This window comes from Nycticebus coucang, chromosome 20 (genome assembly GCF_027406575.1).
Source record: "Nycticebus coucang isolate mNycCou1 chromosome 20, mNycCou1.pri, whole genome shotgun sequence".
In the NCBI taxonomy this organism is placed as follows: Eukaryota; Metazoa; Chordata; class Mammalia; order Primates; family Lorisidae; genus Nycticebus; species Nycticebus coucang.
In genome coordinates, this window is record NC_069799.1 from 51,696,001 (window position 1) to 51,961,589 (window position 265,589).

At 41.9% G+C, this 265,589-nt stretch overlaps 1 protein-coding gene and 1 long non-coding RNA gene across 2 annotated transcripts; one reads left to right on the forward strand and one right to left on the reverse strand.

Annotated features, from left to right (window-relative positions):
- Positions 1–22,753: 22,753 nt before the first annotated feature.
- PIP4K2A (phosphatidylinositol-5-phosphate 4-kinase type 2 alpha) lies at positions 22,754–190,371 on the forward strand. Its single transcript, XM_053572382.1, has 10 exons — positions 22,754–23,167; positions 132,354–132,451; positions 133,675–133,771; positions 148,866–149,018; positions 163,412–163,558; positions 168,718–168,756; positions 182,078–182,191; positions 185,644–185,887; positions 187,229–187,332; positions 190,016–190,371. Exons 1-10 carry the CDS (start codon positions 23,024–23,026, stop codon positions 190,094–190,096), a joined length of 1,221 nt encoding a protein of 406 aa, XP_053428357.1. The 5' UTR covers positions 22,754–23,023; the 3' UTR covers positions 190,097–190,371.
- Positions 52,836–59,165, reverse strand: LOC128572414 (uncharacterized). The gene is made up of 3 exons (XR_008376198.1): positions 57,368–59,165; positions 54,632–54,714; positions 52,836–53,524 (listed from the first exon to the last, which is right to left on the reverse strand). It is a non-coding gene; the product is annotated as an uncharacterized LOC128572414 (long non-coding RNA).
- Positions 190,372–265,589: the final 75,218 nt, after the last annotated feature.

Genomic DNA, 265,589 nt, shown 5'->3' on the forward strand with positions numbered 1-265,589 from the left:
TTTTAGAGATTGGGGGAGGGGGGGTCTCTCTCTTGCTCAGACTGGTCTCGAACCAGTGAGCTCAGGGTAATCTACCTGCCTTGGCCTCCCAGAGTGCTAGGATTACAGGTGTGAGCCACCACACCCAGCCTGCTTGTTTGTTTTAATGAGGCACACCAGTAAAAGATGATCAGGATCTGTATTTCAGAGCATCACATTAGAAGAGACTTTAATATTTGTATTCAACCAGGGATTCTGATAGCATAATTTGACAACAAAATGTTCATGAGAACTTGGTAATAATGCTCTCTGTCAATGTAAGTTTTTACATTACTTTTAGGAAATGGACAGATTATAAAAATAGCCAGCAATTGGTACCCTCCCTGCATCCACAGCCTTGTGAAGTGACTGCAGGTTTTTCCATTAGGAGGTGGGTTCAATTTCTCTACTCTTGATCTGTACTTGGCTGTATGACTTGCCAATGGGACATAAGCAAACATGATACAATAAAGACTTGAAAGGCACTTGTACATTAGGACCTACTCTTTGAAGTTCCTGGAGACTCTTCTACCACTGCATGGAAAAGCCTTAAATAATCTACTGGAAAATGAGGAACTAGGTGACATGCTAACCCAGCTGAGACCGCCATACCATCTAGCTCCCAGTGTACCTGGCAGGTGGCCACAGAACCATAAGTGAGCCCAGTCAAAACCAGCAGAACCATTTAACTGAACTCAATCCAAAGTGGAGATCCACAGACTCATGAGCTAAAGAAAAGACTGCTTTTTTTTTTTTTTTTTTAATTTGGCCGGGGCTGAACCCGCCACCTCCGGCATATGGGACCGGCGCCCTACTCCTTGAGCCACAGGGGCCACCCAAGAAAAGACTGCTTTATGGAGCCACTAAGTTGTAGGATGGTTTGTTACACAGCAAAATATAACTGATACAGGGAGAGAGAACCAAACAATCTTCAGAGATGTATTAATAATATTTGGTAAACAAAGCTAAATTAGAAAAAAGAAAACATTATCTTTTTATATCTAAAATCGTAAACAATGCCAGGTGCTGTGGTTCACGGCTGTAATCTCAGTACTCTGGGAGGCCGAGGTGGGTGGATTGCCTGGGCTGAGAGGTTGGAGACCAGCCTGAGCCAAAGCGAGACCCTGTCTCTCAAAATAGCCAGGCGTTGTGGTGGGCACCTGTAGTCCCAGCTACTTGAGAGGCTGTGGCAAAAGAATCGCTTAAGCCCAAGAGTTTGAGGTTGCTGTGAGCTGTGATGCCATGGCACTCTACCAAGGTTGACATAGTGAGACTCTGTCTCAAAAAAATAAATAAATAATATGTTGATTTGAAGAACCAGACCAGCGCCATCTTAGGAGTTAAGTTTCGCTTTCGCTCAGTAAGTTTCACTTTCCAGATAAGCCCAGGAAATTCCCCGAAATCATGAGACAACTGCCCACCAATCAGGGACTCCCCACCTAACCAATCCAGAAGCGGTCCCTTTGTTTCGAGCTTTGCATGCCCACCCGCTCTGCTGGACCATAAGAACCCCCTGCTCGAGCTCGAGGCTCCTGGCTGAGATCCGTTGCACTGGAGTCCCCAGGAGTCCAAGTTCGAGCTTGCAATAAAAGGCCTTTTTGCTTTTGCATCGGACTCAGCTCCCTGGTGGTCTTTGTGGGGGATTTCGAGATATGGGCCCAATAGATTGCCATCGTAACTAAAAATTCTATATCCTCTCTAGGCTACACCTCCAGGGTGGTGAAGCAATCTAAAAGAATGCTTCCTTATTCAAAGGAGGATATGTTACTACAACTACAGTGACTAAACTTCAATTTTCATTGTGCAAAAATTAAAATGGGAATATGGAGGTTTTCTTTGCTGATACTTTGAGTACTCTAGAATCTAAATATATTCCATTTATCTTTTTATGGCGCTTACTTTTGAGAAACACATGAAAGTCTAAATATTGATATTCAGTTCTTTTAAACAAGGTAAATATTATCAAGGCAGTGAAAAATGGAAATTAGCAATAATTTAATTGTAGGGTCTCTATCTGTAGCAATCAATCACACATTCTATTTGGAATTATTTTGCATACTTGCTTTTCTTTTTATTTTTTGAGAGAATGTCTCACTGTGTTGCTCAGACAGGAATGCAGTGGCTCAATTATACTTCCTTGCAACCTCCAGCTCCTAGGCTTAAGCAGTCCTCCCACCTCAGCCTCCCCATACCTAAGACTCCAGGCACACACCACCATGACCAGCTGAGTTTTTTTTTTTTTTTACTTTTTATTTTTTGTAGAAACAGGGTCTCACTTTTGCCCAGGCGGGTCTCAAACTCTTGGCCTCAGGTGATTCTCCTGCCTTTGCCTCCCAGTCTGCTGAGATTACAGGTGTGAACCACAGCACCCGGCCTGATTTTGCATATTGAACTTTCATCTGCTATCACAGAGGGCTATATATCTCCCAAGTAACTGAAAGGTTCTGGACCCAAGGAAGAAAGATTATACCCAGGTGGGAAACAAAGGAAAACAGAATCCCTCTTCTGTAGAAATCATGTGGTCTTTATTTCCACCTGGATGCAGGTGGGGTGAAATCAAGACAGGAATTCCACACGTGAGTTATGGCAGATGGGGATTTAAAGGGCCAGAGAGCGCAGCAATTGGTGGCATTCCTATTTCCTGGGAGAGTCAAGAGTCTGACCCTTCCTGGGCAGATCATGAACCTAATCCTGCCTGGGCAGAGCGGGTCTATTTGGTCAAGTACACCTCATTCTGTCAGTAACAATGCAAAATTCCTGGCTCAGCAATTTTGTGATATTTATTTAGAATCATTAATAGGACAAGCAGATTTCATGGTTTTATATCTACTGAATTGAGGAAAACAATGTTTAAAGTGTGGCCCTCTTGCACAGTTTCCTAAAATATTCAACACAGCAATAAAATGTATGAGTGTAGACCAACAGCACTGGGTAAATATAGGCTTTGAGGATGGATTAATTTTTTCCCATAGGATCCTACAGTAATAAAGTGCAGTGTAGTGGCCACTGGATAAGGGGTCAGACTTAAGGTGAGAGGTCACGTTGTAATAGAGGAGTGTGGTTCCAGACGTGGATCAAACTCAGAGGAAATTAACACAAGGAACAAATGGGTGAAAGTGCTGAGTCAGCCATGAGGGTGATTAATTAGGGAATAGTCCCCACAATTAAACTTCTCTTCTGTGCTTTTGTTTTGTTTAGCAGGGGGGCAACATTGTCTAAAGATTCAACTTAAAAACTTAGATTAGAAGCAGGGCATGGTGGCTCATGCTTGTAATCCTAGCACTCTGGGAGGCCCAGATTGCTTGAACTCACAAGTTTGAGACCAGAGTAAGCAAGAGCGAGACACTCCTCTCCCACCCTCTCAACTAAAAATAGAAAAACTAGCCAACATCATGACAGGCGTCTGTACTCCCAGCTCCTTGGGAGGCTCAAGCAAAAGGATCATTTGAGCCCAAGAGACCGAGGTTGCTGTGAGCTATGATGATGCCACAGAATTTCCAGAGGAGGCGGGTCCAGCCACCTATCACTGTCAGCAAATATGCAGAGACAGCGATAGGTCCACCAAACTTTATCAGAAGGCCGGGATTCCAAAGAACAGGGAGAGTAGCCTCTTCAGGACCATTCTGTTTCTAAATTACATTTCTAAATTACAATTTCATACTTAAAGATTCACAGCAAAGATCACAATAACCCTTATTTTAAATAAGAGTCAGCACAGCTTAGCAACAATCTGTTACAACTTTTCCAATTCAAAAGTTAATTCTTGCATCAGTCTTCCTAAAGCAAAGATCAGGATAACCCTTATTTTAAATAATAATCAGCACAACTCAGAGACAATCAGTTACAACATTTCCAATTCAAAAGTTAATTCCTAAAGTATTCAACATGGGCATCCTTAGTGTAGGACCTAAATTTACAAAACAGTGAGAATGGGAGGCAGGAGGTAAGACCAGCTGCGTCCTGTCCACCCCAGCCTGACGGACTCCATTTTATTCTCACTACCTGGGCTTTCATGCCCAGGGCGACATCTTGAGACTCTGTCTCCTCACTAACCCTCAGATTTAGAGCAGGGAATATGCACATTGGGCCTTTAAAAAAAAGTAGCACCAAGATCAGTGGGGGAGCACAGGAACCTCGCACCATACAGTCTTATTGTCACTGTCCACAGTCACCAGAGGTAATCTCCTGCAATCTGAATTGGCATCTGCAGGTGGCATGAATTGAAAGCACATATAGTGAGAATAAGGTGGAGTCTGTCAGCCTGGGGCCGACATAACACAGCTGTTTAGGTCCCCGTCTGACCTTTACTCACTGTCTCCCATTCTTCTGTTTTGTAAATTGAGCTCTGACCCTAAAGATGCCTATCTTGAGTACTTTAGGTTGATTGGATTTAGGATATTACTTTTTTTTTTTTTGAGACAGAGTCTCACTTTGTTGCCCCTGGTAGAGTGCGGTGGCGTCATAGCAACTTCAAAATCTTGGGCTTAAGTGATTCTGTTGCCTCAGCCTCCCAAATACCTGGGATTACAGGTGCCCACCACACAATTTTTAAAGACAAGGTCTCGCTCTGGCTCAGGCTGGTCTAGAACCTGTAAGCTTAGGCAATCTACCCACCTCAGCCTCCCAGAGTGCTGACATTTCAGGCGCGAGCCACCGCACCTGGCCTGCCCCGCTATTTTTAGAGATGGGGTCTCTATTTTTAGAGATGGGGTCTTGCTCTAGCTCAGGCTGGTTTCAACTTGTGAGCTCAGGGGAGGCAATCAGCTGGCCTCCGCCTCCCAGAGTGAGATTAACATTTTTTTTTTTTTTTTTTTGAGACAAAGTCTAACCATGTTGCCCTTGGTAGAGTGCTAAAAGCATCACAGCTCACAGCAACCATGGATTCTCTTGCCTCAGCCTCCAGAGTAGCTGGGACTACAGGTGCCAGCCACAATGCCCGGCTATTTTTAGGGGCTGGTGGGATCTCACTCTTGCTCAGGCTGGTCTCAAACTTGTGAGCTCAGGCAATCCACTTACCTCAGCCTCCCAGAGTGCTGGGATTATAGGCCTGAGCCTCTGCTCCCAGCCTTAGTACATTAACCTTTAAATTAAAATGTTTTTAATTATTTACGAGTCATGGGTTCTGACAATTACTGTTTAAGATAAGGGTTAATATGGTCTTCACTTTGAACTTAAATGTATAAAACTGTAATGTTGGAAATGGAAGAGCATATGCCGAGGGTGGTGGGTTCAAACCCGGCCCTGGCCAAACTGCAACAAAAAAATAGCCGAGCGTTGTGGCGGGCGCCTGTAGTCCTAGCTGCTCGGGAGGCTGAGGCAAGAGAATCGCGTAAGCCCAAGAGTTAGAGGTTGCTGTGACCCGTGTGACATCATGGCACTCTACCCGAGGGCGGTACAGTGAGACTCTGTCTCTACAAAAAAAAAAGGAAGGGAGCAAAATACATAAAAATAATACTAATGAGAAATGTGTAGGACATATGTGAAGAAAAAGATAAAGGTTTCCTGAAGGTTCACAAAAGAAAATCTTTTTTAAAAAAATAAATAGGTGGTGCCTGTGGCTCAAAGAGTAAGGGCGCCAGCCCCATATACCAGAGGTAGTGGGTTCAAACCTGGCCCCAGCCAAAAATAAATAAATAAAATAAATAAATAGGGCTCAAAGAGTAGGGCACCAGCCCCATATGCCAGAGGAGGCGGGTTCAAACCCAGCCCCAGCCAGAAACCGCAAAATAATAATAATAATAAAAATAAATAACCTTGGGCGGCGCCTGTGGCTCAAGGAGCAGGGAGCCGGTCCGGAGGTGGCAGGTTCAAACCTAGCCCCGGCCAAAAAATAAATAAATAAATAAATAACCTTGTAACCTAAGCTTATGTACCCTTATATTAATCCAAAGTAATAATTAAAAAATGAACAACCATAACATGTTCTTAGATCAGGAGTCTCAATGCTATAAGGTTGTAACAATATGAATTTAGGCTGTAAATTTAATGTAATCCCCATAAGACAAGTTCATTCTCAAGTTCATAAAAAAGAGAAAATGCTGAAGTATAACTGAAAATTTTTTGAAACAATTGAGTAAGGATGGAAGATTTGACCAACCAGATACTAAAATATAAAAATTCAGTGATTTTGGCTTAGCACCTGTAGCTCAAGTGGCTAAGGCACCAGCCACATACACCAGAGCTGGTGGGTTCGAATCCAGCCTGGGCCTGCCAAACAACAATGACAACTATAACCAAAAAATAGCCGGGTATTGTAGCAGGCGCCTGTAGTCCCAGCTACTTGGGAGACTGAGGCAAGAGAATCGCTTAAGCCCAGGAGTTGGAGGTTGCTGTGAGCTGTGATGTCACTGCACTTTACCCAGGGCGACAGCTTGAGGCTCTGTCTCAAAAAAAAAAAAAAAGTGATTTTTAAAAGAGGTTTTAAGAAAAGAGTATATAATAGATTGCTGTAATTGGGGAGTCAAGAAATTCCCATGTAAATAAGAATTTAAATTCTGATAAATCTTTCATATCAGTCTATAGAAAGTAGTTTATCAAATATATGGTTCTGGAATATTACCTCATACCAGGAACAAAAATTTAACACCAGGGAATTAAAGAACTTACAAATTTAAAAAAGCATATCAATATTCAAAGAAAACACCAAATATTTTTATGTGTTGGAGGAGAGAGATGAAGTAATTTGACTATCTAGAAATGTAATGAGTCTTTAAAATAAATGATCCCTTAACAAAAGGAACAAAAATAGACTGATATAAAATATTTGCAACACATGGGCTGTGCCTGTGGCTCAAAGGAGTAGGGCACCAGTCCTATATACTGGAGGTGGTGGGTTCACCGGCCCCAGCCAAAAATTGCAAAAAAAAAAAAAATTTGCAACACATATAACATACAAAGGATTAACATCCAGAAGAAAGGCCCACTACCCATCAATAAGGAAACAGAACTACTATGAACAGGCAATTCCCGTATTAATAAGTGCAGCCAGTATAATGCAGGCTGGCTCTGCTCCAGTCCTGGAGGATTTATTCTTCCCACTGCTGAGAATATTGCTGGCTGACAGCCCCCAGGTGTCAGCCCTCTCCAGGAATTGTCCTCAGTGGAAGAAACTCCCAATCCAAGGCCTGTTCCAAGGCAATCTTCATTCAATGATTGGAGAGACAAAGCTATCCCAGCCTTGCCTCCCACTCTAATTTGGACAACTCAAAAGCACCATCATGTAGTAATTACATCTGCGTAAAAAGACATAATAAAGCAGTTCATTGAAACTTTGTTTTTAACAGGGAAATGTTACCCATGCTGTTTTGTAATCTCAACATTTCTTCCTTTGGGGGACCACCTCTTTCGGACTCTTTATGAAATGGTGAGGCTGTCAGTCACAATCATTTCTTTTCTTTTCTTTTCTTTTTTTTTTTTCTTTTACAATCATTCCTTCCTCTATCTGGGTATGGAGAAAGCACAAACCCAGGCCTGACCAATCACAGCATCTCATTTCCCTGGACTTAGTGATAGGGCCAGGGCTGTGCACCTGATCCCAACAGGGCCAGTCTCAGACCTGCCATAGAGGAGCTCTTTCTGCAGAGTGGTTGTTAAGCCAGGGACACGCAGTGACCATCTTCCCTGGCACATGAGGAGGACTTGTCGGTGGAATGAAGCCAACACACACACAGAAGCTGCTCAAGAGCTGGGAACACTGACCTTTATTATTTATTTATTTATTATTTTTATTTTTTTTTTGAGCCAGAGTCTCACTATGTCACCCTCAGTAGAATGCTGTGGCATGATAGCTCACAGCAACCTCAAACTCTTGGACTTAAGTAATTCTTTTACCTCAGCCTCCCTAATAGCTGAGACTACAGGTGCCTGCCACAACGCCCAGCTATTTTTGTTGTTGTTGTTGTGTTATTGTTTTAGCAGGCCCAGACCAGGTTTGAACCCACCAACCCTGGTGCATGTGGTCGGCACCCTAACAATTGAGCTGCGGACACCTAGCCAGGAACAAACATTTAAAGCGATGGTCCAGTCTCTAGAATGATCCAGCTGTGTCTGACTCTTCTACTTCAATAAGCCAGCAATTTTCCCCAAACTAGTTTAAAACAAGTTTCTAAACCTCACAACCAAAAAGATGTTAACATAATTTGTTGAACCAGAGGGGACTAGTTAAATAAATGATAACTATATACTGGGAGTTGGAAACTTTTTTCTATAACCAGTCAGATAGTAATTATTTCAGGCTTTGCAGGTCATGTGGTCTACGATAGCTGTTTAGCTCTGCTGCTATGGTGTGAAAACAGTTATAGGCAATATAACTAACTAAGTGTGGCTGCATTCCTATACATTTTATTTATAAATACGGGCAGTGGGCTGGGTTTGGCCCTAAGAAAATAGTTTGCTGACACTTTCTATATCATGATACCATGAATCACTTAAAAAGAGATGGCCCAGGGCGGCATCTGTGGCTCAGTGGGTAGGGCGCCAGCCCCATATATTGAGGGTGGTGGGTTCGAACCCAGCCCCGGCCAAACTGTAACAAAAAAATAGACGGGTGTTGTGGTGGGCGCCTGTAGTCCCAGCTACTCGGGAGGCTGAGGCAAGAAAATTGCCTAAGCCCAGGAGCTGGAGGTTGCTGTGAATTGTGACACTATGGCACTCTACCCAGGACGATAAAGTGAGACTGTCTTAAAAAATAAATAAATAAATAAAAATAAAAGATGGCCCAGCCAGGCGCAGTGGCTCAGGCATATAATGTTAGTACTCTGGGAAGTGCAGGTAAGAGGATTGCCTGAGGTCAGGAGCTGGAGACCAGCCTGAGCAAGAGCAAGACCTCATCTCTACAAAAAATACAAACATTAGCTGATGTGATGGTGTACACTTGTAATCTCAGTTACTCAGGAGGCTGAGACAGGAGGATCGCTTAAGCCCAGGAGTTTGAGGTGAGCTATGATGATGCCATTGCATTCTAGTTGGTCTCAAAAAGATTGAGACCCTGTCTCAAAAAAAAAAACCCAAAGTGATAGCTCTCTATAAACACTAATATGCTATTTTGCAACACAATCCCGTGGTTTTTCCTTTTCTTTTTTTTTTTTTTTTGGCCAGGGCTAGGTTTGAACCCATCACCTCTGGCATATGGGACTGGCGCCCTACTCCTTGAGCCACAGGCGCCGCCCAATCCCGTGGTTTTTCATTCTCGGAATTCCTGACAGAACTTCTGCACTGGAGGCTCTGCTCTCACAGGCGCTCTGCCTAGAGTGGTCTTCCCACAGGTACCACGTGGCCTTTCTCCTTCAGCCTATTACTCAAATGTCCCCTCGTTGAGGATCCCCAGTCATACTATCTGAACACTTTTCTTCCTGCCTTGCTTTACATTTCTCCTTAGTTTATATTTCTCCTTAGTTATTTTACACATCATTAGTTTTTTTTTTTTAACTTTGAAAGCTCCATGAGCACAGGTATTTTATTTTATTTTATTTTTTGCAGTTTTTGGCCAGGGCCAGGTTTGAACCTGCCACCTCCCGTATGTGGAGCCGGTGCCCTACTCCTTTGAGCCACAGGCGCCTCCCCGAGCACAGGTATTTTAATCTGTCTTATTTACTGTTTCAGTCCTTAAAAAATGGACTAGCATGTAATAGATACTGAATACAAGGTTGTTAAAGGAATGAATAATAAAGGTAACATGTATTGAGAACTTACTATGTGCCAGGCACCACTGAATTCTGTCTATTAATCATTATACTCTTCATGACAACCATTTATAGTGGGTGCCACTATTATCTCTATTAGATACATGTATCTAGGCAGTGACAATGCTCACGTCTGTCACCACACAGAAAGTCCAAAGAATAGAAAATATAAAGCCAAAATCCTTGGCTTTTCCTTCTATAATAGATTCTTTAGATTCTTTTTTTTTTTTTTTTTTTTTGAGACAGAGTCTCACTATGTCACCCTTGGTAGAGGGCTGTGGCATAACGGCTCACAGCAACCTCAAACTCTTGGGCTTAAGCGATTCTCTTGCCTCAGCCTCTCAAGTAGCTGGAACTACAGGAGCCTGCCACAATGCCATGCTATTTTTTTGTTGCAGTTGTCATTATTGTTTAGCTGGCCCAGGTGGGGTTCGAACCCGCCATCCTCCATGCGTGAAGCCAGCACCATAACCACTGTGCTACAGATGCTGAGCCTCTACGATAGATTCTTGATGGCAATCTCTGTGGCTTATGCCTATGATCCCAGCACTTTAAGAGGCTGAGTAGGAGGATCCCTCGAGCCCAGGATTTGCAGTGAACTATGATCATCCCACTGCATTCTAGCCTGGGTGACTGAGTGAGACCCTGTCTCTAAAACAAACGAAAAACAAAACAGATTCTTGAAACTCATGGTAAAGGTAATAGTCTTGACAGACAAAGTTTTTGCTTGCAAGATCTGAATTTTTAAAAGCAAAATATAAAAAGAAGGTTTCTATATGGCCAAAAGCCAAGTGCCCAAAGGATTCTGAGCATAAATTTTGAACTTATTCTTAGATGATAGTTTGTAATAAACACTTGCCTGGTCAGTTGTGCCTTTTAGAAGAAGACAGGGGTGAGGGAATGGTGGCGGGGGTGGGGAAGTGGGGAGTAAACAAAAACACTCTTGGTACAGCTGGGGGTTTTCTCAGTATAGGAGATAGCGGAACTGGCCCGGGTAGGGCCAGGGTGTCGCAGATCAGAGCAGACCGAGGCCTCGATGATTAGGTGTGTCCCAGGAGGCTAAAACCTCACAGAGAAGAAAAAGGACCCACCCAGAGCATGAAGCAGTGCTAAGTGGTTGAGGTTCTAGGTGGAAGGGCTTGAGGGAGACTCGAAGTCCCCTGATGCTCTCAGGGAGGCTGAGGGCACTGACAGGGAAGGGCTGACCTAAAGGGAAGTGGAGTGGGGCTGAGAAGTTTCCAGAGCACGGAGGCCTGAGTAGAACAGACTATGTTGAGGTGGATGTCATGTCAGTTGATCCCAGAAGAGGAGTCCACCAACCCATCTGTGGTCTTGAGCCCAGGAGTTGGGGCTGCACCCCCAAAGCCACAACATGGAAGCTTCCCACCCAGCTTGGTCACTCCCAAGGAGAGGGGAGTTGACTTTCACCAAGTATTTCCCTAATGGAGACGGAAAAACTCAGATTTGACCAAGTTTATCTAGAAGAGACTTGGTGGAGTTCTCTGCTTCAGCTAGCAACCAAGCTAAGAACAAAAATGAAGTATAGGATGGATGAAGGAAATTAGAATTCTGCAGACATGAGACTTGTGATAGTGAATTAGTCCCTGCTACTCTAATATGGAAAGATTTCCAAGGCATTGTGTTAAGTAGAAAGGAAGCAAGTTATAGAATAATGTGTACAGTACATTCCCATTTACATAAAAGCAAACATACATTAGTGCATGTACATATATGTGTCCAAAAGCATAAAAATGACCTTGAAATATCCACTCACACTATAAACAGAGGGAGGGGAGGGTAAGGGAGGAGAAGCGGAGGAGCTATGGAATGGGAAATAGGGGTGTAGGAATGGGAGGAAGGACTTTCCCTTTTTCGGTCATATTCTTCTATACTGTTTGAACATTTTATAGAGATATATTTAACTGCTTTTTTTTTTTTTTTTTTTTTTTGTAGAGACAGAGTCTCACTTTATGGCCCTCGGTAGAGTGCCGTGGCCTCACACAGCTCACAGCTCCAATTCCTGGCTTAAGTGATTCTCTTGCCTCAGCCTCCCGAGTAGCTGGGACTACAGGCGCCCGCCACAACACCCGGCTATTTTTTGGTTGCAGTTTTGGCAGGGGCCGGGTTTGAACCCACCACCCTCGGTATATGGGGCCGGCGCCTTACCGACTGAGCCACAGGCGCCGCCCTTAACTGCTTTTTATGTCAATAAAATAAACCAATGTTGTGATTATGCTGCATATACTTTTTTTGAGACAAAGTCTCAGCTGTTGCCCTGGGTAGAGTGCCGTGGTGTCATAGCTCACAGCAACCTCCAATTCTTGGGCTCAAGCAAGTCTCTTGCCTCAGTTTTTCTATTTTTAGTAGAGATGGGGTTTCACTTTTGCTCAGACTCGTCTTGAACACCATCCCTATTGTCTCTTGATAGCATGTACCATATACTATGTAGCACTAAAACTGATTGGCTTCTGGGTTTATCTTCCCCACTAATCTATGAGCCCCTCAAGAACGAGGAGTGTGTCTTTTTTGTCTTTGTGCTCAGAATCTTCTAGAACTTGCTCAATGCATATGCAATGAATGACTAAGGAAAAATGATAATGAACCTATTTCTGACTTCAGATTAGTCCCTGGGTTTTATTTTGTCAAGTTTTTAAAGACCAGTGTTATGACCTACTTAAAACTTGAATTTGCAAGCTGAAACAGAAAAAAGCCTGATTAATAAAGGAAAAACAGGACAGTTGTGGCATCAGCTCTCTAACAAGGAACCATGTCATATTTAAGATGAAAGCATAAAACCAAGGGCATGAATATTGTGAATAATCTACAGTCTCATATCTTTAAAATTACGACCTAGAATTTTATATAACAACGATTCATCTATAGCTTCCTTTTTGTACAACACTTGAATGTTAGCAGACACTAAAAATACCTAAGAGATTTAAAAGGTGTTTTTCTGAGTCTAAAAAACTCATGAAGCCCAACTCCTCTCCTTTTGAGATTTTACAAGACTTGATGAACAGGGCCTTGTCTGGTCATCAGATGAACATCAGATTATGAATCGAAATTAACCAGCATTTTGCACTAGGCACCCAGTTCTGCAGATGCAGATCTAGGCTGGGTCTGTGTCTGCAGGAGGCTGCATCAGTGAATTTTCAGGAACTGAGAGCAGTAAGGAGGAAGTGGAAATAGCCTGGGTGGCATTGGGAGTCTCATGGGGACCTCTTGTTCCTCTTACCACTTAATTTCTTCCCTGTGGGTTTATGGATGGGAACTGCATGAGGTTAACCAACTCAGATCCTTGGCACTACCAGAATGAGAAGGTGTTAATCTTTTGCTAACTCTGAGTCTTCCATTCACTTCTGAAGGGCAGCACAGAACGTCCGGGGCTGCTCCATTTTGACTCTTGGATACAACAGCATGAAGGCTATTGTGACTATTTTCTAAAAAATTTTTTTTCTTTTGAGGCAGAGTCTCACTTTGTCACGCTGGGTAGAGTGCTGTGGTGTCATAGGTCACAGAAACCTCAAATTCTTGGGCTCAAGACATTCTCTTGCCTTAGCCTCCTGAGTAGCTGGGACTATAGGCACCCACCACAACCCCTGGCAATTTTTAGAGACAGGGTCTTGCTCTGGGTCAGGCTGATCTTGAACTTGTGAGCTCAGGCAATCCACGCACCTTGGCCTCCCAGCTACTTGGGAGGCTGAGGCAAGAGAATCACTTAAGCCCAAGAGTTTGAGGTTGCTGTAAGCTGTGATGCCACGGCACTCTACTGAGGGCAACATAGTGAAACTCTGTCTCAAAAAAATTGTATTTGAGGATTAAGAATACCTCCATTGAAGCAGATTTCCCTTTAGGTCCCTTCTCATTAAGAGCAGTAGGCATGGAAATTAAGGGTGCCCCTTGGTTGCAAGAATGTTCAAAGCACAAATGAAGAAGTGACTGATCTTCCACTGTGCACCCTTTAGGCAATGAGGTCAAGTTTATACTTTCTCTATTCTCATACACATCAAAACAAGACTGTCCCTTGTGGGTAAATTTGTCATTTTCCCCCTCTATTGTCAAGACTTTCGTCCAAGACATCATCATCTCTTACCTGCATTTCTGTAAGAGTTCCCTTACTTACCTCCCTATGTTGACATACATGTCCCTCTAATCTGTTCTCCACACAGGAGCTACTGAGATCTTTTGACAAGCAAATTCTCAGCTTCTCAAGGGTTCCCCTTCCCTAAGAATGAAATTTAAATTCCTTGCCTGAGTTTTGATGACCCACCCCTGCCAGTCTTGCCAACACAGGCATCCTAGAACAGAAGCTGTCAGACCCAATGTCCTTCTGTCCAGGCCACTGTATCCCAGCCACGCTTCACCTCGTTCTTTACATGGCCGACTTCTACTCATCTTTCAGACTTTCATAAATATCTTACTTGGAGAAGTTTTTCCTAAACACTCTATTTTCTATTACTGACCTGGGTTTAGTACTTCCAGAACCCTGATCACAATCTATAATTACATGATTATTTCGTTACTTCCTTTTAGTCTCTGTCTTCTCAGACTATAAACTCCATGAGGGAAGAAATCATATAAGTAAAAGAAAAAATAAATAACTGAGGAAAACACCAACCTGCTTAACAATAGTCAGACGTAACTCCTGATGCAGACATAAGGGGTTGGACAAATTCATAGGAAGCTGGAGGGGCCTCCTCTGTTTCCAGCAGGGTCCTTGCCAGCCTCACTACAGCTTGAGTCTCCTTAATTCCTACCAAGTAGCTGGGACTACAGGCGCCCACCACAACACCCGGCTATTTGTTTGCTGTTGCAGTTGTCATTGTGGTTTAGCAGGCCCAGGCCGGTTCGAACCCACCAGGCCAGAGCCCTACCCACTAAGCTACAGGTGCTGCCGCCGCTGCCACTATGACTAATTTTTGATTGACCGTTATCTTTTTTTTTTGAGACAGAGTATCAATTGGTCACCCTTGGTAGAGTGCCATGGCATCTTAGCTCACAGCAACCTCAAACTGTTGGGTTCAAGTGATCCTCTTGCCTCAGCCTCCCAAGTAGCTGGGACTACAGGAGCCCACCATAATGCCACAGTATTTTTTAGAGACGGGGGTCTTGCTCTGGCTCAGGCTGGTCTTGAACCTGTGAGCTCAAGCAATCCACCTGCCTGGGCCTCCCAACTGCTGGGATTACAGGCATGAGCCACCTCGCCTGGCCTGACCATTATCTTTTTATTTTTATTTTTATTTTTTTGCAGTTTTTGGCCAGGGCTATGTTTGAACCCACCACCTCCGGCATATGGGGCCGGTGCCCTACTCCTTTGAGTCATAGTTACATTTTCCATACTACATTTAAATTTAATAAACTTCACAGTATTATGTTTTATTAACATTTAATCATATGTTTATTACTGATATCAATTTGGCAGTTTTCTTTCAGAGTCAAAAAAATCTTTTTTTTTTTGTGGTTTTTGGCCAGGGCTGGGTTTGAACCCGCAACCTCCGGCATATGGGACCGGCGCCCTACTCCTTGAGCCACAGGCACTGCCCTCAAAAAAATCTTTTTACATCTCAAGCTTTTTCTGGGTCCCCAGAAAACTTATAGGCCCTATGCATTGGGAATATGATGCCTAACAGATAAAGCAACACGAGTTCTATTTTCCTCATGTTTATAGCCTTCTTTTTTCTTCTTCTTTTTTTTTTTTTGAGACAGTCTCACCTTGTCACCCTCTGTAGAATGCTATGGTGTCACAGCTCACAGCAACCTCCAACTCCTGGGCTTAGGCGATTCTCTTGCCTCAGCCTCCCGAGTAGCTAGGACTACAGGCACCCACTGCAATGCCCGGCTACTTTTTGTTGCAGTTTGGCCGGGGCTGGGTTTGAACCTACCACCTTCAGTATATGGGGCCAGCGCCCTACCCACTAAGACACAGGCGCTGCCCTATAGCCTTCCTTTTCCTTAAGGATGCAGGAAACTAAAGTGAGTTTTGTCTCCTTTTTACATGTATGAAAATGGTCTGTTTCATTACAGGTTTGATTCAACATTGCCTACATCAAACATAATAATAAACAGCAAGGAGTAGCTGAATAGTCTGCTTACTTATAGGGATGGGGCTAGTATGTTAAGTGCCATCACTTACTTAACTAGGGAATATATTTGCATTTAAAAATTAAAGGGAAAAGTGATCATTTTCTGAAACATTAATGGAGATACTAAAAATGTTTATATTCAGCACCATTCAAAAAATAAAAGTACAGAAAATAAAAATAAAGGAGAATGCTACAAAAAAAAAATAAAAATTATTATTATTTGGTGGCACTTGTAGCTCAAGTAGCTAAGGTGCCAGCCACATACACTAGAGCTGGTGGGTTTGAATCTGGCCCAGGCTGGCCAAACAGTGACAACTACAACCAAAAAATAGCCAGGCGTTGTTGCAGGCGCCTGTAGCCCTAGCTACTGGGGAGGCTGAGGCAAGAGAATCGCTTAAGCCCATGAGTTTGAGGTTGCTGTGAACTGTGACGCCATGGCACTCTACCGAGGGGGATAGATTAAGGCTCTGTCAAAAAAAAAAAATTATTATTTAGAAGAAACACATATGCATTTATAACATTTGGAAGATTGGGAAATATATTTTTAAAATGAAGCCATAATCCAAACTGTACCCCTAATATGGCACTGTCAAAAGTATGACGAAGCTGAGCGTGGTGGCAGGTGCCTGTAGTACCAGTTACATGGGAGGCTGAGGCAGGAGGATCACTGAGCTCAGGAATTCAAGGCTGCCCTGAGTTATGAGGGCACCACTGCACTTCAGCCTGGGTGACAGAGCAAGAACCTGTCTCAAAACAAATGAAAAATTATGATGTATTTTCTCTTAGTGTTTTCTATGCATGCACCCCCCACACACGTTTTGTAATATTAAAACCATTGCATATATACAATTTGCCTCCTCTTCTTTCATTTACATGTGGATATTTTATGTCATTACATTTTCTGTGAAAATATCATCTTTATCGGGTGTATAATATTCTGCCCCATGGATCTACTATAATCCACTTAATTGCTCTCCCAATGTTGAAAATTTTTGTTTCTATTGTAAAGGTATATAAGATAAAGATATAGTGCCACTGGAGAGTGACTCCCGCCCTCCACACAGCTTCCTGTCTTCCCAGGGGACCAGCTAAAGTTCTCATGCTCTGCTTGGGGAGTGGAGGTGAAGCAGTTGAAAAATAGCCTATGTACCCCCTCTTCTCCCAGTCAGGTCAGCCAAATAGGTGCCAACCAATGGGTAGATTGCTGGAATCGCTGCCACTGTCCAGGAAGTCCCAACAAGTGACAGAAGTCAGAAGAATCACCATAGATATTTAAACTGGAGTAGAAAACCCCAAGCAGCTGGTGCCAAACCACAGCCAGTTCCTCAGAAGGCCCAGACAGCCAGCTGTGGTGCATCGTGTCAATCGCTTACGCTTACTCCCCAAAATGTAACTCACATGCAGCAGCTTGCTGCAGCTGTAGCCCACTGGGTGCCTTTTGGCTAGGTTTGATGGTATAGGTACTTTAATAATGACCTCCTAAGATAATAATGATTTGGCATGGCAAAGCCCCAGATGACATGCCAGAAGAGTGAATGGAATTGTCACACATCCTGCTCTCATCTCCTCATAAAGAAATAAAAAGCACAAAAGCTGGCCGGGCGAGTTGGCTCATGCCTGTAATCCTAGCACTCTGGGAGGCTGAGGCAGGTGTATTGCTTGAGCTCATGAGTTCAAGACCAGTTGGAGCAAAAGCAAGACCCCCATCTCTATTAAAAATAGAAAAACTGAGGCAAGAGGATCCCTCCAGCCCGAGAGTTTGAGGTTGCTGTGAGTTATGATGCCCTGGCACTCTACCCAGGGTGACAGCTTGAGACTCAGTCTTAAAAAAAAAAAAAAGCATAAAAGCTCCTAAATAGTATTAAGTCAAAGAAGCTACCAATTTCTTCTCCTCAAGGAAGAATTCAAATTGGAATTATTTTAATGGATTTTTTTTTTTTGCAGTTTTTGGCCAGGGCTGGGTTTGAACCCGCCACCTCCAGTATATGGGGCTGGCACCCTACTCCTTTGAGCCACAGGTGCCGCCCGGATAAGCATTTTTTTTTTTTTTTTTTTGAAATGACAAGGATAATGTAATAACCAAACTGAGTATATATCCTATTTTAGCCTCCATTTCTGGTATTGTATACCTTAGTCAATGCAACACTTTCACCATAGGGTTTTATGACAGTAAATAAAGTTGATTAAGGTAAAAGCAAAATGAAATAGCAGCAGCAAGAAACATGAACAAGTCAGGGATGGAGAACTTTCAACCGTCCTAGCGTTTCCTTCTTTCTTCTCAGGAAACTTGGCTGCTGGAGTCTTTCTTGCAGCTGTCATGGCCTTGGCATCTGGATGACCAACATCCCAACAGGCCAAACACAAAGAGGTATGGCTGTCAGGGGCAGTGACAGAGGCTGTGGCATTCTCCTTGACTGACACAACCATGACCCCTCTCAAGGTCACACTCCTTTGATCTTCCTTCTCTAGCCATGCTTCCCTTGAAGACTTTTGGTGAAGGCTGGCATAACATAAGCAGCCTGAACCAGGTGCTGGACTAAGAACAAATGGGACTTACACATTGTTTCACGGTTACACAGACACCTAAGGAAAACAGTAATCAAGTTGGTAGGTTGCTAAATCCACATACAGTAGTGTCCAATTTTAAATATTATGTTTGACCTGGTCTAATTTCCCAACAAAATATTTCTGAATGGAAAACTTGCACCAATATTTCTTGGCTATGCAAATTTTACATGTAACTTTGTTGTGTGAGATAAACATGTCCTTTTCATTTATTCATCACAACTTTATCACCAGCAAAGGGGATGTGCTAGGTTTATCTCGAGGCTCTAGAAGTGAGTAGAGCATGGACCTTACCTTCAGAGAGTTTCCTGTCTCCCAACAAATCAGGAAATTACTTACGTTTGTCTAGATCTCAGTAGCCTATCTAATGTGTACCACTTGAGAACTAGATGACATGCTTTCTGAGGTCATTTCTGTGGCTCTAGTTCTCCTAAACACCTATTACACCCTCAGTGGAGCAAAGCTAACATGAAAGGTTATTGGCAAAATCATTTAACAGTGTATTTGTGAATAGCATTGTGTTAGATGCCATTCAAAGCATATTAAATCACCAAAACTTCTGCCCCTTAGAAGCTGTGTCACCTCATTCCTACAGAAAACACCACACTATGCCCCTGTCTGCCCCTCACAGGATGACTTTGGCCTCCGTACCCATCCGTAGCTTGCTGCTCTCCTGAGTGAACCATCACCTGACCATGACCACAGGTGTCCATCTCCTCTTTCTCTAGGCTCATTCAGCACTTTGTCATCACCAAATTCATTTTTTTAGCATTCGCAGCAAGCCCGTTGTCTTGCATTATTAATATACAATTAAGCACAATATGGCTATTATGGAACAGATAAAGTGCGGAAGCACTGTGGTAGAAGGATTAATTTCCACAAAGAGGATGAGGAAAGCACCAGGGAAGAGATAATATCTGAGCATAATTGTATTGAAGGGCAGAATCTGGTAAAGGGGTTTATGCGGAGTGCTGATGAAAAGCAGAAATTGATGGTAATGCTAAGCTTTCAAGCCTGGGTCAATGAAAATTTGTTAAATACATGAACTTCTAGCCAGGGTAACTGAAAGATATGAATGTCATTTCCAATAGAATACAAGAAATGAAGCAACTTATGAGATGGGCAAAGATGTTGAACTTGGTTTTAGATGCTTTCTTCTGTGTGCCTGTGGGTAAATGATGTGCAGCTGTTCAACCAGGTCCTTCTCTGAGGTCAGGAGAGACAGACTGTAGGCTATCTACCAGGGCTCTGCATTTTATCCTGTGTCGCAAGCTTTACAAAGTGCTTTCATGGCCATTATCTACTGTTGATTTTGATTCTAACAAACATCGTATAAAGGAGTTTGGGCAGGATTACATTACCAGGTCTGGAGCAGTCTCTAAAGTGACATTTGTATCTGGTGATACCTATTTTTTTTTTTGAGACAGAGTTTCAGTTTGTTACCCTTGGTAGAGAGCTATGGCATCACAGCTCACAGCAACCTCAAACTCCTGGGCTTAAGCAATTCTCTTGCCTCAGCCTCCCAAGTAGCTGGGACTGCAGGTGCCTGCCACAACGCCTGGCTATTTTTTAGAGACTGGGTCTTGCTCTTGCTCATGCTGGTCTTGAACCTGTGAGCTTAGGCAGGTCTCGAACCTGTGAGCTCAGGCAATCCACCCACCTTGGCCTCTCAAGTGCTGGGATTATGGGCCACGCCACCCAGCCCTTGGTGATACCTATTCTTTTTTTTTTTTTTTTTTTTTTTTTGTAGAGACAGAGTCTCACTTTATTGCCCTCGATAGAGTGCTATGGCATCACACAGCTCACAGCAACCTCCAACTCCTGGGCTTAAGAGATTCTCTTGCCTCAGCCTCCCGAGTAGCTGGGACTACAGGCGCCCGCCACAACGCTCGGCTATTTTTTGGTTGCAGTTTGGCCGGGGCCGGGTTTGAACCCGCCACCCTCGGTATATGGGGCCTGCGCCTTACCGACTGAGCCACAGGCGCCGCCCGGTGATACCTATTCTTAACGCAAAAAAGCCTGAAGCTCTAAGAGGTCCAGTGATTTGCTCAGGTGAGTGGGAGAGTTAGAGCTCAGGCCCCTGTCTTCTCACTACAAATTTAGGTTCCCCCACCCCCCAAGAGTGGTATGTTTGATGCTGAGGGACCAGACATCATTTTGGACAATAGTAAGAAGCAAGCAGGAAAGAACTACAACAGGACTTTGGGGCAGCCTTTACACTTAAACAACAAAGGAAGAACAGGAGCAAATGGAGGTGACCACGTGACGTCCCCCTACAAGACTCAAGCTCATTAAGGGATAAGTGTCTGTCATCCTGGGTCTCCCCACCCCTGTTAGAACCAAGCAGACTACCAAGGGCACCGTAGGTATCATCTATATTTGAGTGGAGTAATAGTGACCAGACAACATACAGTAGGCCATTTTGTTCAACGTCGTTTTGTTAAAATGTTGATGAGAAAAGAAAAAATTGTGCCAGGGCCCCTACCTGTGTGAGGTTTACACATTGTCCCCAAATCTGCATGGGTTTTCTCTGGGTACTCCTGTCTTGTCCCATGAATGTGCACATTCAGTTCACAGGTGTGTCTACATTGTCCCAGTGTGAATGAGTGTGTGTGTGTGCATGTGGGCTTGCACATGCTGAGATGGGATGGCAACCTGGCCGGGGTTGGATTCCGCCTCGAACCCTAAACTACTCAGATAGGCTTCTAGCTATCCAGGACCCTATAGTGGGATAAGTGGGTTGGAAAATGAATGAATGAAACACATGATTGTAAAATAAAAATGTGTGAAGTATACAATAATCATATAAATGCATGACAAGAAGCGTCGTGGAAAGTGCTCAGTGAATCCCAGCATATTTGTTATTGCTTTTGAACTGTGCTTTCGAACTGTTTTTCACTTTGCAAACATTTACTCCTTGATTTAAGTCACAACTGCTGTCACTTACTGATTCACCAAAAATTGGGTAAATCATTATCTTGTTTTTCGTAATCTTTCTTAAATGTATGTATAGCTCACATGTATTTCTTTTTTTTTTTTTTTTTTTGTAGAGACAGAATCTCACTTTATGGCCCTTGGTAGAGTGCCGTGGCATCACACAGCTCACAGCAACCTCCAGCTCCTGGGCTGAAGCGATTCTCTTGCCTCAGCCTCCCGAGTAGCTGGGACTACAGGTGCCCGCCACAGCACCCGGCTATTTTTTTGTTGCAGTTTGGCCGGGGCTGGGTTTGAACCCGCCACCCTCGGCATATGGGGCCGGCGCCCTACTCACTGAGCCACAGGCGCCGCCCAGCTCACATGTATTTCTATGTTTAATATCACAAGTGTTTTATTTGCAAGTGTATGCTTAGCTAGAATATGCTGTAGGAACTTAACTCTTGTTTATTTTAGCCTATGGTAAAACTGGTTTCATTGTATGTTGTTAATGCTTAAAGTCCCAGTTTCCAAGGAACTTTTTCGCCTATCAACGAAGTGAGGACTTAGTATTTGGGGTGGCCTGAGTCGGGGTAAGTACATAGCACAGGGTGATGATCTTGGGGAAGGTTTGGGCGCAGTAGGTTTTTAGCACACTTGGAATGGCTCCTTCCTGAGGTGGGCCTGGTACTGCCCACATAAGAAGGGCTAAATTCAGGTGCACGTGAATGAAGACAATGCACAGAGTTCCAGGGAAGACGAAGAGTGTCCTGAAAAAAAGTAAGGGATGGCAAGGAACAGAGTGATGGATTCGAAGTCGAAGGTGCAGTTCGGGGCATGGTTCTCCTGGTCAAGCCCAGGGCTCTTGATGGGGAACTCCGGGCCCTGTCCCAGGGGCGAGGGTGGGCTGGGAAAGACAGCACAGGGTATCAGGTGGGAGTGTCCCTTCTGAATGATTCCGGGAGAGCGAGGAGGCCCAAATACAGGGTCTGAAAAGCACAAAGGGGTTAAGAAATTCATCTCAACGCCACTTTGGAAGGCGGGCGGCAACATGCCCAAGTCCTTTCGCGCGGTGCCAGGGAAGCCCCGGTCTCCACGCAGCATTTCACGTCTCACTAGCTCTCTTCACTCTCCAAGGGGCGAGCGGTGGTTCCCCTGCCTCCCTCCTGCGCCGGATGGACGCCCCCGGGCTCCACTCCTCCTACCTCCCCGCGCTCCCCATCCTGTTCCCTTTCCTCCCCGGGGAGCGGGAGGGGATGCCGGGCTGGAGCCCTGGCTCCGTGCGCCGCACTCCCATCCGCGGCCTCCTCGCCTGCGCACGGGGCGGCCGGGCTGGAGTGGGAGCAGAGGGGGACGCCCGAGCCGGAGACGGAGCCGGAGGGCGCAGCCTAACGGTCCCGCAGCCGCGCCCCGCCCGGTGGCGCCGCTTCTCCCGCCCGCCCCCTGCGTCATGACGCCGGCGCCCAACGCGGAAGCCGCTCGCGGCGCGCCTGGTCCAGCCGCGGGCTGAGCGCGGATCCGCGGCGGGCGCGGGAGCCGGGCCGGGCGCGAGCGGAGCGCAGCCTGCGCCCCAGCCGGGCCGAGCGGGCCGAGCGGGCCGAGCGGCGGAGCGAGCCGAGAGCGCAAGAGGCGGCGGCGGGCGGAGCGGGGCACTGCGCGCCGGGGCCGCCGCCGGGGGGATGCGGCTGCCTCCCCGGGCCGGTGTGTAGAGGGCGGGTCCCCGGCCTCGGGAGCGCGGCGGTGGAGGGGACGGAGGCGGCGGCCATGGCGACCCCCGGCAACCTGGGGTCCTCCGTCCTGGCGAGCAAGACCAAGACCAAGAAGAAGCACTTCGTAGCGCAGAAAGTGAAGCTGTTTCGGGCCAGCGACCCACTGCTCAGCGTCCTGATGTGGGGGGTAAACCACTCGGTAAGGGCTCGGCTGCGGCGCGCAGTCCCCTTCCTCCTGCTCCTCCTCCTCCTCGCTCCCTTCCTCCTCCGGCTGCTGCTACTGCTTCTACTGCAGGGCGGGGAGCCGGTCCCGGGCCCGGCCCTCCGGCACTTGGCCATCCGGGGCCGCTTGCCTGCCTCGGTGTCCCCAGCCCCGCAGAGCGCGCCCGCCCCTCTGGGCCGCCAGGACGCCAGTCGCGCCTCTGGATCCAGGGCCGGACGCGGGACGCGGGGTCCTGTCTGCATCTGAGCCCCACGGCCGGTGCCCGTGCCTCCTCTCGTCTGTCTGTCCATGGGTCGGTCCTCGCAGCACGGGAAGTGGGAAGTTTGTGCGGAGCACGACTCAGCCTCGCTGTCAGCTCCAGCGGGGGCTGCTGGGGACCGGGTCCCGCCGATTGCGCCCCTTCTGTGGTGGGTGGCGGGGGCGCCCGTGTGGTCAGGCGGCGGGCAGGTGTACCTGTCCGTGGCAGGAGCCTCCCTCAGGAGACAGAGGTGAGAATATTGGGGAGACTGGAGAGCGAGAAGATTTGGGGGGCAGCAGCTTCAGTGCTTAGGTTCTTTCATTTCCTTTAAAGGCAATATTATTGGACACAAGGGAAGCTTTTGGCAAAGAAAAAGCTAATGTAAATAAGGCTTTGGTGCTGAGCATCTGCCTCTGCTCGGCTCCGGTATCGCCCTGCCGCTGTGCCGACCGAGGAGCCCTTGGCGGGGAGTCTTCCTCCCCACGCCTCCCCCTTCCCCCCCCCACTTTGGGGAGCCGGCCAGAAGTCACCGACTGCGGAAGGGCGGCCGGGATGGTGACAGTTGGAGGGGGTCCCGGCAGGCGCGGACAGGAGGTGGTCTTGCGGTGACTGCAGCCGCCTTGGGGGGTTAAAAGGTTGGAAGAGCGCGCTTGGAAGAAAGGTTCGCTTAACGCCTAGCCAGGGCTGGTGGAAGATGCGCCGCTGCGGGCTATGCGGACTGCGGTTTGAGGGTCTGAAATAGCCTCTCGCTGATCTTACGGCGAGAAACTCTTGCAGTTTTAATCTACTTGGATAGGATCAGGAAACATGATAGGAGCTGTTGGCTCACCCATGAAAGTTTAAATGAGCCTGTGAATTTTGACCATGACCTTACCCACTGCAGTCAGCAACTGAGCAAAAGTGTAAGTCTGCTCTCGGCGCTTTTGATTTCTACGATGTCTGTGTCCTTTTCAGCATCATAGAAGTGACAGAAAACCATGTTGATTTTTTTCTTAAAAAAGAACACTCTCAATTTAATAAAGTTGTTGAAAATGCCTCAAAGGCATCACTTTTGTATTTTTCTTTCCCAAGCAGAGCTGGGGAAAAGGCGGAACGGTATCAGGATTGCTTTGCATTTGCTTGGAGTTGTGACTGCCTTTGACAAATTTGAAAAGTGATTATTTTTATGTAGTTGAATGCCTGACCCATTGAAGTTCATTTTAACTTCCTACAAGTTCTTTATCTATTAGGACTAAAAACTGTTACAACAGCATACGTTACATTATTGCATCAAAAACTCCTCCGCCAAGTATTACTACAGAAAATGCAATGTTTTTTTCCTAAGTTAATAACTCCTCAATCTAGAGTTATGTATACTCCTGTTAAGCTCTTTTATAATTTATGTTATTAGCTGTGTGTCCCTTATTAATATAATAGGATTTTTTTTTTTTTTTTTTTGTAGAGACAGAGTTTCACTTTATTGCCCTCGGTAGAGTGCCGTGGCCTCACACAGCTCACAGCAGCCTCCAACTCTTGGGCTTAAGCGATTCTCTTGCCTCAGCCTCCCGAGCAGCTGGGACTACAGGCGCCCGCCACAACACCCGGCTATTTTTTGGTTGCAGTTTGGCCGGGGCCGGGTTTGAACCCGCCACCCTCGGTATATGGGGCCGGCACCTTACCGACTGAGCCACAGGCGCCGCCCAATATAATAGGATCTTATATTTTAAAAGTAGGATGTGTGTACTGTAGTGCTTACTCATTTATGGGTGGTTTTTATCTCCTTTGGAGTTCTGGTGTTTGGGTCAGGGCAGTTTGTTTAGTAAAGTAGTGTCAACAACATACTGTTGAAAAAGAGGGTGCTGTCAGGGAATTAGTCTGAATTCCTGTTTACTTTAGAGAGTCTTGCAGTTGTGCATGTTTTACAGTAATCACTTCGGTTGCTACCTTATATTTTATTAATAGCTACATTTGTTTTAGAGGTTCTTGCTAAATAGGAATATTTTGAAACTGCTTGGGGCTTATAAAAATAATATATGGGGCGGGCCCCATATACCGAGGGTGGCGGGTTCAAACCCGGCCCTGGCCGAACTGAAACAACAGCAACAAAAAATAGCCGGGTGTTGTGGCGGGCGCCTGTAGTCCCAGCTACTTGGGAGGCTGAGGTAAGAGAATCGCTTAAGCCCAGGAGTTGGAGGTTGCTGTGAGCTGTGTGATGCCATGGCACTCTACGAGGGCCATAAAGTGAAACTCTGTCTCTACAAAAAAAAAAAGTTTCTTTTGGCAGCGCCTGTGGCTCAAGGAGTAGGGCACCGGTCCCATATGCCAGAGGTGGTGGGTTCAAACCCAGCCCCGGCAAAAAAAAAAAAAAAATATATATATATATATGATTTGTAGATAGTACATTTAGTGTTATTTCTTTTGCTGTCAACATTTTAGCTTCACCGGGTGTTGTGGCGGGCGCCTGTAATCCCAGCTACTTGGGAGGCTGAGGCAAGAAAATCACTTAAGGGTGGTGCCTGTAGCTCAAGTGGCTAAGACACGCCAGCCACGTACATCAGAGCTGGCGTGTTCAAATCTGGCCTGGACCTGCCAAACAGTGACAACTGCAGCCAAAAAATAGCTAGGTTTTGTGGCGGGCTTCTGTAGTCCCAGCTATTTGAGAGGCTGAGGCAAGAGAATCACTTAAGCCCAGGAGTTTGAGGTTGCTGTGAGCTGTGACGCCAAGGCATTCTACCAAGGGCTACAGCCAATGACGCCAAGGCATGCTACCAAGGGCGACAGCTTGAGACTCTGTCTCCAAAAAAAAAAAAAAACATTTTAACAATTCTAAGTGTACACAGCCAGAGTGAAGTTTGCATAGTATACAATGTAAGCATGTTAATTCATTCAACAGATACACATTGTACCCATACAGTGTCAGCTACTGTAGGAAATTGCCTCATATTTTTGTCCAAGTATCTTTATTTTGAAGGCTCTGAGTTGATGTAAGAGAGGTTAATTTACATACAGCCTTCTTTTTCAAAATGTTTATTTTCTTTAGTATTTTTGAAAAAAGAATGGAGGAATGGGCAATGCCTGTGGCTCAAAGGAGTAGGGTGCTGGACCCATATACTGGAGGTGGCCGGCTCAAACCCATCCCCGGCCAAAAAAAAAAAAAAGGAGGAATATTAAAAGATGAAATCTGAACACTGCTGCCGTGTATTTCTGGTTGATTTTTTTTTTTTTTTTGGCGACAGAGTCTCACTTTGTTGCCCTCAGTAGAGTGATGTGGCATCACAGCTCACAGCAACCTCCAGCTCTTGGGCTTAGGTGATTCTCTTGCCTCAGCCTCCCGAGTAGCTGGGATGACAGGCGCCCAACACAACACCCGGCTATTTTTTTTGTTGTTGCAGTTTGGCCAGGCCGGGTTTGAACTTGCCACCTTTAGTATATGGGGCCAGCGCTCTACTCACTGAGCCACAGGTGCCGCCCATATTTCTGGTTGATTTTATGTGAACTTCTGTGTGCCAAAATTTATAGTACATTGTGAGAATAAATATGTCAGCACTATTAAGAACAAGCAAGCATAGTGTTGCATGTGAATGGGAACATTTGAAAAAGCCAAACAGAGAAGGAACTGATAATTCACATCAGTCTTTCCCTACATTTCTAAAGTGATCCGAATTAATGCAAAAAGATCTGTCATAAATATAGCAATTCTATGCTTTCAAAATTTGTATGGACTCGTCACAAGGATATTAAGAAATAATCACGGGCGGTGCCTTTGGCTCAGTTGGTAAGGCGCCGGCCCCATATACCGAGGGTGGCAGGTTCAAACCTGGCCCCGGCCGAACTGCAACAACAACAACAACAAAAAAATAGCCGGGCGTTGTGGCCGGCGCCTGTAGTCCCAGCTGCTCGGGAGGCTGAGGCAAGAGAATCGCTTAAGCCCAGGAGTTGGAGGTTGCTGTGAGCTGTGTGAGGCCACGGCACTCTACCAAGGGCCATAAAGTGAAACTCTGTCTCTACAAAAAAAAAAAAGAAATAAGCACAAATTTGGAGCACTAAAGGGAAACTGCATATTTATTTTGTCTTGGAGGCATCTTATAAGGGGATTGGGCATCTTCCACATACTATCCAGCTGCTCATTGGATCTGTGTTCCAGTTCTTTCTCTGTTGACCTTGGGCATGCTAACCAGTTTTTCTTCACATCTGTAAAGTAAGGTTGTTGGACTGGATGATTTCCAAGTTTTTTTCTAACTCAAGATTCAGCTGTTTTTACGGTCTAATTAGGTGCATAACCTTATACTAGGATTTGTAGAATACTAATAGTATATAATAAAAGTGGCATTATAACCTTATAACCTTGCAATTATGGCAGCATTTGGGGGAATTTTCAAGGCCTTGGCTAGAGGGAAAGGAAATCTATGGTGATTTTTAAGAGACTGTGAACTAGAGTTTGTTATATTGATTGTAGTTGAACTGCATTGCAGTCTATTAAGTCAAAGTCTATTTGATTGAAATGTAACAACTTGCAATTAAGGTGAAAATTTTTAAGTCCATTGTGGAAATCTTGATTTAGACAATGCTCAACATTGGGAATAAGCCTGTTATTGTGTGGTTAATTTGATATGTTACTGCTTTCTAACTTAAAATACCCATCAGTGAATGGATCAGTGCCAATTTTTATTTTAAGTATTTTAAGCAGTGAATATAATTGAATACATAAAGGAAAAGATGCCTTAAGAAGGCAGTTTTGTCTTGTTACATTTGGAATTACACTAAAAATGATTAGCAGTAAGCATGTTAAAATGATATTTTAATAGTGTGTGGAGTGTGTTGAATGTTATAAGCTGAGAGTTGTTTTAAATAGATTTCTAAATGGTTTTTATGCCCAGTGAAATGTGGGCCTTTTAGATATAGTATTTAGAAAGCTATTTATGGGTGGGTGCATGTAACTCAGTGGTTAGGGTGTCAGCCACATGCACTGGAGCTGGTGGGTTCTAATATGGCCTAGGCCTGCTAAACAACAATGACAACAACAACAACAACAAAATACCTGGGCATTGTGGTGGGCACCTGTAGTTCTAGCTATGAGGGAGGCTGAGGCAAGAGAATTGCTTGAGCCCAAGAGTTGGAGGTTGCTGTGAGCTGTAACGCCAGGCCACGGCACTCTACTGAGAGTGACATAGTGAGACCTCTGTCTCAAAAAAAAAAAGGGGGGGGGGAAGTGGTGCCTGTGGTTCAAAGGAGTAGGGTGCTGGGCCCCATATGCCAGAGTGGCAGGTTTAACCCAGCCCTGCCCCCCTCCCCCCCCCAAAAAAGAAGGAAGTTTGGTTCAAAATGATATGAATGACTATGAAGTGAAATTAAGTGAATAGACCACAGTGAGCTAATTGCCTTAAAATAAACATTAGGTGAAATTCATTGAATGGAACCCAACTAATCTTTCAATCAAGAACTAGTCTCAAACTACTTTTTTCTTCATTTTACTTTTCAGAGGAAAGAAGCATGCCAAGCAGATATGCACAAAATGTATTATTTGGGAAGTAGTTCCTTCTCCCTAAAACTTGGGCTTATGTCTGGAGAACAGAGTACATTTTCTTCTTCGTTTATGTGAACTTTAGTTAATCTGAGTAGTAAATGCTTCATGAAACTTTAGTATGCAAATAATGCCTCATGGTAGGTGGGTGATCTGTCTTCTCTAGGCAAGATGATCTCCTGTGCCTTTAGAAAGATGGCCAGTAAGAATTGCAATAAACCAGCCAAATCTACTTTAAGTTGATTAGGAAATACAGTCAACTAGAATAATTAATTTTGCCAATATACTCTTTGAAATACAAATTTTGGAATTGAATGGAATTTGGTAAAATGATTTGTGGTCAGATAGATGAGGTTCAAATCCTGACTTCAGCAATTATAGCCTCTTTGAACAGCCAGTAAGTCTCTTAAACCTGAACATATGCATTCCTGAAATAGAGATGAGGATTTCCTCACAAGGTTATTGTGAGGGTTAAATGAGATGATATATTTAAGGCCTGGCACTGTAATTATCACACCATAGGAATTCGCTTAAATGATGCCTAAATACAATAAAATTTGGTTGCAGCTAATCTGGTAACATATTAAAAGCATCAGACCAGTGCTTCTCAAAATTAATGTGCACATGAATTTCCCAAGGGAACGCTGTAAAAATGTAGATTCAGCAGGTATGGAGGGGGAGAGACTGATTCTCTGCATTTTATCACACTTTCCAGGTGATGCTACTGGTCTGTAGGCTGCACAAGGCTGGGGAAAGAAATAACTTTACAAGTAAAAAGAAATATTCAGGGTTTTCCCCCCGACTGTATGTGATGAGTCCTTGGAAGAATGGTGACCTTAGGATGGACTAGAGAAGTTAGGAGAAGGAATTGTGTGTTGTTGGAAAGGGACACAAGCAATTTCGGTTTAAGAAATCTTGAATCGTAGCAGATGGCAGGTGGATCTTCCTGTTACAGTACCACATGAGACGCTGGGAAGGTGGGATAAGCCAGGTTGGGGTTGCAGTAGGGAACTAAGATTTTTCCATACAGAATTGGTGGTTGAAGCCATGTGGGTGAATTAGATCTCTGACAGAGACCCTGGGATACTTGAGAAGCTTGACTTTGTGGGAAGGATGAAGGAGGAGGAAAGTAGGAAAAAACTCACAAGGAGGCTGGTGGAATTAGATGCTCCAAAGGGCTTGAGGTTTGTGGCTGTACTTTTTGCAAGAGTTTGCAAGAGTAGTTGATGTGAAAGTTCAAAAGATTTAAGGAGTGAGTGGAAGTAGAGGCAGCTTGCTTTTTAGAAAGTTAAGAAGAAGGAAAGTGAAAGATACTACTTTGTTTAGGAATACCTACAGTTTTTCCTTGATTGCATTTTTTTCCTTTCCATTCTCACCCTTATTGTAGTTACTCAGATTTGTTTCCCTAGATCTGCTTTTATCCACATTTACTTTATTTTTTTGTACTTTGGACCTCTATGGCAGTCTAGTGAAGGCTACAGACCCCTTCTCAGAATAATGCCTTTTAATGAATAAGTGAAATTACTGAATTCGGGATTATTCTACCAAGGTCCTTGAATTCTATCCGTGGACCATTTGGAGATTTGTGGAGTCCAGTCAAGAATCCTCCCAAGGATAAGAGTGGTGGGAAATGAGGGGGAGCACACAGCATTAAGGAAGAAAACTACATGGGAGGGATGTGCATGGATTGAATCATTATTTCTGAGGTCACAACACCTAGAACTTTGTAGGATTCAAACCTGTACCTTGAGCACTGAGCCATGTTGCCTGGGCTAGGCCTAGGATTTACTCATTTCTGTCTTATCTTTCCTTTTCTTAGTCTTAAAATTATTTTTGGATGGACAGAACATTAGCTATTACCATGGGAAGAAACTGTTTGAAAACACTATTTTCTTCTTTTTAGAAAGGAAAATCATTGTTTATGGCCAGGCATGCAGGGAGAGAACAAATACATATGTGAGTTATTTATGAAACATGCCGTAGAAAGTTTTAAAATGGTAGCTAAACCTAAAGATAAGCCATTCAATTTTAAGTCAGTCTATAGTTTTTCACCTACCTGGGGACAGGGCTTAAGAGCTAGAGCTTTGGAACCGCATTGTTTGGTTGTGTGACCTTAAGTTATTTCACCTCTCAGTTTGTTGTTTATAAAAGGAGATAATAATAATACCTAATTTGGAAGTCTGTTATGTGCTTCGAGAAGTTAGTAGTTAAAAAATGCCTAGTATAGGCGTGGCCCCTGTGGCTCAAGTGGCTAAGGCGCCAGCCACACACACCTGAGCTGGCGGGTTCTAATCCAGCCCGGCCCGCCAAGCAACAATGATGGTTGCAACCAAAAAATAGCCGGGCATTGTGGCGGGCACCTGTAGTCCCAGCTACTTGGGAGGAGGAGGCAGGAGAATCTCTTAAGCCCAGGAGTTGGAGGTTGCTGTGAGCTGTGACACTACAGCACTCTACCCAGGGCAACAGCTTGAGGCTCTGTGTCAAAAAAAAAAAGAAGCCTAGTATATGTTAATACAGTTAGCTGTTATTTTTTAAAATATTTTAAATGATAAAACATAGAAAATTATTAGATTAGTATGTTAAATTAGTGGTTACTTTATCCTGGTTCATAGTATAATGTCACCATTTTACTTTTGGCACCCTTCATGTATTTTTGCGTTGTGAATGTCACTTTGGAATTATCCCTACGCACTTGGTTTTCTTTCTGTATCTATTTTGCCATCTTATTTATTGCATCTTTAACACCTTCACTAGAGATTAGATTGTTTGAGGTGTCTAGATTGTTTGAGGTGTCAAAAATCTAATTCACATTCATTAGTTGCAAGTTGTCAGCTATTGACTTGATAGTTCACCTTTAAAAAAAATAGATACTGCAAGATGTTTTGGATGCAAAATGAATATATTGCAGACGCTGGCTTCAAACCAGTCATAATTGGGGGGATGTACACATAAAACATATAAACACAAATACACAAACACAACTAGAATGTCAGGAATGCTGGGATTGGAGGGTATTAAACAGGGTAGGTAGAGTATAGGCCTTATTACTGGAGAAGACTTTGAGTTTGAGACCAGTCTGCACAAGAGTGAGACCCTGTCACTACTAAAAATAGAAAAATTAGCTGGTGTGGTGACAGGTGCCTGTAGTCTACTTAGGCTGAGACTGGAGGATGCAGTGAGTTATGATGACACTACTGTACTCAGGGCAACAAAGCAAGACTCAGAAAAAAAGATGACTTTAGGCAAGGGAATAAGTAAGTTAAAAAGCCTAGAGATGAGAACATCTGAGGGTTGAGCATCTCAGGAAGAGAAGTTAGTCTTCAAAACCCCTGAGGCTCCTGCTGACCTAGTATGTTCCAGTACCTGTGGGGGCCGCTGTGTGGCTTGAGCAGAGTGAGAGAGGGGTAAAGTGTCAGCAGATAGGGCCAGGTGATGATAGGGGATGGAGCATGATTACTTCTGCCTGGGGAACATGGAGTAGCCTTGGGAGGTGACATTGAGGAGGACCTTGAAGATTAAGTTGAGTCTCCCAGACTACAGAAGATGAGGAAAGGCCGATGTGGCCAGGGGCCCAACAACTGGGGAAAGCAAGCAGGTTGGTGACCGTGAGTAGCCTGCTATGGGTGAGGCCGAGGCCCTGGCCACTCAGAATGTATAGTTCACAGGCCAGTGCATGCCTCAGGCAGCACTCAGCAACCTGTTAGAAATGCGGAGTCTACATTTACCAAGTTTCGCAAATACCCCTGTAATGTAGAATGTAAATGTTTTGGCACAGTAACTGAGATAACGCCAGAAAGGCTATGTTAACCACTGTGATAAAAATGTGTCAAATGGTCTATGAAGCGAGTGTATGATGCCCCATGATCATATCAATGTATACAGTTATGATTTAATAAAAAAAAAAAAAGGAAAAAAAAAAAAAGAAATGCGGAGTCTTGGGCCTCTGCAGACCTGCTGGAGCAGAAACTGCATTTCATTTTTTTTTTTTTTTTTTTTGGCAGATTTTGGCCACCACCTCCGGTATTTGGGGCTGTTGCTCTTCTCCTTGAGCCACTGGCGCCATCCAGAATCTGCATTTCAATAGGACAGGAGATTGTCAGCACATTTGAGTTTGAAAAGCACCAGCCATGGTAGATCTTTGATTTCGAGCCCTGGGGTTTCTTGAATGTGTGTGCCTCAGAGGCTGATGGGGGAATTTAGCCCCTATTTCAGCCCCTTCTTTTTGTCCTTATTGTCATCTCAAAAGAGGGCAGGGGACATTGAATATAATATATACAAGGAAAAAGAGGTTCTGCAGCCAAGGAGATTGGGAACTACAGAAGTAAACGATGGGGATGTCAAGAGATGGTTGAAAAGGTAGTTTAAGGCCACCCTTGAAGGGCCAAGCAGTTGATGTTTGCCAAAGAAAAACCAACAACAATTCTGACCAGGGTGACTTTAAAATCTGAAATGGCACTCAACCCTGAGACTTTCCTGTCCCCCTTACCGTGTTCTCTCAAATCCTTTCTTCCTTCCCCCCCCTCACTAAACTTACCCCCGGTGTCCTGTCCCTCTTCCCTCCCTAGGCTGAGAGCCTCATGTGGGAAGCATTGAATAAGTAGAAGCCACCAGCCTCTGCTCTTAACTTTTGGACAGCTGGGTCCATTGTCTGCAGATCTGCTGGAGAGCTGCCCTGTCTAGCTATTTCAATTTTTTTTTTTTCACATTTCTTTTTTTTTTTTATTGTTGGGGATTCATTGAGGGTACAATAAGCCAGGTTACACTGATTGCAATTGTTAGGTAAAGTCCCTCTTGCAATCATGTCTTGCCCCCATAAAGTGTGACACACACCAAGGCCCCACCCCCCTCCCTCCGTCCCTCTTTCTGCTCCCCCCCCATAACCTTAATTGTCATTAATTGTCCTCATATCAAAATTGAGTACATAGGATTCATGCTTCTCCATTCTTGTGATGCTTTACTAAGAATAATGTCTTCCACTTCCATCCAGGTTAATACGAAGGATGTAAAGTCTCCATTTTTTTTAATGGCTGAATAGTATTCCATGATATACATATACCACAGCTTGTTAATCCATTCCTGGGTTGGTGGGCATTTAGGCTGTTTCCACATTTTGGCGATTGTAAATTGAGCTGCAATAAACAGTCTAGTACAAGTGTCCTTATGATAAAAGGATTTCTTTCCTTCTGGGTAGATGCCCAGTAATGGGATTGCAGGATCAAATGGGAGGTCTAGCTTGAGTGCTTTGAGGTTTCTCCATACTTCCTTCCAGAAAGGTTGTATTAGTTTGCAGTCCCACCAGCAGTGTAAAAGTGTTCCCTTCTCCCCACATCCACGCCAGCATCTGCAGTTTTGAGATTCTGTGATGTGGGCCATTCTCACTGGGGTTAGATGATATCTCAGGGTTGTTTTGATTTGCATTTCTCTAATATATAGAGATGATGAACATTTTTTCATATGTTAGCCATTCGTCTGTCATCTTTAGAGAAAGTTCTATTCATGTCTCTTGCCCATTGATATATGGGATTGTTGGGTTTTTTCATGTGGATTAATTTGAGTTCTCTATAGATCCTAGTTATCAAGCTTTTGTCTGATTGAAAATATGCAAATATCCTTTCCCATTGTGTAGGTTGTCTCTTTGCTTTGGTTATTATCTCCTTAGCTGTACAGAAGCTTTTCAGTTTAATGAAGTCCCATTTGTTTATTTTTGTTGTTGTTGCAATTGCCATGGCAGTCTTCTTCATGAAGTCTTTCCCCAGGCCAATATCCTCCAGTGTTTTTCCTATGCTTTCTTTGAGGATTTTTATTGTTTCATGCCTTAAATTTAAGTCCTTTATCCAACTTGAATGAATTTTTGTGAGTGGGGAAAGGTGTGGGTCCAGTTTCAGTCTTTTACATGTAGACATCCAGTTCTCCCAACACCATTTATTGAATAGGGAGTCTTTCCCCCAAGGTATGTTCTTGTTTGGTTTATCAAAGATTAGGTGGTTGTAAGATGTTAGTTTCATTTCTTGGTTTTCAATTCGATTCCAAGTGTCTATGTCTCTGTTTTTGTGCCAGTACCATGCTGTCTTGAGCACTATGGCTTTGTAGTACAGACTAAAATCTGGTATGCTGATGCCCCCAGCTTTATTTTTGTTATAGAGAACTGCCTTAGCTATACGGGGTTTTTTCCAGTTCCATACAAAACGCAGAATCATTTTTTCCAAATCTTGAAAGTACGATGTTGGTATTTTGATAGGAATGGCATTGAATAGGTAGATTGCTTTGGGAAGTATAGACATTTTAACAATGTTGATTCTTCCCATCCATGAGCATGGTATATTCTTCCATTTGTTAATATCCTCTGCTATTTCCTTTCTGAGGATTTCATAGTTTTCTTTATAGAGGTCCTTCACCTCCTTCGTTAGGTATATTCCTAGGTATTTCATTTTCTTTGCAACTATGGTGAAGGGAGTTGTGTCCTTAATTAGCTTCTCATCTAGCTATTTCAATTTTAATTAATAAAACTTAAAATTAACTTTTTCATGCCAAGTGCTCAATAGCCAACCTTGGCTGTTGAATCGGACAGTGTGAGTCCCCACCATAGTGGCCGCTGCCCTGGGACAGAGAAGCTGTCCTGAATCCACAAGCTCTCACTGTAGCAACACCTCATTCCCTGTTCCATTTCATAGCAGGAGTTGGAAAGCCTTGTCCAAAGCACTGGGCTTGCCTGTGTCTGTGGGGATCCCCACCCTCACCTTGCGCACGTTCTCCTTAACATATTCCAATCCAGCTTTCATCCCGGCTGCTCAGAGGAAACTCCCCTTGTCAGCATCACCAGCAAAGCTCAGGTTTTCAAATCCAAGTGTTGCGTCTGGCTGCAATGCAGATGTTTTCTGGTTCTTGGCTCCCAGTGCCAGAGAAGGAGCACTGGTGCCTGGTTGGTGATGGAGGGGCCACTACAAAGCAATAACATGTAGAGACCCCTGTGGCAGAATGAAGGGAGAATGCCCCTCCGGGAGTGGAGAGGAGACCCTGAAGTCCGAGCAGATATTCTGTTTTATTTGTTCAGTAGTTTGTCCCACCTTTCCCCTGGCCGGGTTGGCTGTTGTTTCCCACCCTTGGGGTGATTGACAGGATGAGTCTTCCCAGAAGAACCCACCAGTGCTGGGAGGGGGTCAAAATTTGCAATGTTAATTGTGTAGTAATGAGCCTCTGGCCAATTTGAGATCACAAGGGTGTTTCTCAGTGTGTTCCAAGTGGGATTAGTCCCTATTTGGTTCCAGCTCACACCCTTAGCAATTTACTGCAACCTGTTTACCTTCCACCAGACTCAACATGGGGGTTTCTTCTCCTCCTCCTCCTACCCCTCCACACTTTTTTTTTCTTTTAGAGACAGAGTCTGACTTCTCCCAAGTAGCTGGTACTACAGGTGCTCACCACAACACCAGGCTAGTTTTTCTGTTTTTAGTAGAGAAGGGGTCTTTCTCTTGCTCAGGCTGGTCTCTGGAGCTCAGGTGAGCCCCTGGCCTCAGCCTCCCAGAGTGCTAGGATTACAGGCTCCAGCCGCCCCACCCCGGCCCTTCTCCACATTTGTTTTCCTCGGCCTCATGGTCACTCCTTTGTGTGAGGCTTCTCCTTTGTTTAGTCTCAAACTATGGGAATGTGTCAGGCCCCTGCCCAGGATCATCTTGTATAGTGACATCTATTTTTTGTGCATAGCCTTATTTAGTCGCATGGCTGTTTGATACCATTTTACCATGATGGGTGAGAAATTTCTATCTTGAGCTCTTCAACTTCCCTCTCAGGTTCTATGTTCAGTGCCTTAGCAAATGACTCTGTGCCTACCTGCTGGGATCTCTGATGAAATCCCAAGTAGAGCCCTTGCTTTCTTCTGCCCAGTCTGCTCCTCCTCCCCCAATGTCCTAAGCCATCCTCATCTCATCTCAGGGAATAGACCAAAAACTCAGGGACTAACCTTGATTCCTCTTCTCACCACTCCTTCCTCACATCCTATTTTTGAGCCCTGTGTCTGCAGCTTCTCCCTTACTATTGAAATCCTTTTTCTGTACAATAGGGTGGTAGCCCACTGATTCACCCTTGCCCTATTTCAGTCCAGATTCTGTCCAGGAGTGTCCAGGAGTGGCAGAATGATCTTTCTGAACTGCAGGTGATACCATGCCACTTTCTCAGTTAAATCTTTTATTTTGAATAAAATCCATATCCTTTTCTAATTCTCCCGAGGTCTCCCTGGCCTGGTCCCCACTTCCCTCTTTGCCCTCAAGCCTTAACACCCTCCTCATTACTCCTTTTTTTTTTTTTTTTTTTTTTTGTAGAGACAGAGTCTCACTTTATGGCCCTCGGTAGAGTGCGGTGGCTTCACACAGCTCACAGTAACCTCCAACTCCTGGGCTTAAGTGATTCACTTGCCTCAGCCTCCCAAGTAGCTGGGACTACAGGCGCCTGCCACAACGCCCGGCTATTTTTTTTTTTTGTTGCAGTTTGGCCGGGGCCAGGTTTGAACTTGCCACCCTCGGTATATGGAGCCGTCACCCTACCGACTGAGCCACAGGCGCCGCCCTCCTCATTACTCCTATGTTCTAGCCACACTGGGCTTTTTCTTTTTTTTTTTTTTGTAGAGACAGAGTCTCACTGTACCGCCCTCGGGTAGAGTGCCGTGGCGTCACACGGCTCACAGCAACCTCTAACTCTTGGGCTTAAGCGATTCTCTTGCCTCAGCCTCCTGAGCAGCTAGGACTACAGGCGCCCGCCACAACGCCCGGCTATTTTTTTTTTGTTGTTGCAGTTTGGCCGGGGCTGGGTTTGAACCCGCCACCCTCGGCATATGGGGTCGGCGCCCTACTCACTGAGCCACAGGCGCCGCCCACACTGGGCTTTTTCTATTCCTAAAACAAGGCAAGCTCAGACAGCCACAGAGTCTCTGCATTTTCTTTCTCCTTTTTCTGGAATGTTCTTCCTTCAGATCTCTGAATAGTTGTCATTTTCGTCTCTCAGCTAAAGGGTTGCCTTCTCAGATGGTCTCTGACCTCCTAAGCTCGGCCCCTCACTACCATGTCACTCTTTTATTCCCACTATGACACTTAACCCTGTCGGAAACGGAGTCGTTTATTGGTTATCTGCCCTAAGAATGCTAAGTTCCACGGTGACTTGGTCTTATCTACTAGCAGACTAGAACAGGAACTAGGTCTTCTGCACCTAGGACAGTGGTTTTTTACAGTAGGTGCTCAATACTTGTTGAATGAAGGAGAGAAGCTGGGATTCTGAACTGTGGGCTCATGAGGTGCGCCTTTCTCCAGCCTTTCCAAGCTTGATTTTGTTGTGATTGAGCACAGGGCGTTTTGCTGAGCAGGTTGTGCAACGCATGAGAGAGTGGGGAAAACTTGCTGCAAGTTGGCGATAAGAGCTATGGGGTAACTGCAAGCTATGTTTACAGCAGCGTGGAAGCCCTGTGCCTTGGGAATGACGGGGTGCAGAGAGTAAACAGCTTCTCTCAAACAATGCCAGACTGTTGAAAGGCCGCCAAATGAATTGTGTGGAGAATATGAATGTATTTCTAAACAATCTGTGGCATTATTATAGAAGAGTGACCTGCAGTCTAACGTGGATGATTGGTTCTTTTAGTGGCTTCAGATATGTCTCTAAAAATTCTAGCACTCAGAAAGTTAAATTTAAGATGCCATGAACATTTTTGCCAATAGTGGGTCTTTTTCTACTGGGTCTTGTTTCTGTTGGTGTTTCTTCACGGTGCCTTGTTGCCCTGTGTGTTTGGTTCATTTTTGGCCATGAGCTGCTCATTTCCCTTGTGTTGGAGTCTCAGGGTAAACATATACCTGCATCCCTCCAGAGAGAATGGTTGGTTTTTGCCAAGCATCTAGGAGCAGTAGGGACTAAGACTATTTGAAACTCAATTTGCGGCTTGGGGAATTTTGGACCTCATGGGGATATACATTTGGGCTGCAGTCTCCTAGGGGTCGAACAGGTTTATTTTTGGTTAACCAACTGTGGCTTTATGGAGAAAGACTCCACTCCTTGGTGGGCTCTCAGGGACAAAGTTGTTTCCACGACTAACTTACTGCTCTTGTGTCCAGCTTTCACTTAGAGGTTGGCAGGGTAACACTCTCCTGCCTCTTCAGCTCCTAGAAGCCTTTAAGCAGGTGCTTCAAAAATATTTTATTCAGGATGTTTACTTGTTTTCAGGAGCAGAGTGGACCTGAATTACCCTATCATTAGAAATGGAAATCAGCATCAAAGTTTTTTTTTGGCCGGGGCTGGGTTTGAACCCACCACCTCCAACATATGGGGCCAGTGCCCTACTCCTTTGAGCCAGAGGTGCCACCCCCAGCATTAAAGTTTAAAAACAGAGAGTGATAATAGGGGGAGTGGTGAGTCAGAGCACTGTGGGATTCTGTGGCCTCCCTGGGGGTGGAACAGTGAGAGGAAGTGGTAAGACAGGATGAAGATAATAAGGAAGGTCATCTGGGCGAGGGGTGATGGAACCTGAACTTGGGCAGTGGTGAGAGAAGGGAAACAGGTAGATATTTCAGAGAGAAGCAGCTGATTTGGTGGGGGAACAGACAGGAAGGATTCACCAGGGTTGTTTCCTTAGCACTCTCTACCTTACATTGTTGCTATCTTTAGGGCTATTAGCTATCTTTAGCCAAAAGATATTTTTAGTGGATAAATTATTCTTGGTTTCTTTAGGTATTATGTTTTTTGTTTCACAGTACTTTATGACTTACTCTCTACATGCCTTTTAAATGACAACATAAAAAATTATATGTAGGAAGAAAAAGTATCCAATGTACTCAGCCCTACTATGAATCTAAGAATATATTGTAACCTAAGAATATGGGGAAAGGGAGGGGAGGGGAAGATGGGTGGAGGGAGGGTGATTGGTGGGACCACACCTACAGTGCATCTTACAAGGGTACATGTGAAACTTACTAAATGTAGAATATAAATGTCTCAACACAATAACTAAGAAAATGCCAGGAAGGCTATGTTAACCAGTTTGATGAAAATATTTCAAATTGTATATAAAACCAGTGCATGGTGCCCCATGATTACATTAATGTACACAGCTATGATTTAATAAAAAAAATTACGTATAGTATTTTATGAAAAATTGACTTTTGGTTTATCTGTGCTATAGTTCAATCATTTAAACAATTTTTTGTCATATGATATTATGTGAATGTTCTTTTGTGTGTATGTGTGTGTTTCTGTACAAGCAAGGGACTAAAAAGTAAGTCACAATTATTTTTAACTAAAAATCTGTATTGAAAAGGTTGAAATTATTTGAAACTGGTAGTGTCAGGTCTGAAGTGTAAGGTCTTTTTGTACATACATTTCAGTTTCCTTTAGTATATGTTCCATTCCATTTTAAGAGTTTTCGTTTTCAACCCATTAGCTATCTTATGGTGGCTTGTTTTTTAAAGGGCTGATGTGAGAGTGTGATTGGTTAAATACATCACCAATATTAGGCAAACAGCCTAACACATACCTGTTCTCAAAAACTGATTTGAAGCTTTATATTGACTTATGTCGAGAGAAGAATTTTTATTACCTCTCCAAAGAGTATTCTTTTTTTGGAGACATTCTCATTATGTCACCCTTGGTAGAGTGCTGTGGCATTACAGCTCACAGCAACCTCAAACTTTTGGGTTTAAGCGATTCTCTTGTCTCAGCCTCCCAAGTAGCTGGGTCTACAGGTGCCCGCCACAATGTCTGGCTTTTTTTTGTTGCAGTTGTCAATTGTTGTTTAGCAGGCCCAGGCCTCTTTTGAACCCTAGCCTCAGTGTATGTGACCTGCGCCCTACCCGCTAAGCTACCGTCACCAAGCCTCATGGACACATTTCTATTTTAATTACTTCTCTTTGCATTAAATTCTGCAGGCTTAGAATCATATATGCAGGTTGCTGGACACCCTTTTTTTTTTTTTTTTTTTTTTTTATTTTTGGCCGGGGCTGGGCTTGAACCCGCCACCTCCAGCATATGGGACCGGCGCCCTACCCGTTGAGCCACAGGCGCCACCCTGGACACCCTTTACATTCAGAACTTACTGTTATTTGTAGTTGTAATGAATAGGCTTTGGTTGTGTGCAGCTCCCCCCGCCCCGCACCAAACCTGGACTTTGGGGAAGGTGTCTGGTATTAGTCAATGCAAGAATGACCTGTATCTCTTTCCACATAAACTCTATAAAAGTTCCTGGTCGTGGAGAACACTGAGGGCTGACATCAGTATCGCCACCTGCACACCGTGGCGAAGGGCTGTATCAGGCAGAGACAGGCGCCCTCTTTGTGATCTTCCCACACAGAGGAGGCCCATTTTCTGAAGTGTACAGAGGTGCCCTGTGTGCTAGCAGCTGCCACACTTTTCCCTGCTTTTCTTGGGTCATGCATCGAAAATTTCTCTTGTCAAAATCCCAAGTGTTGGTGTCTTTGAGGAAGCTTTCAGGTGGTGGTTAGGCTGGACCCAAGAAAGTAGGATATATAAAACTCACTTACAGATTCAAATCTGCTTCAGAAAATGCACAAATGTGCAATCCTCTCTGCTGTTATAATGCAGATTAGTTTGTATAAGACTGGTAAATGGATGTGGCATACATGCTGGAATTTGTCCATATACAATTTTCCTAGTGCCCCCAGGTAGCAGCAGCTGGATGTGGACTGTGCTAGCACAGCTGAGAGCAGCAACCCAGGTTGGACACCAGGACCACACACCTTGCTCATTCTTCTGGGTTAGCTCAGGTGGCTGGGTGCCCTGACGTCAGGGTTCTCTCCAGTCTTTGTGCTTTTTGCCCCTAGTCTTTATAACTTAGAAACTCTGTTACTCCTATATTCCTTTCCAGTGATCTCCAGCTTTGTATTTTTGACATCGATATTTATTAGAAATTAAACGTTTTTGAAAGCTGACACATATATTTTTAGGATTTTTATTTTTAAGCAAACTGGTGATGGAGTTTCATAGGTTTTGAGCGCCCTGCCTAATATCTGGTTTTTAGAGTGTGTATAGAACTTAACGTTTTTCAGAAGTACATATGTTACAACAGGAACATTTGTATTTACATTTTATTTTGAACGGCTATATATGCCCAGGCTGAAATACTCCCAAAGAAACACACAGTTATTGTTGGTTGTTTTGGTCCCACAATAACCAGAAGCTAGAAGCCTGGTTGTCTAAGTGGCCCCTTAGCCTTAAAAGTTTGAAGACTGCTCTCACCATGCAGAAAATTCATTTCTTTAAGGGCCCCGGGGAACTTCTGGGTGACCCCCTCCAGCCTCACCAGGTCTCTCTTCCCGGGTCTCACACTCCCTCTCAGGTGCCTAGTGTAGTCAGACGCCTTTCCCAGGTGGGCCCTGACCCCAAGTTTCCACTCAAATGACCTCTCTGCTAATTTCCCACAGTTTGCTGTACTCGCTTTTGCACCCAGGAACGTGAGAAGAAGGAGAAACTCTCTTTTCAACTGGCCTCTCTCTCCAACACTCGTGTCCTTGGGCTCTCACTACAACATTAGGACTTGGAACGTGTTTCCTGTAGATATAAACTGCCAACTTCCAAATGAACGTTTGGAACACAGTCCATTCACAAGTTAGGTTCTGCCTGCACCCAGATGAGAAGTTCAGATGCTTTGGCATGGAAAGCAACTGTTCAGAAACAGTTATTGTTCCTGAAATTATGATAAATCCAAAAGGTATTTATTTATTTATTGGCACCTTGAGCCAACGTAAGAGGACAGAAGCACATTTAGGGACATTTTAAAAGAAAAAACAGTAGGAGCATTAATATTGAAAAATGTACATAAATACAGAGAAGCAACCAGTATTTTGGGGTGTTTCTTTCCATTTTATTCGTATTTTAAATCTCATTGAGATTGTACTTTTTATGTTTCATCATTTTACTATGTATTCTCTACAATGATAATTTTTGCCATTTAATGACTGCCTCATCTGACGATGTTTTAATACTCCATACATTGGTTCCAGCTAGCATAAATATTGGTGCTATCAACATCTCCCTTTATAAAGCTTTTCCTTTAGATGATTCCGTTTGGGGGGAATTTACTTGGTTGAAGGGTCTGAATATTTTAAGGTTCTTGATACGTGTTCCAAGTGCTTTCAAAATGTTTATTATCCCAGCAGAGTGGGTGACAGCTTCTTTAACACATCTCCTGCTTTGAGTATGTACTAGGTTGAACAGCAAAGATTGGAATAAAAAGATATTCTCTTGTTTACTTGGGCTTTTCACCCATTTAAATCTCTGTTCAGAGCGGTTTTATTTTTTTGGTTTTTTTTTTTTTTTGATAGTTCAACAAAAAAAAAAGGTGTACATTTGGGATGTCAGGTCTGGGGGTTGGAGGACAGCAGGGTTGGCCGTCTGGCCTAGGAGTCTGCCCTCCCAGGAGAGTTGCTTTCAGCTGACCTACTTTTTACAATATTTCTTCCTTCTGCTCCAGGCAGTGAGTCTCTGGGTTCCAGAAGCAGGTCAGTGTCCACCGTCATGGCTGACTCACTTGACCTGGCCAAATACCACCTGACTTACCCAAGCGAGTCGCATTCAGTGACAGGCAGAATTCTTCAGATACAAGTAAGCTAGTCAGGAGTTTGTAGTTGGTTATCCAATCTGACTACTTACTTTAGGCTTGACCTATGGACGCTTCATTAACAGCTGTTCAGAAGATGTAATGAGACACCCACCAGAGTCTGTAGTTAGAACTGTGTGTGTTTGCCTTTTAAAGGCTGAATATTATCAACCCGTGGTAGTCCCATAGTTTGGCCTGGAGCTTATTTCCAAGTTCTGGCCTCTCTGTCCAGCATTACTTGACGTAAATATGTTGGTCACCTGTACTGACTTCACATTCTGAGGCCTAGTGAGGCAGGTCGGGGAGGCTGAAGCTTTGCCAGATAACTGGGAAGACCCAAGCTTCTTTCTGCTTAAATAATAGACTTTGAGAAAAGAGAAAGCAACATAATTTGAACTCTCTAATATAATATAAAATGTAGCTTTTATTTTTCCTGAAGAAAATGAACTTTTGAGAACATTGAAGAAAATTGAAGGAACAAAGGCAAGAGCTCCCTTAGAGAAAAAGGTCATGCTTAGCCATCCAGATAAACAGTTATTTCCACTTTATGTGGATGTGTTTTATTGTGACAATGCTAAGGGTAACCGCAGTTGCCAAGTCTCAGGAGGTCTAAATTACTATTTTAGATGGATGCAGGCTTTAAAATTAGCCCTGGGACATTACATTTCTTTTAAAACTTAACCTTAATTGATTCTTATTTTTTAGAGCTGGAATTAAATAGATAATTAAGGGTCCTTTATAAAAGATGATAATATGCATTTAACTGGGATTAATAGAGTTATTACTTGTTATTTTAAAATATTAAATGTTTGACATCGTGAATAGGCTTTGGGAAGTAGGCTTTTCAGCATAAATTAGCCAAATGTAATCTTGTATTAATTTCAAAATAAGAACTTTAAAAATTGTGGATGTAAATTTTGTATGCCCTTTCTATTTTTGAAAAAGTAGCTTGATTTGGGGGGGAAGTATTTAGGCTAAATACAATCCAGTGCATCTGCATATTGAAATACTCTGTGGTTGTTACACATGTTGATGGAGGTGGGCGTGATACACAGAGATGTGACTGTTTTGTTGAGTGAGAACTTGGCCAGTATATATTTAAAATGTGACGTGCCTCTGTGAGGAGGGATTACAGATGATTTTTTCACTTTCTGCTTATACCTTTTTATAGGTTCCTTAGAAAAAATTGAACATACAGTGATTTTGTAATTAGAGAAAAGCACAAGTCATTGTAAGGTGAGATGAGAGGTGGGAAGAATTCTTTTGTACAATCGTTTATACCCTCTGTATCCAAGGGCTTCACATCTGTGGCTCAACCAACCCCTGTTCAAAAATATTTGAAAAAAATTTAAAATCCGGGCGGCGCCTGTGGCTCAACGTGTAGGGCGCCGGTCCCATATGCCGGAGGTGGCGGGTTCAAGCCCAGCCCCGGCCAAAAAAAAAAATTTAAAATCCACAACAAAAAAAAAATACAAATGAAGGTACCAATACACTGTAACAACTATTTACATGGCATTTATGTTGTATTAGGTACGATCAGTGCTCTGGGGATGATCTAAAGTACATGGGAAGATGTGCCTAGGTTATAAGTAAATACTACCCCACCATTTAGATCAGGGACTTGAGGGTCTGTGGATGGTCATATCTGCCGGGTCCTCAGATACCAAGGGATGATTTTATGTTGAATTTGATGAGACAGAACTGACTTATACATTTTTGGGTTTTTTTTTTTTTTTTTTTGAGACAGAGCCTCACTATGTTGCCCTTGGTACAGTGTTGTGGTGTCACAGCTCACAGCAATCTCAAACTCTTGGGCTGAAGTGATTCTCTTGCCTCAGCCTCCCAAGTAGCTGGGACTACAGGCACCTGCCACAACACTCGGCTATTTTGTTTTTGTAGTGGTGGGAGGAGTTGTAGCTGTCGTTGTTTGGCCGGCTTGGGCTGGATTTGAACCCGCCAGCTCCAGTGTATGTGGCTGGCGCCCTAGCCACTGAGCTATAGGCGCTGAGCCTACATTTTGGTTTGTGAAATAGATACATCTGCATGATAGAAGGGACTTTTTAGAAGGTGGGTAGTCATCCCAGAAAATCCTTTGATTTAAAGGAAATAGTGGGGGCGGCGCCTGTGGCTCAGTGAGCAGGGCGCCGGCCCCATATGCTGAGGGTGGCGGGTTCAAATCCAGCCCCGGCCAAACTGCAACAAAAAAATAGCCAGGCGTTGTGGCGGGCGCCTGTAGTCCCAGCTACTTGGGAGGCTGAGGCAGGAGAATCACCTAAGCCAGGAGTTGGAGATTGCTGTGAGCTGTGTGATGCCACGGCCCTCTACCGAGGGCAATAAAGTGAAACTCTGTCTCTACAAAAAAAAAGGAAGTAGTGGGCCGGGTGAGGTGGCTCACACCTGTAATTCTTGCACTCTGGGAGACCGAGGTGGGTGGATTGCTTGAGTTCATAAGTTTGAGACCAGCCTGAGCAAAAAGCGAGACACCGCCTCTACTAAAAATAGAATAACTGAAGCAAGAGGATCACTTGAGCCAGAGTTGGAGGTTGGAGGTTGCTGTGAGCTGTGACACCACAGCACTCTACCCAGGGTGACAGCTTGAGATTCTGTCTCAAAAAAAAAAAAGAAAGAAAAGGAAATAGTGATTGTATTGGGAGAAACAGCTGGGTAATAAATGATTCTAAAAATTGTTACTTCTTGTGAGTTTGAGAGAAACAAAGAGAGTCTGGAGCAGGCGTCATCAAACTTTTTAAACAGGGGTCCAATTCACCGTCCCTCAGACCGTTGGAGGGCCAGACATGATTGCAAGAGGGACTTTGCCTAACAATTGCAATCCACGTAACCTGGCTTATTGTACCCTCAATGAATCCCCAACAATAAAAACAAAACAAAACAAAATAAAAACTATGACCAAATTCCCATGCACACTGCACATAGCTTATTTTGAAGTAAAAAAAAAAAACAAAAAGAGAACAAATACAATTCACACCGCTGTTTGAGGACTCCTGGTCTGGAGTGATTACCACTTACCTACGGTAGTCAAAGCATCTCATCAGTGAAGCAATTTGCACCTGTGCTGTCAGTATACGAATTTTTATTTATATGTTTCACGTATAAATAAGTAAAAATTCACTGCATTTTTATAACACATAGATTGTTACCATCATACTGTAAATAAACTGACCAAATGACATAGGGACGCTCTGACACATTTTGAATTATGTAAATAGAATGTGATCATCTAACATATGAATACTCACAACAAATTTCCCTTAAAAGGTAAGAAATGCAGTTTTTAAGTATAAATAGGTGTTCTGATGATTTCTTCCTTGCATGCAGTGGATTTCCTTGCTTATTCCTTCCCCAGATGCAGTGCTTGGGAGATTTTCAATTCAAGTACAGTTGTCCTTTGGAATTCCAGGGAGATTGGTTCTAGGATCTCTGCAGATAACTAAAATCCGTAGATGCTGCTTGGGAACACCGTAAAAAAAAGGCAGCCCTCTGTGTTCTCAGATTCTGCATCCAGCAAATGCTGTATTTTCCACCTGCCTTTGGTTGAATCCATGGATGCCAGAACCCTCCCATAAAGTATGTAAATGAAGGAGAAAGTGACTCTGGATTTAGACCTCGTTCATCCGGTTTTTAAAATTTCTTTGATTTAATTCCCCAAAAAATCATAAAATGTCAGAACCAGATGGTACTTGTGATTATTTTTTTCCCTAATCCTTTCATTTTTATAGATGAGAAAACTAAGACCGAGAAATAAAGAAATAGTGCTCAGGGGTAGAGCCAGGACGAGAATGACGTCTCCCATTCAGCACCAGGCTCCTGGTGTGTATAAAGGTCATCTGCGTGGAGATGACCAGCAACTCCCCAGGTGCAAGTGAGTGGAGAGCTGTCGATACCTGATTTCCTAAAGACTTCCCTCTCTGGTCTTTCAGCTCTTTTGCTTCCCAAACATATGGCCTCAAAATCATCTTTCATTTTCTCTTTTTGCTTCCTTCTTATCGTAGACACATGCTCCATGTAGCTATTACTGAAACGTGAGGAAGACTCATAAATAGATTCTCATTTCTGGAGAAGTAGCCTTCTGAGTCAATCAAGATGCCATGTAGTCACTCTCTCACAATTTTTAGTGGTGAAGGTAAAATCCTTATAATATGTCTACTCTTAGACAGTCTCCAAGACTTTTAACAAAGCATAGGTAAAATAAAGCAAAAGGCAAACAGTGAAAAAATTGTAAAGGGGGGAGGGAATAGGTATTTACCATAAAATTTTGCAGTTTGGTTAAGGAAACTGACATTTGAACTTGACACTTAGGTATGAATTTCTCAGCAGTGATGATAAACTTGTGGTCTAACCATCCTTGTCTAATGAAAGGACAAATACTGGTTTATTTTCACTCCCTGGTTCTGAGGGAAATTTGCTATGAAAGGGATTAAATACAAAGTGAATGACCCCGACAGATTAAAACAGTGCTGAAATTATTGCATATGCAAAACTTTTCATTTACTGAGTTCTGTGAAAGCCACAGAAACTCAGCACCCACCGGGTGTCAGAGTGATATAACTCAGCCCTCTGTATACAGAGATCCAGCTTGAAATAAAAGATTCCTTCAAGAATTGTTTCCCAGTCTGCTTGGTGACAAACTGAGGTTATTATTGAGTGTCAAAAGGACATGTCATCTGCATTGTTGACTGAAAGACAATTCCTATAGTATGTTGTTAGTAAAGACCTTGCCTTATTAGGTCAAAGGAGAACTTGACTTGTGGGCTCCTGAGAAGGCTGCTCTGTTTCTGTCAAGGGGAAGGCCACGTGTGGGACCTACACATCTCTGAGAAAACACTCGTCAGTACCACTCAGTCGCAGTTGCCAGAGTCTAATCTATAGAGCAGAAAAGACTGTGGGTCTGGGAAAAGAGATAGCAGGGGTCTACCCTGATGATATAAGGCTCTGTGCCCAGCTTCCACAGCGTGTTTGTGTGGAAACATATCCTGCCCTGTCCTATTCCTCAAACAGTCCCATGTGGACTTTAGACTATTTTCTGTTGTCTCAGCACTGACACAAATCTGATATTTGGTTCCCATTGACAAAGACAAAGAGTTTATAGAGTCTTGACTACAGGTCTAAGCTGCTTTCAGCAGCTCTTCCCATTCAGTAATTATTAGAATATGTTCTTATAAAAGCTTCTTTTTGAGAAGTTAGAGTTGTGCTTCTTTGAAGCGTGTTCCTAAATGTGGGTTTGCTAAAGCCCTAGTAGGCCAAGCACAGTGTTGGGATCAGGGGTTCCATTTTAATCAGAAGCTCATGGGCTTGGCGCCAGCCACGTACACTTGGATTGGCAGGTTCGAATCCAGCCTGGGCCCGCCAAAACATCAATGGCGGCTGCAAGCAAAAAATAGCCGGAGGTTGTGGCAGGCACCTGTAGTCCCAGCTACTTGGGAGGCAGAGGCAGGAGAATCACTTGAGCCTGGGAGTTGGAGGTTGCTGTGAGCTGTGATGCTATGGCACTCTACCCAGGGCGACAGCTTGAGGCTCTGTCTAGAAAAAAAAATCAGAAGCTCACGACTGAAAAAATGGAAAGTGCCCCAGTGGGAGAGCTGCCTCATCTGCCTCATGGTTTGTGGAATCAGGCAGGATGTCCATAGGAATGAATAACTTTTAAGTGGTACAGTATTTCTTTTTTACCCAAACGATGATGTAACAAGTTACGTTTTATGATGAAAAGTAAGGAATAAAATTTGTATAAGAGCTTCTCGAGGTAAAAAAAAAACAACAAAAAAACCAGCTCTGCTCTTGTACAAAGATGCTTTATACAGTACAAGGTACAAGAAAGTATACTGGGCTGGAAATCAATAATCCTGAGAGGGAAGGAGCAGGAGTAAAAGGGGATGGCGTGTGCACAGTACGGTAGTGTTTGAGGTCATGGCAGGTGCTCAGGAGGTGGGTGACAAGCACAGAGGAGGACACGAGACTGACCTAGCCCAGGGAGAAGCTCTAGTCCACAGCCACCATCCTGAATTTTATTAGAGCAAGATGAATTTGGTGATCCCTGCACTTAGTTGCTTTCATTTGGAGTAGAGACACACAAGTCAGCACTGTTTGAACTTCTGGCATTTCTTAAGACTTACCAAAACTACTCAGTTTTTCTTGCTTATAAAATAGGGATACCATTCCGTTTCCTTCCCCCTGCAGGGTGTTATATGGGGGACCAACCATGCTCAAAGATGAAGACATTTCATCCCTTTTTTTAGCCTGGAGCAAGTGCCAGGAGAGGAGAGTGGTAGAAATGTTTGCTCAAGTGCCCCGAAAATAATTTATACTCCAGTGCCCTTGTGTTTGTATCAAATCCCTTTGTTAATTTCTTTTTCTTGTTTAGAGGAAATACGTATATTGATTTCACAATCAAGGCAGTATTGCATAATTTGAAAGGGCTGGCATTGGAGACAAACTATTTCAAATTCTAGCCTTCCCATTTGTGTTGGACAAACTCAGTTTTCCAACTTCTCAAACTCAGTTTTCTCCTATTTAAAATGGGTGATTTTTGCCATATTATTAAGATGACAAAGTGAGGTCAGGAATATCAAACAGTCTGGCAATATTAATAGTCAGAGTTCACTTGAACGTTAGTTTTTTCCTGCTCCCCTTCTTGGATATTTGTGCTCTTAGAAGAAAAATTCTCATGAAAGAGGAGATACTTTAGTTTTGTGTCACTCTGTTCCACAAGGACAGAGATGAAAATCTTCATCTTTCAAAATTTTATTTAAAATCTTCCAATTTGTGTAAAACACATTAAAATGGCAAATAGTAATAAGATAAGGAAACCAGTGGGGTTAATGATTTCCAGGTAGAGGGACCCTAATGGTGTAAATATGATCCGATGCTGTATGAACTTGCAGGAGGCAGGCCAGCTTTGCACCTGAGTTCAGACTTAGGAGCTGACTGACTGGGCTCCAATCCCGACTCCAGCACGTTCAGCTGTGTGACCTCTCTGTGCCTCACTCTTCTCATTTATATAATAAGGATGGTATTAATACCTAGCTCATAGGATTGTTCCCCCACCACTTACTCTCAAATAGGGTATTTTTGAGGTTTAAGTGAGTAACATCCATTAAACCTTTTGAACAGTACTGGGCACTGCTAGCTGCTGTTTTTATAACTGTTGTTGTTGTAATGCTAATAAGGTCAACATTAATGCAAGTTTAAAGAAATGTTTAATTAGAATAAAATGTCTTCTTGGAATAAGCCATTACAAGACTTTTTTTTCTTTTTTCAAGGTTCAAGTGTTTGGAACGAATAAACAAATTCTGTCCTTGTTGAGTGATATGTTTACAGTGACCCTGCTTTGTGCCCTCAGTCTTTCTTAACGTGAAAACGTTGCTGAAGATAAGCCTGAGCAGTCAGTGAGGACCCTGCAGGGGATTGCTGTGAAGATGCTTCCTTAGGTTGCTCTCTGTGTGGTTCTGTGCTCTCTGTGGCAATACCTTCCTGCATTGTTTACATTTCCAAATTGAAGCCATATATCCCTTTCCTGTTGTGCACAGTGAAATGCGTGTGCAGCCATCCCTCAGTATCCGTGGGAAGACTGGTTCCAGGAACCACCCCCACAACGTCAAAATCCAAAGATGCCCCAGTCCCTGATACCACATGGTGTATTTGTGTATAACCTGTGCACGTCCTTCTGTACACGTAAAGTCATCTCCAGATTACTGCAGCACCAACACATCACATGCTGTGTCAATGATTATTATACTGTATTGTTTAGGGAATAATGACAAGAAAAGAAGTCTACATGTTCAGAAGGCCTGATTATGTCTTCCAGCCACTGTTGGTTGAATCCAGGTGGGACCTGCAGATGTGGTGGACCTACTTACTGTATGTTTCATCTGAGGAATTAGTGACATCGCAGAGCAGTGATTTTCTAGTTTTTTGCTTTTTAGAAATACTTTTTTATGTACAGGCCTTTGTTAACTGAATGCTCAGTGTGTGTTTCTCTAGGAGAGAAGAGGCAGTTGGGTCTAGGGAGAGAAAGGACAGGAAACACTAGAGCCAGCCCAGCCCTCTGTCCCAGACCCCTTAGCCACTGAAAAGTTCCTTTAAGCTCCCTCTGATGGGCCAGGTGCATTGGCTACTGCCTGTAATCCTAGCACTCTGGGAGGCTGATGCAGGTGGATTGCCTGAGCTCAGGATTTCAAGACCATCCTGAGCAAGAGTTAAACCTTGCTTCTTAAAAAAAAAAAAACAAAACAGCGGGGCGTTTTGGCAGGCAGCTGTCTGTAGTCCCAGTTACTTGGGAAGCTGAGGCAAGAGAATCACTTAAGCCCAAGAATTTGAGGTTGCTGTGAGCTGGGATACCTCAGCACTCTACGCAGGGCAACAAAGTGAGACTCTGTCTCAAAAAAAAAAGAAAAGAAAAGAAAAAGCCCACTGTTATGAAACCTCCTCGAAGAAAAAATCTGCCAAGGAAGAAGAAAAAGATGGGTCAGTGTTTTTAAAGTTATGGGCAGACAAATGAAACTTTGAGGGTCTCTCTCCTTTCATGAATCTTAATTCTTGATGATAGCTGATTATTTTAGGATGTGCCGTCAATAAGAGCAAGACCAGATCTTTTTGCTCTTGGCTCTGGGTGTGCACGTATGTAAGGAACATAATGGGAAGAGGACTGCTCCCTTATCCTAATAATAAATGAACTGTTGTACCAGATACAAGATACTAACCCTCTGACTAGGGCCAATCATGAACTGAAGAGGCAGTGTGGCAAATGTTGCAACTTTTGTGAGTGAAACATTTCATGCTTTTAGAGACTGTGTAGTCTTCCACTGTATGCTGTTCCCCCTGTGGGAGAACTGTGTAAGTGTAAATTTTATAAAACGGTTCTTTATGTTGCCCTTGAGGTCCGAGACTGTGCACAGACTTACAGGATAAAATGCTTCATTTTGAGTCTGTTTAGAATCCTGTCCTCTAATGATCCTGTGTGTTAACTACTCACTGTTGTTATCAATTGCAAGTTTTTCTGTCATGTTACTTTTTTATGTTTAGAATGTTTTTTCTTTAAAAATGTTTCAAATTATTTTTTCTTTTTTGTTTGAAAATGTTTCAAATTATTTTCCCTTTCTTCATCTCTAATAAAGAATAAATGGTATTTATTTTCAGTTGAGATCTTTCGGTTCATGCTGTATATTTTCCTGCTGCGTTTGTGATGATTTTCCCTATGGGATAGTTTCTTTTCATTTTTTCCGGTATTTTCTTTCATGTTTAAAATAAATTTTATTGAATGTATTTGAGGTTTATAACATAATGAGATTCACAGAAATAGTAATATGGTTACTGTTGGGAAGCAAATTATCTGTCATTACACATACATACAGTTGGTCCTCTGTATCTGTGGATCAAAGATACAGTAATTGAAAACAACAATAAAAAAGAATGTAAATAAAAAATGTAGTGCAACAACTACTAACATAGCATTTACTTTGTACTGGGTATTATAAGTAATCTAGAGATGATTTAAAGTGTTTCAGAGGATGTGCTCAGGTTGTAAGCAAATACTGTTTTATATCAGGGACTTAAGCATCTCAGATTTTGGTAAGCTTTGGGGTTCTTGGAACCAATCCATTGTAGATAGTGAGGGGTGCCCGTCATTTATGTGTGTGTGTGAGACAAAAGCAAGTATGATCTACCCATTTAACAAAAATCCCAAATATCATACACTTTTATTAAGTATAGTCCTTATGTTGTATGTTAGATCTTTAGATCTGTTCACCCTACACATCTGCTACCTTGACCCCCAGCTCTTCTTCCTGCCTCCCCTCCACCCTCATAACAATTGTTATTCTCTACCTTTGTATATTTTGACCTTTTTAAAAAAAAAGATTTCACATGCAAGTGATATCATGCAATATTTTTCTTTTTGTATCTGGCTTATTTCCCTTAGCATAGTACATTCTTCAGCTCCGTCCACGTTGTGGCAAGTGGCAGGATCTCAGGAATAGTTTCTTTTTAAAGTAGATGTTTTCCCTATAACAACAACAAAAAAATAATCCGACTTTTTTCTGCTTACTTGAATTGCAACCCACATAGGGTGTTACATCATAAGCATGTGAGAATATCATATTTAATTTATAAGAACTTAATCTAGTAAAACAAATATGGTCTCATCTGCCTTTGTATGAGTGAGTGTGTATGTGCTAGGTTAAGTGGCTCTGGGATGGTAGACGGAATGAGTGTGCTCTTTAGCTGCTGAATACCTGTCATCCCATAGGGCCCAAAATGTAATTATAGTGTTTCAAGACATGTAAAATTCAAAAGGACTAATTTAGACTGGGCATGGTGGCTCACTCCTGTAATCCTAGCACTCTGGGAGGCCAAGGTGGGTGGATGGCTGGAATTTAGGAGTTCCAGACCAACCTGAGCCAGAGCAAGACCCCAAATCTCAAAAAAAAGAAAAAAAAAAAAAAGAAAAGAAAGAAAAAAGCTGGGTGTTGTGGGCACCTATAGTCTCAGCTACTCGGGAGTCCAAGGCAAGAGAATTACTTGAGTCCGAATGTGATAAAATGAGACTCTGTCTCAAAAAAAAAAAAGACTAATTTAGTGGCACCAACATGAGATATTAAAATACAGTAGAACCTCTTTAAGTTGACCACCCAAGGGACTGCGACAAACTGGTCAACATACAAAGGTGGTCAACATAGGGAGTAGGCCTACTACTATACTGGTGAGGATGAGTGCTGCATGTCCAGTGTATGAAAATTAGGTCAAGTCGAGGAGGTGGCCAGTGTAGGCAGGAGGTTGGCTATGGGGCTCTACTGTATTGCATTGTTACCTCCTTTTCCCCACATTCTACCTTATTAATAGACTCAAGCAGAAAATAGAGCTTGAGGTCCTCAATTTTTGGTTGATTTCTCAACCTAGAATAATTGGCAAGAAGAAAGTGGTTGTCTTGATATCTACTGATACTGCTTTTCAGAACTCTGAAAGGAATCCAGGGGGTTAAAGTCCCCTTTTTCAAGTCATCAGTGGGGTTTAATTAAGATGTAATTTGTGGAAACTGTTGGGGTGATTAGATTTCCTTCAGTAAATAAGAACAACTATCTAGGAGTTCAAATTGTCAAAGGATGCAGTTACCTGCCTTTTGGAATAATGAGTTTCCTGTTCCTGAAAGAAATTATCCAAAATGTGCCAGTCCAGCATGTTTCAAAGTTGTTTTTCTGCAGTGAAAGACAAGATGATAAACACAAGCCCACCTGACCCCCCTGGGCTGATCAGGAATTGTGCTCTGGTACTGATGCCAGCCCTGTCTCCCTTGCTGGCGAATGAATATTGGAATGAGAGGCCACAGGTTGTTAAGGTGTTGGGCCTGCTCACATTTGTATATGAAAAGCCTAAAATGATTAGCAAATATAATCATGCCTGTAATCCTAACACTCTGGGAGGATGAAGCAGGTGGAAATGCCTGAGCTCACGAGTTCAAGACCAGTCTGAGCAAGAGTGAGACCCCCATCTCTATTAAAAATAAAAAAAAATAGCCAGGAGTTATAGTGGGTGCCTATAGTGCCAGCTACTCAGGAGGCTGAGGCAAGAGGATCGTTTAAGCCCAAGAGTTTGTGGTTGCTGTGGGCTGATGACACCACAGCACTCTACCTAGGGTGACAGAGTGAGATTTTGTATATGCACATATATAATCATTTGTATCAAAATTACCAACAACACACTAGATAACTGAAAATTGGAGTTACCAAAATGTCCAATATGTTATTGATTGTACATCTGGTGACCTCATGGCCTGTCACTATTGGGGACCACCGCAGGAGTGCAGTAGGACTGAGGAGCTTTCATCTTTCTTAACTCTGAGACTTTGATTCTGCCATGACCAAAATTTCACAAGGAAATTTTTCTTTTTAATGATTCACCTGTTTTTCTTCCTGAAATTTATTATTATTGATACTATGGTAAGAGAAGTGGAAACTTCGATTTTTATGTCCTAGTCTGCAACCAACTGTTCTGCAGTAAGTACTTGACCTGATGCTAACTATCAAACACTGGTTAAAAAAAGGAAATCTGTTGAAGAGTATTCACCAGTATTTCGTCGAACACATCTTAGAATTTATCCGAGTGTAACTCTTACACTGTGTCATTGTGAGCTCTAATTCCATCCACCAACGTTAAGTCTCTCCAATTCAAGCAGGACCATTTTCTGAATCAAAGTCCTGTTGACAGTGTTAACGTTGGAATTCTTGAGAAAATACACACTACAGATCTGCCATAGTTTAAATTAAATGACAAGATTGTAACCAGTAATGAGGTTCCTTTCATTGCATCTGTTCCACAAGTGCAAAAGTAATCCTTACTAACCCACTCACAGTTTTACTGGGCTGGACACTGGCCGAACGGGTCAACAGTACAGAAGTTGAGCAGCTGTTTGTGAGACAGCTGTGACCAAGATGGCCGTAAGCAACGCTGTAAGGACACACCAAAGCCCAACTTCGAAAGACTTGGCAGGGCAGTGAACTACCGGGAAACAGCAGTAATAGGCTGGGCAATTTCCTAGAAGTTTTCAAAGAACTCAAGGGTACTTTACAGACGGTCACTTCACCATATGCCTGAAACATTGGCAAGATTTTTAACTGGTGACTCTGCTTGCATAGAGGACTCCGAAGATACTCTGGTGTTTTATAGATTAGGGGTCCTTTTGATGATCTTGAGCTTGAGTGCTGATATTGGACGTTAGGGGGAAGCTTTGGGTTTTCTGATAGATGTCAATTATATTTCACTAATAGAACTTTTTGTTGAAAGTAGGAAATATTTTTAAGAGGACAAGTTAAACTAGTAGGCATAATTTTTTTTATTATGAACAGATATGTATAAGAAAGAATAAAATGAGACAAGTACAGTCAATGAATAATGATAAAACACATGGGATATTAGCTTTTGGCAGAGGGCAGATAAGCTTAAAAACTTTTTAAACAATTTCCCTTGGCAAAAGAAGTAGAGGCAGTGGATATAGTAGAAAAAAACAAGGGACCCAGTCTAAGGGTGATGATGATTAGTACTACAGATAATGCTGTTTTTAATTAAAAAAAAAAAAAAAGACCCAGCTCAGCGCCAGCCACATACACCAAGGCTGGCGGTTCAAGCCCAGCCCAAGCCTGCTAAAAAAAAACAACAGTGATAACTGCAACAACAACAAAAAAATAGCTGGGTGTTGTGGCAGGTGCCTCCCAGCTACTTGGGAGGCTGAGGCAAGAGAATCGCTTAAGCCTAAGAGTTAGAGGTTGCTGTGAGCTGTGATGCCACAGCACTCTACCCAGGGCAACATAGTGAGACTCTGTCTCAAAATTAAAGACCCAATCTGTAAAATCCTTGAGATTATCTAAATTTATGTTTTAATATTAAGTATTTAGAAGTAGTAAAACAGAAAAGCTCTTGGGAAAGTAAACTAAAAGATATTTGCCACAGACCTGAAACTGAAAATGGAAAGTGAGCGCAGTAAATTGGGTACATTTTACATCTAAAATATTGGACTCCAGGCTTCTCACGAGTATTTCAGATAAGGATCCTTCAGAAAGTTTCTGGAGGGTAGTCAGTAGATGTGTTGCTAATGGTAGCCATGGACATCAGGACAGATCTTGAACATACATATATCAAGATCTTATACTTTGAATCGTGTGTGTGTGTGTGTGTGTGTGTGTGTGTGTTTTCACTAACTGCTCAGAAGGAAAGCTATAAGACAGCAGCTAGCAAGCTGGGACAAGTTAAGAGAGGGACAGCTAAAGAGGCAACAACAACAAAAAAAAAACCCCAAGAAACAAAAATAAGAAATAAATCAAAAAGCAAAAATAAAAAATAAATGAGGCACCAAACCTTGAGAAGAAATTGTAGTCAGCAGGGATCCCTAAGTCTTGAAAGATGAAGCTGTGATTAAAAACAGTAAGAAAACATCAGCTAAACAGACTTCTTTATGAAACTGCAGAACCGAACAAAAGGGAACAGTTGATGCTTGAGGAGGAAAGTTTAAAGTTTATGGAAAAAGAAAATAACGTGTGGTCAATGGTTTACAGAGCAGCTTCACCTTTGCCATCTTTCCTGACCTTTACCCAACAGTAAGGGGAAGGGAGAGGATGTGTCATTATTCACATCTGACAGATGAGAAAACAGGTCAGAAAGAGCAAGTGACTTGGCTAAATTGACATTGCCCGCGCTGGGGTCAGGGTCAAACCTCGCTCTGACTCGGGGCCGCATGCACGTCCCACCCGTGTTTCACAGACTGGGGGTCTACATTGTGGAAGACCCAGGATCACTTGACACACTGTCTCTGTGTTGTCAAGCCACACAGCATGGGGAAAAACATAAACTGTGAATACCGTTGAGGCCTTACTTAAAGGAAAGCATTTTTATTTGCACTGTAATGTAAAATAAACTCTGTGTGCATGTGTGTGCATCAGAGAATGGCCTCTGCTAGGCAAAAGCAAAGGGGCCCAAAAGATTAGTCTTGTGTGAAGAGAGGATGGCTGGTAACGTGGTAGGTGATTGCACATTGTTCATTCCCTAGGTCAGGCTTCCTGAAACTTTTTAAACAGGGGGCCAGTTCACTGTCCCTCAGACATTTGGAGGGCCGGACTATAGTTAAAACAAACAAAAAAAAACAACTGTGAACAAATTCCTATGCACACTGCACATATCTTATTTTGAAGTAAAAAACAAAATGGGAACAAATACAATTCACACCGCTTCATGTGGCCGCAGTTTGAGGATGCTTGCCCTAGGTCATTCATTGGTAATGTCAGAGTTTTCAGACACAGGTGATGCATATTTGAAGAGGAGCGGAGCATCTGTGTCTCTTCAGATGTCTGGTAAGAACACCAGTTGTTCCAAACAAGGGTTAATGTGGTATGTTAACCCTGGCTATCCTCAGGCTATAGTTCTTCCAGGTCTGGGGGGAATTCACTAATGAGGCAGGTTTAAGGGAAGAACAGATATTATTCATAGACTGTTACAGAGGTCCTGTTTGCTTTGTAATGCCTACCAACTGCCCTGCCACCTCTAGTTCTTACAGTGCAGTTTGTTCCTTTTGGGTGTTATCACCTAATTTTTTTTTTTGGTGGTTTTTGGCCAGGGATGCCACCTCCAGCATATGGGACCAGCACCCTACCACTTTGAGCCACAGGCACCACCCCACCTAAATTCTTGAGTGTGGAGTTTATTTTAAGCATATTTTCTTAAGCTTATGGATGCTGTTAAATAGTCACCAGTAATTTGTTCTAAAAATATTAGGAATAAAATGATCAGAACACAGTGGTTTCCTAATTTGGGAATAGCTGGCATTTTCTAGTAAAGACAAGGTGTGCGTGTTTGAGGTTTGAGGGCTGTCAATGGCTCCTGGCAAAGGAAATGAACAGATCTTAGAGCAGGTTAAAAAGAAATAGTTGTAGTACTGAGAAAGTTTAACAGAAGCTGGAATTGGCTCTGAACAGTTTGAGGACAGTGAAAAGTTTAGTAGCTTAGAGTTGTGTAGTTTACACAGGGGATGTGTATTTAAGGTATTCAGCAAAGTATTCTTCTTCTGGTATTTTTTATGTCTTTTGAATTAACTATAGCACAGGAATTGGCAAACCATGGCTGAAGAACCAGCTCCAGGGCTCCACTTGTTTTTACATCATTCATGAGCCAAAGATAGTTTTCAAAATACACCAATAAAAGTGGTAAAAAAAAATCAAAACAGTATTTCATAACACATGAAAATTCATTAACATTCTATGACATTTAAATTTCAATGTTTATAAATAACTTTTATTGAAACACAGCCATACTCATTTGCTTCCTGTTTTTAGATGCTTTTGCACCATAACAGCAGAGTCACAAAGTTGTGGCAGAGATTGCGTCACGAAGCCTAGAATATTTAACATGCACCTCTGCATGGGAAAAGTGTCACTCCCTGCTATGGTAAAGAATATTACTAATGTGTGAAATTGGAGGTTTTCTTTTTTTTTTATTTTTTTAAGACAGTCTCACTCACCTCGCCCTGCGGTTGGGTCCTGTGTTGTCATAGCTCACAGCAACCTCAACCTCTTGGGCTCAAGCATTTCTCTTTCCTCAGCCTCCCCAGTAGCTGGGACTGCAGTCACCCATCACAACATCCAACTCCTTCTAGAGAAGGGATCTTGCTCTGGCTCAGGCTAGTCTGCAACTCCTGAGCTCAGGCAATCCACCCCCTTCAGCCTCCCAGAGTGGTAGGATTACAGGCACAAGCTATCTCGCCTTGCCTGAAATTAGGGGTTTTCATTTTTTTTTTTTTTTTTGTCTTAACAGTGAAGTTTTAGCAAATAGAATGATTTTATCAAATGAAAGGACTGGCTTTTTTTGTTTTCTCCTGGTTTCCACACTGTCTGCTAGTAGGCTCACCGACAATTCTTCCCATTCCCTATGCACTTGTAAGTTTTTCTCCTAGAGAGGAAGAACCTGTTTTTCCTTCCTTGAATCTGAGCTGGCCCTCAGACTCCTTTTGACCCATAGAATATGGTGATGATTTTTGACCTGCAGGGCTAGCCTAATTCTGAGGCCTTATAGCTTCAGTCCTGATCTCTCAAAACACTAACTGCCTGTAAAAGAAACTAAGTCCCAGAAGCCATGTGGCTGAGAAGGAAGACGCCTGCCTGACAGCATCCTAAGTCCTGGAGACAGGGGCCGACTTGGATCCTCCAGCCCCAGCTGGACTGCCAGGAAAACCCTGTGGCTAAGCCCTAGGGTTTAGGAAGCCCTTGCATTCCTTACCCGTGAAACTATGAGCCAGTAAAATTAAGGTCTTGTTAAGCCATGAAGTCTTGGACTGCTTTGTTATGCTGTATTACCTAACTGAAAAAGTTTGGAGATATGTGCTGGACTTTTTACTATGAGAGATGAAAAAGAAAAAGTATCCTCTAATACAGGATGTTAATAAATAACTGTAGTTAAATCCTACTACAGTTGCAGGCTTGAGTTCCTAGTACATGCAAATCATCTGAAAAAAATCAGTCGCTATTTTTATGATTATAAAAGTAATGTGTGCTTATTGGAGGAGATTCAGAAAAGAATAGAAAATTCTAAAGCACAGTACTTAAATTGTTCATAATTCTGCCATCTAGAGATAATCACTTTCAGTTCCAGCTTTTACTTTAAAAATGGATTCCTAAGGCCGAGTACTGGCTCATGCCTTCCAGCTCTCTGGGAGGCTGAGGCAGGTGGATGGCTTGACCTCAGGAGTTTGAGACCAGTCAAAACCAGTGCAAGACCTCATCTTTAAAAATAGCCAGGTGTTGTGGCGGGCACCTGTTGTCCCACCTATTCAGGAGGCTGAGGCAAGAGAATTGTTTGTACCTGAGAATTTGAGGTTGCTGTGAGCTGATGCCACTGTTACTCTACCAAGGGTGACAAAGTGCGACTCCATCTCCAAAAAAGAAAAAATTTCTTATTTTATAAAATTATATATCCAGTTTGTACTGTGCTTTATTCATGTATCATCCCTAAGTACATTTCAGAAACATAATTTTTAATGACCACAGCTTATTTAAATGGATTACAAAAGGCTCACATAATTCGAGAGTATTACATGGCCTTCATTTTCTACTCTCCAGATTTCTTAGTGAGATTATTTTTTTGAAGCAGTCCTTTTTTTAGATAGCTTTATTGGGATATGAGTCACATACAGTATAAAGTATACAGTTTAAATACCATTTAAAGTGTACAAGTCAGTGTTTCAGTATATTTACAGGATTGTATAGCCATTATCACAATCTAATTTTAGAACATTTTCATCCTATTTAAAAGAAGCCCAAACCTTACTTCTTCTCCGACCTCCACCTTCAGCTCTACAGGACCACTAGTCTGTTTCCTATCTCTGTAGTTTATAGACTTGTTTTCAAGGATCATTCATTTTCATTCCTTTTTATGGTCAAATAATAATCATTCCTTTGTCCGGATAGACCATGTTGTTATATTTACACATTCATCCACTGATGGGCTTTGTGTTGTTTTCACTTTTGGTTATTATGAATAATGCTGCTATTATGAATGTTTGTGAACAAGCTTGTTTTGGACCTGTTTTCATTTTTCTTGGGTGCATATCTAAGAGCAAAATTTTGGGGTCGTAACTCTGTATTTGGTAACTCTGTATTTAACTTTGAGGAATTACCAGACTTTGAATTATTTTACATTCTTGGAGGCAGGTTTCTAATTTCACTTCATCCCTGACAACCATTTAATATTTTTGATTATAGCCACCCTAGTGGGTATGAAAGTCATTGTTGTTTTGATTCATATTTTCGAAATGACTAATAATATTGAGCATCTTTTCATATGCTTATTGGCCATTTTTAAATCTTTTTTTTTTTTTTTTTTTTGAGACTGAGCCTTAAGCTGTCACCCTCTGTTCAGAGTGCTATGGCATCACAGCTCACAGCAACCTTCAACTCCTGGGCTCAAGCGATTCTCCTGCCTCTGCCTCCCAAGTAGCTGGGACTACAGGTGCCCGCCACAACACCCAGCCATTTTTTGGTTGCAGCCATCATTGTTGTTTGGCGGGCCTGGGCTGGATTCGAACCCACCAACTCAGGTGTATGTGGCTGGTGCCTTAGCTGCTTGAGCCACAGGCGCTGAGCCCATTTTTAAATCCTCTATGGAGAAATATCTATTCAGATGTTTTGTCCTTTTTTTTGTTGTTGTTGTTGTTGTTGCAGTTTGGCTGGGGCAGGGTTCGAACCCACCACCCTCAGCATATGGGGCTGGTGCCCCACCCACTGAGCCACAGGTGCCACCCTATTTTGTCCATTTTTAAATTGGGTTATAAGTCTTACTATTGAGTTGTAAGAGTTCTTCACATGGCTGGTTGTGGTGGCTCATACCTGTAATCCTAGTACTTTGGGAGCTTGAGGGGGGTGGATTGCTTGAGCTTACGAGTTCAAGACCAGCCTGAGGAAACGCGAGACACCCTCCCCCTCCCAATCTCTACTAAAATTAGAAAAACTGAGGCAAGAGGATTGCGTGAGCCTGAGTTGGAGATTGTTGTGAGCTATGACGCCATGGCACTCTACCCAGGGCAACATATTTTGGGTACAAATCCTTTTTCAGGTTGGCAAATACCTTCTCTCAATTTGTTGGGGGTTCTTTTTCCTTTCTTGATAGTAGCATTAAAGTTTTAGATTTTGATGGAGTCCACTTTATCTGTTTTTTGTCACATTGCTTTTACCTTCATTGATATCTAAGAAACCATTACCTACTTCTAGATCACAACAATTTTTAAAGAATTTTGAAAATGTTACTTTATTCATTTAGTGTCAACTCTACACAACTAATATTGTATTTTTTAAAATGCAGCTCCTTCGAGGTCAATACATCTGGGACATATTCTTTTTAATAGCTATATAATATTCCATGGTATAAATATACCTTGATTATATATTTAACCTTTACTGATGGGAATAGTTTATTTCCAGTTTTGGTTTTTTTTTTTTGCCACAAACAAGACTGCAAAACTCCTTTTGTATGTTTATCTTTCTATTCCAGTGTCTTTGTTCTTGCAGGATATATTACCTATGCTGTAGTAGGAAGCTTCCTTTAAAATGTAAGTTGTTAAATTTTGTCTGACATTATTAGCATTTGAGCACTCAGGTCAGCTGATTGGGAAAAAAAAAGACTATGAATCTGCTGTAGAAGTGCCTTTCATCACAGCCAATTCATTTCATGAAGTGAGTTGTCTTCACCACAATCGTTCTTTCAATAGCTTATTTTATTTATACATATATACGTACCTTTGATGGATTTCCATAGAGCAACAAAGGAAAGAAATGCAGAAAGCTTTGGGAATTAGCCAGTAAGAAAATATATGGCAATGTTCATTCCCTGTCTCCCATTTGGATTTTGTATGTGTGTGTTTGTTTCATGCGCCAATGGAAAAAATTTCAAGACCACTTAAAGGTGCACACGTGTGTGGAGCCATATGTGTTGATGTGTAAGCCTGGTGGAGTTACACTGGGAATGGGGGACCCATCATGGCTCTTTGCTGTAGTCCCTGTACGTGTATCTTAATTTCTTTTGCAGAAAGGGGGCTTTGAACTGAGGCAGCTGTTTTTTTTTTTTTCAGGGAATTGTGACAAAACAAAAGTTCAATAATTAAAATTGAATATAATTTTTATATCATTTTTTTCTCATGGTTTATAAGGAGCAAAAAAAAAACTTAACAGGAGCTTTAACTGCTATCTGTCCTGTTAAATCTGTGTTAACATAATTAATGGTCAGCTATTCATTTAGAAGAGGCAGACCAGCAGTTGAGTGTTGTAGTATTTTTAGATTCTTTTAAGAGCCCTTAATGGCCTGTCCTATTACCTCCTTAGTAGACCACACTCAGCCTTCCTTCAGCAAACTTTCACATTGTTGCCATTATGTAGACTCTGCCTGGAAGGCTACTTTAGTGCCTCAGCCCCTGATGGAGATGTTGAGTTACATTTTAGCTTCATTTTAAAAACATTTTCTGATAGATTGAATGATCTGTTATAATAGCTAAGCAAATAATTTGTAGGAAACTGTTGACGGGAGGTGGTTTTGAGGGCGCTTTTTTCCCTTTGACCTTTTTGTTATGGAAACTTTGAAACATTTCAAAAGTAGAGAGACTAGAGTACAGACCACCCTCGTGAGCAGCTGCGCAGTTAGCTTCAGCGCATATCCTCTGGGAACTTGTTTTGCTCCCTTGTTCTGCAGAACCCCTTACAGCAGCCACCAGCGATGGATGGCTGCTGAACCCAAATGTGGTGGCTGGTCTGAATAGAGTTGTGCCAGGGTGTAAAGTCCCCACCTGAGTGCCTTCCCTGGCCCTAGTATGTAAACAGGCCTGTCTTGTGCTAGCCCCATTTTTGTTTCCTTTATAACACTCTTACAACTTATAACTATTTAACTAATTGACATACCTAGGAAGTTTCCCCATTCCCTATGATAATGTCCTCTCCTCAAGGGTGGGGCCTGGCTCCCAGCCAGCACCTGGGGAAGGAACTCACCCCAACAGGAGTTCTCAACCCAGGCCACCCCAAACCTCCTCTTCTGCAGAATATATTATTGTCGTCATCTTTACTATCTTGATGTGAAACTGCAGATGGGAGTTTAAAAAAAAATGAATGTAATGCACTAACTACAACAACAGAAGAATATAAGGGAAGTAGTTTGCAATCAAATCATGTGCTTTTTCCCTCCTTCTGTTTCTAGTTTGGGCAGTGGAGATTGTGTCAGACTAACCCAGCAGCCGGTGATAGTTTTAAAGTCTGGCGAGTGTGCACACATCTGGAGACGATAGCCTCGAGCTCCCCAGTTCCTCAGTCACTTTCCGTCTCTGCTGCTGGAGAGGCCTTTCCTGACTGAGCCATTTAGGCAAACCCCCCTCCCCCCCCACACACACCCAGCACTTCCTGTCCCTTCTAAGTAAGCCTTCCTCCATTGGTCTTAGCACAACTGACATTCTGTTTGTTGGTCTGTTTCCTCCTCCACTAAGAAGCTCTGTGAGAGCAAGGAAGATTTTCTCTTTGTTCACCACTGTATCCTTAGTACCTAGAAAAGCCGTTTTCAACCTGTGGGTCATGACCCCCTCACAGGGGTCGCCTAAATATCAGATATTTATATTACGACTCATAACAGTAGCAAAATTACAGTTATGAAGTAGCAATGAAAATAATTTTATGGTTGGGGGTCAACACAACTGTATTAAAGGGTCACGGCATTAGGAAGGTTGAGAACCACTGACCTAGAAAAATGCCTGGGCTATGTCAGGTGCTCAGTTGAACACATGAATCTTTTTTTTGTAGAGACAGAGTCTCACTTTATGGCCCTCAGTAGAGTGCCGTGGCCTCACACAGCTCACAGCAACCTCCAACTCCTAGGCTTAAGCGATTCTCTTGCCTCAGCCTCCCGAGTAGCTGGGACTACAGGTGCCCGCCACAACGCCTAGCTATTTTTTGGTTGCAGTTTGGCCGGGGCCAGGTTTGAACCCGCCACCCTTGGTATATGGGGCCAGCGCCTTACCGACTGAGCCACAGGCGCCGCCCCACATAAATCTTTTTATTTTATTTATTTATTTTTGAGACAAAGCCTCAAGTTGTCACCCTGGGTAGAGTGCCATGGCATCACAGCTCACAGCACCCTCCAACTCCTGGGCTCAAATGAGTCTCCTGCCTCCACCTCCCAAGTAGCTGGGACTACAGGCGCCTGCCACAACACCCGTCTATTTTTTGGTTGCAGCTGTCATTGTTGTTTGGTGGGCCCTGGCTGGATTCGAACCTGCCAGCTTGCGTTTATGTGGCTGGTGCCTTAGCTGCTTGAGCCACAGGCGCTGAGCCACATTGAATCTTTTAATTCTTGCTCTCTGATTCTTCAACAAGAAGAGCCTATGAATGGCTGGATGGTGGGCAACTTTTCAGAAAAGCTCTCTCCCATCTGCCCATCATCGAGCTGGACATTCCCTTTGGTTAATCTCTTACCCCTGCACCCCTCTCTGCTGCGACAGTTCTTAAAGTGAGAGGCTGTAGCAGAGAAAGAGACTCCCCACCTAGAATTTTGTCCTGCCACATTCAGGATTTTAGAATTCTCTTCTTGATCTGGCCATACATTAAATGCTTTTCTGCTCAAGTAGTGACACAAAGTTGGAAGATGGCCAGTTTGAAGGTTGATGATAGATTCTGACAGAAGACTGGTCTTTGAAATCTGAGGGCCATCCCAGGGCTTGTCGGGAGTGAAATGCCATCACTGTAAAGTTCCATTTATCACTGGTTCCTGAAAGAAGGGAACACACTTTGTCATAGATGCAGGCTTTGACTGTATGTGCTGTTTGATTAAGCTTGGTAAAGAGTTTTCAAGCAGAATAACCTCTTACAAGGTGAAGCATCTATTATCATGACCATAGTTTTTGAGCCTCTGCTGTCTGTGGAGTAATACCTGTGACAATGCTCTGTGCTGAACCTCAAGGAGAGGCGGAGAGAGGAGAGCTGTGAGGAGCAGAAGGCGCTGACTCCACCCGCCATTGTGGAGCACAGGGAGGAAGGAAGACTGCCAGAATGGCACCAGTGTGTCCATTTCCTGTTACTGGTGTTTGGGAAATGCTAGCCATCACCCCCCCCCCCAAATTTAAGTGATAGATAATGTACAATAAATTATGTCATTTTATCAAAATGTAAATCAATTTCCTTCTTCCAAGTCAGGAAATGTCAAAGAAATACTGTATTGTTCAAGGATGACAACCAACGACTAGTGAGACTTGAACACTTCCTGGCCTTGTCCTGCTCTGGGTGTTACGTAGAGTGGACATGACTGCCTCCACTGCCCTTGCACGCTGAGAATTGTACTGCACTGATGGTTTCAGGGGACCATCTGGCTTGTTCATGAGCGTCTTTTGTTACTTATAATGACTTATTTATTAACAGTCCTTATTTACTGTTCTTTTTTTATTTTTGAGACAGAGTCTCACTATGTTGCCCTTAGTAGAGTGCAGTGGCGTCATAGCTCACAGCAACCTCAACTCTTGGGCTTAAGTGAGTCTCTTGCCTCAGCCTCCCAAGGAGCTGGGACTACAGGCACCCGCCACAATGCCCAGCTATTTTTTGTTATAATTGTCATTGTTGTTTAGTAGGCTCTGGCAGGGTTTGAACCCACCAGCCCCAATGTGGCCAGCGCTCTAACCTCTGTAGTACAGGCACTGAGCCAACTGCTGGTTCTTAACATGTTCTAAGAGGTAAAGAGAAGGTGTCAGGGAAATACTTGGTTGTAATGACTTCTGCGACGTAAGGATTTCATTTACGGCCACAGTCTCCGCTTTTGTGTTAATGTAGATGTTTCCAGTACTCAGTGTTCTAGTCAGCATTGTATGAATAGTAAACAATGTAAATTATAAGAGCAAAGAGCCAGGAAGATGGCACATACCAGTAACCACCATTCTGAGCTATGTTCTTAAGGCAATTAAATAAATTCTCTTTGATCACTGGCTTCATTGGCACTACCTTTCAGCTGCCTGTAAAAAATATAGTTGGAAATTTTCTCTCTTCCTCCCTTCTTTCCTCCCTTCCATTTTGGAGACAGAGTCTCACCCTATTTCCCTGGGTAGAGTGCCATGCCATCATAGCTCACAGCAACCTCAAACTCTTAGGCTTGAGCAATCCTCTTGCCTCAGCCTTCCGAGTAGCTGGGACTATAGGTGTGTGCCACCACACCTCAGCTATTTTTCTTAGAGATGAGGTCTCACTCTTGCTCAGGCTAGTCTTGAACTCCTGAGCTCAAGGAATCCACCTGCCTCGGCCTTTCATAGTGCCAGGATTATAGGCATGAGCCCCTGCACCCGTCCTATAGTTGGAAATTTCTTAATAAAACAAAACTGGGTAGTGGCCCAAGTACTTTTTTATGCTATAAGGAATCTTTAAAATACCATTTCCAGAAAATATTTCTGACTCCAGAACTCCTAGCATAGTGACTGGCACAAAGAAGATGCACTATCAGTATTTGCTGAATGTGTCACAGGATGGGTGAAGGAATGCAGTCTGAGTAGCAGAAACAGCTGGTCTTTTTTTTTTCCTCCCAGGTCTATTCCTGCTCTTCCTCTGTGCTCACCCAACAGGGTTCTTAGGGGTCATTTTTTCTGATAAGTATGAGAACAGTACTTCTAAAGGGAGGATTTACCAACAGAAAGTGATATAAGTCAAAAGGGGTTATTGGAGAATAGTGCCAACATAGTTATACAGGCTAGTTAACGCTTTGGAAATACCCACCACCCTGCACGAGACCGTGCCTGCTAGATGCCTTGAGTCTAGAGTGATAAGGAAAGGGGAAGTCTATGCCCCTGTGGCTGAGTGCTGGCTTGTTAGCTTGCACAAAATAGATACTATACCAAGTTAAAAACAGGAAAAAGCAGCAGAGAGAGAAAAAATAAAGGTTGTGTGTATAATCAAGAGGGTGGAGTAAAAATGTCATTCTTACTCAGCAAATTTCTGGAGAAAACATGTTGGTCTTTCATTTGGTGAAATGACTTTTCATTTGGCTGTAATATTCCACTGGGATGGTGCTGTGAATTCAATAAAACAAAGCTAAAGAAAAATCTGTTCTGTCTGAGGGAATGTATAATTAACTCATAGAAATTAGTGCCATCCAGTATATTACAGAGGAAAAAGGATTAAATACTGGTACAAATAAAAATAGTATGTTATTGTTCTCCTTGGGCTAAAATTATAGGCCCATCAGTCACCCAGTGTCAGGGTCTAGTTTATCACTGGCTGGAGTGGAAACAAAGCTTTCTGTCTCCCTGTTACATAATAGTCCACAATTATATGAATAGTAGGATTTTCCCCCCTCTCTCTTCTTGGAAGAATCTGGTGTGAAGTGGTGCAGGAACAGCAAGAAGTGATGGTTGTTTTGGAGTTGCATTTGGTGCTTGTTTCAATTGTGTTAGAATAATTTTTATAGCTTTTAAAAAATTTCTTTCTGGATAGCTCATGCTACTTTAATAGGCTCTGGGCTTGAAATTAGACCCCAGGCCAGAGGTAGGGCAGTGGTTCTAGTCCTAGGTCTACACTTGACTGTTCTGGTCATTTTAATTCATTCATTCAGAAACATTTATTGCATTTTCTCGCATTGAGTTCTAGAAATATGGAAAGGAATATAACTAGCCTCCTTGTAAGGACGCAGTCTTTTTAGCGTATCATAGGGATGGACATAATTATATTGCAGTATAGAGATGTATATTGACTATTTTGTGACAGAGGAGAAGGAACTGAAACTGTACTCGATGATGAGCAGTGGGAAGGACTTCCTGGAGGAAATGATGCCTGAACTAGGGGGAGGGAGTCGTCATCCTGGGTGATCGGGGCCTTGTAGGGCATTCAGACCAGAGACAGCCACATAGCAAGTCAAATAGTACCCAGGTGTGTTCAGAGGGGTCACCAGTTCCTGGAGAGGGAGGCAGGAGATGAGGCTGCAGGACCAGGATTTCGGCATCTTGGTTTCCTCTCCTGGAAAGGAAGCTGTGTTAATACTAGAAGACTTCTAAGGAACTTGCTCATTTTCTCGAAAGCCTTGACAATGAAGCTTCTTGGTGAATAACATATTAAGCTGCCAGTCCACCTCTTGAGAATGTTGAGGGCTGCATATTTACTCTCTTGGGTTTGGCCACATCCTGAGTCAAGGTTGATATGAATTGTGTTTGAGTTACCAGACTCTTTTTTTTTTTTATTTTAAGTTTTTTTTTTTTTTTTGTAGAGACAGAGTCTCACTTTATGGCCCTCGGTAGAGTGCCGTGGCCTCACACAGCTCACAGCAACCTCCAACTCCTGGGCTGAAGGGATTTTCTTGCCTCAGCCTCCCGAGTAGCTGGGACTACAGGCGCCCGCCACAGAGTTACCAGACTCTTAACGTTTCCCTTTCTGGATCTGCTGGTCCTTATCTCCATGTCTGTCTTGTCTTGGCCGTGTCTCTCTGCCCCTTCTTATTCTGCCCTTCTGGATTTAATGTTTGCATCCATCTCCTCTGGACTTCAATGTTTGTTTCTGTTTTCCTCAGCTCCTCCCAATTCCCATCCCCCTTACATGTAGGTGTCCCCAGATTTGGCTGGGTTTGTCCCTATACGTCTTCTCGGCTGTGCCTTTTGGTTATGTTTTACAATTTCAAAATTTGGCATTAGCAGGAAACATGTAATATATAAGAATTGGAAGTGAGCATGTTCTTGAGGTTAAATCACCATGGACGAGGAATCTCTTTATCTCTTTTTGTAACTCTCTGGAAGTAGATGTCAAGGTGTGGTGAGTACACTGTTCAAAGGTATTGCATTGGATTCAAATTTTTTTTAGTCTCATTGCTCCCGTAAAGGCTGTCAGGGCAGCCAAAGAGAGCTTTGTTTCCAGAGTGCTGGTGCTGATATATTATTCATGATGTAGTGGCATTAGATGTGTGAGATGGCTGGGCTCCTTTTTCTTATTCAACAATAAAGGCATATTGTTGATTGGCCTTTAAGAACTACAGTTTTTTTGGAAGACGACGACTCACTTTAGGTTGAAATATACCTTGCACATTTTTTTCTCTTTTTTTTTTTTTTTTTTTTTTTAGGGAGTCTATGTAAAATATAGTTACATATTTTTGTAATCATTTTGTCTGACATTAAAACATTGATTGCCAAATTATTTTACATTAACAATTGTTATATTATTATTTTGGTGATTTATTCCTCCAGTGGTACTAGTCCAAATGTTTTTTTTAATGTTTCTTAATGGCAACAGGCCTGCCAACTTCATGAAAGAATAACAGCTTCTCTACATTTAGCTAGAAAAACACTCCTAGAGTGGAGTCCTAGACAACTAGTTTGTGTGTGTATAGATTTTAACTAAATCTAGAAATTAAGGTAATTAAGGATGAGATCTATGGGTTAACGCATTTTTCAAGTCTTAACATAAGTGACATTTCCTTGAGAGTGCCCCTTAGATCTGCTTGCACCCCTTTGCACCTCAGCACCTCACTTCTCTTATCCTGCCTGTGATCACTCACATAGCATCACAGCCCCATGTGGCAGGACCTGGGCAGTTTTGTTTATTTTTGTATCTCCAGCAATGCTGGGTGCTTGGGGTGCCATCTTCCAGCTGCAGGCCCTCTCCGAGTGTGCTCATAAGGATTCAAGAATTTAGTGAGACAGTTTCAGTAAAGCCCTTGGCATGGTGACTGACCCAGAGTAAGTGATCAGTAAATACCAGCTCTTATTAAAAATTCATCAGGTATAATCTCTCCATCCAGAAAAGATGCGTAGTTAAGGTTCACTAGGTCTTTATGCTCTTCTTTCTCTGCATTTTTATCTATTCACATTTCTTTCTACAATGGTTTCTTGTTAAAGGCTTTCAATCATTTGTTAAATTAGTTGTTTTCATAACATTTTAGACTAATTTTTTATTTTGTAGATATAAAAAATACATACGTGAACATATACATGCATGTATATTTTCCTCAGCTCTTTGCTAACAAATGACTGCAAATACCAGTATTTACTGCAGTGTCTCTGGGCACTCAGGAAAGGGAAAGTCATTCACATAACTAACCTTAGCTACTGGATGCTGGGGCGATGATGCCCATCAGTGTCTTCTCTGCTCCCTCTGACTTTGAGCCAATTCCTTCCAGCAACTTTGTGTTCGCTGCAGCTGTGACCATAATTGCAATCAAATGATAGATTCTTGTGTCACACTTGGATTCTCTCTTTTTTTTTTTTAATTGAAGGCTAGGATGGTATTTCTGTCTTTAGCAAGAATGTTGAGTAGAGAGAGATAACCAAGCATTCTAAAATTAAATGGAAAATATCAATTGGTTGTAACATGTTAGATAGTCAACAGCATTTCTTAAGATTTCTATGGTGTGCAGCAAACTGTCTTTAGGTACTATAGAGAAATATGAAAGTGACTTCTTACTAAATTGACTGTAAAATTATATCAACAGTATATTCTCATTATGGAAAATACATAAAATATGGATGAGAAAAAAAATGTTGTTACAACCATTATTGATTGCACTACTTGCCCTCTAGAACACACAGTAAATATGCAATAAATAATGCTAAATGAGAGGATGAATAAATGAACCCCTGGGCTTCATAGTGGATACCCCACAGAAGTGAGGGCACAGCTGTTCACAGCTGGGGGAAATTCATCAGCCAGGTGGATCTTGAAGAGCGGCTGTGCAATCTTACTTTTTAGTTGTTGACATGAGTTATAAATTACATGGGTTGTTCTGATTACTCTGTTAAAGATTGCTTTTAGCAGGCACACCAAGAAACACTATAAAGTCATTGTAAGGTGGGACCGTAACCTATGTCTGGGTACATGCTGAAGCCCTATGACAGAGTTGAAGTGTTCTGCTTTTATGGCCCAGCGCAGGCTCCCTTTTTGTGGTCTGCATGCCAATTAACAGATCATATTCCTTCATTTTCACTGTACTTGTGTAAATAAATTTACAGATTAGAATTCTGGAACCTATTCATATTTTTTGCTAGTGAAGATGATTTGGTAAAATTTTAAGTAGTGAGTGTGCGGAGCCTTTTGAGCCTCCACTGCCCCAGCGCTTGCCCCTGGAGTTCGGCAAGTTGAAACCACCTGTGTTTAGATGCTTGGTGTTTTCCAAGTGTATGCTGCGTCGCCCCTGGGGACACCAGCTACAAACTCTGTGTCCACAACTCAGCTTCTTTCTGCCACAAGTGTTGCTCTGTTTTCTCAGTGGAGGAGAGTTAAGAGATGAAGACTGCTTCTTCTCACTCTTCCTTTCAGAGCTTAGTTTTTGCTTCAGACAGATTTATTTATTTATTTATTTTGAGATAGAGTCTCTTGTTTACCTGGGTAGCATGCATGGTGTCATACAACTCGCAGAACTCAAACTCCTGGGCTAGGGCAGTCCTCTTGCCTCAGTCTCTGCTGGGACTGAGCTGGGACTCAGGTGCCCATTTTTATTTTTTACTTATGCGTATGGTCATGCATTGCTTAATCTTGGGGATGGTTCTCGGATGGGTCCTGAGAAATGTGTTAGGCAATTTCATGGTATGCAAATACCATAAAGTATGCTTACACAAACCTAGACGGGACAGCTTCCCACACACCTGTTGGAAGTGTCTGTCCCATGGCTGTACAGATCGTCTTCCTTTGATCTTCAACCTCTCCTATTTTCCCTTTTCCTCATTCTTTCTGTATACCAAAAAATCTTCCCTGATTAGAGTTGAAAAGCATGGCTCATATGTGACACTTGCCTAGCAAAGGATTTCAGAATTGTGTATTTTAGAGTAAAGTGGTCTTAGTTTCCAAGAGCTCTTGAATAGTCCATAGATGTGTTCAAGTGATCTTTCACTTCAGCTACATGTGGTTTTCCTTCACAAATTTAAACTGATAATTCTCTGTATAATAGTGGTATTTTATTATCAACTAGAAACAGAACAATGAGTATTAAAATCAGCAATGTGGGCCAGTGAGTAGGGCGCTGGCCCCATATACTGAGGGTGCAGGTTTGAACCCAGCCCCGGCCAAACTGCAACAAAAAAATAGCTGGTGTTGTGGTGGGCACTTGTGGTCCCAGCTACTCTGGAGGCTGAGACAAGAGAATCGCCTAAGCCCAAGAGCTGGAGGTTGCTGTGAGCTGTGACGCAACGACACCCTAATGAGGGCGACAAAGTAAGACTGTCTCAAAAAAAAGAAACATATTAAAACAGATAATTAATAGAAGCAAGATGTGAAGAAACATCCCTAGAGTTTGCTGTTAAATTATCTCACTTGGTAATTGTTTTTCTTTACAAAACAGTCCAAGCTATATTTTTCTTCAAGCACTAGCCTTCAAGAAAAGCAAAAGTTTCTGTGTAATTTCCTTTAGTGTTTGGTGTAATACCTGATAGAATGTATATTGTGAAGCAAATTATTTTCTAGTATTTTCTGCATTGATACACTTGCATGGTATTTCATTTGCATTGTGGGTCAGATAGAATTTTATGGACTAGTTTAGAAAACCAGCTTCTATTATAAGATTGAATTTTCAGGAACATGCATTCTGAATTCCAAATAATGAGCTTAGAAGTTTACTTTTAAAACAGCCCAGTTGTATGGTGGGAGCTGTCTACCTTGTAAGCCATTGAAGGGCTTTTATTTTGGACCATATTTAAATATGATCAGAGGCATCTGGTTCATCTGGCTACCATAAAAAGAAAGCTTTTTGCTAATTAGCCGGCAAAAGTCTTAATTTTGCTTTGAAATCAACCCATTGTGTTTTTAGTTGATGATGGTCTGTGATGAAAAGGCATACTAAAAAACAAAGAGAATCTTAAAGACCAATTAAAAGAAAAACATTACTTAGACGTCCACTGGAAACTTCAGAATTTTCTGTGTCTAAAGAGTCACATCAATTATGAAAGTATGATGTACGTCTAAAAATTTTTGGAGGAGTTTTATAACTGCTGTTTCAAGTTTTTCTCAAATTCTCTTTTTACAGGGCATAAGTTTCTAGGGAAAGCTAGCTAGTGTCTCTAAGAAGACACATTTTCTTGTTAAGAAAGAAAGGCAAAGAATTTATTTTCTTTTTTTTGAGAGAGAGTCTCACTACGTTGCCCTTGGTAGAGTGTTGGGGCGTTACAGCTCATAGCAACCTCCAACTCCTGGGCTTAAGCGATTCTCTTGCCTCAGCCTCCCAAGTAGCTGGAACTATAGGCATCCGCCACAACACCTGGCTATTTTTTGGTTGTAGTTGTCATTGTTGTTTGGCAGGTCTAGGCTGTATTCAAACCCACCAGCTTCAGTGTATGTGGCTGGTACCCTAGCTGCTGAGCTACAGGTGCCGAGCCAAAGAATTTGTTTTCTAAGAGAATTTCAATTTTATAACCTCCCATACTTAAGTTTTGGAGTGTACCTCATGGAAGGTGGCATAAGAAACATTTCATTTGTTAGGTGTTAATTTTGTTTTAATGACTGTTGATTTTATAAATGATTCTCTGTTGAAGAATGAGTAAGAACCACGTAGACGTGACTTTCCCATTTCAAACTTTTGAACAAAAACAACACATTCATTGCCAAGGGACTTAAAGTAGAATCTTCAGGTGTTTGCTACTGTAATTATGTGATATTCTATGACATAATTATGTACTATTTGAAGACTAGTGTGTTGTCTTTGAATACACACATCAAAAACTTGGCTAGTTGCTTTCTTTTTTTCATGTGAGAAATTAATTTAAGGTTAATTGATGACATCTACTAGAACACACTAATTTCTTTGCTACCTGCTCAAGATCTGTTTTTTTTTTTTTTTTTTTGAGACAGAGTCTCACTCAGTCTCTGTGGGTAGAGTTGCTATGGTGTCACAGCTCACAGCAACCTCAAACTCTTGGGCTCAGGTGATCCTCTTGCCTCAGCCTCCAGAGTAGCTGGGACTAACAGGCATGCACCACAACACCCAGCTAGTTTTTCTATTTTTAGTGGAGACGGGAGTCTCACTCTTACTCAGGCTGGTCTGAACTCCTGAGCTCAAGCAATCCACCTGGGCCTTCCAGAGTGCTAGGATTACAGGCATGAGCCACCACGCTCGGCCCAAGATGAGCACCCACTTTTACCTGGTAAAATAAAGTCTTTTAACATGATTGTGGAAGGTGTTAAACTGAAACTGATAAAGGATTTCTGTGCAGTCAACACATTACTGTTTTTACTAAGTTATGAGTTGGAACCATCAGTATGTTTTCTTTTTATTTGTTATGATTATTGTCAATGTATTTAAGGTTTACTAAGAAAGTAGTGAATGGGTTCACCTGTCCTTTTTAAATATGTCCCTATTGGTTGGCATCAGCCAGTGATCCACTTTCTAAAGAGATGTGAACGTTGGCTATTGTGATGCTGTACTGGCATACTATTCTTATCAGCATAGGACTATTAAAAACTTTTTCCAAATATAATAGGAAAATGTGTGTTTGGGGAGCAGAGAGGTAGGGCTTATCAAATGCAACTGACTACTTGAACAGCTCTGCAGAAAAACTTAGGTGCCGGAAATAGTGTGGGGAGTACTTGAGAGGAACTGCGGTTGGGGTTTGTGTAGGCTGATAAGCCAACAGCAAGATGTCGACAGGGTGGCTGAGGTTGCCTGGGTATTTGGAATTGCCTGCTGAGTAGAATTCTAGAGCTGCCACGTGGTTCTCCTTAAGTATTTGTATCTTCTCAGATTGGTAATTTTTCAAAACGGGCTTCAAATTAATGCCTTCCTGCCACATAAAAAATTGTTCTTTTGGGGCGGTGCCTGTGGCTCAAAGGAGTAGGGCGCCGGCCCCATATGAGGGAGGTGGCAGGTTCAAACCCAGCCTCAGCCAAAAACTGCAAAAAAAAAAAAAGTTCTTTTCTTTGGTAAATTGGGGAAAGAGACCCGGAAAGGTCATGGTTTCTCTCGTGACTTTTTATGCCAGGTAGTTTTTCCTCCCTGGAGTTCAGATGGGCAACATAAAAAACAGTTGAAATCAGAAAGTTTTATTAACACATTTTAAAGTTATAATAGTGCTCAACATTTTTCAGATGTTTATTTTGAAATTTATCGTGGAAAATTTTGTAGATTTTTTTTTTTTTTCTGTGTCACCCTACGTCATGTTAATAATTAGCTGAGAGTGTTACTGCAACATGAGGGGTGTAGGGAAATGGCCTAGAACCTTACTGGAGTTTGGAGAGAATAATTAAACTGTGTTCAATGTTCAATGACTATTAAATGTTTTTCTCACGAGCTAGGTGATGAGTCAACCTTTATGTGGTCAAATTTGTGAGAAACCTTTCAAGACATTGAAGTGTCTTTCTGGAAGGCCATTTGAAATAGCTATCAAAATTAAAAATATATACAGCCTTTGATCTCATGGTCTCACTCCAAAGAAATGAAAGTGCTGGTTAATAAGGTATACAGTAGAACTTCCTTAAGTTGACCTAATTCTCATAGACCAGACATGCACCACGTGTACGTATCAGTATAGCAGGCTAGTTCCTTATGTTGACCAGTTTGGTCCAGTCCCTAGGGTGGTCAGCTCATGGAGATCCTATTGTACATAAAAATACATTTATTACATCATTATGTGTCACATCAAAACATTGGAGGCAAAGTGAATGACCTTCAGTAGTGGAATAACCAAATAAATTGTGTGCCTTCGTTCTCTGAAGTAATTTTAAGTGAGTGGGACCAATTGAGTAGGAGGGACCTATATGATACAGGCATAAGATTTCATATTTTAAAACAAAACATTTCTCCTGTTGCTATTATCAACATACTTACCAAGCTGGGTGCTGTGGCGGGTGCCTGTAGGCCCAGCTACTTGGGAGGCTGAGGCAAGAGAATTTCTTAAGCCCAAGGGTTTGAGGTTGCTGTGAGCTGTGATGCCATAGTACTCTACATAGTGAGACTCTGTCTCAAAAAAAAAAATAAAAAACCAATCAAGCTGTCCAAATTGGGTATTAGAAGGTTAGGGAGAAAAAAGTAAAGTGTTAAAGACAGATATCACAGAGCCAGTTATTTCTTGATGTCAAACTGTGTGTGTGTAGACAATAAATATATGCATAAAGGTACAAGATGATCAAAATATTAATGGTGGTTATCTTAGGTATATGTATTGAGCTTATAACAGTGTTTTCTATTTTTTTACTCATTTTTCTATACTTGGATTTTTTTCAAGAACTCACGTTTATGTAATATGAAAGAAAAATTAAACTTTTTTATGAAGTGGGGGACAAAAGAACATTGATGTCCACATTTCAATTTTGTGTTATTGGCATTCTGATATAAACATCAAACTTTCAATGAAATTTTTATGACCTAAAAAAATATTTATGGGTCTTCAGTGATTTATACTAAAATCATAAAGCTAAATGATTCTTTGTTAAATCTCCAAGACTTTATATTAAAAATATGAGAAGTAAAACATTTCAGAATTGTAGAACTTCTCCTTAAAAGTACATAGACACCAAACTGAAATCACAAAGGGAAAGATGGATGGATTTAACCACAGGGAAATGAAAACTATTATCAGAGTTTGCTATAGTGAAATCGAAAACAAAAATGGAGAAAAATTTGCAACCCTAAAGGTGTATTATCATGCATGTGATCAAGCAGAAAAAGTGATCCTATAGAAAATGACTTAAAAAAAAAATAAAACAGAAACAGGAAAAACCACAGATAAAGAAACATAGTCAACCAATAAACATGAAAATATGTTCAGCCATAGTAGTAACTAGTGTAAATTAAAACAAGTACACATCGCTGATGAGAATATACTTTAGTAAGTTTTTTTTTTTTGAGACAGGGTCTTTGTCACCCTTGGTAGAGTGCTATGGCATTACAGCTCACAGCAACCTCAAACTCTTGGGTTTAAGCAATTCTCTTGTCTCAGCCTCTGGGGCAGTTGGGACTACAGGTGACTGCCACAACACCCAGCTATTTTTCTGTTGCAGTTGTCATTGTTGCTTAGCTGGCCCTGGCTGGGTTTGAACCCGCCAGTCCTGGTGTATATGTCCAGTGCCATCACCACTGTTGTACGGGCGCCGAGCCTAATAAAGTCTTTCAGAACAACGGTTTGGTACGTATATTGAGAGCCTTAAAATATGTATGCCCTAACTCCAATAATTCCACTTCTAAGAATTTATCATGATTTAGCTAATTAAGAACATCTTTTAGAAATGTGTGCACCCTGGGCGGCACCTGTGGCTCAGTTGGTAAGGCGCCGGCCCCATATACTGAGGGTGGCGGGTTCAAACCCGGCCCCGGCTGAACTGCAACCAAAAAATAGCCAGGCGTTGTGGCGGGCGCCTGTAGTCCCAGCTACTCGGGAGGCTGAGGCAAGAGAATCACTTAAGCCCAGGAGTTGGAGGTTGCTGTGAGCTGTGTAATGCCATGGCACTCTACCAAGGGCCATAAAGTGAGACTCTGTCTCTACGAAAAAAAAAAAAAAAAAGAAATGTGTGCACCCTGATGTTTATCATGCATCTGTTTATAATGGCCAAAAATAAGTGGAAAATTATAAATGTGCAACAGTTGAATTATGACATAGCTATACTGTTGAATCCTATGTTCCTAAAAATTATGATATGACTAATTATATGGAAAATTAGTGAAGATTTAATTTGTAAAATAAAATGTATAGTATGCTTCCCATTTTCTGCAAAAAAGAAGTATTTACAGATCACTGTATAGAAAATCTAGAGGAATATATATCAAAAGCATTTATGCCTGTCTCTGCATGTTAGAATGATTTTTATTTTCTTCTCTTTACATTCTTAACATTCTGATGTGTATGAACCTCACACCTTTGGTGAAATATGCTACCTACATACAAATACATTTCTCAGACAATATGTCATTTGTTCTCTTTTTAAAATGAACATGTATTACTTTTATAATAGAACAAAATTGCTCTGTTCATAATTAGAAAAAGATTGCTGTGAACATTTATTACTTTTTTAATTAGAAAATAATTGCTCAAATAAGAAAAAGTAAAAAAAACCACATGGATGTTGCACACAAAAGATTTCTTCAAAGTTAGAGGGGACAAGGAGGTTGAACGTAGTGAACGTTTATTAGGTACTAATTGTGTGCCAGTTCTTTACAGACGTTATTTCAAATAAATATTCATTTATATGCTAATTGGGCAAATATACTCATCTCAGACCCATTACTCTGTTACAGACACAACAGAAAGTCCTCTTTGCAGAAATGGAAATGGTCTCAGAAATGTGTCCTTTGAGATCACACAGATGGTTAAGTGGAAGGCCAAGGATTTAAACCCAGGCAGAATTTTCAGATTCATCTCCATTTACTGCTGACATGAAGCTCCAATGGCTGCTGCACCAGAGGTTGCCACACTGTTAGTAGGAACAACAGAACCCACAAGAATGTGCATCCTAATTCCAGGGTGATTCTGGATTTGGGGAGTTTATCACTTGCCTCCTGTCTCTCTTCGCCGTGGGCCAGCATGGATGTTTGCAGAACTGTGTGGGCGCTGCAGAGTGGCACTGCTTGCCCCTAACCGCACAGATGCACACTTTCCACTCACGGCCTGGGCATGGAGAGTCTTAGCTTCCCTCCAGGTTAGTCAGGTGGTCACAGTTGACAGGAAATTTTTTTTGTATTTTATGTATTGTGGTCTTTGGGTGTCTCCACCATTGGCTTTTAGTTAGTTCCTCACCCCTGTGTGTCTAGATAAACTTAGTTTCTATAATTTCTCCATTTCCTGTTCAGTACCTGGGAGTCTTTTAAGCCATTCAAGTGGTTTCTTACTCGACTTCACATTTCATCACATGAGCTTTTGAGCCACCTCAAGAGTGTATTTTTCTCTCAGATGAACAATCATGTACTCTACATATTAAAGGGCAGAGCCAAACACTGAAGGCAAGAACCCTTAATTATGTGCAAAATGTTTTCAATCGAATCTATTGGCATACAGACAAATATCAGATTGAGCTTGGCCTTTGGAAACTTCATCACATTTCAGAAAGCCTCAGCACTCAGCAGAATTTTAAACCCAATCAGAGAGGGTTTATCGTCTTACAAAAGGCTCTTGAGTCTTTGAATTATATTTAGGAAAGGGGGAAAAGAGGAGGAATTGGAGTGTGGGAAGGCAGATAGAACTGATGGAAGAATGCAGTCTGGTGGAGGAATGGAGATTCCTAAACAATTGACATTTGTAGAAATGAAAAAGAAGGCAAGTGGAGAATCTGGCAAATTAGGGCCAGTGCAGAATCCAGTATTGAAGCTAGAGACAGGACAGAGAGCTCTTCCTTTCTGCTTCCTGAAGCACACATTGCTGGCACTTAGGTTTGTTTTCCTTTTATCACTTTTCAAAGTTGGATTTATAAGCTATCAAAGCTGGTTAAGGAATTAAAAAATTATATATATATGTATTTATTTATGAGACAGTCTTGCCCTTTTGCCTCGGCTAGAGTGCAGTGGCATCATCCTAAGTCACTGTGGCTTCAAATTTCTGGACTCAAGTAATCATCCTGCCTCAGCATCCCAAGTAGCTGGGATTATTGGCCTTTACCACCAGGCCCAGCTAATTTTTTAATTTTTTATAGAAAAAATTTCTTAAGGCAGAGAAAGGCCCTGTCTCAAAAAAGGAAAGGAGAATGAATTTGGAGGATTAAAAAGTATCTTTCATGGGAAAACTCCATGGAGTGAATTTTTAGGCACTCACAGATAATGATTTTTGTCATGGTTTGCAACTGTACAGATGAATAAAATAGTCGAAACACTCACAATAAGGGAGGGAGTGTTCACGTTCCATGACACTTTTTTTTTGTGATAAATAGTTCACCAAGTGAACCAAAGACTTTATTTTTAAAAAATAGATATCATATTACTATGTAGTATTCGTATTCATTGCAAAAAAAATTACTGTAATTTTCAAAACATCAAAGGAATAAAGTAGATGAGTGATTATGACTATCATTTTCAACCAATGTACAGATTTACATTTGTGGTCTAGGTTTTATTTCTATTTAATATTATTCACATGAGTTCCCCATGCCAATTTATTATCAAAACAGGGACTCTTAGAAGGCAAGCCCAGCTCTGTCTTGATTTCCAAGACCACACAGCAGCCAAAGTAGAGCAGGGAACCAAAATGGATCCCCACTTTTGGGAGTTTCATGATGGAGGTTTTTAAGAACCACACTAATCCCAAGTAAAGGCAGCAAGTGAAATTCTCCACTTCTTTTTTTTTTCTTTTTTGTAGAGACAGAGTCTCACTTTATGGCCCTTGGGTAGAGTGCCGTGGCCTCACACAGCTCACAGCAACCTCCAATTCCTGGGCTTAGGCGATTCTCTTGCCTCAGCCTCCCGAGTAGCTGGGACTACAGGCGTCCGCCACAACACCCAGCTATTTTTTTGTTGCAGTTTGGCCGGGGCTGGGCTTGAACCCACCACCCTCGGTATATGGGGCCAGCGCCCTACCCACTGAGCCACAGGCGCCGCCCTCTCCATTTCTTTTTTTTGTTAACAAAAAAATGTTGAACATTTGTTGGCGAATGGGGAAACAATACCAGTTACATGGTTTTTTTTTTTTTTGTAGAGACAGAGTCTTACTTTATGGCCCTCGGTAGAGTGCCGTGGCGTCACACAGCTCACAGCAACCTCCAACTCTTGGGCTTAAGTGATTCTCTTGCCTCAGCCTCCTGAGTAGCTGGGACTACAGGCGCCTGCCACAGTGCCCGGCTATTTTTTGGTTGTAGTTTGGCCGGGGCCGGGTTTGAACCCACCACCCTCGGTATATGGGGCCGGCGCCCTACCGACTGAACCGCAGGCGCCACCCCAGAACATGGTTTTATAAAGCCCTCTTTTCCAAATTACGTCCAAGCGTGTTTAAGACCACAAGGAGGTCAGAACACTTGTTAATACAGGAACAGCTCGGGGAAAAATCCCCTCATGTAAAGTGGTGCTGAGGATCTGGCACAAAGAATCAGGAGAAGCAGGCGAGGGTAAAACCCAGGATACACTGATGACTTTATGGATATGTTAATAGCCTCTCCTTGTACTTAAAACAACATTTTTAAAAAACTGAAGTGAGTGTGTGTGCTAATGAAGTCTACAATTATAGAATCTAAGAGCCAAGCCCCAAAGTCTGTAAGGCAAGATTTTTGTCATCAGGGGTGGGAACAGGTGGATAAGATGGTAGACCTGAAGCTGGCTCAGCCGTGTTCTGGGCAGAACAGCCTCAAAAATAAGGCAACGTGTGCCTTCTCAGTTTGAGAGCACCAGAACAGCCCACTGAGGCAGGAAAAGGAGCCAACCCCTGGCAAATCACAGAGGGTATTCAGACGGGGGCATGATCACAGTTAGATGGGGTGACTCAGGGTCACGGGGAGGCAGGAACCCCTTGAAACCAGCACTCATCAAGAATGTCTTTGCCTGTCCTGTGCGTGACTCCAAGCAGCAATTTCTGGGCTCTGGAGGTTTGTTAGTTTTACGACATTTCCTTTCCATACCCTCCCTCCAAAGAAGACACAAAGATAGGGTCCCCTGGAGAAATGAGAACATGGGAACAGAACCTCCACCAGAGTTGGGGCTGGACGAGAGTCGGAAGGGACTTCCTGCAGTCCCAGCTCCTTCCATGTCCTGCTGAGTCCTACAAACGCTTCTAGGTGCCCAGGAGAGCTCTGCAGTTGGGACAGTGGTAGCCACATCCTGCAGGGTATAAGGGGATGAAGTGACAACCTACTGTGTACCCCAGCAGCCACAAGGTCCCCCTCAAAAAGACAGGTCAGGGCACTGGCATTATAGGACAGCTGAGTTGCAGGAAGGTCAACGTATCTGAACAGGGTGGTGGAAAAAGGAGACAGGCCGTCTGCACAGCAGTTGCATTGGCAATGGGGATGGGTGCTGGTGGGGCATAATAGGAAGGAGGATTCAGGATTCTCTTCTGGGCCTGGCAGGGGCCCTGTAGTTGGCCTAGGAGTAGGTGCTGGAGGCCTGGACTAGTAATTGTCAAGAGTTGCCATCTGTTCATAGGACAGGCTCAGACAGCACTGTGGAAGGCCCAGCAGCTACCAGGTAACATCCTGGAACTCACATTTTATTGCTGCCTGAGCTACCTGCCAAGCTGGGAGGTCACAACCCTTTTTTTAGAGCCATTTTAGGTTCACAGCAAAACTGGGCAGAAAGTATGGAGAGTTCCTATATACGTCTTGTCACCACACAGGCACAACCTCCCTCTCTGCTGATGTCCCCATGCCAGGATAGCAATTTTGTTACAATCATGAACCTACACTGATGCATCATTACCTCTCAGAGTATGTAATTTGCCATAGGGTTTGTTCCCGGTGTTCTAGGTTCTGTGGGTTTTGACAAAGGTATAATGACAGGTAGCCACCATGGTAGTATTGCACACACATTTCCTTTTCTTTAAAAAAAACCCTGTAAAAATATTTTTTTTAGTTATAAGGATATAGTGTATTAAAGTATCCGTTGATGTCAGGCGTAAAAGGGTGTACATATTGTTAAAGAAAAATGTAAGGCAGGGCCACATTTGAAATTGAGGTTCAATTCTTGGAAAATACTAGCAAGATGAATCAGTTGATAAGTCAGTCTTTTTTAGGAACACGTCTTTTGTGCAAATGAGATAGGCCTGAACTTGGTGTATATTTGGTGGGTCTTGTGAGTCACGAAGCACACGAATCACCTAAATTCTTTTCTGCCTGCCTTTGAAAGAAAGAAGATTCTGGATTCAGTAAGCATTTATTGAATTCTGATTATGTGTCAGGCATTGATATAGGGGTGAGATGGTGTTCATGCCATCTAGGGGCTCATGTCTAATAAGCCAGAAGGTCCTAGAAACCATAATCAAAGGATGAGTGGAGATATTAGGGACAAAAAGTCTGTACCTTTTGGTCAGGAGGGACTGAGATTTCGGCTGTGGGTAAGAGGTGTGTGGGCTGGGAGAAAAAACTTCTAAGATGTGACGTTGAAGCTAAACTAAAGATGAACAACTCTCCCTCCGTCAGATCCCCATGAAAACTAGCTTTGGAAAGAGATCCCTAGTAGATCTGCCCTTTATGGCTATTGAATAAAATGCTTTTGTCTAATTAATCATAGTGGTGCTTGAATTATTTTGTGGCTAATAAGATGTGTTACAAGTATACTGGGTATATGTGCTTAGTAAAAGGAAAAAAAAATGTTAAAGATTGGGTAAAGCTGGATTTTTCCTATCGAATTCAACTGTTACAGTCAGAAGAAGCCGGGACCCACCCAGGGCACCCCCTTCACCTTGTAGGGGGAGTGCTGAGGCCAGAGGGTTGGAGGTTTGTCTGAGGTAACCAGGAGCAGAGCTGGGGCAGAGTCCAGATGGCTTGGATTCCACAATGGTGAGTTGTAACAGGGAGTCTGGAGATTTGCTTGGGGATGTTATGGAGCTCTTATCAAAAAGATGTGAAAAGCGGTGGACTTTGTTGTCCGACACAGTAGGACTTCCATAGTTGACCATCTCTCCACATTGACCATCTCAAGTTGACCTAATTTTCATAGACTGGTCATGCACCACATGTGCGTGTCAGTACAGCAGAGGCCTAGTTCCTTATGTTGACCACCTCTGTATGTTAACCAGTTTGTTACAGTCCCTTGGGTGGTCAGCTTACAGAGGTTCTACTTACTGTATTTGTGGAATTATTAATATAATAATAAATATGACCTTGTGATCTTGGATGTGTTATTTAATTTTTCTTAGCTCAGTTTTTTTTTCTTTTTAAGGATATAAAAATCCATGCCTTGTGAGGTGATATATATAAAAAGGTATTACTGGGCGTAGGATGGAGAATTGCTTAGAGTTCATTAAGGAGGGGCATGGACTCATTCTCATTTCTATGGAATCTTTTGCTGCACATCAACTATATAATCCCAGCAGAATGATGAGAATACAGGAGATTTGGTAAAAATCTAGTCAAAGAATCTTAAGGTTTTTTGTTTTTTTTTTTTTTTTTGACACAGAGTCTTACTCTGTTGCCTAGGCTAGAGTGCTGTGGTGTCATAGGTCACAGCAACCTCAAACGATCCTCTTGGCTCAGCCTCTCAAATAGCTGGGACTACAGGCGCCTGCTATAATGCCCAGCTGTTTTTCCTATTTTTAGTAGAGATGGATTCTTGCTCTTGCTCAGGTAGGTCTCGAACTCCTGAGCTCAAGCTGTCCACCCACATTGGACTCTCAAAGTGTTTTTTGTTTTGTTCTGCCTTTTTTTTTTGAACATGTATGGAACTTCTTCTAATTGTGGTTGTTAAATTCACTTTCTCCCTTTGTTTTGTCCTTTTGGTAGTTTAAACCTATTGTCCTCCCCACTTTTCTTTTAAATTTATTTTTATCAATTTTGTAGGTAGTATTTTAAGTTCTTAGATTTCTACATTGATGTAAAACATTAACATGCTATGGTTGGATTCCCCACCAATACTTGTGATTGAAATTTTAGAGATACTATTTTGCAAAGTGTTTCAGTCCTTTGGAGGAGTAATTTTACTGTCCAGCTATCTCAGCCATCTCAGTTTGTCCCATTCAACACTTTCAGTTGCTTTTTGTAACTGTTACATTTTCTAATCAGCAATGTTTTTGCAAAATGATTTATGGAGTGACATTTTGTTGCCACATATTCAAAGTAGAACAAACCTTCAAATGTCTAATTCTAAGATCAACAAAGGAAATTTTTAGAAAACATTTTCCCTGTGGGGGCGAGTAAAGTATTTTTGCATTTTATTCATAGCTAATTGCTTAGAAAAAAATTGCACGTTTCTTTTCCTGTCTGTACTTCTGGCGACACATATTTCTGTAATAGTGACCTCAACAGAGTTTGTAGCCTAAAAAAAAGGTAGGTCCAGTTTTCTGGGTCCAGCTAAAAAATGAGTTTGCAATAGCATTAACTTATTTCCAGAAAAAAAGAAAAAAAGATATTGGATCTGAAATTTAGCATGATTGCACCCATTTAAAGAATTAATAGGCTGGGTGCGGTGGCTCACACCTGTAATCCTGGCACTCCAGGAAGCCAAGGCAGGTGGATTGCCCTGAGCACACAGGCTCGAGACCAGCCTGAGCAAGTAGCTAGTGGGCGCCTGTAGTCCTAGCTACTTGGGAGGCTGAGACAGGAGAATCACTTGAGCCCAAGAGTTTGTGGTTGCTGTGAGCTATGACGCTACGGAACTCTACTGGGGATGACAAAGTGAGACTGTCTCAAAAAAAAATTAATAGTAAAAGATGGAGACTTTACATCTTTTGTATTAACCTGGATGAGTTAGAGAACATTCTTCTAAGTATTATAAGAATGGAAAAGCAAGTATCTAATGTACTCAAATACTAATATGCCAGCAGACTGACAAACACAAGAGAAAAACACAACTAAGTTGGGGAAGGGAGGAGGAAGGGAAGGAGATTGGTGTGCTCTCACCTAACAGGCAACCCCTAAGAGTATAGGACACACCTCCTGGGGCACAACTGCAACTTAGACTTTACCTAACAAATATAAACTATTTATCCTAATGGTCTGTACCCGTCACAGTAAACTGAAAAAAAAAAAAATGCTTAGAATACAAAAAGATTAATAATGTTAATAATATTTCCATCTACTGCAGTGGTTCTCAACCTTCCTAATGCCGCGGCCCTTTAATACAGTTCCTGTGGGTCATGACCCGCAGGTTGAAAACCACTAGTCTACTGTCTCTCATCCCACACTTGGGCAAGATGGGCTAAAGCTTTTCAGGTAGCCAGGCCATCTATGTTTCCTACCTTTCTAAGAGTTACATGTTAGAAAACACATTCCCAAAATTCAAGTTATGACAGCAGGTCCTTGTTTTCTTTGGTAGGGTATATTCTTTTAGAAAACATTCATATTAAGGACAAAGATATTATGTTTATCAATGTAGAACCTAATTTGTTTTTTTTTTTTTTTGTGGTTTTTGGCCAGGGCTGGGTTTGAACCCACCACCTCTGGCATATGGGACCAGTGCCCTACTCCTTGAGCCACAGGCGCCGCCCCTTAATTTGGTTTTGGCCAAATTTTTTTTTCTTGTGGAAGCAGTTTGTCATTTTCTTTGCTTTGGTATTGGAAAATTAAAGACATTCATTTAGCGATCCTTGAAGGGAAGAGGAAAACCTGAAACTGTTCTGTAAGGAATTGCTGTAGACCCACAGAAGTTAAAATTTAAGAAGTTCCTTGAAAAGGCAAATGTTAGTCCGTTGAAGTAAGGAGGTGCTGATAGAAGACAAGTGCTTTGTGCCTAAAAATTATTCATTTCCCTATTTGGGGGGTTATCCCGGCTATTCTTTGTGGATGCCTGGGGGAGGCATTCTGTCACAGGAAGCAGGACATGCTGCACTGACAACAGAGGGGTCTCCTCAGAAAGAGACCTGGTACTGGTGAGAGTGTTTTGTTCCTCTTGGAGGCCTGAGCTTTGCAAAGTAACCATCAGACATTTGATGTGTCATACACACTGTTAGATAATGGGACCCATACAAAGCAAAGTAAACTATGGCCCTGGACCCAAGGTGCATGTTAAATGGTGAACATTGGTCATGGCACTGCTGGGAACCAGGAGACACTCATCAAGCTTGGAGGGTGTAGAATCTTAACTGGCAAATCATTTAGGACTCTATTTTTTAAATCAGTTTCACAAACAACAAAAAATAGGACTCTCTAGTGGAACCATGATAGGGCACACTACACAAGAGACTGACGCAGGAATCAAGAAATGCAGCTTTTCAACAAATGAGCACGTGGGTAGATGTGCTGAAAAGCTGGAGATTGGTTTATCCACAGTGAATAAATGAATAAATAAGTGAATTACGGCACAGATGCTAGCCAAAATGTTTTCAGTAAGTAGCTATTGAGCACCCAATCATTACAATATTTTGAAGAGTTTTTAAATAGGAAAAAAACTAAGCTGCAGAATTGTTTACGGTATGAGCTCAGCTTCTGCAGACTCCCTAGAACACAAAAGCCTTAGAGGAAATGCATCAAAAAGATATGTGGTTGCTTCTGTTCTTTATACTTACCTGTAATTTTAAAACCAAAAAGGTGGCACAGCTATGAACTGGCTGAATTAAGAGAAAGCATGTGAAACACAGGGCATGAGACTTATGCAAAGAGGGAAAATTAAGTTTCTATAGTTCAGGAAGCGTCACAAATGAGAGCCTCCAGCTTCCTGCCAGGATTCCAGTCCAGAAGAGTGCTTAAACATCTTTAGGCCTCTGCCTTCTCAGTACTGGGTCAAATTCTTGTTTTGCACTTAGGGGTACCCCAGGGCCTACGCCAACTTATCTTGCACACCACCCTCCTCCTCTCAGTATTGGGGGCGAGGTTTCCTGAGCTCATTTCTGTCCCCTGCATTTCTGTGGGCAAAGCGCCAGGCCTGCTTTTGTCATAGGCTTCCTTTTTGGCTTTTTTAAATTTGGAATTTCATAGGGAGAGAACCTTTCATTGTTTTCAAAGCACTCTCTCATGTCTAATTTTCTGCCTTGTGATAGAGCCATACAATATTATCATATTTATTTATTTAAGACACAGTCTCACTCTGTCACCCTGGGGTAGAATGCCATTGCAACCTCAAACTCTTGAGCTCATGTGATCCTCTTGCCTCAGCCTCCCAAGTAGCTGTGACTACAGGCACCTGCCATAACACCCGGCTGTTTTTAGAGATGGGGTCTCACTTTTTTCAGGCTGGTTTCCAACTCCTGAGCTCATGTGATACACCTGCCTTGGCCTCCCAAAGTACTAAAATTACAGGCAAGAGCCACCATGCCCAGCCTGTCAAACCTATTTAAAAGTATAAGGAGAGAGCTCAAAGGTTTTAATTTGCCTATACCAGCAGTGCCCAAAAAATGTATGCACATTCTGAGCTGCTATCTCCGTATTATATATTTTATGTATATACTTTGAGCACCTCCTTGTAATTGCAGAAGTCAAACATGACTTATGTTCATTCTTTCCATCAGTGTATATTGAGTATTATATTTTCAATGTAGCTTTTTCCTTTCTTAAAATGTGTATACGTTTTTTTGGCACCCTTTGTATTTAATTTGCTTCTAACTCCCGATCTGGCTTGCCCTGCAGATCTGGATTCTCTACTGTGACCAGATCCTTCCTTGGGAGTTGCATGTATGACCACCCTTGTATCGCTTGAAAACTTAACTGGCTTGGAAGACTTTGCTTCTCAGAGACAAACCAGGACTGTTAGGCCAAGTCGACCACCTCCACCTGCTGTTTTTAATTCTGCAGCCTTAGTTCCTGTTAAGAATGCCTTTCACAGATGTAGTTGTTATTAGGATTCTCTAGTTTTGAATTTCTTACACCTTACAATTTGGGCCATTTGTCTACCCTAAGTATCTTTCTTTGCACAATTTTTTTTACCCCTGACAAAGTAAATTCTTGGAAAGTGAAAACTCTAATTTTTCTCCTAAGAGAAAGTCGGGTAAGTGCTGAGTGAGTGACTGATGAACTGACCTTGAGGCAATAAGATAATTCATCCCTAAAGAACATTTTCCTAGAATTTTTGGAAATGATTATTAAATGTTCCTGAAAAATTCACTGAAACATCTGTTTTTCAAACTAAATCGGAACTATTAATGGTGTCGGCATCTGTAGCACACAGAGCTGTTTTCCATTCCAGAATCCCTAGCTGCAGGGGTTTCCTTTTTCCGTTTATTAAATTGTGCCCCATGGCAAGCAGGGACACTAATGCACTCACCAAAAAGCCACTGTTGACAACATGCACGGGCACATTGGTGACAACTGCAGAACGGTCTTGGCATTAATACTGACCTACAGACGGCCAGTTGCTCAGAGCCCAGACCCTCACCAGGAGTGTAGGATGGGTCAAGCCGTGGTGGAAATGCCAAAGCACCATCTCAGAACAGCGTTCCTGAAGCCAACCAGGAGGTGTCCACTACTCTGTGCACAATTATCCCCAGCAGTTCTGTAACCCACAGTTTGGCAGCTGAGAAGGGCAGACCCTGCCTGGTCCCTGGCATTCCCAGTGTACATCTGCTGTGGCATCATTAGGAGGAAGATTAAGATGGGTGGAGGGTGACCCTGTTGTTTCTAATGGTTCACCTCCCCCGGGGGACCATGCAGGGGTAGTGAAGACAAAAGGATTTAGAAGTTTGAGAGTAAACTGGCCCTAGGTCTTAGGGGGTCCCACAGCGGGACTAGGTAAAAGGCTACAGAGGACAGGGAAAGGAAGTGGCTTGGCTTTGCTGTCACACTCAGTCTTCTCTCATTTCCTAACACTAACCCCCAGTCTTAGGCAAAAGGGGAGGGGTTTTCCTCCTTTTCCATATATTCTTCCCAAGCTGTTCTTTAAAACTACTTTCCCCTTGGGCAGCGCCTGTGGCTCAAAGAGTAGGGCGCCAGTACCATATGCCTGAGGTGGTGGGTTCAAACACAGCCCCGGCCAAAAAAAAAAAAAAAAAAAAAACAAAAAAAAACACTACTTTCCCCTCTCAGAGTTGTCCTTGGTGTGACCTTGAACTTAACTTACAGTATGATTCATACTCCCAGGCGTGGCCCTTTCACATAAAGATTGTAAAGCAGCATTGTACTGGATCGAGGTGTAGCATTTTTTAATTATTTGTGTATTGTTTATTAGTAAATGTCATTTCCCTGTGTGGTAATGGTTCTATAAATATAACCTGAGTTTGGAGAGTGTGAGTTTATCTACAGTGATAGACTTTTGATTTTTAGTTTTAATACACATTTGACTTAAAAAAGCAAATGTTTCCTTCAACCCATGAAATAATATGCTTGATGATTTTTATCATGGATACTTAAACTTCGGGATTTCACTTATTTCTTAGATTTACTGTAACTAAAGTGTTGATCACTATGAAAATCTTGCTTTGCAGAGGGAGTGGTCCCCCAAAATATAATTCAGTGGTTTACCATAAACCACAGAAACCACTGCTGAAGTGGATAGGTAGTTAAAAACTAAAAATTGTCAATTGTATAGTTTATACATTCATTCTTGATTATTAATTAGCAGTTATTCAATATAAATCTAACCTAGTCAGGGTTTAGTTATAGAAAACAGGATCTTCCAGAGCTGATTTGGATAGTAACGCATTGAATGGACTAGTGATTATTAATAGTGACTCAGACAGTCTTTGTAAAGGCTGAAAGGGGGATTTAGCTGGAGGATGAGGGATCATGATTCTATATCCAGATCACTAGAGGCCAGGAAGCCTGAGAAGGGTAAGTGTTCCCTCCTCAGCCTGAACAGTACAGGCAGGCCTGCAAGGAGGTGGCTGGGATGGGCAAGGAGCCTTCACCAGCACACCAGCATATCTGCCCTGGACACCACTGCCGCTATCACTGACCTGCCTCCTGGGAACCAGCTGAAATCCCTATAGTCACAGCCCTGCTGTCATGGAGCTCAGACATATAGCACAAATACCAGCAACGATAGTTAAATGAGGCTAAAAAGGACCAGTCTACTTTGCTTAGACATCAAGAAGGGCTGAGTCTAAGGTGGAGGTGGAGTGCAGTGCTAGGAAGTCCCCTTGAAGAAGGGGCGTCTAAGCTGGGAGTTGGGGTGAAGTGGGGTGGGGCTGAGTGAGGCAGGTGAGAGAATTCCAGGCAGAGGAAACATGGCAGAGGATTGAGGCTTCCTGGGAGGACAGAGTGGAAGCTGACATGACATGTGAGAGGTGGCGGAGCATAGGGATTTTGGAGTGGGGCTGAACAAGCAGGGCTCTGCAGGTACCATTCTTAGGACGGATTCTCCCTAAGAGCAGTTGGAAGTCATGTTTTGAGGATGGGAGTGAGAAGAGATGGGTGGTTTTAAGGTTATCACAGCTGCAGCAATTTAAAGACTGCCTTGGAGGAGAGGCAGAGTAAGTAAAGTCTGGGTAGACAGAGGTGGCTTACAGAAGAGGTAGAGGTTCAGAGTGTAGGGGGGATGTGTGAACTGGAGCTACAAGTCTGGGCATCAGCACCTCCAGATGAGATTTAAAGCCTCCAGGAGGAAGAGGGAGCCCTGACAGAGGCAGGGCCTGAGGCAGGTCAAGCCAGGCTGCTGACTCGTAGAACAGGAATAGCCAGTAAGAGGTAGGAAAAAATTGAAGTAAAATCAGTGTTTTCCAAAAACAGGAAACTTTCCATCTAGTTTAGCAGGGACCATTTTTGAAAACAAACCATTACTAGAAAGCACAGAGAAGTCCTGCTAGCAGCTAGGTAGGCCATGCCTGGAGAAGTTAAAATAAAAAGTAAATTTATCTCTGCTATGATCACTAACTGCCCTGACCCAGTGACCCCTTACTGAGAGGGTATATACATTTGAGGTCAGAAATCCAGCGTAAGTGCATGGTAGAGTGCTCTTATGTTTTGTGGTGAGGTACGTAGAGCAAATGTTCTTATTCCATTCTTCTATTAAGAAAACAGACTAAAAAATTAAGGGACAGCAAAATATTCACACCCACTTGTACATTCCTGTGATAGAACATCAGAGCTGCTGTCACCTGAGAAGTCCCTAAGGAAGTGGGACGTAGGGCAGCCAACCTGGACGGATAAATAACTCAGAAAAGTTTGGGGTGCTGTTCGTTCAGTTGAGCAAATATTTGCTGAGCCGAATTCCACGAATGGGATCTGGGTTGAAATGCAGTCTCTGTCCCCAAGGAATGTTATGTCCTGATGAGGAAAGACAGATAAACCCATGACATTGTGGGTGTTCCTGACATTTTCCTGCAGGGATATAGGGGACCTTTTGTGACTGGGTGGGAGGGGAGGGGGGATGAATGGCTATAAGGAAAGCAGGAAAAAATGTAAGACTGCTTGTGGTTTGCCAGAGAACGAATCTACGTACACATTTTTCCCAGGGCTAATCTGTGTGTGCTGTACAGGTGACAGTGAGGATTCTGTGGTCATAGTGTATCCTTCCTACTGAGTTCATTTTTCTGTTCCATTCTGTAGCTGTGGACCCTGTGCCTGGTCTTTTTACTCACGGCACTTGCTCACCCTTTGGAGGTGAGCTAGAAGTTCAGGTTAACCATTAGCCCACGTGCACAAGCTCTCAGACTTCTTTCCTTGTGTCTTCAGTATCAGGTCTCTCTGGGGACAGGGAACATGTTTCTTTATTATGCTGTTAGACCACTTGCACCCAATGAGCACTTCTATGGAAAAGAGATGACCATCTGACAGGTGTCTGGCTCAGGGTGTTGTCTCAAATTGAGCAGTGACTCCAGGCATCCTGCCCTTTCATGTGGAAGATGATTTATCTGACAGCCAAGTTAATATTTTAGAAATGTGAATGTAAACAATTAAGGAAACTTTTTTTTTTTTTTTAAGCGGAGAAATTACAGTCAAAGGAGAAAGAAACTTAGAAACATTACAGACCCCTCTGATAGTGGAGTACAGGAAAGTGTTAAATTATTCATTCCCTTGCTGGATAACTGGTGAATAAATGCATGATGGAACATTTAAAGTTTGGCAAAGCTGTCTAGAGAATCCATTAAACAAATGGATGCAACAGCAAGGATTTGGGGAGAAATTTTTATTCCGATAAATTGGATGACATAGAATGGCCAAAACTCCAATTATAACTATGAATGAAAATGTTCCAATGCCCAGATTAATGAATGATTTTTACTAGGGATTTCTGGCTTGTAAAATGATATTTTGAGGGAAATCAGAAAATTAATGCTTAGAAGGTATCGGTGTCATTAAACATGCTTGGTTATTGCCCCCAAGCAAATGGTATGTCTTTGGGCTTTATTCTGATGATCACAAATATCTATCATATTGCTTTGTTTCAGGAATATATATAATCTCCAGTCTTTATTGGCCAGATTTATCTCTCATCAAAGATATTGTGATCTGGCAAAGCTGCTGCTTGTTCAGTAAGCTGGGAGTGTGTTTTAAGTGGTTACATTCAATTATATTTGTTTCCTTGGAGCTTTTGAAGGAAATGTGCCTGTTTCAGACCACAAAAACAAGAGAAATTTTTTTTTCATGTTTGATTATAGTTAATCAGCTTTCTATTGTTCCTAGAGATAAACTGTGTGGGGAAAGGTCACATGTTTCAGGGTCCTTCTTTACAATCTGTATGAAGTAATGGGAAAGAGTGTTTCTCGGGCTGAAGAAAAATGCTTGGAAAAGGCAGAAAGCTCATTGTCTTTAACAAATGGCTGAATATTTTCAAAGACATTCATAAAAATTTGAATAGGAGGAATAATGAAAAGAAGCTGTCCCGTGGAAGAAATTTCCTGCACATTACTTTTTAATACAGGAATATCCCGAAGGCCATTTAATGTCAGCTAACAAATATTAACAGAGTGACTGGACTGTGCCGACTTGAGAAATTAGCCACCCTCACTTGACTGAGCACTAGTTTTTTAGTTATCTTAGTTATCTGAATGTTTTCTGTAATCATAATACTTTTTTTCCCCTTTTTACTTAGTATGTCTTTAGATACAACCTTTACAGAAGAAAAGAGAAAACTATATATATATAAACACACTGTGTGCTTAACTCTGGAGGGGCAGAAACTGGAAGGAAGATCATTTAGGGCTAGAATATTCCAGAAGGTTTTGAGGAGGAAGGAAATCAAGTTTGCACAGCCTTGAAGAACGGGTAGATTTAGAGCAGGATTCCAGAGGGTTTTTAAATAAGGATGGTTCAGCATGAGTAAAAATATGGCTGTGTTGTTCTCCTTCACATTGTTATCTTCAAAATGCTCTTCTCAGAACATAGTTCTTATTTCTTTTCACAGGTGTTTTTGTTTTTTATTTCAGCCCTCTGCTTCTAGGCCTCAATTCTTCTGAAACTCACTGGAGATTTTGCTATGTAAAATCCCAAAGGTTCTCTTGCATGTCCCTTGTCAGTAGCCGATTTTCACTTAGTCATTTACTGTGGCTTAATTTGCCAGCTTCCTCAGGGGACCTGGTGTGCAGGAAGTCCTCCCAGTCCTGACCTCTGTGATCTTTCGGGGGCATGTCACTCCTTGGAACAGAGATGAGAGAGCTGAAGAAGCGTTTCATGCCAACCCTCATGCTGGGCACTTGGTTTTTTCCATGTTGTTGGAAGCAGACAGAATTAGTGCCATGGTGGTTTTATTATTGTCCACATTGGTCCACATTGGTCACATGACTCTCAGATGGTATTTACCATGGGATGTCTGGACCCTGAGATCCTGGGAGAGCTACTTTCCAATCACCCCTCCTCCTCTTGCTCCTTGCATTTTCCTGTCTATGTCCCTGCCTCCACCTCTGTCCCAAAAGCCTCTCACAAAATAATGACACCTTAAGACAAAGCAGGAACATACGCACATACTCGTTCGTACACGTGTTTAGATGCTAGATACTGAATTATCTGCAAAGACTTAGATTCTCCTGCCCTCTGCCGTGCTACTGAAAAGGGCAAGTGGGCCGCACAGACTCTCTTGATAGGCTTCTTAGAGCACAGGAAATAACTGGAGGAGTGATAATACTACTAGAAACAAGCCCCTATGTTTCCTTTACTGCTTCTGCCAAAGAATAATAAAGCCTTTTGTAGAAAGCAGCTTTCAGTCTTTGTTTAAAAAAACAATTCTGTTTATTTTAATGGTAGAAAACACCCCTGGGTCAGCCTGCTCTGAGGGCTAGTCGGCTCCCATTCTGTTCTGTTTTCTTTCTCGTGCAGATTCTTTTCTGTAGGAAGCATTGGAGTTCTACTCACTCTGCGTACAATAGAAGGCAATAATTAAGGAAAAGAATATCTGAAGAATGATTAGCTAGATAATGATCCTTTTAAGACATGGTTGTAAATAGGCAGGTGCCAGGAGCCTACAGCTGACCCCTGCAAGCACTCTGTGGGTAAGAGTTCTGGAGCCTTTACCCTCTGTTGAGCAGGTCGGCCTTCCAAACAATTATTCTCACAGCAGAAGTAAGGATGGTCTTGATTTTTTTCCCCTCTCTACTAGTCTGATTCCTTTCTCTGAGAGCTCCAGGCTGTTTGTAAGAAGAAACCTGAACACCGTTACCACCTAATAGATGACTAGAAACAAAATACAAGATGAGATGTCAGGGCTCTTTGTAAGTTCTTTTGTGTGAGAGGAAAGAAGTGTGGCAACTCCATGAAAGGCTATTTTTTAAAAGTAAGAATACAGATAAAAGTCCAAGGAAATATTAATCTCCCTTTCCTTCCTCCTTTTGAGGACAAGTGGTGTCTTCACTGTGAAGCTTGTTATGTCCCCAGAGGTGGGTCCTTTATGGCTAAAGGGGCAACCTACTGATCTGTGTGTCTGGAGGAAGGTTGGCCTTCAGTTGCTGTCTTCCTGTCCATCTGTTACCAGGCTTATTGGTTTTCTCAGGGAGGTTGACCAGGAATTAAAAGTGGTTCACCTGGGTTAATTATATTACTAAATGTTCTACCATATGGGCTCATTTTTTTCGAGACATCTCCTACTTATTACTTGGAGCAAAATTTACAGTATTAGCTTCTGCTTGTTTGCATTCCTTCAAAACTAATTTGTTTTTAATAACTAACCACATACACGTGTGATACCACAGGTATTTGTATTTTAAACTCTGTGTTTTCAAAATGAGTTTTCACTGCCCAGTGTGGAGACTGTGTAATATGAAGGAATTTAGTAACTGGGTCTATTTCCCCAAATGTTGAGATTTAAAAATAATTCTAAAATAATGCAATTCTGGGCGGTGCCAGCCCCATATGCTAGACATGGCAGGTTCAAACCCAGCCCTGGCCAAAAACTGAAAAAAAATAAAAAATAAATAAAAAATAATAGTACATTTCTGACCAGTTGTAGTGATTTTAGTTCCACCTGATAGTTTGATGTTTCTTTGCCCTAAGTTCCCAGCAGAGGTAGACTGGGGTAGGCAGTAAGTCCTGGAAAACAAGGTTGTGTGAAATTTAATGACTCTTAGAGATCTGGAATTTTTGGAGGCATATCTAGAAACAAGTTTTTTTTTTCTTTTGCAGTAAGGGAGAGCTGCCACTAAACATACAATGTTTACTTGGTTGGTTTATTGAATCAATTTATTTATCACATATTTATAGGCCATAAGTTGGCACTAGTGTAGGTCCAAAGACATATACACTGGGGAAAAAGGCAGATAGGTGCCCACAGTTCTGTCTTATGTGTAGGAGATGGGGAGAGAGAGAGAGAGAAAAAAAAGGAACACATTAAGTTATAGTGTCTGGTGGTGACAAGTGCTGGGGAAGGAAGTGAGGGTGGCGGATGCCATGCTGGGTAGGGTGATCAGGGAGCCCCCTCTGCTAAGGTGACATTTGAGTAGAGACCTGAGTTGAGAGATTGGGTAAGGGACAGGATTGTTCCAGACAAAGAGACTGTCAAGTGCAAAGGCATGAAGAGGAGCATGTGTTGAGGCACTGTGGAGAGGCCAGTGGCGCTGCCCACGTTTGGGAGCATAGGAGAGTCTGGGGATTGAGGCCCAAGGGACTATCCAGGGACAGAGAGGAGCTTATCCACCGTGAGGACTGTGGGGTTGCAAGGTGGAGGAGGACTGGTTGACAGAAGAGTCTAGATGTCCTAGGAAGCTTTGCAGCAGGCTGTGTGACTTAGAAGACAGGTGGTGAGAGAAGCTGATTTGGGGCGTGTATTGAATTAATAGCCCAGAGATTCTTGAAGACTTAGATACATAATGTGAGAAAGGAGTCAAATTGACTACAGGGCTTTGGCCTGAGCAGCCACCTGCACAGAGGTGCTACTAGGTGATCCCGGAAGATGGGTAGGAGCCGGCTGGGGGTGAGAGGAGAGCAAAGCTGCAAATTTGGGCAAGTTGTTTGTTTTTGAAAAGCTTGTCAAATAGCCAATTGGGGATCCTGATCACCCAGGAGTTTAGAGTTTTGAGGAGAGGAGAGTCTAGGGATAGGAATTAAAAAATGTGAGAGCTGGGCAGTGCCTGTGGCTCAAGGGAGTAGGGCGCCGGCCCCAAATGCCAGAGGTGGCGGATTCAAACCCAGCCCCGGCCCCCCACAAAAAAGTGAGAGCCATGTCACCATCCATCCCAACTGGGTTCCTGGGGATGGTAAACTCTTGGGGGGGGGGGAGTGGCCATGAACTCTTCAGGAGGCAGAGGTAGTGTGGTGTGATGGTCTGGTGGCAGGTGCTTTAGAGAAGAGGGAGGAACCAGGGTCTGAAATGAGCAAGGAGGAGCACAGAATCCCTGCCCCATGGGTTCCTGGCGTAAGAACTTGAGGGGGCTGCAAGGGAAATGTGGCCCTTGAGACAATCAGAATTGGGTGAGTGCAAAAAAAGGTAAAAATAGGCCAGGCACGGTGGCTCTTGCCTGTAATCCCAGCACTTTGGGAGACTCAGGCAGAAGAATTGCTTGAGACCAGGAGTTTAAGGCCAGCTTAGGCATTAGTGAGACCCCATCTCTACAAAAAATTAAAAAATTTGCCAGTGTGGTGGTACATGGCTATAGTCCCAGGTGCTTAAGAGACTGAGGTAGGAGGATTGCTTGAGCCCAGGAGTTCAAGGCTGCAGTGAGCTGTGATTATGCCACTGCACTACAACCTGGGTGACAGAGCAAGACCCTGTTTCTTAAGAGAAAAAAGAAAAAGGTAAAAAGTCTCTGTGAAGAGGTTAGTTTTTCCACTGGCAAATCAATATTGAGAGTCTCAGGAAAATATTCTATTTGAGGGCCTGGGATAGTTTGTTGGTGAGGGGAGGTCGACTTGGTCAAGTTAGGAGATCTTTGGAGCTGTATAATGTTCTCTTTCCTTCACTGCTCTTTTTTTATTTTTTTTTAAAGACAGTCTCACTTGTCACCTTTGGTAGAGTGCCCTGGTGTCACAGCTCACAGAAACCTCAAACTCTTGGGCTCAAGCTGTTCTCTTTGTGTCAGCCTCTGGAGTAGCTGGGAATATAGGCACCCACCATAATGCCTGGCTCTTTTTTTTTTTTTTTTAAGAAACAGGGGTCTTGCTCTTGCTCTTGCTCAGGCTGGTCTCGAACCCTCGAACCTGTGAGCTCAGGCGATCCACTCGCCTCGGGTTCCCAGAGTGCTAGGATTACAGGTGTGAGCCACCATGTCCAGCCAAGATTGGAAGTTCTTGGGGAAGGTTCTCCTAAACAAGACCAATTTCCTTCCCTTGCCTGGACCACAGCCACTTTTGTTGGTCTTTTCCAAACCTTAGATGTTTTCATGTGAATGAGCTATTAAAAAGCAGATTTATCAAGCACTATTATAAATTACTCCAAATTTGAGGGTGTAATACTATGTATTTAAAATTTCTCTAGTTATAGGTGGTAGAGTTGTTTTTTATGGTTATTTACTTTAACAAATTGCATACTTATTGGTCATATTTTGAGCAATAAGGTGCCAACCCATCCTAATACTTTTTTTAATTGGTATAATTTTATTTGCCAAGATAAATTGTTTTCCCTCAAAACATACACTGGGATATTAAATATCTTCAAAGTAAAACTCAGTGAAACTTGGAGATACTGTAGGACTGTGGTTGTAGGTGACAGAAATGTAATTCAAACTAAGCACAAAGAGGGCTTTGTCTTCCCGGATCCTAAGGATAAGTCTGGAGGGCCCAGCGGGGGTGTGGCAACACAGCTGGAACCAGGAATACAGATGTTGCCAGGACTGCTCTGTTTCTCATCTCTGCTTCCTCCCGGCCAAATGTGGTAGACACTGACGACTTCTATTCTTTGTGTGATCATCATTAAGTGGCAGGGAAGGGTCTGTGTGAAGGCCCCAAGTTCACGCCCTGGAGAAAAGACTTTCCTTCATGGGTCTGTGGCCAGCCCTGAACAGGATGGCTACAGAATAGGGTCGTTCTCATACAAAATTATTATTCCTATGATAATCAGGTAGATTTGGAACATACTTAGTGACCTGGGCATTCAAAAGAGAAGGTTGAGTGTACATTAAATAAGTAAACATGAATTTTTTTTTTTTTGGTTTTTGGCCAGGGCTAGGTTTGAACCCGCCACCTCTGGCATATGGGACCGGCGCCCTACTCCTTGAGCCACAGGCGCCGCCCAAGTAAACATGAATTTAAGAGAAAAATTCACTCCTTATGTTAAATTCAGCATGTTTACTGAGGCTTCATTTTTCTGAGACTGACCATTTGTGGTGATAGAGCATGGCTTTGGTAAGGCTCAGGACCATTCCATGCAGGCTCTGAGGGGGAGAAACAGAGGCCTTCGGCTGGACAGTCCCTGGAGTTTCACCCAGCTTTTTCATTAATGACCTTGGACTCAGTCTTTTCACTTATAAATTGAGGGGTTTAGATTGGCAGTCTCCAGAGGGCCCACCAAACCTAAAAACTGCTGTTTCTGTCTGCAGCATCATATGTAACATGTCATAGAATATTATAGAATTTATAAAAGAATCGTGATGATACTTTTAAAAACATTGCTGCTACACAAATATAATTGCTATTTGTTGCGTTAATAAGGCTTGATCAAATAAGATAATTAGAGGCATTAGTTTTTTTTTCGTTTTTTTTTTTTTTCAAAATGGAACATAAATAATTTTTTTTCCAAATCCTTCTCTCGGTTCTTAGAACTAGTTATTACGTCTCTTGCCTGAAAACTTTTCCCCTAGATCTTGCTGGGATTGACATCCCTGCTAATATGTTGATGTAGAATATTAAACGTCTTTGCCTTCATCTCTCTGCAACCCCTTCTCTTTTCAGCTGCACTTTATTTCCACTTTGCATTAGTGAACCCCAAACCGAGCCACGTTTAAGCAACTTAATGTCAATCAACGAGTTGAGATTCCATTTTCCTGGGCTGAGGGGAAGGTAAATAAATTGGATCCAGTGAGAAGCCTGAGTATTAGGATGTGCCCGTCTTTGTCTCTTTCAACAGAGCTCCGCAGAGAGGGCAGGCAATCCCCTGGGTGCTGTACGGGTCACTGGGCGTGCTGCCTTGCAACACGGCATCAGCATAATCCACTCCCTGGTCTTTTGTGGGCTGGCAGGTCTGGGCCAGCATGGTCCTCACAGCTGCTGCTCTTAGACCCCTTCATTCCTGTTAAAAGGACCTGGTGTTGGTAAACAAGCTAACACGCTACTATAGCACAATCTAACCGGGAGGTTGCTGCTTCTATAGAAAGAGCTCTTTAATATTTCCAGGGTTTCTTCTAGTGCAGAAATAGTACCTGGTACCACCAAAGGAGATACTGTAGGAGTGGATTTCCCAGATGCACTCTTGGTCACCTTTCTTCGATGATTTATGAGTCCCTATTAGGTTAAAGCAAGCAAACCTTTTCTATCAATATTCTAGAATTCAGAATTATATGCAAAAAAAATCTAATGAGCGTGCTGTAAAGGATTGCCTAGAGAAAACTAATTCCAAACACCTGTCTAACCGTGGCTTTCAGTTCTAATCGAAGCTCTGTTAATCCTTTGCTTAGGATGTCCCGATTTTTCTTTTGCTTTTTCTTTAAAAAAAAAAAAATAAAGACAACACTTCCACTTCATTGATATTTGATTCTTCTTAGTAAAACTGCCAGTTTTAATTAAGTTTGAAATTGAAATATGGCTGGAAATTGGATAAAACGCAGCATAGTAATTTCCTTCACCTGTTCTTTGTATTCTGCAACAGGGACTGTGAATTTGTGTGAATGAAGACATATGACTTTAATTGTTCCTGTTTTTATGAATTAAATACAATGTTTTAGTTTTGTTGCTGTTCATAAAAATCTTTTTGCATATTGTACAGAAGAGGTCACTGAAAAGATACTCAAGTTACGGCTACTTCTTTTTATTAGCTTATAGCAAATAGTTTTCTTAGGGTTAGCAAATTGAAGGCATTTTGTGTTGTGAAAAATTGTGCTCTGGTTTTAAAGTAATTTTTAGAATTCTGTGAATTGTGTATATTCTATGTTCTTACTAATTTGTATTTTTGAGTGTATCATCCCCCTTTTTTTCCTGTTCATTTTTAAATCAATTTGGACCTAATAAAAGGTAGGTATATGCTCAATTTTTTAAAGCTCATAATCCTAACTCTTACACAGAGTAATTAAGAGAAACACATTTGTTGTGTGTCTCTAAATTATTATTTTTTTTTTTTTGCAGTTTTTGGCCAGGGCTGGGTTAGAACCCGCCACCTCTGGCATATGGGGCCGGTGTCCTACTCCGTTGAGCCACGAGTGCCGCCCATGTGTCCCTAAATTAATCAAAATGTTTATTCTTTTTAAACTTCCTTTGTGTTTAAGTGTAAAGTAAATGCATGTTTTTGGCAAGTGTTTGGCTGGTGTTTCTCTGAGCACTTTTTGGTTTCACTACATGCAGGGTAAAGGTTGGCAAATACCTAAGTGCGTTTTTGGTATTATTTGTTGACTTTTTAGAGTTCATGTGTATTTACCTTATATTGCCCAACATGCTTTAAATGTTTCCTCTGGTGTTTGTTTTTTTTTTTTTTCTGGCGGGGGCCGGGTTTGAACCTGCCACCTCTGGTATATGGGGCCGGCACCCTAGTCCTTTGAGTCATAGGCGCTGTCCACCTCTGGTGTCTTTGATTTGGTGGATGTTCTACTGAGGATTCTTTTGCCCTGTACTCGCCTTGCTCCCCTAACCCCTTAGCCATGAGTAATTGTTTTTAATTAGTATAATCAAACTAATTTGATTTTGCTGCCAGCAGTGGAAGGCATAGGCCAGTGCTTCTGGCCCTGAACTAAGCACGTACCTTCCAGCTTAACTAGCAAGGCCCTGTTAGGCGAGCAGGGTGGTGTCAAGGAAAATACATGCAAAACTTTTCTAAAACAAGTGCTAGAGATCTGAGGATTAAAAAATGTAGCTAATTACTACAAAGAGTCTTACATGGGTTACTTTCAATCTTTTAGGAAAACTGAAACACATATTCTAAGGTGGCGTGTTCAAACTTGAATTTTTAGACCTTCTCCGTCACTGGACGTCAAAAATCCCACATACTTCTTGTAAAACAAAAGCCCAAAAAGTATGTCAGAGAATTTCTTTTGGCTGAACATAGGGTTTTCTTTTCTTCCCTTTAAAAAGTCAATCTCTGTTCACTACGGGAGTGCTGTTAGATCATTTCCACTTAGAATATTTATTTTGAAATGTGCTCAGGCAGGATCAAGGGGAAGGAGGGAAAAAAGTGGGAAGGAGGACCACGAAGAGTTCTGTTGAACTCTTCCTGACTTTTCTTTTGGTTTCCTACTTAAGTAGGAATATTTTAAGACATACTGTCAGAGTAATTGAAGACAGGGTGTCAGGAAAACTGATTCTGGAAGGAGGGGAGGAGAAGAGTTCTTGAGGGGCTGTAAGTTTAGGTTAAATTAACCAAAGAATATGGTCACACATGTATAGATACTTAATAGGGAACATGAAGAAGAGATTGTTCAAAGACAGGAGACAGAGCTGTGATACCACGGCACTCTACCGAGGGTGATAAAGTGAGACTGTCTCTAAAAAAGAAAAAAGAAAAAAAAATATATATATATAAAAAGATAGGAGACAGAGTTGATAAAGAAGAGTGGAGTTCCTTTAATGTGATGTGCTTTCAATGTCCATACCCTTAATTTTGTTATATCAGATTTTTTTAATCAAGACCAAATGCTATCTATTTTAATTATATTCGTTCATTCTTAACAAGTACAGTCAATCAGGAAGATGAAAACTTCTTCAAAGTGAAAATTATTATCACAAATGCAAACCCTCCTGGAGCCCCACTGGGGATCGTTGGTGAAATTTCCACTGTATTTTTGGTTCGGGGGGCTGTTCAGGACGAGAGGTGATGGGAGAATACACCAATCAGATTGCAGAGCCCAGGATCTTGAAGGGGCCAATTTTCCAGAGATGGTATATTCATTTGTGGATGTATTAGAGAGCTGTGTTCATACTTATTTTCAGATTATCCATCTAAAATCTTTCTGTGAATTAGAAAATGTTTCAGAGTATACTTGTTGAAATCCTTAATGGTAAATAAGTACTTCACACCCTGGGACTTGACATGAATTGGGACTAAATGCGGAATGAGTGTGTTTCTGTGGGATTTTGTGGTGGTGCACACTTGTGCCTGGGTCACTTTGGTGCTGACAGGTCTGAGTTGTGGTTTTATCTGGGCAGGATCGCTGTGGCAGCCTTTCACCAGAGCACTTCACACTGCTTGTCCTGCCTGTATCTCTTCACCACCTGAGTGATTCCATACAGGCATTGAGCTTTGATGCACAAAGAAGAAAAGCCCAAATGCCCTGTGTGCACTAGGGCATGCGAAAGGCTGGCTTTCTTGGGGATAGCAAATCTATGAATAGAGTCTGTCTGAGCTAAATTATGCAGTGTCTGTGGTTATGGCTGGCCAGATTTGTATAGTCCAAAGCACGTCGTCTGAGCTGTAAGTAGCTGGTCTGGATTCTGGTCTTAATGCAAAAAGTAATTAGTTGTGTTACTTTAGGAATGAGTCACTTCTTGGTCTTTAATTTCCTCGTCTTTTAGTCATCTGTAGGTCCCTTCTGCTGTTAAATTTTGGATCATTAAGGATGTAGATCATTAAGGATGAAATCAATAGATGAGAATGTAACAGTTTAAAAAGAACCAAGTGGAAAAGGTATTTTAATGCCAGAGGGACCAACACAGATTTTAAATCATGGGGTCAATGTCAATCTTCTGTGGGTTTTAAAATATAACCTTTTATTCCAAACCTAAAACTCCTTCCACATTTATTTACCTACGTAGATATACTTTGTGCCCACCTTTAAAATGTTCAGTAGTTGTTTATTGCTATATAATAAGTCACCCCAAAACATAGTGGCTTAAACAACTCTTTATTTGCTGATGATTCTGTGATTTGGGCTAACAGGCCAGTTCTGTTAATGGCCAGTTCAAAGGCCATTCCCCTTTGGCACCAGTCACCTGGGGAATCATTGGGACTGGAAGTTCAATGATGGAACACTATAGTGGTATTGTAGGACAAGCTCAGGGCCCACAGGATTGTCAGGCCTCTGTGTAAGGTTTTGTCTGCTGATGTCCCACTGGCCAAAGCAAGCCTTGTGGCAGAGAACAAAGTCGGTGTGGGAAGGGCCTATGTGGTGGTCTGGTTACCAGGAGATCGGAGTCATTGGAGACGCTTAATACTCACCTGACCACAGATGTGCACCCTGAAATCCACTTTTGGAAGTCTGTACTTCAAGCTTAAAGGACATGTCTATGTTCCCTGTCCTAGTCTGTAAACTTTCAGAAAATAACAGTGTGGCTTTTGCTTAATTAATAGCATCTACACCCCTGCATTGAATGAGAGCGGTACGTCACATGATAAATCATTTGTGATGATAAAGGCCAGTGTCTGTGCTTGGCCGGGAGAGAGAACATTTCCTATTTTGTTCTACTTCTTCTTTCTCCAAGAACTCCCTTTCAGATTGCTTTGTGGAGTCCTCTCTCCGCACATTTTGGCCATTTTCATTTTTCATTCTGAATCCCATTGTGACATCACTGTACCCTATGATCCCCTAATGGTGTTAATTAAAATCTCTTTGCTGATCACTTCTAAATGTTTTCAGCCTCAGAAACACATTTGTGACTGTGCGTCAGACACCTCCATGTGAATAATATGTGCGTACACCAAAATGGTGTATCTTGTACGTTACATACCCTCAAGTGGCTTCTCTTTCTGCATTTCCTATTCTAGGTAATGGTTTCACTATTCTTCTAGTCTCAAAGGCCTGACACCTCTTAAGCTTTCCACCCCTCCCTGCCTCCTCCCCAACCTCTAGAGCATCCATCCTGTGCCTGGTACCCGTAGCTCCTTCCACACTGTGGTTCCCAGCCTCGGTCCTCATCCTTGCCCCCAATTCTATTCCACACACTGAGCTAAACTGCCTAGAGGGGCCTCCTCATAGAACCGCCCTAGCTCAAAGCCTTTCATGTCTCCTTGCATCCCACAGAGGAGAAGCCAGCCTTCTCAGCCTTCTTTCACTATTGTAGCCTGCATTTAATGACACGTTCTCCCATCCAAACCCAAAGTCTGTTCCGTTTTTTGAGGTCTGGCTCTGACATCCCCTCCTCAGACAAGCTGAGACAAGCTCGGTAACAGTCTCCTTCCTCTCTGTTTCTCTCATAGCATTTCATGCTGTTAGCACTTTTGCTTTTCAATTAATAGACTTTGTTGTTGTTTTTTTTTGTTGTTGTTGTTGGGGATTCATTGAGGGTACAATAAACCACATTACACTGATTGCATTTGAGGGAAGTATGCAGAGAGTTCCTACAAATCCTTTCCAGACATGCACACTCAGCCTCCCCAGCATGCACATCCCAGCCTGCCCAAGACCGGGACGTTTGTTACAGTCCCTGAACTGGCCTTACCCTGTCATTGACAACCACAGTCTGCAGAGGGACATTTGGGCTCTCCATGTTGTGCACTCTGTGGGTTTGGACAAATGTACAGTATCACATACCCACTGTTATGGTATCATACGGAATAGAACTGCTGCCCTGCCTTGTCTTCTGTCTCTGCCTCCTCTGCAGCTGGTGGGATTTCGCCCACCTCCCTCTCTATTGCCATCACTCAGCGCTGCCCCCCACTTCTCTTAGTCTCTTCTCACTATGTGGATCTCTAAAATATACAGGTACATCGATTACATCTTTGAAATCCCAATTAAAGAGCAGTGAAACATCTCCTAAGGAAGGCCCAGATTTGATACAAATCAGTAATTTTCTTTGGAGACAGTCACCAACATTAGAGGTTTTTAGGAGGGAAAGATGGAACTTGACAGTTAAGGGAGACAACTTTCAGCTTAGGAAAGGTAAGTATTTGGTGACATTAAAAGTGATTTTTTTTTTTTTTTTTTTGCTTTATGTAATAGTTGTGTGAGCTCCCTCCTAGGTGGTTTCTCCATAGATAAAAAAAAAAAAAAAATCTGTGCTTCCTAAAACACTTCACCTAAAAACACCACACATGGGGGTGGGGGTTGGGCGAGCCTCCAATAATCGGACCTCAGAAAAGAATATTTAAGTGAATCCTCTTTTAAAGCAGTCTCCTTTTATAATATGAATAATCACCTCTTAATTGGCTTTCTAAATTTGGACTTTTAAAAGGTGCTATTTAGTTATAATAAGTGTGTAAATGCCAAGTAGGTTAGCCCTGTGCGCAGAATATGGCATGCAGTATTGTTGCAAAGAGCTGAAAAAAAGGATACCAAAAGTTCTAAAGTTGCTTGAACAGCCTTGTCAGCAAGTGTCTAAATGTTCCCCCAAGTCTGCAACCACTAAGGAAATGAACTTGAAAAAGTAAACAAGTGGTACTACAAGAAAGGAAGGTGGTATATATCAGAGAAAGACACTTCCTTTCCTACAGCTAAAAGTGTGATGCCTCGAAGTTTTAGATTTGCTAATAGTAATGAAGAAAAACAGGCAAAGCCATTCATTTCTGCTTCCTCCCATCCCTTTTGGCCGAGCTCTTGGTTTGTCTGTCATTTGTAGACACATTTACAGGTACTCCAGGTAGCACTGGCTCAGCTGCTCTGTGGAATATTAGCTGCTCTTTCTCAGTTGAGTCGCTCCCTCGCGATGACTCTAAGTAATCATATTTTGACTTAATTGCATTTTTGTCTTCAATAAAAGTCAGCAAAGATTTAATAAGTGTCTACTTCAGGGCAGCACTCTGGGGACAGTGACACAGTGACATAAGGCAGGCTCACCCCTGCACCAGGCATTGTTGTAGACTCCGTCTGCCCTCTCCGTAGCCCCACGCTCCTTCCTTGCCTGAGGGGCTTTGACAAGACAGGCACTGATCTTTCTTCCGCATGGAGTCTCCCTGGCTCTGTCTGTCACTCGCTTTTGCCCAGTTGCTCTCCTTCTGGGGCAAAGATTTGAGAAAACACAGCTGCACTAAAGTGTTTAGCATTTGTTGTCTCACTCCTTCAATGACCACTGGTGCAAGGTGGTTTCAGAGCATATTACGAACTTCTGGGTGTGGTATTAGGGATGACAGTCCAGGGGAGAAGGTCTCTGACCCCTTTCTTCCTGGGCTTCTTGCCCCCTGACTTCCCCCTGTGCCCTGTGCTCCTGGCATCAGGCAGCCTGTCCTCAATGACGAGAGAAACAGTGTCGCTTCCATCTTTTTACTGGCAGCTGGGGCAAAGCTGGGATTTTTTCATGAGGGAATTTTTATTGCAAGTAAAATAGAAAGAGCAGAGAGTTGCATAGATTGACAGAAAGCAGGTGAGTGTGTTTTACATAGTCTTTGTGTTTATCTTGTTGTCATCTACCCCTTCAGCAGCTTTAGTCTGGCTACATTAAGTAGTCGAGCAGGTTTTTCTTTTTTTAAATTTATACCTTTTCATTTATTTATGTGTATATAAAGCAGGAGGCATAGCCAAGAGCCCAGATGCTGGAGTTGCACTGACCAGATCTGGATCACATTGCGCCACAGACTGTGACCCTGTTGTTCCATTGCCCTTGGCCCTTTAAAAAAAAATTTCTATTTAGGGCGGCGCCTGTGGCTCAAGGAGTAGGGCGCCGGTCCCATATGCTGGAGGTGGCGGGTTCAAACCTAGCCCCAGCCAAAAACAAACAAAAAAAATTTCTATTTAAAATTTTTTTTTAAATATTGAGACAGAGTCTTACTATGTTGCCTTCAGTAGGGTGCTGTGGCATCACAGCTCACAGCAATCTCAAATTCTTGGGCTCAAGAGATTCTCTTGCCTCAGTCTCCCAAGTAGCTGGGACTATAGGCGCCCGCCACAACACCCGGCTATTTTTTGGTTGTAGTTGTCATTGCTGTTTGGCAGGCCTGGGCTGGGTTCGAACCCACCAACTCTGGTGCATGAGGCTGGCGCCCTAGCTGCTGAGCTACAGGCACCGAATCGTCAGCCTGTTTTCATATAGTGAAGAGGTGAGGTGCATAAAGTTGTGCCCGCTTCACAAAGTTGTTAAGATGAGTGCCTAGGAGACTGTAAAGCAATTTGCAGATGCCTGATATATACTTTGCCCTAAACAAATGTTAGCCTTGGTAATGTGTTTTTATTGCCAATTTTTAGAAATGATGAATTTTAAAGATAAAAAATGCCGTACAAATAGTAAGCAAAAGAATACAAAACAAAGTCTAAAACTCAACCTCTTTCTAAAACGAATGCTTCTCTCGCTAGACTGTAAATTACCCACAAAATTTGATATTGTAACTGAGTCAGGAGTATTTTATGTCCTGTTCATCTGCTTTTTTTTTTTTTCCCTTAGTTTTTATTTTAAAATAAGCCTAAGGAGCCATTTATTCATTTATTCAGCGCTGAGCTGGTCACTAAGTGAAGTGCTGGGACATATGTGTGCATCCCCTGAGGTGCATGCTTCTTGTAGGAGGCAGAGGACAGATGACATTGCTGATCCTAGTGGGACCTGAGAGAAGCATTCCAATTACTTGTATGTAACATGCATCATATTCCACAAAATCCGCAAACTGAGCTGAGAACAATTTGTTAACTTTAGTAAGCATGGTGCAGATTATTAGGGAGAGAAATAATGCTGTATTAGGGAGAGAAATAATACCATTTTAATGTTGATCTGTTTTTATTTTCATTTTGAAATAACTTCAGACACAAAAAAATGTCATAAAAAATACGAAGAACTCCTAGGTACCCTTCAACCAGATCTTAACATTTTATATAACCAACAGTGCAACTGGAAAAAATCAGGAAATTCACACCGATACTATATTATTGTGTAATAATTAAAAGCTCTGATTTCCATTTCCCCAGTTGTCTTTTGTTTTCTTTCTGGTCCAGGATCACTCCATTTGGTTGTCTTGTCTCTTAGTCTCCCTTAATCTGAAACATTTCCTGGCTTTATCTCTCATGCCCTTTACGCTTTCACTGGAGAATACTGACCAGCTCTCAACTAGGGTTTGCTTCACACATTGACATGCTAAAAAAATTTTTTTTCTTGGGGCCACTGTGTTTTATCATTAGGTCAAGAGCTGTGTGAGTTATACATGCTTCCTGAGGCCCCGGGCTCAAAACTAGTGTAAGTTAAACACAACTCACATGGTAGTTAATGGGTTCAGTTCACTGCACATTTTCCATGAGAACGCCTGAGTGTCAGTGCTGTCTCTGTGCAGCCATCAGAAGGCTCATGACATCCACTTACCCCACCATTGAAGCTTTTTTGACTTTGGTCACTTGGTGATGGTGATGGCAGCCTATTTCACTGCAAAGTTACTATTGTTTCTCTTTGTTCTTAATATCTTGTGTGGAGATACTGGGAGGTTAGTTACACAAATATCTTGTTTCTTACTATACTTTTGCTCATTGATTTTTAGCATCTATTCCTGACTCTTAACCTATAGCAGTTTTTACTGTGGTATTTGTGAATTGCTGATTTTTTTTCATTCCTTCTACATTAATTTTTATTTATTTATTATTATTTTATAATTATTATTTTTTGAGACAGAGACTCACTCTGTCACCCTGAGTAGAGTGCCATGGCATCATAGTTCACAGCAACCCAAAGTCTTGAGCTCAAGCAGTCCTCTTGCCTCAGCCTCCCAAGTTGTTGGGACTACAGGCACCTGCCACGACACCGGGCTCATTTTTCTTTCTTTCTTTTTTTTTTTTTTCTGTAGAGACAGGGTCTTGGTTTTGTTCAGGCTGGTCTTGAACTCCTGAGCTCAAGGAATCTACCCACCTAAACCTCCGAAAGTTCTAGGATTATAGGTATGAGCCACCATTCCCACCTATTCCTTCTGCATTTATTAGCTGAAATTTCCATAAAGATTTTCTCCTTCTGGCCTATATAAAAAATTATTTAAAAGGATTATTGCGAAAGCAAAGAAATTTTTATTGACTCAATACAGAGTAAAAGTGAGCATCACATCCTTTGGCATGCTATGCACTGTGGCCTCACTGTGCTGCCTGCTGGGTGGGGGATGTTGACTTGGCTGCTCATCTGTGAGAAGCTGTCCTTTTAATTCCTGTCTACTTCCCTAAACTGTTTCCATGTTGCTACCCATTAGCATTAGATCTTGTAAGAAGAATAAAAGAATTGATGTGTCAACCTTGACTGAGTCTGTTGGCTTAGTTGGGATGGATGACATTGGAAGGTGAGAGGACTCAGAACCCAGGTACATTGCAGTGATAGGTGGGTGAATCATATCTTCAATTTGCATATCCTGAGAAACTAAAACTTACAGAACATAAACTTTCTTTTTGTTATTCTTTTCAAGATTTCTGTTATCTTTGGCTCATTCTATTGTTTTGCTGATAATTATATATTTGCTGTCTAAAAACAGAAAAGTAGGGTCATGGTGGTAAAGTGAACAAACAGCAGTTCTAGAGGCTGCTGACTTGGTGGGTTCACATCTAAAAGTGAAAGCAGTTTTCATCGCCAAATCCCAAAGATGATTCCTATCCAGTCATATTTTTAACAGTCATTTAGTAATTCTGTATTTTAATATCTAGGTATCTACTTGCGTTCTGAATATCTACAAAGTAGGGCATTTGAAACAATTTTTGTAACATCACGATACATTATGGAACACAATCAAGACTCTCAATTTGAGAGGAGAGAGTATAAACCACGTACCTAAACTGTTATAATCGGGCAGGGTAAGTCATTATTAAAAATAAGAAATGGGGTAGAGGAAATGGCATGGCATCATTACCAGCTTTGTAACAAACCAAAAGGCCGCCTACCCTGTGCACTGTCTTCATGCTGTGGCCTGGTGCTAGATGCCTGCTGTCGTGGCACACTTACCAAGCTCAGAGAGCATCACATAAATAGTTCAGTCAACTGAAGGGTTGGACTTTTTTGGAGAACGTCTAATACCTCTTTCTTTTCCATCATCTAGTGAAGGTAACATTTTTTCTTTATTCTATTTTGATAGAAATCTTGCAGGAAAGAAGGTCCTCCTTAGAGGACACATTTATTGTCATTAGTAACCGTAGGCTTTGTCATCTTTGGTTACTTCTGAATAGGAAATATAGTCTATCTTAAAAAGATGGGAGAAAACTAGCCCTATCTCCTCTACCAAAAGTGATAAATTACTACAAATTTTACTTTGGGGGCGAGAGTGTTACTTGTATTTTACAAATAACTATTATCTTATTATAATATAATAACTATACTACCATGTTTCCCCGAAAATAAGACATCCTCCGAAAATAAGACCTACTTACAGGAAAGATAAGACATCCCCTGAAAATAAGACCTAGCGCATCTTTGGGAGCACACCTTAAAATAAGACACTCTTATTTTCAGGGAAACAGGGTATTATCTTCAGTATAATAGTTTGTATATTATTTATGCTTATTATTTGAAATATAGCATTTTATTTTTTTAAAGGACAGCCTATTTTTGTAATTAACTCAGCTTAATAGATTGCTTTCCATGAAATAGAAACTGTCACCCTGTTCTAGCACACACTGTGACAGTTGAGATGTTATGGTAGTTGTCTTAGAATAATCATAGGTCTAGAGAATGCTTTATGTATCCACATTTTTGAAGAATGTAATTAAATATTTAACCACATGTAAGTAAAATGTTAAGTAAAGCATGCTTTTAATAGTTTTCTTTTTCTCTGTTTTTAAGGTTTCAATAGTGTATGTTTAGAGATGGTGGATTTGGAGGTCTTGTATGTTTAAGCTGAATATTTCCTTAAGTGTTACTAATCTAAGTCTCTAATGAATGCTCTGTTCTGTTTGACTGCCTGTCAACACATTACATGGGTGTAAGAGAGAAAGTTGTTTGCTGCTGTTTTTGGTTTTAAGTACAGAGAAATAACTATTTCCTTAGTATACAATAACACTTTTGAAGCATTTAGTGCACTGTTTCTTCTGTAATATTTTAAGGCGTTGGGTAATGAACAAGGTTCATAATATTATAAAGACCATTTAAAAAATGGATTTTTAAAAAGTTTAAAATGCTGTGCACCTGTATCTAAAAGCAAACATTACCTTAAGAATTGTTCAGGGGCGGCGCCTGTGGCTCAAGGAGTAGGGCGCCGGTCCCATATGCCAGAGGTGGCGGGTTCAAACCTAGCCCTGGCCAAAAACCAAAAAAAAAAAAAAAAAAAAAAAGAATTGTTCAGCTGCTAGAATTAGATAGAATATTTTATTGCCTTTATTTTATGCCAGTGAAATAATCTTCTGGTGAATCTTCTTGGGTTTAAATCTGTCCAAGCTTTGGTAACTTGGCCAATAGAAATTTTATCATTGGCGCTGCAGCTTTTGGTTTTCTGAGAGATCACTATGAATTAGGATTTGTCTTTGCTAGATGCAGTAAATAGTAAAGTCCGTTTTAAAGTTTATGTAAGTGAAGGAGTTAGATTAACATTTGTTCAACAACCATGTCTTGGTTCCCGGGGATGGGCAGAAGTGTGCAAAGATGAACAACCAGGGCTAGTCCCCCTCCCTCAAGGTGCTTATAACTCTAGGCCAACTTCTCTGTCTTTATGAAAAATTTTCTTTTATGCTGCTGTTACAGCTAAGGCTTATATTCTTACATTCTCCTTAGACTACATAAGGAGTTAAATAATTGTTATCACCAAATATCATGGGGATTCTTAAATTCAACACTAAAGGGCCTTGCACACAGGCAAAGCCCTTGTATAGCTAGTTGGCAGCAATGAAAAGTGTAATTTGTAATATATCACAGCAGGTTTTTACAAAGCTATAGCAAGTGGCTTATCTTTCTTTACATACTGTATTTTGGTTGAACACATTTGAAGTGTTTCTTAGATTTCATATTCTTGAGGAGCAAGAAGCAGCAGGAACTTTTGGTTGCCTAGAGTTTATGTAAAAAAAGTTAAAGAAATGCATGATTTAGGGTCTGTGTCATTTACTGCATAACCTTTGAGAGGCCATTTAGGACAATCTCTGTTGTTCCTAGGAGTATGTTTGTAATGCTGGGTGGTGGTTTTTTCCTTGCTGGGAGGGGAAAGAGGTAAATGACCAAAGTCTGCTCTTTATGGTGATGAAAAAGCCATCAGCCTCAAATGATCCAGAAAAAGTAACAAAAGGTGTTTGAAACAATGACAAAAGAAAAATTTGGATCTTTTGTTACAGTTCTCTGTCTAAACTTTCAGAGGTTTCCAGGTTTAAAACCCAGTGAGAACTGCTTGGATTAAATCTGAATGTATTTAATCTTTTGATTTGTGTTCATGGAATATGGAGACTGAGAATTAATGTCAATTGATCTAATTAGGAATTGGGATTCTCTGTCATCTAATTCTCTGGTTTACTTTTCTCATCTATTTTCATATTTGATAGTGTGCATAGAATGTGTGGGAAGAGGTGGGAACAGGAGAGAAATATTTAGGCAAAGCTCATGTGATGGCAAGTGCTCTTTCCTAAAATAATGAAAACAAACAGAATTTTTGTTCTTTTGACGGTTTGTGAATAGTAGTATTTATGGATAGAAGATATATATTAATTGACATGACATGTTTTTGAAGATTAAATCATGAAACTGAACTGTAACAGTTGGTTTCTATCAGGTTAAAATGCTTGTTATTTTTGTTACTTGCAAAGCATTTAAGTATGTTTATTTGTATCATGGATCTATCTAAAGGGTTAAAAATATCCTGTTTTCAGCCATGAAAAAGAAATTAGCTGACCAAATGGGTATTTTTAAACCACACCCCTGTACTTTGCTTCAAAATAAAAACATGTATCTATACCAAGAAGTGATTTTCTACAGTTCATTGTGGGGATGGAAATATAGGCGTGCTAAAATCTAAACTGAAAATTCTTCATAATCTGTATAACAACGTGCTCATCCTCAATTTCAGAAACATTTTCTCTGACAAAAGAAAATTATGGAGGCTGTGTACTGTGTTATGTCTTATAAACAATATCTTCTTGTTTTGAATACAATGGCTTTGAAATATGGTTTGCTAAACAATTATTTCTTTTTTTGACAAAACTTGAGCCTCCTCTGGGTTTTTAAAAATGCATTTATACATGCTTGAAATAGTCTCTTAGGCTAAAGAATGTAACTTACCAGGAAAATATGACTAATTCAGTGTATCAGATACAAAAGCTCTAAGCTCAGGAGCAGATTATTCTGAAGTTTTTGAACAGAATATATTTTAGAAATTGGGGAGCAGAAATTAACATAGAAGATTGAGACTTAGATACCAAAAGTGCAGTTAATTCCTTGCAGTCATCCTGATGTTAATTTATATTCCAAATTTTCATAGTTTTTTCAAGTTCGTAGACAGGTCAAGTTCCTACTCCCCCTCCCCCCCACTGAAGGAGATCTTGGCTTCCTTGTAAAATACTGTGGGTACTGGTAACCCAGGGGGGTGGCTGTTGCGTCATCTCTGTCCATGTGACTCCTGCTTCAACACTCCAGGGTTCAGGTGGAGTCCAGTGTCACACTCTAGAGTCCAGTGTATAGGCGAGGTCAGTGCAGGTATATAGATAGGAGTCTAATTCTGCCTTTTCTTCACATGACCTCCTCTGCAGTGTTATTTGTCATCTATTCAATGAGAAGAATTTTACTTCAGTGCTGAGAGGGGAAAACCCAATTCTATGCAAATGTTTTTTGACAATTTTAAAAACGCCATGTTGCTATGGCTAAGTGTGAACATGCCTGCTCTGGCCAGAATGAATATAAGAGGATCACTCTTTTTCAGTAGTGCTTTCTACAGTCCAGAACACAGAGAGTGAGAGGATTGTGTCAGAAATACCTTCAGCCTTTTTTTTTTTTTTAAGTCTCCTTAAATATGCTATTCTCTACCCCAGGAGTAGTAGACGGATAAAGATAGGTGTATTTTGAAAAACCTCCCTTAGGTGGGGGTGTGTTTAGGGGAATGAGGGAGCAGTGAGAGGGAAGGAAGAAGTGGGCAATGGGTGTCACGGGGTATGGCACAACTCTAGGATGAGAGTATGAGGGACTTTACTTAACAAACGCAATCAGTGTAACCTGATTCTTTGTACCCTCAATGAATCCCAAACAAAAAAAGAAAGAAAGAAAGACCTCCAGTAGAATAATAGATTCCAAATATTTTTGATTACATTGCTGGGGTATATGTGAAATTTGAGCATACTAGCATGTATTATACCATATATTATATTCATGTATAAATATTAATGTTCTATACATTTTATTGCATATATAAAAATAGGGTAAGATTAGATATTTTTAAATAATTTTAACACTATAAAAAGTTTTCCTCTCAGAGATTAATATTTTAGTGAAAGCAATATAATTAATTTTGAAATTTTTGTTTTAATAATGATTATTTTAAGCCTAACTCTAAGCTTTGCATATTTTCATTCTTGGTTTTAGAGACTTTCATTGCCAAAAAATATAACCCAAAGGTTTATAAAATGGAAGGACTGTATCACTGTCCATTTTTACTAATCATCTTATCCTTTTCCTCAATCCATCCCACTGGTTATAAAACATTTCTAGGTGACCTTTAGGCGCTAAAATTTTATTTTCCCTGAAAACTCCAAAACTTATTGGAAAGTTAGAGTATTCTCAAACTTTTAACAAATGAGTTTAAAACTTACGTTTCTGAGTGTGTTGATGTAAGAATTTTTATAGGTGACATAGTTACATTGTTTATCTACTTCCTCCTTTCTGAGGGTGCTGATGTAAGAGCTTTTATAGGTGATGTAGTTACATTGTTTCTGGCAACAAGATCACAAAACAGTGGAAATATTTCCAAACATGGTTTTAGACTATTCTCTTTTCAAAGCTTTTGTTTCTCTTGAAAAACAAGAGAAACATGTGATAGTTACTTTCTTACTCAATACTGAGTCTCACCTTTAATTTGAAAGGAAGCTTGAAATATGTTGATTTTTGTTGTTGTTGCTAGGTAGCCTACTACTGAGAGGTGCCTCTGACCCCATAAATTTGGAGCTGTTGTTTTGTAAGGAAAAAGCACGAGTCATCTTTTAAATCACATAGTAATTCTTAGAATATAGGAAATAATTTAGCAAATACTAGAAGCAAAAAAATGTTAGAATCATCTTCACTTTGATGCAGCTATAAAGCTAACTCCAGGCTATTGAATTTGTTCAAAATCCTGGAGTCTTCACACCTTGCATTGACAGGTGTTTTCTATGCATCGGCCAGCAGTATTTGCTGACAAAGGAATTTGTCTGACACCCTAGTTTTCACGTGCTTGTGGCCATTTTTTACTATAGTAGAAGTAACAAGTGTTTTTCCAGAAGTACATGGTTTTTAGTCATTTGCTATTAAAGCAACCCAGAACTAGCAGCTTCAATACATTAATTATTAATAAAATTTTGTGAAGTACTAAATTCGGTAGGTTAGTAATGCATAATGTAAAACATATTGAAAAAAAGCCTGTAGATGTTCGTCTTCATGTTCTGCATGTTTAGTGTTTAAAAGACTTGCCCATTTTGATAGCATGGCCCCCCCTTGTTGGAGACTACTGCCTTAGAGATACATTTTCCTCCTGAATGAAATGCTTCAGGAGCCCCTTTGGTTTTTCTCTCCTTCAATTGTTTTAAAAATAACATGTGATAAAGAATTAACAGTATAGAAATAACCCGAGTACAGGTGAGCCTCATCCCCCCAGACCTCCAAACCCATTCCTTCTGTTTTTGTATTTGTATTTTTTCTTTTTTTGCACTTTTAAAATAAGTTTCATACACGTATAACACCCCACCCCACCACCCCACCCCCTGCTTTTTGCAGTTTTTGGCCCGGGCTGGGTTTGAATCTGCCACCTCTAGCATATGGGGCCGGCATCCTGCTCCTTTGAGCCACAGGTGCCACCCAAATGTATAACCTTTTTAAAAAATAATTAGTGGGAACATATTAAATGCTGTGTATAGTTTGCTTTTCCCACTTCAGGCTATGCCTTATTAAACTATTCCATTTTAGTTCATGTAGATATGTACATTGTTTCTAAGTAATATGGTTGTGATGTTATTTATGAATCTGTCAAACTTAGACATTTTTTGTTGACTTTCTGCCATGATAGACAATGCCATAGGTCTCTTACACTTCTATTCCTCTCCTCCTTCTTTTGCCTTAAAATGATGCACAGTTTTTGGTTAAAGTAATAGCATTCCCCTTACTGTGACTACAGTTATTTTCAGCACTTTGTGAAGTACTATATTTGGTGATTTAGTATTGCATGATGTTAAGTATCACCGGGAAAAAATATATATAAAAAATATTACTATTTTATATGAAATATAAAAATAATATAATTTTTTTCACTTTTTAATATAATGCTTGATTTATTTGGGGAGAACAATATGACCCGAAGTACAAATGAATCTACATCAGTGAATTACCCAGTGATAATGAGTCCCAGCTCCACTTCTGCCTGATCAACCAGGTGGCTGAGGAAGGACACCAAACTCCTTCAAGTCTGCTGTCAGTGGAGGGAGCTTATTTATTTTAGTCTCTCTTATGCTAGAGGCTTCCCCTCAGTACCTGAGGGTCTGCTGCACTCCAGTCAGAGTTCATTGAGGCTCCAGCAGACAGAAGGATGGTTCTGGGCACCTGGGCCAGCAGTGCTTATCTGCTGGTGGTGTTTATGTGCAGGTACTTGGCAGCAGGCTTGTGTTGTTGTTCACTGGTGGAGTTTTCTCTAGGATCTTTTCTCCAAGAGGAAAAAATCTGGCAGTATCCCCAAGGGACCAGAGCAGAGCGTGGAGGCAGAGGTCCCTGAGCTCAGAGTGTAGATTGTCACTGACACCTCCCTGTGTTCCGCTGGTGCCAGCCTGAACCTGAAGCCTCCTGGGGACAGGTCTCTGAGGACTTAGTTCCCTGCCTCCTGTGGGATGGGTGGGGTCCAGTCTGCTTGCCACTTGAACCCCGCTGTCGGGGGCGGGCAGCACAGACATCAACCAGGCAACTTTCTTTCTTCTTCCCTGGGCTGACAATCTTTTCTGTTTCTTTCTTTCTTTTTTTTTTTGGCCGGGGCTAGGTTTGAACCCACCACCTCTGGCATATGGGACCGGCGCCCTACTCCTTGAGCCACAGGTGCTGCCTGATCTTTTCTGTTTCTTAAAAATTCCTCTTCTGTTATCTGTTCTGATATTCTCTGTCTCTCCCCTCCCCCACCCCCATCTCTAACTTCCTTGATTGTCATTTTAGCAGAGTTTTTAGAAGGGAAAGAGATAAAAACTCATAATTCATCACTTAAAATGTGAGTCCAGGAAAGCTATATTAACTTACGATGGTAACCTTCCTCAGATTGTTCTTGTAGGATAGATTCTGGGCAGTAAAGTAGGCTGATCCTCTGTTTTGGTTGTGGAAAATAAAAACAAAAAATTTCAACCCTAACAGAACTGTGTTACATACGGAACTCTCACATCGTCTCCATAGCCAGCCAGACCCCACGAGGTGTGAGGGCTCTAAGAATTAGTGCCTCCTGCCAGCATGGTGGCCTCCCGTGCCTTCTGGAAGCTTCTCCTTCATAGTTCACTTAGGGCACTCATGGCAGGATGAATATATAGAAAGACACCAGAAAGTACTAAATTACTTTGGCATATTAGATATCTGACTAAAAAATGAGTTTATTTGAAACTTTGAAGATCAGTTTCTTAGAGTGCTGTAGTAATGGTCAGTATCCATGCCACCCAGATGAACAAAGTTCCTGTTAATTTGACACACACTGAGTATTTTAGTGTTAGATCTGGATGTCTGCCGTCACTGTCAGGGGTCGTTGCACACGAACCTGGACCTGGTTCGAAAGCTGACTGGGAAACGACACTGAAGACACGCCAGTTTAAAACAAAGTCTGAGAAGGCCTTGAGAAGGCTCACATTATCTCAAGCCAGGCAGCAAGACCAAGACAACACAGCCCCTCTGTGGCTTCTTCAGAAGAATTTTACTGATTTCTTATAAAGGGGTATACGCAAAATGTAAAAATGCCAAAAGACAGGGTTGAAAGAGTGAATCCCAAGTCCCGGAAGATTGCATAGAGAGAGGGGGGCTGGGTAAAAGGCAAGGGGTTGCTAGCAAATGGCAACTTTAGAAAGGGGGAGGTAAAAACTAGTTCTATCCCCTTAGGGGAAGTAAGCCAGATTCCCTAATCTATTTATCAGAAGTTCAAAGAATTTAGCCAGCCCCACCTGTTGACTCTAGTTCATCCTGTCCAGGTGCCTCCAGGCTCTTATCATCTTCTGTGCTTTTGATGAGCCCGGAGGGATCCCAGTTTGCACACTTTCCCCTGATACCTCAGGATTGAGGTGGGCGCCCTGCTGAGAAGTCAACCTATCTACCTCCTGCTCTAGAAACCTATTTTAAAGGGTTGATTGGTTTCTGTATCTGGGAAGGAAGGCAGGGGAGGCTGGCCTCAAGATCCATTGGGCCCAGGGTTTCGCATCATGTCAGCTTCACACAGCTCTTGCTCTTTTATCCCCTCTTTTCTGTGCATCTTTGGCGGTGTCCTCCTGGAGGCAGGCTTACTTTACAACTGTAGCTCCCAGGCCACAGACAGCCTCTTAGAAAACGGCTGCACAGCAAGAGGTGAACAATGGGCAAACAAAGGAAGCCTCATCTGTGTTTACAGCCAACCTGCATCACTCGCACTTCTCTGCCTCAACTGCTCCTCTCAGATCAGCAGGTTAGATTTTCATAGGAGCCCAGACTACTGTCAGTTGCATATGTGAGGGTCTAGGTTGCACGCCCCTTACAAAACTCTAATGCTTGATAATCTGAGGTAAATGTAACACACTTGAATCATCTTGAAACCATCTTCCCACCTATGGTCTGTGGAAGAATTGTCTTTCATGAAACTGGTCCCTGGGCACCACTTCTTTGCAAGCCTTAGTTCAGAGTAACTACAGGCATATTAACTTAGCACCCCTTGCCTGTCTCTGTGCTGATTTCAAAGAAGGATAAGATACAATACCCCTGATTAGAATATTGGAACTGTGCCTCCTCTTCTTCTGTCTCTGCCCTGCCACATCAGTCTGAATGATGATGGGGTCTTCTGCATCTTCTAGGAATTAAGAGGATTTCTGTGGAAAGTTATTTTGTGATTTATTTGTATTTTGGGGACTGCCTCCTGAAGGCCTGACACTGGAGTCAGGGCAGCTAAAGCCCTGGAATGGGCCAAGTCATCCAGGCAGAAGACTCAAGGGGATGGCAGGAACTGTGCCCAGAAGAGGGTGAATCCCCATAGCTACTCAGCGCCAGATGAGTGATGCTGGGCCGGGTGCCAGGTCTTCCTTTCCCACTTTTGAAAGAAGCCAGAAATCCAAACTTATATGTAAATTCTCTCATGTCTGAAAAGATTGGGATTGGTAATTAATTCAAGCCGTTTTCTAAATCTAAAGTGATTTCTAAATCTCTATCCGGGCCAAAGCATACATCATTTGTGATCTTTTCTCAAACTCATTTTAGAAGCATATGGCAAGATCGAGAGAAGTGGGGTGCTTTGCCCAAGGTTAGGCAGGGATGAAGTGGCCCACCGGGGCTCAGGCATATGGGCCCCCTGACTCTGATCCCTGGGTCCTTTTGAATGGACTGCATTGTAAGCTCTTGTTTTCACTGGCGAAGTCCTTTTTCGGGCTTTTAAAAAAGCCAACATTACCTCTGTAGTAGCCTATAAATTTTTGGCTTTCATTCCACGGTTTCTTGTCAGATCCTCCAGTTCACGGGAGGTAAAACTTTAACATGACTACATGCTTGGGATGAATTTGGCAGTAAGCCAGGCAACAAGGCCTATCACATGACTGCTGAGCTTGCATATACCAAATTGACAGATGGTAAAGTTTGTGGCTATGTTATAAAGTAAGAGTCCAACTAAGAGTTTGAATATTTCTGATGACATTTTAATTTTAGTCAAGTAGCTATTAATCAAAAGCTTAGCTTAATGATTCTTGTTCAACAGAAAAATCCTCTTAAGTATTAATTTAGGCTTTTGAGTTTATAGGTTCTGGAAAGTCAGGCCCCTGGGCTTTGATTCACATCTCAGCTTTGATATGAGAACAACTCTGTCTCATCATATAAAACATTTATGGTCTAGATATTGGAAGGTAGCTCAGATTTCAGAAGACAGTCTTAATTGTAATATACTTGGATGTTTGGTTTTTGTCTTATACCTCAAGTACAAAGACATTTCACTTAAAAAAGTGGTCTCAGAAAATAATTACTAATGGAGCAGCTGTTGAAAATTGACCTTTTGCTCTAAGACAAATAATAATGCATTTTACAAACATTTTCAGCTGCCTACTTTGTTTTTTTTTCTTACCTCTATAATTGACTCTAATTTGTTCTGCCTGTCCCTCTGAAACCTCAGAACTTTCAAATTGCTACTTGTTTTGCAGTGTATGTTGTAATGAGAGACACACATTCCAAGTGCAGGCTACAGGCTACATGCCTGAGTCATACCGAGACTTCAGTTTTTAAAGTTTTTAATTATTCCAATTTACATTCATTACAAAACTATAAAAATTACTTCCAAATGAGATCTGATGTTCAAGTTAGTCTCCCCCCTCATATGGAATTAGGAATTACAAATCAGTATCAAATAGGTAGTAAAAATGAGATGAAAATTTTTAGGTAATCTTCCCACCTCCTCAAACTTGCTAAGAAAGTAAAAAGTAAAAAAATGGTACCTTTATGATAGTCATTGTTCTAAGGTTATTATAGTTGCCATCACTATACATCAGAAACATGAACTTTCTGCTGGGCACAGTGGCTCACACCTGTGATCCTAGCACTCTGGGAGGCTGAGGCAGGTGGATTTCCTGAGCTCAAGGAGTTCAAGACCGCGTCTCTTAAAAAAAAAAAAAAAAAAAAGCCAGGTGTTGTAGCGGGCACCTGTAGTCTCAGCTACTTGGGAGGCTGAGGCAAAAGAATCCCTTAAGCCCAAGAGTTTGAGGTTGCCGTGAGCTATGATGCCACAACACTCTACTGGGGCGGTTGTGGTGGCTCACACCTGTAATTCCAACACTCTTGGAGGCCGAGGTGGGCAGATCGCCTGAGCTCACAGGTTCAAGATCAGCTTGAACAAGAGTGAGATACTGTCTCTAAAAATAGCCGGGCGTTGTGGCGGGTGCCTGTAGTCCCAGCTACTCTGGAGGCTGAGGCAGGAGAATCGCTTGAGCCCAAGAGTCTGAGGTTGTTGTGAGCTATGACGCTATAGCACTCTACCAGGGGCGATAGAGAGTGAGACTCTGTCTCAAAAAAAAAAAAAAAAAAAAAAAAGAACTTTGGTATATAAATGGTGGTAGTATCCCCATTTTACAAACAAATGGAACACAAGAACTCCTAGGTATTTGGAAGGGTTGGTTATAGCTATTGCACTTAAAATGGGTAGTTCTGTGTCAGGGAGGTGGCCTACCTTCTTTGTTAATATGTATTATTCTAAATTTCAAAGCTGATTCCTCTCTTTGCTTCTCAGCTCCCCTCAAGCCCTTTGCACCCTCTTCAAAAATATTGTGTGCATTTGGTTCCGGAGAAGCGTGTGGGGAGGGGAATGTGCAATCTTGGTGGCCTTTTCTAGGTCACCCTGTGGAAAATATTTTCCTAGCAATGTGCCTGAGGTTGTTTTGTATACCTTTGGGGAGAACCAGTGAAAATTGTGACTCACATGTACAGGGCGCTGCTGTTTGCAGGACAGAGACAGAACAAGTCAGAACTTCCAGCAGTGATTCATTCCAGTAGCTCCAGGAATACCCTCAACTCTTTATCTCCTAATAGTCCTAATTTTAGTTTTTTGCTTATTCACTTCCTAAAGCGAATGAACCCCTGGGCAGAAAATGTTCAAAGTAAATTACTTGGTGGACAGAATCTTTGTTTACTTTATCAACTACAGAGTCGCAAAGGAATTTTGTTTTTTTTAGGGTAAGTCCAGTAAGTGGAAAATATCTATTTTCAGATACTGATATGAAGGGATGAGAGGAGGAGTGGTGATTTTTATTCGTCATAGTTAACTTGTATCACATCTTTGATTGTGAAATTAGGATCCTTTTGTAGAAGCCAGAAGCAATCAAAAAATTACTTTTTAAAGTCTGGGGAATCTGATATGGTAGAGTATTTATTATTGGATTTCCCTAAGAAATTAATTAAAGTTAAAATAGTATTCAAAATAATAGTCATGTTGAGTTATGCATTACAATTCTTCATCCCATTGGGCCTTACTGATCTTGAATCCTTTGTGTTTATCTTGGCTCTAGTTTATTTTTATTATTGAATTATGTTTTAAAATATGCACTCATTTAAGCAGTGGGAATCTTGTTTGGGAGATAAAATAAGCCCTTTTCAATCTATGTTGAGATTTTGAAGAGGGATGAATGGGGCTTTCAAGATAATTCCCACTCTACTCTCCCCATCTCTTGCTTTGTTCAATCTCTGGTGGACACACTGCCATGAAAACAGCCCCATCCCCGGGCCCCCCCACCAGCCTTCATACCTAACTGTTACTTCACTTGTGGGGTGCTTCCTGTTTCATCCATCTCAAGGTGTCATGATTTGTAGGAAATTGTCTTCATTGTAATCAGATCAAGTATCTCAATGTCTACCCTGCAAGTGAGAGGTTTTTTTCTTCTTCTTTGGCCCTTTTCCTGTATTCTTGGCAGAACAAAAAACCAATTGCTAATTATATATTAGTCTGAGAACACAGTGTTTAGGGTGAACATATTGGAATTAATTGTCATTAATAATGCCTCTTACAATTTATGAAAATTTTCTTTGCTCGACTTAAAAATCATATAAATTAGTGAGGTTTATTTTTTAAATGTCACAGTGTGAAATGGCTTTGTGGGGACACTTCTACACGCCTTAATTTCAGAACTGTTACCAGCTGGGTCTCACTTATTCATCCCTTGTCCAGTAGCTATTTATTATTCCCATTTTTGCAGCTTAATTGCAACCTCTGTTTTCTTGCCAGTGTGAATTCGGTCTCACTTCTGCGGGCATGGCACTCACTGCCATCAGCAGATCTAAGCCACAAAAAACCAAACCTGTGTTTTACAGTGCTAGAGATAACGCACATGCGTTGTAAATTTCAATGTCTTGCTGAGGAGAGGAATCGAGATACTTTTCTGAGTTGTGCTACAGGATATTTTACACGGAGAGGCCCACATACATTTTACCGTGCTTTGTGTTAATTATATTTTTCATAAAAGAAAACTCAAACAATTGGCTTTAATAAATAAGTGCCTTAGAAATCGATTTTGCAGCCTTCAACGATACTGTTTATGATTTGCGAAGATTAAATGGAGCTATTTCTTTTCCCTCTTTTGAAATGACAAGGAATATTAGAGAAATGATGACTTTTCAGAGACTCTGGTCTTTCCAAAGTTAGATCATTCTGTAGAAACTACATAAAACCCTGTAGTAGCCGATGGTGCATATTCAATTAAGTATGCATTTAATCATTTATTCGAACACCTTTTAAATTGCTATTTAAAAAAATAAAGAATCCTTTAGAAGATTTTAACACAATGAAGATGTAAGTTTCAGGTAGACTCTTAGTAAGTTGCTGTGTATCTTAACCTCACAGGCTGTCAGAAATTTGAAAGGATCTTAGGTTCAAGCCAGTCCAGCTCTTGGAACCTCATATTTGAGGTAACTCGTAAGTTACTTTGAAGAAGATGTAAGCTTAGGCTGGGTTGCAGGTACAGTTCCACCATTTGGTAGCTAGTAGCTTTCTAATCTCACTCAGCCTCAGTTTCCTTATCTGTAAAAATGGGGATAATAGTCCTATGTCATTAGGTTGTGAAGATCAGAGAAGATAAAATGCTCTAAAGCATTTCAGTGGGGCTTGGTGCACGTCCACTAGAGATTAGCAGTAAGGTGAGTGCCAGGTATGAAAGCAGGTTAAGGCAAAGCTGAGCAGAGGAGATCTCAGTAGCATTCCCCAACCTCCTCCTCTCCTGCTCTTAAATTGCAACACTCTGCCAGAACATCGGGGCACTTTGCACTAACCCTTGTGGGTCCCTGTGGCCTTGCTTCCATTGGTGTTTACAACAAAACTTTATTTTCTGTCATCTGTTGGACCCCAGCATTGTTAGCACTGATACCCAACAGCTAGGTAGCAAGGCAGGGCTGACCCACACCTGCCATCTGGGGGCAACTGGCAGAGCATGAACAGGAGCAAGCGGCCCCTCCCAGGGCAGCCTACAGGCTATTTCCGAAGCATTTACTCTATCTTAATCTTAATAGGCCCATGAACATGACTGTCAAAACAAATAGAGAATGAATTTGTGTTTGCCAAAGTAGCTTGACCACTATTAAGTATTTCTCAGAATGAGAAATATAAAGTGGTATTGGCCTTTTGTTGTGAGAGTTTATTAAATATTTGCAACCTGAAGGAACCTTAAGTGGGACCTTAATGCTATACATACAGTTAGTGCTTTGAGTTTGTTTAGCTAACACAATAGAATTTTAATCAACTGAGAAATCACTTTTATTTTCATACATTAAGAATGGTTTAGATTTTGTAATATATGCTTATTCCTAAAGGGTGGGGTATATGATTCTTTTCTTCAAATAGTAATGGTTAACACAAATCTTTTTATTTCTTTCACGAATATTATATAACGTAAATATAATCTCTGTGTGTTCCCAATTTATCTATAAAGACAGAAAAGTATAAATACTTTGTTAAAAAATGTTGATAATAAATATAAACTAATAATAACCATTATTTTGCTACTAATTTGGGGGTAGACCACATAGAATGGTTGGGCTAATTGGAATGCCAGACTATCTGGCATTTAATAATAAAATTTAATAAATTAAAATTTCTCAAATAGAAGACTTTGAAACCCAAGAATTTTATCCTGAAACCATGAAGTTCCCAGCCAAGAGCCCTGTGTAAAATATAGAAATTAACAAATAGGATTAACTCAAACTTATTCAAGATGATAGCTCGTTGTCCTTACCTATATTAACACACGAATTTGAACTAGAGGCAAGCAATATATTTTACGTTAGGTAAGGTGAGGTAGTAGGCTAAAGGAGAGAGTACTTCAGGAAGTTTTATGGCTTTTCAGTTTTTGGGTACTCTCTCTTGAGTGCATTTCAGTAAAACTGAAATGATTGCTAAGTCTCGTAGAACAAAATAAAACATGCTTATACAAAATAACATAGGGTCTCATAGCTATACCATAGGAAAAAATAGTGTACTATTTAAAATATTCTTTGAAGTGGTAGGTAGATCTTGTGGTTTGTGAAGTGTTTGCTCACAGGTCATGAAATCTAGCTACTCACTTGACCTAGAAGTTTGTTGGTGGTGGTGGTGGGGGTGGGGGTGGGGGTGGGGGGTTTGGGGCAAAAAGAAAACCAAAGGAAACATGAAGCAATTGTGAACGAAAGGCCCCTGGAGGAAAGATAAAGTAGCCACAAGATAGCTGTCTAACGTCACTCAGTATCCAGCTACTTCTCAATTATAAAGGTGTAGTACAGCTTTACCAGGACACATTATAATCTGCTATGTGAGAGCTGTGATTCTAAGTCACCTAGTATCCCTGAGGTTCTTTTAATTTCACCATCTTATGATTCTGTATTAACCAAGGTATAATGCAACTATCTTTGATTTCTCATTTCATTTCTTACCTTCTTTAATAGAGTAGTCTGATTTTTGAAGGTAGGGAGTCACTAAGAGTTTTCATCTCCTGACATTTGCACCCTAGTCACTGCTCTCCCTCCTTGCAGAGCCACCTGGGGCTGCACCCCTTCCAGGAAGCCTTTGGGAGAGCCACACCTGTGACAGGGGCTCTCCGCTCTGAGTTCCCATGGCACTTACTGTCTAGATGCCAGCATTTCTTCTACGTTGGTTTGTGTTTTACTGTTTGGGAATATCTCACCCCATTAGCTCAGTGGACAACTCCTCCCTGCCAGGGATGGTGTTTTGTCCTGATTTTTCATTTCCAAGGGACTATCCAGAACTCTATTTTAGACTTGCAAAATCTCAGTCCTGAAAGACCCCGCTCATCCTCTTGTCTCTCCACCTGCACCCTGAGGCAGAGCCCTCAGGCACATCTCCCCACAAGTCCTCATTCTACCAATCCAGTCTTTCCCTGTTTGTCTGGGACTGCAAGGGACCCTTGACTACACCTCAAAGCCAGCCCCATTTTTCTCTTTAAACTTTCTAGTCTACATCCTGCAGTCACTTTTTCTAGCTGTCTGAGCCTGAGCCCCTTGGACTGCCCCTTCTGTTCCACTATTGAGTCCTGCTGTATGCCCTTCCTTCCTGGGGTGGTCCTATGCTTTTCCCTTCCCACCTCACTGGTGATTCTTCTTTCCCCTTTGCAAGCCCATCCTTTCCTCCCAGGGTTGTAAACTCTGTAAACTCCCAGTATTCTTCTAGACTCTCCTGGAGGCTTCTGGAGGAGGAACCTCTGCTTCCTTTCCAATTCCTTTAGCCTTTCTTATGGGGAACTAATATCTGATTCCTGGATATGAGTATTTTTATCTCCCACCCCTGCCTAGCTGACACCAACACTCAGAGGTCTCAAGAGCACAAATTTAATGAGCTCGAAACTGAGTTTCTCTCTTTAAAATGCACCATCTTAGTGCTGCCCTGTCACGCAAGCCATTCTTACCTCTGCCCCCAAATCTTTCCCTACATTTCCAGCCTGCCTTCCATCCCTGATGATTCTACCATATTGGTGCATTGGAGTCTTTCTAACTCCTCCATCTCTGCTGCCTCCTGTCTCCTGGGGTTTCGCAGTGGCCCTTCCCAGGGCTCATGGGCCTCCATGCCGCACACCTTCTCAACTTCTGCACTTTCCCCCAGTTAGCTATGCCCCCCTCCTGCCCAGGGCCTGCCCTCCTGGAAACCCTCTCCACCAGCCAGGGAAGCCTCACCCGTCCCTCTTTCATCATTACAGTTTTACACATGTGCGATTCTGCAGTTGTGCCTGCCCCCTGGACTGTAAGAACCCCCGGGGTGAAGACTGGCATCTGAGCCACACCCAACACAGAGTGGCCCTAAGGTTGTGCTGACCAGAGCATGGATGGGACTGAAAATCCATAAGGGATGTTCTTGGTTACACATCCCCTTGGCTGAGTAGTTTTCCTATTTTTTCCCACATAACATGTTCCAGAGCAGGTACTTGCATAGCAGAAAGGATTCAAAAGTTTCTCTTTTCCTCGTGTAACTTTCTAAAGGAGCAGCTGCTGTGTGACACTGATCTCAGCAGCCTGGGGAAGGAATCAAGGGATTTGGAGGATCTCCTGAGTTGATCATGTGCTCTTAAAAAAAAAAATTGGTGTTTGATCCTACCTCCACATTGTGTTTTACTTCCTAACTTTTCTATGTGTGGAAGCGGTATGGAGTTGATTGCTTCTTAACTTTTCCCTACCACCCTGCATTTTCCTTTTTTATATTCTTCTCTAATCCGAGAGATACTGAAATGTGGATTGAATTGGCCCCCAGCTTCATTCTAATTGTGTTGATTGTCACAGGACTTGGATTTCCCGATTCTCTTTTTCTCTTTCTGTTATTTTTTAAACTTTGATATTCCATTGCCAGGATGAAAATACATAAATTTTAACTTTTCACAATTGCCTCTGAAAATTACTAAGTATTATAAGACACTTGAGTAACATGGATGGGAGAAGTTTAACTATTTTAGATTCCTGTTTTTGTCCCATGGCAGCCTCACACATTTGGGAAGCTAGCTGGAAATCTGGTTGTTACTCTTTTGTCATGTTCTGTCTTTTCTCTCTGGCCACCTTTTTTTTTTTGAAACCGAATCTCATTCTGTTGCTCTAAGTAGAGTGCTATGGCATTAAAGCTCATAGCAACCTCAATCTCTTAGGCTCAAGCAATTCTCTTGCCTCAGCCTCCCAAGTAGCTGGGACTACAGGTGCCTGCCACAATGCCTGGCTGTTTTTAGAGAAGAGGTCTCACTCTGGCTCAGGCTGGTCTTGAACCTGTGAGCTCAGGCAATCCACCTGCCTTGGCCTCCCAATTGCCTGGATTACAGGCCTGAGCCACTTGCCCCAGCCCACGGGGTCTCACTTTCCCTCAGGCTGGTCTGGAACTCCTGAGCTCAGCCCATCCGCCCATGTTGGCCTCCCAGAATACAGGATTACAGGCATGAGCCACCACACCCAGCCCTGGCCACCTTTCTTCTTTTGCCCTTGGCATTCTTTAGTTTAATAACAGCATATTTAGGTGTGCTTTGAATATTCCTATTTATAGCTTTGAGTATTCTGTATCCACAGATGTATAACTTTCATCAGTTGTGGAAAATTCTCAGTTATTATATCTTCAAATATAAATCATCTTTGATAGTCTAGCTGTTCCTTTATAATGTTTGGATTTTATTCTATATCTGACCATCCTAATAGCCGAAGTCTTAAATATTTTTGTTATCTCTGTGAGCTTAGATTTGGTTGATTGGAATGCTGGAGGCTGGAGTTGGGGGCACTTGCTCCCAAAGACCATTTGTGTCTACTTCAGCCCGGTGTCAGGGCCACTTTTGAAGGTTTCTTTCAGGGATTGGAGTTCAGTGTTGAAAGTTGCTCGAACCACCTGGTTTTCCTTTGGCCCAAGTAAAGGTTGAAATTGGCATTTGTCTTTAGAGAAACCCCTCCTTTCTGACCTGCCTCATCATCACCACAATCCCCGTGGATTAAACTCACTTTGGGGGAAGAAGGGTGTCATGGAGATTTCCTCTGCTTTCTGTGAATCCGGAAATGTATTAAAAACTCTATCAGGAAACGCATTCTTTTGTTGTTTGCTAGTTTTGTTTCTATAACTAAGGACCCTTCAGAGGCCCTACCTGGAAGTAAAATCTTTTTTTTTTTGTGGAGACAGAGTCTCACTGAACCGCCCTTGGGTAGAGTGCCGTGGCGTCACACGGCTCACAGCAACCTCTAACTCTTGGGCTTCCGCAATTCTCTTGCCTCAGCCTCCCGAGTAGCTGGGACTACAGGCGCCCGCCACAACGCCCGGCTATTTTTTTGTTGCAGTTTGGCAGGGGCTGGGTTTGAACCCACCACCCTTGGCATATGGGGCCAGTGCCCTACTCACTGAGCCACAGGCGCCGCCCTGGAAGTAAAATCTTTAAAGTGGTTTTTACTGCTAGCAACAAGAGAAGTACAGCTTTGGAACCAAGATGCATAAAGAATTAACCAAAAGAAAGTCCAGCTTTTCAAAGTCATGTGTCAAAAGCTGTTCTGCCAGAACTCAGTTCTACCCTATGTCCTCTGGAAACACACTTTTGCTTTTGTTTGAGATAAGGTCTTGCTCTGTCACCCAGACTGGAGATAGCTCCCTGCAGCCTTGAATTCCTTGGCTCAAGTGATCCTGCCCCAGCCTCCTGAGTAGTGGGGATTAAGGTGTACATCACCATGCCTGGCTGATGTTTTGGTATTTTTGGTAGAGATGGGGTCTTGTTGTGATGCTCGTGCTCAGGCTGGTCTCAAACTCCTGGCCAAGAGATCCTCCCTCCTTGGACTCCCAAAGTGCTTGGATTACAGCCTGCTTTTGTTCTTAATCCCTGTGCAACCCCTTTCATAGTTCTTCCTCCTTCCTTTAATCGAGGTTCCTCTTTTGGGAAATTTAAGCCCCACTTCATCTTTGTTTTTAAATTTAGTTCTTGTAAGGAAGGTGAGGAGCATGTGGATGACGGTGTGGTTCTTTGAGTGCCCCAAAGTATAAATCATATCCAGTAACTCAACAAATAATACCCTCAAAAATTTAAAGGCCCCCTTTCTCAGATGGCATTTTCTTTTCTGGGGCTCTGGTTGAGCTTTTGGGTTATGGGAGAAAAGCAGGGACAGGTTTCCTCCCTCATTGCCACCGTCAGTGGCTACCACAGACCCAGCTTCAGGCAGACATGAGGTGTAGGACCTGCAGCTGGGTGGGAGATGGAGGGAAAGTCTGACGAGGGGGTGAGGAGGCAGGAAGGGAGAGTTCAGTAGGGGGGGGGAGTGAGGGCAAAAGGTGGGTGGGCAGGCAGAGGAGTTCCTGTGTCCCCGAGGCTTTTACTGCAAAGTATACATTCATCAAGCCCTTCCCACCTAGATAGTAATAACCTGTACCGTTTTTTATATTTTTCTAGATCAATGAACTGAGCCATGTTCAAATCCCTGTTATGTTGATGCCAGATGACTTCAAAGCCTATTCAAAAATTAAGGTGGATAACCACCTTTTTAACAAGTAAGTGCAAGTATGACCTTTCACGGGACGGATGTTACTGCCTTGAGTACAATTTCTGGGCATTTCTATAATCACATAATTTTTCAATGGGTGGGAGGAAAGTTTTGCTGATGAAGTTAATCCTGTGATAAACATAACCATCTGTCATTCTCAGAGAAGCAGCAGCAGGCCCTCTGGGATAATATCCTTTGCCATATGGCATAGTGTTCTCTATGACTATCTTATATGTTGAAAATGATATTCTCATTACAATTTAAATTTTTGAAGCTGTACATTGCTTGGGTTTTGGAGCTTTTATGAACCTCTGCCCTCTTATGTAAAACTTTGAAAGTGATAACTTTTTGAATATCAGTTACTACATCCTAGAGCAGTAGAGAATTAAGAAACATTTTTACAAAACCTAATTGGGTAGTTGGGCATTGACAATATTTCTCCTTCATTTGAATGTCATTTTAGACATTGTTACAGAGCATTTGTTATATAGGGTTCATTGAGAGCCCTGCCCTCAAGGGGCTCACAGGCCAGTAGTTTAAAATTGACATGTATACAAATTACTATAATTTAGTGTGCAAAATACAACAATGGAGGGGTGCGTGTGTGTATAACATATACATACCTGATTCTTTGGGGACACAAAAGAGAAACCAAGTCTGAATGATTAGTGTGCACCTCAACGAAATCCCTCCTGCTTGAGGAACCATGTGAATTTCTCGGGTCATTGTCCTCATGTGAAGCTAATGTGTTAATTTTTTCTCATAATACTGTTTAGAGGTAGACCTTTGGGGGGATTCTCTACGCGAGTTTAGGATGTGGGTATTTATATAAAAGAGGCTGTTGGGGAGTGAGGGTGCAGCCATGCCTTGTAAGCTTTACACGGCAGTGACTGCAGATGGGCAGGGGTATTGCTGTCCCAGGCTCACTGTGCTGTGCCTTCCTAACTCTCCTGCTGCCGTGATGTTCCTTCAGTGTTCCCTCTGCCCTGGCCCCTTCCATTTCTACCACATCTTCCTTTAGGAATGACTACAGGTACAGCCAGGATTAAAGAGGTCACACAGAGCATGCCCATTGCAAAGGAGACAGATGTTACCCATGTGGCCCCTTCTGTCTCCTGGTTCTTACTGTGGGGTTATACCTGGTTCTTGGAAATGGACCTGTGCCTTGTGAGGACCGTGAACTCCAAGCACTTCTCTGTCTCAGCTTTCTCCCCCACATGCTTATTTCAGAGAAAACATGCCGAGCCATTTCAAGTTCAAGGAATACTGCCCAATGGTTTTCCGCAATCTGAGAGAGAGGTTTGGGATCGATGATCAAGATTTCCAGGTGAGTTGCTTTTAGAACATTTGCTTCCAGTGGGAAATGGGTTTCATTGTGCCTTTTGCTCTGTTAAAATAGGATTTATATTTTTGCCTGTACAATTAATTATATAATAGTAATTTTCATTTTGTGTAAGAAGTTTTCGATGTTCTTTCTGAAGTTAAAGGGTTCTTTCAGTTAGTGACCCCTATACAATATGATTTCAGTGTAGAACTTGGTAGGAAAAGAAATTATTACTCCTTGGAAGGAGACTTGAGCACGGGAGGCTTTTATGGAATACTCTTTTTCCAGAAGGATGGGTATGTGCTTCATAGAATTCCCATCACCTATCTTCGTAGGGGCCACTTGGAATGTCAGAAATTATCGTGCTGGTTGGCTGCTTTTCAAGTTGGTAAACTTGGACTCTTGTTGCAAAATTTTTGTCCAAGGACACCTTTTGTGTGCCATGAGGCTGGATTGGTGAGCAACCACAGCAGTGTGGTCACCACCAAGAACCTACTAGTGCTGGCCATGATTTTGTGAAGCATCTTCTTGCTCTTGGTTCCTGCCACATTACAATGTGCACTTTGATTTTTTCCCCCCATACATGCCTGGTTCTCCCTTTTAACGTTTAAAATGTCTTTTGATCCCTGATTATTTTTCCTCAGAAAGGGCCGACAATTGGTTACCAAGTTTCATATAGCAAGTCAAATTCATAAACAGGAAGGATTTCTCTTTTTAAAGAGCAGAAATCTAAGTACAGACAAGTGAGTATCCCCAATCAGAAAATCTGAAATCCAAGATGCTCCAAAATTCAAAACTTTCTGAATGCCGACATGATGGTGCAAATGGAAAATCCCACACATAAGTACACATAAGTACTCAACACAACTTTTATTTCGTGTACACACAAAAAAATTATATAAAATTGCCTTCAGGCTGTATATTTAAGTTGTATCTGAAACAAATACATTTTGCATTTAGACTTGGGTCCCATCTCCAAGATACCTTTGTATGTAAATGCACATATTCTAAAATTAAAAATAAACTGAAATAATTCTGGTTCTAAGCATTTCAGGTAAGGAATGCTCAACCTGTGCTCACATATACTGAATCCTTTCAAATCTAGTAGACACTTTCTCTAATTTGTCCTAAATTTAAAATCCTACTTTATTCTGCATTAAGTGCTGCCTTGCCACCCTGGGTGACCTTATAAATTGAGTATTTACACAGCTAACCCTATATCCCCACTAACCCCAAAGCAGTCCCTACAGCAAACCAAGCTCTCAGCATACTTCCTAAAGATTCTTCTACTCCCCACTGCCCCCCATTGCTAGAAGTTTCCAAGAATTTCTCACATGCTCACTCAGGCAAAGAGGGTCTCCATCTTTGGAAAAAGCAACTATGAAGAGGGACTATACCTAACAAATGCAAATATCGTAACCTAGTTGTTTGTACCCTCATAATAACCTGAAATTAAAAAAAAAAAAAGCAATGATGTGGTTGAGCTATGGTGACATTCCGTCATTGTGCACTGTGGTCGTGGTTTGCCTGGAGGCACAGATTCAGAGCTGAAGCCCCAGAAGAGGTTGAGAGCTGACGGGACAAGCAGAATGTGGGTGCTCAGTTTGATCTTAAAACTGCAGTGGAATCAGGACACCTGGCGGGACTTAATTTTTGAGAAAGAACTTAGAGTTTTGGACTTGAAATTTACTGCTGAAACAAAAGTCTCTGTTTCAAAAAAAGAGTATCACTTTGTTGTCCCCAGTAAGGTGCTCTGACGTAATAGCTCACAGCAACCTCAGACTCCCAGACTCAAGTGATTCTCTTGCCTCAGCCTCTTGAGTGGCTGGGATTACCCACGCCTGCCACAATACTCTGCTATTTATTTTTAGAGGCGGGGTCTCGCTCTAGCTCAGGCTGGTCGTGAGCTCAGGTGATCTACCTACTTCGGCCTCTCAAAGTGTTGGGATTATAGGTATGAGCCACTGTGCCCAGCCCAAATAAATGTCTCTTTTAAAGAATAATTGTTGGAATAGTAGAAAGGGTCTGTATGACATAAAAAGGAATAACAATTCTAGATCATTAAAAAAAAACATTGTTATATTTAAAGAGCCCATATGAAAATGAACTAGGTACTAAGTGTGGTTGGTACTAAAAAGCTAGTATATCTGTTGCTCTATCCCCATTCTTTGTTTCTGTTGTTATTGTGATGTTGTGTGTGTGTGTGTGTGTGTGTGTGTGCACGTTTAATAGCTTCCCTGACATTTCACAGAAACAAAGTTTTGAGGGCCTATGTTAGTGTTTTGTTAGAAAGACTTTATTTCCATAATGAAAGAATCTATTTCTTCTCATAATCAATTCTGTCAAACGAGATCCAAAATGGACTCATTATATTCTGAGTCCTGTGCTGCAGCAGAGAAAAGTCATTTTTTAAAAATTTCCTCAAATGGCCAATTTAAGTTGCTGAAATACTGAGATGGGGACTGGCTTTTCTTCCTCCTTGTCCCCCTTAAAAAAACAAAAACATGTAAGTTGATATTTAAATAAGTGCAAATTACTGAGTACAAACTTTGAAGAGAAATGAGGCAAGTGGGAGATGATTCACACACAAGTAACTAATTGGCAAGTCTGTTAAACTCTTCCATGAGAGCTCAGGATTGAGGCAAGTCCATGTGAGTGTAATTAATCCTTGGAACCCTCCTCCTTTCCTCAGCTCTGCCTGGTGCTTCTGGCATTTAAATTGCTGCTTTCTTTTTGGCAACTGTATTTCTATTCAAAAATAAAAAGAAAGAAAGAAAGAAAAAGGTGGGTGTTCAGAGTAACTTTAGCAAACTAAGGGTATGATTCTTTCCTCCCAAGCCTGGATTCTGTTCCCACTAGTGTCTGTACTGCTTAGAAATTTTTCAGCAGGGACAGAACACAGGATTGTAAATGTGGGTTTGTCCCAGTTTGTTGGCTAGTTGGTTTTGGGGAAAAAGAGGGCAATTGTGACAACTCTGGCTCCAGGGTCACCATTTGGTCCCCTGTGCACTGCAGGGGTGCAGGCAGAATGGGCACACAGGCCAGGACCTGAGGGGCCATCACCTCAACTGCCTGGCACGTTGCTGCTTTGCTGCTCAGACAGTCCATTCATCAAGGCCAGTCCAAGTAGCAGATATTAGTTGACACACGTGGCACCTAATAACTAAAAGCAGTCTCACTTTCCTCTCCTGAAGCTTGCTGATGTGCATTTGCTGAACAGAATCCCCACCGTCCACCTCTGCTGCGTGTACTTCTGAGTACCAGCTACAGAACACTGTGTCTGAAAAAGTAAATGTTTTTCTGAGCCCGACAGTGTGAACTGCTTTGAATATTCTTTCTTAATCTGATTTTTTAAAGCAGGATTGGTAACTAGACTTTCATCTTTTGGAGGCTTTAGATTGCTGAAGGGGACTAGACGTTGTCCTGCTGTATTTATTCCTCCAAAGCGCTTGCATTTTGCACAAGCTGCTTTACATAAGTGAGGCAGGAAGGAGCTCCATTGTCTGGTTCGGATTCAGACCTTTCCATTCAGTCAAATGGTCTGGACTAGTCTCATTTGTGTGAATGCCTTTTTGCTCCACCTGAAAAAAAGTCACTATTGATACGAAGTAGCCTGCCTAGTTGACCGCTATTTAAACTTCTTAAAAGGAACCAAAAGCATTCCTGCTATCCCAGTAAACATTTGTATCTTTCCTCTGGTTTTGATTTCTTGAATGTCTTTTAAAATTAAGTTTCTTTTCCTTGCTGTTAAAGGTAGATTCAAATAGCAGTTCTAGAATATTCATCATTAATAACAGTACTACCTAACATGCATATATAAACCTGTGTGTATGTGTGTGTGTGCACATACGTGTACTCTGTGCTTCTAGATTCGGAACTTTCTCCAGTATATTAGTGGGTTTTTTTGTTTGTTTGTTTGTTTTAAGACAGAGTCTTACTATGTTGCCCTGCGTAGAGTGCCGTGGTGTCACAGCTTACAACAACCTCAAACTCTTACACTTAAGCAATTTTCTTGCCTCAGCCTCCCAAGTAGTTGGGACTATAGGCGCCCGCCACAAGACCTGGCTAGTTTTGTTGTAGTTGTCATTGTTGTGTAGCAGGGCAGGGCTGGGCTCGAACCTGCCAGTCTTGGTGTATGTGGCCAGTGCCCTAACCACTGAGCTATGGGCACAAGGCTGTTTTTAAATTATGTGATTGGTTTGTAATATGCTCAGAGTTGATATGTTTCCAGACATGTGCTGCCTGGGTGGTCCCTTCTGTGATCTTAGTGACCATAGTTTTGGTCCTATTTCTACAATTACCACTGGGCCCTCAAGGCCCTGGGATTTCATGTATGATCATCAAATCAAGTTGTATTTATTTATACCAGAGTATCAAGCCCTGGGCTAGATATTCTGGAAAATGCAGAAGAGAAGAAAATGAAATAATCATTTTTTTTTTTTTTTAGAGACAGAGTCTCACTTTATCACCTTCAGTATAGTGCTGTGGCATCAAAGCTCACAGCAACCTCCAACTCCTGGGCTTAGGTGATTCTCCTGCCTCAGCCTCCCGAGTAACTGGGACCACAGGCACCCGCCACAATGCCCGGCAATTTTTTTGTTGTTGTTGTTGCAGTTCGGCTGGGACTGGGTTTGAACCCGCCACCCTCGGTATATGGGACCAGCGCCCTACTCACTGAGCCACAGGCGCCACCCAAAATAATCACTTTAAAAAAAAATTAGTACCTGTTGGATTCTGTATTAGATACTGATGAGACTTATAGAAACCAAACATTTTGATTTTTCATGTTCTTCATGAAAATCTGCCCCACTCTTTCTAGTCTCCCGGGGTATAAGGAAGTCTTAAATTGGTCCTACGAGGTCAAATGGAGACTCCAGATCATATTTCTGAGCTGCCAAGGATGATTGCCCACCAGGAACTGAAAAGTTACACAGAAGGAAGCTGAAGTTGTTAACCCTAGATAGATTACATAACCAGAGCAAGGCCTCTTGCTCACTGTGGAGGATAATACCAGGTTTCCTTCCCCCCCTGCCACATCTCCTGAATTAGAATCCTTCATTATTCGAGTTGGATGCTCTTTCTTCTTTGTATTGGTAACAGAGAAGTCTAATTGAGATAATTTTAAATACTAACATCTTAAACTTTTGATGTTCTTATTTTAAGTTTAAAAATAAAATTCTAAAATGTTAAGAACTTCAGCGTGTATTAAACTTGGGGGGAATTTTTTTCCAGTATCTCCAGACTATCAAAGGAAACTGTGTTCCACACCTCGATTTCCCACAAAGACTTTAAACTGCCCGAGGGCAGGAGCTGTGTTGTCCTGTTTCCAGGCTGCCGGCCCTGTGTTCAGCACTGTGCCTGGCTCTGGCAGAAACCTAAGAAATAACTTGTGGAACAAAGGGAGAGAGTAAACAATTGGGAGCGAGTGGGTCCTCCAGGCCAAAGCCGCAGGCAGGAGAGCTCACGCAAGGGGAAGCAATTGCATGGTAGAACTATGGGCGATAAAGATGGGTGAACAGCAGGAGACACAGGAGAAAGTGGTGACAGGGCTGAGAACCCCAATCCAGTTCTCCCGCCAGCAGGAGTAGTGATATCATGAGGTCTCTGTTCTCTGAGGATAATCGAATGGTTATGTATACAATGCATATAAGGAAGGTAAGGAAATTAGGAGGCTATGAAATATCCCGGTGAGCCAGGGCACTTGTCTCAACTGTTACTGAGAGGTTTAGTGGCAGATGGCCCTGGGGAGCACAGCACAGGAGCCGGAGAGGCTGAGAGCACAAGGGTGCTGATCGTGCTGATCATGGAGATTGGGAAGTTTGGGGCTGGGAGTGGGCTGGAAAGGGAGACGAAGTTGAGATTTTGACTTGTTGACTGACCGTGACATGATACTTGCTCCTGAGGATGGTGGTCAGCTGTCAGGCATCCTGGGTTGGGGCTTAGGACAGGGTCAGGTGCAGAGGCCCGGCTCTGGGAGGGACCAGCACAGACATGCTTCTGGGATTCCTCCTTGATTGCACCATCTCCCAAGTGCCTACTTATTGGATGGCTAAGCTCTTCTAATCCTCTGACACCAGTTGTTGCCTGTTGGGTCTAACCCAGCCCCTCTCTTTCACCATTTGTCCTCCTGGGTAGTTACCCTGGAAGGAAACGCCACTCTATGCAAGGTGTACCTGGGCTAACACCCAAAAGCCCCTTTCTGGTGGGACAGCTTTTTTTTTTTTTTTTTTTGTAGAGACAGAGTCTCACTTTATGGCCCTCGGTAGAGTGCCGTGGCATCACACAGCTCACAGCAACCTCCAACTCCTGGGCTTAAGCGATTCTCTTGCCTCAGCCTCCCGAGTAGCTGGGACTACACGCGCCTGCCGCAATGCCCGGCTAGTTTTTGGTTGCAATTTAGCCGGGGCCAGGTTTGAACCCGCCACCCTCGGTATATGGGGCTGGCGCCTTACCGACTGAGCCACAGGCGCCACCCGAGACAGCTTCTTGATAGACGTAAGGAAGCTCCTGTGCATCCCCTTCAGCATCAGTAGATTCTTCCAGGGCTTTCTCTGCTCGTTCTGGAGCTGAGCAAATTCCTGTCCCCACCTCCACCTGCTCCTCCCTCCTTATAGCCTAGGCTTCCTGTCTGCCCCCGTTTCCCACCCTGAACCTGCTGTGGGTTGTGCCAGGCAGCTTTCAACAGAGAAAGTCATTCTTGCCCCTGGGTGCCTATAACCTGGTTAAACACTGTGCTTATTTATCATGTGCCTTGTGGACAGGTCTCTGCTATTTTAATCTGCACAGTCAAGTACCACCCTGAGATTTTATTAGTACCATGCACTAACTGATTGCACCACTGGAGCTCTCCAGCCTGAGATTTTAAAAGGCGAATTCATGGTACTCTGAAGTTCCTGCCGTTCTGCTGCTTTCTCTGTTGGTTACTGCCTTTCATTTTTATATTTTTCTTTTTCTAAGTTGTTTTATTATTGATAAGTGTTAAATTGCTCTATGTCTTGCTGCCCTCCGTAATGAGAAAGCCATTGTATGCCTGGGATCACAGCTCAGACTTTCTTTGAAATTCCCCAAGAGCTTAATGCAGGGCTTTGAACACTGTGAGCATTTAATAAAATCCTTGATGGTGATGTTCAAATTCGCACATTGATCTTTAGCTCTCTGGTGAGGTCAGAGGACCATCTGTGCACACTCAGATATGTCAAACAAAAACCCAAGGAGCAGCCTGGTCTGGGCAAGTTGCTGTTGTCTCCTGGGCTGTGTGATTTGAGGCCTGCAATCATAATCGTCTCAGCAGGGCAGTGTCGGCTTCCAGGTCTCAACCAGACAGGTAGAGAGCATTTTGGTGAAGTTGGGAGGCCTGGTTTACCTCTCGGATCTTTGGTGACTGATTTGGTGACCATAAGTCATTCATTTAACCCTGGGGGGTTCTCAGCTTCCTTCTCTATAAAATGAGCAAGATCAATGCTGAGGCCCTTTCAGGCGTCAGATCTCTGAATCTAAGTCATCCTGAGTAGATGTCTGTCATTGAGCTTCTTCTACACAATATTGACATCTTCTCTTATAGGCTGGTGGCTTTTACACACTTGAGCATGGCAGAATAGAGTTTAAGTGGCCTCTCCTTGGACCAAAAATAAAAAAAGCCATACATGATTTTTAACAGAATGTACGAACTGTTATCAAAATGGAGAAAAACAAAAATATGTACAAGACCATATGATTAGTTTAAGTGAATTAAACGCGCAAAACTCTTGCTTATTTAAAAAAAATACAAGGGAAAATGACAGTTACTAATGACAGTTACTAAATCAGGACATTTTTATGAGATGTATACAGGATCAGTGGTAAGAACGAGCTAATTAAATTGACCTTTATGTTTCCTCCACCCTTGAGGCTCCACTAATCCTGGACCTCCAACTGTGGAAATAAACATCCCTGACAGAGACTTTGAGACGAGTCAGGAGAGAGGACAATAAATTTCCCATTATAAATGTAGGAAAGCCATTGAAGAGCGAGCTTCATCTCTCATTATCTTCATTTCCTGTCAGGGCTGATATGGTACCAGAACCTCAAATACAGCTGTCAAGGTTTACAATAGCACAGCAGAAGAAGAGAAAGGTCTTTGGCTATGGAAAAGTTAGTTAACTTAGGAATTTTCATGATAGGCAAAAATGGCATAAATTGTCATATGCTGACCTACTCTGAATCTCACAGCTTTGTCCTAAAACTTGAATTTTTGTCCAACATTTCATTTATCCCTATTCCCAAATAGCTTAGGAGCGTCCTCCAAGCTTGTGATTGCATGTGTCCCCTGCAATCACATGCAGGTGCTGGGCTGAGCAGCGAGCACCCATCAGGACACCTCACGCACCCAAAGACAGCCCGGGATCTGCACGTGGTCACCTCATGTTGCATGAGTGTGTTAAAGGACGGAAGAATGTTGGGGCTAATCACAAATACTTGTGTACTGGATGATTATCTTGATAGGGAATGTCCAGAATAGGCAAATCTGTAGAGAAAGAAAGGTCAGTTTTTTCTTAAGGCTGGGGGATAGGAGAGCGAATAGGAGTGATTCAGATGGGTTCAGAGTTTCATTTTGGAGTGATGAAAATGTTCTAAAATTGGTTATGGTAATGGTTGCATGATTTTGTGAATGTACCAAAAACCGTTAACTATAATACTTTAAATAGGTGAATTATGTGGTGTGCGAATTATATCTAAATAAAGATATTAAGAAGAATGTTTAGAGCTTGAAATTAGTTTATATTTAATGAGACATCTTTTTCCAACGTCAATTTTGGCTGCCTTTTTCTTGAGACAGGTTTTGATAACAGTATTTCTATTCAGAACAAGTGAAGTTAAGGATTTTACATAGTTTATGATACGAAACTATCGAATGTATAGAAGAAAAGGAGTGGCCAATGGATAGAGTATATTTTTGCAGTTTGTTTACATTTATCGTGGGATTTTTTTCCCCCGTGAACTAATAGTACATCATTGTCCATTTCTTAAGTCCCCCCAACTGGCAGCAGTAAATAATACTGCATGAGAATTAGGAAGACAAGCCAGGGAGCTTAGAGACCATAAAGTCCAGCTGTCTTTCTTTACAGATTATCAGATAATAGAGCAAAGGGTATGGGGAGGGGGAGTTGGTGGGGGACCCAAAGCTCCTGACTTCCACCCCACTGCTGTGGAGATGGATCCCCCTGATGCTCCCTGCCCTCTTTCTCCAGATGCATTCTGTCCCATTACTGTCTACACTTCCCAGGTTTGAGAGGACACAGGCCTAGAATAGACGGAAGAGTTTATGAGCTGGGAGTTTGAGACTCAAAACCTCTTTATAAAATGTTTTTAAATCTTCTTTTAAATTTTAAGTTATGATTGAAAACTATCAGGAATAACCTTTGCCACTTTTAAATTGATATGCACAGAGTCCCTGATTTTGAACTTAAATAACGTCACCTTTGTACAGAACATATGACTCTTTAAGTTTGTCCATGATGAGGAATTTGTTTTCTAGTGAGAGTAGTTCTCTCCAAACTCTGGATCAATTTGACTGGGGAATTTTACCTGGCAGCTTTTTCCTAAAGACAGGTTGACAAGGGTGAAGGTTCCGTGAAGTGAAAATTTTACTTCGGAAATGAAGGTGACCAACCCGACCCTAAAGGGCGCTTCTCAGGTCTGTTTGTGTCTCAGACTTGACCTTTTAAGTCAAGTGACTAAGGTGAGAAAGAATTTTGTTTTTTTTATGGCACCTTCTGAGCACTTTTTTCCATGTAACTTACAAATTTCACCTTAATTTCTGTTTTTTTCCCACCAGCTTAGTATTGTGGAGAGTAACCCAGAATTCAGCATTCTCAGAGTAAAAGATCACTCCTTTCAGCTGTGGCATTTTTTGCCAAGAAAACCCATCAGTTTTAAGCAGAAAAAGAGTGATGGAAGGAGAAGGGAAACCTCTAACAATTCTCAGACGATGTGAACTAAATTAAATAGACATGATGCAGTGCCACATGGCCAGAAATGTGAGGAATTCTTAGGGTTGTCATTGTCCCCACAGTCTGCAGGGCTTGTAGTACTAAGGACCTACTTACACCAGCGCCTTTCAGCCCTGCCTTTACTGCAGTAGTTGACTTGAAGCCTAGTTTTCCTGTCCTAAAGGCTTGCTGTACAAACTCATCTGTCTCAGCTATTGCCTGTGAAGACAGCGGCTCCTCCTCCCACCCCCTGGAGTTAAAGCTGGGTAATGAATAGCCCCGGAATGAGTCCAGATAGCTCTGTACACATGTTAATAAAAGTGTAAATAAAGGGCTCTGGACCGCATTAGCACTGGGGCTGATACCGATGATGCTTTTTATACGCTTTACTTGGCAAAAGTGAAAACCTAAAGACAGGTTTGGTTTTGTGCCAGCTGGCTCACACTCTGAAGTGGTATTAGAAAGTGTTTGTCACTATGGACAGAGCGATATCAATTATAGCACCATGATGCCCCACAGTCCCTGCCCCCAGAAGCAAGAGCCCAGGCACGGAAACAGCACATTGGGGGTCCTCTGCAGGGCCTCCCATCCACACCAGCCCACCAGATGTTCAACAACTGAGATGGGCAAGTCATTTTTGCTCTCTTATTTTTTTATCTATAAATCAAGTGGTTTGGAATAATCTCCAGGATCGCTTCCACCTCTAATATTCTTTGATTATGAGATTTATTTACATACAGAGGGGACTCCGTGGAGACACCAGAAGATCACTCCAAGCCTTTCTCTTCTTGGCCACCCTGACTTGTCCCAGCATCCTATACAATGCTGTGACTGGTTTTCTTCTTTGTTACTGAACAAAGTGCACTGAGGAGTTTTGTATTTAATTTCACCAGATAGCAGGTCATTTTTAGGCAGCATAATGACAGCCCCTTCCCCGAGCTCATTTGCTCTTTCTAGCTGACGTCGTCCTGAGTACATCTGGAATCTATGAAGTGTTATTTTCATGTGGCTCTAAGAACTGTTGTCCTCTTTTATCTTGGCCCAGATGTCCTAAACCATCGTTAGGTCCCTGTTGAGATGATGGTTATACTGTCTTCTGACCAGGCCATTCTTGGGAAATACGTACTGAGTCACCTTCTGAGGGCTGGGCTCTCCAAATGTTTTAGAGCAATGAGCTCTAAGTAGATACTCCAAGTAAATACATTTTTAGAGTTAGAGCTCTACAGAAATCTTTTATAATTCAGCCTGCTGTGTCCCCTGGGCTTATTCTCTATCACTTTATAGACTTAGAAGCCAAGACCCACAGAGACTGAATTGACATCTGCAAGGACTGATGCTGGCAGAGCATGTCCTGGATCCCCGACAAATGCCCTCACCATTACTTTAAAACACAAGCAATTTAACCTTATTTCAAAGGCTACAAAAAGTCTATGAGTATGATATTACTTAATACCAATCACCCTTTCTGGTTACCTCCGAGAAAGCTGTAGGTAGGAATCTCAAACATGTCACTCAGCCCAGTTGTAGTCTAGTTTTCCTTATTGTCAAGTGGGAAAATGAACCTGTCCTTTCTTTTCTCACAGGAATGTTGTGTTGGATTTTTTTCAAGCCTGGGAATCATTCCAGGGATTAGGCATTTTGTGTAAAACTGCATTAGCTCTTCTGATTTTCTGCTTGTCTATGAGAAAGCTTTTAATTTGATTTATATTTTTGTTGTTAATAGTGTTATAAAAAGGTACATTCTAAGTTTTAGCAAAGTGTTCCTAACTTAACTGAATATCTGAAACCATGAGCCTTAAAAAAGTCCTTTCACATACTGGAAGTATTGTAAATGGGGACTACCAACATGATTAGTAATTAAAACAGTAAATTGAGGTTGGGTGTGGTGCCTCATCCCTGTAATCCAGGCATTATGAGAGGCTGAGGGGGGAGGATTATCTGAGACCAGCCTGGGCAACACAGCAAGATCCCAGGTGTGGTGGTGCATTCCCGTAATCCCAGCTACTTGGGTGGCTGAAGCAGGAGGATCACTTGAGCCCAGGAGTTAAGAGGTGCAATGAGCTCTCACAGAACTGCACTTTAACCTTTGTCTCTTAAAACCTGAGTTGAGACAGAATCAAGATTAGAATTTGTAAGATTTTATATCCCAGGATTAAGAGACAGTCAAAATCCTAATGTGTAATAAATGTCTGTATAAGTGATTATAACAATGTCTTTGAAACTGAAGGTAAAGGCACAGGCTTTGGAGGAGCTAAGGTGTTCTTAACATTATTGATTTTACATTTCTAGCCCTTTACAAGCCCATGTGTTGCCAGGTACATAGTATTATTAAACATTTCTTTAATGAATGGGTACAATAAATGTCATGGATTATTATTCTGAACTATAACCTTCTCATTTTAATCAGACTAGAGTTGGAGAGAATATAATGGGAAAAGCATTACTGCAGGTCAGTCTGTAATTTTAACACTTTTTTTGGAGACAGAGTCTCAAGCTGTCGCCCTGGTTACAGTGCTGTGGCGTCATAGCTCACAGCGACCTCCAACTCTTGGGCTCAAGCATTCCTCTTGCCTCAGTTTTTCTAGTCTTAGTAGAAACAGGGTCTTGCTTATGCTCAGGCTGGTCTAGGACTCCTGAGCTCGTGCAATCCACCTGTCTCAACCTCCCAGAGTGCTAGTTAGGATTACAGGCGTGAGCACCATGCCCAGCTCATAATTATAACACTTAATACACTGGACTCTGCATGTCACACACCAGACACAACACAGCAGAACCACAGTTCAGTAAAACCCTTGGTTCTCCCACATGGTCTGCAGACTCGCTGTACCAGCATCATCTGCTTTGGAAACTGCCCCACCCCAGAGCTGCTGGATCAGAACCTGCATGTCCACATGACCCCCAGTGATTGGAGAAGCACTGACAAGGCGGCTTTCACTTTTCTTCCTCCGAAATAGGCCCATGAGAGAACATTACATTTTCATAATCTAGTACACAGAAGAAAACGGTCTATGGAATTGGTGCTGCTGTAATTCCATCCTTGGGTAAATGTGGCTATCCTTTCTTCTTCCCCACTTAGTTTTGTTTGATGAAGTTTACAGTCTGTGCCAGCTTGTCTGTTCCACCTGGCTTTTGTAAACTTGATTATTCCTCCTTTGATTTTTATCCCTGAAGATCACTTCCAGTTTTACAATTCCTAGAGTTCTTGTCTTATTTGGAATAAATACTCTTTTGTAAATTAATGTTTGCCAGAAAAAGGTAACAAAGATCAATTAATTGCTTTTTCTTCTTGCAAGTTTGTTTAAAACCCCAAAAGGGGACATTCACTTTGATTTTCTTCCTTTTTATTCTAAGTAGGAAGTAGTGTAAAGGATATTTTCTTTTTGAGGGAAAAAAAAAGGTAACCAAAAATTAAACTCTTAGCTACTCGGGAAGTTGAGGTGAGGGATTCACCTGAGCCCCTGTTTGACGTTGCTGTGAGCTAGGATGTCATGGTACTCTACCCAGGGCACAGAGGGATGCTCTGTCTCAGAGAAAAAAAGAAAATTTAAGTCTTGTTAAAAATAGCCATTTCCATCCTGAAAATCATTTTCACCCTTCTCTATCCAGTAAGTGTCACTTGTCTTAAGAATAACTGAACATTGCCTGACCTTGATATTTATTAGGGGTTACATTGATTTTTTTTTTTTCCTTCTCTCAAGTTACCTAATAAGCAAAGGAAAGCGAATACAGTTAATTGGCAGTGTTGGCTGTGCTTGGCAGCTGTGCCGTCTCACGTTGGGATTGAGGGTGGCCGGAATGTAGCCACTGTTGTCTGGGTGCCACAGCCCACCCTGGGAAGTGAGGGTGCATTTGTGAGCCCCTTCCCTCTGCAAGCACCAGGCATGCGTGAGCCGCTGAGCCGCAGCTATCTGGTTCTAGGTTTATAGTTTAGTCTTGTTCAATTTCATCTAGGAAGGAAGAAAATAAGGAGACACAGTGAACACTATAGACAGAAAGAGACTCTTTCATTGAAAGTCCGGGGGCAGAGCTATCACCTGACTCTCTGAAGACATCTGTCTCTGTTCCTTAACTAGACAGCTTTTGGGTGCCCACTTTGAGAGAGGAAGTTGAAGAGAAAAAGCACATTTGCCTTTGATCTCACACACTTCTGGGGCCAGAAGTCGGTACTCAAGAGCACAGTCAGCAGGTGGGGGGAAGGCCAGATGTCCTCTGATGCCAAGGGGACCAACTAGTCTGGATGCCCAGTGTCAGGAAGTTGGGGCCGGGGGAGAGGCTTTAAGAAAGAGGCAATCTAAACATTAGAATTACGGGGGAGAAGACTGAGTGACTTGCCTAGCTCTTGTGTCGCTAGCATGAACCAGATCCTGGAATGACATGTTGCCCAAAGAGCCCCTCCTTGCCTACCCTAAGAGACCAGTAGTTCTCAAAATGGCTAAACAGGGGTGGAGAATGGAGCAAGTCCAAACCTGAGCAGGAGTGGTTTTAGAGTGCACTTGCCCAGGCTCCTGGCCCCTCCTGCCTGAGCACCTCACAGGCAGCATCATTCCCGAGTTGAGAACTTGGGTTCTGAGCCAGCTACACCAGAGCTGGAATTCCAGCTCTTACCTCCCTAGCCATGCGACCTTTGCCCTGTTGTTAAACTTTTCTTACCCCCACCTCCTCATCTCTAAGATTTTAGTGATGTAATGGTAACTCTCACAGGGGACTGTCAGAATTGGGAGAAATACTCTGTGCAGAATTTGGCACAGTTCCTGTCATGTAAGGAAATACTCAGTAACTCTAAAATTTTCTTTTATGACTCTAAAATTAGAACCTAATTTTATTAAACATTTGAGCACTGGTCCAGCTCTGAAAAGAACAAAGTAACTCTTGGTTATAATTCCACCCATTAGCCCACTTTGAGGACGTTAGAATTGTAGAACACACTCAAGCTGTTTTTATTTCATCTGAAAGGCTTGCAGTGTGAGTTAGGACGAACATAAAGTTGTCATCCTACTTACCAGTTTATTCCAAACAAAAGTGTTTTTTTAAAAAACAAAACTTGGTACGGCAGCAAATTCTTTGGAAATCAGAAAACCACAGCTTTAACTGGTTCTCTTCCCTCCTCCCCACTTCCCCCAACGGGGAAGAATTCTTTGACCAGGAGCGCACCCCTTCCCAACGACTCCCAGGCGCGCAGTGGAGCGCGGTTTCACACCTCCTACGACAAAAGGTACATCATCAAGACCATTACCAGTGAAGATGTAGCCGAAATGCACAACATCCTGAAGAAATACCACCAGGTAATCTCTTTCTCTTCATTTGAGACTCTGAGTCTATTTACCACCAAGACCCAAGGTTTAAATACATAGTAAATAGAATTAGGAGACAGTGAGAACACATTTAACACATAAAAATCTGCTCTAACTCAGTGTTCTAAAATTACTGTGGCTAGATTATTGGCAGGTAATGTTTAAGAATGTTTATGCTCTGAAGATGATTTAACACTTTTAATCTACTTTTGTGCATGATAGTTTCATTGATTACCACTCTGATTTAAAAATCACTAAGATTTGGCAACTTCTCAGAAGATTCTTTTCTATGATAAAAGTTAGGTGTTAATGTCTGAGTATCTGTCCATTTATACCTCCAAATCCCATCCTGCTGTGACCAGCCACTTCCTGCTCTGGCCCCAGAAAAGTCCACCCCACTCATGTTCTGTTGCTGAGAAAGTTGTGGTTTTGGAAGGGGAGTGTTGGTCTGCTCCCTGCCCTCTTTCATCCCTGAGCACTACCTTTCATAAATGCCTGGAGATAAAGTGGACTACCCTTAGAAGCAGCAGGTTCTCTCTTCAGGGAGTAAAATGCAGCACACGTTTGCCTGCCAGAGCCTAGTCCTCCCTCTTTGTGGAGAAGAGCAGGATTCCAGCATCAGATAACCCTGGGTTCAAATCCCAGCCTTGCATTTACTGACCATGTAACTTCTGACCTTGGACGCCTCAGTTCCCCTATTTACACATTGGGGATAAAAATAATACCTAACTATGAGTCCTAAAGATCAAATAAGAAAATCTGTGTCAAGTACTTAGCATGATGTCTATCTGCCATACTCTAGCTGCTCTGTATATGGTGGAAGTGGCAGTGGTGGTGGCAGCATCCTTATCATCAAGATACTATCTGTCATACAATAACTACTAACACCTAAGTCATCTTGAGAAATTGTAGTCTTACGGCTTGAATATGACTGTTGCTGTAACAGTGCAGGAATGATCTTCAGAACTGGTGTTTGAAACACACTTGCTTTTAGAGTCTATCTTAGTCTGCATGGACTATTAAAGCAAGATAGACTGGGTGGCTTAAACAACAGAAATTCATCTCTTACTGTTTTAGAGGGTGGAAGTCTCAGATCAGGGTGCCGGCATGGTTGGGTTCTGGTGAGGGCTCTTTTCCTGGCTTGCGGACAGCCACCTTCTCACTGTGTATCCTCACCTCAGGGTGGGGTAGGAGGAACAAAAGCTTTCTCTTCTCTCCCCTAATAAGGGAAGATCCTCCCCCATGACCTAATTACCCCCAAAGGCCCACCTCCAAATACCATATTGGGGATTACGTTTTTTTTTTTTTTTTTTTTTTTGGTTTTTGGCCAGGGCCAGGTTTGAACCCGCCACCTCCAGCATATGGGACCGGCGCCCTACTCCTTGAGCCACAGGCGCCGCCCAGGGATTACGTTTTGACATGAATTTGGGGAGATATAAACATTCAGTCCATAGCAGAGTCATACTTTTTTTTACCTAAATAGCTCCAAATCCCCTTCAAAAGTAAGGAGGACATTCAAAATAAAGTGCTGTGGGCCCTGTTAATAAAAGGATTCTCAGAGAGTGTAGACAATCACATTTGTTAAGTTATCAGCCTCCCAGAGTAGCTGCTTTAAAGGGAGACTTTGTATTTGTGACCTCTGAGATTTCTGTTTAAAAGTGTTACTTCATAGTGACTTTATAAAGTGTTGGTTTATAGTTATGCTTTATGCTCTAATATTTTGAATTATTTCTCACCAGTTGCTTATTCTTCCAATCTTTGCAAGCATGATCAGTTACATTTTGCTTGCTGTAAAGTCGGTGAAACCCTTTGAGCTCTATTCTATTTCTAGGAACTTGGTACTGCCTCTAATTTGTTTTCTAAAGATATGAGTAGCCTCTGAATTCATTTAACTTCTTGTAAATCTTTTACAGTAAATATTCTTTTTGAAATTTCTCCTACAGTGCTTATGCCATTGCCTATTTTAAAGGAAATTTTAAAGAGCCAGGATAGTACCCCTGAGGGCAAAAACACTCTGGCTTCTGAGTTTGAATTGAATTGAACTGAATTGAATTACAGGTTGCAGCTTTTCTGCTCTTCACCTTTTCAACTGTTTACTTTTTCATTTTTTCCCCTCTGGAATTTGATTCTTTTTATACTTTCTTCCTGTTGTCTCAGAGCATTCAAAGCAATGTATCTCATGACCAATGAGAACATACTGTTCTGCTCAATGGCTATGACACTATGCTAATAACATGTGACCCGCAATTTAAGTGTCAACTTCTTGGTGACAACTTTGGGTTCAGAATCTTTGGACTATATGGAAATCACAATTTGAGATTTTTGTCTGGCATAGTAACTGTAACCTAATATGTCCCCAGTATTACATAAAATACATTTGGGATCAAAATAAACCTGTTGACACACTCCAGGAGGTGTAACAGTTTATAAAGATTTCCTTTTGTTCCGCTGCTACAAAATTGTTATTTTCTTGGTGTTTTTTAATTCAGGAATTATTATTGTAATTCAGGAATATATATATGTCATATATACGATAAATAAGTATTTTAGGCTGGGTATGGTGGCTCACACCTGTAATCCTAGCACTCTGGGAGGCCACAGCGGGTGGATTGCTTGAGTTCAGGAGTCCGAGACCAGCCTGAGCAAAGGGTGAGACCTTGTCTCTACTAAAAATAGAAAAACTTAGTATCACTTGAGCCCAAGATTTGGAGGTTGCTGTGAGCTATGATGTCACAGTACTCTACCCAGGGCAACAGCTTGAGACTCTGTCTCAAAAAAAAAAAACAAAAACCCAGAATATTTTAAATATAACTAAAGCGTTTTAATGACTGAGAATCACTATTATTAATACAGGTATTTAAAGGACACAAGGTTGAAGTCGGGAGGTATAGTCGTAGCCTGTTATGAATTGGTTACATTTCAGATGGTCTCTGAACTGTTTCCCTCTCTTATAGTCATTCCCTTATAATGGCATTTACCCTTAACCTTATTCCAGAAAGGATTTAACGAAGCATTCAAGGAAGGTTGAAATACAAGATAGAATAAGTGAACGAAAGTAAACTAAAGGAAGGTAGAGAAGGTGGGGAAAGGATGAAGACACAGAATGGAGTCTGAATGAGCCTAGACATTCCTGCCCTGCTGACCAGCATTGCTGCCCTGAATCCACTGCTAACCAGCATGCCTGCTGCCCTGAATCCACTGCTGAAGGGAAATTTATGTGTTCTTGGTACAAAGATCCAACAGGGTTGTCTCAATGGACAACCTCGTTTCTACTGAGAGGACACAGGGGCACCTGACCTAAAAAGCAGCATTCTTGCAAAGCTGTAGAACACACAAGAATGTCACAGAACTATTTTTTAAAAAAGAATCATCCATATAGGCTGCTGAACCCACACCAACGTACAATTTGTGTGAGTGTGGAGTCAGCACAGTTGTGCAGCAGAAGGCCTCTGTGCATCCCAGTTAATCTGAATGTGGTTCAGGCTCTTGTTGTACGCTACTTTAAGAGAGAGTTTCGGTGAATATTACACGGTGGTGAACATAGCCTGGCATGTGAGTCCATGTGAGCAGACACGGGCCTGTGATCTTGGGGAAGTCTTCTCTCTGTTCTGAGATGCTCAGAGATGTTTGGGGTATTTATCAGGCCTTCATTCCTACTTAGAGTAGGCCCTAGACTGCTTCTAGGGTTTATGTCTAGTCTTACAAATTTTCTGACTCCTGCTTCTCAGTAACTGTCAATGTTTACTTCAATTTCTTCTTGCTTTCTGTTTCTTTTACCTTAGAAGTCTCTGGGCTTCATGAACTGCCCAGGTCTGGACAAGTGATTAAGCTTGTTCAGTTGCGTACCAATCCAGGAGATAGGCTTTCAGAGAGGGGGAAACTGGGTAGACTTTCTGACAGCTTTGGTTACTCAACAGCCCATTCCTTCCCTTTTTTTTTCTTTGTCTTTTTTTATTTTAATAAAATACATCGACAGTTGCCAGCTATATTCTGGAGGATTAAAATTACCCCAAGACCAACCTCTGGAGAAGTGGATCATTGCTAGCTGTTTGAATAAAGTCTTTCTGGGATTAATTGTCTGACAAACCAAATTTACCAGGCTACCTTTAAATCCCAGCTGTGTCCCTGACCAATGGCATGACCTTGGGCAAGTTACCTAACCTCTTGACACCTGCTTATTAGTCTGTAATATTTGATACCCCCTTCCTTGAGGGGTTGTGCTGATTAGGTGAATTCATGTTTATTAATATGCTCATATCAATGACTAGTATATAAAAAGTGCTTTGTCAGTGATTGAATAAGATCATTAAATATCATTCTTATAAATTCGATTTCCTACATCCCAGTGTTGAAATCACTCTGATGTGGTACTCAGTTGTTAACTCTTTTAATCCACTAGGGGGCCTACTTTCTGGTAGAGTGTGGCACTGAGAACAGAATTATGAAGATGTGAACTGATAACAGAATCATGAAGATCTGAAAAAAAAATGTTTTTCTCCCAAGTTTGATTATCTTGCCTTGTTCTTTATTTGTGGCCCCGATCCTACCCTAATTTCTATTCTGTGCTAAGAAAGGACAGTGTCATCTCTCAGACCAGTGGAAAATTTGTTTTAAGCATGACAAACATTTATAAAGCTCATTCTTTCATTTTCTTACAGGTGAGAAAATAAGTGTTTTGACTTAAATATCCTTTCCTTTAAACTTGATAGGCTATAGCAAACTCAAGTTTTAGAAATGATGATTATCTAAACAATGTAGAAGAACAATCAAAAAGGAATAAATAGAACCTACTTGAATTATTTCTCCTAAATTGATTTTTTTCCCCCACTGACTGGAATTCATTGGGAGCTTTGGTGTCATATAGCTTTAGCTTTAATTAAAATTAAGAGACATTGTCAGTAAAGTTTCAGACATTCAGGAGACTTACATTGTAACTGTAAGGATGTAATATAGATGGTCAAGAAATACCTTGGGAAAACATTAAGAATATCTTATTTTAACCTTTTGAAATCATTTTAATATTTTTGATTTCAAAGTGAATCAATAAACTGACAAAATTGATAAAGTAACCTCCATGTTAAAGAAGCTAGTTAGTAACCTAAATATCAAAAAAGAATTTTAAGGTGAATACAAGAATTTTTAAACCTCTTTAGGAAGCATGTTTGGTTTTTTTTTTTAATTTCATAATATGACAGGGGTGCAAATGTTTTGGTTACATAAATTGCTTTTGTACAGTTTGAGTGTGGCTGTAGATCATCCTATCCAAACATCATTGTCCAAAACAATAAGTGAAAGGATTTTGCAAAGTTCATGTGGCTAATAAAAGGCAGATCCAAAACCACAATTCTGTGTTCCTGGTCCCTAGCCTTATTTCTCTGTTCATCGTATACAGATAGAGAAAGTAAAGGCCACCAATTTTTTTTTTTTTTTTTTTTGTGGTTTTTTGGCCAGGGCTGGGTTTGAACCCGCCACCTCCGGCATATGGGACCGGCGCCCTACTCCTTGAGCCACAGGGGCCGCCCAAGGCCACCAATTTTAATCCATTTATTGCAGGCCAACATTGGGTCCATCTCTGTATTTATATGATCTATGGGATATAAAAATGAAACTCTGAAAATGTTGATTAAACCGAGGGAACATGTTTATCCTCCCCCAAGGGACAGTGGTGTTGGTGTTACTGTTCTAAGGATTAGGCATAAGTAGGGTAAAACTGACAAAATAGGCTCCCTCCCACCCCACCCCCCAAAAAAATAGGAAGCATGGTGTAGAAAGGGAAAGGGTTATATGTTACCTCAGTGCTTCTCAGACTTGTCTGCAGACCTGAGAATCTTGTGGAAATGCAGATTCTGACTCAGTAGCTGTGATGCTGAGGAACCTACCAGTGACAGGGCAGTGCCCGTGTTCCACAGCAGGATGGCATCCTGATCACTCAGTTCTAAGTCTGCTCTTGGGTTTTTTGTCTTTTATCTTGAGCAGTGGTTGCTTGAAATTTGTTTTTTTTTTTTTTTTTGCAATTTTTTTGGCCAGGGCTGGGTTTGAACCCGCCACCTTTTGGCATATGGGGCCAGCGCCCTACTCCTCTGAGCCACAGGCACCACCTGGTTGCTTGAAATTTGGAAAGTTCTTTGAAGTTGTAGGTCCTTAAGTAGCACCCAGCTGTGAGACTGAAGGTGCCTCCCAGCAGGCCTGCTGCTGCTGACCTGAAGAAATGGGGAAGGGGGATGTTTGCTGTCTTAGAGGGCCCTGTGGCTTGCTGATGGGGGCATTTGCAGCCATGTTCCCCAGGCTTTGCAGGGAGCTGCCTGGCACACTCACCAGCAAGCTTTTCCTCTGGCAGTTTTACTCCACTTTCTGGAAATTCTGTAGTCCTTTCCTTTTTAAATGTCACCTCCCTCCTCTGTTGTCCCCTCTGTCTCTCCAACAGCTCTATATTTAACGATCTCATCCTAGCCTCCCCATCTTTAACTTTTCTTTCTTGTCTTCCATCTCCAAACATCTCTACATTAATTCTGGGGTAATTCTTCAGCTCTGTCATCCAGTCCCAAATGTCTCTTCAGCTGTTCTAATCAGTTGTCTCATCTGCAAATGCAGATGTCTTTTTAAAATTTCAACCATTATTCTTTTCATTCTAGAAGTGTTTTAGGTTTTTCAAAATCTGCCATTTCATTCATGTAGTTTCACATTACATGTTCATCCCGGAAATTACATTCTTTCTTTCTTTAAACATTTTATGCGCGCCTATTCAAAAGTTATTCCTGATAATCCAAACCTCTGCAGTTTTGGGGAGCCTGATTTTTTTTGTCCCCATGTCTGCGACTCTCAGGCCGAGTGACCTGCCCAGACAGACAACAATTTGGAGTCAAGATGTTGATTGGGGATGGCGCCCCATAGCTCAGTGGGTAGGGCTCCCGCCACATCCACCAACGCTGGTGGGTTCGAACCCAGCCCGAGCCAGCTAAACAACAATGACAACTGCAACAACAACAACAAACAGCAACAAAAGATAGCCGGGTGTTGTGGTAGGCACCTGGAGTCCCAGCTACTTGGGAGGCTGAGGCAAGAGAATTGCTTAAGCCTAAGAGTTGGAGGTTGCTGTGAATTGTGATGCTTACCAAGGGCAACATAGTGAGATTCGGTCTCAAAAACAAAAAGATGTTGATTAGGGATCAGGGCCTGTGCAGGAAAAGAGGAAAGTAGTGGGATTGGGCAGTGGGGGAGGTCAAACTGCCATGCCAGCCCTGCCAAGCCCCACACAGCAGGCCCCGTGCAACAGGCCTTCCAGAGCTCCTATGCTGGGCCAATGTGACAGGTCACCCTGGGAAAGCTGACCCAGGAAGATCTGCCAGTGACCATTGCTGGGCAGAAAACTGTGTGTTACATTTTAATCACTTTAATAATTTTAATAAATTTAAAAATTTGCTACATTTTAATATCCAGAAGACCCAGGAAGGCCTCAGAGCCGGAGAAAACAAGAAGGTTGGGGGATGGAGGTTCCCAACCCAGGACCCTATTGGCTCCCTTCTAGAGATTTCCACTTCCCCCATCACACCCATGTCCTCAAAGTCCTACACCCTTACGTGCCTGTCAGATTCTATCTAGCAACCCTGGGCTTGCCCAGGGCACACCGCCCAGACACTCAGCCTCCAGCCCCAGCCACAGGCCACTAGGGCCCACCTCCTGATTGTGTGGGGGGTAAAGGGATAGTCCTGGAACCTTCCTGCCTTTGATACCAGCTAAGCTTCCCATCTAGGCTTTAGATCTTGAAACCATGGGACCTTTAGAGCCTTTAGAGGGGGTAATGCTCAGAGCAACCCTTCGGCTCTTAATCTGCTCTTAATTGTAGCAGATGCCACGTGTACTTGTGTTAAAGTACTTTATCACATTTTTTTTTAACAAAGCTTTCATTTTCAGTGCTTTTTTTTTTTTTTTTTTTTTGCAGGTCTTTATTATAGTATGTAACAAATGGAATTAAGAGAATCAGTGTTTGTATTTGGGTATTTCCGTATTATCTCAGTACTAAGAATTTTGGTAAACACTACAAAGTATTATTTGTTCCTTTCAAGCCTGATTTTATTAAGCTTTAAGACAAAGTTTTATTTTTATATCAGCTTAAATGTAGTCATCCTTGTGGTTTTTCTTTTTTGCACTTCAAAGCTATTCGAAACCAAAATAAATTGTATTAACTGACACTTTAACAGACCATTATCTGCCAACATACCAAGACATCAATTCAAAGGAAGTTGGATTATTTATTTGGTCATTCTAAAACAAAGCAATCCATAATTTCAGGCCGGCTTGACTTCTTTTCCCTTTTCTTTCATGTAACAGTTGTATGTTGTTGATGTGATCTATAAACATAGCCAGAGGCACAATAAGGATTACAGATAATTTAACCTTTCAAAAACATTAAATGAAACAAGACTTTACATTGAAGTACTAATTTGATGCTGTATTAAATTGTCACTTTAAGCCTCTTTAAACAAAAAATGAGCGAAACATAATGACAGCAATTTCTGAAAGCCAGGGCCTAGGTTCACACTATCACTCGGAGATATAAATATTTATCTGTTGCAGTCCATCACATAGAACTCTCTCTGCTGCAACCTCCAGTCAGCTATGAATCTTTTAATGGCATTTCATTTTGCATGAGAAGAGGAACAGATCTGGGCTTCATAATCCATGTTATTCTTGGTGAGTGTCTAAGAGTGAAGGAAAGCAAGGTCTGTGGCTGTTACGTTTTATGTTTTTGAAAGCCTGATTCCTTCCGTGTTGTCCACATATTATAGCATTATAGTTCTAAACAAGACCAGGGTTACACAGGGAGAAAAGGTCAAAGGGAGACTGAGGAAAAGAGAAATTTTGCCTTTGTTACGATGCCATGGCATCATTTATAAGTCGTTTTTTTTAAGTAGAGACAAAAAATAAACACTTATAGTGTTGGAAATGCAGGTTACAAAGAAAAAATTACCAGCAAACAGAGAAGTGTCTGAGTTTATACCTTTAAAACAGAAGCTACATAATAAACAATGGAGAGAGGGGACAAGAGGTGTGCAGAGATGAAAATGCAAAAGTGAACAGTACTTAATAAAAAAAAAATATTTTTTAAGAGACAGGGTCTCACTTCTCCCACCTCAGTCCACCCACTAGTTGAGTAAAAATGGTAATTTTAAAATGCAAACATAAGTAATGCAGTGAATTTAACACTAAGAATAGGGATGCTGACCCTCAAAACAATTGTGATCGATTTAGCTAAATACAGTAAATATGGTAAGAATTGGTGACAATCAAGTTCACATTTTTAAATTTGGGTGTAAATATTTAGCAAATATCTGTAAATATTTATTCAGATAAAAGCTCGGTGTCATGGCAATCTTATAAGCACCTGATAGTGACCGCTACAGGTGCCAGACAGAGCTGCCCTGTTTGATGTTGAGAGGGAAACTTGACTGTAGGTGACCCAGGGAACCCAGACAGGTGGAAATGACAGGCCAGCATTGTGCACCGGGCGGAATGCCTTCAGGAAAATGCCCTATTTGAGGAGCCATTGAAAAGAACACTCTGCAGCATTGTGTAGATGCTGCTTGTACTTTCACAAAAGAATGAGCGCGTTTGTCTGATGTACATTTGTCTGATGTGTGCTCTTCATTCCTGAGCCACACACCAATGCCCAGCATTGCTCAGCGTTGGGTCCATTTGCAGCCTTATCTCTACTGGAGTCAGCAGAGTCATCTACTTCTAGAGAGGAGCCTGCCAGGCTGCATTAGAATATTGCACCTGGGGAGTCTGTAAGGCGAGACATTTCTATAGCAGATAGGGAACACTTGTGGGGAAGGAGTCCCTTGTAGCCACAGCAAGGGACTCCTTGTTGAAAGTGAAAGAAATATTTATACCTTTCTTAATGAGTGGCCCTAAGTATTAAATTGTTATTTTTCCATTCTTATAACCTGGAATTTAAACAGGGAGAAAGGAGGAAGCAGGCTGAGCGTGATGGCTCACATCTGTCATGCTAACACCCTGGGAGATAGAGGCAGGAGCATTGCTTGAGCTCAGGAGTTCAAGACCAGCCTGATCAAGAGTGAGACTGTCTCTACTAAAAATAGAAAAACCAGCTGGGTGTGGTGACTGGTGCCTGTAGTCCCAGCTACTCAGGAGGCTGACACAGGAGGATCTCTTGAGCCCAGGAGTTTGAGGTTGGATCACAGGAATTTAGAGTTGCTGTGAGCTAGGCTGATACCACAGCACTCTCTCTAGCCTGCAGCAACAGAGACTCTATCTCAAAAAAAGGCAGGGGAGGAAGCAGAGATTCCTTAGATTGTTTTAGGATTGAATCAACAAAGTTAAATGAAGTTACTAGGTAATGAGGATGTTTTAAAACTTATAAAAAAAAAAAAAAGCAGCTCATGCCAAATAACAGGTAATTAAAGAAAAGCTTGGCATTGGGGTGCCCCTGGTACACATTCTTTTTGTTATTTTTGAAGCATTTATCTACAATTTATTTTGTGAATTTGTCTGTGATGTTTACGGTCTTAAAAATGCTCAGAGCTGTAATCCTAAAAGCAACAAATATATTTTTTCAGTGTTTCTTTTATATTTATAAGAATATTACCTTTTTTTTTTTTTAACAAAGATATACATGGAGAGACATATGAAGAGCTGTTCATTTTTAGAAAGTCTTTAGATTGGGCGTTCCTGTCATGCCTTTGAGATGACAACCAGCTCTCAGAGCATTTTGGGCATCAGCACATGTTCATGGAAGTCTCCCTCCCTCAACCCTTCCTTCGGCACCCTCTCCCTAGAATCCTGGTTTTCACTTGTTCCTTCTTCAGTCACCTACAGGCCCTACTTCCCTGATCTTCAATTCTTCAGAATAGGACAGACATCTTAAAGGTCAGCAAGTTTCGGGCGGCACCTGTGGCTCAAGGAGTAGGGCGCCGGTCCCATATGCCGGAGGTGGCGGGTTCAAACCCAGCCCTGGCCAAAAATCACAAAAAAAAAAAAGTCAGCAAGTTTCTCCCTTGTTCACTTAGGAGTCTCACAACTAGTTAAGCAGCCTTAATGCACAAAGATCCCCTCCCCTTTGGGGGTCTAACAACTCTAATTGCTGTGTACATAAGTCACCTTTTATCAGTTTTGTAAGTGCACACTAACTTTGGGAAGTTCGGAGAATTTAAAGTGGGAATTCAGTATAAATCTTCAAATAGAATTTCTCACTATTGCTTAGTGACAAGTTGATATTATTGGGGTCATGATTCTTCTCTACTTTCCCCAAAGCCACATTCCTCACATGCTAATACAGTTTAAAAGTGCAGGAAGAGTTCTAGAACATTTAAACTTTGACCAATTCCAAATTCTCCTCCAAGGTAACCATGTGACAGCTATTTTTATAGGATTTAACATCTTTAAACAATTATTTTGCAGTACCCCCTTTTTCTCCCTTCGTGGTCGACATATGCCTGTTTTTTTCCTACTTCCTACTTTTTTCTTGTGCAATGTCCTTCATTTATCATGGCTATCATGAGAAAAACCTTGGGCTTCCCTTTCATCATAAATCACACTGGATTTTTTTTTTTTTCTGGTTTCAAAATTCAGAATTCTCATATTTATAACACCTGGAGTTGGGAGTCATGGGATTACTTATAAAGATAGCAGGGAAAGTATCTGAAAGAAATAGCCTTTTTTTAACTTGTTGCATTTGTTTATTTATTCCACACTTATGTAGTAAGTGCTTTTTCCATGCTAGGTCCTGCTAACGTGCTGGGGACTTTATGCAGAACAAAATAGATAACGGCACCAGCTTCATAAAGCTTACAGTTGGCACAGAAACTGTGTGAAACTAGGTAAATCCTATGTGGATGTGAAACTCAAAGGAAAGGTTGTTCCCTGAGAATGTAATCATAACTTTGGGAGTGACTGAGGCTATAGTTGGAAAGTGAAGCACAAGGGTGGATGAGGGAGCCGGTAAACAGCGAGGAGGAAGATGAGAAGACCGCGTGGGCCACAGCTGTGAGAAAGTTCCATGCTTAATAAGCGCATAGAGGAGGGAGAAATGGCCAGAGAGCAGGAAAATAGGGGCCCAAGTGGAAGGAGGACATCCAGAACACGGTGTCTCAGAAGCCAGGGACAGAACGTCGGACAGTCCCCGTGCGAGAGTGTCATGTGCTCAGAGGGTTTGGTGGGAGAAAGACGGGGAGACGCCTATCAGATTGAATCTCTCAAGGGTCATGTTGCTCTGAAGGGGCAGCAGGGCTGAGTCCAGAGCAGGACAAGCTACAGAATGGATGGAGAGAAGAACACAAGATACGCATCAACAGTCAGGAGAGAGAGACCTGAGAAATGCAGAAAGATGTAGGGTTAATGAAGCTGTTGTGCTGATTTTTACTTTTTATTATGAACATTTTCAGGCATGCAGAAAACTAACAGCTAATACCCATCAGATGTAACAATTAACATCCTTTTCTTTTTTTTTGGCTGAAGTATTTCAAAGTAAATCACAGACCCAGCATTTCCTCTCTAAATGCAGTAGAAATTGACCAAAGGACTGTAACAAACTGGTCAACAAAGGTGGTCACTGTAAGGAACTAGGCCCACCGTGCCGAAATGTACATGTGGGGCATGTCCAGTCTGTGAAAATTAGGTCAACTTAAGGTGGTCGGTGTAGGGAGGTGGTCAACTGTTAAAGGTTCTGCTGTACTTTAATATACTTCTCTGAAACATAGCAACTTCTTGCAGGAACAGAATTGACTATTAATTCCTCACTATCCCCAGACACCTAGTTGAGGGGCAGAGTCATGCACCCCTAGTTTCCTAGAAAATGTTTCATGCCAGAATCCAGCCAGTGCCAGACAGTGAATTTTTGCAGTTGAGGGTGGTTTTTTTTGTTTTGTGAAAGGGACTTTAGCACATTTAAACCCTGTTGAGAAGCTGCCAGTGGAGAGAAAGAGAGATTGAGGATTCTAGACTAAGAAAGGGAGATACCTGAGGACTCAATGGGACAGCTCCCAGCAAAGCTGGAGAGATTGGTCTAGGAAGGCTCCCCCCGCCTTGTCCCCTCAGGCCAGAGCTTCACTTCATTGATATTGTTCAGTTACCTGATTTCAACTAACAATTAAGATGAAGCTGTACTCAGAAAATACATCCAATGAAAATAAAGACTTCAGTTATTGTAAGAAAAAAAAGGCAGAAGCATCTTTAAAATTTGCCAAAATTCTGGGTGGCAAAAATAAAACTCAGATATTGATCTCGTTCATAGATTTTCTTTATGATAAAAATTAAAGCTCTTTAATTCTTAAAGTGATTATTAACTGTGCTTACAACTAAAAAGTTTGAAAGGATAGTCTAATTACCTTCTTGTTCTTATAAATTGCTCATTGTAAAAAAAGAAAAGAAAAATTCAAGCAGTGTGATTTTAAAAAAGAATCAGAGAATTCCCTCCAATTCCATCATTACCGTTAGGTGAGTGTTCTTCCAGGCCTTTCTGTGTACAGAGACATGATGCACGCAGTGTTTACAGTTGGGATCATACTATCGATGCTATTCATTATCCTGGAGATTTCACACACCTTGTGGACATAGGAGAGCTTTTTGGAAACCTCTTTTTCCTCCCCATTTTAAAGAAAGGAAGAAACCATCCTTTGGGAAATGGAGTAGGCCTTGTTTTATAAAAATCTGCTCCCAAGGAGAAGTTGCTCCACCTTGTGGTTCCTTGGAGTATGGTCACTGAAGGCTGCTGAAGTCATGTTGAGTTTTTGCAACTCTGGGACTTGTCCAGGCCTTGACAGAAACCAATAGAGGGCCAGAAAATCCCCTGTGTGCCTGCGGAGTGGGAGTGAAGGCTTTGTGATTGCAGGGCCCCCTCTCCTTCACCCCACTCCAGAGGGCAGTTTAGCTCCGGACATTAAAGTCTCAATTGGAAACAGAAAAACCAGGACTAGAGCCCAAATCTTCCTGGTTCCAACACTGGGCTCTCTGCGACATCCTCTTTAACCTTGACTTCAACACTATTGTAAAAAGCTGATCTTAGTGTCCAAGTCACTCTGCCTCCACTTTGTAGAATCATCACCAGGGCTTGTGGGTAGAATTTCACGAGGAAGGAATTTCAGAAAGGACAGTCACATGTCCTCTTGCCTTCACTATTCTATCCAGTTTTTGACTTTACAAATTAACTTGGAATATTGGAAAAAATCCAATTTGGAGATAAAATTGAAAAATTTTACCTATATATAGATGGTGAACGCAGATGTGATTGGTAAGTGTTACAAATGTGGTTTGTTCTTTATAAACAGGATCTTAATGGTTGGAGTTTTCAATTTGTATAAATGCTATAAGCATGTGAATTTTACATCTAAACAATCTTTTGATTGTATTTTTTTTTCTCTCCTATGCAGTATATAGTGGAATGTCACGGGGTCACTCTTCTTCCCCAGTTCTTGGGCATGTACCGACTTAATGTTGATGGAGTTGAAATATATGTGATTGTTACAAGAAATGTGTTCAGCCACCGTTTATCTGTATATAGAAAATATGATTTAAAGGTAAGATCAATTTTCTTAATTTTTGTAAAATAATTCAACATCATATAAAGCACTTAGTAGGTGCTCAGAGCTTAAAGCTACCAGGCTAGTAGCAGTGTACACTTTCACGTCAAGGAGTAATGCTTGCTGACTTTACCAAAGGACTCTTGTGCAAATTAGAGTTATCATGCCTACTTATTTAACACCAGCTGTATCCCTGGCACTGTACTAGGTACTGGGAATAATGTGATGGACAAAACAGATCAAACCTCCACTCAAGGAGCTGACATGGTGGGCAAAGATAGGCGCCAGGTAAAAATAAGTCAGTCATGTAGCATATTTGGAAGTGGTAAGTGCTGTAAGCAGAAATGATGAGGGGAGGGATAGAGTTTTAAATAGGTGTCCAGGAACCTTTCCCTGAGAAGATGACACTGCAGCAGACTTGAGGGTGATGAGGGATGAGCTGAGGGAAGAACGTTCTAGCAGAGGGAACAGTAAGTACGAAGGCCCTGAGACAGGCCATTTCAAAAACTTGAAGGGACAGGGAACCCCTAGACAAGGGAGAGTAGAGTGACATGATCTGATTTCCAGCACCACCAACTTAGGGGAAAATGTCCAAGTTAGGAGTTGGCAAACTGTGATAGGCCTGAATGCCAAACTTTATAAAGAAGTTTTATTGGAATACCGCCATGTCCATTGTTTCCATGTTGTCTGTGGCTGTTTTTGGACTACAGTGGCAGAGTTGAGTAGTTACCACAGAGACCTTTATGGACCACAAAGCCTAAAATATTTACCCTCTGACTCTTCAGAAAAAGCTTGTCAACCCTCGTCCACCAGATTTACATTTATTCTCAAAGTTTTTTGGTCTCAGACCTTTCATGCTTCTAAAAGGAGATCCCTCCCCCCAATAAAGTTTTTGCTTTTGTAGGTTGTGTCTATGGGTACTTACAGTATTCAAAATTAATATTAAAAAGTTAAAATATTTATTTTATTTAAAATAGTGATAAAACCATTACATGTTAATGTTTTTATGAAAAATAACTATTTTCCAAAAGCAAAAAATGAGACAAATAACATTGCTTTGCATTTTTATAAATTTCTATAATGTCTGACTTAATGTGAGACAGCTAGAGTGTCTTCTCTAATTCAGTTATCAGCCTGTTATTTTATTAATGTGAAGAAAATATTACTTCACACAAATCATTAGTTGGAAAAGGAGATAATTATAGATGTTATTCTTTGATATCATGGAACTTGGCAAGAGGTGATTTCTCAAAGCTTAGTTACTTTGTGGAATCTAAATCACATTTATGAACTTTTGGTACTCTTTACATCAAAATCCCTTGGTCTGTTCGCATGCATTAGTCTGAACGCATGATTTTATAAAACTGTACACTTGGGGCGGCGCCTGTGGCTCAGTGAGTAGGGCGCCAGCCCCATATGCCGAGGGTGGCGGGTTCAAACCCAGCCCCGGCCAAACTGCAACCAAAAAATAGCCGGGCGTTGTGGCGGGCGCCTGTAGTCCCAGCTGCTGGGGAGGCTGAGGCAGGAGAATCGCGTAAGCCCAAGAGTTAAGAGGTTGCTGTGAGCCTTGTGACGCCACGGCACTCTACCCGAGGGCGGTACAGTGAGACTCTGTCTCTACAAAAAAAAAAAAACAAAACTGTACACTTGTCATTTGAAACATGTTGGCACATTGTATACTATCAAAAAGTCACATCAAGGTTACTACCAGTGTCATCAACTAAGTCTTTTACATGATGGGAAACTGTGAAGCTGGGAGGAGTGGGGGCAGTTACAAGTTTTTTTTTTTTAATTCTGATTTTCACTTGAAAACTCAAATTTTGTCAGTGGTGACAAGTCCTGTCAGTTGTTTTCCATGAAATAATAGCATTAAGTTTCTCTCCCTCAGCACTCAGCCAAGCCTAGCAGCTTTGTTCATTTCTGAGCAAATACCACCAAATGCCCAGATCAGAATAAACAAACACTGTTAGTTGCCCTTTCAAGTAAAAATGCTTCATGGAAAAGGTGGCTAGTTTAGCTCATAACTCAAACCATCACCAAGTAGCTCTTGAGAAAGCATTCACTCTTTATGAACCGAAGGGCTTTTTGCAAACTTCCTGCACAAAGCATTGACAAGGGGTCAATGACCCCTGGGTCATTTGGCATTTTTATGACTGCTGGGTCAAGATTTGATGCAGCTAATTTAATTATTTCATCCAGCAATAAAAGCATTTATTACTTGATATGTTTAACTAGATGCCTATTTGCACATTAACCTTAGGCTTACAGAGGTTCAGCAGGTAACAAGTCATAGAAACCAGGTATGTGGCTTCAGAGGTCACAGTGAAATGTCAGATGATTTCAATGATGCTAGGTTTTTGTTTTTTATTTCAGGGGAGGGATTAAATCACAAATACTAATATTAGTATTTGTACTAAACTACCAGCAGTTTCCCCCACCATTATTTGTGTGAAATCCATGTGAATATCAAAATAGTAAAAAAAGGCAAATTATGTCTTAGTATTATTATAGAAATAGTGTTGACTTTGTAGACTCTCTGAAGGGTCCTGGGACCCCGGGCTCCTGAACCACATTTAGAGAAATGCTAGTCTAAGTGAAGGAAGTGGTCTGGGCTTGCCTCCCTAAACTTTGGGGTCCAGACAAACTGGATCAACTTCCAGAATACACCCTTGGCCTGTCCTGCTTCCAAGTCTTAGCTCAAGTCACTTTGTTCCCCCAGAATTTCCACTGGGGAAATCCCAGCCACCCCTAAAGGCTCTTGCCAGCACCTGCTCTTTCGTGAAGCCTTTGCAGTACTGCCCAGCGAACTCTGCTGTGTCTCTCAGGGACCCTGTGTGCTGGTCTGACTCCCATAGAAGAGAGAAAGAGTGACCTCTGTAGCCACATGTCATGATTTTATGATACCTCGGCCACATGTGAGTTGCTGAATGTGTAAGAGCCTTGGTTTCTTCATCTACTGAAACAGGGATGATTTTACCTACAGGGTTACTACAAAGATTAAATGAAATATCTATGTGTTGAGTTCAGCATAAGGCATGGCACATTACAAGTAAGTGCCTTCAGGGCAAGTATTTCCTTCCACTATTTTTTAACCCCCTCAAATGCCTAAGATAGTGTCCCAGACAGGTAGGCGTCTACTAAACATACCTTGATGCAAATTATACTTGTAGATTGGATATTCTAGTTTTAATTTGTCTTATATTCCATAATTTCCCCTCCCCTTATAGCTGGTAAAGTAGATAAATCCTGCACTCGCTGGTACCCTGTTGTGATGGAACCGGTCCATTTCGCATCATTTCATGGCTTACAATGTCAGCCTTACTTTTCCATTTAAAACTTTTTTTTATTGCGAATTAATATAAACTTGGATTCGTTTTTCTTTCTAGGCTAATGATCAGCATTTACATAGAGATGAAGCTTCCCTTAGAATCAGAAGCAGAGTAAATTACAGAAGAAAACCCACATAAACCAATAACTTGGTTGAGGATATGAATTAGAATAGACCGCTTGTTTCCTCTACCCAGCAGCGTAGGCAGGGCTCGAGTATCACAATGTCCCATTTAAAAGAAAAAACCCAGGAACATCCTTTGTTAGAAATTGATGTATTAAGAAACGTGTTTGTGACCCATATTTAGGGATCCCCGGAGGAAGAAAAGCAGACAAATGACACCGGCCAGGCACGTGTACTATTGTACTATTTGCCCAGGTCATGGGATGGTCTGGGTTTTTTTTAATGAATGATTCCCCTGGTCTGTCTCCATTTGATGGGTCAGCAGCTTTGTGCTCCGGAAACACTGAGCATTTTCTTTGAGCCGGCAGCAGGGTCTCCCAGATCCCCCAGTCCCAGGGAAGGAGAACTGGCCCTGGGGAGATTTGTGGCCTGGTCTTGACCTGCTTCCACCATGAGACATCTTGTCAGTCTGGGTTTCCGCATTTGTGAGGATCAGGCAACACACAGCCTGACCCCTGCCTGAGCCGCTGGCATGAAAGCTGGTAATGGTGTAAAAATTTTGATTTCTTTGCAGTTGGCCAATATTGAAGGTGCTTTTGCTTCTTCCCTCAAGTCAAATATAAGTTCTTTTAATGATTGGCTGACTCAAATGTTCCAGGGCAGAAAATGTCGATTTGAGAGACAGTCACATAGGCAACGGGTTTGCTGACCTGGTAGCAGTTTGGGCATACAGTGCTGGGGAGGAAGGGGCCCCAGCAAATTTGTCTGTCATCCTTCTCCAGCTGTCTATTCAGCCAACACTGAGCATCACCAGACATCTGCCGCGTGTGAGGCACTGTGGTAATCATTGAGGAACACAGAATAAATAGGCATTGCTATATTCACGTATTTTGGAATTCATTAGACTATTATTTTCCCTACCCTTCTCTTAAAATCTTCCACAAACAAAAGGAAGTTTCTCTGCTTGAATTCCAGCCCCCAAACCTCCCTGTTGCTGTCTAAGGTGGACTCAGGTCGGCTAGGACAACCCAGAGCACCAGGCATACTTTTGAAAGCCACTTGAGTAGAGTCTGGTGAGATCAAGGACCCTGTTTTCTACCACTTTGCAACTCTGTGCTCAGCATAGAGCCTGGCACAAAAGAAATACAAGCAAACACATGTCTTTGAAGGAATCTCTAAAGTAAAGAGGGTCAGAAAGTGGCCGTAGGGGACTGACATATAGCACGTGGAGAAGAAATGTTTGTTAGTAACTCTAAAATGGGACAGAAATCAATGAGCACCACAGAAAAGGCAACCAAAGGGCTGAGACAGGCCTACATCTGGAAGATGTGATGTGGGAAAAGAGGCACTTCCTGCCTCAATGGTCACCTCAGCCATTGCCACTTTGAAGATAAGAAAACTAGCTACACTGGCAATAGATGGGAGAAGGAAAGCCGGAGTTTGATCCAGTATTTAGTAAGTTATTGCTCAAGTGATTGTCAGGTTTTCTGATTTCTAGCAGGTGGACAGAATTCAGAGAAAGACAAGTGAGCATGACAGAGCCAGGGCTGGGGCAGTGGCCAGTGGGCAGGAATACCTGCAGGGTGAAGGGCACAGGCTGGGCAGAGCGCCAGACAGGGAGGGGCACCGGAGGAGGGCAGGTGCTGGCTCTCTGCTGTGCCAGGACCCATGTGTGCATGTTTTTTATTATTTCTTTGTATTTCAGGGCTCTACAGTGGCTAGAGAAGCTAGTGACAAAGAAAAGGTAAGTACCTTGCCACATTCCTCACCGCCTCCTTGGAACAGTCTCACTCAGGTGTATTTGTTCTTTCTTATCTCCTACCACTGCAACCATTCCCACTTCTCACTCTGCTTCCACCAGGGAGGAACACATTATTCTAGAACTGAGGAGTGTTCTACTTCATTTCTTTTCCTTAGACTGTCGAATAATGGAATAGTTATTAGGTGTAAATGTGGTTGAACAGTCCATGGGAGGCATGCTCCTAAGAACACCCCCCCACCCCCACCCTCTCCCGGTGGCAGTTACAGCTCGACGTATACTGAGCAGGGCTGGGGTCCAGCACTGACCCCACTTTCCCACTCACAGACCAGACATGACTCTGAATAGGTTTCTTGGCCTATTTTCTCACCTCTAAAATGTTAGCTTGGATGAGCTCCAAACTCCTTTCCAGCTATAATGTGTTAAGATATGATTATTGTTTGTTTAAAAAATCAAGGATGAGGGCACAAAATCATTTTTTTCTTTTCCTGCTTCATTGACCCTTAGATAATTTTTTAATCGCATTTAGTTTGTTATCTGAGATTATTAACAGAGTCACCCTGAAGGATTAGTTTGAGTAGGAATTTAGGAAGTAGCTTCCTGGATTTAAACCTAAACTAACCCAGATCAACATGTGCTTATGGGAGTTATTCCTACCCATCACCTTGGGAAGTGCCTTTCTTGACTGTTCCAGTTGAAAACAGAGCTCAGGGTTGTTTATTAAATGTTTTGGTAAAATGATATCAGTTTAGGTTTGAATTTTTACAGAGTTTTAAATCTACTTTTATTTATTGACTCAGAAGTATTTGTGAATATCTTTATGATTACTATCCTAGCTTCAGGGGCTAAAATGGTGAGCCAGACAGACGCATCTAGTTGGGGAATGCAGACGTTAGGTAAGGAGTGAGGCCACATGGTAAACCCTTGGTCGGGGACTCTTGGGGTTCTCTGGAGCTCAGAGTAAGGGTGCCTGCTGAAGGCACACAGTCAGGAAACGGCTTCATGGGGGAGGTAATGTCTAGAAACCTGAAGGATAAGTACGAGTTAGAGAAGAACAGCAAGTTCAAGGGCACAAGGTGTGTGAATGGTATATTAGGAGGCTACAGAGCAAACCAATTTGAGAGGCTGATTGAACCACATAGAAGATGGGGGCCCAAGGTGGGGTCTGGAAGTAGGTGGATTACAGAGAGATGTGGGAGGATGAAGCTACAGAACTCTGAGATTGAATGCCAGAGGTGGATGGTGCCAGTGTGTGTGGCGAGAGGGCTGTTAAGGATGAACCCCAAGTTCCTGGTTTGGACAGTTGGTTAGGTGTTAATTCCACTCACTGAATTAAGGAACAGAATGGGAGGAGTAATTAATGTAAGAGTGGCCTCAGCACAGAGAATCTCAGTTGGGAACGGGGACTTGGGAATCCTCCCTGGAAGTATGGTCAGCAGAGACTGGGAAGTGGATGGAGTCACCCAGGAGGAGCATATGGAGAAGTTTATCTAGAACCTGCCCAGAAGAACATTTGTCCCTTATGGGGTGGATCAAGACAGAGTCCTGCAAAGGATCAGCCAGAGGTGTGAGATGAGCCAGGAAAGTCAGGATCATTTGCTCAAATACTCATCGAGCATCTGTTCTGAGCAAGCATGTTGCCAAGCATTGTACAAAAAGCTCAGGGAACAAAACAGACACAGTCCCTCCCCGCCCCTCAGAAACTCTAGGGTTGTCTCAGAAACCAGAGAAAGAGAACTTGCCAGTGTCAGGCCAGGTAGGATGAGGATTGAGAATTTGGGTGTATCAACACAGAGGTCTCTGGTGACCTGGTCAGCAAGGGTGGGTGGTGCCCAGATCCAGATTGTCGTGGGGGAAGGGGCAAGGAAGAGAAAAAGAAACAGTGCTTCCTTCTGTGACCATTTTCATTTTCACTGTGAACACATGTTTTAATGCCTTCACCTCCGTGTAAGCCACCATGGAGTCACCAGCTTGGGACAGGAGAAGCAGACAGGGCAGTTTGTTTATAATCTAAGAACATTTATTAAACTGTAATAGATTCAGTAAGATGGATTAATAGCGCTTCTAAAAACATTCCATTTTTTAAGTTTCAAAAAAAAAATAAATTGTTTGCTTTTCTTTCTCTACCAATGTTTGGGTTTTCTTTCCAGGATCAGGTAGTATTTCTGACTCTTCCAGAAATCATACCATAAATTAAATCATACATAAATTTCTGATTCTTCCAGAAATCTTAAAACATAAATGCCATCAAAACAATCACAGTCCTTCTGGTTTGAAATATTTAGAGTAGGCTAAATATATTTATTTTCTGCATTTTAGCCTTTTGTAAATGGAATCAAATGATTTTACAAAGTTCTTTTCGTTGCTATCGTTGTATGACTATACTCTCTTCGAAAGGATTGTTACGGTGCCGAGAACAATTTTCATAGAGATTCTCCATTGACATGGCTTAATTAGTAATTCAATTCTTATTCTTCTTACATTTTCTTTTATTGGAATCCTTATAACTGTTTTAATTTCCCATACTTTTAACTTGTTGATGACAAGTTTTGAAACTGTCATTTCAAATATTTAAGTGATATAGGTACAGACAAGTCCCATTCCTTAGATTTCAACTTGACACATAATTAGTGTGATTTGCATTAGCATAATAATGAAGATGGAACTGAAGGAAGGAAAAAAGTTATCTTCTAACAATAATGGAATCATTTTCATGGCAACAAGTCTCAATACATGCATGTACAGATGTCTTGAATTTTTTTTTTAAAGGAGAACAGTGCTGCTTTTTAAAAAAAACCATTGTCAAATTCTGACAGCTGGTATGTCTTGTTTTATTCTTTAATTCCTTCCCTTTTAATGGAAGGGCATCTTCCATTCATGGCTCCAGCAGTTTCGCCTCTTCTAAATGAGACAGAGAAATGCGAATCTCCCTGGTGGTCGATCTTTTCACAGCTGTGCTGCAATTCCAGTGTGACACCAAATTAGTAATTATAGCTGAGCGGACTGCTTTTTACAAATAACAGTCCTAGCATGCTGCCAGCTAGCAAGCTACTCGGCAGGGAACCCAGGGAAGTAAAAGAAAACATAACTGGACTCACTTGATTTCTGGGGGATTTGACCTGACTCTTTAAAAAGCCCATGTTCTTGAGAGAGAGAGTCCTGGGGATTTACACAAATATGCATTTTGTTCATCGTCTGCACGATTCTTCTCAAAACTCATGTCTGATTTTATTAGGTAAAGTCTAGCCTGTGTAATGGAGTCATAGGGTCACAATAAGAAGATTCCTTTTAACATACAACCTTCTCCCTGGAACCTATTTGAAAGAAAACAGCTGTCCTGCAATTGGCATTTGTATAACTATATTGGCAATAATCATTGTTGACACTTTGATAATGGGCTACAAAAATCCGCCTTGTCCATTCTTAGGCATTGTGAATTGCACCAGCAATTAAGTGATTGTCACCGGCTGTGACATTTTACCTATTACCGACTGAAGGTTCTGGAGGATTAATCATTAATACCCCCACATCTAAAAATGCCCTCCTAAACCAGTTTTTAGCATTTCTTTTGTGGTCTTTAAATTGTAACAAATTATAATTAATTACTACCTCTATCTGGTTCTTCAGGCTGCAGTTAAACACAGGTAGCAGGGATGGCAGGCTCCCAGTAGATGAACAAAAGCACAGCAGTATGTCTTTCTGGAAATCTTTCTTTGCTACTCAGTTAAAAGGTACCTCCTTTTTTTTTTGCCATGAGTGAATAATCAGCTACAGGGAGATTGGCAAGCTTTCTAGGCCCTCAATTTAGCAAATGTTTTAACCTTGTTCTGTAAAATTTCCCCCTTTCCCCATGGAAGAGAAGTATTCCTCCTTGCCAGCCAGTATTAGAATACCTATCCGGTGGCGCCCGTAGCTCAGTGGGTAGGGTGCCAGCCACATACACCAAGGCTGGGGGGTTCGAACCCAGCCCAGCCCAGCTAAAACAACAATGATAACTGCAACAATGGAAAAAAAATAGCCAGGCATTGTGGCAGGCACCTGTAGTCCCAGCTACTCAGGAAACTGAGGCAAGAGAATCACTTGAGCCCAGGAGTTTGAGGTTGCTATGAGCAGTGACACCAGGGCACTCTACCAAGGGTGGCAAAGTGAGACTCTCAAAAAACAAAAAAAAAGACACCTATCCCACCACCCAAAGTGCAGTGGCAAGTTCCCTGGCAGGGTGGAAGCAGAGGTGGTTTCTCAGACCTTAAACTAAAGGTAGCACCAGTAATGTAAGCCTCATGGACCAGAATTGTTTCATGAAAGGCGGGGGGAGGGGGAGTCTTTGGGGAAGGACCCCAGGATGGGGTTAAGCAATCTGAGTCCCAGCCCTGGGGAGGACGTGCATTAGTGGAAGTTTTGTTTGAACACAGGTCCCTTGAGTTTTGTCTTTGTAAAATTAAAGCCTGTGGTTGTACCATTGATTTTCATGTTGTAGTGTTTGTGAGAATCTCGTTTCAAATGAAGCTTTCCTAGAGCCTCCTTCAGAGATGCAGTTCAGCTGTAGACCTCACTGGGAGGTGTTCTAGACCTGACAATCACCAAAATCCTGTCTAAGTGATTATAATTGGTGATCACTATTATTGACAGGAAAAAAAAAAGTTTGGAGCCATTGTATCAGCATCTGTCTAAGCAAGCTTTAAAAACCCTGTGTGTAAACCATGAAGCACATCCTGGGAATGAAGTTTTAAAGCTTCAATTCCTTTGGAATTTCTTCTAACTCGTAATCGTGGCACATGAAAGAGGGGATTGTGTTTGATGACTCTCGTGAGCATCTTCTAGTTTTTTGCTGAGATGATAACATCAAAGTCCTCGAGGTTTTTTCACTTACTCGTGTATGGTATATATAAACTCTTGTCACCTTATATTAATTCGTATTTCACTGAAATGAACTCAACTCTGTATCACAAGCACACATGGAGCAGTGCTTTTAGATATGAGGATTTTGTTTTTTTTTTTTTTTGTAGAGACAGAGTCTCACTGTACCGCCCTCAAGTAGAGTGCCGTGGCGTCACACGGCTCACAGCAACCTCTAACTCTTGGGCTTACGTGATTCTCTTGTCTCAGCCTCCCGAGCAGCTGGGACTACAAGCGCCCGCCACAACGCCCGGCTATTTTTTTGTTGCAGTTTGGCCAGGGCTGGGTTTGAACCCACCACCCTCGGCATATGGGGCCGGTGCCCTACTCACTGAGCCACAGGCGCCGCCCAGATATGAGGATTTTTTAAAGCTAACACCTCTTACTCAGCTGGTCCTAGAAAGAGTTAGAGAGATGACTTCTAAAATTCAGTATGTGCCCTGAATTTAAGCCAGGCTGCTACAGATGTACATCCTTAAAATGATAAAATAATGGTCTTTATTAAAGCCGAAACTGTAGGACTTAGCAAATTTCTTGAATAATTAGCATTTGCCGTTTTCAGATCACCACCACAGACATCCACACAGCAGAATCACCTGTTCAGATGGGAACAGATCTCTCTTGCAGCTTAACCGTGGAGGAAATCCAAACCATTGCCTTTGACACTGGCACTTAGAGTTGTGGTCATGAAAGTAAGACAGTGTTAGAAAAGGAATAAATTTCACTATTAGCTCAACAGTTTTAGACAGTATAATGGCCAACAGCTGGTTCTCACAAGCCTTAAGAGTTCTGAATTTCAAACTTACAATAGAACTGAGCTTATCCAGTTTTGTGCTTAGTTCCAGCATTGTTTCACAAGTATGTTGACACATATTCTTTTGACACTTATGTACGAACAGATTCAAAATAAAAATTATGGAACTTTCACATCTGATTGCTGGTCACAGATATATATATTCTCATTGTTTTCACTGCAGAAATGAGGTTATTAATGACCTGTTGGATCATTTCTCAAGCCATGAACTCGTAGACGTTGTACTTATGTTGTTAAAGAAGGTTGTTAAGTGTGCTTTTTGTGAGAAAAACACCTGTTATCTTGCTACTGTTGTATGAACTTGGCCCAGCTCACTAATTTTGCTTTTCATGTGTCAAATTTGTGCCTTACATGTTTTGAGAAGCAGAACTGATTTTATTAAAAATCTCTAGTGTCTCTTATTACCCCAAAATTGATACCACACATACAATGTTATTCCATCAAATTATCTTTATCCTAGCTCCAATGCAAGGATTATCTAAAATTCTCTTAATAGAAATACTTCTGGAGTATATTTTCAATGCCATAGACTCTAGATTTTTATGAAGTTTTTTGGCAAGCATAGTAAAAGTGGTTTTATTCTTTTTTGTAAGTTTATTTTCATTTAGGTGATCTTGAAATAACAAGTAAATTGGGAGCAAAAACAGTCTCTGACATATAACAATAATTAGTTGTTTTCCTAAGTTGTGTATTCAGCTCTGAGTGTCATAGTAACAGCCCATCAAAGGGACATGCAGCATCTTTGACATCTAAGCTTACGAGTAGACATTTTTTAAAAATAGGTTGCCAAATGAGCACATTGAACAACAGTTCATTTCATTCTGAAATACAAGTCCTCTATAATACGTATTATCCTTTGCATTGAAACCTTCTGGTGCCAAAATCCTGTTTGCATTAAACACTTAAGTGTGACCAAGTGCATTTTATCCTCCCAGTAAGGTTTCCATCCAGACTAAAATAAAAACTTGGCTCTGTGGTCTATAGATTTTTGCTCTGTGCATTTTAAGTACATGTAGTTTATATTTCTGGTTGCTAATGGCAATTTACAGGACAGTTGGCTCTTTTATATAAAGTGTAGAATGATAAAATAATCCCGTATTATTTTAAATTGCATGTTTATAGTTATGTTTCCAACTGTATACAGATTTAATTTTGTTATTTTAAAAATGTTTTTGTCATCTAAAAGGTTAGGTTTTTAAAAATCTCACTGAAAGTTGATGAAAATTTCTGACTTTAATATCTGATATTACTGAACATATATACACTATACCTACTATATATATATATATATATATATACACAAATGGATTAATTCCCTTCAAACAATAAAATATTTAACTTTTGGTATGTTTTTTGGTTTTGGTTTTGTTTTCAGAGATGTTGCGGAAATTCTTAGTAATTTGGAATTTTTAAGTATTAAAATACTAAGCAATAAGTACTTTTATTTTAAACAGAATTTTTTTAAGCCTTACTTTTTATCAGTTCTTCTGGGAAGAAGCAGAGTCCTGTGTCTCTGCCCCCGGGGAATTCTGTAATGTCTCCCTGGCACATCTCCGGAGGTGCCAAGGATCTTTTCTGAGCCATCCACGGAAGGCAGAGCTGCATTTCCAAAATGAGAACTCTAAACTTAGTAGCTGTTCTGTTTTCCCCCCCCCCTTTTAATCTCAAACACCTGGCTAAATCTGTCCTTAGAGATCATTTATGTCTTTTATGGAACTCTAGGGAATACATAATTATATTCAAAGGCCTTTATACATTTAGAAAGTTATCCACATGCTGGTTGTCTTCAGGCTCTGACATGATTTTTACAAAGACTTTTCACAAAATGGGGAAAATGTTTAAAATAAAACAACTTTCTTTTTACAGGTCATAGCAAATTAAATGTTCCCAGTAAGTTCACTACTCCCTGGGAATGAGTTTACAATTCCCTGGTACTTTGGTCATATTTTCTGGCTACTAAGATTACAGTGAGTGGATTTTTGCTTTAGATGAGCAAAATAGCATTTACTAAATTACCCACCATCATAACAGGCCCACTGAGGAAAAACTAACCCACAGAAAATTAAGGTAACACAAAAGTCAGATTTCTACCTTTTGCCTTATGTGTAAAGCCATTAAATTTTATCCCCTGTGTTTAAGAAATATCACAAATTTCAGATACTTTATAACTAAGAACTTAACCTGACTTTTATTATCACAGAGCAATGTTTTATTCTCCTTTGGGTTTCAGTATAAAAGGAATTTTTGGTAAGGTTTTCTTAACTAGGAATAGCTTTTGAAGGTGATCACAGAGGTTTCTCCAGCAAGGAGAATTAACAGTTGAGGTTTGGAGAGCAGGGTATGGAATTAAAGCCACCAGGAGGGGAGGGAGCAGTCGCCTGAAGTGCATCCTGTCTGATGCATCCTGTTCCCTGTGTGTCCTGTGCAGTAAATTAATTTTTCACTTGTAAATGCTAGGTTGATGTGCAGTGATGAAAGTATCTTCAAAATAGGAGGGCAGTCTGGAGAGAATTCATAATATTTGTGACTAGTGGATAAAACCGGAAAACAAAGGAAATTTTAAACATGGTTTAGATTATTGATATCTTAAATTTAAAGAGCCTATTAAAAAAAATAGAAAGAAAAAAGGAAACAAACTTATAGCAAGTTATTCCTGCCAAGCACAGTGTGCTTTGTGTCACTTAATTCACACACTAACCTATTTCATAGGTACATACAGTAGTAACTTTCCTTTAAGCCTTAAGGGAAGTAGCAAGGAAAATAATTTTATGATTGGGGGTCACCACAACATGAGGAGCTGTATGAAAGGGTTGTGGCATTAGGAAGGTTGAGAACCACTGCTTTAAGGAAACTGAGGTCTGGGCAGATTAAGTGGCTGGTTCAAAATATCACAGCTAGTATAGAAATGTTAAATACTTCCGTATATTTAAAAAGAATATCACTCTGGATTTATCAGTGATGAACTTTTTCTAGATCCATGGAACCACACTTGAGAACATGACACACACAGTGATACCTGGGCTGATGTATAACGGGCCATGTTGGCAGGCACTGATTTAAGCCTTTTTACACATAGGAGCTCATTAGAACCCTATGTTTGCTGATCCCATTTAAAAAGGAAAACCAAGTCACGGAGAGGTTAAGTTGCCCAAAGTCACACAGGTAAGTAGAGGAGCTACGATCTGGTGTGTGCTCACAACTGCGTGCTTCAGTCCGCTATGTGGAACCCCTTGGGGCCCGGTAGGCATCACCCAGCATGGCGGTGTGAGGCTGCCCATCCTGTTTATTTTACCCAGATGGTATAGCTAGATAGCAGGGGTACAGTGTCACTCTGCTGATGCCTTCCTGTGCATCTCCAGGTCACATTACTGGAGATGAATGCCATCTGGAGTCCAACCCATTACACAGCAGAATTGCTTCATGCCAGAGAGAAAACACCCTTGCCCCTGCGGGCCTGGGGCTGAATCAGGCTTCGTCATGTCCTGCCCAGCCTCAGCTGGCCAGGGCCTTGGAGCAGCTCTGGAGTCCTGGAGTCCCACCAGGTCTGGGGTCCATGGGGGAGGGTGGGGAGGAGGAAGAGAAGGTCCCTCCCATGTCCAGTCTCCCCCCAAGTATGTGTTGAACTGAAGTTGCCCCACTGAGCTTTAAGGCTCCAGTGACCTGGAAACTGGCCAGGAGAACTGAATTTAGAGCAAATAAAGATTCAACCTGCTCCCACTTGGGAAATGTTGCTGACCACTGGCTGGAAGCAGGCCTCAGAGTTCACAGCTAAGAAGTGTTTCTGAGCTGTCTCTAGTTAGCCTTGGGGGTTTCCTCTGCCCTCTGGCAGTTTCTGTGCTGAAGTAGAGAGGATATTAAAAGACGCCTATTAAAGAACCAGATTCAGGGACTATGAGCTTGGAAAATCAGTGCAAATAATCCAGTGTTCAAAAGCAGAGGCTGGAATCCGTTATCACTGCCCACAGTTAATTCTGTGTGCTGTTTGGCCCACATCACCTTTGTGGGCAGTTTCATACCAAGAGAGCTTGTTAGGTTCTGTTTGGTTATAATAGTTTTCCTCATTAAAAAAAAAAAAAATGTTTCTAATATAAACACTGCCCATATTCAGAGGGATATACTGAAATTTTTTTTAAAAAGCTACACAATAAGATTTTCTTGACAGGGAATCATTGATGACTTAATCTTTGTTATCTAGTACTTAGTAAAAAGAACAAAGTTGGGTTTTTTAAAGAAAATAGGTTGTGTGCAGTCTCTCAACCTATAGTATCAGTTTTTAAATCTATACAGTTTATTAAATGATCAGTGATGATAATGATGGTAGTGATTATAACAAGTACCACATTTTTTTTTTTAAGACATGTTTTCACTCTGTCACACAGGCTAGGTGCCATGGTATCATCATAGCTCACGGCAGCCTTGAACTCCTGGGCTCAAGGGGTCTTCCTGCCTTAGCCTCCTGAGTAGTTGGGACTACAGGCACACACACCTCCACATCCAGCTACTTTTTGTATTTTTTTTGTAGAGGAGGGGTGTCTCTATTGCCCAGGCTGGTCTTTGAAGTGATCTTCCTGCCTCAACCTCCCAAAGTGCCAGAATTACGGCATTTTGCCACCATGCCCAGAAGCACTATTTAAATGTGTCACACAGAATAGTTTCCTATCTCTGCTCACCAGTTATATAGTTAAAATGCATCATCTGTTTTCTTATCTATAAAATGTGGATAAGAATAATAGTTAAGGTGTTGAAAGAGTAGATTGTGTGCATAACTTTATTTGCATGCATCGCCCTAAGTGCTAAGCACAGTACCTAAGGCTGCTACAGGTGGCAGTAGTGGCTTTTCCCCCTTCTGCACATAAGGAAACAGCTTGGACAGGGCTGGGAACCTGGCCCCTGGCCCCTGGTGGGTAAGGGGTGGAACTGGAATTGCAACCCCCATCTGTATTCATGACTCCAAAACTCTCCCTTCCCCCCACCCCCCAGCATCCCGTCTCACAGCAAACATTTGGGAAGTAGGTATTTGCAGACCAGTGTTGGATTCTGTGCTCATAGCTGCCCTGCTAAGGAGCCACCTTCACCTCCTGCTCTTTCAGTAAGCCCTTAAGCCTTTTAACCAATCTGGGTGCCCTTTTTTGAACTTGATCCGATCTAAATATGTCCCTAGTGCCTGCGAAATTCACGAGTAAGCTTAGTCATACAGTACAGGGTGTCCAGAGTTTTACGAGGTAGAATTACACTGTTGCATGAGGTAATTCTGTGGGGTGAGCCTGAAGTGGCATTCGTCTTCATTAATGTGACTTGTGTTACAAAGACACATCTAATGTGTAACTTACCACCTCGGCTGTGGTCTGTCAGCTCTGCCTTCACACAAAACCGAAAAAAGCCCTCCTCTCTTTTTCTTATGCATAAAAAATGAGTTAAGGAATTGAGGCAGATGTCTTCATCTTTTACACCCTTGCCTACACACATACCCCATCCCTATCACACAGTTACACAGAAACACCCAGGGTGTCTGCTCAGAGAATTTCTGTTCCTCTTTTTGTTTTGTTGGTAGGTCTGGTTTCAACCTTTTCTTCTGTGGTGCTCCCAATTTTGTATTTTGAGCAGTGTTTATCTTCCCACTACCCTCTGAGTCAAGTTGCGCTAAACTGCAGAACTTTGCATTTCATTCACTGTGAAACGTCATTATGTTTATAGTTCTAACAGAAGAGAAACCCTTACAGTCTGGTGTCACTGACTCAGACAGTTTGAGTCAGTGACACCAGACTTTTAACATTAATGTGCTATCTTCACATTCAGAGTTTTGTGGGTTTAATGCTTATGTTATTTTAAAATTATTACTGACAGATTTAGAAGTTAGTCTCTAGCAGACCCATCCCGAATTTTTGTAAAGAATGTCAGTGGCTCAAAGGAGTAGGGCACCAGCCTCATATGCCAGAGGTGGCGAGTTCAGGCCCAGCCCTGGACAAAAACCGCAAGCAATAAATAAAATAAATAAATAAATAAAATAAGAATGTCATTGCATTTTCATTTCCTGAAGACTCTGATCTAATTTCACTTTTATGCTGAGTCAGTCTCCCACCTCAGAATCTTAACTATTTGTGCATCTTACGTATTCATACTGCCTTATTTCCTACCTACTTTAACATCTTTCTCCTATATATGATTACAAACTCCTTTAGGGTAGAAATTTTGACTAGTTTCATTATTTGCATCTCCATACATGACAGTAATTTAGTAACTGCCCGTTGAATTGAGTTTCTGGATTTCTGAGTTTTGTCGTGCCTGCTTTCTCAAGATAATAATTTTGGCAGTAGGTAGATCTAATTCAAGTTGCAAAACTGTTCCAATTTTCTCTTTTCAACGTTAAGCAAAATTAGTAGCTAAACCTACTGATTTAGAAATGCATAATGTGTGTATACACGTGTGTGGAGAGATGTGACTGTCTCCATACATGTAGATGGACTGTCTCCATGTTTGTGGACAGATATGACTGTCTCCATACATGTGCACACTTTATAAAGTGACAGGGGAAAGTACACAGTTCACACTTCCGAAGTGGTTTGGTAGACGCACTCCAGGAGCTTCCTTTTGTTGCTCTGAATAAAGAGGGGAGTGGAGCCACGCAAGGACAAAGGAGGATGTGTCATTTCCTTGGATTATTTTTTTCATTTGGTTCACACTTATAGGAAAGAGGTTCACTGATATACAAAGAAAGGCATTACATTGGATCCCTTCCATGGTTAGCTAAAGAGGGTGGGGTTCAGTTGGTTTTGAGCTCTCCCAGAATGCAGGTTGCATGAAGTTAAATAGAATAACCCACACCGTTTTGGAATGATATTGCTGTATTATCCTATATGCTGCAGCACAAACAAAAGTTTTTTTCTGCTCATAACCCACCTTTTGATGGTCGCTGGTTTCTCTGTTCTGGTTAGCATCTATGCAGTTACTTGCCAGCTCACCCTCTTATTTGTAAAAGGTAGAATTTCTCATCTTAATACATTTCCTTGGATGTCATCCATATGAGAAGAGAATTACCTCCTGGGTAGAGTGGAGGATAGGAAGGTTTGGAAGGGCAAATGTCTAACCTCTAGTCCCATGTTCTCCTTGACCCAGAAAGTCAATATGATCATGGAGGCAGCTTTTCTAAGACAAGATGACATGTTATTTGTAATGTGAACCCTCCAAGGCTACACAAAAGTGTGGGAGGGAGGGAAGGATTTGGGTTGAACTGGGAAGAAAATTGAGGGTTCCTGACATATTCTAAGAACACAAATTCTATACTTAGAAAACTAATTGTAAGGAAGTGAATTTAAGAAAGCAGTCAGGTTCATCCCTATGAAAAACATGATGGGTGTTACAAAAAGCTTTTTGACCTGGCCTTTGACCTCCATTTCTTGTGATAATCTTTCCAAAATGTTTTAGCTCAATGGTGCCCCCTTGTGGGACTCAGGGTGACTCCCACTTTATTGCCTTGGGTAAGACACCCCACCCCACCCTAGGCAGTGGACAGGGCAGACTTCAATGTCCAGGGTTGGAAGGGGTATGTGATTTTTAGATTTTGCTCAAGCTTCTTTCTTATTCTTTAATTTGTTTTAGGCCAAAGAACTACCAACCTTGAAGGATAATGATTTCATTAATAAGGGCCAAAAGATTTATATTGATGATAACAACAAAAAAGTTTTCCTGGAAAAACTGAAAAAGGATGTTGAGGTAAGAACAGTCAGTATAAAGGACAACTCCACTGTATAAGTGACAACAGGGTTTGGGGAGCTTTTTAAACCTTCTATTAAACCTGCAACAAAAGCAAATACATATATAGTAGAACCTCTGTAAGTTGACTGCCCGAGGGACTGCAATAAAAACTGGTCAACATGCAGAGGTTCACATAAGGAACTTCCATTGACGTTCCATTGAGCACATGTGGTATATGTCCCGTCTATGAAAATTGGGTCAACTTAAGGAGGTGGTCAATGTAGGAAGGTAGTCACAGTGTGAAAATTTTCATATCATTAAACACAAAATTTAAATGATTAGAGCCAAAGAATGAACATCATACATTTGATTATATTCCCCACAAAGGCAGAAGCAGTATTATAATTTCCTTTTTAATCTTCTAATAGCTCTTTGTATTGCAAGACAGATTGACTAAGTTCTTAATTTTTAAATCAAATTTTTTAAATAAGGTTTTTCACATTATTTTAACCTTCATGCTTGGATTAGGACTTAAATATTAGTTATTTGTGAAAGGTACAGTTGTCTATTTTAAACAAAAATAGATACAGTTGTTTGCTTTTATCATGTAACATTTTTTTCCTTTAAGGAACCTTTAGTTTTCCTTAGTTATCTGTTATTATTAAAATGTATATTAGTTAAGCATTTCCTCCTTACTTTGGGATCAGTTTGACCTAACTGATAATTAAGTACCCTAGGAAAACATCCTCTCTTTTGTATTTTTTTTATTTTATTTTATTATTTTTTTTTTTTGTAGAGACAGAGTCTCAGTTTATGGCCCTCGTTAGAGTGCCGTGGCCTCACACAGCTCACAGCAACCTCCAACTCCTGGGCTTAAGCGATTCTCTTGCCTCAGCCTCCCGAGTAGCTGGGACTACAGGTGCCCGCCACAACGCCCGGCTACTCTCTTTTGTATTTTTATTGATTAATCAACAAATTTTTGATACTGAGAATAATATTGTTGTAGGAATTATAGTAAGTAGCCCTTAGGGTTATCTGTCACCTGCCAAAAGTTTTTTCTGTTGGCTGTATCTCATTATGCTATTTAGACTCAAATAATGTAACTCAAGCAATTTAAATTTACAATTGAATTACAGAAGGATCCTCTTTGCCTTTTGTTGTCTCTAATAATGCTGTTGATTAGAGAATTCGATAATCTAATCCCATACATGGCTCTAGCACTTAGCTGTTTTGTCGGAATGGAAGCAAGGCATAAAGTATTCTTTCATTTAAAAATATTCTCAGTAGCTGATAACAGTGTCCTTAGTTTTGAAATTCATGCAGAAGCATCATTAAATTTTTAAGCAGGTAATTGTGGTGAAGCAGCTTGACATCTGATCTTGATAATGAGCCTAGAATTTAATCTAGTTTTTTTTCATGCTTTTTAACTGGCCTGTTAGAGTTTGACTGCAGTTTTTTCACCATTAAGCATTATCAAGCATTATTATTAAGTATTATTTTTCCCTACTAAGCATTATTAAGCAAATTATTAAGCATTATTTTTCCTTAATGCTTTAAGAAGGAGATCAGAGTTTCTTACAGCTCAGTCTACTCTCTCCTTAGCTTTGAACCCTCACGTTCTCCTTTGTGTCTCTGTACCCCATGGTGCTTAGTTCTCTCCCACCTCCCTGGATCCTCTTAAAGCAGGGCTGTACCTGAGAGCCAGCTCGCCGGCTGGGTGACAGGACTGTGTTAGTTCAGGGTTCAACAAGACTTTACTGTGGGGTTTTCTCCAGCAGCCACAGCACTGGAATTCTCTGCCAGCTCAGCTGGAGTAGACACCCCCACTAATATACCCCTGACCAGGTCCACCATGAAGCCCAGCCATCGCCATGATCTAGGGGAGGTAAGTGGTCTCTGACCACTGGGAAGGAAGTCTGGTTGAGGGAGGTAGAAATGGAAAGTTGGTTCTTGTGATTATGCAATGGTGGAGTCTGGGGAAAGGCTTCAGGGAGGAGCATCTGCTTTCCCTGACTCTGGGGCCCAGAACACTGAATTGAAGCATGGTGGTGAGCGGGACCTCCACACTGTATAGATAAGGAGTTTGCCTCTATTTTTAAACAAACAGGTTTCTCCCACCTTGCTTAAATATCTGAATGCATGATTTGTGCCATTTCTTTTTTTTCTGAGCTCAAAACAGGGAAGTTTTAGCTGGCCCCCAGGAATTCATGATCGGAAGGCAACAGAATAAGAGCTCGGGAAGGGATGATGGCAGAGCAGGACTGGGGCTGGTGGAAGTTGGAAGGTCTCAGGAAACAGCTGGAGAGCAGAACACAGAAGCAGGCATGTGTCCAGAGGGCCTCTCCTGGTCTGCAAAGACATGTGGCTTCACTTTCAGCTCCAAGGCAGAGCTGCTTCCCAGCAGGCAGGAGGAAGAAATGGCTCTGCAGGTCTTGGCACGTTGATTTCATTTCATTTTTTAGCCAGAACTTCAAGATCTATAATTTCATCCACTTGCCCCTTATGTAAGCAAGTTCACTCCCTAAATTCTATCAGAGTAGTCCAGAGGCCAGTCAGCTGCTCTGTATCATGAGCAGGGGTGGTGCTGAGTTCTCTAAGAGTCAGGGCCATGCACCTCTATGGACCTGAGCCCAGGGTCAGGGCAGGACAAGTTCCTGTGCAGAGCCTGCCAGCTAGAGGATCAGGTAGCCGCGGCTCTGGCCAGTGGATGGGCTGCCACGTTTGCCTTCAGTAATACCAACCATATTTCAATGGCTCAAATTGTGCCAAAAGTCACATATCTTGGTGCATCTACTTAGAACATAAAAAAATCATGATCAGAAAAGTAGAAAAAAAAGGGCACAGTAGTCATGTGCACAGAGCCAGATCTGGCCCTACATTATGTTCTAGCCATGGCCAGAGAGGAGAGAGGACAGGACCCCTGGGTACACAGAGCACCTTGTAGAAAACAAAGCTCCTTAAGGATCTTGCAATCAGGAGGAAATTGGATCAGGAAAGGACTGCTCTACTGACCAGGGGTCTCACAATGCCTCTGCTGGGCAGTGGGGACCTTTGGGCCTTCATTTATTTGTGAAGCATAATGATCAAGGAGTGTACTGAATTTCAAAGTGCTTTCACAGACCATTCTGAGAGGTTCTGCTGGAAGTTACTTGGGAGGTCCCTACTTTTCCCCACTAGCCAGTCTGAATTGTTGGGAGAAACCTGCTCTTCCCTCCCTTCTCTTACTTGCCGGCTCCACTTGCTGGACACCTCTCCAGCATCCATCCCGCCATCACAGGAAAATAACACAAGCTCTGAGCCAGCCTAGTGTGAGGCTGCATTTGCAGCCAGAGAAATGGCCTGGGAGTGTGTCTGGCCCAGGCAGGGTCCTCACAGCCCTCCCCTCTGCGTGCTGTCCTGAGCTTGCCTTGTAAATCCCAGCTTTGGTATTTAAGGTTATCACTGACCCCGTCGCCTTCCTCCCTCCCCAGTTTCTTGCCCAGCTAAAGCTCATGGACTACAGCCTACTGGTGGGAATTCATGACGTGGAGCGAGCCGAACAGGAGGAAGTGGAGTGTGAAGAGAACGAGGGGGAGGAAGAGGGAGAGAGTGATGGCACCCACCCTGTGGGAACCCCTCCTGACAGCCCAGGGAACACGCTGAACAGCTCACCACCCTTGGCTCCAGGGGAATTCGATCCTAACATCGATGTCTATGGGATTAAGTGCCACGAACGTAAGCTTACTATGGACTCCTAGCACAAGGAGTGGTTTGATTTTTGCGTTGTTCTTTTCACTCCAGTGCCAAGTGCGCTGCCCTGTAAGACTCACTCTCCAAAGACCAAATAAGTGGATTTGGGGACAAGAATATGTGAAAGGTAACTGATCTCCAGTGCGGAAATGTTATGTGATCAGGTCTGTGAATTTGGTAATGTTCAAGGAATAGAGTGAAGCCACAAATACTTTATATGTGCAGTGCCCATATATACACACTTACATAAATACAATGTACATAAGTGGATTTTTTTAAAAGGATAATCTTTTCCTCATTAGCTGCTCTTTTATCTAAGTCAAAAGTATCAAGAATCTGTGGTCCACTATGACCCCCAGGCAGCTGTCTCTTAGGGCAGCATGCCTTTGCCATCAGCTCTTACCCTTGCAGAGACACATTTGCAGCTGTGTCTGCCTCTGCCTTCCAACCCCACAGAAGGGTCTGTGGCCCTCTTTAGAGTCTGATCAGTCTTAATCCTCACTATCCAGATATCCAGTATTTCAGATATTTGCAAGAATATTACAATCTACCTTAGCTCCATGTCTATGAAAAACCCAACATATTTTAGTGATATAATAAAAGCAACCTCTTTTGAGTAATGAAGTGTTGCTGATCAATATTTTAAAAAAGAAAATCTTTGATGGCATATTAACCAAGGGGTTTGAGTTGTGTTTTGTTGTATTTCTATTTTGATCACTAAAATTATGTCTTTATCACAGAAAATTAGATATTGTCAAATGTATTTTTCTTATTGTTCCTAAATGAAACAGCATCATGTTTTTGGAAATGTAGAGAAAATATGTATTGGAGATGATATGTGCCATTATCCAGTTCTAATTCTATATCTAGTGGGAATTATGAACAGCATCTATCTAAATGGTAGATAAGGATTAAGGAGTGTAATTAGTTCTACTTGTTTTATATTTAAAAGAGCATTTTTATTTATACTAAAGCAATATACAATCATTAAAGAAATTTCAGATTAACAAAAAATAAAAATGAAATACTCAGTCCTACCCTTAGACCCCCTCTGGTAATATCCTAAGCTATAATTTTTTGTTTCGGTTTGCTTTGCTTTGCTTTTTAAAGGAGAGGCAAGCTGGTTATTTGGTTGGGCTTCATAGGAGTTGTGTGGGGTTTATTTCCATCCCTGTCCCACTGATTCCCTCTCACTCCAGCCTCACTTCTCCTTCTCTTGGCAGCTCTTGCTGTCCCCAGGGTTGGCATTTGACTGGTGATAGCGCCTCTCATCCTCTCAGCTCCTCTCATCCTCTCAGCTCCTCTCATCCTCTCGTTTCTTGACAGACTCTCCTAGGAAGGAAGTGTACTTCATGGCCATTATTGACATCCTTACTCATTATGATGCAAAAAAGAAAGCTGCCCATGCTGCAAAAACTGTCAAACATGGCGTGAGTATCTCCATTGTCTCCTCCTCCCTCTCTGGGGTCCTGGATGTCCTCAGTCCTGCAGGGCCCACTCCTTTCTATTGCCTGGCTCCTTTCTACTGAGCTGTTAAAGCCCTTTAGTGATGCTTGTTCCCTGCAGGGGGCAAGTTCTTAGTGCAAGACTCAGAGCCAGCAAATGCTAACTTCTCATCTCTGCTCTTACTGAGACCCCCTGCGGTTTCTGGAATCACTGGTGCATCTCTTTTCACACACTGGGGATTCTTCCTTTTCTTTTAATGGACAGGATCTCACACACTCACCAAGGCTAGAATGCAATGGTATGATGGACTCTTACTGCACCTTTTAACTCTTGGCCTCAAGGGGGCCTCCTGCCTCAGCCTCCAAAGTAGCTGAAACCACAGGCATATGCCACCACAGCTAGCTAATTTTCCTATTATGCAGAGAGATAGGGTCTCCCTGTGTTGTGCAGGCTGGTCTTCAACTCCTGACCTCAACTGATGCTCCCATCTCAGTTCCCTAAAATCCTAGGATCACAGGCATGAGCCACAGTGCCTGAAAATACACTGGGGATATTAATAGCCACATGTATCACTAGATTATTATACAAATTCTCCTTTGTTTGAAAAAATGTTCCAGAGATAAAAGTGCTGAAGATAGTTAAGTGTTTTAATATGAAATAGAACTAAAGCACAGTTCTCTGCTTAAGATATTTTAAAAATAAACTGAATTATAGGCCTTTCCTTGGAGTCGTGTTTTTTTTTTCCTACTACAGAAGTCTTTAGAGTGAAAATCAAAGTTTCAGTATATTAATTCATTACCTTTACTGTGCTTACCCAGAATTATGACTATTCCAGGGATATGTTAACTAGTTGAATCCCTGTGACAAACCTGTGAGGGAGACATTAGGGCACCCCCTTTTGTCAGTCAAAGAAACTGAGGACAGTCAGGAGTGACTTCCCAAAGTGCACATCTAGGAGGGTGCAGAGAAGGGATTCCCCGCTCCAGGACCCAGCCCTCTCCAGTGAGCCCCTACTCATGACTGACTTTATAATGAGTACCTATTTGCTCCTTGCATTGTGGTTTAGCTTTCCGGATGTATTAAAAAATCATAAAAGAGCCCATCCCATAGAGATGGGTTTGCTAACCCTAGAAGGAGAGGTGCCTTCCATGGACACTGTAGAGCTGATACACTAAAATCAACAAACTCAAACATTTTTTCTCTTTTTAAAAATGATAACCCGCCTAAAAACATATTCCCTCTGCCACAGAAATATTTCAGGCACATCATCCACAGCTCTGGCGTCCTTCTGTGTGCAGACCCAACTGGCTGAGAGTGTTGGTACAGCAGTTAGCACTCAGACGGCACCTTCTGAGTACTATTTTTAAACTGTCTCTGTGCCAGAGGCACTGTCCTCTTTCCCTGATTATGAGGCCAGTTCAGGAGGTTAAGGGAGCAGTCTTCAAAGGCCCCGGGGCAATTCTGAGGCTCACCTCTGCTTGAAAACCACGAGTATATTGCAGAGTCAGAACCAGGTGCAATCCCTATTTCACCTTCCCCACTTGTATGCCCTGAAGGGGCAAAGTTCCTTCAGCTGATTCAGGGCTCCTAATGCCTTGCATGATGGGATTTTATGGGGGGATATATGAGATGACTATGCCAAACGCTTTGCAAAAGTTTATCCTGGTATCAGACAGCGTATGAAATTGAAGGGAACCTTCAGCAGGGTGCCACCCTAGTCTCCCTGGTAAGTTGCTAGTTCAGCTCCATAATAGACCCACTAAAACCATGGGCCCTTTGCTAGAATAAGGCATTATTTGTGCCTTGTGGTGGTGCTGTCTAGGACCTTTCACTGCCTTCAAGATCTGGACTCCTCTGTGGAGACCCCAACAGCTCAGGATAGGACATTACAAGTTACCCTGTGAACACAGGTATGTAAAAATAGCACCTGGTGACTTAGTAAAACTCTGGTCTTGCCTCCTGCAGCTCAGACAACTGGCGAGTGATTCTCTTTAGTGTGCTGGCCAGCACTGCGCATCTGATCATGGAAATTCCCCTGCTGGACTTCTGCAAGGGGGCGGGCTTGGCTTCTGTGAGGGGGGAACAATGGCTCTCCTGTGCCTGCTGCAGAGAGAAACAGCCCCTGTCCCCGAGAGGGAGATGCAGCCAGCAGTGCTGTGACCCACCTGGGTACGGTGCAAAGAAGCCTACTGCTGCTATGGTGACTCCCTGTTTTTGAGCACTGAACTCCTTAAACTAAGGGGATACTAAAGAATTAACGCAATCCTTAATTCATTGATAAAGGTTTCCTTTTTTGCCAAATGTTGGCATTCATGTCATTCTCAAGTTGTCTCCATTCTGCCTTCTATAAAATAAAAGTATTGTCCCTGTGCTTTCTAAATGATTCCACTGTTTGATAGGAACATCCTAAACACAGCTAATTTGATTTTTCTTCTTAAGTTGCCACAGTTGCTGTGTTTGAGATAATAGCATTTTTGGTGCTCTTTGCCTCATATTCAGAAAACCTTGATTACTCAGCCACATAGCTAAGGTATTTTGAGTTATGTTTGAAAAGGCTGCATAGATTTAAAAATGGCTCATTTTATATTCAGCCACAACTAGAAATAGCTGTAGCTATTGAGTAGTAATCTGGGGGAAATCATCAATATTCCCTTCCTTTATAAACAGGCTGGTGCGGAGATCTCAACCGTGAACCCAGAACAGTATTCAAAGCGCTTTTTGGACTTTATCGGCCACATCTTGACGTAACCTCCTGCGTAACCTCGGATGGACATGAGCGTGGGACGGACAGAGGTCGCTTCAGTGTAGGAAAAAAAATGAAAACCAAATTCAGTGAAGCACTCATCTTGCAGGAAGCAAACCTCCTTATTTACATCTGCAGGCCAAGATGACTGATTTGGGGGCTCCTTGCTTTACGGCTGCCTGAACCTTCCCAGCATTGTTCTATTTGACTTGTGTGTGTGCGCGTGTGCGCGCTCATGCGTGTGCATTTTAAAGTCATTAAAACAGATCCGCTTCGGTCAGAATGTGTTACGAGGAAAACCCTCTGATTCCAGCTGTGGCCGAATGAATGAAATGAATGAATGAATGAATGAATGAAGACATGAATGCACATATGTGGGAGGAGGGGAAGAAATGCATGTTGGAGCAACCATGTGGGCATCACATGATGAACTGTGGATCGGTTTATTTTTGAGTTGGAAAGATGTGAGACAGTATTCATAATAATAATGCAGATGATAATAATGATGATAATAATAATGATGATGATTAAAGGGAAGAAACTTAACTACAAATGTTACACTTCTACCCCTCACGCAGACACTCCTTTATAATTATAACCCAAGCCCCCAGCACTGGATGGAAGGAACGCTGGCATCTCTGCGTGTACTGGTTCAGGGTTCTGTCCTTAACAGTGTCCCCTCCTCCACCAAGGAGTTGATGTCCCAGTGACTCTGTCTATACATTTTCACCTCAGTACGTATGTCCAGGAAAACTGCTTACTTCTCTCTTTTCTTGCCTGGAACCTCTGCATCGTTACAGTATAGGAATTAATGCTACAAAATAAAAACAAAGCTTACCTGAAAAGTGCATAGTTTGGGGCAATGGTATCTACATTTCCCACTATGGGAAGATGAGCAAAGTGTTCAAACTCAATTCTGTTTCAGAATGCAGATCTGAATTATGTTTATGTTCAACCATTACTAGCAGTGGGATTGTTACAAATTATCCCTTTACCTGAAACCCTCAGTTTTACTGTTTACATTATTAGGAAAACAGGGATATTTTTGAATCTAAAAATTTAATGTACAGCCTGTGATCTTTGAAGTTTACATGTAAAGTCATTTTACAGTATAGGTGAAATAATGTTTGTCATATTTTGAGATGTATCCTGCAGTCATGTTTTTGAGTGAATGTTTTAGTTAAAGCACCTGGTGGACAGTCTTATACAATAAAAAGGAAAAGGATTGTTCTGTTTCCTCCAGATGTACGTTTATCAACTAATGATTTTCTTAAAGAGATTTAACCCAAATCTGGTTATGTAAGTTCATTGCCCTAAACTGTGCTGTTTTTAATCAAGTTAGAGATTTCCAACCTAGATGATGTATCTACCAACTTGCCCACATTTTCCGAAAGGCGTCAAGCTAAAATATTAGACTTGCTTAGAATAGGTTATCCACTGATATGCTGTGTTAAAGCTGTGCCTTTGAAATTCTTTAAGATGTGACATGATTTTTGTAAGCAGTTTCAGAAAAGGAAAGAAAAAAAAATCCACTGTTTAATTATTAACTTATAGCTCGACAAACCCCCCTGCCCGTTCCCCCCCCATCTCCTCCCTCACCCCACCCCGCCATGCTGCCTTTTCCAGAAACTTCACTTCAGGACTGTTCAGATTGCCGTTGTGCCCATTGTATGTGGACCAATTTGCAGAACCTTTGGGAGCCAGCAGCAACGTCATCCCTACTACTGTCTACTGACTTTACATATGATTTGTTATCCTCAACAGATGATGTTAACACCACTGTAACATAATTGTACAAATTTGTATTTTATGTATTTAAATTGATGGATACTGTGATTTGGTTCCCACCCCACCTCTCCACCATTAATCTGGGCATCAAATCAGTTTTAGTGTCCTGAAGTTCTCTGGTTTCTTTAACCCAAGGCTACACGTGTTAAGACCCTGATGTAAGGATAAGGTACACAGACATCATTCGAGTCACCATTTCCTTTGTGGCCAATCTGTATATGCTTTTAGAAGTTTACAAAATGCTTTTATTTTTGTTTATAACAGTCTCTGTCATCTGTTTGTTGATAAACTATTTGGACAGAATGAGGAAGTTTACCTTGTATCTCCTAGTGCTAACAATACACTCGTCATGAGCCGGGCTTTCCAGAATAAAGCACTTTGACTCACGAAGTGAATTCTTGGTTCCTGTTTCAGTTGCATTATTCTCCCTTGTTGCAAACAAATTTTAAATACAGTACTTGGTACTAAGAATGTCTTAGCTAATCCTTGCAAAAGTAAAATTGAATCTTTTTAGTTTATAAAGCCTTGCCTTTGATCTGAACTATTCAGCAAATAATGGGAACTTCCATAACAAAATTGACTTACTGCAAGATGAACAAGCAGAGGGGAAAAAAGTCATTCTCTTCAACGAATACCCTCTGAAGTTACATCATTTTATTTTTAGTTCTTTATGTGTCAGCATCTTTTGAAATTTCATTGGGAATTTGATGGATGGAAGGCCTTTTCATGGCACTCCACTTGGTTCCTGGATAACATACATAGCTGTGACACTTGTTTTGAAAGCTTGTATTTGTTCTAATGTAATTGATGTATTAGGGACTCATCTAAGCATAATGCATAATTCACACTGCTTGTCTGCAGCTTGGTCCACAGAACATTCGGTGAATGCAGGAAGTTACACCCAGGTGAACCGAGCTGCAAAGGGATACACGAAACGCCCACGTTACACTCACCCACCAGCACCTCAGTTCACTGTGCTTGTGATGACTCACACTCGTCCATATCTGGAGTTGGAACTTTCCACCTGACATCAGATGATCTTCCTCCACTTTATAATAACCCAAGATCTGCCACCCTTCTGATGCCTGCAACCACAGGCATGCCTCAGATCTTTTGCAAGGTAACTTGTCATATTTGCTGTGGTATTTCTGTATTTCCAAATCATGTAGCATGTTTAAAACTGTGCTACTATTTTTACTGGGTTCCCTTTTCTTTTTAATATGTAACTGATGGAGGTTTGGGGTATTGTGGCCCGGTACCATTTTTCCCATAAGCTCTGTGATTTCTGCTGTGCAGTTTTGCCTGGAGCAGTGATTTCAGGAACATATGTGTTGCGTTATGTAGAACTGACTGGTTGGCAGAAAACTATTTCAATTTTGGTTTTTTGGTGGGTGTTTTGACTATGGACATTCATGTTCCCTTCATTTGGTTAAGTTTCTGGATTGAATTCACGGTAGTCTCTGAAAGTTAGCTATGGAGTTGGTATGAAGCATCGGTCCTTAATGCAACACTTTTGGAAATTGGTTAGGAATTAAAGGCAAGAGATTAGGAATTATGTGCAATGAAGTAGTAATATATATATATAGTGTATAAATGTGTATAAGGAAGCCAAGAAGTGGAACGTAGAATTTATACTCTTTGGAACTCGACCTTAGCACCCTGAAGGGCCTCAGCACCACTGCACTCGGCCTTTCTAGGAATTTTTAATTAGCACAAAATCAGTGATCATACTAACTACTGTACGTGTACATCTAGCTCCCAAAATAACTGGCCATTTCCTTCTTCTATCATCTTTATTAACATTTTATTCAGCTTCAATCACATAATGTGAATATTGCTATATTAAAAACATAAAAATCATTCTCCCCTAAAGGACAGAAACTTAATTCCTATGCTGAGCAGTCACCTATATGGCCTTGCTGAGCGTCTGGCCAGCCTGCCTTTGCTCTCTTATTATTCTCAGCTGCTATCTTCAAAGAGCCAGTGTATCTAAAGAGGCAATCATAGTAAAGTGGCCCAGAAGACCAGTGATATTCCCAGGAAAATTAGAGTTGATAACTTAATGATCGCTGAAAGTTCTTTCATAAAATCTTGAATAGAGTACCTTTTTGTCTAAACCGAACACTCTTCAGAAGGTTGTTTTTGTGATTCTGTGAAAATCCTGCTAATTAGTAGTTAAACGCCATAGTTTGTCATTTTCTCTCACCCTTAAATACTGCTTAATTTCATAAGAGGGGACAGAGGATTAGAATTTCTCAGAGTTCACTGTGATTGATGTGTGTTTCATAGAATCCCACACTTGTTGCTGGAAGAGGTGTTACAGATGAGGAAACTCTGGCCCAGAAGACCTAAGTGACTCATCTGAGGTCCTAGTGGCAAAGCCAAGGTTAGAAGTCAGCAATCTGCCCCAACTCCAGAGTGGAGTTGTATGCATGAACAGTGGGCCTACGAACCCTACAGGGACTTCAGGACCTCACCCATCACCCTAACGAGAATACATTTTCCTATCCTTTTCTTAGTCCAACAGTTTTTTTTACTGTCACTTTAAAAAAAAAAAAAATCATCTCACCGGGGAATATAACAATATCCATACACTTCCTGAACAGTCTCTGGATGTGGAACTTGGACACTCATATGCTTTTTAGGTGCTTTAGATAAATGGCTAAGTTTGTCTTAAACAGTTAACTCCTATTTTAAAGGGTTTTTTTGTAATAACTCTCTCCTCCCCCAAACCCCTTTTCTGTACTCTTTCCTAATATATGAACAAGGTAGCTTCTAATTGATTAGAGCAGTAATCAGCAAAACTATAGGTTTAGAGCCAAATCTAGCCCCTGCATGATTTTTACTGTAAATAAAGTTTTACTGGAACACAGCCATTCCCATTCATTGAATATTTTTTAGGGATGTTTTTAAGCAGCAGTGCAGGGCTTGTGGGCCACAACACCTTTACTATCTAGCCCTTTACAGAAATATAGGGTGTACCAAAAGTCCCATACAGAGGGAAAAATGGGAAATCGTAGTTAAATGTGCCTTTTGTTTACAAAATAGCTTTGTTTATAAAATTATAATTACAAAATATTCTCTATCTGTTGGCCTGTCTTTGTAAAGTCATTTTAGAGTTCCAAAGTAGTTTCTCTAAAACTGTGGGCTTCAAAACTACAATTCCTTCATGTTTTTTCTTGTCTGTGATAGGATATAAAACAAAGTTTGAAAAGCACTTCAAGACGTGCCAGCAAAATCGAATATTAAAAAGTTGGCATGTTTTAGGATTGAATATGCATTTTAGCACCACTGTCATAAATATGTCCATGTGATTGACTTCGATGAGTGACTAGTTCTGTGGTCCTTTTGTTTTCAAATTAAAATGATGGCTCTTGGAGCTTTGTTTTTTGGGAAAGAAAAGAACATCCAAAAATTAGGAAGCCTCTCAAATCACTTCTGTATCTGAACTGTGGCTTATCCTAATTCTTTGTATACACATGTATTACTCTTGCTAGTGTATATATTTGATTCCTCATCTTCAGAATCTGTAGAATAGAGATAATGTAACAAACCTCCATATCATTATCTCATGCTCATGTCAGGATTCTGTTAAATATTAAAATAAGTTGTATCACTGTTTCTCATGTCTGTTCCTGGATATCTACATCATCCTCAGAGAACTTTGACCTCACATCTGGAGAGCTTTCTTTCATTCTTTCATAAAGCTGTTTAACTCCATGGATTTCCCTTAGTTTTTACTGAAGTTATACTGCCTTGTGAACTTAAATTGCTGTGGTTACTTTAACGTCACAGTTACAAGTATAGTTGACTATAAGAAACTCATAAGAGGCATGTAACTTTTCAGTTAGTTAAAATCCTGTAACAACAAATGGTTGAGTTCTTCACAACATTTTATTTTTTCAAGGAACAACTTGTCTACAGACTGTCCCCAACTTATAATAGTTTGGCTTATGATTTTTCAACTTTTGAATGGTGCAAAAAAGCACTGTGCATTCAGCAGAAACCACACTTTCTAATACCATTCTGTTTTTTACTTTCAGTATAGTATTCAACAGATTACATGAGATCCTCAACACTGCCTTATAAAATAGACTTTGTTAGATGACTTTGTCCAGGTGTAGGCTCATGTAAGAGTTGTGAGCACATTTAAGGTTTAAGCTAGGCTAAGCTATGATGTTCAGTAGGCTAGTTCCATTCAATGCAGTTTTGACTTGATATTTTGATTTACAATAGGTTCATTGGGACAAAATCCCTTCATAATTCAAAGGGCATCTGTATCTCAGATACATTTTTTAATTATAGTAGAACCTCTAAGTTGACTACCCAAGGGACTGTAACAAACTGGTCGATATATGGAGGTGGTCAAAGGAACTAGGAAAACTGTACTGATACGTACTTGTGATGCACGTTTGGTGTATGAAAATTAGGTCAACTTAAGGAGGTGGTCAGTGTAGGGAGATGGTCAACTATGGAGATTCTACTGTATTCTGGCCTCAGTCTTAAGGGTTCTGCGGCAATTGACTTGTGCTCTTTTTACTCAAATTCACCAGGACAATAGTGCTAAAATACAAGAATTTTATAGAAATATTAATTAGACTGTATTTTTCTAGCATTTTCCCTTCAGGCTTCCTACTAGTCTGGAAGTCAAGAGCTAATTAGCCTTCGGACTGAGTGTCTTAAATAACCTCAGATTTTTTTCCCCAAAATTCTAGAGCCTCTTCCTGTTTGGTTGTACTCATACATCAGTTAACCAGCCTTTGACCAGGCAAAAGTAAGTTTTGTATTTAACTCTTGAGCATAGAATCCATCCTTTTCCCATCATATCCTCCCCTTATTTTATTTTCAGATTGTGGAGTTGATTTAATAAAAATCAGCAGGTCTTTCTAAGCTTTTATAAAATAAGGAAATTACCACAGAGTAAAAAGAACATGTTACTGCAATGAATGCAGATATACTTCAGGGCATGCACAGCAGAATAGCTTCACATTGTCAAGCAGAAAGTTCCAACCAAACACTAAATATTTAATTATGGAACCATTTTCTTCTGTTTTCCTACATGAATGTAGATTTTAATTAAATCTCATAAACTGAATGTTTTGGCCAACAAAAGGGAGAAGCAAAAATGCAGAAATCGATAAATGAATCACATCTATGATGGACCAGACTCTCAGCATTTGCTGCCTCAATTCCTCATACCCACGTGGGTGCAGGATACATGTGCTATGGATGTGTAGATGTTCCTGGCTTCTTTCGGCCTTCTTGGTTATTCCAAATGATGTTATGTGAAGTCGTTTTAAAATCAGTGTGATGAAATTTAGTTTTGATAGTTTTTACATTAACTCAGGTATCTGCATTGTCTGTATGGTTTATAATGCATTTTCCTTCACATTTTAACTTAAATCTCATACCCATGGTTTTATTTTTATTATCATTGCCCTTTTACAGTTGAATAGACTGAAGGTAGTAAGTCAGAGGGCCAGGTCCTCAGCCAGCTTATCCAACACCAAGGATTCTTTACACTTCATCAAACCACCCCAACTTTCAAATTTCACAAAACATGAGATATTCTATTTGATTTCTTTCCATTTAATGTACATGAACTGCTTACGGCAAAGTTTGTACTTCATTTCATTTGGAAAATTATATCTGGCATGCCTTGTTTACAGCTTTTGTTGAGACCTGTTACCTTCTGAGACCCGCCTCTTTGGCTTCCCCAGAGACCAGATGAGTAGATTCTAACTAGGTGCTTCTGTGAAGGTGTTTTTTAGATGTATTTCAAGTCTGTAATCTATTTTTAACTAAGGGAAATTATTGTAGGTAATCTGAATGGCCCTGATGCAATCATTTGAAAGGCAGTTGTTTCTATAGGATCATTTTCCCTTATTCTCTTTTTCCCTTTTAATGCCACATCTCCAGTAGGTACTATCCCTCCCCCAGATAGCTAAGGTTTCCCTAGAAGCAACGCTTCCTTTCCTGCACTTTCAAGCAGCTTTGCAGTAGCGAGTGCTGTGAATCACCAAGTCCTGACTTGCATTCAATATTTTACATTGGACTTTCTCTTTCGGGGGGTGCCTTTTTTTTGTCCTCTACACCACTTTTTTTTCAATTGATTATATTGAGCTTCTCCCTTGCTCTCCACACCACAGGCTTACAGTGGGGTGGGGGGGATTTGGTTTATTTTCCTACTTCCAGATAATTCAAGTGTCATGGTATTCTTTGTCTCCTAATCCTATTCTGGGCCATGTGTAGTTTTATTTGCTCTCCTTTTTGGATCTATGAGCATTTTTGGAAGCTAAGTGGAAATACTCAGAATTAAGTCACCACCATTGTCCTTCGTTTGGAAGTTCTGAGCTTTAAATGTTGCAGTTCCTTGGGGCTTCAGCCTGGGTCCTCTGCTCATTATAAAAAAAAAGAAAAAGTCAATCCTCAACCGCTTCCATAAATCCAATTTTCAACTAAACATGCCTCTACATCTCCTGCCCACATTTCTCCTTTAAGAACCAAAACTTTGGCCAGTTGCCTGTTCAATCTCTTCACTTAGACATTTTGAGGCCCTTGATCCCAAGACTCCGCAATACTGAACTAAATGCATTCCAGGATCCCTGCCCAAATCTAGGGCGCCTTCCGTGTTTCCGGTCTTAGCCCCATCCACATAGATAGATAAGCCAAAGTCTTGGCAGTTATTCCTCTGTGACCTCAATTCCATCATGACTCCCTCACATCCAAAAATATCACACTCTCCTAATTCTCCTTCTTAAATAGCCTTCAAATCCATCCCTTCTGTGTCTACCACCTTGTTGTAGTGCCCAGACTCTCTTCAGTTACTCAAGCCAGAAACCTGGGATCAACCATTTCTCACCTCCTTCCCTCACTACCAGATTCAATCTAGCAGCAAGTTCTGCTGGCTGTTCCTTCAAAATATCTCATTTCATCATCTTCTATTTCACTGCTATGAGGCTGGCCCAGGCCACTGTCCTCTGTCCCTGACTATCGCCTTGCTAAAAGGCATATTTCCCCTCTTCCTAAAAGGTGAACCAAAACATGCCACTCACATACTTAAGAACTTTCACATGCTTCCCGTATCCATATTCCCAAGGTGGCCTTAAGTCTTCTTGCCCCTGTTCCCAAGGTTTCATTTGCCTGTTTTCCAGCAGTCCCATGTGCCCCAGTGACGCCTGATCTACAGCTGTTTCTCAGACAAGTCAAGTTCTTCCTTGCCTCTGGTCTTTGTCTCTGCTCTTCTATCTATTGGAATGTTCTTCCCTGAGTGCTTCACGTGACTCCTCCCTCTTCACACTGCACATCCTGGGAGACAGAGGCTCAGCCATGATTGTCTATCACAGCACTCTATCTCCATGAGAATCCATCTCATGGTATTTTGTGTGTGTGGTTTGCTTATTTATTTTCAGTTTTCTGTATATTCCTCGAGAGTGGGTAGAAGCATAGATGCTATGGGTGCACAGGGACAAGCCATGTATACAGTCTCTTGAGAAGACAGAAAGCTGCCAGGAGGAAGTGGTGCTACCTAGCTTGAGACCCAAAGGACCGTGTGCCAATAGAGGGGGTGGCCTGCACCTCGAACAGTACACAGAGAGGTTGGCGATAGCTCAACACTTGCAGGAGATTTTTTGTGACTGGGATGTGAAGTTGGAGGCCAAGAGTATTCGGAGGCTGAACAAGACAGGGCAGAACACACTATCACATCTGCAATGGGCAGAGCCTAGAATTTGCTTCTTTCACATCGCAACTCCTGACGGGAATTTATCCTGCATGTACACTCAGATGTGCAAAAGAACATTCTGTAAATTCACTGCAGCATTGTTTGTATTGGCAAAAGCAGAAAGCAACATCCAGGTCAGTTCAATTAACGAGGGTTCATCCAAAAGGGGTGACCATGTAGCTCTTAAGAATGCAGATGCTCTGTGCTGATGTTGGCGTGATCTGTCCAAGATTAACTAATAAATGAGAAAACAAAAACATGGGACCAACAATGTTTATAGAAAAAATGTATACTGTAGACACAGTAACTCTGGGAGGAAACACAGGAAACCAGTTGTAGTGACTGCCCCTGGGAAGGGGGCAGGTGTAACTAGATTCGGAGATGGGCAGGAGATGTCCTCTATGATGTGTGCACTTTGTACCTTTTGTGTGTATCCACCTAATTGAAAATGCATATTAAAATCACATCTCTTTGAAATTGAAGCAAAGAGCTTTGACTTACAGAGCTCTCTGTTGTCATCTGGAGCACTCACTCTCCCCTTGTTCTGGGAATTTCCATTAAAATAAAGAGACCAGAGTGGGGCTGCAAGGACTCTCCACCTCTGCTTATGCTCACTACAACCTCCTCCAAGTGGGGAACAGACAAGCAGAGCTGTTCTCTGAGTAGGTAAAGGTTTGATTTCTTGGAGTCTGCTTGGAGGTGGGGAAGTAGTTATATGCTGACGCTCCAGAGGGCAGGAAAATGTCCACAAAGCTGCCCAAGCCCATGGTTAATACTCATATCCCAGGCTGTTTGTGCTCCTGGAAACCCCTGTATTAAGCAGATAGGATAATAAGTTAATTTCTCACTTTCGCATTCTCTGAAGCAGATTGCCTAAATCAGGCAGCACCCAGGTGAGGGGTGATTGGTTGATTGCCTGGACATTCTTGTGGCTGAATGAGAGACCAGGATGGTGCCAGATGTAGATCCACTCCTCATTATTCTTTGAGTGAATGTGCACTCAGCACTTACAACTTTACCTGTAAAAAATAGGATTTTGAAAGTCTCCCCTTGGTCCTTCTTTCTCATTTTTCTTTTCTCACTTATTTTCATCTATTTGTCATTCCCCAACCATAATTCTCACAGGGGCAAAAACAATTGAGACGTGTGAATCAAATGTCAACAGCAGCCCCAGTGTTTGCACAGGGAGTAGCTGTAACAGTCAGCAAAGGAAGAGAGTGGGCTGCATGGGGCTGTCAGGGTAAGTGTCCAGACTCCTGCAAACCAGGGTGGATGCAGAGTATAAATGCTGTTATGAAACAGGATCTCTAGATGAGGGGAAAATGCAGACTTTAGGGACTCGATTATACAGAATTTTCATCTAATCTCATTTAACAAACTTTTGTTGGGTTCTGACTGTGGGTTAAGCCTCATATGTGAGCCATGGCCATTGTAAAATGTTGATGAGCTACAGGAACTTACAGGCAAGCATGAAAGGTAATGGGAACACCATGCCAGAACTGTAGGACTAGGGGTTCCATCTCACTTATGGTCCGGGCCCCTGTCTCTGCTGGGCTGTAGATAGAATTCAGAGTGTGCTAGGAAGACACATGTCTAAGTGCAAAGGCTTGGGGCTCTTCTTTCCTATTCTGTAGTAAGAAGAACACAAGCTTTAAATCATTACGATCTGAATCCCAGCTCTGCAGCATGACTCTGGGCAGGCTTCAGAGACTCATGTCCACATTTATAAAAAAGGTTATCATATGTTGCAGCTCATGCAGTTGCTCTAGAGATTAAGGGAGATGATGTTATGTTGTACACTAGTTTTAGGACTTTGCACATGGGAGGTGCTTATGTCCCCCAAATCACTCAGGACCATAGATATTCACCAAATATGATGTATTCCTAGTTTATTGATTAGAAGGGATACTGGGATCCATTTTCATAGATATTCTGACATGATAGGTGGGGACTCCATCACAGATGCTGGCAAGGTATTATAGATACAACCACATTCTGTCTCTATGGTTTTCATTCCTTCCTGTCTATGAACTACATTATCAGAAAATTGTCCTCTCTCATGCATTCTTCCTTTCAAATATCCTTTTTTATGTCTTCATGTGATATCTTGGAGTAAGGTAAACCACATCTACTTTAAAATGTCAGCACCAGATCAATGTTTATGATTTGATTAGCAGGTAAGACAAAATTAAGTTCCGAAGTTAGTCACCAAATGGGATCAGATTGTGCCTTAGTGATGTCTTTCAAAATGTTGTAGAGGAGGCAACATGCTGATGACAATGTTAGAACTTACAGAACCGATGGAACTGCCTCAGGCAGCCCAGGCCCTGGCTAACGGGAAGAGGAAACAAGAATGGGTAAAAAGCTCTGAGTTGCCTGGTCACCCCACACTAACCTTCCAAAGAGAAGATTCTCCCAGGAAAATGATGTTAGAGATTCTCACTTCCAGTGACAGAAAACCACTTTCTAGTACCTGATATACACATAGCTATCTGACAGGTTTTCTGTTGGGATGAGACTTATTTGCAGCTGTCCTGACAACATCTTGAAAATACTTTTCTTCATCCTCACGTTGCTTCATCTAACATCTAGCCACTTGACAGTTAGCCAGAAAATGTTTCAGGGTGATTGAGCTTCACCCTGATTTTTCTCTAAAAGTAAAACGTGTGCAGACCCACTATAGGAGTATTCTGATGTGACTCAGAAAAAAAGCAAGCTACATTTGAGTAGGAATTCAGGGGAGGCCTGTGGATGAATGTGCTCTGTCTTAGAGAGACAGAACTGGGGGAGTAGGAAGAATTATTGGATGAATTCCCAGCTTCTTTGATGCTGTGAATAAGTTAACCTTAAGTATTGTACCAAATTAAGGAAGTTAAATTAAAATATATATATGTTAAATAATGAAAGCTAAAAATAATGAAAGACTAAAAATAAGCCAGGCACAGTGGCACAATTGCTTGGGAGACTGAGGCAGGAGGATCCCTGGAGCCCAGGGGTTTGAATCCAGCCTGGGCAACATAATAAGACCCCATCTCTAAAAAACAAAAGACAAGTTCTAAAATTTTTGAAGAGCAATAAAATTTAGAAAACAAGAGGTATTGATCCCATTAAACTAGTCATAAAGAAAAAAAACTCAAGGACACAAATTCCAAAACCTCAAGGTTTTGCTTATGGCTCAAATTGGCTGATTCTTCCCACTTTGGAGGGTCCCTTCCTACAGTCTGACCAGCTCCTTGGGGAGAACCCCACTTAGCAAAGGCCAAACCCATTGACCAAGGTCAATGCCGGTGGCCCCTTGTGCAAAACTGTCAAAATTTCAGGGCGGTGCCTGTAGCTCAAAGGAGTAGAGTGCTGGCCCTATATGCCGAGGTGGCAGGTTCAAACCCAGCCCTGGCCAAAATAAAAATATTGGGCGGCGCCTGTGGCTCAAGGAGTAGGGCGCCGGTCCCATATGCCGGAGGTGGCAGGTTCAAACCCATCCCCGGCAAAAAAAAAAAAAAAAAAAAAACTGTCAAAATTTCAAGGATAGGTTAGATAACAGCATGTCTCATCTAAAAATAAGAATTACAATGTAAATAAAAGAAATTCCTATTCATCAAGAATCTAAGTTATCTGAAAACAAGAGTTCTTGGCATGCTTTTGCTGAACTGCACAGTGATAAATGATATGTAGGCGCTGTGATGTCTTAAAGGGCTTTCTGTCTCACCAAAGAGTCACATAAATCATGGTTGGCTTGGTCTGTATGGTGTGAATGTTATTAAGGCCTTTGAACACTTTTGAAATTAAGTGGTTTGTTTAAAGCATATTAATCAACTTAATCAGAAGTCCCCACTTCCAATCATGGGGGGTGGAGGATTCTACAAGAGAAAGCATCAACTTTCTTTGTGATCACAAAACCTTTTGCTTGGTCTGTCCAGTCATCCATCTAAACAACAAACCTTCATTGGCGCCTGCCCTAGATACCAATAGCTTCAAAATACTTGCAATTCCTCTGTTCACCCAGCACCTCCCCTGAGGCATCTGTCCTTTTCTCCCTGTTTCTAATCACTTTCTTGTCTGGTCATTTGTGACTAAAACTATAAAAGACATGCCCAAACTTCTCTATGATATGCATTTACTATTAAATGCTTAGGACACAGACTTTTGATCAAATGCACCTATGAAAAATACAAGAGGCTTTAATAAAAACAGAGTATTCATGTATGCCTTGCTTCTAAAAAGTCGTGGTTTTGTGGTGATTTTATGCTGGGAATGAAAGGCAGACATCCCTTCATCTGACCGGCTCAGGGTTTCACAGACATGCCCTCCAGGACAGGATTCTCCAACACCTGCTAAGGCTCTTCCCAACAGGGCTACTAAGATGTGCCAACATCTATCAAGTGCTCTTTCAAAAATAAATGTACTAGAGAATCTCACTTTCCCTTCGTAATTCCTCAAATTAGGAAGAATTCATTATGCATGAGGTCTGAAATAGGATTACTTCCTAAGTAATTAAATACTTAACCATGTTAACCTTAAGGACTGGGAAACCCAGCCAAAAATGCCTCCTTTACATAGAATAATATTTTTAACAAGAATATGTATTATCTTCTTTCAATGGATACACTTCAGGTGAACGTTGAAATAATAAAAAATTCTTGAGTCCTTGGGTTGCCCAGGCTGGAACACAGTGGCATGCTCACAGATCACAGCAACTTCAAAACTCCTGGGCCCAAGCAATCCTGCCTCAGCCTCCCAAGTAGCTAGAAGGATAGGTCTCAAGGCATGTACCCCTAAGCTTGGCTAAATTGTTTATATTTTTGTAGAGTTGGGGTCTTGCTCTGTTACCCAGGCTGGTTTCAAACTCCTGGCTTCAAGAGATCCTCCTGCTTCAGCCTCCCAAAGTGCTGGGATTACAGGTGTGAACCACCATGCCTGGCCTTGAAACAGGCCTTTATTTGCAAACAGTTGAGTGTGACCTATGTAAATGTTCACAATATAAATATATAAATATAAAGTTTGCAATTTTTTTTTTTTAACAAAGTGTCTGAAATTTCCTTTTTTGAGACAGAGTTTTACTTTGTCACCCTCAGAAGAGTGCCGTGGCATCATAGCTTATAGCAACCTCTAACTCTTGGGCTCAAGCAATTCTTTTGCCTCAGCCAAGTAGCTGAGACTACAGGCACCCACCACATAACACCCAGCTATTTTTAGAGACGGGTGTCTCACTTGGCCTCTTCCATGGCACTGGGGCTTAAAATAATCTAAAGAGTGTTGTGTGGAAATCTGGTATGTGGTGTTACTACTTTGGTGATCTCTTCTGACATTTTTTGTGGAACTCTTAATAAAGGCTTGTAACATTCCCTAAAGAGGCAGTTTCCTCTGATCTCCAAACAGAGCAAATGTGACAGGCAAAGGTAGAGAATTTCTCTAGCATCACGCAAGAATCCTCCAGCTGTGATGACAGTAAAAATTTTACATGTCTAATTCCCAGTTTTTAAATCTTGCTAAGGGAAAATGCTCCCTCCCTGTTTAGGCCAATAAGTCAAATTAACCCAGGAATTGATGTTGCTATTCCAATCTAGTCATAAAGGTCACCTTCAGTAATGGGGAAAGGACACATTTGCATAGATCATTCACAGCCTATTGTCCTGCCAACAGTGCCCCCAGCTAAACAAAGGCTTCCTCACTCAGTATAATCCTGGGGGACTCCACAATTCTTATCTATGGTCCTGAATATATGGCCCATGTCACAGTATAAAAATATGTCACCTCAAGACAGGTTGGTGTTATTCTAAACGCCACAGGAATGTTGTATGTTTGTGTGTGGTTAGGGAGAGTTATTTTGTCAAAGCTATTGTTCATTATAGACAATCATTTTCTTTCCTAGGGCTCTCTCTCCACAATTCCTAATTTTAAAAGGGAGGGGAAACAAGATGACTTGCTTTGGCATAAATGGGTGTAAAAAGCGCCAATGTGCATATTGATTGTCAACTTCAGGGTTGCGTTTGGTTATGTTTAGCGGCTTACCCCTGTTGACAGAAAGCAGCTCCTGACAGATGAGCAGATAAGCGTCACTGAAGACCACCACAAGCTTCTGTCTCTGTTCAGCTTTCTAATGAATGGAAGCGCCTGCGTCCTTTGCCCTGAAGCCTGGGAACTGCACACTGGGCACATTCGTCTTCCCTTCTAGCTCTCGTTACTCAGCATCTTCCCTAACTTCTATTTCTGACCAGTCTCCGGGCCCTGCATTAAACTGCAGATTTGGGAAAGAACTTGGATTGGCTTCTGGCACTGGAAACTTTTCTCCATAAATGCTTTATATATGGTTTTGGCAGGCACATATATTATCAGTGGAGAGAGAAATCCCGCTGGCGAGAGAAAATAAAACCTTAACATAACTGTAATGGCCCAGAGTGGTGTTTTACATGTTATGCTTACTCAAGATTTATGTTAAAAATCAACCTTGCAAAGAGGCTTAAAAAAAAAAAAAATTCTATCGGGCTGCCAAAATTTAAACAGCTCTTTCTTTGCTATCCAATGACAGTGGGTTTTAACAACTTCAGTGACCTGGGACAAACTAACATTTCCCAGCATTCAAAGATCTTTCAGTCCTGGTCTAATTTTACCCAGTACATTTTGTTATTTCAACAAATGTCTGAGTCTTTTTATCCCTCTTTCCCCTTACTCCTCATTTCTCTCTTTTCATTTTTTTTTAAAGACAGTTTCGCTTTATCACCTTCAGTAGAGTGCCATGGCATTATATAGCTCTCAGCAACCTCAAACTCTTGAGCTCAAGTGATCCCCTCGGCCTCCTGAGTAGCTGAGACTGCAGGTGCCTGCCAGAACATCTGGCTACTTTAAGAGACAGGGTCTCACTCTGGCTCAGGCTGGTCTCAAACTCCTGAGCTCAGGTAATCCAGCCACCTCGACCTCCCAGAATGCTGACATTACAGGTGGAGCCACCACACCTGGCCCATCTCCTTTCATTCTTTATGTTCTTTCTGTCCAAATCTTGAGAGGGATCCAAAGAAAGTGATACTGACTCGTCCAAAGTCACTGAATATTATTTTAATCAGGGGACTATATTTGGAAGTCTTTCCTTGCTCCCAAATCCTTCCCAAACATCTCTGCCAGATACCAGTGTTGTCATTTTATCATCACTCCCGCACCACCAATTGCTAAGTGATTTCTTTCTGAGTTCGCTAGTTGTCACCATTCCATGCACACCCCCTGCCCAGGTCAGCTGACCATGGCCAGGCCAGTGCTGTTCTGTAGAGCACCCCTGCCTCACCCCATGAAGCTGGTTCCACCACCAAGGACTTCCTGCTCACAGGAAGAGGAAACACCTGTGTGTGTGTGCATAATTGAGCAACATTTACATCTCCCTGCCCTGGTTGATCAATTCACCTGGCCACTTACACTTTCCCATCGTTGTCTCTGAAAATTGAGGAAAAAATCCCTTCTATTCATGAAGCACTTTCATGTGATTTAAAAACAAGTGAACAAAAATGAGGATGGAGTCTCTAATAAGACACCAGTCTAACAATGCACCAGGAATGGGGTTTATTCCCTTTACATGTACTCATCATGTAGAGGCCACCTGCTTCCAAGAAGGAGCTGAGGCAGCAGAACAGGGCCACCAGGTAATGAGCTTTCATGCTGATGTGGTATCTTAGATCCCCAGTAAGTGACGAAGGGTGACATACAGAGGGAAAATGAAAAAGGGCAGAACTCAATAACCACCTCCAAGAAGGAGGTTTGCCAGCTGTTTTCCATTCTGAGTGAAGATAGGCGAGACAATTGCTGAGGTAGTGAAGTTGAGAGAGAAAAGACTTTCCGGTAAACTCAGGTAGGTCCGCGTCTAAGGCTACACCCTCTTACCCTGCGGAATAATCAGTCCCCAAGAGAAGGCCCAGATGTGGCCCCCTCAGGTGCAGAATTCTATGCAGGAACTCTGGATCTCTGCATGGACTATGATTCTGTTTGAATTTATCATGTTTGATATTCGTTCTAACAGTTAATAAGCAAAGGACAATGGGAGTACCCATTAAGATAACAGAAATCCCGGGCTGCCCCAGCCAGCAGTCCCTCTCCCCACACCCTGTCCACCTACCAGCAGCAGCAAGCTGTATCCACTGTCTGATGCCCAGCTTGCCTAGTGTAGGGGGTCTTCATAGCAGGTCCCACATGTGGGACTGTCACATTGAGGTTTTCTACTGTGAGATGTGAAGATGTTTATTCCTGGGAATGTGGTGGGTTTCAAGAGGAAGCTTCTGTCTTCTGAGGACAGATGAAAAATGCACTAGTGCAGAAGGCAGCATGTGTCTTCCCACCACTCACCCCCTCCAATCCCTGTACCTGGCCCCACGGGTCTCACACTTCTTCCACCAAGGAATCTGTGAGCCACTGAGAAAATTGCGCAAACCACTTCCTCCCCAGGGCCTGTTGACCTGTCTGGGGTGGTCATACTCCTAATTTCACGAGACGCCCACTGAGAGTCCTGGTTTCCAGGAACTCCCAGGCGTCTAGTAAACCCTATGGCACTGTGCCAATGCTCACTCCTTATCCAATGGATAACAAGGATGGTCCAATAAAACTAGACTTGACACACAATAGCTTTCGCTCCACTGGTGGTGGGGCCAGAGCAGAAAACGCCACATACTCTGAGAAAACTGAGGAATAGATTGGGGACTGAAGAACAGGTCAGCTGCTAATGATATGTATGAACCATTTCTGGGAGGTCTGGGTACCCAGAAAGCTGACACTGGTTAGTCCAAATAAATATCCAGATGGCTTCTGAGCCAGCTCAGACTGTCTGCTCTTTCTTCTGTTTGGTTATCAGAATCGTCTCCTAAAACATTGACCTCACTGCTTTACTCCTTCGTTAAAAATAAGTAAATAGCTCTGCCTCCACCCCTCCTATCCAAACAAGCTGGAACCTCCCCTACAGGTCATGCACCCCTTCAACTTGGTGTGCGCACTTCTCCAACGGGGACACTTGCCTCTAACCAGGGCCTCCAGAACCAAGCCAGACTTACATCACCTTTCAGTTTTGTGAGCATGAACTCTGGCGCCAGGAATACCTTCCCCCATCTCTCCATCCATCCTGTGGGTGCAGCAGCCTCTCAAGTCACACTCCTTCCCTGTAGCTTAGCCCCTTCACTTCAGTCTTCCCCCACAGACCTCACCAAAGCACTTGCATGTGGTCAGTGTCTGAGATTCACCTCTGAATGTGTGAATGACTTTGGTGGGAACAGTGTGAAGTCAAAGCCTTCATCCTGCTAAGGCCCACTCCAAGGTGTTGCTATTTCGATCTACGTCTGGATGGGTCATTAGCTTTCTTACAAATGAAGGTCAAGGTACCCTTGGAGCAAGGGTCTGCAGGAATCCATTCTTTGAAGAATGGCTGAGTGCACATTTTGATAGAGTGTGAGTCTCATCAATTAGAAAGCATGTTAAAGTTGTGAGATGCATTTGTTCTTTCCCTCCTAAACAATTCTTCATTGTGTTCTCTTGGAACTGGGATTCAAAGGTGTGGAAACTTCCTTCCTCTCTCCACTCTTGCCACTGAACTTGGAGTTGAGAGAAGGCAGACAGAAACCCAACGGCCTGCGGCACAGTAAGGAGGGGCGTGCCTAGAACTGCTCACACAAGGAGGCCAGTTCAGCCCGAGAGGGCAGGGGCATTATCAGGAAAGTTGGTGACTTGAAGGAGCAGCTGGGTCCTGAACTGAGCATGAACCATGGAGCTGGAGCAGGAGGAGCCACCTAGAAAAAAGGGCAAGAGGATTGTAGGGTGGGCTTCAAAGGCCTTGAATAATTCACTAGAATGGCTAAAATTACAAAGATGGACAAGCCATATGTCGATGAGGATATGAAACAACTGGAACTCTCAAATGCTAGAGGAGGGAATGTAAAATGGCACAGTCATTATGGAAACGAAGTATGTAAGATGCTTATACAGATGCTATACAACCCAGCAATCCCTCTCCTAGCTATTTGCTTGAGGGAAATTAAGACATTTGCTCACAGAGAGTCATGAACACAACCTCACAGCCTTAAAAAAACAAACAAACAAACAAAACCCACCCCCTGGGTGCTGGATACAACCACAGCAGGGACTCTGCCTAGCAGATGCAAACATTATGGCCTAATTGTTTGTACCCTCGCATTTAATCTGAAATTTAAAAAAAATCCAAACTTCTGAAAAAAGGAACATGAATAAACCTCAAAATCTTTATAAGTGAAAGGAGCCAGACATAAAAAGACTATAAACACTATGATCCCATTTCTATGAAATTCTGAAAAAATAAAAAAGCAAAACTACAGTGATAAGCAGATAGTAATTCCCAGGACTGGAGGCAAGGGAGGAGGTGAAAAATCAAAGGCATGTGAGCAAATTATCCTAGACCCTGATTATGGTGCTGGAGGTTATGTGTGTAAGTACGTTTGTCAAATTTCATTGATCTATACTTGGAACATCAGTGCATTTTATGTAATCTATACCTTAATAAAGGTGCTTATTTTTAAAGGCCGTGTACCTGCTAAAGGGATGGTCTTTATCCAGAAGGAGCCACAAGTCAGTGGAAAGCAGCCTAAGTTGGGGAGTGACAACGTGAGACTTGGGCTTTTTTTTTTTTTTTTTTTAAGAGACAGAGTCTCACTTTATCACCCTCAGTAGAGTGCTATGGCGTAACAGCTCACAGCAACTTCCAGCTCTTGGGCTTAGGCGATTCTCTTGCCTCAGCCTCCCAAGTAACTGGGACTACAGGCACCCTCCACAACGCAAGGCTATTGTATTGTTGTTGTTGCAGTTTAGTCTGGTCTGGGTTCGAACCCACCACACTCGGCATATGGGGCTGGCGCCCTATCCACTGTGCCACAGGCGCTGCCCTGAGATTTGGGCTTTAAAAGATGCTGACAGCAGCAGACAGGATGGCTTAGGGACAGCTCCACACATGGTAGTTCTGATGACACTCCCACCACCTCCAATTGGGACATCACCTGACCACAAAGGGAGAATGTGCATGTGTGGCCTCCCCAGAACTGAGAGGTGCTCTCCAATAGCCCCTACACCCCCTCTTTTTCTAGGGAACACACCTGGATCCAGTGACCAAGGCACACCCCACCCTCTAAGCCTCTGGGGTGCCAATATCCAATACATTGAAGGAATATGTTCTTTTTTTATGTCCCTCATCTGATACCAGGGAAAGGTATTTCAGGCCTATGCACAAGTACAGACAGAAGCCTGAGTTCATTATCTGTTTGAAGAGTTCTTAAAGCCAGGGACGGAGGGTAAGGACGATTTTTCCATCCCTTGGGTATCTCAACTCCTCCTCCTTCACCTCCTCCACATCTCTGAGAAGAGTGAGCTGGTCTAGCTGCACACAGACCCTTGCTATCCTCTGAGAGGACACTGTTTCAGAAACTCTCCCCAAGCTTTAAGATAGGATGCAACTGAAACACACAGGCATTCACCCTTTACCTGGGGAAGGGAAAATGCCAGCACTTCCCCCACTGGTGTTTTTCCTGGGTAGTTCCTACTAATTAAATACTCAGGATAAATGTCAGCTAGATTTACATTTCGTGATAATGATTACATTGTTTGAGAATCTTGGGGTGTTCAGAGTGATGATGATTTACATGGGTCTGCTGGTTGGGGGTAAACTTCCCCAAGATGTGACAACAGAGGTAGTGGCAGTGGGCCACAGAGCTTGGGGGACCCAGTGCTTTAAGCGGACCAGTTGCATAATAAGTCCTTGCTCATTTGCTCCTAGATGAATAAATCTTTGGACCACTGCTTCCTCATAATGCAAACACACAGGCATCAGAGGGGCCTTGCTAAAATGCACTTTTAGAATTCAAAAGAATGCACTAAGATTTCTGTATTCCTTAGTCATCAGTTTTAGAAATAAATGGACTTTCCAGAATTTGCAACCAAGTCAAATTCAGATTTTCAGAATTTTATAGCCAAACCCCCTACCTAGTTTGCAGAATGTATAACTATGGCTTAGTTACACAGGCAGGCACTTCACTCCAGGAGTATTGTACTAGAGAAAAGTACTTAATGTCCTCATGTGTTGAATTCTCATAATTCTATGTGACCTTAGCATCTGGTTTTGAATGAAAGTTCAACTTTCTTAGACCAGAAGCAGGGCTCACCCTTGACAGTTTCCAGTTCTACACCACATCCAAATAGCTCAAGCCATAGCAGAGGTAAGAACTTAAAGCATCTGTCCTGCCCACTGCTGGGCTTCCTGTTTTCCTGCTGGTTCCCTAAAGGGGCTATCTAGGTTTTGCCCACAAACTTAAAGTGACCCTAGACTTATCCCCTTGTACAGATGTTCCTCAACTTACAATAGGGTTACATCTTAGTAAACCCATAATTTGAAAATATTGCAAGGAAAAAATGCATTTAATACACTGAACCTACTAGAACATCATAGCTTAGCCTGGTCTAACTTAAAATGTGCTCAGAACACTTTTATTAGCCTTACAGCTAGGCAATATCATCTAACGTCACGCCTATTTTATAACGAAGCATTGAATATCTGATGCAGTGTGTTGAATACTGTTCCGAAAGTGAAAAACAGAGTGGCTGTATGGGTCCTCTAAGTATGATTTCTACTATATGTCTATTGGTTTTATATCATAGTAAAGTAGAAAAATCCTGAGTCAAACCTTCCTAAGTTGGGGACTATCTATACTATGAGTCGCCACGTGCTTCTGTCTGCCTGACTCTTCATTCCTGCCTCATGGACCCAGGGGCCAAGGACTGCCCTCCCAGTTGATTGTACCTTCCTCACCCAGATTCTGTAAGTAAAAATCTTTGCAGTATTATGGTGATGTATTGAATTTGCACCTCTATCTGAAGAACTGGGGGCTGCCCCAGGCCAGGGGGACCACAAGGTCAGGCTGCCAGTTGTAGAAAGGTGGTCAGGCAGGCACCCACATAGCTCAGACAAGAGCCACCGAGCACAGGGCACCTGCCAGTCCAAAGAGGCTTCCCACGTGAGGGACCCCATGTTTGCAGGTCAGCCAGTCAGGTATTAGGCTGTTTGATGGGTAAAGAATGATCCAGTGACAGGCATACTGTAAACACACAGCTTCCCAACATTACCTGTTAGGACAGGTTTACGGGCCACTATGGTACTGGGACCCCCCAATGACCTGAGGGCCCTCAAAACATGGCTGGGAGATTCTCTATTTGAGAAGATTGAGCTATCTACATCATTAAAGGTTCTACATGTCCACATGGGCTCATTTTTTCTCTCTAGTTGTATTAATGAGGTTTGCCTATTGGAATTAGCTCTGGCATTCTGTTTTGTTTTTTTTTTTTTGACAGAATCTCAAGCTGTCACCCTGGGTAGAGTGCCGTGGCATCACAGCTCACAGCAACCTCAAACTCTTGGACTTAAGCAATTCCCTTGCCTCAGCCTCCCAAGGAGCTGAGACTACAGGTGCCCGCCACACCACCTGGCTATTTTTTAGTTGTAGTTGTCATTGTTGTTTGGTAGGCCTGAGGTGAATTCAAACCCACCAGCTCTGGTGTATAAGGCTGGCACCCTAGCCACTTGAGCTACAGGTGTTGAGCCAGCTCTGGCATTCTTCACACTTGATCTTAGCCAAAAGGCCGAGAAGCGATAGCTCTGGCATTCTTAATGGTAGTTGTGGTTGGCATATTTCTATTTCTTTCTCCAAGAAACAATTTTCATAAGATTTTAAAGTATAAAATCACTCCATGAATAAAAGATTAAAATGAGTTGGTTTTTCACTAGCAAACTCAGTGGACATTTTTAAAATACCAAGGCATAGATCTCTGTGACAGCTAATCTCACAAGACGTATTTGATGTTTTCTTCTTTGCTCAGCCCCTACAAAGAAACTCCAGGGTGATGGCAGAATACTGTCATCTTTGATCTCAGTAGCTTCATTCACTCATCCAATAGACATTTGGGGGGATTATATTACGATAACCCAGACTCCAACGAATAGATCCAAAATGTACGATGGCTCAAACATTCTAGAATTTAGTTCTTGCTCACTGAGATTGCAGTCTCTGGTGGGTGTTCCTAGCTGTAAAAGGGACTTTGCCCAAGTGATAGTTAGGGTCATAGGCTCCTTTCACGTGTGGCTCCACCATCTTTTAGGGACTCCTCATTGTCTGTGTCCAGCTTGTAAAGAGCCTGGAGGTGGCACGCCCAATTCTTCAAAGGCCTTGGCCTACACATCACCTCTGTTCACACCATCTTGCTGTGGACTACTAATGTGAGGACTTTGTACCTGGTCAGGAAGTGGAGTCATGTATGGGCAGCTGCTTCCTAGTTACAAGTATACCCCAAGGAAGGAGAGAACAAGTTTTGTCAGGCAGCTAACCATCTCTGTCACAAGGCAAACTGCTTTATTGATTACTGCATAGCTTTCCTTTGAACTGCAAAGGCCTGAATGTTACTCTAAGCCTGGCACAATGTTGGCTTCTGGAAAACATTGCTGTGATGGCATAACAAGGCTGAACTACTGTAGGGTTATATGAAGGAAGAAAGGGGGGCAGTCCCTTTAATCAAGAATGAAGCAGTCCCTGTGGCTTACACAACACCTACACCATCAGGCAGAGCTCCTACCTCACAGCATCGTAGCAGGGTCTGGGTCTTACCCTTGTTTGCTAATTGCTAAGTATTAACTATATCTAGATAGTCACGGACCATGCATTTATTACAACATCTTGTGTTTTCCAAATTATGATGTGTTTTACTTTTATAATCAGAAAAGGTATCTCTGGGTTTTTATAAAGTATTACCCGCCCCCCACCCCACCACCACTAAAATACTAGCAGCTCATTTAGAAAAGAGTTTTAAGAAACAGGACTAATTCTGCACCTAGAAAATCATTCCTTGGCCATCTGTGACGGCATCACACAACAGCACCTTATAATGCTTGTAAATACCAGGCAACTTGCCCAACATGTGTCATTCCAGCCTACTGGTCCTCTGCTGGTGCACTGCCCCTTGTACACTGGAGATTTGACAATGGTAGTCACGTGGGCATAACATCAGAGAGAACAGAGATCCAAGAAACAGAAGGCTGAATCTCTGCAGATCAATGTCAGGGCAAACCAAGGAGAACAGGTGGTTCTGGGGGCACACAGACCAAAGGAGATAGTTGAAGGGTGAGTCATTGCTGGACAACTGCCCTCACCTAAAGACAGAACCCAAAGTTACTATAGAGCTGAGGGTCAAAGCCAGGTCAGCAGCTAGGGCTTGGTAGATCCCAGATACAGAAGGACCTTGGTTTGGGCAAATCCTGCCTCACATGTAAAAGCTTTCGCTCTCTTCCTGCTATTGGAAGATAATGAAATGTCTGCTATGGTACAGCAACCCGACCCAGGAGGCAGACCCTGATTTCTAACCACTCCTCTAGATGGACTATTCTCTCAACACCTGCTGAGCCTGTACCTTGTGATGGAGGCCCTGCCAGGTGCCACACATACAGAACACACATGATTGTGTCTTTGTGTGACTTATGGTAGACTTATGTATGCTCCCTTGGAAAAATTAGTTCATTATTTGCAAAAAGTTGGAGCATATTTAATTTTTTCATTAGCAACCAAGATGTCGTCATTTGTAGAGTAAGTTCTACCAGGTCTTATATCTGAAAAAAAAAAAAAAAAAAAAAAAAAAAAAAGACTCGGCCAATGGGATGTCTTACTGCGACATTAAACAACATGAGGGTTGCATTTCTGTTGGTATATAAACTGGAGTCCTAAAGAGTTAACTCAGATAACACAGCTATAAAACTCTCCAGATTACAGCATATTCTTCAGCACTTCTCGTTCTGCTCTGCCGTGATGGTTGTGACTCACTGATGCTGGTGATCTCAGCCTGACCTTAGAAGTAGAGGAACACCCATATCATCATCAGTGTGTCCAGGTAATCTGAGATTTAGAAAAGCAATGCTTAGTCCTGGAGTTTTTACTGGATTAGGTGGCACTTTCCTATTGCACATTCTCTAAAGTAGCTTCTCCTTCACAGCACCAACCTATTGTTGAAATTTGACATTAATGTTTGTGGTTATTTTTTTAATATCTCTCCCACAGCTAGACTGTGTCATAGGAGATGCACCATGACTGCTTTGTCTCACAATTTTATCCCTTGAACTTAATATAGTGCCCAGAATGTGGTGTAAACCTTTGTGAAGGGCAGAGTGAGGAGGAACAGGAAACTCTAGAGTAGTGGTTCTCAACCTTCCTAATGCCACAGCCCTTTGATACAATTACTGTGGGTCACAACCCACAGATTGAGAACTGCTGCTCTAGAGAAAGGTATAAGTTCCTCTGCAGCAATGGAAGTCTCCCATGTGCAGTGCTTTCTTTGTAGAGCATCAACATAGCTAACCTGAAACTGGTTCCCAGAATGCCCTTCCCAGCATGGTTCTGCCTGAGTTTGGCCAGAATTTGCCCTGGATTTGGAAGGCAGAAGCAAAGCAGCAACCACGACACTCTAGAAATCCAAGCAAGGCACCATGTGATCTCTGGCTTGCCTTGTCTGTGTGGAGCAGCAGCCTGGTCCCTGTTCCTTCATTTTCCTCTGGGTCTCTGCCTCAACTTCTGAGTACTCAAGCTAGGCTGCACACAGTCCCCAAAGGCAAATGGTTCCAGCTCCTCCTGCCGGGTCTCCTGTGACTCAGGGCTGAGCTTAGAGAGAAGGCAGGTTTCAGTTTGTCCTCACTGATCCCCCACCTGCATCCAGATTTTCTTCCCAATTGCTGCCACCACCCTATAGTGGGCTTCAGGATTGACCCACCCTCAGAGGCAGCAGCAGAATACAGTTACCTAATCCCTAGAATAGATGCCTTGTCCAAACATCACTCCTGGGGTGGCTGCTTCCCTGAAAGCTCCCTGATATACCATTAGAGCAGTTTGAGTCTCTTCCTCTTTGGGGGCAGCTGCTTTTATGAATTAAGAGCTTCCATTACTGATATTATCATCTTCTATTGTATAATATTAGCTATTAATTACTAAGCACCAAGCCTCATGGTGGTCACTTAATATGTACCTTTAATCCTCATCTCATTCCTAAATGTGTGCATTATCCTCCCCACATTAAAGGAAAATCCGAAGCTCAGAAAAGCTGAGAAATTGACTCCTTATCACACCGCGGAGGCAAGGACTGAGCCTAGATCCATCTGCCTCTCTACCTACACTCTTTTTATTGTGTCAAGCTTTAGTATCGGTAAGGTTTTAAGTTGGATTTTTGTCCCATTTAAGCGTCCCCCATGAACTATAAGTAACCCCATGTTTGAAAACAGGAAAAAACATAGGGCACTGTTTAGTAAATAGGGCTGCTCAGAGATAACACATGCTCTTTCATCTGGAGCAACAGGATCAATACCCTCTTGGTGGGTGGTTTTTAGATGTGAGGTGTCATGGATGGAAGACTCAGTGAAGCTGATTTTCTGAAGGTGAATTCAAGGACTATGGGCCCCCAATGACGGATCTCCCAGGGGACAGCAGCTATGTCTGCTTGTTAAGTTTTTCCCCAGAACCTACCACAGTACCTGGCGAAGAGCAGGTGTCCAATAAATGCTTGTTGTTGGACAGATAGGTCATGAACCAGGTAATTTATCCCACTTGGTATTTCTTTCCACAAGCTCACTGTTTTCTTTACCTTGTTCTATTGGACTCTCGGATATTTTGAAGTATTTTTAGTGTGGCAATTCTACTTCCCCATTACAGTGATCCAATGGTGATAGCCAGCAGGGCCAGATTTTATGACAAAGAAATGAGCTGGGTCTGCCCTATTTGACCAATAAAGTGTTTCCCAAGAGCAAAACCCTATGTTACATGAAATAAGGTAATTGGAGTAGACTTTCAAATATATTTTACTTTCCGTTAAACACTCCCATGACAAGCACTCCTTTTTACAGGTGGGAATACACACAGCTTTCAAAGTACCCCCCAAATTGAAGGGAAACTTTCATGCAGTCAAATGACACATGGTTTTTCAAGATTTCATGGCACTTTCTTGCCTTCTAGTCTTCTGAGATGACCCCAGGAATGAATGCTGCCCATCAAAGAGTGATTGTCTCCAGAGTGACTCCTGATTCCTCTAATGGGCTCTGTCACCTGGCTGGTGACAGGTTTTGTGAAAGAAGTTAAACTGACTTTGAGTGCTTGTCATTTGGTATTTGACAGTGAATTTGCTATTTTCTATATAAAACACTTGTTTGGTCTTTATGAACTGGGGAGACTTCATTTCTTTCAGACTGGCCCTTTTGGAGGATTTACAAAATGGCAGTGATTTTTGATAGAGGCCTTCCCCGCATCAGGGTCTTTTTTTTTTTTTTTTGGTAGAGACAGAGCCTCAAGCTGTCACCCTGGGTAGAGTGCTGTGACATCACAGCTCACAGCAACCTCCAGCTCCTGGGCTCAAGCAATTCTCTTGCCTCTGCCTCCCAAGTAGCTGGGACTACAGGCGCCCACCACAGCGCCCAGCTTTTTTTGTTATTGCAGCTGTTGTTTGGCGGCCCGGGCTGGATTCGAACAGGCCAGCTTAGGTGTATGTGGCTGGCACCGAGCCCGCATCAAGGTCTTGCTACTCACAGAACTCAAAATGCCCTGAAACTACTCAGCCCTTTTTGCTTCTGCAGTTGCTTAAAGGCAAGAAGCAGTATTCCAACATTTATCTAATATTAAAAAAGTACCCTGAGAAAAGCAACAGGAAGATAACTAAGAAAATACCATGAAGGCTATGTTGAACAGTTTGATGAGAATATTTCAGATTGTATATGAAACCAGCACATTGTACCCCTTGATTGCACTAATATACACAGCTATGATTTCACAATTGATAAAAACAAAAGAAAAGAAAAGCACAAGGCCACAACGTGTATGAAAGAGGCTCTGCCCTCAGCAAAGGGAAAACAGGAGCAATGTGCAGTCAAAGGCGTCAGTGTTGTGCTTAGAACTAAGTCTAGCAAGGGAGAGAGCAACATAACCTGTGTGATCAGGGAGGACTTCTTGGAGAAGACGTCAGATTTACTGAAGCCCTGGGAAGCTGCAAGGTACTACAGCCTAGCAGAGTGTGATGATTAGGAGTATGGAACAATAATTTACCACAACTTAGAATTAAGGAGTGATGGCTTTGCAAACAAACAGGCAAGAACTAGGTATCAATAACAGGATTAATCAGCAACCACGTTCAAGCCACCAAAATGGGTCATAAAGTGACTTGAGTTCACACCATTTAAGATTTCCCCAGATTTAAACCTTATCTTTATCATTATTTCAAAAGAGAACTTGTCAGGGACCTAAAGTGATTCTAGGGCCCAACTTGGAATTAGGCCAACTGAGGCTAAGGCTCCAGATTGTTACTACTTGGGGAGAGAAAAATCACATAAGGCTGGGTGATTCCTACCTGGATAGACTGTTCAGAAAATTAAATGTGTGTGTTGAGTCCTTAGCACAGAGCTTGACATATGGTGTGAGCCCAAATAAATGGCAGTTGTTACGCAATTTGATCCTTCTGGTTTAGCAAGCACAGAGTGACAGGCAGATGTTCCATCCAGGGGGGGCATGTGACAGGCACTTAATAAACGTGTCCTGAATGAATGACTGAATTAATTAAGCAAAGGTCCTTTCATTCACTTAAGAACCACTATCAATACAACATTCATTTTATAGTCCAGTGACACTTGAGCTTTATCATTTTGAAGAAAATCTGTGATGGAAAATGCTCTTATCTAATTGACCTCAGAAAAGATGAGTAAATAGTTCTGGTCTTTTACAAAAATTGCAAAGAACTGCTGATGAGGTCCTCTGTAAATGTGAAATAAAATGTGATCAAGAGAAAAAACTGACAACAAATAGTTACTGCTGAATTTACAAGTTAACTCCCTTTTCCTTCCCATAAGGGCTTTTCTAGGCCTTTACAACCAGACTCCCTCCCCCTTCGATGTCGGAAGGAGGCCAGGTGAATATTTAAAAATATGAACAATAAGTTTGTTAAAAATAAATATGCTTTCTTAGAAAGGAAGATCCACCACCCAGCAGAGGACAGTTTCCTAACTCCTCTTTCTCATAGAGCTTTGTAAACTGGTTTTACACATGAATGTTGAGACTTTAAAGAGACATTTCATGCTCTGGGCATATGATCAGCTTGTTAATACATTTCAGGAAGAAAAAGTATCTGGAAAAATGTCAAAATTGGAGATGAAAGGCCAAAGCATAAATAGATTATGTAGTGTAACATATCAGAATATGAGAACGAGAGTGAATGAGCAAGCAAGTGCTCTTGCAAGAGAGGAAACATTGGCAGTAAATCTGCCTCAGGACTGACTTCTTGGTATTCTGGACACCACATGGATCAAATTAACTTCATGATTCAAGGATATCCTGTTTTCTGAAGCTACTGTACTTTGAACAACTTTGTAGCATCTGTTGGAAGCAAAATATAATCTTTACCAACTCACTTATAATTTTGGAATTTTGCCTCCAAAGTCCCCAGGAAGTCCCTCAGATGTTCTAAGAGTACATGGTCCATTTTTGGTAGCAGAGCTTTAGTAACAGTTGATGGTCTCCAAGAAAAATGAAAGGGCTCTGCTTCCTGTTCTGAGAAAGGAGAGTGGCAAGGCAGATGCTAACCGTGACCATTAAGAGAAGGAGACCATAATTGCCAGGCCCCTCAAATAGGCACTCTGAAAGCACTTTAGTTTCCTGACTTCTTTTAGACTTTGTTTTTTCCTCTGCACTCTCACAGCAAAGAAACTTTCAAGATAGTCAAAGACATGTTTTGCCTGATTCCGTGCAAAGCCCTAATTCGCCAGAGCAATCAGGGCTTGACACTTATAAAACGTGTATAATACAGAGGCAGTGGAAACTTAGCAGGTAAGAACTGTGCTTTCTAATCATGCCACTTCCCTCAACTAATGGGTGTGTTCATGAGCCTTGCTAACTACTTATGGGTAGATTAAAAACAAAACGAAACTCTGAACGGGTTGAAAAAGATTCAGAGTGTGTGTGCATTGTGTGCACAGAGGCACCAAAAGGCATATGGTCAGAGATTATGCCTCAGATTATGGAAAAATAAGGTAAGTGGTTTTCCCACCTCATAAGATCTTTATAATTAGGGCAGAATAATGTGTAGTCTGGAAGGCCACCTAGAAAGATGACAGAAAGTGTTCTTTTCCACTTGGGGAAAATACAGGAAGAGGGAAGTAAAGACTAAATCTGCATTCACAAAATTTTTTCAGATTACTCAATGTTGATCCGAGTGAAATATTTCCATTCTTTGCTTAGAAATGTTTTTATAAATAAGTGCATAAAGTCAGCTATCCATGTCAGTTTATTAAATACGTTATTTTTAATGAAAAACACGAAGGACACATAAACTCACTTAAGTTACCTGATTGTTTGATTATCTCTGAGTTCAGTGATAGAAAATAACAGAAATGTGTTCTCTTCTCCCAAGCTTGAGCTTGACTTATTAGAGTCGTGGTAGTTAATGTCATAATTATCAACTTCAGTTAACTTTGATAAAGAATATATAATCAAATAACTGCCAAGTTGTATGACAAGGCTGCACAGTTGATCGTTTAATAAATCATGAAAAATTTTATGGAACTTATGTTTTAATGTAGTCTACCAAAACTTACAAAGCCAACCAGAGACTAGGACTATATTTTAATCAGATATGAAAGTCGAGGATTATGTATAAAAAGACCATTCAAATTCATGAGAAAAACATTGATACCAATAGATGAATGGACAAAGTATATTAACCATAATTCATATATAAAGAGAAATACAAATTAGCAAATAACAAGTATACTTTTTGCATTGGCAATCAAAAAATAAGCATTTTAGAACAACCCCAACATGCAATTCTATACCTGTCCACGCAGGACTCTTCTTTTTTTTTGAGACAGGTGTCCTCATAGCTCACTGCAACTTCAAACTCCTGAGCTCAAGCAATCCTCCTGCCTTAGCCTCCTGAGTAACTCGGAATGCAGGTGCATGCCACCATGCCTAGCTAACTTTTTTATAGGGTCTGCTATTGCTCAGGCTGGTCTTAAATTCCTGGGCTCAAGCATTGCAAAAGTGCTAGGATTATTCCACTTAGCATCTTTTTAAAGACATACCACCACACAGTGTTAGCAGATAGTGGTAAGACTGGTTTCCTTGTTGCTAAAGGAATTATTACACTATTGCAAGCCTTACAGAAAGTAATATGGGAAGAGATAAACCAAATACACTTTGTAAAGAAAAATATACTAATCCTTTAACTGACTAATCTACATCTACTTATTCAAAATATTTTCAACTGAAGAGAACCTCTACCTCCATCAAACTAGAGCATTAGAGGATGACTTTCTGGCATAGGTACATGGCAGACTATTCAGAAGAAGCAAAGAGAAAACCTTGGCGTGACATTGACCAGATCTGGAGGCAGAAAACATTTTCTCGAGTTCTAACTTCTTAGTCTAATTGTTCTTTTTAAAAGTTTTACTAACAAAATGCACTAAAATAAGAACAAGTATTTTTCAGGAAATAAATAGCTGAGATTATTAGCTAATTAATCAATCACCCTGGATTTCAATTTGATCTGTAAAAAGGAATTGATCATCTCCCTAACTCAGGGTTGTCTGGGAAATAAATATGAGAATGTATGTAAAGCACCAGGCTTAGTGCCTAGCACTTTAAAGATTACTTTTCCTTTTCTTCTGAAATCTCACCTGCCCATTCTTTGAGAAAAGAGAACCATCCTATCTCACTGTTTAGATATAATAAATGAAATAATAAGCACAGAAAAGGTGCTTTGAAAAACAAAGCAGCAGTCTAAAAACACTGAATATTATTACCAACAGTTTTGGTAGACTAAGAGGAATACATATGTTTAAAAATGCTTTGAACTATTGCAAGATTTTTCATAATCGCTAAAAACAAGATGATAGCTTAAGAGCCAGGTGGTTTTCTATGAAAATCTTTAATTGCCATTAATAAAAAGCTATTTATATATTAATCTAGTTGCTCACTTTCAGTCTCTTGATTTCCAACACCGTATTTTACTTTCAGTTTCATTTTATTCATGTCTACTTTCTCCTGTTTATTACACTGACTTCAGTTAAATTTATCCGTGCTTATTTCTGATTTAAGATAAATATTGATTTAAAAAAAGTAGTGCTTTGACAAGCCATTTTGAAGTTTGGGGCAAAAGGAAAGATCAGTAATCTGTGTTTATTTAAAATTTTGACTATTTGATGAGTTTTGTGTTATTTTAATATAAAAAAATCAAAATTATTTATCTTGATTACTGAGGTTTTCTGTCAACCCCCCCCCCCTTAAATTTTGTGCCCAAGGCAAATAAATGCCTTGTTTGCCTCACTCTGGTCTTAGCCCCATGAGAAGGGGAAGAGGTTGGAAAGCTGAAGTGTTCCTAATAGTAGAGCTGATGGAAGCAGATATAACAGCAAAGGTATATATGTGAACCTAATTTGAGCCTTCTACTTACATGAAGAAACCTGCACATAACTGTCCCACTTTCTGCTTGCCAAACACACACATCCCCTTTCTGGAGAAACTATGACAATCCAGATGTAATCTCCTGTCTGTCACCCAAGAAGCAAAGTGAGTTGGTAAGACAGGAGAGCCCAGGAAGGCAACTCTGTACCATGCTACCAGTTGCCCTGTGCATAGCAGGGTTTCCAAACTTTGATTTGGGGGACAGAATAAGAACAATTTGGAAAAAACAAGTTGCAAAATGAGCAGAGAATACAAGCTGAAAGGAAATGAAACTGCCTGTAGGAAAGTGGGTAAAACCGTCTGCCTCCTTTCAATCTTGAAGCTGGCACATTTTCAATTTCCTCCTTTCAGAGGGGACAGTGAGTCACTCACTTCCATCTGGGACAGACTGGCCTAGCTTGGGATCTTTTGAACAAGGGACACAGACTTCTTCCACAATTAGAGTTAGAGCCCCAAGTACAAAAAGGAAACGTCTGAAGTGAGTTCACAAGTGCATATGCTTTGTAGACTGTATGTACATGTAATCAGTATAAAAGGCACTATTGCTATTGACCTGAGACATATCTAGTGCTGAATGGCTGGCAACAGGTATTTTCCACGTGCACAGCAGCCCAGCCCAGCCCAGCCAGACTCTGCCTGGGGCTCTGCTGACTGAGAGCTGTGTGAGACAGTTAAGTTACAGGAGGAAATAAGGCAACAAATTATCCCATTTTTAACACTTGCCACCTTTCTCCAAGGTACACCACAGGAATCTTAGCTCTAATATTTGGGGGAGAGAGAAGAGGAAAAACTAATTTGGATGTGTTCTTGCTAAGAAAGTGAAGACCTGTTTTCCAAATGAAACCACTTGGCATCAGTGACCACAACTTTGGTAAAACCAGCCTCAAATATTTGATTAATGGATTATGCTAATTCACAGGGGAACAAAATTTTGTCCCACCTCAGCTCTGCTGCTTACCAGCACTGTTACAGAACATCTCTCTGCCTCAGTTCCCTTTAGCTGGAAAATAAGTATAGTCAGAGTGCTTACCCTAAAGTGTTCCTGTGAAGATGAAATGAGTGCATTTGTGCCAGCTTCTCAGAAGAGTGCCACCTACACAATAAGCGCTCCTAAACTTCTCCTATCATTAGCAATCAGCTTCCCTGCTCTGGTGAACAGTAACTAAGCACCATTTATAAATTGTTCACAAAAAAATCTTCACATCCCCAAATGCTCATTAGATCCAGTCCTACAATTCCAAAGAATGCCATCTTCTCTCTTCTGATGGACGTATATACTCCTTTCTAAAGTTTTCCATGCCACCAAGTGGAGGGCATTACCAACTCAAAGTAGTAAATATGAAAATCTGCACAAAAGAAAAAGACAATATGTGATTATTTCAGATCCTAGTCTCATTTTTTCAATCCCTAACCAGGTGTGAGGTACAAATTAGCGCTGGTTTCCATGGCCATGGTGGTGTGTGCCTGTGGGTGTCTGGGCTGTATAAAATCCAGTAGGAATTACAGGTATGAAACTGCTGCATTTCTCACACTGATGAACAGCACACCCTGCAGCTGTCCCGGTCCATGGCCCGCATTGCTAATCAAGGCCAGTTGCCTAGGCCTGTGTCCAGCCATTAGGTGGAGTGGAAAGGACAGAAGAGGACAAACAGGAGACCCATCACCACCCGATGGCTGGAGGTGGAGGATTCACCATCCTACTGCTGTAAAGGGAGGCTTCTAGCTTAGGCATGTCAGATCCTCTGGCTGGAAGCCTTTGTCCTGTGGAAAGGCCTGGCTCCTACTTGCATCTTTGGCTCTTCGGCCTGGACTGCACCTGGTATCTTGTTAGGCACCTACTTGTCTTTCTGCTGCTAAGAGGGTGTTCACACCTGTTACCAAACAGAAACACAATGTGAATTCCAAGGCAAAAACTCCAAAAGCCAGTTGTATTTCTCAGTGTCTTCTCTGCTGACTTCCTTGTGACTGGGGTAGAAGCAAGAGCCCCAAGACAGACACAGAAGACTCCCCATTCTCTTCACATGGCCTAAGCCTGATCACTGAATCTTAGTTTCTTTGTCTGAAAATGCAGATAGTAAGAGTTGTTGTAAAGAACTAGCAAGAATTTTGTCAGATTGAAAGTCCTCCGACAATGGCAAGTTGTGATTCCTATAGCAGTTTCAGTGGTGAAGATCATGCAAGGGACCTCTTGTTTGGTCTGGTTCTCCATGGCACCACCAGGCCAGACTCAGGCTGCTGGTGACAGATATGCAGCTTTCTGGGCCCTATCCTGGCATTGTATCATTTGGAGAGAGGTGGGGTGAGGTGGAGCGAACAGAATTCAAAACAGCTTTCAGACTTTAACTGCCAGAGAAGACTAGGAGATGTGTGTAGGGTTTCGGAGAGATAAGTTGGTACATGACTCTGATCTTTATCAAGCTAGAAAAGGGCTATACAATTTCTTTTTATGAGTAGATTTGTGGCGTATTATGTGAGTTGTGACAGAAAGAGACAAAGAGCAATCCCAGGACTGTCATTAGCAAAGAATAATTTCTAAATGCCTATCTCAGCCTTATGCAACCCTTCCTAGTTGAGTTTCCAAAACATTCCAAGACATCCTCCCACAAATAGATTTCCAGATGCTGCCCTGTGCTCTGAAGGAAGAAGCAGGCCTTTATGGCTGCCTAGCTTCCACCACAGCAGAAAGAGACATGGGACAAAACATTCTTTACTCCATGCAGCCTCTAGGACAGTCAGTTCAAGCTAAACATCCTTTTACAGAAGGCCACCCCACATTCTCATGTAGCTCTGGGTCCTTTAATGCTTACTGAATATCTGCTGGGTGCAGGGACAAGTAAAACCCACGCCTGTCCAGATCACTGCCACCACCTCCTTCCAGGCCACTTACTCCTGCCCATCAGGCAGCCCACTTCCCCACCTAGGTTACCCTAGTGCTAGATGGTGGGAACAGAGAGGGGAATCCCTGTGTGACCACAGAGGTTTTATGGTGGCTACACTGACCCACCTGCCTACCAACATGTGTTCCCCCAACCCTAGGCCTCAGTTAACTACATGCTGCCAGAGCCTTGAGCCTAATTACACAGGAAATTTTGATTTGGTCCACTAACTTGCTGATCTTGCCTCTGGAGGGACTTAAAGGAACAGCCTACAAAAGCTACAAGTCTTACAGTATTTCAGGTGGAATTCTTTCTCCTTTCAAGGAAAGGTTAGCATTCAGGCAACTCAACCACCACCACAGACTCATCACTGATATTTCAGGTTATAGAACAGTTTGTCAGGCGGCGCCTGTGGCTCAGTGAGTAGGGTGCCGGCCATATGCCGAGGGTGGCGGGATCAGGCCCAGCCCCAGCCAAACTGCAACAAAAAAATAGCCGAGCGTTGTGGCGGGCGCCTGTAGTCCCAGCTGCTTGGGAGGCTGAGGCAAGAGAATCGCGTAAGCCCAAGAGTTAGAGGTTGCTGTGAGCCGTGTAACGTCACGGCACTCTACCCGAGGGCGGTACAGTGAGACTCTGTCTCTACAAAAAAAAAAAAAAAAAAAAAAAAAAAGAACAGTTTGTCTTTGGACCTTTGGCCTGCATTTTAAACTGAAATATAAGGGGTGCTAAAGCCTTGTTCTGCATTTCGAACTTGCCTCTTGTAATTTAAATGGGAATGTATCAAGTAAATAGGCAGCTATGTTTTTAAATCATAATACTCCCTAGGGAGTAGATAGTACCTCTGTCTTGGGCAGCTGTTCCTGGGCACACCACTCCCCAAACTGAACTAAGTGAGCATGAAATAGCGCCACTGCTGCTCTTGGCCTGGGGTGGTACCTGGTGATGCCCTTTACGAGTCTGAGTGACCAAGTCTGCAGGCAGAAAGCCAGGTCTTTGTCTTCATCAGCTCTCACAGGGGATGAAAGGGCTCCCACATTCCCAGGGTGAGAGTGGCTGGGCCTCCTGGGCCTCCCTCCACTGCTAGGCCTGTCAAACCCCTGGGATGCGGAGCCAAGACGCTGAGAGCAGGTATCAACTTTGGTTTCTCCTCTCCAGAGAAGCTGATGGAGGGCGAGACAGGGCAGCAGCCTGGCATCCCACGTGAGACAGTGGAGCAATCCCCTCCCCGCCCCCCCAGGCAGGCGTCCCTTGGGGGATCAGGGAGGAATCCTGCGGGAGGGAGCAGGCTTCAGGGGTCGTAGGGAAGAGGACACCAGCCAGGCGGCCCAAGCAACATGGAAGCCACTAGGACTATGTTCCCAGGTGCCCCAAAACCTGGAGCGCATCCCCCCAACCCCCCCACAGGCCACCTCTACTTGCCAAAGGCCCGGGGCTGTTGCTTTAGCAGCGTAGTCAGGGCAAGTGGGGTCGCCCAGCGAAAGGGAGGGAACTGGAAACTCGAGGCAGCCAGCCAGCTGGGGATGCAGGTGACGGAAAGGCACAGAGGCTCGGCTTGAACCTCAGAGAGACTTTATAACCAGCGGAGGGGCACAGCGTGTGGTTTCCAGGTTGGGAGGCGGAACACAAAGCACGACTTTGAGCAGCCGAGGAAGCCTCCTGACATCAAAACCAAACGTTCCGATTTAGGGAGCCCTGAGTGGCAGGAGGCTGGATTTTTGGTTGAGTTGCAATTAAAGGAAGATAATTAAGCCCGCGGCCGCGCAGCTTATTAATATTTATAGCCCGGAGCCACAGAGCTTTAGCGGGGTGGAGGAGGATTTCCAGGCCCGGGTGGGGGACTAGTGCCTGCGCGGCCAGGGGCTTCAGTGACCCAGGAGGAAAAGGTTGAATGGGAAAAATGGGTGCACATCTTGCCTTCTGCGGTTCTGTCAAGTCGGGTCGGGCTAGGCCAGACCTGTATGGGTCCGGCGGGGACGGTCGTCCGTGCATCCTGAAGGCCACGCAGGGCAGCCCAGTGATGGCTCTTTGTTAATTACCCAAACGCTGTTTCCTGCAATTTGTTTCTGGCTCCGCGACAGACAGTGCAGTTAAGTAAATGGTCAAATAGCTGGGACTTGAGGTACAGGTCTTCTTTTCCTCTCTCCCTTTAAGAGCATGGGGCAAAGGAGAGAATAGCCCGGCTTTGGGACGAATCTGCGAAACGCCCGCCAGCCGCGCGCCTTCTCTTCCGAGGGATGCAAGACACCGAGCTGCGGCTCCACCCAGGCAGGGTCCCGGGGCGTCAGCCAAGCCGGGGACCTGCAGGAGGGCTCTCCGTGTGCTCATCACAGCCGGGCCCTGGGGATGCGCTCAGGAAAAGGGAAAGGAGAGTCTGCGCTGACGGCTCCCGCACAGGCCTGGATCTTGAGCGCCGTGCAGGAGCTGTGAGCTTCCAAGCGGTCGGCTCCCCGGAAGTGGCCGCGCAATCGGGCCCAGGACACACGAACCAAGCGGCTGCCATCGGTGCTACGCGAGTTTCTCTGGTTGCTGCTCCCACCGCCCCCACACGGCCCATGGGGGCAGGGAGGGAGCGCGGCGGGGGATGGGCACAGGCGTCCCGCAGCCCTGAACCCCTGCCGGCGCCACCTGGGATAGATTCCCTTGTAATAAACGCGGGGTTCCGCTGAGGGCGCCGCCGGCGTTCCCATGGCAACGTGGCACGGTGCAGCCGCCGGCGAGTCCCGGTCGTGGGAGGCCGCGTGGAGCATGGAGCTGTTCGCCGTGGCCGCCGCATCCGCCAGCCTCTTTTTGCTCCTGCTGTTCCTCATCTTCATCTCGGTCTACGTGGGCTCCGAGCCGCTCCCCCAGCCTCTGACCCAGAACTGTTAACTGAAGGAAGAGGGATGCGTCGTCGGGCGCGGGGGCCGATGGAGCCGCAGAGGGGGCAGCCGGGCGCGCGGACCCCAGATACTGCTCGGTGGTTGTGAGACTCCAGACAGCCTCCCCAGGGCTGGTTAGCACTGACGCCAATAACTGCAGACGAAGACTCCCTGTGAATTAAGAGGGGAAGAGCGCGGTTGAATCATGATTGTGGGTTGTGGCACAAAGGCATATTTATCAAAGAGACCCCGATGACATTGCAAGCAAGTTTTCTTTACATCTCAGCGTGCACTCACACCTGAAAACGGTCGGGCAGGCACGAAATGAATTTACATGTAAAGAATGTAACTCGTGGGAGGCGGAGTTAATCTGGGTGGTACGGTGGCGTGCGGCAATTTACCATAAGGTTGATGTTTATGTCGAAAATAAAAGCTATGCTGTTTAGTTCATTGCTATTTTCATGTATGCAAGCCTTTTTAACGTTAGCCCAGCTAAAAATATGGTAATGACAATCTAACTTGTTTTATCACGGGAATGTCAATCTGACAGAAAGGTAATCTATTCAGCGCCAATACGCAGTAGAAACACCCTTAATGGCTAATTCACGTTTACTGCTTGAAATGGATCATATGCACCGAGATTTTACTGTTCATTTCCTCGACCTTCCGGCAGTGTCTTGGGTGACTGCCACAGTATTCATTTTTAGTCTTATCCTTCCTGTCTGCTTGTATTTTTTAAAATAAGCTTTAAAAATTTTTCAAAATTGGACTTTCAGAAAAGTTGCAAAGAATTCTACACCCCCCCTCAAATTTCTCCTATTAACATTAGTGTGGCACATTTTCACGTTAACTCCACACCCCATTTGTATTGTATTCATTTTTCACTTTTTTGTTCATGGACCTCCTCCAGGATATCACACCAATTTAGTCTTGCCTCCTAGGCAGGCTGTGACAGCTTCAGACTTTTCCACCTTGAAAGTTTTGCATTGTTTTTATTTTTAAATTGAGGTACAATTTACAAGTAATGAAATTCAAAGATTAAGCTACAGTTACATGAGTTGACCGTAGCATACATTTTATAGCCTATTTTTGCATAGGAATCAAATCTGATATTTAAAATATTGTCACACAAATACTACGTATTTGTATAGTTTCTCCCACACATGTATATACATTTTATTAACACTGTCTCATGACCTTTGAATTCTAACTTGATGCTTAAAATTTCAATCAAAGGATGTTAAAAAGCTAACGTTAGCTCAGTGAGTTGTTGATTATTTACTTTCAATAATCTTTTGGATGCAAGATAAGCTACTGACTTATTTTAGAACATTTCTCTGAAGAATATAGTCTAGGCACATCAGACAAATGAGGGAATGAGTCAGTCTGGGAAGTTTATTGGGGAGGTCTGCAATTTTTAAAGAGTTTTTGTTTCGTAATTCTTAATTTTGAAGCAATAATTAATGCGTTTATTTGTGCACAGCTTTTGGGAGAATTGTTATTAACTACAACGTTGATGATTGTGTCACAGATCACTGATTCTCCTAATTATAAAAAAGTGTTCCACATGTCCTTAAATTTGAGAGTTTGACACATGATATAATCCCTAAAGATGTATTTTTGGGTAATGTTTAAAAACTTAGAACTGGTACTTAATTAGAAATAAATTAAAGAGGTCTTAAAGGGCATTGTGAACATTGATATTATGATTCAGAACTTGAGGCAGACATTTTAAACAAGTGAGTAAAGCACCAAATAGAATCTAATTTCCTCTTCATTGGTGTTTCATAATATAGTGGAATATAGTGGAAGGACATCAGAGACAGAAGGCAAAACCCAAGGCTGCATTCCTCACCATTCATGCCCTACAATTTTTAAGAAACCCACAAACCTGTCCAGTGGGTTAAAGACCTTCTGGCCATGTTGAGGTGAAGCTGATCAAGTTGAGGGAACATCTGTTGGTAATTCCTGGCTGCCTTTTAGAAGTTTTTGGCTAACATAGCTTTTAGTGTCAGGCCATATTCATGCCAACACAATTCTGGCTTACATTATTACTTATCTCAATCCACAAGTGAAAACCAAGCCAAGAAGCTAAGAGACTATTCAGAAGGTAAGTGTAAAAGTAGGCAAGTGGTTTTCATTCTTTTGCCATGACAAAAGTTTTGAAAGTATGTCATTTAGTATTAAAGTAATATTTTGCATACACTAAAAAAAACTCAGTTCCTATACAAATAAAGTAATATGAGCAAATAACTTCCAGAATGATAATTTTGGGGAGAAAGTAAAATTAAATTTGAGGAGTAATGCCGTTTTGAAAAATCGTCTACTTTAATTATAACTAAGAAAAGAAAATGTTAAATACCTTAGCATGTGTGATCTTTTAAATTATTTGCCTGGAATTGGGTAAGCTAACTGTCACCATCAGGATGTCAGAAACAACATTCTGGTTTTTCTCTGCAAGATTATAAATCATATTTCAGCAGCTGTCACTAGCTGAGAGTTCAGCTGAGTGGTAGAGCATAACAAAGAATTAGTCACAGTGAGCACTGACTTAGGTGTGGGGATTAGTGAATGTGGGCTTTGAAATTAAACAGCTAAGGCCTGTAATCCTAGCACTCTGGGAGGCTGAGACAGGTGGATTGCTTGAGCTCATGAGTTTGAGAACAGACTGAGCAAAAGAGTAAGACCCTGTCTCTACTAAAAATAGAAAAACTGAGGCAAGAGTTTCGCGTGAGCCCAATATTTGGAGGTTGCTGTGAGCTACAATGCCACCACGACACTCTACCCAGAGCAACAGCTTGAGACTGTCTCAAAAAAAAAAAAAAATAATAATAATAATAGTTAAGCGCAGATCTAGTGCCACCACTGACTTGTGGGTATCCTTAAGCTTGTCCCTTAACTCCTTATGGCCCCAGTGCCCCCAACTATAAAATGGAGAGAATACTACCTAACTTTATAAAATTGTTGTGAGGATCAAATGAGATAGTCACATAACACTCAGACTAGGAAGCACATACCACAGAGGAAGTGCTCAAATGATAACTATTGCTTCTTTTTAAATATCAATCATAACCAAGTAGTAAATGCTGAGTTTTTAGTAATATGGAAAAAACAGGCATGTTACTTTGCAGAGCCTAACAACGAATCCCTAGGTTTAAGCACTGTTTGACATGTTCTTTTTAAATTCAATGAGCTCACTTCTGGCCTAATATGTAGAACATTGTGTTAAATTCTGATGATTTTACTGTGTTCAATTATGGCAAAATAAAAAAAGATAAAAACAATCATGTGTAACTCCGGAAACTCACCCAAATCCCCAGGTAGATAAGCTGTATATCCACACTCAGATCCTAATAAGAGTCTCCCAGAAACACAGAATGTGGGACCAACTGTAGGTTATCCTCCACTTAGTCAGACGATGAGTGTCAACTGTCAGGCAGTGTTCAGAGCTGGCCATTCATAGAAAAAGCAGTCCTTATGTTCAAGCTTGCAGTGAAGTAGGGGAAGATACAAAATTAGATACACAATCAGTGTACCCAGGACAAGATGTGGTGCAAACATATGGGGTGTTTTGCCCTGACCTAGGGATGCAGAAGGGCAAGAAAAGCCTCCCAGAGAAGAGGCCAACCATAGGTGTTGGGGGGTGGGGTAGGGTGGGGGGGAAACATGGCATTGATCCTGGTGAAAAACAAGGGCACCCTGAACTGAGAATGGGCTATGGATGGAGAGAAGTTTCTAGAGGTAGAAGAGGCAATTCCTTGAAAAGAGAAGAATGAAAGCCACAGGTTTCTATTTGGGAGTCTGGATGGATGGTGCAGCTCTTGACAGAGGGAATCCTGAAGCAGCAGCATGTTTCGGAAGAAAGATTTTGTTTAACCTCAGTATTTAATGTGCTTGGAGGATGTGCAAGTAGGAGATGTCCAGTGGATAGAGAAGTACAAGGTTCTAAAGATGGGAGGGTAGGTGGGAAGGGCTAAGAGCCTATCCCCATGGCCATAATGAGGGGCAACATACCCAAAGAGGAGGTGGAACAGACATGATAAAGCAGCTGTCCTCAAACTTTTTAAACAGGGGGCCAATTCACTGTTCCTCAGACCGTTGGAGGGCTGGACTATAGTTTAAAAAAAAAAAAAACTATGAACAAATTCCTGTGCACACTGCACATCTTATTTTGAAGTAAAAACAAAACACTAAATTTGTATGTTGCAACCTAATCCCCAATATAGCAGGATTAAGAGGTGGGGCTTTGGGAGATTAGTGCCTTACAAAAGTTAGCAAGAGCTTTGCCTTTTTTGCCATGTGAGGCTACAGCAAGAAGCAGCCATGTTTGGAGCAGAAAGTGAAACCTCCCCTGACACTGAATCTGTAGCACTTTAATCTTAGACTTCCAGTCTCCAGAACTGACAGCCACAGATTTGTTGTTTATAATTTACCTAGACTAAGGTATTTTGTTAAGACAGCCTGCCCGGACTGACAATCCGTGTAATATTCCTAGCACATTACCTGTAACACAGTTTCAGTGAGTTTATCTATTGCAGATAGCCCACTTAGTTATCTTGGTGCCAATGTTTTATTTATATCATGTTATCTTGAGTTATTTACTTTTTTTCGAGACAGTCTCACCATGTCACTCTGAGTAGAGTGCTATGACATCACAGTTCACAGCAACCTCAAACTCTTGGGCTTAAGCGATTCTCTTGCCTCAACCTACCAAGTAGCTGAGACTACCGGCACCCACCACAACACTGGCTATTTTTTGGTTGTAGTTGTCATTGTTTGACAGGCCCAGGCTAGCTTCGAACCCATAGCTCTGGTGTATGTTGCTGGCGCCCTAGCGGCTGAGCTACAGGTGCCGTGCCGAGCTGTTTATTTCTTAAAGTCTAATTCTTCAAATAAGTTCTCACAGGGTTTTGCTATTGTTCACAGAATGATGCCTGAATTTAAAGTAATACTAGAAGATTGGGTCCTATTTCAAGAACAGTAATTTGTACATTGATGAAAAAATTTGGGGCATAATTTTTCAGGTAAATCTGAGATCTTGCCCTATTCTCCTGAACTATCATGGTAGAAACAAAAAGTTTTTTTCTCTCAGATGAAAGTAGCTCTTTCTGTCTTTGAGTTTGGGTAACTCTTTGGTCAGCTCTCCAAACGTCTCTGCAAGGCCTGCAGGGTGAACTCCTTTGGGCCGAAAGAGTGAGGCCCAACTTGTATCAGCACATAAATGCTTCCTTGCTCAGAAACTGGACCACTAAAATGTAGCTTCGAAAGGAAGCCCAATATTCAATTTTGGTTCTGGCAAAATTGGTCACATTTAATTTAGCAGAAAGGTTGTTCCTGGCAATAATGGGATTTGGCCAACACCTCCAGCTGCTCCCAGCCCAGTAGAGAAGGGTCGTGTACTGTGAGGCCAGCGGTCCTGCCTGCATTCTCAGAGGAAAGTCAGAACCCTCACAGCACGGGTTGGAATCAGAGAAGCAATATGGGGATACAGCGATTCCAGAATGGTGTGTTTTGTTCTCGAAGTCTTGGGCATCAATATATCATGAAGGCCTATGAGTGGGCAGCAGAGGAGCTTTCCCTACTTTTAAGGCCCTTGCTGTGATTTCTGCAGTTCCAAACCTTTCCTGCACTCTCAGTATATCTGTGTTTCAAAATGTCCCCTTATTTTCTTTGAGTTAAAGAATCCCAAGGGGAAGGGCCTCACCATTGTGGGGTTAGGACATGAAGGTCCAGGAACTTGGAACACCCATAACTAGTTTTTAGGCATAAGACTAAGTATTAAGTATTTGCGAATGCTCACTTGTTCACAGACACGTCTGTATTTTTTAATCATTTAATATTGTGATATTATATCTCCTACAATGACCCCATGGGAAAGACTGTTATCCTTTTTTGGCAGGTTAAAGTAAGCCACATCAAATTAAGCATTTTCTCAATGAAGGCAAAGGAGTCAGTTGGCTAGACTGGAATTTGAGACACCTTGTTCATGAACTCTTCCAACACACACCTTCCAGTATCAAGGAATACTATTTTTAGGCTCTTTCTTGACAAACAGTGCAAAGAACAGGTGGTGGGTTACTTATATTAAGTTGTCTCATTTTTACATTAAGCAAATAGATCAGAGAAAATTGCCAGAGTTCTGATTTTTCACAGTTTGCCTAGGATTGTTTCTCAGGAAACATAGTTTGAACTATATAGACTACATTTTAAATAAAGTCATTTTCAATAATCTCAGCACACAAGATATTTTCAGTATTTGTGGTCCCCTTGAATGAAATATAGAAAGAAGCATAAGCTTGAATAAGGCAAGTGCCAAGTCAGTGCACAGATTTAATTTTGTTATTAGCCTAATATGTGTAATAAATATATGTCCTAAACCAAAACCTGGTATATAAGCTGGTAAATACCTGTAGGGAAAAAATAGGGCAAGTATTTAAAGTCAGAACAGTCTCAAAATTTAACTTCACTGTACTGTTAAACATGAGGAAAATATTTTGGGATGATTTGGAAATACTGACTTTAATTGACTCCTAAGTTCCTATTGCATATGTTTTGCCTATCTCTTCCAAACCTAAAGTTACTATTTGTAATGACAATTCAACTTTAGAGTCTTAACTTTTAAAACATCAAATGTTAAACTTCAGATAAAACAATGGTGTTTTTTCCAAGATAAATTCCAAAGACAGTCTATAAAATTACTGGAAAATTGCACATTGAAAAAATGTCATTGTGGGCAGACAGAATGGAAAAAAAATCAGTAGGACATCTTTCCCCTCAGTTTAAAAAATTGTGTTTTCCCTGAATTATGTGGCTTCTTCTATCTACTGTATTTTAGTCATGGCCAGATACATCATTATTTGATTTGAAAGAAAAATAAAAAGAGCTCAGGTAATCTGGAAAAACTTACTATTTAGTTATTATGTGCCAAGTTTCAGTACTCGGATACAGAAAAAGAATGAACAGCCAAACCAACAAATGACAAATTGGCTCCTGACCTCAAGGAGCCTAGGAAACAGACCAGTAAGGCAGACAAATACAACACTGCAAGGTTCTGACAGGGACAGCTAGCTACTTGCCCTGGTCATATAGTCAGAAACTGGCTGAGTGATGTCATTAGTATGCCACCTACCTCATGACACTGATTATCAGGGATCAAACCTCCCAAAACTTTGCATCAAAGGATACTGCTTACAATAGGACATATGCATGAGTTGAATATAGAGTTTGTGGGATAAAGACAGCCTTAAATCACCCAGCAAACATCTTAGAGCAGCGGTTCTCAACCTGTGGGTCACGACCCACAGGAACTGTATTAAAAGGCCATGGCCTTAGGAAGGTTGAGAACCACTGTCTTAGAGGGATCTAAATATGCTCAATAAGATTTTAATGTCAATTCTAAACAGTAGGTATGAGAATTTAAAGCACAAGGGAGCATGCACTGCTTGAAATCTGCAAGCTGTGGGCTAAGCATGCAGTGGCTTTAATGGTAAGGTTAGGCCTGATTAGGAACCAGAAATGATGGATGTGTTTGCGCACTTACATATTCTCAGTGTTTGCCATCAGTCAAGTTATTAACCTCCCTGCACCTCATTTTCTTTTCTGTAAAATGGGATATTAGGGTTGTTGCAAGAATTAAATAAGATATTCCACATAAGCACAGAATTTTGCCTTCTACCTAGTGTTTTATATTTTAAGCCAAAATATAGTGTCTGAAGTAGAGGAATTAATAAAAGTGTGTAGATTCTGAAGTGATTGGGCCTTGCTTTGAAAAAGGCAAACAGATGCAGTTTAAAATCACTTGTTTGGGGAGACAGGCAGAATTTGTATTCTGAAGTCTTCATCCTTTTATGTGTTATTTGTGTAAGAATCATTTGTTAAAAAGAGTTATTACCTTTTAGAAATTCATACTGAAGTATCAGTGAATGAATAAAATATTACATTCAGGATTTGAATAAGAAAGTACACAAATAAAACACACTGGATCATCTGCTAATTGTTGAAGCTAGGGTATAGGTACCTGGAGCTTTGTTACACTATTTTTGTGTATGCTCCAAACTCATACTAGTTAATAAGAAAGCCAGAATCTGTAGCTACTATCTGCCTCTATGTATAAATTCTCTGGTAGGATTGAATGTCCAATTTTTCTTTTCAAACCTGGCAAGCAAGAATTTTCTGACAACCTGAGGCAGAAATCATGTTGCTACGGCAACTCTTCACCACATTAAATGCTTGTAGAGTCAAACTGGCAGATTTTGCTTTTCCAGAAGATCTGCACATCAGAGAAAATCCTGGCGAAGACTGATCAGCCATTTTTATACCCTAAAAGAGCCTCCACTCCTGCCTTCCCCCTAAGGATTACAGGTGTGAACCCCCATAGAGTTTTGAAGCAGAAGATTAGAGGATGAGGAACGTCACCTAAAGTTCTCACTCTGTCTAGCAGGCTTCATAGCAAGGAGATCCTCTTATCAGGAAGACAGACCATCCATGGACATGCGTCTTTCCTTTCATGCCCTTTTCCAACATGTGCAATTGCTCAATGATGAGAAACTGGACCCAATCCCTGCTTCCGGCTTGGGGGACTCTGTTTCCATTGAAGCCCACTATGCATTTTTAAAATCACAAGAAAACCACCATGTGGCAGGGGAGGGGGCTGTCTCTGGGCATCATTAAGTCTATCCCCCTGCCTTCAGAGAGAATTCCTCTAAATCATTCCATATGTTGACTCCAAGGCCAACAAGAAGGCAGAGGGGCCGTAAGTAAGAGTCACGGGGTTAATCCCCAACAGGTTAGTAACCCTACCGCAACTGCCTCTTTGTTCCCCGGGGGATTGGTCCCCACCCATGGACCTGTTTTCTGCCTCATCCTGGGCAAGTCATTTAACCTCTGTCATTCAAAAATGGTTCCCTCAAGGTTGAGGTGAGAATGAGACAAGATAAAATATGAGAAATGCCTTGAAGAATGTGTGATCACTGCTCATTTGATTTCAAAACCTCTGTCATTGGCTTTCCTCTTTTCCTTCTTCCCTTTCCTTTTTCTCCCCCCTTTCTTTTCTTCTCTGTTAAAATTCTACAAAGCAGCCTCAGATTTGGTTTTTTGGCAGGCCTCATGGACACTGTCTCCTCACATTTTTAACATTTGTAAGCTTGTGGGCATTGCTGGTAACCATCTAGGACATCACGTGCTAATTCCATGGGTCTGATCATTCAAATTCCCTAACTGTGCCCAGTACACTAAGTCACTTTGTCATCTTCATCCTTAATCTCCCTCCACCAATTGAGTACTTTATCAAGCACGCTATTACTGTTTCTGAAAATTATCTACAAGGTACAACTCAGAAAGCTGGCTACCTGGAATTCCATCTACTCAGTCAAGAACTTGCCTATTGTTGGAGTAAGGAAATGTTTATTTTGACTGAGTCAACATATAGGGGGTTTTGTTTGTTCATTTGTTATGTTTTTCTGACACTTAGCACTGACTACAAGGAGCCCCTGGCATCCTGCATGGCATCAGATTAAAAATATTTTTAAACTGACAAAAAAATCTGTGCTGGTGTGTACTTTAATATTTCTCAGTGGTTTCCAACAGGCTATTTCTTCATTAGGCTGCTTCTGTTCTGTTTTTTATTATTTCAGGTAGAAATGCTGACAAATACAAACAATCCTTATTTAAAGCACAGGCTCTCTTAAATTTTAAAAACAGTAATACAAAATCCTGTTTTGGTTTTCAGTCCAAAGCTTGCCAGTCCATTGACTGGAATGTTAATTATCAATTGCTGGAGCACGTCTTCATTTAGTTTCTACCTTGTGCTGGCTCTGGGGAGGGAAACGCATTTCTCCTGAGTTCCCTGAGGGGTAGAGGCCCCCCTTAGCAGACAGGGCTGAGGCAGGAAGAGCAGCACATATCAAGGAGCATGTGTGAGAGAGAGAAAACAGCATGGGGTGGAATCTCAGGGGACCCCAAGGACAATAGGGAGCCACTGTATGTTTTAGAGCAGAGTAATGCAAGGGGAACCTTTGAAGGCTCATCTCAGGGCTCCCTGTGGTTATTTTGGTAGTCTGTAACAATCAAATCACATCATAAAACAATCTACTTGATGGCTGAGAAGCCAAATGGCCCACAGTGGGCTCAAACTCACTAAACGTAAGATGTATCAGTATTAGAAGGACCTAAAAAGCAGAACATACTCAAGCCAGTGAACTTTTAAAATGGCAGTGGAGCATGGTCCTCATTAGGAAAAGTGCGCACACAAGAAATTAAGGAGCTTTAAGAAGCAGCCTATTCTTAGTAATACTAGTCATCATAAACAGATGAAAAGCTGACATTCAAACTTTATAAAATCAAAAGTAAAGTTAATGCTTTAGTTTCAAATGTATTCCTAAATAATCCATACACTAAAGTTAAAAAGCTGTGATACAGTGTCCTCAAAGAAGAAAGAAGTCCAATTTTGACAACTCGAGCAAATAAAGGTAGCTTAGTCTCCCCTGCATTAAGCTACCTATTTTTTAAATGCTGAAATTTTTTCATCTGCCTTTCAGCTGCACACTATGTTTGAATTTCTATTTTTAAAAATCAAAAACGTAAGAGAGTTTACCTAACAAATGCAATCAGTGTAACCTGGTTCTTTGTACCCCTCAATGAATCCCTAACAAAACATTTTTAAAAATTAAAATTTAAAATGTGACTGTCCAAATTTTCCATAGTTTAGAATGTATATGAAGTATTTTTAACATTTTTTTAAATAAAGCTTTGTCAAACCAAAAAAAAAAGTGACATTTCTGTAATGCGCAAAATCCTGTACAAAGAAGCACGTGGTCTTTGAGCTCGAATTCCAACTCAGAAAATACCTACATCGTAGAAAAGATGTAAGGCGCATCAAACAGCTCTTCACATGTTGTACTGTAAGCAATGTCTCCCAGGTCCCTCAGTTTGGGAGTGGAAATTGTGTCCAATCAACAGTCACAACTTCATGTCTCTCAGGACACAGTACTCTGAGGAGTTCAACCCTCTCTCCCTCAGATTCCCAGAGTCCTCCCCCAAATTCCTAGAATTTGGGAGGTGAAGGTGGGCTGGTGTGGGAGTGAAAGTTGTCTCTTGGCTCCCAATCTCAGTGGCCACTGGGATTTTTTTTTTTAATTTTTATATTCCATGAGAATTTTAACAAAACAGCTCTTAGTTTTTATTCTTACCTATTTAAATGGGAGGTGGTCTATCCTATTCTAAGGGCTCTGAAGTGAGATAGACTCAGGCTTTGGGTCTCAAATCCTCTTCTCTAGATTTGTGACCTACGGCCAGTTGTTGGGCCTGTTTTTCCAGTTATAAAATGGGAATGGATCATAAGAGTACCTCTGTAATAGAGAGATGTCCTGGGACTAAACTGATCCATGTCAAAGGCTTAGCGCAGTTCCTGATCTTGGCTAAGCACTCTAAACGTTAGCTGTAATTGTTGACAGTTGTAGTTGATGTTAGTGCTTTGTTGCTACTGCTTTCTCCTTCATTCTGGGATTCAGCCAGAAGTCCATGGGGACAAGGCAAGAAAATAATGTGAGTACCCAACGCCATGCCTTTGTAAGGAACCTCAATCCTATCTAACATAGTGCCAGGAGCATTGTACCTGCTCAGTAATGATGATTTCCTCCGTTGACATGATCGTTTCCTTTTTAAACTTAATTTTTATTAAATCATAACTGTAAACATTTAGGGGTACAATGTGATGTTATACAATATGGAATGCTTAAATCAAACATAACCATCACCTCATTTATTTTTGTGATAAGACATTTATAATACTCTTTTTGAAAGGTACCCTTGCATTGCATACATTTGGTGAGATCTCTCCAATTATCCCCACTCCTCCCTTTTTCTTTCTGGACTATCTTAGTGTTTTATCATTTGTATGAATGTGTAAGTGTTTATATATTGGTTTCATGATAGTATTGAGTACACAAGATACTTTTTTCCCATTCTTGAGATACTGTACTAAGAATTTATTCCAGCTCCATCCAGGGAAACATAAAAGATGTAAAGTCTCCGTCTCTTAATGGCTGCATCATATTCCATGGTATACATATACCACAATTTATTTATCCATTCATGTGTTGATGGGCATTTAGGCTGCTTCCATGACTTGGCTATTGTGAATTGGGCTACAATAAAAACTCTGGCACAAATTTCTTTGTTGTAAAATTATTTTTGTTCATCTGGGTAGGATACCTAGTAATGATATTGCAGGACCAAACAGTAGGTCAACTTTTAGTTCCTTGAAAATTCTCCATTTTTTTTTCCAAGAAGGCTGTATTAGTTTGCAGTCCCACCAGCAGTATAGAAGTGTTCCTTTCTCTCCACAGCAATGCCAACATCTGCAGTTTCGGAAATTTGCAATGTGGGCTTATTTTATTGGAGTTAGGTGATCTCTCAAAGTGGTTTTGATTTGCATTTCTCTGACGAGATCTTTCCCTTCTTGAAACATGAGTCTGTCACCTGCTGTCTGAAGGGAACACTAGATTTAAAAAAAGAATGTATAACCACTAAGTTCTTTGAGTAACTCTTAAAATATCTTTGAAGGGTTTTTGTTTTTTCATATTTTTTGTTTAATTTTGGTCTTTGTGTGTCCCTGGAGTACTTCACTGAATTAACTGGTTCCCATTCTGTCCCTCTGACAACTCTCACCACCCCTGCAAAAGATCTGCTCAGCCCCATGGGAGTTCTCCCCTTCCAGCTCCACTTCTGGAAATGTGTAAAATCCTGGGCCCAACACTGCTGTCTGACCCCAGCATCAACACCAGCTTGCTCCAGCCTCTCTTCTTCCCCCAGATTCTGTTCTGCCCAAGAGAACAAGCCCTGGCTTGTCAAAAACTCTTCCTGACAGTAAAAGAAGTCCTGAGACTAAACATTTCAGGAAGTCTAGCAATAATCAGAGGTGGGCCTTTTGTAAGAGTTGCCTTGTCTAATAAAAATGCCATGAGCTGACTGGGTGTAGCAGTTCACTCCCATGATCTCTGCAGTTTGGGAGGCAGAGGCAGGAGGATGGCTTGAGCCCAGGAGTTCAAGAACAGCCTGGGTGGGGCGGTGCCTGTGGCTCAAAGGAGTAGGGCACCGGCCCCATATGCCAGAGGTGCCGCCAAAAAACCCAACCCCAGCCAAAAAATGCAAAACAAATAACCAAACAACAACAACACGAAAAAAAAAAAAAAAAAAAAAACCAGCCTGGGAAACTTAATGAGACTATCTCTCTACAAAAAAAAATTTTTTTAAATAGCAAGATGTGGTAGCATACTTATAGTCCCAACTACTTAGGAGGCTAAAGCAGGAGGTTCACTTAAGCCCAGAAGGTCAAGGCTGCAAGTGAGCTGTGAGTGTGTCATTGCACTCCAGCCTGGATGATAGAATGAGACCTTGTCTCAAGGAAAACAAAACTACCATGAGCCTTGGCATTTGGCTATAAGTATACCAGCTCTTTAGGGCGATACATATCCCTTTTGCTGGTCAGATGTTTTGATATGTACTAAAACAGGAAAACCTATCAGTTATTATTCTACGATGGGGATCAGAAGTAATAAAGAGTTTGTGGTGGCAAAAGGCTGGGTGCTTCTGCCCTAGTCAATTCCACTTTACCAGTGTAGATTTTCATGAAAATGATACTGAAGGGGGCAAAACAGGATACACGAGAATTTGAGGATATTATGAGCCTGTAAGGTTCAATGTCTGGTTTTCCAAAAGCCCAAATGTCCGGTCTCTTTTAGGTTTAGAGGCATCTAGGTGAGTGCTTAATTTTATATGTGGAATAGCCTATTGCTATCCAAGAGTAGTGTACGCCAAAACATTTTAGATTTTTGACCACCTTGTTGGTAGAGGGCAAAGACATTGAGGTAAGACTTTTCCCTCGCTCCTTTCCATGGCCCTGCCAACATAGGTCCACCCTGCTTGTAAGCCTAGCTTCCCTGAGCTTGGCCGGTTATGAAAAGCCAGAGCCCTGTGGGAAGCAAGTAGAGACCACCCTTCCTCTCTGCCTAAACCATAGAGTAGAGCACAGGGTGAGCTATTCTGATCAAACTGGAACCTTTACAATTTTTTTTTCTTCATTATATCTTTATTACATATTTGCTAGGCTCATCCTTGTTTGATGAACCTTAGACATCAATGCGCTTTATGTGGGTAGTATGGAGAGAATTTTGCAATTTGGTCAAGGTGATGACTGTTTCCAGTTTTGAGCTCTTGGGCCTCATTACTGCTCATTCTGATAATGCTTTATTCTTCCCTATATTAACCATATATTAATAAGCTTGTGTAGGGAAGAATCTTTTCTAAAAAGGAGCTTACTCATCCTTGAAAATGTCTAGGATTTTTTTTTTTAAGTGCCTGGGGAAAATGCTGTGGTGGTATTAATGGCAGCATTTTAATTATGAATCTAATATTTTTGTTTCACAAAACCTGGCAATTTCAACAATAAAGTACTGTGATTTACATAAAGCATTTTCAAAAATAAACCTCAGCTGAATACGCTTATGAACCACATTAAGATTCAATTTCAGCTTTCCTTAGTAATATCAAATACATTTTAAAATAGCCAACCCACCCATATTAAATGTAAATTAATTTTGTATTGTTAGAAATGATAGACATTCTGTAGTCACTATCATGAACCTTGGCTCAGCCCCTGCCCCATGTTTCTAAGCATGGGAGATTTACATAGTATTTTTATTTTCATTATGTGTTATCTTGACTGCCTGATAGACACTTGCTGTACTTTGCTTTCCACTAATCTTGTACTTTTCCCACATGAGGCAGATTCTAGTCTGTAAACACTGAGCACCAAGGTTGGGCAAAATCTGGGGAAGGTGGTGCAATAACCCCAAATGCACACTCGGAAGGGGGCTGCATCACTTCCAAGCTCTTTCTTTCATAAGATTGCTGGTTCTGCTACCACCAGGGTTAGCAAACTCATCGAAGCCACTAACATTAGTTTATCATTCAACATGAGTTAAGATTTGTCACAACTTTATTCCACTTTTGGCCGGGTCATGAAGCCCTCACTGACTGCAAAGTTCCTTGGGGTCTGCAGTGAGCGAGCTGTATAGCTATAACTCTTTGGTTTGTTCAGGAAATATATTTAGTAAGCACATAAAATAATCACATTCTCCCAGGAGACTTCATCTTGAGTGTATGAAATCTGCCCTGGATAATTTTTAAAATGAAAGGACATGAAAAAAAAAAAAATCAGACAAGAAAGTTAAGCCCTTAAGTGATCAACTATTTTGCACAGAAAATACTGGTCAAGGAGGACTGGTGGATGTTCTGAGATAGGGAAAATTATCATCTGAGTAAGACAAAAAGCACAGGCAAAGGCCAGAAGGCAGGATGCCCTAGAGAGCACGCTGGCCTGATGGAAGCAGTGCAAGGAAGGAGAGGAGGGGCACAGCTGGGAATGGCCTCACATTCCAGGGCTGCGTCTTAAAGGTGCTGAGTCAGTCACTGGAGGCAGCATTGTCAACAGAAACATTTTATAGATTTTTTTTTTTTTTTTTTGTAAAGACTATTTGCTGTCGTAGTTTGTATCCTATACTAGGCCCTGCTTTTGTCTTAGCTACACAAATGTTTTGACTGTGTTCATTAGAGCCATTTTTAAAAAAGTAAAACATTCAACCATTCCCTTGTAATCAGACTATTTAGGTTTTTCCCAACTTTTGGGGGGAAGGAAGAGGGAACAGAGTCTCTCTGTTGCTTCAGCTAGTGTGCAGAGGTGCCATCATAGTTCACTGCAACCTCACACTCTGGGGGGCACCAAGCAATCCTGCTGCCTCAGTCTCCCAGCTAGCTGCAACTGTAGGCACATGCCACTATGCCTGGCTAATTTTTCTATTTTGTGTGGAGACAGTCTGGCTATGTTGCTCAGGTTGATCTTAAAAGCTTGAGTTCAAGCAATCCTTCCACCTCAGCCATCCAAAGTGTTAGGATTACAGGCATGAGCCACTGAGCCCAGCAACATTTTTATTATAAATTGAAGTGGTATGTAAGTTACTTTGTACATAACACTATTCCTCCTAAACATAATTGTGTTAGGATGTTTCTGATGCCCCACCAGCTGTGTGTGGCAATATTCATTTCCTTGACTATTTAATGGGCAAAAAAATGATCTAGTTTCAGTTTACATTCCTTCAATGACTAGTAAAATTAGTCTCCATATCTTACAAGTATTCTTAAAGCAACACATAAAGTTATAATTTAGTGAAGAGATTGAAGAAAATATCAATTTGATATTTTACCCAGTAAATCTCTGGCATTTGGAGATCAGTGAAATCATTTCAGACCAGGTTAGAGTTCTTTAATAAAGCTATATTATTTAAAAATCAATGTTTTCTAAAGGCTAAATTCTCTGGTAGAAAGGCATTAAGACAAGCTAACTATGTCTATAGACACAGATAATCTTATATTGCTTAGATACCAGAGTAATCCGTTTATATGGTTTAGGCATAAACCTATGCCTAATCAGTGTTGAAGTATCTGAGAACTCGCCTTTTCTAATAGAAACACAAGCTCAGCTTTTCATTGACCTCAGGAAGTATCTATAACAATCCCATAGAGGGTAGCTCTTTGAGGAGCTCCAGTGGTTTTAAAATAGTGGCTTTGCTGAGCCACACCACACAGGAAAGCTGTGTTTTTCAGCCCATTAGGACAAACCCCAAATCAATTTACAACTGTATTCATGAAAAGCTCAGAGCAAGATTGCTGACATCAAAGGCCAATTTCTAAGAGGGAATTTCTCTCCCTCTAGCTGCCTCCAGGATAGGACCCTACTCTTAAAAGATTTGTTTGAAATTTAAGTAATTCTCAGAGCAATAATCACCACCACTGAGCTGAAGCCAGGCCTCAGCTAGAGCAGATGCCTGAGGTCTGACCGACTCAACCAGAAGCAAGGATGATGAGAAAGATTATGGTGGTGAGTCAGACCATCCCTCTTCCTGGGGTTGTCTAGAGGCCACCCATGGAGGGCCTGCACTCAGCCAAGGAGTGTGGGAAACCCAGGACATTCCCTCTCAGGGAATGGCAGACTCTGTGCTGAGTGAGACCACTGAGCTGTGGGCTCTTCTGCATTGCCAGGGCCATGTCTTCAGGTGACATAGTCCAGATGAAGATGGGCTGGGTGATTGACACAACTGCCTAGGGAATCCTAAACTGTTGTTACGCTTCAATAATCATTTACTACTCTTCAATTAAAAACTGACTTTAGTAAAAACAATCCGAATTCTGTATGATACCCCAAACAAATACTGAAGATGACGACTAGCTTAAGGCCAAGCATCATAAAAGCCACTGGGGAGAAAGTTTAGCATCTTGGTCATTATACAGTCTGTTTTCCTCATCCAGGAGTCTAATAAGGATATTTTGGGGAACTTCCATATGCATCTGATTGAAGAGAGCATTTTGCCAAAACCCTCCACATGGAAAGCCAGTGTGACTAAATAGACCCTCTTTAATTTCATTATTGTCTCAGGCGTGGCCAACCAAGTAGCAAACAAAGGACTGGAGGATGAAAAGGTTTCTGGTGTATTTTCTGCCTCAGGAAACAGGGACTGTTCATTTTGGGGACTTACTGTTCTCTGTGCTGCTGAAGCTAGGCTCCACTCTGGTGAGGGAAGAGTATGAAGAAGCGGGATGGAACAAATGGATAATTAATCAGGTTGTTATTTGGCACCCAGCCATGGGGTTTTTGATAACATGGATCCCTCAGCTGTCTGCAGACTACAGGCAACTTTCAATTATCAATGCTATGGGGGGGGGGGGGAGGGGCAGTGATGTGGGTAATCCAAAACAGCAGATAATCCCTCCAAATCATTTATCTTGAGTGATTTTCACATTTATATACATGATTTCTTCCTTCATTATGTTATGCTTAGGCCAAAAATAAAACTAATGTGCATTCTTGCGCATTCACTGGTAAGAAAGTTGGCTGAAGGAAACTGGTCTTCAGATTAGATATTTTCTGCGGATCACCTGCTCGTGGATAATCCAGGTTTTAATATATTGATTTCATAGACTCATACTACTGGAAAGAACCAAGAAATCATTTCAAATCATTTGCTTTGCAGAAGAAACCGTCACCTGCCTGAGGCCCTGCGGCGACCTAAACGTCCATCCAGTTGACATTTCTTCATTCACAAAACTCTGTTGGCTGTTCCTTTAAACGATTTGTTCCTAATGGGGGAAAAGTCATAAGAACTCAGATTTGCCTTCTGCTCTGGTGTGTGTCATGGGCTATGTAGTGATGCCAGGTCTCAACCTAGTGGCCCTCATCCTGTCACAGCTCATTAGAGTCACCCAAGGAACATCATGAAAAGACAATGAGCAATTACATCTGCAACCTGGCAGAGGGCCTTCACCAGAACCCAACCATGCTGACATCTTAGACTTCCAGCCTTCAAAACTGAGAAATTTCTGGGTGTTGTGGCATGTGCCTGTAATCCCAGCTGCTCAGGTTGAGGCAGCAGGATGACTTGAGCCCAGAAATTAGAGATCAGCCTGGGCAATATAGCAAGACCCAGGCTCTAGATTCGGTGACTATAGCTCAAGTGGCTGACAGGTTTGAATCCAGCCTGGGCCGGCCAAACAATGACAACTACGACCAATAAATAGCCAGGTGTTGTGGCGGGGGCCTGTAGTCCCAGCTACTCGAGAGGCTGAGGCAAGAGAATTGCTTAAGCCTAGGAGTTAGAGGTTGCTGTGAGCTGTGATGTCATGGCACTCTACCCAGGGCAACAGCTTGAGGCTCTGTCTCAAAAAAAGAAAAAAAAAAAAAAAAAAAAAAAAAAAAATAGTTCAAGCAAGAGACCATCTCTACAAAAAATAAAAAAATAAAGACCTAGCTTCTAAAAATATGAAGAAAAGTTTCTACTGTTTATAAGCCACCCAACCTATGATATTCTGTTATAGCTGTCCGCACTGAGATGCCCATTTTTTATTTCATTTGCAAGCTGATGAATTAGAAAGGATCAGTTTTTAGCATTTAAAACTTATCTTATTTACTGTTCCTTAAAATATAACCAATTTTGTTCTAAAGAAGCAGACATGCTATAAGTAGTTTTGGGATAAATGAAACTCATGTTTCTTACTAAACGCTTCTTATAAGAACACTAGCAAATAGGCTTTTTATTAAATATGTCTATTGTCTTACACTAAAATTGAGACTTTCTAAAGTATAATTGTATATTGTAATTGTAAATATCATAATTGTAAATGTTATAAGCTCAAAATTTAATATTTGTAATAAAGAAATAATGTCAGGGTTAACTCATTTTAAAGAATTCTTAATAAAGATGTTTCAAAGGTCTTACTTTTTTGGTAAAGTGTATTAAATATACACAGAAAGGTGGGTCAATCATATGCGCAGCTTGTTGAATTTTCAAACTATCAAAAAGCAGAACGTTACCATTTCTCCAGAATCCCACTGTGCTGAGTTACTGTGCCCCCATAACTATGATCCTGATTTCTGACACTATAAGTGAGTTTACCTTTAAAATTTGTTTATATTTTAATAGAAACATCTTAATTTTATGTAAGTAGAACCATAGTATGGACCCTTGGGCCTGGCTTCCTTTGCTCAACATTGTAAGATTCATGCATGTTATTACATATAGTAGTTTGTGTCATTGTGCAGTGTCCTACTGTATAAATACAATTTATCCATTCTACTATAGACATTGTTTCTAATTTGCGGTTAATATGAATAGTGTTGCTAAAGACATAGCACACTCCTACATCTGTTAGTGATACACCTAGAGATGGAAGTGCTGGGCCTTGGGGTACATGTTCAGCTTTAGTAGATCCTACCACGCAGTTTTTCAAAGTGACTGTCCTAGTTTACACCTCCATCAGCAGAGCATGGTCATTCCAGTTGCTTCACATCCTCATGAACCCTTGATGTTATATTCCTTCTTCCGCTGAACATGGCAAAAATAAAGGGCCTTACAAAGCATGCTATTGGAAAAGCCATTACACCGAGCCAGGTCTCAGTTTGCAGCAGAAATGAGACAGGGACACACCTGGCATGACCACAGAGCCACTGTCTCCCACACCACCTTCCCACATTTCATGACTGAACTCCTTAGGAAATGGAAAAGAGCATGAATGAACAATGGCCCTGGTTCTTGCTCCCTTGACAATGAGAACTTTGTGATCCCTGGAGCAGTTCGAGTGTATTTACTTAGCAGCTCCCATATTGGAATACTTGTCAGGAACCCAACTTCTGCCCTAAAAGAAATGGGAACATCAATGTTTTGGAGAGGTGATTCTGGAACCTGGGCTGGACACCTCAGACTGGAACAGCAAGGGACTGAGGCCAGGTAGTGCTGCACAGTCTAGACATGTAAGAATAGGTGTTAGAAAAAGGGGGGCAAATTCCTGGAGTTTCACCTTCTCACACCTTTTTGAAAGTGTTTATTGAAAATTTAGACTCATTCTTAGTTTACTTTTGGGTTTTTACCCTGACTGCTAAATGCTAAATTTCTGTTAAAGACATCCTTGGGAGTCTTGGGCCAGTAGTCCTCTATTCATGGGCCTCTGTCACCCTCGTAGTTTTTCTCTAGATGTTTCTAAAGTGTGGCTCCTCAGTAACATTCTAAATGTTTAAAAACTTCTGTCATAAGAGCTCATTAATAACACAAACCCACTCTCCTAATACCATTGGCCATTCTCATCTAGCATAACCCCTGTGAGAACATGCCTAGGCGTTAGAGTTCAATAGAAAGACCAAGCTACAAAATCATACCTCCTATGACCCTCAGTTTCTTCATTTGGTTCTGGGAGCATTAAATTAGACCACTTGTATGCAGTTCTTAGTTCTGCCTTTGGCATCTATTGGGCATGCAACAAATGGTAGATAATATTAGCTGTTTTTCAACATCTCACCTATCAAATTACTTGGCAGCTTGAGTTAACAGCCTCACCCCCGGTGAGGTTGCCGTGACTCCATGGATAAGGCCATGTCAGGAAAATGGTCCTTTATAGACATGGGTGGTCAATCATCCATGGACTGGAAAATGGGGTGCAGGGAGTGGTCTGTGTTTGTCTCTGAAAATTCCGCCTTCTAAAACCATGAGGATTTTGACTTGATCCCAGGAATTCTAGAAAAAAAAATTTTTTTTTTTTTGAGACAGAGCCTCAAGTTGTCACCCTCGGTAGAGTGCTATGGCATCACAGCTCACAGCAACCTCTAGCTCCTGGGCTCTAGTGATTCTCCTGCCTCCACCTCCCAAGTAGATGGGACTTATAGGCGCCCGCTACAACGCCTGGCTATTTTTTGGTTGCAGCCATCATTGTTGTTTGGCAGGCCCGGGTTGGATTCGAACATACCAGCTCAGGTGTATGTGGCTGGTGCCTTAGCTGCTTGAGCCACAGGCGCCGAGCCTGGAATTCTAGAAATTTTCATCTGCAGTGTATTAGTTATTACACTTGTTCTGTATCAAGACCACTTAGGTTGTTGCAGTTTAGATTTTACTTTCTAGTTGATTTGCCATTTTCCAAATTTAAATCTCGATTTTTCTCAACCTTCACCCCAGGCTGGGGAATAGTTTCTTTTCCCACTTTTATTTATGCACTTTTACGCCTCCAGATGTGTTCTCAAACATTTTTCTTAAACGGTTACTGGATACTCATAGTCCCACAGGTGGGCTTGGAAAATCTTGGCAAAGAGCCTTCAACTCCTGGCCTATGTTACAGCTGTGTAACATTGACACTTGAATGATTTGCTAGGATTATTTAACAAATGTTTATTAAATGTCCACTTGAGTTAAGGAGCTGTGAAGCCCCCAAAGATTAATGGAAGACTGTTCTGAAGGAGCTCGCAATCTCAAAAAGAAAATGAAACAGATAGGATACAAGGAGGAAAGTGTATAAAGTAGGGTAATGGCATTTGACACACTCTCTACTTAAGAACTGTGTGACCTTGGGCAAATTCCCTATTTTCTCTAGCCTTACTTTCCTCATCTGCACAGTGAAAACACTACAGTAAAAATCTTGTCTATTGGGAGAATTAAATGAAGCAACATTAACCTGTCAGCTGACACAGCAGCCATCATATAGCAGCACACAAAGTACCTTAAACTCTAATACATTTAGAACTTTTACATATAACATTGTTATGTTAATTAAACCCATACATTTAGTGACAACTGTCAGTTCCAAGGCCCAGTTGATTCAGTGTTTTTGCTTTGAGACAGTCTCACTCTGTCACTCTGGGTAGAGTGCCATGTCATCATAGCTCACAGCAACCTCAAACTCTTGGGCTCAAGTGATCCTCTTACCTCAGTTTTTCATTTTCATTTTCTTTTTTTATTTATTTATTTTTATTGTTAAATCATAGCTGTGTGCATTAGCGCAATCAAGGGGTACAATGTGCAATGTTTCAGTTTTTCATTTTTAGTAGAGACAGTCTCACTCTTGCTCAGGCTGGTCTCAAACTCATGAGCTCAAGCAATCCACCCCGCCTCACCTCCCAGAGTACTAGGATTACAGGCATGAGCCACCATGTCCAGCCCAGTGTTCACATTCTTAGAGGGATGAAAAAAGCAGGGTAGTAAGCCCCCATCCTCAGATACTGTCAGGCAAGTCTGACAAAATACAAGTTTTGAAGTGCAATCTTTAGGTTTTGGAAATATTTATCCTAAATACATTGAAATGCTTTTTCCATGTGACCAATATTGTGCAAACTGATTCAATGAAGCTTTATTTTCCCCTCCAAAAGCATTGCCCAAGTCAGTATCACCACACCTTGTTTAACCACACCGATAAGCACCCTTGGAAACTCCCTGTTTAACTTACAGAACTTTGGACTTTGTGGAGTGAATGAACTTCAGAATCCACTTATTGCTAATGTTGTTGGTGATAATGCTTAGAAACCGTTTTTCAAATTTACTTTGCACCTAAGAACTGCCTGAAACTGATAATTAAAATAAAAGTAGCTTACTACTTAATAGAGCATATAATACATCACTTGGAAAAACAGACGTGTTTCTAACTGGCTTTATTTTTTGCCAATGATGTCCCTTTGGGGATATTTTAGCACAAATGCGTTTTCAAAAATCATACATATCCATAACATTAAACTGTTTCACACTGAGGTGAGAAATAATTTTACATATACAGCTCAAATTCTATTGTTAAAATAGTTACTATAGGTGAAAATGATCTTTGAAATGTTTAAACAAAATTTCAAACATACATAATTACTGTATTCATATTTTTTATGTATCAACTCAGTGGCAACAATCGCCAACCCCAGAACTAATCCTGCTTCATTTACATCCTTACCCACCTCCTCCCCATTTTCAAGCAAATTCTGAACATTATATTTCACCTATAAACATCACAGTATGCAATTCTAAAATATGACTACTTGTCTAAACATAACACCATTATTACCTGAAATAGTCCTTTGTGTCTTTAAATATCCCATGTTCAAGTTTCCAATTATCTCATGTTATAATTTTAAAAAGTCAGGATCCAGATAAAAATGCTTTGCAATTGATAATGTCTAAGTCTTGTTAATCACAGGACCTCTTGCATCTCTTTTCTCACTTATAATTTATTTTTCAAAAAATTGGGTTGTTTATCCTAAAGATAATTCCCCCACTCAGGATTTTGACTGTATTTTGGGGTGGCTTTGACATCTTTTTCTGTACTCCTATTTTCTGTACATTGGTGGTTGGAAGCTTGATCCATATGGAAGATTCTTTAGCTTTTGTTTTATTCATGCAATTTTTACTAAATACCTACTGAACACCTGTCTGTTACTGCAAGTTGCTATGGAAACAAATCTCAGGAACGTAGATAAGGCTGTGGTAAATACACAGAATTATACCCAATGTGTTTGTGGTATTGAAGTTTAAAATAACTGCTAAAAAAAAAAAAAAAAAAAAGACCTGGCTTGGCACCTGTAGCATAGTGGTTACAGCACCAGCCACATACACTGAGGGTGGTGGGTTCGAATCTGGCCTGGGCCAGCTGAACAGTGACAACTACAACAAAAAATAGCCGGGCATTGTGGTGGGTATCTGTAGTCCCAGCTACTTGGGAGGCTGAGGCAAGAGAATGGCGTAAGCCCAAGAATTTGAAGTTGCTGTGAGCTGTGATGCCACAGTATCTATTGAGAGCAACTTAGTGAGAGTCTGTCTCAAAAAAACAAACAAACAAAAAAAACCCCTGAGGGGTAGGAACTAACTTGCCTGAGAGTTAAGGGAGGCTTCACTGAGGTGACGACTTTTGAACTAGGCTTTGAGAGATGAGTAGTTTTCCAGATGAGAACATAAGGAGAGAGGGAGGGAAGGCAATTTCCAGCAAGGGAAATATAAATGCAGAAAATCATGTAAGAAAATACAGCTCAAAGATCTTTTTGTCAAAAGGTATGAATATTGATGACAAGGCCTCTGAACCAGATAGAAATATCTTCAACTCCTTCTCCCCTATTTTTCTTCTCCAGGAAAAGTGGCTTAGCTCCTGCCTCCTCAGTCTCCAGAGAAATTTATGGCTTTCAGAGTTACCTTGGCCAAGGGAGGAAGAACAGTGTACATGGAGATGATTTCAAGAGCAGCAGAGAACGAGCACGGGAGATGAGTGGTTAGGGAATCTGAGTACTCTAACAAAGCTTTGGACAGTGCTCAGCTGGTCTGAGACTGAAACATCCAATGATCAGCACGTTTTACACATGCATTCAAAGGCAGCCTTTGGTAAGATGATCAGGTGAGTGACATTTATTCCTGCCATTTCCTCAGCTCCCTGAGGTACTCCTCGTACCTCTCCCTGCTGGCTTTTTCCATCACCCCCACCGACAATGACCCTGACCAATATAAGGGCAGCATTTGATTCTGCAAATATAAAATGCCTAGGGGAGAAAGGACCAAAACAGCAGGAAATGGAGTGGCAGAGAGTGAGAAGCAGAAAGGTCCTGAGACGATATTCCCAAACTACCCGAGGCTGATCTGAAATGAGCCTATCCTTACCTTTCTTTAGCAGGCAAACTCCTACTCATTTAAGCCCAGCTCAGGGGCCACTGTCACTTGTCCCTGTGAAGCATTTCACTGTGCTCAGGCAGGATGAACTGCTACCCATCACTGTGCTCAAACACATGCACACATCTTAGTTCCTGCACCCACCACTCATCTTGTGTTCTACATGTCTTTTTGACTCCTTCCAAATAAGATCGTGGTCCACTCCTTTAAGTATCTGGGCCTAGTCTAAGTGCTGGCATATGAAAATGTTCAGTAAACATTTGCTTTGTGATTGCAAATATTATGTAGTGAAAGCGTTGGCCTGCATCTTCACTCTATTTTTTCCTCCCACTTATAAGAGGATATAGTATATGGTGATCTAGAAATGTTGTCCTGACTCTATTATAAGGTCTAATATGTTTGCCTCAGGGAAAACATCTAGGAAAAACTGGGAGGACGTCAAATGGACTAAAAGTTCTCTTCCCCCTCCGCTCCAGCAGTTAAAGTGCCCAAGCCAAGTAACCCTCCTCCTCAAATGGAACAGGTGTCCTTGCTTATCCCTGAGTAGCAGGTTTCAGCTCCTGCCAGCCCAGGGAACTTGAGCCAATGGTATCCTAAGGCAGTGGTCCCCAACCTTCCTAATGCCGCAAACCTTTAATACAGTTCCTGTGGATCACGACCCACAGGTTGAGAACCGCTATTCTAAGGGAAGCCCAGGTACTCCACTCTTGTTTCTGCAAAGCCTCTCTTTAATTCTGTTCCTGTTAACCATTACTTGCTCTTGTGTGCCATATCCTTCTCCCCAGGGCTGTGAGTATATGTGTGACTAATAAACTGCGGTCAATCTCATCAGTCCAGTGTTAGGTGTTGTGTGTCTGGCCAACCCCTATGGTGGGGATCCCTCCAATGGATAAATAGGTGACTAAAACCATTAATACCAGAGGAATGACAGTGATAAGTAGGGGCCAAGTAGGCAGGGATATAGAAGACCTAGAAGTCTCAGTTCATCTCTCTCATGAGCCTTATTTCATGCTGGCTGAGTTTCCCAAGTAATACTGGTGATCTGTACTGGGTTCCCAATTTCCTCCCTGGGTTTCCCAGGGAAAAAACCTGACCCAAGTAAAGGCTGCATGGTTAAGGAATACTACCAATATGTTGGGTAGCCTGGATTATTTCTAGACATGGCAGTCGTGAGTGTGAAAATGGAACTTTTTTTTTTTTTTTTGTAGAGACAGAGTCTCACTTTATGGCCCTCGGTAGAGTGCCGTGGCCTCACACAGCTCACAGCAACCTCCAACTCCTGGGCTTAAGCGATTCTCCTGCCTCAGCCTCCCAAGCAGCTGGGACTACAGGCGCCCGCCGCAACGCCCGGCTATGAAAATGGAACTTTTTAAAGATCTTTGGTTGAGACCTTCTGACAGACTAATATCATAGGACCATCTGAGATCCCCATACTGATTCTCTTATGTTTCATTTTTTTTTCCTCTTTAGCCCAACTTAAAGCAAGGTGAATCCATTTAGTATCAAAGCACTAACCAAATGGGATAATCCAAACAGTAGGTTTGTCTTGAATTATGCCCATAATTGTACCACTTTCCACCTGGCATTAGTGTTATAGACTGGTAGAGTTACTCAGCAACTGCATTTCATATTTGTGAAAGAACAGGCTTATCTTGGCCTGCAGCTATGAGACAGATGCAACAACTCCAAGATCAGTGTCCCTTCTCTCATTTAATAAAATTCTTGTTACATAATTTTTAAGATACAGGCATTAGAAAGCTGACGTAACAACTTAAAACTAAAATGAAAGAAAACCCAAGCTTTAGAAATCAGTAATGTTCTTTTTAAAAAAACTTCCTGCTAAATCATTCATTTTTCAAATGTGACTTTGTGTTAGCAAAAATTTCAGATTCCGTCCACAGTTCAAGCCCATTGTTCTCTGGGTAATTCCCACAGATCAGTAGGGTATTTCTCTCAGCTATACCAGCAGCAAATCATTTCAGCTGACAGCATTCTTCCATCTCTGGTAGATATTTTTTAAAAAGCTGCTTTGACATTCAAAGGAGCTGAATACATGTGATAAATGTCTGAGAGACTTTGGACAAGGTTCAAAGTCATTCTTTTCTTAGTGGAAAAGTATGCTAAGAAGAGTGGACTGTATTCACTTTCTCAATTTTTACTATGGGTTGCAAGGCTTATTTTCAACTCTATAGACCACATTTAAAAAGTTACTGTCAACAGGTGACTGTGGCATAGCCGCTCTTTTTCCCAAGGTGTTATATTCTATTTATAAACAGTGTTTCATTCACCTTTATTATAGACACCAACTCAGTAGTTAAAGGAATTTGTCCATAGTCTCTCAGAACTAGGAACAGAACATGGAAATTTCTGCTCTTGACCTTTTGTACTGATCCCTGGAAGCTTCTGTAGTGCAAAAATACATCGACACCTTATGTGGTCCACGCCTAATTTCCAGGCATGCTCATATCTAGGTGAGTTTCGGAGACACAGGCCCAGGCCATCCTTTTCTCTGATCCTATTAGGGGAAGTGACAGGAAGCCTGTGGTAGGGAATCAGTCCTAAACCTAGTCGTTACAACTAGCAGACAAGTTCCTATTCCTGGGCCTCACTTATCTGTATAATAAAGACACTGGACCAGAGATCTTCTAAGGTCTCTTCAGATCTAACTTTTTAATGTACAGATTTCAGAAGAAAGTCACAATTCCTCCCCCTATTTTCTGCCTTCTTGAAAGGTACACTTTACCTCTTACAATAAAATATGCACATTTTGACAGATGTATATACTGGTATACACACCACCATTATCAAGATACAGAACATTTCTATCATGCTGAAAACTCCCTCAATGCCCTTCTGCTGGTGATCCCTGACCCAGGGATCCAGTGATACTCTGTCTTTATAGAATAGTTTGCCTTTTCTAGAATTTCATAAAAGTAGAATGACATGGAATGTTCTCTTTTGGGCCTGGCTTCTTTCACTGAGCCTAACCACATCCCTTTTGCAATGTGGCCCTCACCATTCTCTCATCAAGAGTACAATCTATTTCCCAACTTCTTGGATCTGAGCTGGCTCTTTGATTTGCTTTGAGCAACAAAACAATGAAAGCAATGCTGTGTGATCCCTTTCACCCCTTTGGATGATAGTAGCCACACAAATAATGCTCAAGGCAGACAACTCAATTACTCAAGACCATGTGGAGAGGAGGTGGCCAAGGTGCCCCATCCAAAAGTACTAAGCCTGAAACATGTGGTTGAGGCCATTTGGATTCTCTAGCCCCGCTGAGGGACTATGGTCAAGGCTACATAGAGCAGAGGAGAGTTATCCTCACTGCCCCTCACTGCCTCTTTTGAATTATTAACCCAAAGAATCATGAGCAAATAAAATGCTCTTTAAGCCACTAAATGTTGGGGTGGCTAGTAATACAACAGCAGTTACATGAAACGATGAGTCTTTTGCCCTATCTTCAAAGTCCAACAGAATTTCTAAACTCTAGGACTGCTAAACCATGCAGATATTTTACCTCAAATCTTTTCTATTTCTCTTTTTTCACATTCTTCCCTTGGGTATCATAAATTGCATCTAAATTCTAACTACATTATTAGTGTTTCATCGACTTAAACTGTAGAGTTTCCTACATTTCACTTTATAGGTATAAAAAATTTCAAATTATTTCCCTCTTTTCAGATCCAGTATTCTTGGATTTGAATTACAGCATGTTCTAGAATCTAGACAAAAGAATGCAGAGTTTAGAAGCCAAGAATTCTTATAGTTCTGAAGTTTGAAAGCTTCCTGCACTTGATTTTTCTCTATGTAAAATAGATCTCATGGGCTGTTAGAGTGCATAAATTGCAAACACAAATGGGAAAGTTATTCAAAAGCAGAAGTTTTCATTTCCATAATTGACATGTTCTCTGCAATATTTGCATGCCCTTATGTGTCAAGTTCTGTCATAGGCTTGAACATGCAAGATACTTTTGCCTATCACCTGGAAAAGAAACTTTCTCCTTTATGGGTTTTTGTTCAGAGACCTCTTTCTCGCTGTTTTGTTATTCTCCACAAATATTTTGTTGTGGCTAAAGTAAGACTCATTATGGTCAGGCAAAATTTGGGTGAGAGAAACATCCTTATGGAGGAGGAAAGGCTAAGGTTTATAAAGAAATGCACAGGCTAAGACTTTTAGAAGCCACCCCTACAAAAGAATTATGGTAGTCCCATATCTATCCCCAATTAAAATTTTAAATAAAAAATACTAAACCATAAAAAGGTAAAGTTTCTGATTTGCAGTATACTATTTCAAAGCTTTAAAGTATATAAAATATTTCCAAGTTTGTAATTTTTTCTTGATGTCCTAGAACATGGTTCTCAAAAGATGATCTTTGAGGCAGCAGTAGCATCACCTGTGAACTTACTAGAATACTAATCTGAAGGCTCTACCCCAAATCTGTGGCATCAAACTCAGGGGGTAGGGCTTAGCGATGTTTTAACATGTCCTTAAGCACTGCTTTGGATACTTGAGTTGCCCATTGAATGCAGTTTCTCAAACTGGCTGTTAATGAGAATCATCCAGGAAGCTTTATAAAAATAGAAGTGCTGGGACTAACTCTATAGATCCTAATTTAATCCACCAGTAGGCCAGAAAATCTTTTGAGACAGGGTCTTACTCTCAAGGGAAGTGGTCACAGGTCATTGCAGCCTCAAACTCCTGGGCTCAAGTGATCCTCAGCCTCCCAAGTAGCTAGGACCACAGGTGCCTGCCACTGCCCAGAGATTGTCTTAAAAGCCTCCCACAAGGGATTCTAGTATGCCAGCCAGTATGGAGAGTCACTAACATGTGGAGGTAATTCCAGCTCTGACTCCAGGCTTAAGCAATTTAGGGGGAGAGAAAGTCAGCTTGCTTCCTTGGTTTAGGCTAAGAATGAGAAGGGAAGTAAGGATAGTTCTGAAGAATGTTTAAGTTGGAAATACGGAAGGGAAGAATTACTGTTAGGTTATAACCTTCTGGGAACATTTGGGACAGGGACTGAAAGTTTAGAGAAAACTAGTTTTCAAATTAGGCTTGACAATTCCTTCTGGAACAATGTTGTACACACTAGAACTCTGTCGTTCTAAGATTCTCAGCTAAATCTATTTATGCCTTTTTGAAAATTCTGAAGAGACATTTCTTTTTAATGTGTTTGATTTTGCTATCTCCACGTTGGTTTTTTTTTTTTGTATGCTATAATAGAATTGGTTATGGCCAGGCAAAAATCTTGTGAAACAGTCTCACAGAAGGGTAAATGTGGGTTAGATAGTAATTATCTTCATTTAAACAGCCAACTGAAGCAACATCATTTAGATTTTTAAAAAAATAGTCATAAGAAGAATTTAGGTTCTGGTAAGAACTTGATTTTAAAAATGTCTCATATTTGGTATGTTCATTTTCTGACTAAATTGGGGGACAAATGAAGACAAGTTTTGAAAAAATTGGTAAAGGAAAGGAAACAAGTAGCAAAAAAGATGGTGGCACATGAAAGGAAAAAATAAAGATCCAGTAAAAGAGGGTGTAAAGGCCCTGGGAGTGGAATATAAAAGGATTTTTTGAGTTTTGTTCATTGTTATATCTACAGCATTTCGAAGAATGCCTAACACATGAGGCATACTCAGATGGTGAATAAATGACCTTCACGGGTACCTCCCAGATTTGCACATCAGGATGTTATAGTTACTAGATGAGTCAAAGTCTTAAACTTTATGAAGAGTTTTCTAATACTCTGACAGGCATTCTAAAAAGTTTCCAGCCTGGGTATAGCCTTTTTTTTCCTAACCAAATTCTAGAGAAATGGAGATTGAGAGATGAGTAATTTCTTAGAGGAGTTCGCTAATCCGCTCCACTTCACTCCCAAATAAAGTATTCCTTTTCACTTCCCTCCAGAGTGATTCACCACCACAGCGCCCTGTGAAGTCAATTTTGAAAGTTTTCAGGTCATAGATTTTGGCCAATTTTCCCCACGTAAGTCTCCAAATATTTTGTACAAGACCATCTCACGGGTGTTCTGCATGCCCCCAAGCCCCTTGTCTTGTTCAGTAGGCTTGCTACACAAAAAAAGCCCCAGATGCTGGAAATGTGAATGTATCTGAGGAGGGTCACAGAGGAATAATAAAAGCTTTTTCCTCAGATTTTTGGTGCGTTCCCCTCTGAAAAATCAATCCCCAGAATAAAGTAGGAAGCCTCCCAGAAATGAAATGGTTCTTAGAAAGCAGAATGATGGCGTTTGTCTACATCTTGGCTACTCCGTATGGATTACTGCCTTGAAAGGAAGAGATTTGAAGACCCACGTTTTCCTGTTTTTGTCTTAACGCCTTTAAATAAAATTTGTTAGCCTCCAGGGACTAAAAGTAACCCCTTCTCCCCGAGGTTTTTCTCAAGAGGAAAAGAGAAGCCAATAAATACGGAAAACCTAACACACGACGTAAGAAATGCTACGAAGGGAAATAGAAGAATGTGGGAGATAGGCAGCTCTAAACCTAGACTTGACTTTAGCACTATCAAAATTCGGTGCCACTGCAGGTTCTTCCCTGCTCTTCAAAGCCCCTTCCTTAGGTTCAGATTCCTCCTCGTTTCTCTAACCAGGTTATTTTCACTGGCTCTTTATCAAAACCTCTTGCTCCCTCCCTCTTCACAGCCCCCTCCGGTCTGTCCACGTAGAGTCAGGGAACACCCACCACAGGCCACGACGTCCCCACCCTTCAGCCTCAGCCTATTTCTGAGAGAAGAAAGGGGGGAAAGAAGTGTAGTAGAAGACCCAAAGAGAACTTGGTCATACATTCAGAATAGTGTAAGAAATAAGGAATGATTTCCTAAAGGAGATAGAGAATTTTCTTCCGCTGACGCTAAGGCCCAAATCTGAACGAAATCACGGTGCCAACAAAGCGGGCTCTCCCTTTCTCTCCCCGCTGTGGGGAAGGCAGCGGCGGCCATTCTGAGACCGTTAGCGCCACAGCCCGCTTTCAGCAGACAAAGCCGCTTCGGAAGTCCCTCTGTGGCCACGCTGGGCCGGAGCAAACTCAAGCTGTCCATTCCACGCCCGGCAGGGAGGCACAGCCAGTTTTGCTTCCCCCGTGCCCGCACAGCGTCTCGAATACTGCTGTGACGAGGAGAACGGGCAGGGGAGAACGCGCCGCACCATTTCTTCTTGCTCAGACCGGCAGCCCACACTAGGGAAGCCCCCACACCCGCCGTCTTCGCTAAGAGTGAACGTGCAGAGAGGTGAGAAGCAGCCTCGCGGGCGGAGAGGAAGTAGTGCCGTCTGCGCGTTGAGGGAAATACCCGCGGAGACGCGGAGGGAAACGACCGGGGTGCTTCGGCCCCGTGCGCGTTTATAGCCGTGTGGTGACGCGGCTTCGGAAACACCCGCGGAGTTGCCCTAGAGCTCTGTGCTGATGTCGGAGTTGCGCGGCGGCTTCTCCGTGTAGGAATCGGCGTTCTGGGCCTCTCAGCTGTGCCACGGCCGCGGGAAAAAAAGCGGGTCCGGCCTCGCTCCCGCTGAGCCGTCATCTTCGTTCTCCACCTGAGCGTGGAGGGGCTGTATCTCGCCACTTCGCCAAGTCCTCGGTGTTTGCTCAACCTTGCCAACAGGTGCTAACAGGTCGTGTTCCGACCGTGTTGGGCGCCTCAACCCTGCTGCCTGGCTGGCGGGAGTCTGGCCAGTGTTTTCTCCCGTTGTCAAGCCCTGGGCTCGCCTCAGTTCCCTCCATTCTGAAGCAAGGTAGTTGGGAGAACTCGAAAGTTCTCCAAAACAGAGCTAGTGTTAACGTGGCATGAACACACGTAATATCGTGGATGGTTTTAAAAAACATGCTGTGAAGCAAAAAAATCAAAAGACCGCAGTGTGTCTGGCTCCTTGATGTGAAATTCTAGGAAAAGCAAACTGTGGTGATGATAGAAAGCAGTTGCCGGGAAGTGGGTGGGACAAGGACAGAAGGGAATGCACCTGAGTGGAGGCAACTTTCTGAGAGTGATGAGGGGATGGGTTTGTATCTTGTTAGTATGTGATGTATGCGGTTGTCCATTCATCCAACTGTGGGTTCTGAACGGGTGAAGTTTACCACAAATTACAAGAAAAATAATTTCTTTAACAGTTGGAAGAAAAAATAGCTAAGGGTCACTGAGGAATTAAAGAACAGGTTGGTGGGGAAATTTTACAATTTACAAAATCTGAGCCAAATCTCAGAATTCAGTGGCCTCTTTTTGGAAAAAGGGGAACACTTGCACTAGGAATAATCCAGCTGTGCCAGACCCCAGTTTATATGCCGCCTCAGAGTTGTAGGGTCCGGTCAGCATCTCCCCGCCCGCCCCCCACCCCCACCCCGCCTTAGCCTCTTGCTCGGCGTGGGCTGTAGTCCCAGCTATCCTCCCCCTGGTGAGGGTCAGGCTTCTGCATTGCCTCTCTGACACAGGAGCTCTGATGGTGGGATGCTGTGGCTCAGCCCCAAGTACAGAAAGTTCCTGCTTCCCCGGCAATTGCCCGGAGGGAGTCCAGTGGGTGTTTTACCCAGAGGAGTAGAAGAGGCAAACTTTCATCAAAAGGGGTAGAGAAGAAATAACAACTCCCCTCCCTTCCTTTCATGTACAGTCTTACAGAGTGGATGGTTCTGCGTGACTTTTCTGGAAGCTATCCTTTCCTGTGGAATTGTTTTCAGCTCAGTAATTAACCACCTTCTATTTCTGCTTTTCGTCTTTGCCTTTTCCCCTCACCATGACCGCCTTGGCATTGTGCCTCCTAATAAAATCTTAGCACTTAATTTTGGCCTCAGGCTCTGCTTTCTAGGAAATCTTTTAGCTTTATCCAGGATTTTTAGGTCCGTGCTTTTCTGGTACTTAACCACAATAACAAAATTAAGATTTTTTTTTTCTCCAGTTTAGTTCCAGTTCACTGTCCCATTAAAATGCTCCTTTAAGGACACACCTATAACTTGAGTTTGTCCACACAAAAAGCGAACTATGTAACCAAATACACCACTATAACAATCTGGAATTTTTTTTTAAGTTCCTGTAAGATGAATCAATTGAAACTAATGCTGCATACATAAATTTTTAGAGGTGTACCTATTTGAAGTTAGTAGCTAGATAAAAGTTTGGGCTTCCATTTATCGGTTCCTAGTGGTATTTAAGTGGTATTTCTCAAGAGTAAATTCCTAGAGCATGTTTTTAAACATTTGGAAACTTTAAAAACTTGAGATGCATGTGGATCCAAAAGAAATTACAATCATTATCATAAAGCTGTTAGTCTGGAGGTCTAGGTTGGTTCCTTTCCAAAGCTACGTTCTAGCTTTCCTAAAGTCATCAGAAGGATATGTTAAAGCCTTTTAAAAATGACTTCTTTTGGTTCACTCCTTTTGCTTTGCAAACCAATTTTTTTGCTTTATTTTGAATATTGAAGACTTTGAATAAAGTTAGTGTTTTTAATGATTATAGTCATTGGCTTTGCGGCCTGCTGTTTATTGCAGGTTTGTCAGGCCTTACCCTGGGCTTCCCTACCACCTGGCTTACCAACCATCTGTAACTCGATCAACAGTAATTTGAGATGCAACTGGCAAGGGTCATATGTTAAAAAGGACATTTCTAGTTTTCTGACCACAAAAATCCTCCCTTTCCTGACTGCTTAAAAATGTTACATAATCTACAAACACATGGCTCTGATGATTTCTACAACATACCTTAGCAAAGGTCACCCCTGCAAATCTTTCTATTGGCACAAAGTTTTTAATTAGAATTATTGCTTATAGTTCTGGCCTACCAAAGCACTTAAAAATAGTTTTTAAAAATATTCTGCCTTGATCCAAATCCTCATTGTGAATTGATTTTTTTTTTTTACAGGGAAAACTTTGTTATCCTACTATGTTAACAATTTCTATGCATTTGAAAAATGTTTCATCTGAAGTTAATTTCATTTGGAAGCAAAAATGAGGCCAGGCTGTATACATGATACATGTTTCAATACATTTTCATGAGCCAGGTACAGTAACTCATGCCTGTAATCCCAGCACTTGAGAGGCCAAAGCTGGAGGATCACTCGAGCCCAGGAGTTCAAGAACAGCCTGGGTAACATGAAGAGACCCTATCTCTACAAAAAAAGAAAAATTAGCTGGGTGTGGTGTACAAGCCTGTAGTCCCAGCTACTCAGGTGGCTGACATGAAGGATCGGTTGAATCCAGAAATTCAAGGCTACAGTAAGCTGTGATTGCGCCACTTACACACTATCCAACCTGGGCAACAGGATCTGTCTGTAAAAAAAAAAAAAGATAATAAGGAGCAAGATCCTGTCTCTAAAAATAGCCTGATGTTGTGGCAGTGGCCTGTAGTTCCAGCTACTTGGGAGGTTGAGGCAAGGGAGTTGCCTAAGCCAAAGAGTTTGAGGTTGCTATGAGCTATGGACACCATGGAACTCTACCAAAAGTAACAAAATATGACTCTGTCTCAAAAAAAAAAAAAATCATGCTAATGGTCAATTAAGCTGTAAGGAGAGAAGATGTAACATTAATTTCTTAGCCTCCCTTCACCTCATTCTCTCTCCCTAGGGGTAACTTAATAAGTTTTTTACATATCCTTTCAGAAATTTTTGTGCACATAAAAGCATGTGAATAGTTGCTATGGAAAAAAAATGGAATTATACTATACCTAGCATCCTGCACTTACTGTCTTTACTTTGTAAAGAGCGTTGGTCATCTTCCCACATTAACATAGACCTACCAAAATTTTTCCTAACAGTTAAGTACTATTGTATGAGTAAACTGATTTTTCACTCAACTATGGGGGACCATTTAGATTGTTTTCTAATTTTCTGCAATTACATACACTGTTTAGCATTGTTATAACTCTTTGCATATGGTGTTGGTATACTTGTTGGATTAATGCCTAATGGAATTACAGATCAGTATTTGGATAGATATTTCCAAATTAGTACCCCAAAAGGCTGAATTAATTTATAATTCCACTGAAAGTGTATGCAAAAATGTTGATTTGTTAAAACTAGGTGATAAAGCACATGAGAGTTTATTTTATTATTCAATCCACTTTTCATGTATGTTTTAAAATTTCCATACCTAATGATATGACAATAGAGGCATTCTCACTAAAATCAGGTATTAAGATGCCTGCTTGGCTGGGCTGGGTGGTTTACAAGATCCCATCTCTACAAAAGTTTTTAAGATGTTTGCTATCACCATTATTATTTAACATTATGCTGAAATAATTCTGTAATAAGGCAAGAAACAAATAATAGGTAAAAATATTGCCAAGCAGTAGAAAAATTGCCTATATCTCCAGATACATGTATTTTTGCCTAGAAAACTTGAGACCCGATTAAAAAGCTACTATACCATTAAAAATCAAGAACTTTTCCAGTGATCCAGCAATAACCTGTTAGGAAATATAGTATTTTTGGCACTGAAATCCAGTAACAAACATAATTTTTGTTTTTTTTGTTTTTTTTGTTTTTTTTTTTATTGTTGGGGATTCATTGAGGGTACAATAAGCCAGGTTACACTGATTGCAATTGTTAGGTAAAGTCCCTCTTGCAATCATGTCTTGCCCCCATAAAGTGTGACACACACCAAGGCCCCACCCACCTCCCTCCTTCCCTCTTTCTGTTTCCCCCCCCATAACCATAATTGTCATTAATTGTCCTCATATCAAAATTGAGTACATAGGATTCATGCTTCTCCATTCTTGTGATGCTTTACTAAGAATAATATCTTCCACGTCCATCCAGGTTAATACGAAGG

Bases quoted from the DNA above. Each gene is read 5' to 3' on its own strand.
- PIP4K2A (XM_053572382.1), top strand. From the start codon at position 23,024: ATGGCGACCCCCGGCAACCTGGGGTCCTCCGTCCTGGCGAGCAAGACC. The intron at 149,019-163,411 runs GTAATCTCTTTC...TCTCCTATGCAG, and splicing joins TCCTGAAGAAATACCACCAG to TATATAGTGGAATGTCACGG. The intron at 185,888-187,228 runs GTAAGCTTACTA...GTTTCTTGACAG, and splicing joins TGGGATTAAGTGCCACGAAC to ACTCTCCTAGGAAGGAAGTG.